The 248095-nt window shown below is 45.1% G+C and overlaps 2 protein-coding genes across 2 annotated transcripts; one reads left to right on the top strand and one right to left on the bottom strand.

Moving 5' to 3' along the window:
* Positions 1–23914: 23914 nt before the first annotated feature.
* LOC138638926 (uncharacterized) lies at positions 23915–26248 on the top strand. Its single transcript, XM_069728679.1, has 2 exons — positions 23915–25201; positions 25346–26248. The coding sequence occupies exons 1-2, from the start codon at positions 24852–24854 to the stop codon at positions 26229–26231; spliced, it is 1236 nt and encodes a 411-aa protein (XP_069584780.1). The 5' UTR covers positions 23915–24851; the 3' UTR covers positions 26232–26248.
* Positions 26249–70186: 43938 nt separating this feature from the next.
* LOC138638920 (zinc finger protein 665-like) lies at positions 70187–235404 on the bottom strand. Its single transcript, XM_069728670.1, has 7 exons — positions 235193–235404; positions 204504–204656; positions 147352–147525; positions 74893–75084; positions 74629–74793; positions 72736–72859; positions 70187–72256 (listed from the first exon to the last, which is right to left on the bottom strand). The coding sequence occupies exons 1-7, from the start codon at positions 235313–235315 to the stop codon at positions 70845–70847; spliced, it is 2343 nt and encodes a 780-aa protein (XP_069584771.1). The 5' UTR covers positions 235316–235404; the 3' UTR covers positions 70187–70844.
* Between the last annotated feature and the right edge of the window lie 12691 nt (positions 235405–248095).

The following is a 248095-nucleotide window of genomic DNA, read 5'->3' as shown; positions in this document are numbered from 1 at the left end:
TCACTTATGACCATTTTTGCGGATCGCACCACCGCACATTTTTTCCGTCCATGCTCCTAGGACCGCTGGAATCCTCGGGATTTTCCGTTTTTTTTCCTTCCCATCATTTTTTTGTTTTTCCCTCCACATCGCCGCTGGGATTGTTTCTTCTTGACGCCATTGTGGCGCAGAGTCCATGTTTTCATCACCTCTTATTTTATTCCAATGTTCGGCGACAGATAATCCCGGTGATTCCGGCGTTTTGCGGTTTTTTCTCTTTGTGCCGTTTACAGATCAGATTCTTTTACATTTTGATTGGTCGGAGCTTTCTGAACACGGCAGTTCCAAGATTCTGTATTGTTTTTAATGCAGCAAAAGCGTGAAAATATTTTTTTCTGATATTTTTATAATAGATGATGTAACTGCATCATGCGTTGTGAAGGGGTTAATACTATAATTATTGGCCAAATGGACCGGGTCCTCGGAGAGGTTTAACCCCAGACGGTGGGATAAAGGACCGGATCCTCGGAGAGGTTTAATCCCAGACGGTGGGATAAAGGACCGGGTCCTCGGAGAGGTTTAATCCCAGACGGTGGGATAAAGGACCGGGTCCTCGGAGAGGTTTAATCCCAGACGGTGGGATAAAGGACCGGGTCCTCGGAGAGGTTTAACACCAGACGGTGGGATAAAGGACCGGGTCCTCGGAGAGGTTTCATCCCAGACGGTGGGATAAAGGACCGGGTCCTCGGAGAGGTTTAATCCCAGACGGTGGGATAAAGGACCGGGTCCTCGGAGAGGTTTAATCCCAGACGGTGGGATAAAGGACCGGGTCCTCGGAGAGGTTTAACACCAGACGGTGGGATAAAGGACCGGGTCCTCGGAGAGGTTTCATCCCAGACGGTGGGATAAAGGACCGGGTCCTCGGAGAGGTTTAATCCCAGACGGTGGGATAAAGGACCGGGTCCTCGGAGAGGTTTAATCCCAGACGGTGGGATAAAGGACCGGGTCCTCGGAGAGGTTTAATACCAGACGGTGGGATAAAGGACCGGGTCCTCGGAGAGGTTTAACACCAGACGGTGGGATAAAGGACCGGGTCCTCGGAGAGGTTTCATCCCAGACGGTGGGATAAAGGACCGGGTCCTCGGAGAGGTTTAATCCCAGACGGTGGGATAAAGGACCGGGTCCTCGGAGAGGTTTAATCACAGACGGTGGGATAAAGGACCGGGTCCTCGGAGAGGTTTAATACCAGACGGTGGGATAAAGGACCGGGTCCTCGGAGAGGTTTAACACCAGACGGTGGGATAAAGGACCGGGTCCTCGGAGAGGTTTCATCCCAGACGGTGGGATAAAGGACCGGGTCCTCGGAGAGGTTTAATCCCAGACGGTGGGATAAAGGACCGGGTCCTCGGAGAGGTTTAATCCCAGACGGTGGGATAAAGGACCGGGTCCTCGGAGAGGTTTAACACCAGACGGTGGGATAAAGGACCGGGTCCTCGGAGAGGTTTAACCCCAGACGGTGGGATAAAGGACCGGGTCCTCGGAGAGGTTTAACACCAGACGGTGGGATAAAGGACCGGGTCCTCGGAGAGGTTTAACACCAGACGGTGGGATAAAGGACCGGGTCCTCGGAGAGGTTTAACACCAGACGGTGGGATAAAGGACCGGGTCCTCGGAGAGGTTTAATACCAGACGGTGGGATAAAGGACCGGGTCCTCGGAGAGGTTTAATACCAGACGGTGGGATAAAGGACCGGGTCCTCGGAGAGGTTTAATCCCAGACGGTGGGATAAAGGACCGGGTCCTCGGAGAGGTTTAATACCAGACGGTGGGATAAAGGACCGGGTCCTCGGAGAGGTTTGATACCAGACGGTGGGATAAAGGACCGGGTCCTCGGAGAGGTTTGATACCAGACGGTGGGATAAAGGACCGGGTCCTCGGAGAGGTTTGATACCAGACGGTGGGATAAAGGACCGGGTCCTCGGAGAGGTTTAACACCAGACGGTGGGATAAAGGACCGGGTCCTCGGAGAGGTTTAACACCAGACGGTGGGATAAAGGACCGGGTCCTCGGAGAGGTTTCATCCCAGACGGTGGGATAAAGGACCGGGTCCTCGGAGAGGTTTAATACCAGACGGTGGGATAAAGGACCGGGTCCTCGGAGAGGTTTCATCCCAGACGGTGGGATAAAGGACCGGGTCCTCGGGGAGGTTTAATACCAGACGGTGGGATAAAGGACCGGGTCCTCGGAGAGGTTTCATCCCAGACGGTGGGATAAAGGACCGGGTCCTCGGAGAGGTTTAATACCAGACGGTGGGATAAAGGACCGGGTCCTCGGAGAGGTTTCATCCCAGACGGTGGGATAAAGGACCGGGTCCTCGGGGAGGTTTAATACCAGACGGTGGGATAAAGGACCGGGTCCTCGGGGAGGTTTAATACCAGACGGTGGGATAAAGGACCGGGTCCTCGGGGAGGTTTAATACCAGACGGTGGGATAAAGGACCGGGTCCTCGGAGACGTTTAATCCCAGACTGTGGGATAAAGGACCGGGTCCTCGGAGAGGTTTAACCCCAGACGGTGGGATAAAGGACCGGGTCCTCGGAGAGGTTTAATCCCAGACGGTGGGATAAAGGACCGGGTCCTCGGAGACGTTTAATCCCAGACGGTGGGATAAAGGACCGGGTCCTCGGAGAGGTTTAATCCCAGACGGTGGGATAAAGGACCGGGTCCTCGGAGAGGTTTAATCCCAGACGGTGGGATAAAGGACCGGGTCCTCGGAGAGGTTTAACCCCAGACGGTGGGATAAAGGACCGGGTCCTCGGAGAGGTTTAACCCCAGACGGTGGGATAAAGGACCGGGTCCTCGGAGAGGTTTAATCCCAGACGGGGGGATAAAGGACCGGGTCCTCGGAGAGGTTTAATCCCAGACGGTGGGATAAAGGACCGGGTCCTCGGAGAGGTTTAATCCCAGACGGGGGGATAAAGGACCGGGTCCTCGGAGAGGTTTAATACCAGACGGTGGGATAAAGGACCGGGTCCTCGGAGAGGTTTAATCCCAGACGGTGGGATAAAGGACCGGGTCCTCGGAGAGGTTTAATCCCAGACGGTGGGATAAAGGACCGGGTCCTCGGAGAGGTTCAATACCAGACGGTGGGATAAAGGACCGGGTCCTCGGAGAGGTTTAATACCAGACGGTGGGATAAAGGACCGGGTCCTCGGAGAGGTTTGATACCAGACGGTGGGATAAAGGACCGGGTCCTCGGAGAGGTTTGATACCAGACGGTGGGATAAAGGACCGGGTCCTCGGAGAGGTTTGATACCAGACGGTGGGATAAAGGACCGGGTCCTCGGAGAGGTTTAACACCAGACGGTGGGATAAAGGACCGGGTCCTCGGAGAGGTTTAACACCAGACGGTGGGATAAAGGACCGGGTCCTCGGAGAGGTTTCATCCCAGACGGTGGGATAAAGGACCGGGTCCTCGGAGAGGTTTAATACCAGACGGTGGGATAAAGGACCGGGTCCTCGGAGAGGTTTCATCCCAGACGGTGGGATAAAGGACCGGGTCCTCGGGGAGGTTTAATACCAGACGGTGGGATAAAGGACCGGGTCCTCGGAGAGGTTTCATCCCAGACGGTGGGATAAAGGACCGGGTCCTCGGAGAGGTTTAATACCAGACGGTGGGATAAAGGACCGGGTCCTCGGAGAGGTTTCATCCCAGACGGTGGGATAAAGGACCGGGTCCTCGGGGAGGTTTAATACCAGACGGTGGGATAAAGGACCGGGTCCTCGGGGAGGTTTAATACCAGACGGTGGGATAAAGGACCGGGTCCTCGGGGAGGTTTAATACCAGACGGTGGGATAAAGGACCGGGTCCTCGGAGACGTTTAATCCCAGACTGTGGGATAAAGGACCGGGTCCTCGGAGAGGTTTAACCCCAGACGGTGGGATAAAGGACCGGGTCCTCGGAGAGGTTTAATCCCAGACGGTGGGATAAAGGACCGGGTCCTCGGAGACGTTTAATCCCAGACGGTGGGATAAAGGACCGGGTCCTCGGAGAGGTTTAATCCCAGACGGTGGGATAAAGGACCGGGTCCTCGGAGAGGTTTAATCCCAGACGGTGGGATAAAGGACCGGGTCCTCGGAGAGGTTTAACCCCAGACGGTGGGATAAAGGACCGGGTCCTCGGAGAGGTTTAACCCCAGACGGTGGGATAAAGGACCGGGTCCTCGGAGAGGTTTAATCCCAGACGGGGGGATAAAGGACCGGGTCCTCGGAGAGGTTTAATCCCAGACGGTGGGATAAAGGACCGGGTCCTCGGAGAGGTTTAATCCCAGACGGGGGGATAAAGGACCGGGTCCTCGGAGAGGTTTAATACCAGACGGTGGGATAAAGGACCGGGTCCTCGGAGAGGTTTAATCCCAGACGGTGGGATAAAGGACCGGGTCCTCGGAGAGGTTTAATCCCAGACGGTGGGATAAAGGACCGGGTCCTCGGAGAGGTTCAATACCAGACGGTGGGATAAAGGACCGGGTCCTCGGAGAGGTTCAATACCAGACGGTGGGATAAAGGACCGGGTCCTCGGAGAGGTTCAATACCAGACGGTGGGATAAAGGACCGGGTCCTCGGAGAGGTTCAATCCCAGACGGTGGGATAAAGGACCGGGTCCTCGGAGAGGTTCAATCCCAGACGGTGGGATAAAGGACCGGGTCCTCGGAGAGGTTCAATCCCAGACGGTGGGATAAAGGACCGGGTCCTCGGAGAGGTTCAATCCCAGACGGTGGGATAAAGGACCGGGTCCTCGGAGAGGTTCAATCCCAGAGGGTGGGATAAAGGACCGGGTCCTCGGAGAGGTTCAATCCCAGAGGGTGGGATAAAGGACCGGGTCCTCGGAGAGGTTCAATCCCAGAGGGTGGGATAAAGGACCGGGTCCTCGGAGAGGTTCAATCCCAGACGGTGGGATAAAGGACCGGGTCCTCGGAGAGGTTCAATACCAGACGGTGGGATAAAGGACCGGGTCCTCGGAGAGGTTCAATACCAGACGGTGGGATAAAGGACCGGGTCCTCGGAGAGGTTCAATACCAGACGGTGGGATAAAGGACCGGGTCCTCGGAGAGGTTCAATCCCAGACGGTGGGATAAAGGACCGGGTCCTCGGAGAGGTTTAACCCCAGACGGTGGGATAAAGGACCGGGTCCTCGGAGAGGTTTCATCCCAGACGGTGGGATAAAGGACCGGGTCCTCGGAGAGGTTTCATCCCAGACGGTGGGATAAAGGACCGGGTCCTCGGAGAGGTTTCATCCCAGACGGTGGGATAAAGGACCGGGTCCTCGGGGAGGTTTAATACCAGACGGTGGGATAAAGGACCGGGTCCTCGGAGAGGTTTAATACCAGACGGTGGGATAAAGGACCGGGTCCTCAGAGAGGTTTAATCCCAGACGGTGGGATAAAGGACCGGGTCCTCGGAGAGGTTTAATACCAGACGGTGGGATAAAGGACCGGGTCCTCGGAGAGGTTTAATACCAGACGGTGGGATAAAGGACCGGGTCCTCGGAGAGGTTTCATCCCAGACGGTGGGATAAAGGACCGGGTCCTCGGAGAGGTTTAATACCAGACGGTGGGATAAAGGACCGGGTCCTCGGAGAGGTTTCATCCCAGACGGTGGGATAAAGGACCGGGTCCTCGGGGAGGTTTAATACCAGACGGTGGGATAAAGGACCGGGTCCTCGGGGAGGTTTAATACCAGACGGTGGGATAAAGGACCGGGTCCTCGGAGACGTTTAACCCCAGACTGTGGGATAAAGGACCGGGTCCTCGGAGAGGTTTAACCCCAGACGGTGGGATAAAGGACCGGGTCCTCGGAGAGGTTTAATCCCAGACGGTGGGATAAAGGACCGGGTCCTCGGAGAGGTTTAATCCCAGACGGTGGGATAAAGGACCGGGTCCTCGGAGAGGTTTAATCCCAGACGGTGGGATAAAGGACCGGGTCCTCGGAGAGGTTTAATCCCAGACGGTGGGATAAAGGACCGGGTCCTCGGAGAGGTTTAACCCCAGACGGTGGGATAAAGGACCGGGTCCTCGGAGAGGTTTAATCCCAGACGGTGGGATAAAGGACCGGGTCCTCGGAGAGGTTTAATCCCAGACGGGGGGATAAAGGACCGGGTCCTCGGAGAGGTTTAATCCCAGACGGTGGGATAAAGGACCGGGTCCTCGGAGAGGTTTAATCCCAGACGGTGGGATAAAGGACCGGGTCCTCGGAGAGGTTTAATCCCAGACGGTGGGATAAAGGACCGGGTCCTCGGAGAGGTTTAATCCCAGACGGTGGGATAAAGGACCGGGTCCTCGGAGAGGTTTAATCCCAGACGGTGGGATAAAGGACCGGGTCCTCGGAGAGGTTTAATCCCAGACGGTGGGATAAAGGACCGGGTCCTCGGAGAGGTTTAATCCCAGACGGTGGGATAAAGGACCGGGTCCTCGGAGAGGTTTAATCCCAGACGGTGGGATAAAGGACCGGGTCCTCGGAGAGGTTTAATACCAGACGGTGGGATAAAGGACCGGGTCCTCGGAGAGGTTTAATACCAGACGGTGGGATAAAGGACCGGGTCCTCGGAGAGGTTTGATACCAGACGGTGGGATAAAGGACCGGGTCCTCGGAGAGGTTTAACACCAGACGGTGGGATAAAGGACCGGGTCCTCGGAGAGGTTTAATACCAGACGGTGGGATAAAGGACCGGGTCCTCGGAGAGGTTTCATCCCAGACGGTGGGATAAAGGACCGGGTCCTCGGAGAGGTTTAATACCAGACGGTGGGATAAAGGACCGGGTCCTCGGAGAGGTTTCATCCCAGACGGTGGGATAAAGGACCGGGTCCTCGGGGAGGTTTAATACCAGACGGTGGGATAAAGGACCGGGTCCTCGGAGAGGTTTCATCCCAGACGGTGGGATAAAGGACCGGGTCCTCGGAGAGGTTTAATACCAGACGGTGGGATAAAGGACCGGGTCCTCGGAGAGGTTTCATCCCAGACGGTGGGATAAAGGACCGGGTCCTCGGGGAGGTTTAATACCAGACGGTGGGATAAAGGACCGGGTCCTCGGGGAGGTTTAATACCAGACGGTGGGATAAAGGACCGGGTCCTCGGGGAGGTTTAATACCAGACGGTGGGATAAAGGACCGGGTCCTCGGAGACGTTTAATCCCAGACTGTGGGATAAAGGACCGGGTCCTCGGAGAGGTTTAACCCCAGACGGTGGGATAAAGGACCGGGTCCTCGGAGAGGTTTAATCCCAGACGGTGGGATAAAGGACCGGGTCCTCGGAGACGTTTAATCCCAGACGGTGGGATAAAGGACCGGGTCCTCGGAGAGGTTTAATCCCAGACGGTGGGATAAAGGACCGGGTCCTCGGAGAGGTTTAATCCCAGACGGTGGGATAAAGGACCGGGTCCTCGGAGAGGTTTAACCCCAGACGGTGGGATAAAGGACCGGGTCCTCGGAGAGGTTTAACCCCAGACGGTGGGATAAAGGACCGGGTCCTCGGAGAGGTTTAATCCCAGACGGGGGGATAAAGGACCGGGTCCTCGGAGAGGTTTAATCCCAGACGGTGGGATAAAGGACCGGGTCCTCGGAGAGGTTTAATCCCAGACGGGGGGATAAAGGACCGGGTCCTCGGAGAGGTTTAATACCAGACGGTGGGATAAAGGACCGGGTCCTCGGAGAGGTTTAATCCCAGACGGTGGGATAAAGGACCGGGTCCTCGGAGAGGTTTAATCCCAGACGGTGGGATAAAGGACCGGGTCCTCGGAGAGGTTCAATACCAGACGGTGGGATAAAGGACCGGGTCCTCGGAGAGGTTCAATACCAGACGGTGGGATAAAGGACCGGGTCCTCGGAGAGGTTCAATACCAGACGGTGGGATAAAGGACCGGGTCCTCGGAGAGGTTCAATCCCAGACGGTGGGATAAAGGACCGGGTCCTCGGAGAGGTTCAATCCCAGACGGTGGGATAAAGGACCGGGTCCTCGGAGAGGTTCAATCCCAGACGGTGGGATAAAGGACCGGGTCCTCGGAGAGGTTCAATCCCAGACGGTGGGATAAAGGACCGGGTCCTCGGAGAGGTTCAATCCCAGAGGGTGGGATAAAGGACCGGGTCCTCGGAGAGGTTCAATCCCAGAGGGTGGGATAAAGGACCGGGTCCTCGGAGAGGTTCAATCCCAGAGGGTGGGATAAAGGACCGGGTCCTCGGAGAGGTTCAATCCCAGACGGTGGGATAAAGGACCGGGTCCTCGGAGAGGTTCAATACCAGACGGTGGGATAAAGGACCGGGTCCTCGGAGAGGTTCAATACCAGACGGTGGGATAAAGGACCGGGTCCTCGGAGAGGTTCAATACCAGACGGTGGGATAAAGGACCGGGTCCTCGGAGAGGTTCAATCCCAGACGGTGGGATAAAGGACCGGGTCCTCGGAGAGGTTTAACCCCAGACGGTGGGATAAAGGACCGGGTCCTCGGAGAGGTTTCATCCCAGACGGTGGGATAAAGGACCGGGTCCTCGGAGAGGTTTCATCCCAGACGGTGGGATAAAGGACCGGGTCCTCGGAGAGGTTTCATCCCAGACGGTGGGATAAAGGACCGGGTCCTCGGGGAGGTTTAATACCAGACGGTGGGATAAAGGACCGGGTCCTCGGAGAGGTTTAATACCAGACGGTGGGATAAAGGACCGGGTCCTCGGAGAGGTTTAATCCCAGACGGTGGGATAAAGGACCGGGTCCTCGGAGAGGTTTAATACCAGACGGTGGGATAAAGGACCGGGTCCTCGGAGAGGTTTAATACCAGACGGTGGGATAAAGGACCGGGTCCTCGGAGAGGTTTCATCCCAGACGGTGGGATAAAGGACCGGGTCCTCGGAGAGGTTTAATACCAGACGGTGGGATAAAGGACCGGGTCCTCGGAGAGGTTTCATCCCAGACGGTGGGATAAAGGACCGGGTCCTCGGGGAGGTTTAATACCAGACGGTGGGATAAAGGACCGGGTCCTCGGGGAGGTTTAATACCAGACGGTGGGATAAAGGACCGGGTCCTCGGAGACGTTTAATCCCAGACTGTGGGATAAAGGACCGGGTCCTCGGAGAGGTTTAACCCCAGACGGTGGGATAAAGGACCGGGTCCTCGGAGAGGTTTAATCCCAGACGGTGGGATAAAGGACCGGGTCCTCGGAGAGGTTTAATCCCAGACGGTGGGATAAAGGACCGGGTCCTCGGAGAGGTTTAATCCCAGACGGTGGGATAAAGGACCGGGTCCTCGGAGAGGTTTAATCCCAGACGGTGGGATAAAGGACCGGGTCCTCGGAGAGGTTTAACCCCAGACGGTGGGATAAAGGACCGGGTCCTCGGAGAGGTTTAATCCCAGACGGTGGGATAAAGGACCGGGTCCTCGGAGAGGTTTAATCCCAGACGGGGGGATAAAGGACCGGGTCCTCGGAGAGGTTTAATCCCAGACGGTGGGATAAAGGACCGGGTCCTCGGAGAGGTTTAATCCCAGACGGGGGGATAAAGGACCGGGTCCTCGGAGAGGTTTAATACCAGACGGTGGGATAAAGGACCGGGTCCTCGGAGAGGTTTAATCCCAGACGGTGGGATAAAGGACCGGGTCCTCGGAGAGGTTTAATCCCAGACGGTGGGATAAAGGACCGGGTCCTCGGAGAGGTTTAATACCAGACGGTGGGATAAAGGACCGGGTCCTCGGAGAGGTTCAATACCAGACGGTGGGATAAAGGACCGGGTCCTCGGAGAGGTTCAATCCCAGACGGTGGGATAAAGGACCGGGTCCTCGGAGAGGTTCAATCCCAGACGGTGGGATAAAGGACCGGGTCCTCGGAGAGGTTCAATCCCAGACGGTGGGATAAAGGACCGGGTCCTCGGAGAGGTTCAATCCCAGACGGTGGGATAAAGGACCGGGTCCTCGGAGAGGTTCAATCCCAGGCGGTGGGATAAAGGACCGGGTCCTCGGAGAGGTTCAATCCCAGACGGTGGGATAAAGGACCGGGTCCTCGGAGAGGTTCAATCCCAGACGGTGGGATAAAGGACCGGGTCCTCGGAGAGGTTCAATCCCAGAGGGTGGGATAAAGGACCGGGTCCTCGGAGAGGTTCAATCCCAGAGGGTGGGATAAAGGACCGGGTCCTCGGAGAGGTTTAATCCCAGACGGTGGGATAAAGGACCGGGTCCTCGGAGAGGTTTAATACCAGACGGTGGGATAAAGGACCGGGTCCTCGGAGAGGTTCAATACCAGACGGTGGGATAAAGGACCGGGTCCTCGGAGAGGTTCAATCCCAGACGGTGGGATAAAGGACCGGGTCCTCGGAGAGGTTCAATACCAGACGGTGGGATAAAGGACCGGGTCCTCGGAGAGGTTTAATCCCAGACGGTGGGATAAAGGACCGGGTCCTCGGAGAGGTTTAATACCAGACGGTGGGATAAAGGACCGGGTCCTCGGAGAGGTTTAATCCCAGACGGTGGGATAAAGGACCGGGTCCTCGGAGAGGTTTAATCCCAGACGGTGGGATAAAGGACCGGGTCCTCGGAGAGGTTCAATACCAGACGGTGGGATAAAGGACCGGGTCCTCGGAGAGGTTCAATACCAGACGGTGGGATAAAGGACCGGGTCCTCGGAGAGGTTCAATCCCAGACGGTGGGATAAAGGACCGGGTCCTCGGAGAGGTTCAATCCCAGAGGGTGGGATAAAGGACCGGGTCCTCGGAGAGGTTCAATCCCAGAGGGTGGGATAAAGGACCGGGTCCTCGGAGAGGTTCACTCCCAGAGGGTGGGATAAAGGACCGGGTCCTCGGAGAGGTTCAATCCCAGAGGGTGGGATAAAGGACCGGGTCCTCGGAGAGGTTCAATCCCAGACGGTGGGATAAAGGACCGGGTCCTCGGAGAGGTTCAATCCCAGACGGTGGGATAAAGGACCGGGTCCTCGGAGAGGTTTAATCCCAGACGGTGGGATAAAGGACCGGGTCCTCGGAGAGGTTTAATCCCAGACGGTGGGATAAAGGACCGGGTCCTCGGAGAGGTTTAATCCCAGACGGTGGGATAAAGGACCGGGTCCTCGGAGAGGTTTAATCCCAGACGGTGGGATAAAGGACCGGGTCCTCGGAGAGGTTTAATCCCAGACGGTGGGATAAAGGACCGGGTCCTCGGAGAGGTTTAATCCCAGACGGTGGGATAAAGGACCGGGTCCTCGGAGAGGTTTAATCCCAGACGGTGGGATAAAGGACCGGGTCCTCGGAGAGGTTTAATCCCAGACGGTGGGATAAAGGACCGGGTCCTCGGAGAGGTTTAATACCAGACGGTGGGATAAAGGACCGGGTCCTCGGAGAGGTTTAATACCAGACGGTGGGATAAAGGACCGGGTCCTCGGAGAGGTTCAATACCAGACGGTGGGATAAAGGACCGGGTCCTCGGAGAGGTTCAATCCCAGACGGTGGGATAAAGGACCGGGTCATCGGAGAGGTTCAATCCCAGACGGTGGGATAAAGGACCGGGTCCTCGGAGAGGTTCAATCCCAGAGGGTGGGATAAAGGACCGGGTCCTCGGAGAGGTTCAATCCCAGACGGTGGGATAAAGGACCGGGTCCTCGGAGAGGTTCAATCCCAGACGGTGGGATAAAGGACCGGGTCCTCGGAGAGGTTCAATCCCAGACGGTGGGATAAAGGACCGGGTCCTCGGAGAGGTTCAATCCCAGACGGTGGGATAAAGGACCGGGTCCTCGGAGAGGTTCAATCCCAGACGGTGGGATAAAGGACCGGGTCCTCGGAGAGGTTCAATACCAGACGGTGGGATAAAGGACCGGGTCCTCGGAGAGGTTCAATCCCAGACGGTGGGATAAAGGACCGGGTCCTCGGAGAGGTTCAATACCAGACGGTGGGATAAAGGACCGGGTCCTCGGAGAGGTTCAATACCAGACGGTGGGATAAAGGACCGGGTCCTCGGAGAGGTTTAATCCCAGACGGTGGGATAAAGGACCGGGTCCTCGGAGAGGTTCAATCCCAGACGGTGGGATAAAGGACCGGGTCCTCGGAGAGGTTCAATCCCAGACGGTGGGATAAAGGACCGGGTCCTCGGAGAGGTTCAATCCCAGACGGTGGGATAAAGGACCGGGTCCTCGGAGAGGTTCAATCCCAGAGGGTGGGATAAAGGACCGGGTCCTCGGAGAGGTTCAATCCCAGAGGGTGGGATAAAGGACCGGGTCCTCGGAGAGGTTCAATCCCAGACGGTGGGATAAAGGACCGGGTCCTCGGAGAGGTTCAATCCCAGACGGTGGGATAAAGGACCGGGTCCTCGGAGAGGTTCAATCCCAGACGGTGGGATAAAGGACCGGGTCCTCGGAGAGGTTCAATCCCAGACGGTGGGATAAAGGACCGGGTCCTCGGAGAGGTTTAATCCCAGACGGTGGGATAAAGGACCGGGTCCTCGGAGAGGTTTAATCCCAGACGGTGGGATAAAGGACCGGGTCCTCGGAGAGGTTTAATCCCAGACGGTGGGATAAAGGACCGGGTCCTCGGAGAGGTTTAATCCCAGACGGTGGGATAAAGGACCGGGTCCTCGGAGAGGTTTAATCCCAGACGGTGGGATAAAGGACCGGGTCCTCGGAGAGGTTTAATCCCAGACGGTGGGATAAAGGACCGGGTCCTCGGAGAGGTTTAATCCCAGACGGTGGGATAAAGGACCGGGTCCTCGGAGAGGTTTAATCCCAGACGGTGGGATAAAGGACCGGGTCCTCGGAGAGGTTTAATCCCAGACGGTGGGATAAAGGACCGGGTCCTCGGAGAGGTTTAATCCCAGACGGTGGGATAAAGGACCGGGTCCTCGGAGAGGTTTAATCCCAGACGGTGGGATAAAGGACCGGGTCCTCGGAGAGGTTTAATCCCAGACGGTGGGATAAAGGACCGGGTCCTCGGAGAGGTTTAATCCCAGACGGTGGGATAAAGGACCGGGTCCTCGGAGAGGTTTAATCCCAGACGGTGGGATAAAGGACCGGGTCCTCGGAGAGGTTTAATCACAGACGGTGGGATAAAGGACCGGGTCCTCGGAGAGGTTTAATCCCAGACGGTGGGATAAAGGACCGGGTCCTCGGAGACGTTTAACCCCAGACGGTGGGATAAAGGACCGGGTCCTCGGAGAGGTTTAATCACAGACGGTGGGATAAAGGACCGGGTCCTCGGAGAGGTTTAATCCCAGACGGTGGGATAAAGGACCGGGTCCTCGGAGACGTTTAACCCCAGACCGTGGGATAAAGGACCGGGTCCTCGGAGACGTTTAACCCCAGACGGTGGGATAAAGGACCGGGTCCTCGGAGAGGTTTAATCCCAGACGGTGGGATAAAGGACCGGGTCCTCGGAGAGGTTTAATCCCAGACGGTGGGATAAAGGACCGGGTCCTCGGAGAGGTTTAATCCCAGACGGTGGGATAAAGGACCGGGTCCTCGGAGAGGTTTAATCCCAGACGGTGGGATAAAGGACCGGGTCCTCGGAGACGTTTAACCCCAGACGGTGGGATAAAGGACCGGGTCCTCGGAGAGGTTTAACACCAGACGGTGGGATAAAGGACCGGGTCCTCGGAGAGGTTTAACCCCAGACGGTGGGATAAAGGACCGGGTCCTCGGAGAGGTTTAACCCCAGACGGTGGGATAAAGGACCGGGTCCTCGGAGAGGTTTAACACCAGACGGTGGGATAAAGGACCGGGTCCTCGGAGAGGTTTAACACCAGACGGTGGGATAAAGGACCGGGTCCTCGGAGAGGTTTAACACCAGACGGTGGGATAAAGGACCGGGTCCTCGGAGAGGTTTAACACCAGACGGTGGGATAAAGGACCGGGTCCTCGGAGAGGTTTAACACCAGACGGTGGGATAAAGGACCGGGTCCTCGGAGAGGTTTAACACCAGACGGTGGGATAAAGGACCGGGTCCTCGGAGAGGTTTAATACCAGACGGTGGGATAAAGGACCGGGTCCTCGGAGAGGTTTAATACATAGTAACATAGTTAGTAAGGCCGAAAAAAGACATTTGTCCATCCAGTTCAGCCTATATTCCATCATAATAAATCCCCAGATCTACGTCCTTCTACAGAACCTAATAATTGTATGATGCAATATTGTTCTGCTCCAGGAAGACATCCAGGCCTCTCTTGAACCCCTCGACTGAGTTCGCCATCACCACCTCCTCAGGCAAGCAATTCCAGATTCTCACTGCCCTAACAGTAAAGAATCCTCTTCTGTGTTGGTGGAAAAACCTTCTCTCCTCCAGACGCAAAGATTGCCCCCTTGTGCCCGTCACCTTCCTTGGTATAAACAGATCCTCAGCGAGATATTTGTATTGTCCCCTTATATACTTATACATGGTTATTAGATCGCCCCTCAGTCGTCTTTTTTCTAGACTAAATAATCCTAATTTCACTAATCTATCTGGGTATTGTAGTTCTCCCATCCCCTTTATTAATTTTGTTGCCCTCCTTTGTACTCTCTCTAGTTCCATTATATCCTTCCTGAGCACCGGTGCCCAAAACTGGACACAGTACTCCATGTGCGGTCTAACTAGGGATTTGTACAGAGGCAGTATAATGCTCTCATCATGTGTATCCAGACCTCTTTTAATGCACCCCATGATCCTGTTTGCCTTGGCAGCTGCTGCCTGGCACTGGCTGCTCCAGGTAAGTTTATTACCAGACAGTAGGATAAAGGACCGGGTCCTCGGAGAGGTTTAATACCAGACAGTGGGATAAAGGACCGGGTCCTCGGAGAGGTTTAATACCAGACAGTGGGATAAAGGACCGGGTCCTCGGAGAGGTTTAATACCAGACAGTGGGATAAAGGACCAGGTCCTCGGAGAGGTTTCATACCAGACAGTGGGATAAAGGACCAGGTCCTCGGAGAGGTTTCATACCAGACAGTGGGATAAAGGACCGGGTCCTCGGAGAGGTTTAATACCAGACAGTGGGATAAAAGACCGGGTCCTCGGAGAGGTTTAATACCAGACAGTGGGATAAAGGACCGGGTCCTCGGAGAGGTTTAATACCAGACAGTGGGATAAAGGACCGGGTCCTCGGAGAGGTTTAATACCAGACAGTGGGATAAAGGACTGGGTCCTCGGAGAGGTTTAATACCAGACAGTGGGATAAAGGACCAGGTCCTCGGAGTGGTTTAATACCAGACAGTGGGATAAAGGACCAGATCCTTGGAGTGGATTAATACCAGACAGTGGGATAAAGGACCAGGTCATTGGAGTTCTTTAACCCCTTTACCCCCAAGGGTGGTTTGCACATTAATGACCAGGCCAATTTTTACAATTCTGACCACTGTCCCTTTATGAGGTTATAACTCTGGAACGCTTCAACGGATCCCGGTGATTCTGACAATGTTTTCTCGTGACATATTGTGCTTCATGATAGTGGTAAAATTTCTTTGATATTACCTGTGTTTGTGAAAAAAAATGGAAATTTGGCGAAAATTTTGCAATTTTCCAACTTTGAATTTTTATGCAATTAAATCACAGAGATATGTCACACAAAATACTTAATAAGTAACATTTTCCACATGTTTACTTTACATCAGCACAATTTTGGAACCCAAATTTTTTTTTGTTAGGGAGTTATGAGGGTTAAAAGTTGACCAGCAATTTCTCATTTTTACAACACCATTTTATTTTAGGGACCACATCTCATTTGAAGTCATTTTGAGGGGTCTATATGATAGAAAATACCCAAGTGTGACACCATTCTAAAAACTGCACCCCTCAAGGTGCTCAAAACCATATTCAAGAAGTTTATTAACCCTTCAGGTGTTTTACAGGAATTTATGGAATGTTTAAATAAAAATCAACATTTAACTTTTTTTCACAAAAAATTTACTTCAGCTCCAATTTGTTTTATTTTACCAAGGGTAACAGGAGAAAATGGACCCCAAAAGTTGTTGTACAATTTGTCCTGAGTACACCGATACCCCATATGTGGGGGTAAACGACTGCTTAGGCGCATGGGAGAGCTCAGAAGGGAAGGAGCGCCGTTTGACTTTTCAATGCAAAATTGACAGGAATTGAGATGGGACGCCATGTTGCGTTTGGAGAGCCACTGATGTGCCTAAACATTGAACCCCCCCCACAAGTGACACCATTTTGGAAAGTAGACTCCCTAAGGAACTTATCTAGATGTGTGGTGAGCACTTTGACCCACCAAGAGCTTCACAGAAGTTTATAATGCAGAGCCGTAAATATAAAACAACAATTTTTTCCCACAAAAATTATTTTTTAGCCCCCAGTTTTGTATTTTCCCAAGGGTAACAGGAGAAATTGGACCCCAAAAGTTGTTGTCCAATTTGTCCTGAGTACGCTGATACCCCATATGTTGGGGTAAACTCATGTTTGGGCACACGGGAGAGCTCGGAAGGGAAGGAGCACTGTTTTACCTTTTCAACACAGAATTGGCTGGAATTGAGATCGGACGCCATGTCGCGTTTGGAGAGCCCCTGATGTGCCTAAACAGTGGAAACCCCCCAATTCTAACTGAAATCCTAATCCAAACACACCCCTAACCCTAATTCCAACAGTAACCCCAACCACAACTCTAACCCAGACACACCCCTAACCCTAATCCCAACCTTATTCCCAACTGTAAATGTAATCCAAACTCTAACCGTAACTTTAGCCCCAACCCTAACTGAAGCCTTAACCCTAACTGTAGCCTTAACCCTAGCCCTAACCATAACCCTATGTTGTGAATTCTGCTCTTGGGCTCCCTCCAGTGATTATGAGTGGTAGTGCTGCGGTAGTTGGATTGCAGCATTTATCAGGTGTATCTATTTTTTGCAATTTGGGCTGGGCTATTTAAGTCCTGCTTTATTCTTTGTCTGTGCCAGTTGTCCATTGTTTTTGGAGGATTCACTTCCCTTCTGGTCTCTCCTGTTTGCTGTGCCTTTCTACAAAGATAAGTCCTGGCTTTGTTTTTGCTGTCCACCTGCTGTGGACCTTATAGTTCTGTGCATTTTCATGTTTTGTTTTGTCCAGCTTTGTCTGTGAAGGATTTTTTGCAGCCAAGCTGTGTCTCTGGAGATGCAGATATACCCTCCATGTCTTTAGTCAGATGTGGTGATTTGTATTTTCTGTGGTGGATATTTTCTAGTGTTTTTTACTGACCGCATAGTACTCTGTTCTATTCTTTCTTTTTAGCTAGTATGGCCTCCTATGCTAAATTCTGATTTCATGTCTGCGTATGTTATTTCCCTCTCCTCTCACCGTCAATATTTGTGGGGGGCTATCTATCCTTTGAGGATTTTCTCTGAGGCAAGATAGGTTTCCTGTTTCTGTCTTTAGGGGAAGTTAGTTCTGAGGCTGTTTCGAGGGGTCTAGGGAGTGTTAGGTACCCCCCACGGCTACTTCTAGTTGCACTGCTAGGTTCAGGGTTTGTGGTCAGTACAGGGACCACCTTCTCCAGAGTCCGTCTCATGCAGCTCCTAGGCCACCAGACCATAACAGTACAACTGGCCAACAATGAGTTAATTGCATCTCAGAAGAAGGGAGGGAAGGATTTGAGCCATTGTTTTTTCCTTAGGCTGTTTGGTATTTTCCTCCCTCTTAATCTCTGGGTGGCTACGGAATCTAGTAATAACATGAATGTTCAGGAGTTAGTTTCTCGGGTGGATCAGCTTGCTGCTAGGGTTCAGGGTATTTCAGATTATATTGTTCAGACTCCTGCCTTATAACCTAAGATTCTCACTCCTGATTTATTCTTTGGTGACAGATCCAAATTTTTGAGTTTCAAAAATAACTGTAAACTGTTTTTTGCATTGAGACCCCGGTCTTCTGGTGATCCAATTCAGCAGGTTAAAATCATCATATCTCTGCTGCGTGGTGACCCACAGGATTGGGCATTTTCCCTGGAATCTGGCAATCCTGCTTTGCTTAATGTTGATTCTTTCTTTCAGGCATTGGGGTTGTTGTATGATGAGCCTAATTCTGTGGATCAGGCTGAGAAAATCTTGTTGGCCCTGTGTCAAGGTCAAGAAGCGGCAGAATCGTATTGCCAGAAATTTAAAAAATGGTCTGTACTGACTAAATGGAATGAGGATGCCTTAGCGGCAATTTTCAGAAAGGGTCTTTCTGAATCCGTTAAAGATGTTATGGTGGGGTTCCCCACACCTGCTGGTCTGAGTGATTCTATGTCTCTGGCCATCCAGATTGATCGGCGCTTGCGCGAGCGCAGAGTTGTGCACACTGTGGCGTTGTCCTCTGAGCGGAGCCCTGAGCCTATGCAGTGTGATAGGATTTTGTCTAGAGCTGAACGTCAAAGATTCAGGCATCAGAATAGGTTGTGTTTTTACTGCGGCGATTCTGCTCATGTTATTTCTGATTGCCCTAAGCGTACAAAGAGAATCGCTAGTTCTGTTACCATCAGTACTATACAACCTAAATTTCTGTTATCTGTGACCTTGATCTGCTCATTATCATCATTTTCTGTCATGGCATTTGTGGATTCAGGCGCCGCTCTGAACTTAATGGACTTAGAATTTGCCAGGCGTTGTGGTTTTCCCTTGCAGCCTTTGCAGAACCCAATTCCTTTAAGGGGCATTGATGCTACACCCTTGGCTAAAAATAAACCTCAGTTTTGGACACAGCTGACCATGCGCATGGCGCCAGCCCATCAGGAAGATTGTCGTTTTCTGGTGTTGCATAGTTTGCATGATGATATTGTGCTGGGTTTTCCATGGTTACAGCTACATAATCCGGTGTTAGATTGGAGATCTATGTCTGTGACTAGTTGGGGTTGTCAGGGGATTCATGGTCACGTTCCTTTGATGTCAATTTCCTCTTCCCCCTCTTCTGAAATTCCTGAGTTTTTGTCTGATTTCCAGGATGTATTCGATGAGCCCAAATCCAGTTCCCTTCCACCGCATAGGGACTGTGATTGTGCTATTGACTTGATTCCTGGTTGTAAGATCCCTAAGGGCCGACTTTTCAACCTGTCTGTGCCAGAACATGCCGCCATGCGGAGCTATATTAAGGAGTCTTTGGAGAAGGGGCATATTCGGCCATCTTCTTCACCATTGGGAGCAGGTTTTTTTTTTTTGTTGCCAAGAAGGATGGCTCCTTGAGACCCTGTATTGATTATCGCCTCTTGAATAAGATCAAGGTCAAATTTCAATACCCTTTGCTTACTGATTTTTTTGCTAGGATTAAGGGGGCTAGCTGGTTTACTAAAATTGACCTTTGAGGGGCATATAATCTTATTCGTATTAAGCAGGGTGACGAATGGAAAACTGCATTTAATATGCCCGAAGGCCATTTTGAATACCTTGTGATGCCATTCGGACTCTCTAATGCCCCATCTGTGTTCCAATCCTTCATGCACAATATCTTTCGGAGTTATCTTGATAAATTCATGGTTGTATATTTGGATGATATTTTGATTTTTTCCGATGATTGGGAGTCTCATGTGAAACAGGTCAGGATGGCATTTCAGATCCTCCGTAATAATGCTTTATTTGTGAAGGGGTCAAAGTGCCTCTTTGGAGTGCAGAAGGTTTCTTTTTTGGGCTTCATTTTTTCTCCCTCATCTATAGAAATGGATCCGGTTAAGGTTCAGGCCATTCATAATTGGATTCAGTCCACATCTGTGAAGAGCCTTCAGAAATTCTTGGGCTTTGCTAATTTTTATCGTCGTTTCATTGCCAACTTCTCCAGTGTGGTTAAACCTCTGACCGATTTGACCAAGAAAGGCGCTGATGTGACGAATTATTCTTCCGCGGCTGTTTCTGCCTTTCAGGAGCTTAAACGCCGATTTACTTTTGCCCCTGTGTTGCGTCAGCCGGATGTTTCTCTTCCATTTCAGGTTGAGGTTGACGCGTCTGAGATTGGGGCAGGGGCTGTTTTGTCTCAGAGGAATTCTGATGGTTCCTTGATGAAACCGTGTGCCTTCTTTTCTCGGAGGTTTTCTCCTATGGAACGCAATTATGATGTCGGCAATCGGGAGTTGTTGGCTATGAAGTGGGCATTTGAGGAGTGGCGTCATTGGCTTGAGGGGGCCAAGCACCGTATTGTGGTTCTGACCGATCATAAGAATCTGATTTACCTCGAGTGTGCCAAACGGCTGAATCCTAGAGAGGCTCGATGGTCCCTGTTTTTTTCCCGTTTTGATTTTGTGGTCTTGTACATTCCTGGTACTAAGAATGTTAAGGCGGATGCCCTCTCTAGGAGTTTTTTTCCTGATTCCCCTGGGGTTCTTGAGCCGGTCGGCATTCTGAAGGAATAGGGTGATTCTGCCATCTCCCCTGATTTACGACGGGTTCTTCAGGAATTTCAGGCTAATAAACCTGACCGATGTCCAGTGGGGAAACTGTTTGTTCCTGATAGATGGACTAGTAAAGTGATTTCTGAGGTTCATTGTTCTGTGTTGGCTGGCCATCCTGGGATTTTTGGTACCAGAGATTTGGTTGGTAGGTCCTTTTGGTGGCCTTCTTTGTCGCGAGATGTGCGTTCTTTTGTGCAGTCCTGTGGGATTTGTGCGCGGGCTAAGCCTTGCTGTTCCCGCTCTAGTGGGTTGCTTGTGCCTTTGCCGGTCCCTGAGACCTTGGACATATATTTCTATGGATTTTATTTCAGAGCTTCCTGTTTCCGAGAGGATGTCTGTTATCTGGGTGGTTTGTGACCGTTTTTCTAAGATGGTTCATTTGGTACCTTTGCCTAAATTGCCTTCCTCTTCTGATTTGGTTCCGTTGTTGTTTCAGCATGTGGTTCATTTGCATGGCATTCCGGAGAATATTGTGTCCGATAGAGGTTCCCAGTTTCTTTCTAGGTTTTGGCGGGCCTTTTGTGCTAGGCTGGGCATTGATTTGTCTTTTTCTTCCGCATTTCATCCTCAGACAAATGGCCAAACCGAGCGAACTAATCAGACTTTGGAAACTTATTTGAGATGCTTTGTGTCTGCTGATCAGGATGATTGGGTGGCTTTCTTGCCATTGGCCGAGTTTGCCCTTAATAATCGGGCTAGTTCTGCTACCTTGGTTTCGCTTTTTTTTTGTAATTTTGGTTTTCATCCTCGTTTTTCGTCTGGGCAGGTTGAGCCTTCTGACCTTCCTGGTGTTGATTCTGTGGTTGACAGGCTGCAGCAGATTTGGGCTCACGTGGTGGACAATTTGGTGTTGTTTCAGGAGGAGGCTCAGCGTTTTGCTAACCGTCGTCGGTGTGTTGGTTCCCGGCTTCGGGTTGGGGATTTGGTCTGGTTGTCTTCCCGTCATGTTCCTATGAAGGTTTCTTCCCCTAAATTCAAGCCTCGGTTTATTGGTCCTTATAGGATTTCTGAGATTATCAATCCAGTGTCTTTTCGTTTGGACCTTCCGGCCTCTTTTTCCATCCATAATGTTTTCCATAGATCTTTGATGTGGAAGTATGTGGTGCCCGTTGTTCCCTCTGTTGATCCTCCGGCTCCGGTGTTGATTTATGGGGAGTTGGAGTATGTGGTTATGAAGATTTTGGATTCTCGTTTTTCGAGGCGGAAGCTTCAGTATCTGGTCAAATGGAAGGGTTATGGCCAGGAGGATAATTCTTCGGTTGTTGCCTCCGATGTTCATGCTGACGATTTGGTTCGAGCCTTTCATTTGGCTCGTCCTGATCGGCCTGGGGGCTCTGGTGAGGGTTCGGTGACCCCTCCTCAAGGGGGGGTACTGTTGTGAATTCTGCTCTTGGGCTCCCTCCGGTGGTTATGAGTGGTAGTGCTGCGGTAGTTGGATCGCAGCATTTATCAGGTGTATCTATTTTTTGCAATTTGGGCTGGGCTATTTAAGTCCTGCTTTATCCTTTGTCTGTGCCAGTTGTCCATTGTTTTTGGAGGATTCACTTCCCTTCTGGTCTCTCCTGTTTGCTGTGCCTTTCTACAAAGATAAGTCCTGGCTTTGTTTTTGCTGTCCACCTGCTGTGGACCTTATTGTTCAGTGCATTTTCATGTCTGTCTTGTCCAGCTTTGTCTGTGAAGGATTTTTTGCAGCCAAGCTGTGTCTCTGGAGATGCAGATATACCCTCCATGTCTTTAGTCAGATGTGGTGATTTGTATTTTCTGTGGTGGATATTTTCTAGTGTTTTTTACTGACCGCATAGTACTCTGTTCTATTCTTTCTTTTTAGCTAGTATGGCCTCCTATGCTAAATCCTGATTTCATGTCTGCGTATGTTATTTCCCTCTCCTCTCACCGTCAATATTTGTGGGGGGCTATCTATCCTTTGGGGATTTTCTCTGAGGCAAGATAGGTTTCCTGTTTCTGTCTTTAGGGGAAGTTAGTTCTGAGGCTGTGTCGAGGGGTCTAGGGAGTGTTAGATACCCCCAACGGCTACTTCTAGTTGCGCTGCTAGGTTCAGGGTTTGCGGTCCACCTTCTCCAGAGTACGTCTCATGCAGCTCCTAGGCCACCAGACCATAACAGCCCTAACCCTAGCCCTAATGGGAAAATGGAAATAAATACATTTTTTAAATTTTTCCCTAACTAAGGGGGTGATGAAGGGGGGCTTGATTTACTTTTATAGCGGGTTTTTTAGCGGATTTTTATGATTGGCAGCCGTCACACACTGAAAGACGCTTTTTATTGCAAAAAATATTTTTTGCGTTACCACATTTTGAGACATATAATTTTTCCATATTTTGGTCCACAGAGTCATGTGAGGTCTTGTTTTTTGCGGGACAGGTTGACGTTTTTATTGGTAACATATTCGGGCACGTGACATTTTTTGATCGCTTTTTATTCCGATTTTTGTGAGGCAGAATTACCAAAAACCAGCTATTCATGAATTTCTTTTGGGGGGGGGGAGGGGGGGGTTTATACCGTTCCGCGTTTGGTAAAATTGATAAAGCAGTTTTATTCTTCGGGTCAGTACGATTACAGCGATACCTCATATATATTATTTTTTTTATGTTTTGGCACTTTTATACGATAAAAACTATTTTATAGAAAAAAATAATTATTTTTGCATCGCTTTATTCCGAGGACTATAACTTTTTTATTTTTTCGCTGATGACACTGTGTGGTGGCTCGTTTTTTGCGGGACAAGATGACGTTTTCAGCGGTAACATGGTTATTTATATCCGTCTTTTTGATCGCGTGTTATTCCACTTTTTGTTCGGCGTTATGATAATAAAGCGTTGTTTTTTGCCTCGTTTTTTTTTTTTTCTTACGGTGTTTACTGAAGGGGTTAACTAGTGGGCCAGTTTTATAGGTCGGGTCGTTACGGACGCGGCGATACTAAATATGTGTACTTTTATTGTTTGGTTTTCTTTATTTAGATAAAGAAATGTATTTATGGGAATAATTTTTTTTTTCATTATTTAGGATTTTTTTTTAATTTTTTTTTTTTACACGTGTGGAAATTTATTTATTTTTTTTTAACTTTTTTACTTTGTCCCAGGGGGGGACATCACAGATCGGTGATCTAACAGTTTGCACAGCACTCTGTCAGATCACCGATCTGTCTCAGAGCGCTGCAGGCTTACCAAGCGTCTGCTCTGAGCAGGCTCTGTGAAGCCACCTCCCTCCCTGCAGGTCCCGGATGCCGCGGTCATCTTGGATCCGGGCCTGGAGCAGGGAGGGAGGTAGGGAAACCCTCGCAGCAACGCGATCACATCGCGTTGCTGCAGGGGTCTCAGGGAAGCCCGCAGGGAGCCCCCTCCCTGCGCGATGCTTCCCTGCACCGCCGGCACACCGCGATCATGTTTGATCGCGGTGTAACGGGGGTTAATGTGCCGGGGGCGGTCCGTGACTGCTCCTGGCACATAGTGCCGGATGTCAGCTGCGATAGGCAGCTGACACCCGGCCGCGACCGGCCGCGCTCCCCCCGTGAGCGCGGCCGATTGCCCTGGACGTACTATTCCGTCCTTGGGAAGTAGGGCCCACCCCACATGGACGGAATAGTACGTCCATTGGCAGAAAGGGGTTAATACCAGACACTGAGATAAAGGACCAGGTCCTTGGAGAGGTTTAATACCAGACTGGAATAAAACGCCAGGTCCTTCTGCCCACTTAGATTTAGCTTGCTTTATAGTGGGCAGCGCAGTCCACCAGTGATTCACCAATCTGATGCACTGTAATGATTCCACCATTCACTGTCGGACTTCCGTACTGTAGTGTCGCCGTGTCACGCAGGGGGCAGTCCGGCAATCCAACCTACTAGAATGTTCACCTCCAGTTGGCGGCTCACACAGAGGGTCTGTGATAACCGCATCTCCAGTGACCTCACAGGTGGCGGCTTCCATGCCACCCTTAGTGTGTGTACGGCAGACACAGGGAGGGGTCACGTTTTATGAGGTCACTGTGGCTTCTGTATATATTGGAGCCGGGGATCGTCTTGGGACCTCGATGTGGATTATGCGGGACCTTGTGGATCTCATTGAACCTGCAGGTGTTTTTTTTGGTAAATGGGTGAAAGAGGGTGTCTGTTTTTATATTTAAATTCCATGTTTTTAATCTGTGTTTCTTTATTTTTACTTACAGTGTTAGTAAACGGGGTGTTTCATAGACACCTCTCTATTACTAAGGCTAGTTCACATTTGCGTTAGAATCCGCAGCATTTAATCCGCAGCATTTAATCCGCATGTGCTGAAAAAAACGCATATAAACGCGTACAAACGCGGCGCTTTTTAGACGCATGCGGGAACGCATGCAGTTAAGAAAAAAAACGCGTTTGTACGCGTTTATATGCGTTTTTCTCTGCGTTTGCGTTTTTGATGCGCATGATGACAAATTTTACAGGAGAAAAATCTAGATAACCAGACACCACCAATGGGACTACAGAGGGCGTGTATTATGGGATTTCTTTATATAGACCCCTGAACAGCTGTAATCTTCAGATTTTTCTCCTGTATCCTGTGTCATGATGGATCTTCGCATGGAGAGCTTTTATTTCAACCTGGATTTCAGCTTCAAGCTGTTTCTTGCCTGTGCTTTTGCTTGGGAGCAAGACAGAAATCGCGAAAGATGGAGAAGGAGACAACGTCGGCGTTTTTGGAGACACCCCATTATCGAATTACGTGAGAGACGTGGAGCCTATCACACGCTCTATGCCGAGCTTAATGCCAACCCGGAGAAATTCCAGGAGTACACGAGAATGTCGCAAGACTCGTTCCGGGATTTGCTTGCTTGTGTCCAAGGAGCCATACGGAGACAGGACACCCAGCTCCGTAGAGCAATTCCACCGGAGGAACGTCTGCTGGTTACATTAAGGTACGTTCCAAATCTAAACCTATGACAGTCCAAATTTTGTGTTTTCTGACATATATGTTTTGTGTATTTTCCTTTCTTTTTTTATCGTAACCACACCATAAATAGAATAGATTGTAATTTCTTTTTGGTTTGTTTTTCTTCCAGATTTCTGGCCACCGGAGAGAGTTTATCATCCCTCCACTTCCAATACCGGCTTGGAATATCCACCCTGTCCGGAATAGTTGTGGACACCTGTCGGGCTTTGTGGAATGTACTCCGGGATGAGTTTATACCCCTACCCACCTTGGACATGTGGCTTGAAATTGCGGACAAATTTTGGAGTGTGTGTGATTTCCCCAACTGTTTAGGAGCGGTGGATAGAAAGCACATTCGCATTATCAAACCTGCCAGAACAGGGTCGGAGTACTTCAATTACAAAAAATATTTTTCTGTTGTGCTCATGGCAATAGCTGATGCGGACTGTCGCTTCATCGCCGTGGACATTGGAGCTTTTGGCCGTGGCAACGATTTCGAGACTTTCAAGAACTCTGATATGGGACGCCGTGTGTATGGCAAAAATTTTAATTTTCCACGGCCACAACCTCTCCCTAACACTCAAGGTCCACCGGTGCCATTTGTTATGGTTTGGGATGTGGCCTTCCAGATGTGTGAAAACCTACTGAAGCCATATTCCAGTCGGGACTTGGACCACACTAGAAGGATCTTTAACTACAGACCGACCAGGGCCCGGAGAACAGTAGAGTGTTCCTTTGGGATTCTGGTCTCTAAACGGCGCATTCTTGCATCAGCCATAAATTTAAAAATGGAGACAGTCGACGAGGTGGTCAAAGCCTGTGTGGATCTGCACAATTATATAATGGCTAAGGAGCAACCCAACATTGAACTGGATGAACCAGTTGCAAACCCATTGCCCGATTTCCAGCATCACCCGCTACGGTCAACTGCAGCCGTTGGTCACATGCGGGACCAATTTGCTGCCTTTTTTGATTCAGATATTGGATGTGTATCATGGCAGGACAATGTAGTGTAAATGTCCTGTTGTAATTAGATCTGTAACAGTAATTATCTGAAATGATAATAATATTTCTCATTAATAAACTTTTAGTTTTGGTTGTGTTGACCGTGTCTTCTATGTTTTTCCTCTACAAACCAAGTCTGTCCTAAAACTGGCAGTATTTGATCTGTATTTAATATCAGTATTTGTAATCCAAAACCAGGAGTGGGTGATAAAGGCAGAGGTGCTAGTTATTATGTTAATATCATAATTTACCTCTAATTGCTCCACTCCTTGTTTTGGCTTTCTTTACGCTTGGTGACGTCATTGCGTCTTGATTCTGTTCTGCAGTATCCATTGGACACAGACTGAAGAGACAATCACTGTCACATTAAAGAGATCTATAGTCATCAAGTCAGGTGTCAGAAATAATGAATTCATGATGCACATATAACAGCCTCATGAATTCACTATTTCTGACACCTGTGCAGGTGAGCATAGATATGCCGTGTATAACCGCCATCGTCCCCTCAATTTGTGTGTAATAGATTACATACACAGAAGAGAAAATGGAGGTTATACAAGGCAGTTCTCTACTCAACAGGTCAGGTGTCCTAACTAATAAGTTTTTGGACACCTGACCTGTTGAGTAGAGTTCTGCACTATATTTCCGCCATTTTTTCTTCAGACTGCTACACTAGTCACAGACTAAGCAGAAAGAAGAGATTATGGAGATAATACATTATTTTTTTGGCCCACCTCATATCTCTATACTAAAGACACACAAAGCTGCAGTTTTTTATTTGCTAACTACTGGAGATATGATGTGGCCCAAAAATAAAGTGTGTGGCGAAGTTTCTTATTTGGTGCACGGTGTGTGTTGCCGGCGGTGAAAGACACAATAAACCAAACATAATTGGGGCAAATAAAATTATATTTTTTAACAACAAAAATATTTAACTGCGCCGTCTTGGGGTACAGTGATGTAAACGGGGGGTGTGAAGCACTGAGGCCGGGCTAACCGTGGACGACGCAGAGGTGACAGGAGAAAGGGCAATGAAACTAGAAGGGTCTGGAAGTTCGGGGATGGGGCTTGACACATGAGAGGCTTGAGGCGCACTAGAAGGGTGAGACAAACCTGACATTACAGACACACTGGGAGGTGAAGGGGGAGGAATACTAAGAGTCCGCTGTTTTTTTTTGTTTTTTTGTGATTGCCGGGTTCTGGGAAGCCTCGGTGGGCTCATATGTCTTTGCATGGTCGTGGTGGGTGACCTGTCAGGGTCCGGCTGCACTGTGTCAGAGTCAATAGTGCTCGTAGAGCGTGCAGCCATGCCAGAGTCCATAGTGCTCGTAGAGCGTGCAGCCATGCCAGAGTCCATAGTGCTCGTAGAGCGTGCAGCCATGCCAGAGTCCATAGTGCTCGTAGACCGTGCAGCCATTCCAGAGTCCATAGTGCTCGTAGAGTGTGCAGCCATGCCAGAGTCCATAATGAAAAAGAAAAAATAATCTCCAGCATGGATCTTCTAAAAAGTAAATTTATTGGAAACACTTTAAAATGCAAACATTTGCAAAAAAGAGATGGGGGTCCCAGGTGGTCAACGCCGACGCGTTTCAACCATCAGGTCTTAGTCATGGCAACCATGCCAGAGTCCATAGCGCTCGTAGAGCGTGCAGCCATGCCAGAGTCCATAGTGCTCGTAAAGCGTGCAGCCATGCCAGAGTCCATAGCGCTCGTAGAGCGTGCAGCCATGCCAGAGTCCATAGTGCTCGTAGAACGTGCAGCCATGCCAGAGTCCATAGTGCTCGTAGAGCATGCAGCCATGCCAGAGTCCATAGTGATCGTAGAGAGTGCAGCCATGCCAGAGTCCATAGTGCTTTTAGAGCATGCAGCCATGCCAGAGTCAAAAGTGCTTGTAGAGCGTGCAGCCATGCCAGAGTCAATAGTGCTCGTAGAGCGTGCAGCCATGCCAGAGTCCATAGCGCTCGTAGAGCGTGCAGCCATGCCAGAGTCCATAATGCTCGTAGAGTGTGCAGCCATGCCAGAGTCCATAATGCTCGTAGAGTGTGCAGCCATGCCAGAGTCCATAGTGCTCGTAGAGCGTGCAGCCATGCCAGAGTCAATAGTGCTCGTAGAGTGTGCAACCATGCCAGAGTCCATAGCGCTCGTAGAGCGTGCAGCCATGCCAGAGTCCATAGCGCTCGTAGAGCGTGCAGCCATGCCAGAGTCCATAGCGCTCGTAGAGCGTGCAGCCATGCCAGAGTCCATAGTGCTCGTAGAACGTGCAGCCATGCCAGAGTCCATAGTGCTCGTAGAGCATGCAGCCATGCCAGAGTCCATAGTGCTCGTAGAGCGTGCAGCCATGCCAGAGTCCATAGTGCTCGTAGAGCGTGCAGCCATGCCAGAGTCAAAAGTGCTCGTAGAGCGTGCAGCCATGCCAGAGTCCATTGTGCTCGTAGAGCGTGCAGCCATGCCAGAGTCAATAGTGCTCGTAGAGCGTACAGCCATGCCAGAGTCACTAGTGCTCGTAGAGTGTGCAGCCATGCCAGAGTCCATATTGCTCGTAGAGCGTGCAGCCATGCCAGAGTCAATAGTGCTCATAGACCGTGCAGCCATGCCAGAGTCCATAGTGCTCGTAGAGCGTGCAGCCATGCCAGAGTCCATAGCACTCGTAGAGCGTGCAGCCATGCCAGAGTCCATAGTGCTCGTAGAGCGTGCAGCCATGCCAGAGTCCATAGCACTCGTAGAGCATGCAGCCATGCTAGAGTCCATAGTACTTGTAAAGCGGAAGGCCATGCCAGGGTCCATAGCGCTCGTAAAGCGGAAGGCCATGCCAGAGTCCATAGTGCTCGTAGAGCGTGCAGCCATGCCAGGGTCCTGCTGCATCGTGGTGGTGGCTGTACGGAAGGCCATGCCAGGGTCCTGCTGCATCGTGGTGTCAGTGGAGGATATCCAAGCAGGAGCATCGGTTGTCATGATGGTGGCGGTGGGCTGTCCAACAGCACTCGGCATGGTGGTGGTGCTGTACTGGTGTCCAGCAGTTCTAGGAATAGAGGTGGCCGTGCAGTGGTATGCAGCAGAGGTCAGCATTGAGGTTAATCGTGACAGTGAAGGCACAGGTGGATATGCCGCCACTGTCTGCTGAAAATACCGACTCTGCTGCATAGCCTGCACGTAAGCAGCATTGCAGGCCTGCATGACACTCAGCTGGAGATCAGGAGTAAGGTGTTCCGACATGCCCTGCTCAATTTGGTTAAAAAAATTATGTGCTGGCCTCTGGAGGTCGGCTTTTACTTGGTCATGGCTTTTGGTGACCTCCTGGATACGTGTATTCATGAGGCTAAGTGAAATATCCATTCGGTCACCCAAAGCCTTGAGTCCTTCGTGAAAAACCGAGCTCAAGTGCAAAAACTCAGGCATGAGGGACCTGTCCGATGCCCTCTGCCGCTGCCGGGAGGAGCCCAAAAAAAAGGGGCAGAGGACTGGGAAAGGGGAACACATGATGGACCAGCTTCCTGGTCTCTAGTTATTGTGGAAGGCCCACTTGCTGCAGCGCTGCTGGATGGCTGGGATGGGTCCGTGGCTGTCTGATGAAGGACCGCTCCAGAACCTGGGCCAATAGTAGTGCTCCATGTGCTGTGAAAAAAGTAAAAAGAAAATACCAAAAATTAACCAGACGCAAAATCCTGTGGAATAGAAATATACAGATTATGGCAATACAATACAACCTAATGCACGGGATAAATACTTACGTTCTCTGGGCAAGGACCGGTCTTAAAAATGCCAGAACGCGATGGTATTTATATCTTCGGATCCTTGCTCCTGAACCACTGGGAACACGGCTCTCTTGGCGCAGGTCCTTGTTGAAGCTGTCCTTCATCAAACACCAACGTGTTTTGACTTTGGCCACTGTTAGAAAAAAAAACATTATGGTCAGGAAATGGACTTTTTGCCGTGCTCACACAACTGTGTGTGATGAAAGAAACTCCTGAGAGTTTCTTTCATCACACACAGTCAAGAGAGTAAGGCCAAGATCTCTGCTGCTTCACACTGCAGTGCAATACTTACCAAATGCACTTCGGACCCGTGGCGGGGCGTTGTCCCAGCCATCCCACATCGCTTGGGCCACCTCATTCCATAACCGCTGGATCGTGGTGTTGTTTGAGTGCGGTGATCCCGGCTGTCCCACAACAGGACTCGCTCCTGGACCAGGGTGATAAGGAGGTCATTGTCTATCAGGTCATCGTCCCGTTGTGAAACCTAAAAATTAAAGAAAGTCATTAAAGTTTGCTCAATTACATAAGGAAAAGAAAGAAAAAAGATGCTGAGAAATGGCATGAATAGGAAAGTCAACATACAAAAGGATTCCAGAAGAAAAAAGTTAAGAAATACGAGTGGAAAGAAAGGAAGATTGAAGAATATTACACTGAGGACAGTCAGCCTTGTATACGTACCCGCTGCCGTCTTTCCACCGGACCTTGACTCCGCTGCTCCTGCCGTGTCTGTGCCTCAGTAAAAGTGCTCTAAAAAAAAAGGAAAAATCAAATTGTCACATGTGTCGATGTGACAGTGAATACTTACCAATCTGACGAGGCAAATACTCACCTCACTGACACGCTCCACTTCCGACTGTCCTGGCCAAAACTCCTCACCAGATGAAGAATCCGAAGAAGACATTCTGATGCATGTAGAAAGAAAGAAATGGCAGAAATTAGGACATGTAGAGCCAAAAAATAGAAAATAAAGGCATTGGCTAGGATATACTCACATTGATCTGAGTGTAGATTCCTTCCTGTGTCTGCTCTGCTGTGTCTGGAAAGCCTCTCTGTCTGCTGCGAAGTGACCAGCAACTGTCCACTCCTTCCCTTTATTACTTTGTATGTGGGGGGTGGCTTATCAGTGTCTAGACATGTTTTTCTCTTGTGGAACGCATGCGTTCATGAACGCAAGCAAACGCATGTGCTTTTGAACACATGCGGTCATATAGACAGCAATGCATTTTTTGGCGCATTCCTTGCGCAATCGACCGCATACGTTTCCAGGTGGCAAATTGACACACCTAAAAATTACTACATGTTGCATTTCCGCGACAAGCCGCAGATGACGAAACGATGCATGCGTCGTCAAACGCGGCAAAACGTGAATGATCGCAAACCCATGCGTCCCTAATGTTAAAGATAGGAATACACAACGCATGCGGATATTTGCGGATGAAACGCTGTGCATACAACCGCAAATGTGAAACCGGCCTAACCCTGGGCTTTATGTCAGCTGTGATTTTTGACAAATCACAGTTGTAATTATACTTACAGTCCTGGCAAAAATTAAGAGACCACTGCAAAATGTTCAATTTGTCTGATTTTTCTCTTTATAGGTATATTTTTGAGTATAATGTAAATTGTTCTTTTATTCTATAAACTTCTGACAACATGTCTCCGAAGTTCCAAGCAATACATTTTGTATTTTTTTCTAACAAAGAAAAATGGTCAAAATATCAAAAACCCCAGTGCGTTCAGACCTCAAATAATGCAAAGAAAACAAGTTCATAATCATTTAGAAACAACAATAAAACAGACAAAAGACCTAAAAAATATATATTTTAATGTAATAATTAAAACCAGATAACGATAATATCATATAGACCAACAGTTGAGAGCCTGCGGGATAAAGGGTCTCTGGTATATATTGAAATGCCAGAAAAAATGTAAATACTTATATACAGTAAAGGGCTATGGAAGATAGACGTGCCTATCCCTAAAAAAATTCCCTTCCTGGCAGCGGAGTTTGGCACCCTGGGATACGATGTGGCGCCCCCGCTGTTGTGAATTCTGCTCTTGGGTTCCCTCCAGTGGTTGTTGGTGGGAATGCAGTTGTCTCTGAGTCGCAGTCCTGGCCAGGTGTATCTGCTGATTACAATTCTGACTGGGATATTTAGGTGTGCAGGATTCATTAGCCCTTGCCAGTTGTCTATGTTCCTTGTGAAGTGTTGGATCACTTTCTGGCTTCTCCTGCTTAGCTGCCAAATTCAGCAAAGATAAGTGTTTAGTTTTTTGTCTTTGGCACACTGCTGTGTGCTTGTTTGTTTGTATTCCTGCTCTGATTGTAGGATTCACTGGAGTTGCAGATATACGCTCCTACATCTTTAGTTAGATGTAGGAAGTTTTTGTATATTCTGCTGTGGATATTTTTGAAGGGTTTTAATACTGACCGCACAGAACTCTGTCCTATCCTGTCCTATTTAGCTAGAGTGGCCTCCTGTGCTAAATCCTGTTTTTCTGCCTGTGTATGTTTTTTCCTCTCCGACTCACCGCCAATATTTGTGGGGGGCTGTCTATCCTTTGGGGATCTGCTCTGAGGCAAGATAGTATTCCTATTTCCATCTTCAGGGGTATTTAGTCCTCCGGCTGTGTCGAGGTGTCTAGGTGCTACTTCTAGTTGCAGTGTTAAGTTCAGGATTGCGGTCAGTATAGTGGCCACCTTCTCCAGTGAAAGTTCTCATGCTGCTCCAAGGTCACCGGATCATAACAGTACAACTGGCCAACAATGAGTTAAATGCATCTCAGAAGAAGGGAAGAAAGTTCTTGAGCCATTTTTTTCTCCAGTCTGTTTTGTGTTCTCTTCCCTCTTAATATCTGGGTGGCTGAGGAGCCTGGTGCAAGCATGAATGTTCAGGAATTAGCTTCTCGTGTGGACCAGCTTGCTGCAAGGGTGCAGGGTATTTCTGATTTTATTGTTCAGACTCCTGCTTTAGAACCGAAGATTCCTACTCCTGATTTGTTTTCTGGTGACAGGTCCAAATTTTTAAGTTTTAAAAACAACTGTAAACTGTTTCTTGCTCTGAGACCTCGATCCTCTGGTGACTCCATTCAACAGGTAAAAATCGTAATCTCCCTGCTGCGTGGTGACCCACAGGATTGGGCGTTTTCCCTGGAATCTGGGAATCCGGCTTTGCTTAATATTGACTCCTTTTTTCAGGCTTTAGGGTTATTATATGATGAACTTAATTCTGTGGATCAAGCTGAGAAGACCTTGTTGGCCCTGTCTCAGGGTCAAGAGGCGGCAGAATTGTATTGTCAGAAATTCAGAAAATGGTCCGTGTTGACTAAATGGAATAATGATGCTTTGGTGGCAATTTTCAGAAGGGGGCTTTCTGAATCCGTTAAAGATGTTATGGTGGGGTTTCCCACGCCTTCCGATCTGAGTGATTCTATGTCTCTGGCCATTCAGATTGACCGCCGCTTGCGAGAGCGCAGAACTGTGCGCGCTGTGGCGTTGTCCTCAGAGCAAATTCCTGAGCCTATGCAGTGTGATAGAATTCTGTCTAGAATGGAACGACAAGGTTTCAGACGTCAAAATAGGTTGTGTTATTATTGTGGCGACGCTTCTCATGTCATTTCTGTCTGCCCTAAGCGGACAAAGAGGATCGCCAGTTCAAATACCATCAGTACTGTACAACCTAAATTTCTGTTATCAGGTGACCATGCGCATGGCGCCAGTCCATCAGGAAGATTGTCGATTTCTGGTGTTGCATAATTTGCATGATGCTATCGTGCTGGGTTTTCTGTGGTTGCAGGTACATAATCCTGTGTTGGATTGGAAGTCCATGTCTGTGACTAGTTGGGGTTGTCAGGGGGTTCATAATGATGTTCATTTGATGTCAATCTCCTCTTCTTCCTCTTCTGAAATTCCAGAGATTTTGTCTGATTTTCAGGATGTATTCGATGAGCCCAAGTCCAGTTTCCTTCTACCGCACAGGGACTGCGATTGTGCTATTGACTTGATTCCAGGCTGTAAGTTTAATTAGGGTCAACTTTTCAACCTATCTGTGCCTGAACATACCGCCATGCGGAGCTATATTAAGGAGTCTTTGGAGAAAGGGCATATTTGACCATCTTCTTCACCGTTGGGAGCGGGGTTCTTTTTTGTTGCTAAAAAAGATGGCTCCTTGAGACCCTGTATTGAATATCGCCTCTTGAATAAAATCATGGTCAAGTTTCAATACCCCTTACCTTTGCTTTTCGATTTGTTTGCTAGGATTAAGGGAGCTAGTTGGTTTACGAAGATTGACCTTCGAGGGGCATATAATCTTGTTCGTATTAAGCAGGGTGATGAATGGAAAACTGCGTTTAACACGCCCGAAGGCCATTTTGAATACCTTGTGATGCCATTCGGACTCTCTAATGCTCCATCTGTTTTTCAGTCCTTCATGCATGATATCTTCCGGACTTATCTTGATAAATTCTTGATTGTATATTTGGACGATATTTTGATTTTTTCCGATGATTGGGAGTCTCATGTGCAACAGGTCAGGATGGTATTTCAGATCCTCCGTGACAATGCTTTATTTGTGAAAGGGTCTAAGTGTCTCTTCGGGGTGCAGAAGGTTTCTTTTTTGGGCTTTATTTTTTCTCCCTCGTCTATAGAGATGGATCGGTTAAGGTTCAGGCCATTCATCATTGGAATCAGCCCACATCCGTGAAAAGCCTTCAGAAATTTTTGGGTGTTGCAAATTTTTATCGTTGTTTCATTGCTAATTTTTCCAGCGTGGTTAAACCCTTGACCGATTTGACGAAGAAAGGCGCTGATGTGGCGAATTGGTCCTCTGCGGCTGTCTCTGCCTTTCAGGAGCTTAAACGTCGATTTACTTCTGCTCCGGTGTTGCGCCAACCGGATGTTTCTCTTCCGTTTCAGATGAGGTTGACGCTTCTGAGATTGGGGCAGGGGCCGTTTTGTCTCAGAGGGATCCTGTTGCTTCCTTAATGAAACCGTGTGCCTTCTTTTCCCGTAAGTTTTCGCCTGCTGAACGCAATTATGATGTCGGCAATCGGGAGTTGTTGGCTATGAAGTGGGCGTTTGAGGAGTGGCGACATTGGCTTGAGGGAGCTAAGCACCGTATTGTGGTCTTGACCGATCATAAGAACTTGATTTACCTCGAGTCTGCCAAACGGCTGAATCCTAGACAGGCTCGATGGTCCTTGTTTTTTTCCCGTTTTGATTTCGTGGTCTCGTACCTTCCGTTCTAAGAATATTAAGGCTGATGCCCTTTCTAGGAGTATTTTGCCTGATTCTCCTGAGGTCTTGGAGCCGGTCGGTATTCTGAAAGAGGGGGTGGTCCTTTCTGCCATTTCCCCTGATTTACGACGGGTTCTTCAGGAATTTCAGGCTGACAAACCTGACCGCTGTCCTGTGGGGAAACTGTTTGTTCCTGACAGATGAACTAGTAGAGTGATTTCCGAGGTTCACTGTTCCGTGTTGGCTGGTCATCCTGGCATTTTTGGTACCAGAGATTTGGTTGGTAGGTCCTTTTGGTGGCCTTCATTGTCGCGTGATGTGCGTTCTTTTGTGCACTCCTGTGGGACTTGTGCGCGGGCCAAGCCTTGTTGTTCCCATGCTAGTGGGTTGCTTTTGCCATTGCCAGTCCCTGAGAGGCCCTGGACGCATATTTCGATGGATTTTATTTCTGATCTTCCGGTCTCCCAGAAGATGTCTGTTATCTGGGTTGTTTGTGACCGGTTCTCTAAGATGGTTCATTTGGTGCCTTTGTCTAAATTGCCTTCCTCTTCAGATTTGGTTCCGTTGTTTTTTCAGTATGTGGTTCGTTTGCATGGTATTCCGGAAAATATGGTGTCCAACAGAGGTTCCCAGTTTGTTTCTAGGTTTTGGCGGGCCTTTTGTGCTAGGCTGGGCATTGATTTGTCTTTTTCTTCTGCATTTCATCCTCAGACAAATGGCCAGACCGAGCGAACTAATCAGACCTTGTAGACTTATTTGAGATGCTTTGTCTCTGCTGATCAGGATGATTGGGTGGCTTTCTTGCCATTGGCCGAGTTTGCCCTTAATAATCGGGCTAGTTCGGCTACCTTGGTTTCGCCTTTCTTTTGTAATTTTGGTTTTCATCCTCGTTTTTCTTCTGGGCAGGTTGAGCCTTCTGACTGTCCTGGTGTGGATTCTGTGGTGGACAGGTTGCAGCAGATTTGGGCTCATGTGGTGGACAATTTGGTGTTGTCTCAAGAGCAGGCTCAACGTTTTGCTAATCGGCGTCGGTGTGTTGGTTCCCGGCTTCGGGTTGGGGATCTGGTCTGGTTGTCTTCCCGTCATGTTCCTATGAAGGTTTCTTCTCCTAAGTTTAAACCTCGGTTTATTGGTCCTTATAGGATTTCTGAGATTAATCCGGTGTCTTTTCGACTGGCGCTTCCAGACTCTTTTGCTATCCATAATGTCTTCCATAGATCTTTGTTGCGGAAATATGTGGAGCCCGTTGTTCCCTCTGTTGATCCTCCGGCCCCTGTGTTGGTTGATGGGGAGCTGGAATATGTTGTTGAGAAGATTTTGGACTCCCGTTTTTCGAGGCGGAAGCTTCAGTACCTAGTCAAATGGAAGGGTTATGGCCAGGATAATTCTTGGGTTTTTGCCTCTGATGTCCATGCTGCTGATTTGGTCCGTGCCTTTCATCTGGCTCATCCTGATCGTCCTGGGGGCCCTGGTGAGGGTTCGGTGACCCCTCCTCAAGGGGGGGTACTGTTGTGAATTCTGCTCTTGGGTTCCCTCCAGTGGTTGTAGATGGGAATGCAGTTGTCTCTGAGTCGCAGTCCTGGCCAGGTGTATCTACTGATTACAATTCTGACTGGGATATTTAGGTGTGCAGGATTCATTAGCCCTTGCCAGTTGTCTATGTTCCTTGTGAAATGTTGGATCACTTTCTGGCTTCTCCTGTTAGCTGCCAAATTCAGCAAAGATAAGTGTTTGGTTTTGGTTTCTGTGGCACACTGTGTGCTTGCTTTTGTTTGTATTCCTGCTCTGTCTAGCTAGAGTGGCCTCCTGTGCTAAATCCTATTTTTCTGCCTGTGTGTGTTTTTTCCTCTCCGACTCACCGCCAATATTTGTGGGGGGCTGTCTATCCTTTGGGGATCTGCTCTGAGGCAAGATAGTATTCCTATTTCCATCTTTAGGGGTGTTTAGTCCTCCGGCTGTGACGAGGTGTCTAGGATTGTTAGGTACACTCCACGGCTACTTCTAGTTGCGGTGTTAAGTTCAGGATTGCGGTCAGTATAGTGACCACCTTCTCCAGCGAAAGTTCTCATGCTGCTCAAAGGTCACCGGATCATAACAGACACCCCTGTCTAGTGTCGTTGCGAATTTGTATAGGATCCATTCACTTTGATCTGTGCCGAGGGGGATTCATAGAGAGCCATGATACTCCTCAGCATTTTCTTTTTCAACCCAATGCCCTCCAGTGTTTTGTGCATGAATTCCCACCCCACCCTATCGAATGCCTTCTCAGCATCAATTGAAAATATACACATGGGATCACCGCCTCTGTTGGCCCTATCAATCAGAGAGATAGATCTAATAGTATTGTCTGTCGCCGCCCTTCCTGGAATGAAACCGACCTGGTCCTGATTGATCAAATGGGTTAGAAGACTATTTAATCTTTTAGCTATCATTTTAGCATAAATTTTCACGTCTATATTGATAAGTGAGATGGGGCAATAACTGCTACACAGCGCAGGGTCTATCTCTGGCTTTGGGATGACCGTTATATGTGCAGCTAGGGTCTGTGGTGGGAAGGACCCCCCTGAGGCCACAAAATTACAAGAGGTTATAAGCGGAGTACGTAGCAGGTCCGAGAACTGTTTGTAAAACCTAGCTGTGAAACCATCAGGTCCAGGGCTTTTACCTAGCTTCAGATCCTTAATCACAGAGGAGATCTCTTCTAATGAAAAATCGTCCTCCAGACCCGCCAGGAACTCCTCTGAAATAGCAGGTAATTGGTTTGACTGGATATAGGATTTGATTTTATCTTGAAGTGAGTGCGGGGGAAGATCGTTAAAGTGGCCCTTTATGTTATAGAGAGAATTATAGTAGTTGTGAAAGCCAGAGAATATGTCCTGCGTGCTATAAACTTTTTTACCCTTGGCGTTTTTGATATATGGAATGAATGACCGGACATAACTGCAAGAGAAGTATGCTGCCTTCCAGGTGCGATGATCAAGGATGTGACCGATAGGATACCAAAGCTCTTCAGCTCCAAGGACGTCCACCCATTTCTTCTGATACATGTTGGCACCAATGACACGGCAAGGAAAGACCTACCGACAATCTGCAAAGACTTTGAAGAGTTGGGGAAGAAAGTAAAGGAACTGGATGCACAGGTAGTTTTTTCTTCTATCCTTCCAGTAGACGGGCATGGCACCAGGAGATGGAACAGGATCCTTGATGCAAACAACTGGCTAAGACGATGGTGCAGACAACAAGGATTCGGATTCCTGGACCACGGTGTGAATTACTGGTACGATGGACTCCTCGCCAGAGATGGACTACACCTCAACAAACCTGGGAAACACACATTTGCCAGAAGACTCGCTACACTCATCAGGAGGGCGTTAAACTAGAAGAAGAGGGGACGGGAAGAAAAACATTAGACTTGAACAAAGAAGACCCAGGAAAACATACTCAGATGGGAGGTAAGAACATTTCTAAAGCAATCCACAGCGAGGAGATTGGAACAAAACAAAATCCTCTAAACTGCATGCTCGCAAACGCCAGAAGCCTGACAAACAAGATGGAAGAACTAGAAGCAGAAATATCTACAGGTAACTTTGACATAGTGGGAATAACCGAGACATGGTTAGATGAAAGCTATGACTGGGCAGTTAACTTACAGGGTTACAGTCTGTTTAGAAAGGATCGTAAAAATCGGAGAGGAGGAGGGGTTTGTCTCTATGTAAAGTCTTGTCTAAAGTCCACTTTAAGGGAGGATATTAGCGAAGGAAATGAGGATGTCGAGTCCATATGGGTCGAAATTCATGGAGGGAAAAATGGTAACAAAATTCTCATTGGGGTCTGTTACAAACCCCCAAATATAACAGAAAGCATGGAAAGTCTACTTCTAAAGCAGATAGATGAAGCTGCAACTCATAATGAGGTCCTGGTTATGGGGGACTTTAACTACCCGGATATTAACTGGGAAAGTGAAACCTGTGAAACCCATAAAGGCAACAGGTTTCTGCTAATAACCAAGAAAAATTATCTTTCACAATTGGTGCAGAATCCAACCAGAGGAGCAGCACTTTTAGACCTAATACTATCTAATAGACCTGACAGAATAACAAATCTGCAGGTGGTCGGGCATCTAGGAAATAGCGACCACAATATTGTACAGTTTCACCTGTCTTTCACTAGGGGGACTTGTCAGGGAGTCACAAAAACACTGAACTTTAGGAAGGCAAAGTTTGACCAGCTTAGAGATGCCCTTAATCTGGTAGACTGGGACAATATCCTCAGAAATAAGAATACAGATAATAAATGGGAAATGTTTAAGAACATCCTAAATAGGCAGTGTAAGCGGTTTATACCTTGTGGGAATAAAAGGACTAGAAATAGGAAAAACCCAATGTGGCTAAACAAAGAAGTAAGACAGGCAATTAACAGTAAAAAGAAAGCATTTGCACTACTAAAGCAGGATGGCACCATTGAAGCTCTAAAAAACTATAGGGAGAAAAATACTTTATCTAAAAAACTAATTAAAGCTGCCAAAAAGGAAACAGAGAAGCACATTGCTAAGGAGAGTAAAACTAATCCCAAACTGTTCTTCAACTATATCAATAGTAAAAGAACAAAAACTGAAAATGTAGGCCCCTTAAAAAATAGTGAGGAAAGAATGGTTGTAGATGACGAGGAAAAAGCTAACATATTAAACACCTTCTTCTCCACGGTATTCACGGTGGAAAATGAAATGCTAGGTGAAATCCCAAGAAACAATGAAAACCCTATATTAAGAGTCACCAATCTAACCCAAGAAGAGGTGCGAAATCGGCTAAATAAGATTAAAATAGATAAATCTCCGGGTCCGGATGGCATACACCCACGAGTACTAAGGGAACTAAGTAATGTAATAGATAAACCATTATTTCTTATTTTTAGGGACTCTATAGCGACAGGATCTGTTCCGCAGGACTGGCGCATAGCAAATGTGGTGCCAATATTCAAAAAGGGCTCTAAAAGTGAACCTGGAAATTATAGGCCAGTAAGTCTAACCTCTATTGTTGGTAAAATATTTGAAGGGTTTCTGAGGGATGTTATTCTGGATTATCTCAATGAGAATAACTGTTTAACTCCATATCAGCATGGGTTTATGAGAAATCGCTCCTGTCAAACCAATCTAATCAGTTTTTATGAAGAGGTAAGCTATAGGCTGGACCACGGTGAGTCATTGGACGTGGTATATCTCGATTTTTCCAAAGCGTTTGATACCGTGCCGCACAAGAGGTTGGTACACAAAATGAGAATGCTTGGTCTGGGGGAAAATGTGTGTAAATGGGTTAGTAACTGGCTTAGTGATAGAAAGCAGAGGGTGGTTATAAATGGTATAGTCTCTAACTGGGTCGCTGTGACCAGTGGGGTACCGCAGGGGTCAGTATTGGGACCTGTTCTCTTCAACATATTCATTAATGATCTGGTAGAAGGTTTACACAGTAAAATATCGATATTTGCAGATGATACAAAACTATGTAAAGCAGTTAATACAAGAGAAGATAGTATTCTGCTACAGATGGATCTGGATAAGTTGGAAACTTGGGCTGAAAGGTGGCAGATGAGGTTTAACAATGATAAATGTAAGGTTATACACATGGGAAGAAGGAATCAATATCATCATTACACACTGAATGGGAAACCACTGGGTAAATCTGACAGGGAGAAGGACTTGGGGATCCTAGTTAATGATAAACTTACCTGGAGCAGCCAGTGCCAGGCAGCAGCTGCCAAGGCAAACAGGATCATGGGGTGCATTAAAAGAGGTCTGGATACACATGATGAGAGCATTATACTGCCTCTGTACAAATCCCTAGTTAGACCGCACATGGAGTACTGTGTCCAGTTTTGGGCACCGATGCTCAGGAAGGATATAATGGAACTAGAGAGAGTACAAAGGAGGGCAACAAAATTAATAAAGGGGATGGGAGAACTACAATACCTAGATAGATTAGCGAAATTAGGATTATTTAGTCTAGAATAAAGACGACTGAGGGGCGATCTAATAACCATGTATAAGTATATAAGGGGACAATACAAATATCTCGCTGAGGATCTGTTTATACCAAGGAAGGTGACGGGCACAAGGGGGCATTCTTTGCGTCTGGAGGAGAGAAGGTTTTTCCACCAACATAGAAGAGGATTCTTTACTGTTAGGGCAGTGAGAATCTGGAATTGCTTGCCTGAGGAGGTGGTGATGGCGAACTCAGTCGAGGGGTTCAAGAGAGGCCTGGATGTCTTCCTGGAGCAGAACAATATTGTATCATACAATTATTAGGTTATGTAGAAGGACGTAGATCTGGGGATTTATTATGATGGAATATAGGCTGAACTGGATGGACAAATGTCTTTTTTCAGCCTTACTAACTATGTTACTATGTTACTATGTTAATGTTTGTAGGCTTCGTGGGTGGAGGGCCCTTGCCAAAAGTTTGCCACTTTTGTTACCTAGGTGATAGAAGTGTGTTATGGTCTGGTGATTAAGGAGCGACATGTGAGTGACTAGCTCTGAGCAGGTGGGAACTATACTGACCGCAGTCCCTAAGCTCAACACAACACTAGAAATAGCCGTGGGATGCTCCTAACTCTGCCTAGGCATCTCGTCACAGCCTAAGAGCTAACTACCCCTAAAGACAGAAGCAGGAAAACTATCTTGCCTCAGAGAAAATCCCCAAAGGATAGATTAGCCCCCCACAAATAATGACTGTGAGAGGAGAAGGAAATGACATACGTAGTATGAAACAAGATTTAGCACAGGAGGCACTTCTAGCTAGATAGGAATAGTACAGGAAAGAGCACTGTGCGGTCAGTAATAAAACCTAGAAAAAGTCCACCGCAGAGAAATGCAAAAAACTCCACACCTAACTAAAGGTGTGGAGGGCAAACTCTGCTGCCCAGAGCTTCCAGCTTAGCTGAATAGATCCATATTGATAAGCTGGACAAATGAGCAAAAACAAAGAGAGTACTGAACAACAAAGTCACAATAAGTGAACTGCAAAGGACAAGCAAGGACTTAGCTTTGCAGAACTGGTCAGAGTGTCAGGAAAATCCAAAGAGCAATGACTCCAGGCTGGAACAATTGACAACTGGCATTGAATGAGGGCTAAGGCCAGACTAATATAGCCGAGCCCTAAAGACGATCAGTGAAAACAGCTGCAGAAGCTAAATCCAAGAAGCAGCCATACCACTCAAAACCACAGGAGGGAGCCCAAGAGCAGAACTCACAAAAATACTACTTACAACCACCGGAGGGAGCCCAAGAGCGGAATTCACAACAGTACCCCCCCTTGAGGAGGGGTCACCGAACCCTCACCAGAGCCCCCAGGCCAATCAGGACGAGATAAATGAAAAGCACGAACCAAATCGGCGGCATGAACATCGGAGGCAACAACCCAAGAATTATCCTCCTGGCCATAACCCTTCCACTTGACAAGATACTGAAGCTTCCCCCTTGAAAAACGAGAATCCAAAATTTTCTCAACCACATATTCCAACTCCCCCTCAACCAACACCGGGGCAGGAGGATCAACAGATGGAACAACGGGCACCACATATCTCCGCAACAAAGATCTATGGAAAACATTGTGGATGGCAAAAGAAGCTGGAAGGGCCAAACGAAAAGACACAGGATTGATAATCTCAGAAATCTTATGAGGACCAATAAACCGAGGCTTGAACTTAGGGGAAGAAACCTTCATAGGGACATGACGAGAGGACAACCAGACTAAATCCCCCACACGAAGCCGAGGACCAACACAATGACGGCGGTTAGTAAAACGCTGAGCCCTTTCCTGGGACAACGTCAAATTGTCTACCACGAGCCCAAATCCGCTGCAACCTGTCCACCACAGAATCCACACCAGGACAATCAGAAGACTCAAACTGCCCTGAAGAAAAACGAGGATGAAAACCAAAATTACAAAAGAAAGGTGAAACCAAAGTAGCCGTACTGGCCCGATTATTAAGGGCAAACTCGGCCAACGGCAAAAAAGTCACCCAATCATCCTGATCAGCAGACACAAAGCATCTCAAATAGGTTTCCAAGGTTTGATTAGTTCGCTCAGTTTGGCCATTTGTCTGAGGATGGAACGCCGAAGAAAAAGACAAATCAATACCCATCCTAGCACAAAAGGCCCGCCAAAACCTGGAAACAAACTGGGAACCTCTATCAGACACAATATTCTCCGGAATGCCATGCAAACGAACCACATGTTGAAAAAACAATGGAACCAAATCAGAGGAGGAAGGCAATTTAGGCAAAGGTACCAAATGGACCATTTTAGAGAACCGGTCACAAACCACCCAGATAACAGACATCCTCTGGGACACAGGAAGATCCGAAATAAAATCCATGGAAATATGCGTCCAAGGCCTCTCCGGAATGGGCAAAGGCAAAAGCAACCCACTAGCACGGGAACAGCAAGGCTTAGCCCGGGCACAGGTCCCGCAGGACTGCACAAAAGAACGCACATCCCGCGACAAGGAAGGCCACCAAAAGGACCTAGCAACCAAATCTCTGGTACTAAAAATCCCAGGATGACCGGCCAACACAGAACAATGGACCTCAGAAATTACCTTACTTGTCCATCTATCAGGAACAAACAGCTTCCCTACAGGACAGCGGTCAGGCTTATCAGCCTGAAATTCCTGAAGCGCCCGCCGCAAATCAGGGGAGATGGCAGATAGAATCACCCCTTCCCTAAGAATGCCAACCGGCTCAATTACTCCAGGGGAATCAGGCAAAAAACTCCTAGAGAGGGCATCCGCCTTAACATTCTTAGATCCCGGAAGATATGAGACCACAAAATCAAAACGGGAGAAAAACAGGGACCACCGAGCCTGTCTAGGGTTCAGCCGCTTGGCCGACTCAAGGTAAATCAGATTCTTATGATCGGTCAAGACCACAATGCGGTGCTTGGCTCCCTCAAGCCAATATTGCCACTCCTCAAATGCCCACTTCATAGCCAACAACTCCCGATTGCCGACATCATAATTGCGTTCCGCAGGCGAAAACTTTCTGGAAAAGAAGGCACATGGCTTCATCAAGGAACCATCAGAATTCCTCTGTGACAAAACGGCCCCTGCCCCAATCTCAGAAGCATCAACCTCAACCTGAAAAGGAAGAGAAACATCCGGCTGACGCAAGACAGAGGCAGAAGTAAATCGGTGTTTAAGTTCCCGAAAGGCCTCAACAGCCTCAGAGGACCAATTTGTTACATCAGCGCCTTTCTTCGTCAAATCGGTCAGGGGTTTAACCACACTAGAGAAGTTGGCAATGAAATGGCGATAAAAATTAGCAAAGCCCAAAAATTTCTGAAGGCTCTTCACAGATGTGGGTTGAATCCAGTCATGAATGGCTTGGACCTTAACAGGATCCATTTCTATAGACGAAGGAGAAAAAATAAACCCCAAAAAGAGACCTTCTGAACTCCAAATAGGCACTTAGACCCCTTCACAAATAGAGCATTATCACGAAGGATCTGGAATACCATCCTGACCTGCTTCACATGAGACTCCCAATCATTGGAAAAAATCAAAATATCATCCAAATACACAATCAAGAATTTGTCAAGATAATTGCGGAAAATATCATGCATAAAGGACTGAAATACAGAAGGAGCATTAGAAAGCCCGAAAGGCATCACCAGGTATTCAAAATGGCCTTCGGGCGTATTAAATGCAGTTTTCCATTCGTCACCCTGTTTAATACGAACAAGATTATATGCCCCTCGAAGGTCAATCTTGGTAAACCAACTAGCCCCCTTAATCCTAGCAATCAAATCAGAGAGCAAAGGTAAAGGGTATTGGAATTTGACCGTGATCTTATTAAGAAGGCGATAATCAATACAGGGTCTTAAGGAGCCATCCTTCTTGGCAACAAAAAAAAATCCCGTTCCCAATGGTGACGAAGACGGCCGAATATGCCCCTTCTCTAAAGACTCCTTAACATAGATCCGCATGGCGGCATGCTCTGGCACAGACAGATTGAAAAGTCGGCCCTTAGGGAACTTACAGCCAGGAATCAAGTCAATAGCACAATCACAGTCCCTATGTGGAGGAAGGGAACTGGACTTGGGCTCATCAAATACATCCTGGAAATCTGACAAAAATTCAGGAACATCAGAAGAGGGGGAAGAGGAAATTGACATTAAAGGAACATCACTATGTACCCCTTGCCACCCCCAACTAGTCACAGACATTGATTTCCAATCCAGCACTGGATTGTGTACTTGTAACCATGGAAAACCCAGTACAACATCATGTAAATTATGTAACACCAGAAAACGGCAATCTTCCTGATGTGCAGGAGCCATGCACATAGTCAGCTGAGTCCAATACTGAGGTTTATTCTTGGCCAATGGTGTAGCATCAATACCCCTCAAGGGTATGGGACTCTGCAAAGGCTGCAAAGAAAAACCACAGCGCCTAGCGAATTCTAAGTCCATTAAGTTCAGAGCAGCGCCTGAATCCACAAATGCCATGACAGAAAAAGATGACAATGAGCAAATCAGGGTCACAGACAGGAGAAACTTAGGCTGCACAGTACTAATGGTAACAGATCTAGCGACCCTCTTAATACGCTTAGGGCAATCAGAAATAGCATGATTTGAATCACCACAGTAAAAACACAGCCCATTCTGACGTCTGTATCCCCTCTGTTCCACTCTAGTCAAAATCCTATCACATTGCATGGACTCAGGACTCTACTCAGAGGACACTGCCATATGGTGCACCACTTTGCGTTCGCGCAGGCGCCGATCAATCTGAATGGCCAGAGACATAGATTCGCTCAATCCGGCAGGCGTAGGAAAGCCCACCATAACATCTTTAAGGGCTTCAGAAAGACCCTTTCTGAAAATGGCTGCCAGAGCGTCCTCATTCCATTTAGTGAGCACAGACCATTTTCTAAATTTCTGGCAGTATAATTCTGCTGCTTCCTGACCCTGACACAGGGCCAACAGTGTTTTCTCAGCATGCTCTACAGAGTTAGGTTCGTCATACAATAATCCGAGCGATTGAAAAAATGCATCTACATTAAGCAATGCCGGATTCCCTGACTCAAGAGAGAATGCCCAGTCCTGAGGATCGCCACGCAGAAGAGAAATAACTATCTTTACTTGCTGAATGGGATCACCAGAGGAACGGGGTTTTAGAGCAAAAAACAATTTGCAGTTATTTTTAAAGTTCAAAAACTTAGATCTATCCCCGTAAAACAAATCCGGAGTAGGAATTCTAGGCTCTAAGGCCGGAGTCTGAACAACATAATCTTGAATACTCTGTACTCTTGCAGCAAGCTGATCCACACGAGAAAATAACCCCTGAACATCCATGCCTGCATCCAAATCCAGAATCACCCAGAGATTAAGAGGAAGAAAAAAAAAAAAAACAAACCAAAGAAAAAAAAATGGCTCAGAACTCCTTTTCTTTTCATTCTTTTGAGATGCATTCAGCTCATTTTTGGCCAGTTGTACTGTTATGGTCTGGTGATTAAGGAGCGACATGTGACTAGCTCTGAGCAGGTGAGAACTATACTGACCGCAGTCCCTAAGCTCAACACAACACTAGAAATAGCCGTGGGATGCTCCTAACTCTGCCTAGGCATCTCGTCACAGCCTAAGAGCTAACTACCCCTAAAGACAGAAGCAGGAAAACTATCTTGCCTCAGAGAAAATCCCCAAAGGATAGATTAGCCCCCCACAAATAATGACTGTGAGAGAAGGAAATGACATACGTAGTATGAAACAAGAGTTAGCACAGGAGGCCACTTCTAGCTAGATAGGAAGAGTACAGGAAAGAGCACTGTGCGGTCAGTAATAAAACCTAGAAAAAGTCCACCGCAGAGAAATGCAAAAAACTCCACACCTAACTAAAGGTGTGGAGGGCAAACTCTGCTGCCCAGAGCTTCCAGCCAGAGGCGTAGGAAGGGGGATGCAGGGGGGGGGGGGGGGGGCGAGCCGCCCCGGGCGGCACAATGCGGGGGGCGGGCATCTAGCCCTGCTGGCACAAGCATCTTTTCAGTCAGTGCAGGGCCAGGCAGTGCAGGCACATAGGGGTTAAGAGCGCAGCCAGCGTGACATTGTTTGTGGGCAGAGAGTTCTCCTGCTCTGCTCTCCCGCCCGCCCCTCGCTGGCTGCTGAACTTATCAGGACAGGCAGATTCCAGAGGAGCTCCTTGCCACCCTGAGGTATTCTGACAGTCTGGGTGACCTGGGGCGGCCACAGCTGATATACTGTATATTATATACTTCAGCAGCCGCCCAGGCCCCCAGCACCTGTCCTGTATATGTATATACTGTATCTGTACAGCCTGCATGACAGTATAATATATATACAGGACAGGTGCTGGGGGCCTGGGCGGCTGCTGAAGTATATACACTGCACTGTTCCACTGCACTGTACCACTGCCCTGTATATATACACTGCACAGTACCACTGCCCTGTATATATACACTGCACAGGACCACTGCCCTGTGTATATACACTGCACAGTACCACTGCCCTGTATATATACACTGCACAGTACCACTGCCCTGTATATATACACTGCACAGTACCACTGCCCTGTATATATACACTGCACAGTACCACTGCCCTGTATATATACACTGCACAGGACTACTGCCCTGTATATATACACTGCACAGTACCACTGCCCTGTATATATACACTGCACAATACCACTGCCCTGTATATATACACTGCACAGTACCACTGCCCTGTATATATACACTGCACAGTACCACTGCCCTGTATATATACACTGCACAGTACCACTGCCCTGTATATATACACTTCACAGTACCACTGCCCTGTATATATACACTTCACAGTACCACTGCCCTGTATATATACACTGCACAGTACCGCTCCTCCTGTATATATACACTGCACAGTACTGCTCCTCCTGTCCTGTATATACACACTGCACAGTACTGCTCCTCCTGTCCTGTATATATACACTGCACAATACCGCTCCTCCTGTCCTGTATATATACACTGCACAGTACCACTCCTCCTGTCCTGTATATATACACTGCACAGTACCACTCCTCCTGTCCTGTATATATACACTGCACAGTACCACTCCTCCTGTCCTGTATATATACACTGCACAGTACCACTCCTCCTGTCCTGTATATATACACTGCACAGTACTGCTCCTCCTGTCTTGTATATATACACTGCACAGTACCGCTCCTCCTGTCCTGTATATATACACTGCACAGTACCATCACTCCCCTGTATATATACACTGCACACTACCATCACTCCCCTGTATATATACAATGCACAGTACCACTCCTCCTGTCCTGTATATATACACTGCACAGTACCGCTCCTCCTGTCCTGTATATACATACTGCACAGTACCGCTCCTCCTGCCCTGTATATATACACTGCACAGTACTGCTCCTCCTGTCCTGTATATATACACTGCACAGTACCATCACTCCCCTGTATATATACACTGCACAGTACCATCACTCCCCTGTATACATACAATGCACAGTACCACTCCCCTCTATATATACTCCACACAGTACCTTTCCCCTGTATATATACACCGCACAGTACCGCTCCTCCTGCCCTGTATATATACACTGCACAGTACTGCTCCTCCTGTATATATACACTGCACAGTACCACTCCTCCTGTATATATACTCCGCACAGTACCACTCCCCTGTATATATACTTCGCACAGTACCACTCCTCCTGTATATATACTCCGCACAGTACCACTCCCCTGTATATATACTTCGCACAGTACCACTCCCCTGTATATATACTCCGCACAGTACCTCTCCCCTGTATATATACACCGCACAGTACCGCTCCTCCTGCCCTGTATATATACACTGCACAGTACCTCTCCCCTGTATATATACACCGCACAGTACCGCTCCTCCTGCCCTGTATATATACACTGCACAGTACTGCTCCTCCTGTATATATACACTGCACAGTACCACTCCTCCTGTATATATACTCCGCACAGTACCACTCCCCTGTATATATACTTCGCACAGTACCACTCCTCCTGTATATATACTCCGCACAGTACCACTCCCCTGTATATATACTTCGCACAGTACCACTCCCCTGTATATATACTCCGCACAGTACCTCTCCCCTGTATATATACACCGCACAGCACCGCTCCTCCTGCCCTGTATATATACACTGCACAGTACTGCTCCTCCTGTATATATACACTGCACAGTACCACTCCTCCTGTCCTGTATATATACACTGCACAGTACCACTCCTCCTGTCCTGTATATATACACTGCACAGTACCACTCCTCCTGTCCTGTATATATACACTGCACAGTACCACTCCTCCTGTCCTGTATATATACACTGCACAGTACCACTCCTCCTGTCCTGTATATATACACTGCACAGTACCACTCCTCCTGTCCTGTATATATACACTGCACAGTACCACTCCTCCTGTCCTGTATATATACACTGCACAGTACCACTCCTCCTATCCTGTATATATACACTGCACAGTACCACTCCTCCTATCCTGTATATATACACTGCACAGTACCACTCCTCCTGTCCTGTATACATACCCTGCACAGTACCACTCCTCCTGTCCTGTATATATACACTGTAGAATTTGCAATAGCTGTCACTCATGTTGGAAGTGAAATCTGGCGTTGTACTATACCTAGATTTCTCTGCCGTATCTGGGCATCATGAATCGTGGTATGTGTTAAAGGGGGGACCCACTGAGATTCTTTTGCCCGGGGCCCTCAAAAACCTGGAGCCGGCCCTGGGAGTGGGTGACCGGGCCGCGGCCGGCGCTGCAGCTGTTTAACGCTATTGACGCACCCGCACGTCAATAGTTAACAGCCGCCAGCCAATCCAGTGTGCATGTCGCCGGCGTCTGACATCATTGTCAGTCGCCGGCGAGTGCACGTTTCAGCTGCGTGGAGAGAGCAGGAGCGCGGTAAGGTAAGCAGAACTTGTTTTTTTTTTGCAGTCCCGATCATGTGATGGTAACATTCACCGGCGAAACAATTTAACTTCTCTATCTGAGGTCTTATTCCTGCTTGGGGGGGGGGGGGGGGGGCGCCAAGCTCGGGAACAGCCCCGGGCGGCAAAAGCTCTAGCTACGCCTCTGCTTCCAGCTTAGCTGAATAGATCCATACTGATAAGCTGGACAAATGAGCAGAAACAAAGACAGTACTGAACAACAAAGTCACAATAAGTGAACTGCAAAGGACAAGCAAGGACTTAGCTTTGCAGAACCGGTCAGAGTGTCAGGAAAATCCAAAGAGCAATGACTCCAGGCTGGAACAATTGACAACTGGCATTGAATGAGGGCTAAGGCCAGACTAATATAGCCGAGCCCTAAAGACGATCAGTGAAAACAGCTGCAGAAGCTAAATCCAAGAAGCAGCCATACCATTTAAAACCACAGGAGGGAGCCCAAGAGCAGAACTCACAAAAATACTACTTACAACCACCGGAGGGAGCCCAAGAGCGGAATTCACAACAGAAGTGACTGTTTATTTTCTCTCGCAAGCACTGGGATTTCTGGTCTAGGATAGTGAGTAGCTTTTGTCTGGCCGTGGACAGGTTTGACAAAGTGAGCAGGGAGAGATCCTGTTTATGCTTCGTTTCAATTTTGTGTATTTGGGAGGAGAGCTCAGCAATTTCTGCAGTACGTTCTCTTTTAAGGCGAGCACCATGTGATATGAGTACACCTCTTAGGACACATTTTAGGGTCTCCCATTTGATCGAAGGAGACGTGAGGTCGCCAGCATGGTCCGCCACAAAACCTTTAATGGATCGTTTCACTTCCGAAACACTGGTCGGATCCCGTTGTAGATTCTCATTTAATCTCCACGAGAACCTGGATCTCACAAGGGGATCCAGCTGTATTGAAAAGTAAATAGGTGCGTGGTCAGACCACAGGACCGACCCCACGTCAGCCTCCACCCCGCGATCCAACGAGTGCGAGATGAAAAAATAGTCAATTCTGCTATATGTAGAATAAATTGAATAATAAAAGCTATAGTCTTTCACGTCTGGGTGCAACACCCTCCCCACATCCATCAACAGCAAATCACTCAACTGCTTCCTCACTTTTTTGATAGAGGATAAGGGATATGAGGACTTACCTGATGACACATCAAGTAGAGGATTCATTGGGAGATTGAAGTCACCGCCAAGGATTATCGGCGAGCCTCCTGCAAATTTTTCTAGACGCTGTTTGCATGTGGAGCCAAATTTGTGCTGACCCTGATTAGGGAAATAAACATTTACTAATATGAGTTCACGAGATCTCCATGCCAGTTTCAAGAAGATAAATCTCCCTTCTGTATCAACTACCGAATCGAGAATCTCTGGGAAGAAAGACTTGTGGAAACCTATAGATACCCCTTTAGATTTTGAGTAAGGGTTCATACTATGGAACCATTTGGGGTAGTAATACGATGTACAGTTAGGAGTCACTCCCGTCTTAAAGTGAGTCTCCTGCAGCATTAATATTGAGACACGTTGCTTGTGGCTAGAGTACAGTACCTGTCTTCTTTTTTCCGGTATGTTAAGCCCTTTGGCATTAAAAGAGCAAAATTTTACTCTAGCCATACTCAAGATGTTGGTTGGATAATTGGTTATGAGAACAGTGAAACCAGGCCCATGGAAGGTCCATGTGTGTTTTTTGGACGGGGAATGGGTTAAGGAATTGGGAGAGGAAAACTATGAAAAAGAGGAGAAAGGAACCTATAGAGCAGGGGTCCCCAACCTGTAGCTCGGGAGCCACATGTGGCTCGCGGTCCCAGGAATTGTGGCTCGCAACTGTCTGCCAGGTTGGTGCATTAGCTCCAGGTCTAGCAAACAGGTATGAAGAGTACATCTCAATATGGTGACTATTTGAGTAGCCCTGCACAGAAGATCTGGATGCACATATACTGGGGTTTAGAGATGTTTTAGGTATGGTACGCTCGAGGATGATACTACCTGTTAGAGGAGGTTCTTGAAGCTGTATACAACAGTGTGTTGGGAGTCCTTGATGGGATAATACTGAATTGGGGCTTTGTGGGAACCCCTGGATCTTAGTGCACTGCTTTGGAGTGATTTCTATAGAAAAGCTTTTGGTTATCATTATACCCGCAATGGTGGCTTTGGTTGACACGACCTTGAGGGGGACATGAGCAGGATGTTGCTCGTGACCTCCTTTCGGAGATGAATGTGGCTCGCGACCCTCTCTCAGTGCTGAATGTGGCTCTCAAGGTCAAAAAGGTTGGGGACCGCTGCTATAGAGTATAGGCTGAGAAAAAGAAGTGAAAGTGTAGTGATTGAACACCTGGATGAGGAAATCTTGGTGCGGTGGTGCACTTAGATGTCACCACTCGCACCAATTTGGGTGAGGGAGAGCCAAAGGTGAGGCTCGGTCTCCTCGGCACCCCCCCCCCCCCCAGCCTGAGGGGCATATCAACAATTGAATAACATTGTGTAGGATCAAACATCAGATATTGGTAACTATACCTGTTTGAGTTAAACTGGAGCTCTAACTGGGTAATAGAAATGTTGAAGAAGAAAATTAGGTTAATAAGACCTTAATACTATACCAAATATCGGCGACAGACATTTAAATTTAACTTGTGTGAAGACGGTTCATATAACGGAACATGGCTAATTCCCATCACATATCAAGCCCAGAGGTAGAGCGGCTCAGTAGGGTAAGAGTGATTAAATTAAATCACATTAAGAGCAAACGGAATATAGAGAAAAGACTCTCAGGTCTGATCAGATGTCGAGTCATGTTTCTTGTGTTGCTTAGAGCGCTGGACCTTTGACCATCTCGGTGATATATCTAGAAGCTGAGGGGAACTTGGCCAATCAGGCAGGGCAGTCATCGGCAGCTCGAAAGAACCTAGGAAGTTGGCCAGATCACCCAGGTTACGAAAAGTAGCTGTTTTCCCTCCTTTAAAGGCTATCAATTGAAATGGAAAGCCGCATTAATAAGGGATGTCTTTTCCCTGGAGGAGAGACAGTAGTGGACGCAAAGCTCTTCTCAACTGCAGGGTTCGCCTGGACAAGTCTGATAGTATTAGAATCTGAGTTCCACAGAAATGAATTGTGCCCTTCTGTCTAGCGGCCAGCATTATAGATTCCTTAGTTTTCTAGTAGTGTACTTTGCAGATGACGTGCCTGTGCCTTGAGTCTGATTGTGGTTTTGGGCCAAGGGACCTGTGGATCCGGTTAAATTCTATGGAACCCGACCCCTCTTCATTTAGAATTTCGAGAAATAATTTCTGAACTGTCGGGTCTAGTTCAGATGGGCATATGGACTCTGGTAAACCACGGATCCTGATGTTATTACGTCTGTTACGATTTTCTAGGTCCTCCATTCCGGTTGCTAATTCTTCTAGTCTCAAAGTATGACTTGTTATGACCTCCATGTGAATTTGTAGCTCTTGCAATACGAGTTCCTGAGTTCTCTCTACCTCTTCCACTCTAGTTGTAAATTCTGATTTTAGAGCATGGAGCTCCTTTTTATAGGAGTTTTCTATTCTACAAGCAAATTTCTCCAAGTCTATTTTGGTGGGAAGGGTTCTTATAAATTTACTGAGATCCTGTACGTTCAGATCCTCAGGAAGTTCGTTGCTATCATCACCTTCCTCTGTTGCTCTTTCATGAGAGTTGTGTGGGGTCATTGAGTCTTGTGAGAATAAACGGTCCCCTGGAATCTTAATGGAAGACTGAGATCTGGTGTTTCTGTGTTGCTTATTAGTGGTTAAGTGATCCATATCTGTAGAGTGGGCTGTAGAGTCCAGAGGTACCTCCGAGCGTTTTTGGACTTGCCCATGAACATAATTTTTATAGGCTAATAGTTGGCCGAGGGGGGTACACATGAGATCCGAGGAGATATATCACGCATCTCACTCCTCACCTAGCAAAAACCTCTCCCCAGGGAGATTTCCCCTTTATTTTTTATTTAGGGGGATAATCTGGGGCTTTGCAGGTGCTGGGCAGCACAACTGATCCGGCGCTACACCCAGGGACAGATCAATGTCCTTGTAGAGGAGCTAAGCCGGCTCCTGCGTGTAATGGCGGCGTTTGGCGCCAAAATGAGGGCCTAAGGAGAAGGAGAGGGGACCAGGACAACCACCACTCCGGCTCTCCACAGAACTCCGCTCTCCACCTGCGCCTGGCGGGAGCGATATGGAAGAGGTAAGTGTGAGGGGACGATAGGAACAGGCGGCGTGAATGTCCTCGTTTAGCATGCGGTCCGGGTCGCAGTGGCCTCTATATGATGATGGCCGCCGATATACCAGGCGGTCTCCCCCAGACTCACTGGGCCCTTCTGCGTTGCGCCGCAGTCCCCCTCCTTGCCTCGCGGTTCTGTGTCCGCTCCGGGGCTCTGTCTCTCACTGCTCCTTCACCGCAGGGGCTCCACGAGGAAGCAGTAATGGCGCCTTCTGACTGCGGTGCTGCAGGCTCCGGCCGGCGTCTCCTCCTCAGAAAGCCTCCCTTGGTACGGGGTTCAGGCAGCGCAGGGTAGAGGTCTCTTTATTCTCCAAATTTGAGGGCTTTTTGGAGATTTAGGTGTAGTTTTGGAGTTCCCAGACTGGAAAATCTGGGGAGCTCGTACCAACCACGTCTGCTCCGTTCAAGCCCCAGGCTACGCCCCCCACAGTTGCTCCATTTAATAAATTAATAATGTCATCAATTGTGGGTGAGATGTGTCTTTCCCTCTGAATAGCAGTGTTGGGCAGGCACATGTCAACACACAGTCTCACCTGCTCTGGAGTCTTTGGTTTTGGAACTACCACAAGTGGAGAGACCCACGGAGTGGGACCAGAAACCGTGTCAATGACATCATCATCTATGAGTAATTGGAGTTCCTTTTCTACCTTCTTTCTCAGGTGAAATGGAATACGCCTGTGAGCCTGGGCTAGTGGACGAACACTGTCATCCACATGAAGATGCACTTGAGAGTCCTTTAATTTCCCCAATCCACTAAATAGGGAGGGAAAACTGTTCACCATGGCTTGTACATCCAGGTCTGCAGGGTCAGTTATGGTATGAATAATCTGGATGAGTCCTAGCTTCAGGGCAGTGTGATAGCTGAGAAGAAGACAGCCTCCTGATCCTTGTAATGTGTGAAAAGTGGTTTTCTGCCTATTTTCCTTATAGCTAAGTTCAGCATCAAATTGTCCCATTGTAACTAGAGGTGTTTTAGATCCATATGGAAAGATTTAGTATGCACTTGCTGTAAGGCTACGTTCACATTTGCGTTGTGCGATGTTGCGTCGGAGACGCAACGCACAACGCAAACAAAAATGCACCAAAACGCATGCTAAAATGCATAGTTTTGCGACGCATGTGTCCTTTTTTGCTGAATTTTGGACGCAAAAAAAATGCAACTTGCTGCGTCCTCTGCGCCCTAACGCTTGCGGCAAAAAAAACGCATGCATCACAAAACGCAGCACAACGCATGTCCATGCGCCCCCATGTTAAATATAGGGGCGCATGACGCATGCGTCGCCGCGGTTGCGCCCGACGCAACGCAAATGTGAACGTAGCCTTAGACTGGCTTTGTCTTCAACTGTTCATAAGCATTGCTGTCTATAATATCCAACGAAGCTCCTGTATCTATGGTAAAGGTGATATCCGTGTTGCAGATGGTGAGTGTAAAACATGGAGACTGCACTGAGCCAGTGGCAGAAGTCGTGAACACATAGTTCTCAGCCACAGACATTTCTTCTATATCCTGATTTACCATTTTTATATTTGCAGGCTTTGTCATTGGCAGAGACTTGTTGGGCGCTGATTTGCAGACACCTGCAAAATGGTTCACTTTTCCAGATTTGCTGCAAGTTTGTCCTATAGCTGGACATTTGTTCATGTGGTGAGGGAAATCTTGTCCACATCTATAACATTTCTTCTGTTGCGGGGCCTGCTTGCCTTGTGCACTGTTATGTTTGAGATTATGCACATGTAAATGATCCCCACTCTCCATTGCACTTGCCTGATGATCTGCTATCTCTATAGCACGGGCCATCTTGAGTAAATCATGCAGAGAGAGATCCTGCTGCAGAGCTTTACGCCTTATGGTATTAGACGAGCAGGTGACAATTACTTGAGTTAGGATTTCATCATCTACGTCAGTAAATGCACACCCGGGTGACATAGGTGTCTATGGATTCTTCTGGAAGCTGCTTAGCAATCCTGAACTTGTATCTTTCACATCTGATGTTTTGTTTAGGGTTGAAGTAGTCAGTGAGAGCTTTGGAGCAGTTGCTGTACGTGTCTGTCTCCGCTGCCAGTAATGTGCTGAATATGTCATAGACTCCTGTGCCCGCACAATGCAGGAACACGGCTCTCTTTCTTTTCTCATCCTTTATGTCTATTGCGTCAGGAAGTTCTCAAACCAGTTTAACCATTTTCTCCAGTTATGAGAGAGATTAGTAACATCAGTCATATCAAACTGTGGGAACATGTGCAAGTATTCAGCCATGATGGAGTCTCTCAGTGGCGCTGGCGTGTGAAGCAGTAAAGCAGGGGTCAGTACTCACAGTAGCAGGTGATCGCATCCCATCCTCGTCGCCAGTTGTAATGTCCACACGGTGTAAGGAATTTAAGAGAGGAAGCTTTAACTGTATTTTATTCGTCTCCTCTTTTCTTCCAGCACACAGCATAACAGTATGATAACATTTTCTCCTCAGGCTAGAACTGAAACTGCAAATAAACTCCCGCCCTCACTTTCTTAAAGAGACAGATCTAATCATTATACATTACACTTCCCCTATTGCAAAACATGGCCTGTCCCCGTATGAGATATTGTTTGGTGCTAGGCCCCAAGTTGCAAATTTCCAGTCTCAGCAGTTGTCAGAGGAAACTGACCGTGCTGTTCAATATGTTATTCAGCTTAGTAAAAATCTTGCTAACACCCATGCTCTAGTTTCTTCTTCCCTTCCAGGTTCAGCTGAAACTGACACTTGTCACAACTTGAAGCCTGGTGGTTTTGTGGTCGTGAAAAGCCATGTTAGAAAACACGGACTAGAACCCTTGTATGACCGTCCCTACCAAGTCTTCCTCATTACTCCTATGTCAGTAAGGCTGGAAGGAAGGCCGACGTGGATCCACGCATCGCACTGCAAGCTGGTCAAACAGACTAGTAGCAAATAAGGGGACATAATGTTTTTTTTTTCCCTTCGGGGAGACCACATCTAGTACATATGGGTATAGCCAATAAAATTGTCAGTTCTATTTTCATTTACCCTATGATTACACAAATGTGGGATAAATTGCTTAGGGCCACAGACTATCTAGAAATTTGGAATATATTGGATATACTTAATACTACTGTTGTTGTCCAAAACCAACTTATCATAGTCACTAATCAACACACTGTAGTACTGGACTACTTAACAGCAGCACAGGGTGGTATGTGTCAGGTTATTGGACCCGCATGCTGTTATTATATAGAACCCAATAGCACTATGAAGTTAAAGTTAGAGGACATTCAAAGACCCAGGGATCAATATAATAAAGACAATGACCGTAATAAGGACAGTTGGTGGACAGACACCTTCTCCTTTCTTAATCCAGCCAATTGGTTTAAGGGACTTGGGGGCTGGATAGCTGGAATCTTGCAAAGTTTGTTACACATCGCTGCCTTTATCCTTGTCATGTATGTAATACTAAAACTTGTTCTTTGGTGTATTTCTGTATGTATTAGGAAATTCTGCACTAGGACAACTAATGATGAAACCAAAAGCGTTACATAGTTACATAGTTATTAAGGTTGAAGGAATACTATAAGTCCATCTAGTTCAACCCATAGCCTAACCTAACATGCCCTAACATGTTGATCCAGAGGAAGGCAAAAAAAACCCATGTGGCAAGAGTAAGCTCCACATTGGGGAAAAAAATTCCTTCCCGACTCCACATACGGCAATCAGACTAGTTCCCTGGATCAACGCCCTATCAAGGAATCTAGTGTATATACCCTGTAACATTATACTTTTCCAGAAATGTATCCAGTCCCCTCTTAAATTTAAGTAATGAATCACTCATTACAACATCATACGGCAGAGAGTTCCATAGTCTCACTGCTCTTACAGTAAAGAACCCGCGTCTGTTATTATGCTTAAACCCTCTTTCCTCCAGACGTAGAGGATGCCCCCTTGTCCCTGTCTCAGGTCTATGATTAAAAAGATCATCAGAAAGGTCTTTGTACTGTCCCCTCATATATTTATACATTAAAATAAGATCACCCCTTAGTCTTCGTTTTTCCAAACTAAATAGCCCCAAGTGTAATAACCTATCTTGGTATTGCAGACCCCCCAGTCCTCTAATAACCTTGGTCGCTCTTCTCTGCACCCGCTCCAGTTCAGCTATGTCTTTCTTATACACCGGAGACCAGAACTGTGCACAGTATTCTAAGTGTGGTCGAACTAGTGACTTGTATAGAGGTAAAATTATGTTCTCCTCATGAGCATCTATGCCTCTTTTAATGCATCCCATTATTTTATTTGCCTTTGTAGCAGCTGCCTGACACTGGCCACTGAACATGAGTTTGTCATCCACCCATACACCCAGGTCTTTTTCATTGACGGTTTTGCCCAGAGTTTTAGAATTAAGCACATAGTTATACATCTTATTACTTCTACCCAAGTGCATGACCTTACATTTATCCCCATTAAAGCTCATTTGCCATTTATCAGCCCAAGCTTCTAGTTTACATAAATCATCATGTAACATAAAATTGTCCTCCTCTGTATTGATTACCCTGCAGAGTTTAGTGTCATCTGCAAATATTGAAATTCTACTCTGAATGCCCCCTACAAGGTCAATAATATGTTAAAAAGAGGGCCCAATACTGACCCCTGTGGTACCCCACTGCTAACCGTGACCCAGTCCGAGTGTGCTCCATTAATAACCACCCTTTGTTTCCTATCCCTGAGCCAGCTCGTAACCCACTTGCACATATTTTCCCCTATCCCCATTATTCTCATTTTATGTATCAACCTTTTGTGTGGCATCGTATCAAAAGCTTTTGAAAAGTCCATATACACTACATCCACTGGGTTCCCTTGGTCCAATCCGGAACTTACCTCTTCATAGAAACTGATCAAATTAGTCTGACATGATCAGTTTCTATGAAGAGGTAAGTTCTGGATTGGACCAAGGGAACACAGTGGATGTAGTGTATATGGACTTTTCCAAAGCTTTTGATACGGTGCCACACAAAAGGTGCCACCCCTGCTCTTCAATACACCGATTTCACAAAGTTATCTGATGAAGATGTTGAAGCCAAGCGCATGGCTACCTTCAAAAGACCTCCTCCGTTATCAAAAATTGTTATCCGTAAATTGTAGTATACAGGGGGGACAGGTGCACCACAACAGCCATGGCTGGTAACATAGCACCAGTCAGGTGAAGACCATACCCCTCGAGCTTATAGCTCGGGATAGTACCTCTGATGCTGCATATTAGTTAAAAAAATGTATCTAGGGGAGAATGTGAAGGGTTAAACTAAGAAAAATTAAAGCAGGCTTCATGTTGTGCTTTTCGACTCCATCTTGCTGTTTTGAGATAAATTTTGTTACCAGGTAAAAGTTCATAGTTGTTATGAGACCTTGATTGTTTCAACCTGAACTAGGCATGAGACTGAGTGTGTATTGTTCTACGAAAACCTTGACGTACAGGCTGTTCCTGCATTCTTATAGGTTAAGAACTGTGAGCGTGTTCTTATGTTGATTGGTTGAAGTATAACTTCTAAGATTATGAAAAGTGCGACACAATAAACCGAGGCTCAGAGATCTGCTCGATCCCCCCAGAGACGTCTGGTCATTTTCAGTTGCCGGCAATGCTCTGTGGATAAATTTGAAAATCACTGAGTCAACCGTGAAGGGTCACCTCAGGTCCTCCCTCAACAGTAGAGGAACGGGTCCTTTCTCTCACAGCTACTATTGCCTAGTGGAGGAGCGGGTCCTTTCACAGCCGCTATTCCCTAGTGGTGGAGGAGCGGGTCATTTCTCTCACAGCCGCTAATCCCTAGTGGTGGAGGAGCGGGTCCTTTATCTCACAGTCGCTGTTCCCTAGTGGTGGAGGAGCGGGTCTTTTCTCTCACAGTCGCTATTCCCTAGTGGTGGAGGAGCGGGTTCTTTCTCTCACAGTCGCTATTCCCTAGTGGTGGAGGAGCGGGTCCTTTCTCTCACAGTCTCTATTCCCTAGTGGTGGAGGAGCGGGTCCTTTCTCTCACAGTCTCTATTCCCTAGTGGTAGAGGAGCGGGTCCTTTCTCTCACAGTCTCTATTCCCTAGTGGTGGAGGAGCGGGTCCTTTCTCTCACACTCTCTATTCCCTAGTGGTGGAGGAGCGGCTCCTTTCTCTCACAGTCTCTATTCCCTAGTGGTGGAGGAGCGGGTCCTTTCTCTCACAGTCTCTATTCCCTAGTGGTGGAGGAGCGGGTCCTTTCTCTCACATTCTCTATTCCCTAGTGGTGGAGGAGCGGGTCCTTTCTCTCACACTCTCTATTCTCTAGTGGTGGAGGAGCGGGTCCTTTCTCTCACAGTCTCTATTCTCTAGTGGTGGAGGAGCGGGTCCTTTCTCTCACAGCTACTATTCCCTAGTGGCGGAGGAGCGGGTCCTTTCTCTCACAGTCGCTGTTCCCTAGTGGTGGAGGAGCGGGTCTTTTCTCTCACAGTCGCTATTCCCTAGTGGTGGAGGAGCGGGTCCTTTCTCTCACAGTCGCTATTCTCTAGTGGTGGAGGAGCGGGTCCTTTCTCTCACAGTCGCTATTCTCTAGTGGTGGAGGAGCGGGTCCTTTCTCTCACAGCCGCTATTCCCTAGTGGTGGAGGAGCGGGTCCTTTCTGTCACAGCCGCTATTCCCCAGTGGTGGAGTGAGTCCTTTCTCACAGCCTCTATTCTAGTGATGGGCAGTCCGGCTTTTTTTGGTGATCCTGCCTTCAGGGCTCCGCTCACTAAAAAGAGTGGGCTCTTTCGGCTCACAAAACGGCTTTTTGGATCCTAAATGGATCCCTATTGAATATCTTCAGGCATCAAAAACCCCGCCCACCTACTGCAGAAATTCCGCCCACTTCCTATGGGCCAATTAAATTGAAGAGTGGTCGGAGCTTTGCTCAGGTGGGCCGAGTTACGCATGGCGAAGTCTGGGATTTTACGCCCAGTGAGAGCCATAAAGGGATTTTAGGGGCTCTCACTGGCGTGCCGTCTCCCATTGTTCACAGCAGGGAGCCAGCTCCTTGTGTCGGATCGTTCGCGAGCGACACATCACTGCTCTATTCCCTGTTGGTAGAGGAGCGGGGCCTTTCTCACAGCCGCTATTACCTAGTGGTGAAGGAGTGGGTCCTTTCTCTCACAGTCTCTATTCCCTAGTGGTGGAGGAGCGGGTCCTTTCTCTCACAGTCTCTATTCCCTAGTGGTGGAGGAGCGGGTCCTTTCTCTCACAGTCTTTATTCCCTAGTGGTGGAGGAGCGGGTCCTTTTTCTTACAGCTGCTATTCCCTAGTGGTGGAGGAGCGGGTCCTTTCTCTCACAGTCTCTATTCCCTAGTGGTGGAGGAGCGGCTCCTTTCTCTCACAGTCTCTATTCCCTAGTGGTGGAGGAGCGGGTCCTTTCTCTCACAGTCTTTATTCCCTAGTGGTGGAGGAGCGGGTCCTTTCTCTCACAGCCGCTATTCCCTAGTGGTGGAGGAGCGGGTCCTTTCTCTCACAGTCTCTATTCTCTAGTGGTGGAGGAGCGGGTCCTTTCTCTCACAGTCTCTATTCCCTAGTGGTGGAGGAGCGGGTCCTTTCTCTCACAGTCTTTATTCCCTAGTGGTGGAGGAGCGGGTCCTTTTTCTTACAGCTGCTATTCCCTAGTGGTGGAGGAGCGGGTCCTTTCTCTCACAGTCTCTATTCCCTAGTGGTAGAGGAGCGGGTCCTTCCTCTCACAGTCGCTATTCCCTAGTGGTGGAGGAGCGGGTCCTTTCTCTCAGTTGCTATTCGCTAGTGGTGGAGGAGCGGGTCCTTCCTTCCAGCCGCTATTCCCTAGTGGTGGAGGAGCAGGTCCTTTGTTACAGCCGCTATTCCCTAGTGGTGGAGGAGCGGGTCCTTTCTCTCACAGTCGCTATTCCCTAGTGGTGGAGGAGCGGGTCCTTTCTCTCACAGTCTCTATTCCCTAGTGGTGGAGGAGCGGGTCCTTTCTCTCAGTTGCTATTCGCTAGTGGTGGAGGAGCGGGTCCTTTCTCTCAGTTGCTATTCGCTAGTGGTGGAGGAGCGGGTCCTTCCTTACAGCCGCTATTCCCTAGTGGTGGAGGAGCGGGTCCTTTGTTACAGCCGCTATTCCCTAGTGGTAGAGGAGCGGGTCCTTTGTTACAGCCGCTATTCCCTAGTGGTGGAGGAGCGGGTCCTTTGTTACAGCCGCTATTCCCTAGTGGTAGAGGAGCGGGTCCTTTGTTACAGCCGCTATTCCCTAGTGGTGGAGGAGCGGGTCCTTTGTTACAGCCGCTATTCCCTAGTGGTAGAGGAGCGGGTCCTTTTTTACAGCCGCTATTCCCTAGTGGTGGAGGAGCCAGTCCTTTCTCTCACAGTCTCTATTCCCTAGTGGTGGAGGAGCGGCTCCTTTCTCTCACAGTCTCTATTCCCTAGTGGTGGAGGAGCCAGTCCTTTCTCTCACAGCCGCTATTCCCTAGTGGCGGAGGAGCGGGTCTTTTCTCTCACAGTCGCTATTCCCTAGTGGTGGAGGAGCGGGTCCTTTCTCTCACAGTCGCTGTTCCCTAGTGGTGGAGGAGCGGGTCCTTTCTCTCACAGTCTCTATTCCCTGGTGGTGGAGGAGCGGGTCCTTTCACAGTCGCTATTCCCTGGTGGTGGAGGAGCAGGAAGCAAAAAAACTATTAAGGTACCGTCACACTAAGCGACGCTGCAGCGATACCGACAACGATCCGGATCGCTGCAGCGTCGCTGTTTGGTCGCTGGAGAGCTGTCACACAGACAGCTCTCCAGCGACCAACGATGCCGGTAACCAGGGTAAACATCGGGTTACTAAGCGCAGGGCCGCGCTTAGTAACCCGATGTTTACCCTGGTTACCATCGTTAAAGTAAAAAAAACAAACGCTACATACTTACCTACCGCTGTCTGTCCCCGGCGCTGTGCTTCACTGTACTGGCTGTGAGCACAGCGGCCGGAAAGCAGAGCGGTGACGTCACCGCTCTGCTTTCCGGCTGCCCGGTGCTCACAGCCGGTACAGAGAAGCACAGCGCCGAGGACAGACAGCGGTAGGTAAGTATGTAGCGTTTGTTTTTTTTACTTTAACGATGGTAACCAGGGTAAACATCGGGTTACTAAGCGCGGCCCTGCGCTTAGTAACCCAATGTTTACCCTGGTTACCAGCGAAGACATCGCTGAATCGGCGTCACACACGCCGATTCAGCGATGTCAGCGGGAGAGCCAGTGACAAAGCAAAGTTCTGGCCTTTCTGCCCCGACCAGCGACATCACAGCAGGGGCCTGATCGCTGCTGCGTGTCACACTGGACGATATCGCTAGCCAGGACGCTGCAACGTCACGGAATGCTAGCGATATCGTCTAGTGTGACAGTACCTTTAGACTTGGGATATAGATGCTATCTTCAGGTCTGTAGCACTAAGTTTTATGAACATTGCAATAAATGTGGACACATGCTAGCGAGAGCTCTAAAATCTCAACAAGTCCAAAATCACATCCCAAAAATAAGAGATAACTCGGGTCAAATGCTAAATACAACAGAAGATATCACTACTGAATTCCATAAATATTATACTCACCTATACAATCTCGATGGTATACCAAACAACACATCCCCTGTTTATATTTCCTTGAATGGGACAGACACGCCTGAGACACAAGCACAGAACCCTTTAAAAACGTCTCCCACCTCATCTCTAGATGAACCTTTAGCAGAGTCCGAACTACTGTTGGCCACCCAGTCGTTAGCGAGTGGCAAAAGCCCGAGCCCAGATGGATATACAGGTAAAATTCTATAAAACGTTCCTTCCTCTCCTTTCACCTCTCCTGCTAGGTGGATTTAACCACGCATCCTGCACGAACCCTTTCCCTCCTCAAACCACAGAGGCACATAATACTGTTCACCCAAAAAAGGGTGAGGACCCACATTTATGTTCTAGGTATAGAGCTATATCTAATAATAATAATCTTTATTTATATAGCTCTGCTGAATGTGGATCTGAAGATCTAAGCGAAAATATTGGCCAATAGGCTGCAACCTTTTTAACCCGAAAACATACACTTGAATCAGGTGGGATTACTCCCTGGGAGGGAAGGTCGCTACAACACCTTAAATTGATGTTATTCATCACGCCCTATCAAGAGGTATCCCTCTACTAATACTTTCCTTAGATGCTGAGAAGGCCATAGATAGAGTCTCCTGGCACGCTATATATTACTCTCTTAAAAAGCTTGGGGTAGGGGACCCTTTTATAACCAAAATCATAGCCCCATATTGCAATCCGTCACCTAGGCTGAAGATAAATGGAACAATATCATCGCCTTTCATAATAATGGAACAAGACAGGGATTTCCCCTGTCCCCTGATCCATCCTAGTGATGGAGCACCTGCTCTCATCATTCTGTGATAAACCCAATATCAAGGGGATAAGGTGGGAGCAGGGGTGGATTAAGGGTAGCCAGGGCCCCGGGCTGTTCACACACTGTGGGCCCCCCCCCCCCGGTCATGTGACGGGGGTCATGTGACGGGGGTCATGTGACGGGGGTCATGATATACCCGAACCAGATTATACCAGAAAAATGGCCGGGCCCTACTCTACTGTAACCTATTAAATATTTGTTAAAATCTGCAATACAATTTAGGTATAGCTTGACCAATAATATCACATACAAGGAACAAATACAACCGCACCGTGACCAGACCACAAATTACAACCACAGTGATCGAATAATATCACATACAAGGAACAAATACCACCGCACCATGTCAAGACCACATATTACCACTTGGTGACCAAATAGCACATACAAGGGACAAATACCACAACACCATTTCCAGACCACATATTACCACCACATAGTGACTGAATACTACAATACTGATCAGTAATAAAAAAACAACACAATACTATCACCATAAGTGCCAGTATTCACAGGAGATCTGTACTTAGTATGCAGTGTCTGTGTAGAGGTAATACTGAGATCACTGGTGACATTATACACAGGACCTCTATATAGTATACAGTGTATAGTGTCAGTGTATAGGTAACACTGACTCACCAGTGACGTCTCTAGGTGAAGTCCTTCATCTTTCATCCAGCACAGACCGCCATCATTCCTTCCAGCCAGGACTCGTTTCTGCAGGAAATAACACAGTTATCTCGAGCTCCACTTGCAGAACACATTACTTAATTTTTCACAACTTCTACATTACACCACATGAAGATAAAAAGGCGATATAGTAACACTCTGCACAATAACAGGACCGCCCCCCCATTTAAAACAGTATACTCAAAAAATAAAATAAATACATCACTGCAGTAACAATATCCCTTAATTAGCCCCTATGGTAATAATATTCCCCACCCTGGCTCCGTTTATCTCATTCCTGGCTCCAGCCATGTGTTCTCCCATCCTGCACTCATGAGTATCCATTCTACCCCATATGATCTCCACATCCTGCCCCATGATCCAATCCTGCCCCATGTCTCCAATCATGCCCCGTGCCTACATTCTGCCCATGCCTCCAGTCCTGCCCCCAGTGTGTCCAGCATATTACCCCCAGTGTGTCCAGCAATCTGGCCCAGTGTCTCCAGCATTGCCCCAGTGTGTCCAGCAATCATCTGCCCCAGTGTATCCAGCATTGCCCCAGTGTGTCCAGCAATCATCTGCCCCAGTGTCTCCAGCAATCATCTGCCCCAGTGTGTCCTCCAGCAATCTGCCCCCAGTGTGTCCTCCAGCCATCTGCCCCCAGTGTCCGTCCTCCAGCCATCTGCCCCCAGTGTCCGTCCTCCAGCCATCTGCCCTCAGTGTCCGTCCTCCAGCCATCTGCCCCCAGTGTCCGTCCTCCAGCCATCTGCCCCCAGTGTCCGTCCTCCAGCCATCTGCCCCCAGTGTCCGTCCTCCAGCCATCTGCCCCCAGTGTCCGTCCTCCAGCCATCTGCCCCCAGTGTGCGTCCTCCAGCCATCTGCCCTCAGTGTGCGTCCTCCAGCCATCTGCCCCCAGTGTGCGTCCTCCAGCCATCTGCCCCCAGTGTCCGTCCTCCAGCCATCTGCCCTCAGTGTCCGTCCTCCAGCCATCTGCCCCCAGTGTCCGTCCTCCAGCCATCTGCCCCCAGTGTGCGTCCTCCAGCCATCTGCCCCCAGTGTCCGTCCTCCAGCCATCTGCCCCCAGTGTCCGTCCTCCAGCCATCTGCCCCCAGTGTGCGTCCTCCAGCCATCTGCCCCCAGTGTGCGTCCTCCAGCCATCTGCCCTCAGTGTCCGTCCTCCAGCCATCTGCCCTCAGTGTCCGTCCTCCAGCCATCTGCCCTCAGTGTCCGTCCTCCAGCCATCTGCCCCCAGTGTGCGTCCTCCAGCCATCTGCCCTCAGTGTCCGTCCTCCAGCCATCTGCCCTCAGTGTCCGTCCTCCAGCCATCTGCCCCCAGTGTGCGTCCTCCAGCCATCTGCCCTCAGTGTCCGTCCTCCAGCCATCTGCCCTCAGTGTCCGTCCTCCAGCCATCTGCCCCCAGTGTCCGTCCTCCAGCCATCTGCCCTCAGTGTCCGTCCTCCAGCCATCTGCCCTCAGTGTCCGTCCTCCAGCCATCTGCCCCCAGTGTGCGTCCTCCAGCCATCTGCCCTCAGTGTCCGTCCTCCAGCCATCTGCCCTCAGTGTGCGTCCTCCAGCCATCTGCCCCCAGTGTGCGTCCTCCAGCCATCTGCCCTCAGTGTCCGTCCTCCAGCCATCTGCCCTCAGTGTCCGTCCTCCAGCCATCTGCCCTCAGTGTCCGTCCTCCAGCCATCTGCCCCCAGTGTCCGTCCTCCAGCCATCTGCCCCCAGTGTCCGTCCTCCAGCCATCTGCCCTCAGTGTCCGTCCTCCAGCCATCTGCCCCCAGTGTCCGTCCTCCAGCCATCTGCCCTCAGTGTCCGTCCTCCAGCCATCTGCCCCCAGTGTCCGTCCTCCAGCCATCTGCCCTCAGTGTCCGTCCTCCAGCCATCTGCCCTCAGTGTCCGTCCTCCAGCCATCTGCCCCCAGTGTGCGTCCTCCAGCCATCTGCCCTCAGTGTCCGTCCTCCAGCCATCTGCCCTCAGTGTCCGTCCTCCAGCCATCTGCCCTCAGTGTGCGTCCTCCAGCCATCTGCCCCCAGTGTCCGTCCTCCAGCCATCTGCCCTCAGTGTCCGTCCTCCAGACATCTGCCCCCAGTGTGCGTCCTCCAGCCATCTGCCCCCAGTGTGCGTCCTCCAGCCATCTGCCCTCAGTGTCCGTCCTCCAGCCATCTGCCCCCAGTGTCCGTCCTCCAGCCATCTGCCCCCAGTGTCCGTCCTCCAGCCATCTGCCCTCAGTGTCCGTCCTCCAGCCATCTGCCCCCAGTGTGCGTCCTCCAGCCATCTGCCCTCAGTGTCCGTCCTCCAGCAATCTGCCCCCAGTGTGTCCTCCAGCCATCTGCCCCCAGTGTCCGTCCTCCAGCCATCTGCCCCCAGTGTGCGTCCTCCAGCCATCTGCCCTCAGTGTCCGTCCTCCAGCCATCTGCCCTCAGTGTCCGTCCTCCAGCCATCTGCCCTCAGTGTGTCCTCCAGCCATCTGCCCCCAGTGTGCGTCCTCCAGCCATCTGCCCCCAGTGTGCGTCCTCCAGCCATCTGCCCTCAGTGTCCGTCCTCCAGCCATCTGCCCTCAGTGTCCGTCCTCCAGCAATCTGCCCCCAGTGTGTCCTCCAGCCATCTGCCCCCAGTGTGCGTCCTCCAGCCATCTGCCCCCAGTGTGCGTCCTCCAGCCATCTGCCCTCAGTGTCCGTCCTACAGCCATCTGCCCTCAGTGTCCGTCCTCCAGCCATCTGCCCTCAGTGTCCGTCCTCCAGCCATCTGCCCTCAGTGTCCGTCCTCCAGCCATCTGCCCTCAGTGTCCGTCCTCCAGCCATCTGCCCCCAGTGTCCGTCCTCCAGCCATCTGCCCTCAGTGTCCGTCCTCCAGCCATCTGCCCTCAGTGTCCGTCCTCCAGCCATCTGCCCTCAGTGTCCGTCCTCCAGCCATCTGCCCTCAGTGTCCGTCCTCCAGCCATCTGCCCTCAGTGTCCGTCCTCCAGCCATCTGCCCCCAGTGTCTGTCCTCCAGCCATCTGCCCTCAGTGTCCGTCCTCCAGCCATCTGCCCTCAGTGTCCGTCCTCCAGCCATCTGCCCTCAGTGTGTGTCCGCCGTTATAAAAAAAAAAAAAAAAAAACTCCTCACCTGTCCTCGCTCCAGCGACGAGCTCCCTCCAACAGAGCACACTCGCCGGCGACTGACAATGACGTCAGACGCCGGCGACGTGTGCGCGTGGCCGACATCAGCCGCCAGCCTCCAATTGGCTGGTGGCTGTTGTTAACTATTGATGTGCGGGCGTGCGCCCGCACACCAATAGGAAACCGCCGCAGCGCCGGAAGGGGCCCGGTGAGCAGATGAGAAGGGGCCCGATGCGGGCCCCCTCTCTCTGCCCACCGGTTACGGCAGGAGCACATAAATGCCGGCGACGGCATTCACAGATGATTAGCAGAGGGTCGATCTCTGCGGTAGCCCAGGGCCCCCCCAGACCACAGGGCCCTGGGCTACCGCCCATATTGACCCTCTGATAATCCGCCCCTGGGTGGGAGACACAGAGTACAAATGCTCTGCCTTTGCTGATGATGTCCTGCTATACATTACACAACCACATATATCCATCCCTGCTGTTATGGCTGAAATAGTTCACTTTGGCACATGGTCAAATTTTATAATCAACACAGCTAAGTCACATGCCCTCGGTGCTTCCCTCCCCAAATCCACAAAGGATTCCATCCAGTCCAATTTTCCCTTTGCCTGGCCTTCACAGGGCATTGAATACTTAGGAATTTGTATCCAGAGACCTCTCCCGTCTATTTGGTCTTAGTTTTGGGCCCTTTATTGAACAACTCCATAGAGATCTTAATTCTTGAACGGTGAAAGATTTTTCCTGGTTCGGAGAATAACTATACTAAAAACGAACGTCCTACCTAAACTCTTATATCTCTTTCTAACCATCCCCGTGGCAATTCTCTAAAATTTTTGGAAAAGGCTGTAAAGTAACTTTCGCAGATTTATTTGGGCAAGTGTACGTCCATGTATTCGTGGAGAAGTCCTGATCAGACACAAACAAGAGGGGGGCCTTAGCCTTCCGGATTGTAGAAGGTATTACATGGCAGCAGTGCACACTAGAATCCTGGACTTCTTCCATTATTTGGAGGGGAAATTATGGGTCAAACTAGCTCAATCCATTTGTCCTAAAGTTCTTACCACTCTCCCATGGTGCACTCATTTAACTATTCCCTGTCCTGGCCTCATGTCATAGAGTACTTACGCCACCGTTCTGGCTTTGAGGTAAAAAAAAAAGAAGCTTATCCTTAATCGACCCCCAGGGCCCTTTGCTCCCAATTTCAGATAATCCAGATTTCCCTCCAGGCCTATCTGCAAATAGATTTCTCGGTTCAAACAAATCCCATCCGATATTTTTTTCTCATGACATCTCCAATACTTTGCTGCCCTATAACAAATACATTTTGGGCAAAGGTGATTCCCTTGATTGAGAAAATAACTGGTATGACCATTCCCAATACGCCAGAAGCCCTCCTCCTCCTATCAATGTCACCAATAAGTAAATGCACAAAAATGGACAACCGAAGGCAGCTCACCTATATATGGGCTTTTTTCCTCATCTGTTCCCACGTGGATGAAAAGTTGAGCAACCAGTTCAAGAACAGAAAAAATAGAAGAAACCAGCAGGAACAAAAGATGCTAAAAATTCCAACATTTATTTTTCCATATTAAAAAAATATAACTTTGGGTAAACTACGTTAGTGAAATATTAGTTGTGTTACAGCATTATGCACATACAGCAGCGTTTGACCAACGCGTTTCGACAAATGTCTTAATTATGGCATCATAAGTAAACGCATGTATAAAAGGTCGACAATAGGCTACCTAAGACAGGCGGCTAAGAATGTCATTCTGCGACACCGGAAAAGCATTACTCCACCCACTGTGGAGGAATGGTTTGCGGAGATCTCTCTCCTTATTAGGATGGAGCATTTCATTGCCCTCTCACCGGCTGATGATGATAGTGATTTGGTGGGATTGGATGGATTTCCAAAATTGTGACGCCTACCGTCTAGCCCCAACTAAGATTATCTGGCATGTCGTCACATCCATGTTCCTAATCTCACTCTATTGATTGGTGGTCTGCCTTGGTCCGCTCCCTCTCTCTCTATCTTTCATATGGAAAAACACATGCTTCATCGGGATATTGATGGAAAAATCTCCCTATAACCCCAAAGTACTGTAGCTATGCATAAATTTATAGCTATATTTTACTCCTGTACTATTTGTATTGGATTTTCTTGTACTTTCTAAATACAAAAATAAAAGAATAATTGAATTTGAAAAAAAAAGTTTCATATTAAACAGCTCCCCCCCTGTGTGCGACTTCTCTGATGACTATGAAGTTTGTCTTTGCTAATAAAGTATTTTCCACATTCGGAGCAGGAGTACGGCTTCTCTACTGTGTAACTTCTCTGATGTTTCATCTGAAAGGATTCGTTTAAAGAAACATTGTCCACATTCTGAACATGAATTTTCTTATGTCTGAGAAGACTTGATTCATATATAAAACAGATCCCACATACGCTACATGTAACTGGATTCTCTCCAGTGTGATCTCTTTGATGATCACTTAGCAGGGCTTCAGTATTAAAACATTTTCCACATTCTGAGCATGAATACGGCTTTTCTTCAGTGTGCATTTCCACATGAGCAAGAAGATGTGATTTACTTAAAAATAATTTTCCACATTCTGAACATGTATATGCATTTCCTGTGTGAATTCTCTCATGTGCAGTAAGATTTGCTTTATATCTAAAAGCTTTCTGACAGCGAGAACATGAATACGGCTTCACTTCTGGGTGAATTATCCTATGAGCAATAATATTTGACTTTTCTTTAAAACATTTTCCACATTCTGAACAGGAATACGGCTTTACACTAGTGTGGATTAGCTCATGTTTAGCAAGACCTGATTTATGTTTATAACTTTTCTGACATACTGAACATGAATATGGCTTCTCTCCTGTGTGAACTCTCTCATGTATAACAACGTGTGATTTACTTATAAAACATTTCCCACATTCTGAACATGAATACGGCTTCTCTCCTCTGTGAAGTCTCTCATGTTTAACAAGATATGATTTTATAATAAAACATTTCCCACATTCTGAACATTCATACGGCTTCTCTCCTGTGTGAATTTTCTCATGTCTAACAAGATCTGATTTATCTATAAAACATTTTCCACATTCTGAACATGAAAACGGCTTCTCTCCTGTGTGAATTCTCTCATGTATAACAAGGTGTGATTTAGATCTAAAACATTTTCCACATTCTGAACATGAAAACGGCTTTTTTAATTTGTGATTTCTTTCATGTTTAAGAAGTTTAGATTTTTGGGAAAAACATTTCCCACATCTTGAACATGAATAAGGCATGTCACTTTTATGTCTTTTCTCATGTAAAACAAGATTTGATTTGTTTATAAAACCTTTCCCACATTCTGAACATGGATACGGCTTCTCTCCTGTATGTATTCTCTGATGTCTAGTAAGATGATATTTGCTTGAAAAGCAATTCTTACATTCTGAACATGAATACGGCTTTTCTCTTGTGTGACTTTGCTTACATTTAACAAGATATTCTTGATTTACATTAAGGGTAATGAGGTTTTCTCCTGAGGACTGACACATGATATCTTCTTCTTTTACATTATATTCTAGCAATAACACGACATTTCTTCCAGAACGATCACTTGTATTTTCTGTTAGAAACAAAAATAGATTTCATTATTTTTATAAATCACAACTTTAAACATAAAGGTCCATCCATGTCCCACCTCCGATCCAGGATGGAGAATGTAGAAGAAATGTTAAGAAATTCAATGCACATTACGAGAAATCACCCTATCACCGGGAAACAGAAGATGCACAATATGGGATCCTCCAATGGTTCCACCTTCCCCAGTAACTGTGTTTGAGAAGTTCTCAATTATCAGGGGAAGCACAAAGGAGACCCCTGGACTTCCAGACCACGTCCCAGTGCAAACCTGCTCCTCTTTCATGATCATCAGTGCACATTCAGACAAGGGCAAAATCATGTTACACCAAATAACAATAATTATACTAACAGGTAATTACAGACACGTGTATGTACGGCCAGGGACAGTAGTGAGGATGTATGATATCTGACAGTGTCGACCACAGAAACGACCACAAAGAAATGGCTGAGGTCTCCTCTTACCTGGTGATATAAGAGGCCAGTGCTCCTCCACCACAACGTCCTTATACTGATCCCAGTGTCCTTCTACATAATCCCACTCCTCCATGGAGAAATAGAGAGCAACGTCCTGACACCGGAGAGGAACCTGACAACCAACGAGAGCGACATCACCCAGAATCCTCCAGTGTATACTGTATAATCTCCCAGCAGTCTCCTTATCACCCAGAATCCTCCAGTGTATACTGTATAATCTCCAAGCAGTGTCCTCTCATCACCCAGAATCCTCCAGTGTAACATAGTAACATAGTTAGTAAGGCCGAAAAAAGACATTTGTCCATCCAGTTCAGCCTATATTCCATCATAATAAATCCCCAGATTTACGTCCTTCTACAGAACCTAATAATTGTATGATACAATATTGTTCTGCTCCAGGAAGACATCCAGGCCTCTCTTGAACCCCTCGACTGAGTTCGCCATCACCACCTCCTCAGGCAAGCAATTCCAGATTCTCACCGCCCTAACAGTAAAGAATCCTCTTCTATGTTGGTGGAAAAACCTTCTCTCCTCCAGACGCAAAGAATGCCCCCTTGTGCCCGTCACCTTCCTTGGTATACAGTATAGTCTCCCAGCAGTCTCCTCTCATCACCCAGAATCCTCCAGTGTATACTGTATAATCCCCCAGCAGTCTCCTCTCATCACCCAGAATCCGCCAGTGTATACTGTATAATCTCCCAGCAGTCTCCTCTCATCACCCAGAATCCTCCAGTGTATACTGTATAATCACCCAGCAGTCTCCTCTCATCACCCAGAATCCTCCAGTGTATACTGTATAATCTCCCTTAAGTCACTTCTCCATCCATCACCCAGAATCCTCCAGTGTATACTGTATAATCTCCCAGCAGTCTCCTCTCATCACCCAGAATCCTCCAGTGTACACTGTATAATCTCCCAGCAGTCTCCTCTCATCACCCAGAATCCTCCAGTGTACACTGTATAATCTCCCAGCAGTCTCCTCTCATCACCCAGAATCCTCCAGTGTACACTGTATAATCTCCCAGCAGTCTCCTCTCATCACCCAGAATCCTCCAGTGTATACTGTATAATCTCCTAGCAGTCTCCTCTCCGCGCATCACCCAGAATCCCCCAGTGTAATCTCCCAGCAGTTTCCTCTCCGCTCATCACCCAGAATCCCCCAGTGTAATCTCCCTGCAGTCTCCTCTCCGCTCATCACCCAGAATCCCCCAGTGTAATCTCCCAGCAGTCTCCTCTCCGCTCATCACCCAGAATCCCCCAATGTAATCTCCCAGCAGTCTCCTCTCATCACCCAGAATCCCCAGTGTAATCTCCCAGGAGTCTCCTCTCCGCTCATCACCCAGAATCCCCCAGTGTAATCTCCCAGCAGTCACCTCTCCGCTCATCACACAGAATCCCCCAGTGTAATCTCCCAGCAGTCTCCTCTCATCACCCAGAATCCCCCAGTGTAATCTCCCAGCAGTCTCCTCTCATCACCCAGAATCCCCCAGTGTAATCTCCCAGCAGTCTCCTCTCATCACCCAGAATCCCCCAGTGTAATCTCCCTGCAGTCTCCTCTCCGCTCATCACCCAGAATCCCCCAGTGTAATCTCCCAGCAGTCTCCTCTCCGCTCATCACCCAGAATCCCCCAATGTAATCTCCCAGCAGTCTCCTCTCATCACCCAGAATCCCCAGTGTAATCTCCCAGGAGTCTCCTCTCCGCTCATCACCCAGAATCCCCCAGTGTAATCTCCCAGCAGTCACCTCTCCGCTCATCACACAGAATCCCCCAGTATAATCTCCCAGCAGTCTCCTCTCATCACCCAGAATCCCCCAGTGTAATCTCCCAGCAGTCTCCTCTCATCACCCAGAATCCCCCAGTGTAATCTCCCAGCAGTCACCTCTCCGGTCAGCAGCTCAGTGATCTTGTTGGCCAGTTCTAGGACCTTCTTCTCAGGTGTCGGGGAGTGCAGGGGTTCTGTGATGGGGCTCTGGATCTTGTTCCGTCCTCCGGACATACCGGGGGTCACACGGTCACCGGACGTCTTCTTCACCACCGTGTGCTCCTGTGTACAGTGACAGACGCCAATCACCACAGATTCTATCCATCTTTTCAGTCCTGTTATATTAATAGAGATCAGAGTGATCTCATGGGAGACTCTCACCTTTCCCTTTAACAAGTCGATTATCTCCAGGGCGAGGAGTAATATTCTTGCAGTCATGTTGCTTTTGTCCTTGTTGCTCCTCGTTGGGTCATTTTTCATCCTGACGTCCTGGTACTGACCCTTCTGTCCTTCCATGTACTCCCACTCCTCCATGGAGAAATAGACAGCGGCATCCTGACACCTGACAGGAACCTGACAAACATACAGTTAGGAGCAGAAATCATTGGCCAGAGTGGAATCCTCGTGATTTCAGCTCTGCAGGTCGCTAGTTTGGATGTAAAATGAAACAACTGAGATGTAATGGAAGGGAAGACTTTCAGGTTTATTTAAAGGGGAAAAACCAAAATCTCCTGTGAAACGTTTAGGAATTGCAGCCATCTTTCTACAAATCCTCCTCATTTTAGTCACTCAAAAGTAATTGGACAAATTAACTTTCCCATAAATAAAAAGGTCATCTTTAATCCTTTACAGCAATGACAGTCTGAAGTCTGGAGGCCATGGACATCACCATTGCTGGTCTCCTCCTGTGTGAGGCTTTGCTGCATTGATGGCCTGAAGTCTGGAGGCCATGGACATCACCATCACTGGTTTACTACTTTTGCTGCCTTTACTGCAGAGACTTCAGTTGTCGCTTGTTTGTGGCTTATTCTGCCTTCAGTTTTGTCTTCAGCCTGTGAAATGCAGCTCAATAGGGCTGAGATCTGGTCATCTGGTGATGACTTGATCATTGGGGAATACTCCACTTCTTTTTCGCAGGATCTATTGGATCATTTTCCATCTGTCCTGTGAAGTGCAGTCTAAAGAACCTTGCTGCATTTGGTTGGATCTGAGCATCAATCATCATCATTAAACACTGGTGACCCGGGATCATTGGAATCCATGCATGCCTGCGCCATCACACTGCCTCCACCATGTGAAGAAAATTAGTGGTAGTCCGCTCACCTTCCAGGGTGTGAAGAATTTACATCAATAAAACCATCCCTCGATCAAAACTGTGCCGCTAATTATAGACCTGTCTCTAATCTTCCCTTCATCTCTAAACTCCTCGAACGCCTGGTCCACTCTCGTCTTACCCGCTATCTCTCAGATAACTCTCTTCTCGACCCTCTTCAATCTGGTTTCCGCTCTTTACACTCTACTGAAACTGCCCTCACTAAAGTCTCTAATGACCTACTAACAGCTAAATCTAATGGTCACTACTCCATGCTAATTCTCTTGGATCTCTCTGCAGCATTCGATACTGTGGATCATCAGCTCATCCTCACTATGCTCCGCTCCATCGGCCTCAAGGACACCGTTCTCTCCTGGTTCTCCTCCTATCTCTCTGACCGATCCTTCACTGTATGTTTTGCTGGTTCCTCCTCCTCTCACCTTCCCCTTACTGTTGGAGTTCCTCAAGGATCAGTCCTAGGCCCCCTCCTCTTCTCTTTGCATACTGCCCCTATTGGACAAACAATCAGTAGATTTGGGTTCCAGTACCATCTCTATGCTGACGACACCCAATTATACACTTCTCCTGTTATCACGCCAACCTTTTTAGAAAACACCAGTGATTGTCTTACCGCTGTCTCTAACATCATGTCCTCCCTCTATTTGAAACTGAACCTGTCAAAAACTGAACTCCTCGTGTTTTCTCCCTCTACTAACCTACCTTTGCCTGACATTGCCATCTCCGTGTGCGGTTCCACCATTATGCCAAAGCAACATGCCCGCTGCCTTGGGGTCATCCTTGATTCTGACCTTTCATTCACCCCCCACATCCGATCATTGGCTCGCTCTTCTTACCTGCATCTCAAAAACATTTCTAGAATTCGCCCTTTTCTTACTTTCGACTCTGCAGAACCTCTTACTGTTTCACTTATTCATTCTCGTCTGGACTATTGTAACTCTCTACTAATCGGCCTCCCTCTTACCAAACTTTCCCGCTCCAATCTGTCCTGAATGCTGCTGCCAGGATCATATTCCTCACCAACCATTACACCGATGCCTCTACCTTGTGCCAGTCATTACACTGGTTACCCATCCACTCCAGAATCCAGTACAAAACTACTACCCTCATCCACAAAGCACTCCATGGCTCAGCACCACCCTACATCTCCTCTCTGGTCTCAGTCTACCACCCTACCCGTGCCCTCCGCTCCGCTAATGACCTCAGGTTAGCATCCTCAATAATCAGAACCTCCCACTCCCGTCTCCAAGACTTTACACGTGCTGCGCCGATTCTTTGGAATGCACTACCTAGGTTAATACGATTAATCCCCAATCCCCACAGTTTTAAGCGTGCCCTAAAAACTCATTTGTTCAGACTGGCCAACCGCCTCAATGCATTAACCTAACGATCCCTGTGTGGCCTATTTAAAAAAAAAACAAAAAAAAAACAATCAGGTTCCTCGCATCATGTTCTCATTCACTTTATGCAGTTAATAGCCCTCTGTGTCTGTACTGCTACATACTTAGGCAGATAACTGGTTCATGCAGCTTTACATGAACACCTGAGCCTTACACTATGGCCGGTCCGAATAACTAAAGCAATTGTTACCATCCACCTCTCGTGTCTCCCCTTTTCCTCATAGTTTGTAGCTTGCGAGCAGCAGGACCCTCATTCCTCTTGGTATCTATTTTGAACTGTGATTTCTGTTATGCTGTAATGTCTATTGTCTGTACAAGTCCCCTCTATAATTTGTAAAGCGCTGCGGAATATGTTGGCGCTATATAAATAAAAATTATTATTATTATTATTATTATTATTACATCCACGCGCAGATCAAGTCAGAGCAGCTGAAGTAGATACAATGAGGTACAAGTGGTGATTCATGGTCACCATGAGCCAGACGTATGTCAATGCGTAGGTCCTGCCACTAGTATCTTATCTGCACTACTGCCAATGTATTTGGAGCATTTTTTAAATGGCTAAATAAAAGCTATGATTTATACTTGGGACAAATCGTATCTCTGGATCACCACTTGTACCTCATCCATGTGTAACAGATTATTATTATTATTAATTTATATAGCACCATTAACCCCTTCATGACCCAGCCTATTTTGACCTTAAAGACCTGGCCGTTTTTTGCAATTCTGACCAGTGTCCCTTTATGAGGTAATAACTCAGGAACGCTTCAACGGATCCTAGCGGTTCTGAGATTGTTTTTTCGTGACATATTGGGCTTCATGTTAGTGGTAAATTTAGGTCAATAAATTCTGCGTTTATTTGTGATAAAAACGGAAATTTTGGCGAAATTTTTTAAAATTTCACAATTTTCACATTTTGAATTTTTATTCTGTTAAACCAGAGAGTTATGTGACACAAAATAGTTAATAAATAACATTTCCCACATGTTTACTTTACATTAGCACAATTTTGGAAACATTTTTTTTTCCTAGGAAGTTATAAGGGTTAAAATTTGACCAGCGATTTCTCATTTTTACAACGAAATTTACAAAACCATTTTTTTTAGGGACCACCTCACATTTGAAATCAGTTTGAGGGGTCTATATGGCTGAAAATACCCAAAAGTGACACCATTCTAAAAACTGCACCCCTCAAGGTGCACAAAACCACATTCAAGAAGTTTATTAACCCTTCAGGTGCTTCATAGCAGCAGAAGCAACATGGAAGGAAAAAATGAACATTTGACTTTTTAGTCACAAAAATGATCTTTTAGCAACAATTTTTTTTATTTTCCCAATGGTAAAAGGAGAAACTGAACCATGAAAGTTGTTGTCCAATTTGTCCTGAGTATGCTGATACCGCATATGTGGGGGTAAACCACTGTTTGGGCGCACGGCAGGGCTTGGAAGGGAAGGAGCGCCATTTGACTTTTTGAATGAAAAATTGGCTGCACTCTTTAGCGGACACCATGTCACGTTTGGAGAGCCCCCGTGTGCCTAAAAATTGGAGCTCCCCCACAAGTGACCCCATTTTGGAAACTAGATGCCCCAAGGAACTTATCTAGATGCATAGTGAGCACTTTAAACCCTCAGGTGCTTCACAAATTGATCCGTAAAAATGAAAAAGTACTTTTTCACAAAAAAATTCTTTTAGCCTCAATTTTTTTCATTTTCACATGGGCAACAGGATAAAATGGATCCTAAAATTTGCTGGGCAATTTCTCCTAAGTACACTGATACCTCACATGTGGGGGTAAACCACTGTTTGGGCATATGGTAAAGCTCGGAAGGGAAGGAGCGCCATTTGACTTTTTGAATGAAAAATTATCTCCATCGTTAGCGGACACCATGTCACGTTTGGAGAGCCCCTGTGTGCCTAAACATTGGAGCTCCCCCACAAGTGACCCCATTTTGGAAACTGGACCCCCCAAGGAACTTATCTAGATGCCTAGTGAGCACTTTAAACCCTCAGGTGCTTCACAAATTGATCCGTAAAAATGAAAAAGTACTTTTTTTTTCACAAAAAAATTATTTTCGCCTCAATTTTTTCATTTTCACATGGACAACAGGATAAAATGGATCCTAAAATTTGTTGGGCAATTTCTCCCGAGTATGCCGATACCTCACATGTGGGGGTAAACCACTGTTTGGGCACATGGCAAGGCTCGGAAGGGAAGGAGCGCCATTTGACTTTTTGAATGGAAAATTAGCTCCAACTGTTAGCGCAGGGGTCCCCAACTCCAGTCCTCAAGGCCCACCAACAGGTCATGTTTTCAGGATTTCCTTTGCATTGCACAGGTGATGCAATTATTACCTGGGCAAGACTAAGGAAATCCTGAAAACATGACATGTTGGTGGGCCTTGAGGACTGGAGTTGGGGACCCCTGTGTTAGCGGACACCATGTCGCTTTTGGAGAGCCCCTGTGTGCCTAAACATTGGAGCTCCCCCACAAGTGACCCCATTTTGGAAACTAGCCCCCCAAGGAACTTATCTAGATGCATATTGAGCACTTTAAACCCCCAGGTGCTTCACAGAAGTTTATAACGCAGAGCCATGAAAATAAAAAATAATTTTTCTTTCCTCAAAAATTATTTTTTAGCCTGGAATTTCCTATTTTTCCAAGGGTAATAGGAGAAATTGGACCCCAAATGTTGTTGTCCAGTTTGTCCTGAGTACGCTGATACCCCATATGTGGGGGTAAACCACTGTTTTGGCGCACGGCAGGGCTCGGAAGGGAAGGCACGCCATTTGGTTTTTTAAATGGAAAATTAGCTCCAATCATTAGCGGACACCATGTCGCGTTTGGAGAGCCCCTGTGTGCCTAAACATTGCAGATCCCCCACAAATCACCCCATTTTGGAAACTAGACCCCCAAAGGAACTAATCTAGATGTGTGGTGAGCACTTTGAACCCCCAAGTGCTTCACAGAAGTTTATAACGCAGAACCATGAAAATAAAAATAAAAAATTATTTTCTCAAAAATGATTTTTTAGTCCGCAATTTTTTATTTTCCCAAGGGTAACAGGAGAAATTTGACCCCAAAAGTTGTTGTCAAGTTTCTCCTGAGTACGCTGATACCCCATATGTGGGGGTAAACCACTGTTTAGGCACACGTCGGGGTTTGGAAGGGAAGTAGTGATGTTTTGAAATGCAGACTTTGATGGAATGCTCTGCGGGCGTCACGTTGCGTTTGCAGAGACCCTGATGTGGCTAAACAGTAGAAACCCCCCACAAGTGACCCCATTTTGGAAACTAGACCCCCAAAGGAACTTATCTAGATGTGTGGTGAGCACTTTGAACCCCCAAGTGCTTCACAGAAGTTTATAACGCAGAGCCGTGAAAATAATAAATACGTTTTCTTTCCTCAAAAATAATTTTTTAGCCCAGAATTTTTTATTTTCTTAAGGGTTACAGGAGAAATTGGACCCCAAAAGTTGTTGTCCAGTTTCTCCTGAGTACGCTGATACCCCATGTGTGGGGCTAAACCACTGTTTGGGCACACGTCGGGGCTCAGAAGGGAAGTAGTGACTTTTGAAATGCAGACTTTGATGGAATGGTCTGCGGGCGTCACGTTGCGTTTGCAGAGCCCCTGGTGTGCCTAAACAGTAGAAACCCCCCACAAGTGACCCCATTTTGGAAACTAGACCCCCAAGGAACTTATCTAGATATGTGGTGAGCACTTTGAACCCCAAGTGCTTCACAGACGTTTACAACGCAGAGCCGTGAAAATAAAAAATCATTTTTCTTTCCTCAAAAAAGATGTTTTGTCAAGCAATTTTTTATTTTCACAAGGGTAACAGGAGAAATTGGACCCCAATAATTGTTTCGCAGTTTATCCTGAGTATGCTGGTACCCCATATGTGGGGATGAACCACTGTTTGGGCACACGTTGGGGCTCGGAAGTGAGGGAGCACCATTTGACTTTTTGAATACAAGATCGGCTGGAATCAATGGTGGCGCCATGTTGAGTTTGGTGTCATGATCCCAATGGCAGGGGATCACAAAAGGACAAGCACAAAAAATAAAACAAGCTCTAGGGTGATGGAAACTGAGCTGACCGCGATCCTGAACCTCAACACACAACTAGCTGTAGCCGGGGAACGTGCCTACGATGATTCTAGACGTCTCGCGCCAGCCGAAGAACTAACTTTCCCTATTAGAAGAAACACAGACCTCTCTTGCCTCCAGAGAAACACCCCACAGAAATAGCAGCCCCCCACATGTAATGACGGTGAAATGAGAGGAAAGCACATACGTAGTTATGAAAACAGATTCAGCAAAATGAGGCCCGCTAAAGCTAGATAGCAGAGGATACAAAAGTGAACTACGCGGTCAGCGAAAAACCCTACAAAAAACCATCCTGAAATTACTTGAACTCATGTTCCAACTCATGGAACATGAGGAGTAATATCAGCCCACTAGAGCAACCAGCAAAAAGGAATCACATATCTGCAAGCTGGACCAAGACAAAAATTAAGCAAAACGTGGAACAGGAAAATCAAAAACTTAGCTTGTCCTGAAGAATACAGAAGCGGGAAGCAGAAGTAACAAGACACACTGATTACATTGATAGCCGGCGAGGAAATGACAAGAAAGCCAGGTTAAATAGGAAACTCCCATATCCTGATAGAACAGGTGGACACCAGAGACCGCAGAGAACACAAGTCACCCAGTACCATCTGTAACCACCAGAGGGAGCCCAAAAACAGAATCCACAACAGTACCCCCCCCCTTGAGGAGGGGTCACCGAACCCTCACGAGAACCACCAGGGCGACCAGGATGAGCCCTATGAAATGCACGGACCAAATCAGCAGCATGAACATCAGAGGCAACCACCCAAGAATTATCCTCCTGACCATAACCCTTCCACTTGACCAAATATTGGAGTTTCCGTCTGGAAACACGAGAATCCAAGATCTTCTCCACAACATACTCCAATTCTCCCTCCACCAGCACCGGAGCAGGAGGCTCAAGCGAAGGAACAACAGGTACCTCATACTTCCGCAACAACGACCGATGGAACACATTATGAATAGCAAACGATGCCGGGAGATCCAAACGAAACGACACAGGGTTAAGAATTTCCAAGATCCTATAGGGACCGATGAACCGAGGCTTGAACTTAGGAGAAGAGACCTTCATAGGAACAAAACGAGAAGACAACCACACCAAGTCCCCAACACGAAGTCGAGGACCCACGCGGCGACGGCGATTAGCAAACTGCTGAGCCCTCTCCTGGGACAACTTCAAATTGTCCACCACATGACTCCAAATCTGATGCAACCTATCCACCACCATGTCCACTCCAGGACAATCAGAAGGCTCCACCTGACCAGAGGAAAAACGAGGATGAAACCCCGAATTACAAAAGAAAGGAGAAACCAAGGTAGCAGAACTAGCCCGATTATTAAGGGCAAATTCGGCAAGCGGCAAAAAGGTAACCCAGTCATCTTGATCAGCAGAAACAAAACACCTTAAATAAGTTTCCAAGGTCTGATTAGTTCGTTCCGTCTGGCCATTCGTCTGAGGATGGAATGCAGACGAAAAGGACAAATCAATGCCCATCTTAGCACAGAACGTCCGCCAAAATCTAGACACAAACTGGGATCCCTGTCAGAAACGATGTTCTCCGGAATCCCATGCAAACGAACCACGTTCTGAAAAAACAGAGGGACCAACTCAGAGGAGGAAGGCAACTTAGGCAAGGGGACCAGATGAACCATCTTAGAAAAGCGGTCACACACAACCCAGATGACGGACATTTTTTGAGAGACAGGGAGATCCGAAATAAAGTCCATGGAAATGTGCGTCCAAGGCCTCTTCGGAATAGGCAAAGGTGACAACAATCCACTGGCCCGAGAACAGCACGACTTAGCCCGAGCGCAAACTTCACAAGACTGCACAAAAGAACGCACATCCCTCGACAAGGAAGGCCACCAAAAAGACCTGGCCACCAAGTCTCTAGTACCAAATATTCCAGGATGACCTGCCAACGCAGAAGAATGGACCTCGGAGATGACTCTACTGGTCCAATTATCCGGAACAAACAGTCTTTCAGGCAAACAACGATCAGGTTTATCCGCCTGAAACTCCTGCAAAGCACGTCGCAAGTCTGGGGAGACAGCCGACAAAATCACCCCATCCCTAAGGATACCAGTGGGCTCAGAATTTCCAGGGGAGTCAGGCACAAAACTCCTAGAAAGAGCATCCGCCTTCACATTCTTTGAACCTGGCAGGTATGAAACCACAAAATCGAAACGGGAGAAAAACAGTGACCAACGAGCCTGTCTAGGATTCAGACGCTTGGCAGACTCAAGGTAAATCAGATTTTTGTGATCAGTCAAGACCACCACACGATGTCTAGCACCCTCAAGCCAATGACGCCACTCCTCAAATGCCCACTTCATGGCCAAAAGCTCCCGATTACCAACATCATAATTCCGCTCAGTGGGCGAAAACTTTCTAGAAAAGAACGCACATGGCTTCATCACTGAGCAATCGGAGCTTCTCTGTGACAAAACCGCCCCCGCTCCAATCTCGGAAGCATCAACCTCAACCTGAAAAGGAAGCGAAACATCTGGCTGACGCAACACAGGAGCAGAAGAAAACCGGCGCTTAAGTTCCTGAAAGGCCTCCACAGCCGCAGGAGACCAATCAGCAACATCAGCACCCTTCTTAGTCAAATCCGTCAAAGGCTTAACAACACTAGAAAAATTAGTTATGAAACGACGATAAAAATTAGCAAAGCCCAAGAACTTCTGTAGACTCTTAAGAGATGTAGGCTGCGTCCAGTCACAAATAGCCTGAACCTTGACGGGATCCATCTCAATAGTAGAAGGGGAAAAAATATACCCCAAAAAAGAAATCTTCTGGACTCCAAAGAGACACTTTGAACCTTTTACAAACAAAGAATTGGCCCGCAGGACCTGAAACACCTTCCTGACCTGCTGAACATGGGACTCCCAGTCATCAGAAAAAACCAAAACATCATCCAAATACACAATCATAAATTTATCCAGATATTCACGGAAAATATCGTGCATAAAGGACTGGAAGACAGAAGGAGCATTAGAAAGTCCAAAAGGCATTACCAAATACTCAAAATGGCCCTCAGGCGTATTAAATGCGGTTTTCCACTCATCACCCTGCTTTATCCGCACAAGATTATACGCACCCCGAAGATCAATCTTAGTGAACCATTTAGCCCCCTTAATGCGAGCGAACAAATCAGTCAACAATGGCAAAGGATACTGATATTTAACTGTAATCTTATTCAAAAGACGGTAATCTATACAAGGCCTCAAGGAACCATCTTTTTTGGCCACAAAAAAAAAAACCTGCTCCCAAAGGGGACGAAGATGGACGGATATGTCCCTTTTCCAAGGACTCCTTAACATAATCCCGCACAGCAGTATGCTCTGGCACTGACAGATTGAACAAACGACCTTTAGGAAATTTACTGCCAGGAATCAAATCTATAGCACAATCGCAATCCCTGTGAGGAGGAAGCGAACTGAGCTTAGGCTCCTCAAAAACATCCTGATAATCAGACAAAAACACAGGAATCTCAGAAGGAGTAGATGAAGCGATAGAAATCGGAGGTGCATCATCATGAACCCCCTGACATCCCCAGCTTAACACAGACATCGTTTTCCAGTCCAAGACTGGGTTATGAGTTTGTAACCATGGCAGACCAAGCACTAAGACATCATGTAAATTATACAGTACCAGGAAGCGAATCACCTCCTGATGAACGGGAGTCATACGCATGGTCACTTGTGTCCAGTACTGAGGTTTATTCATAGCCAAAGGTGTAGAGTCAATTCCTTTCAAAGGAATAGGGACTTCCAGAGGCTCCAGACTAAACCCACAGCGGTTGGCAAATTACCAATCCATAAGACTCAGGGCAGCGCCTGAATCTACATAGGCATCGACGGAAATGGCTGATAATGAACAAATCAGAGTCACAGACAGAATGAACTTAGACTGTAAAGTACTAATGGCAACAGACTTATCAACCTTTTTTGTGCGTTTAGAGCATGCTGATATAACATGAGCTGAATCACCACAATAAAAACACAACCCATTTTTCCACCTATAGTTTTGCCGTTCACTTCTGGACTGAATTCTATCACATTGCATTGTCTCAGGTGCCTGTTCAGAAGACACCGCCAAATGGTGCACAGGTTTGCGCTCCCGTAAACGCCGATCAATCTGAATAGCCATAGTCATAGACTCATTCAGACCTGTAGGCGCAGGGAACCCCACCATGACATCTTTAATGGCCTCAGAAAGGCCATCTCTGAATCTTGCAGCCAGGGCGCACTCATTCCACTGAGTAAGCACCGACCATTTCCGAAATTTCTCACAATACATTTCTGCTTCATCTTGCCCCTGAGAGAGAGCCAATAAAGCTTTTTCAGCCTGAATCTCTAGGTTAGGTTCCTCATAGAGCAAACCCAATGCCAGAAAAAACGCATCCACATTGAGCAACACAGGATCCCCTGGTGCCAATGCAAATGCCCAATTCTGAGGGTCACCCCGCAGGAAAGATATAACAATCTTGACTTGCTGAGCAGGGTCTCCAGAAGAGCGAGATTTCAAAGAAAGAAACAACTTGCAATTGTTCCTAAAATTCAGAAAACTAGATCTATCTCCAGGAAAAAACTCTGGGATAGGAATTCTAGGTTCAGACATAGGAGCATGTACAACAAAATCTTGTATATTTTGAACCTTAGCAGCAAGATTATTCAGGCTGGAAGCCAAACTCTGGACGTCCATGATAAACAGCTGAGGTCAGAGCCATTCAAGGATTAAGAGGAGGTAAGACGCAGCCAGACTGCAATTAAGGCTATGCAGCAAACTCTGAGGGGGAAAAAAAAAAAAAAAAAACTTCCTCAGACTACTTTTCCTCCTACTTCAGCCAATACGATTACCACTTTTTGGCCGGCTATACTGTCATGATCCCAATGGCAGGGGATCACAAAAGGACAAGCACAAAAAATAAAACAAGCTCTAGGGTGATGGAAACTGAGCTGACCGCGATCCTGAACCTCAAACACACAACTAGCTGTAGCCGGGGAACGTGCCTACGATGATTCTAGACGTCTCGCGCCAGCTGAAGAACTAACTTTCCCTATTAGAAGAAACACAGACCTCTCTTGCCTCCAGAGAAACACCCCACAGAAATAGCAGCCCCCCACATGTAATGATGGTGAAATGAGAGGAAAGCACATAATTAGTTATGAAAACAGATTCAGCAAAATGAGGCCCGCTAAAACTAGATAGCAGAGGATACAAAAGTGAACTACGCGGTCAGCGAAAAACCCTACAAAAAACCATCCTGAAATTACTTGAACTCATGTTCCAACTCATGGAACATGAGGAGTAATATCAGCCCACTAGAGCAACCAGCAAAAAGGAATCACATATCTGCAAGCTGGACCAAGACAAAAATTAAGCAAAACGTGGAACAGGAAAATCAAAAACTTAGCTTGTCCTGAAGAATACAGAAGCGGGAAGCAGAAGTAACAAGACACACTGATTACATTGATAGCCGGCGAGGAAATGACAAGAAAGCCAGGTTAAATAGGAAACTCCCATATCCTGATAGAACAGGTGGACACCAGAGACCGCAGAGAACACAAGTCACCCAGTAACATAGTAACATAGTAACATAGTTAGTAAGGCCGAAAAAAGACATTTGTCCATCCAGTTATATTCCATTATAATAAATACCCAGATCTACGTCCTTCTACAGAACCTAATAATTGTATGATACAATATTGTTCTGCTCCAGGAAGACATCCAGGCCTCTCTTGAACCCCTCGACTGAGTTCGCCATCACCACCTCCTCAGGCAAGCAATTCCAGATTCTCACTGCCCTAACAGTAAAGAATCCTCTTCTATGTTGGTGGAAAAACCTTCTCTCCTCCAGACGCAAAGAATGCCCCCTTGTGCCCGTCACCTTCCTTGGTATAAACAGATCCTCAGCGAGATATTTGTATTGTCCCCTTATATACTTATACATGGTTATTAGATCGCCCCTCAGTCGTCTTTTTTCTAGACTAAATAATCCTAATTTCGCTAATCTATCTGGGTATTGTAGTTCTCCCATCCCCTTTATTAATTTTGTTGCCCTCCTTTGTACTCTCTCTAGTTCCATTATATCCTTCCTGAGCACCGGTGCCCAAAACTGGACACAGTACTCCATGTGCGGTCTAACTAGGGATTTGTACAGAGGCAGTATAATGCTCTCATCATGTGTATCCAGACCTCTTTTAATGCACCCCATGATCCTGTTTGCCTTGGCAGCTGCTGCCTGGCACTGGCTGCTCCAGGTAAGTTTATCATTAACTAGGATCCCCAAGTCCTTCTCCCTGTCAGATTTACCCAGTGGTTTCCCATTCAGTGTGTAATGGTGATATTGATTCCTTCTTCCCATGTGTATAACCTTACATTTATCATTGTTAAACCTCATCTGCCACCTTTCAGCCCAAGTTTCCAACTTATCCAGATCCATCTGTAGCAGAATACTATCTTCTCTTGTATTAACTGCTTTACATAGTTTTGTATCATCTGCAAATATCGATATTTTACTGTGTAAACCTTCTACCAGATCATTAATGAATATGTTGAAGAGAACAGGTCCCAATACTGACCCCTGCGGTACCCCACTGGTCACAGCGACCCAGTTAGAGACTATACCATTTATAACCACCCTCTGCTTTCTATCACTAAGCCAGTTACTAACCCATTTACACACATTTTCCCCCAGACCAAGCATTCTCATTTTGTGTACCAACCTCTTGTGCGGCACGGTATCAAACGCTTTGGAAAAATCGAGATATACCACGTCCAATGACTCACCGTGGTCCAGCCTATAGCTTACCTCTTCATAAAAACTGATTAGATTGGTTTGACAGGAGCGATTTCTCATAAACCCATGCTGATATGGAGTTAAACAGTTATTCTCATTGAGATAATCCAGAATAACATCCCTCAGAAACCCTTCAAATATTTTACCAACAATAGAGGTTAGACTTACTGGCCTATAATTTCCAGGTTCACTTTTAGAGCCCTTTTTGAATATTGGCACCACATTTGCTATGCGCCAGTCCTGCGGAACAGACCCTGTCGCTATAGAGTCACTAAAAATAAGAAATAATGGTTTATCTATTACATTACTTAGTTCTCTTAGTACTCGTGGGTGTATGCCATCCGGACCCGGAGATTTATCTATTTTAATCTTATTTAGCCGGTTTCGCACCTCTTCTTGGGTTAGATTGGTGACCCTTAATATAGGGTTTTCATTGTTTCTTGGGATTTCACCTAGCATTTCATTTTCCACCGTGAATACCGTGGAGAAGAAGGTGTTTAATATGTTAGCTTTTTCCTCGTCATCTACAACCATTCTTTCCTCACTATTTTTTAAGGGGCCTACATTTTCAGTTTTTATTCTTTTACTATTGATATAGTTGAAGAACAGTTTGGGATTAGTTTTACTCTCCTTAGCAATGTGCTTCTCTGTTTCCTTTTTGGCAGCTTTAATTAGTTTTTTAGATAAAGTATTTTTCTCCCTATAGTTTTTTAGAGCTTCAATGGTGCCATCCTGCTTTAGTAGTGCAAATGCTTTCTTTTTACTGTTAATTGCCTGTCTTACTTCTTTGTTTAGCCACATTGGGTTTTTCCTATTTCTAGTCCTTTTATTCCCACAAGGTATAAACCGCTTACACTGCCTATTTAGGATGTTCTTAAACATTTCCCATTTATTATCTGTATTCTCATTTCTGAGGATATTGTCCCAGTCTACCAGATTAAGGGCATCTCTAAGCTGTTCAAACTTTGCCTTCCTAAAGTTCAATGTTTTTGTGACTCCCTGACAGTACCATCTGTAACCACCAGAGGGAGCCCAAAAACAGAATCCACAACAGTTTGGAGACCCCTGATGTGCCTAAACAGTGGAAACCCCTCAATTCTACCTCCAACACTAACCCCCCCACACCCCTAACCCTAATCCCAACTGTAGCCATAACCCTAATCACAACCCTAATTCCAACCCTAACCCTAAGGCAATGTGCCCACGTTGCGGATTCGTGTGAGATTTTTCCGCACCATTTTTGAAAAATCCGCGGGTAAAAGGCACTGCGTTTTACCTGTGGATTTACCGCAGATTTCCAGTGTTTTTTGTGCGGATTTCACCTGCGGATTCCTATTGAGGAACAGGTGTAAAACACTGCGGAATCCGCACAAAGAATTGACATGCTGCGGAAACTACAACGTAGCGTTTCCGCGCTGTATTTTCCGCACCATGGGCACAGCGGATTTGGTTTTCCATAGGTTTACTTGGTACTGTAAACCTGATGGAACACTGCTGCGGATCCGCAGCCAAATCCGCACTGTGTGCACATGGCCTAATTCTAAAGGTATGTGCACACGCTGCGGAAAATGCTGCGGATCCGCAGCAGTTTCCCATAAGTTTACAGTTCAATGTAAACCTATGGGAAATAAAAATCGCTGTATACATGCTGCAGAAAAACTGCACGGAAACGCAGGGGTTTACATTCCGCAGCATGTCACTTCTTTCTGCGGATTCCGCAGCGGTTTTACAACTGCTCCAATAGAAAATTGCAGTTGTAAAACCGCAGTGAAATGCGCAGAAAAACTGCGGTAAATCCGCGATAAATCCGCAGCGGTTTAGCACTGCGGATTTATCAAATCCGCTGCGGAAAAATCCGCAGAGGACCAGAATACGTGTGCACATACTGAAACCCTAGCCCTAACCCTACCCCTAACCCTACCCCTAACCCTAGCACTAACTCTAACCCTAATCCCAACCTTAGTGGAAGAAAAAAAAAATTTCTTTATTTTATTATTGTCCCTACCTATGGGGGTGACAAAGGGGGGGGGGGTCATTTAGTATTTTTTTTATTTTGATCACTGTGAGGTTTTATCACAGTGATCATAATGCACTTGAAACGAATCTGCCGGCCGGCAGATTCGGCGGGCGCACTGTGCATGCGCCCACCATTTTGGAAGATGGCGGCGCCCAGGAAAGAAGACGGATGGACCCCGGGAGGCTCGGTAAGTATGATGAGGTGGGGGGAGCACGGGGGGGTGGATCGGAGCATGGGGGGTTGGATCGCAGTGCGGGGGGGTGGATCGGAGTGCGGGGGGTGGATCAGACTGCAGAGGGGTGGGATTGGAGCACGGGGGTGGGAATGGAGCACAGGGGGAGCGGACAGGAGGACGGGGGAGCGGAGCACAGATCGGAGGGGAGTGGACCACAGATCGGAGGGCTGGGGGGGCGATCGGTCGGGTGGGGGGGGCACATCAGTGTTTCCAGCCATGGCCGATGATATTGCAGCATCGGCCATGGCTGGATTGTAATATTTCACCAGTTTTTTAGGTGAAATTACAAATCGCTGATTGGCAGTTTCACTTTCAACAGCCAATCAGAGCGATCGTAGCCACGGGGGTGTGAAGCCACCCCCCCTGGGCTAAAGTACAACTCCTCCTGTCCCTGCAGGCCGGGTGAAATTACAGTTAACCCTTTCACCCGGCCTGCAGGAGCCCAATCCGGCCATGACGCATGTGCTGCGTCACAGGTCAGATTGGCACAGGTTTTCATGACTCATACGGTGCGTCAAAGGTCGGGAAGGGGTTAATTCCATGGTGCTGTACATGAGAAAGGGGTTACATACAGAGTTATAGATATCGATTACAGTAAGCAGGTATACAGTGACAGACTGGTACAGAGGGGAGAGGACCCTGTCCTTGCGGACTTACATTCTATGATGACGTGCTATGGTTTGGATCACGAGACGTTCCAAGCCTTCTCCATACTTTCTTATTCCAATCATTCTGGAATAAGTTGATCTTAGTTTTATTTGCCCCAAGAATGCTGTTAAAGAACAGGACTCTTCTTCAGAAGTTTTTTGGCAAAGTCTAATCTGACTTTTCTATTTTTAATGACGATGAATGGATTGCACCTTGTGGGCAAAAGCCTTGGAAAGCGTCAGAGTTCCTGGGGGAGTTGGTGTAAAACACTTAAGGTACCGTTACACTAAACGACTTACCAACGATCACGACCAGCGATACGACCTGGCCGTGATCGTTGGTAAGTCGTTGTGTGGTCGCTGGGAAGCTGTCACACACACAGCTCTCTCCAGTGACCAACGATCAGAGGAACAACTTCGGCATAGTTGAAACTGTCTTCAACGATGCCGAAGTCCCCGAGTAACTAGGGTAAACATCGGGTTGCTAAGTGCAGGGCCGTGCTTAGTAACCCGATATTTACCCTGGTTACCATTGTAAAAGTAAAAAAAAACAAACAGTACATACTCACATTCCGATGTCTGTCACGTCCCCCGCCGTCAGCTTCCCGCACTGACTGTGTCAGCGCCGGCCGTAAAGCAGAGCACAGCGATGACATCACCGCTGTGCTCTGCTTTACGGCCGGACGGCGCTGACACAGTGCAGGGAAGCTGACGGCGGGGGACGTGACAGACATCGTAATGTGAGTATGTACTGTTTGTTTTTTTTTACTTTTACAATGGTAACCAGGGTAAATATAGGGTTACTAAGCGCGGCCCTGCACTTAGTAACCCGATGTTTACCCTGGTTACAGGTGAACACATCGCTAGGTCGGCGTCACACATGCCGATCTAGCGATGACAGCGGGGTGATCAGCGACCTAAAAAAAGGTCCTGATCATTCCCCACGACCAACGATCTCCAAGCAGGGGCCTGATCGTTGGTCGCTGTCACACAAAGATATCGTTAGCGGGATCGTTGCTACGTCACAAAAAGCAATGATATCGTTAACAAAATCGTTATGTGTGAAGGTACCTTTACAGTGAGATCTCCTTTAACCTCTTTCTGGCCTCGGAGAGATAGTACGTTCGAGGTCAGATCCACAGCTTTGATGCGGGCTCCGGCGGTGAGCCCGCATCAAAGCCGGGACATGTCAGCTGTTTGAACAGCTGACATGTGCCCGCAATAGTGACGGTTGGAATCGCGATCCACCCGCCGCTAGTAACTAGATAAATGCCGCTGTCAAACATTACCACCTCCAGCCATCGGGCCGGAAATGAGCGCATCACCGACCCGACCCCCATCACATGATCGGGGGTTAGCGATGCGTCGGAATAGTAACCAGAGGTCTCCTTGGGACCTCTATGATTGTTGATGCAGGCTTGCTGTGAGCACCACCCTGTGCTCGGCACTCATAGCAAACCTGTAATTCAGCTACATAGGAGCGACCTGATGATCGCTCCCATGTAGCTGAGCCGATCGAGTTGTGGCAGCTTCTAGCCTCCCATGGAAGCTATTAAAGCATGGCAAAAGTTAAAAAAAAAAAAATGAAAAAAATAAACTTTTATATATTTTTTTAAAATCAACCCCCTTTCGCCTCATTCAATATAAAACATATTTGGTATCGCCGCGTTCAGAATCGCCCGATCAATTAAAAAAAAGGATTAACCTGATCGCTAAACAGCGTAGCAAGAAAAAAGTTTGAAATGCCCGAATTACGTTTTTTTTGGTCGCCGCGAAGTTGCATTAAAATGCAATGACGGGCAATCAAAAGAATGTCATAAATGAAAAGAGAATGGTTCCAGCTTCAGTAAAATCATGAAAATTTATTCCAACTTTTAAAATGGAGAAACAACTCCTGGGACAGCACCATAGCACATGCGAGGTAGGCTACGCGTTTCGACAGCGGTCTTTATCACAGCTGATCTACTCACTGATTCCTCAGGTATAAAAAGAACCAGGAACCAATAAAATGATAGTAAGTCCTCACATGACCCGAAGGTCCTAAATACTAACAATGAACCTCTATATAAAATGCGTAAATTTGTGCAAAACTAACAATTAAATACACATAAACATATAGAAAAATACACACATACAATATTTCTAAAGTTAATGCAAAAAATACAAAAATAGCAAAAAATAAGATTGAAAAACGAAAAAAAAAAAAAAAGAGAATGTTGTTAAACAGGGAGGCTTTTTGGATTATTAACCTTGGCACTAGGTTTCCTAATGGTCTAAATAGAAGGAATGAATTAATGTTCCATTATTGATAGTCTCTTCATGTATTGTAAAAAGTTTTCATGCATTTTAAAGGGAAAGAAAGAAAAAAAGGGAAAAGAAAGGAAGAAGGAAGGGAGGAAAAAAAAAAAGGAAAATTTTTTTTTTTTTCGTTTTTCAATCTTATTTTTTGCTATTTTTGTATTTTTTGCATTAACTTTAGAAATATTGTATGTGTGTATTTTTCTATATGTTTATGTGTATTTAATTGTTAGTTTTGCACAAATTTACGCATTTTATATAGAGGTTCATTGTTAGTATTTAGGACCTTCGGGTCATGTGAGGACTTACTATCATTTTATTGGTTCCTGGTTCTTTTTATACCTGATGAATCAGTGAGTAGATCAGCTGTGATAAAGACCGCTGTGTCGGTCGAAACGCGTAGCCTACCTCGCATGTGCTATGGTGCTGTCCCAGGAGTTGTTTCTCCATTTTAAAAGTTGGAATAAATTTTCATGATTTTACTGAAGCTGGAACCATTCTCTTTTCGTTTATGGAATCCTACTGCGTCTTGTCAGGACGAAGTTCCGGGCTTCTTGCAATGATCGGTGAGCTGGCTTTTGCCGTATATTCTGTTTAGATCAAAAGAATGTACCTGCATCAAAATGGTATCATTAGAAACTAGCCACCTGGGAGACACCAAACATGTGGAAGAAGGTGCTCTGGTCAGATGAAACCAAAATCTAACTTTTTGGCAACAATGCCAAACGATATGTTTGGCGTAAAGGCAACACAGCTCATCACCTTGAACACACCATCCCCACTGTCAAACATGGTGGTGGCAGGATCATGGTTTGGGTCTGCTTTTCTTCAGTAGGGACAGGGAAGATGGTTAAAATTGATGGGAAGATGGATGGAGCCAAATACAGGAACATTCTTGAAGAAAACTTGTTTGAGTCTGCAAAAGACCTGAGACTGGGAAGGAGATTTGTCTTCCAACAAGACAATGATCCCAAACATAAAGCAAAATCTACAGTGGAATGGTTCAGAAATAAACGTATCCAGGTGTTAGAATGGCCAAGTCACAGTCCAGACCTCAATCCAATCGAGAATCTGTGGAAAGAGCTGAAAACTGCTGATCACAAACGGTCTCCATCAAACCTCACTGAGCTCCAGCTGTTTGCCAAGGAAGAATGGGCAAGAATTTCAGTCTCTCGATGTACAAAACTGATAGAGACAAACCCCAAGCTCCTTGTAATCGCAGGAAAAGGCGGCGCAACAAAGTATTAAGTTAAAGGGGCTGAATAATATTGCACGCCCCACTTTTCAGTTTTTGAATTTCCACAAAAATTTAAAATAACCAATAAATTTCATTCAACTTCACAATTGTGTTCCACTTGTTGTTGATTCTTCACCAAAAATTTACATTTGGTATCTTTATGTTTGAAGCATGATATGTAGGAAAAGGTTGAAAAGTTCCAGGGGGCCGAATACTTTCACAAGGCACTGTATATACATTCCAGTGTATATGTGTATATATATATATATATATATATATATATATATATATATATATATATATGCGCATATACACATACATACATATACACACACACTGCTCAAAAAAATAAAGGGAAAACTTAAACAACAGATTCCAACTCCAAGCAAATCAAACTTCTGTGAAATCACACTGTCCACTTAGGACACAACACTGATTGACAATCAATTTCACATGCTGTTGTGCAAATGGAATAGACAACAGATAGAAATTATTGGCAATTATCAAGACACACTCAATAAAGGAGTGGTTCTGCAGGTGGGGACCACAGACCACGTCTCAGTAATAATGCTTTCTGGCTGATGTTTTGGTCACTTTTGAATGTTAATTGTGCTTTCACACTCGTGGTAGCATGAGACGAACTCTACAACCCACACAAGTGGCTCAGGTAGTGCAGCTCATCCAGGATGGCACATCAATGTGAGTTGTGGCAAGAAAGTTTGCTGTGTCTGTCAGCGTAGTGTCCACCGGCTGAAGGCGCTACCAGGAGACAGGCCAGTACACCAGGAGACGTGGAGGGGGCCGAATGAGGGCAACAACCAGGCAGCAGGAACACTACCTCAGCCATTGTGCAAGGAGGAACAGGAGGAGCACTGCAAGAGCCATGCAAAATAACCTCCAGCAGGCCACAAATGTGCATGTGTCTGCATAAACGGTTAAAAACCGACCCCATGGGATGGTCTGAGTGCCTGACGTTCACAGATGGGGGTTGTGCTCACAGCCCAACACCGTGCAGGACGCTTGGCATTTGCCACAGAACACCAGGATTGGCAAATTCTCCACTGGCGCCCTGTGCTCTTCACAGATTCCAGGTGCCTTCTGGGAGAAGCGAAGTCTCCCTAAGCTAGAAGATCGTTGGGTACAGCCGGGACCAGCTGCTTCGAAAGCATCACCAAACCAGGGATTCAAGCTTCAGGAGGCTAATTTGCATATTCCAGGTGCCTTCTGGGAGAAGCGAAGTCTCCCTAAGCTAGAAGATCGTTGGGTACAGCCGGGACCAGCTGCTTCGAAAGCATCACCAAACCAGGGATTCAAGCTTCAGGAGGCTAATTTGCATATTCCAGGTGCCTTCTGGGAGAAGCGAAGTCTCCCTAAGCTAGAAGATCGTTGGGTACAGCCGGGACCAGCTGCTTCGAAAGCATCACCAAACCAGGGATTCAAGCTTCAGGAGGCTAATTTGCATATTCCAGGTGCCTTCTGGGAGAAGCGAAGTCTCCCTAAGCTAGAAGATCGTTGGGTACAGCCGGGACCAGCTGCTTCGAAAGCATCACCAAATTTTTGCCTGTAGGACATTATTGCAAGAGAGCTTGGCTGAGTAGATTACACAAGAAGGAAAACACAGCAAGTCAGCAGGATCTAGGAGCAACATGGCAGATGTGACAACCTACATGGTGAGCTGCAGCATGTGCTACATGTTCACAGATCGACCAGAAGAAGAATCCAATTTCACCTGTCAGAAGTGTAGACTAGTGGCCCTTTTAGAAGAAAAGGTGCGGGGTCTGGAAGAAAGAATAGCAACTTTGAAACTCATCAAAGAGAATGAAGACTTTCTAGACAGAACAGAAGCATCTCTACTGGTCACAGAAGGTGCAAAAAGTGTCAGAGAACCTCCAAAAGCAGATGAGTGGAAGCATGTGACCAAAAGAAGCAAGAAGACCATGGAGAAATCACCAACCACACAACTGAAGAACCGATATCAAATCTTTGTAGAGGATGAAGATGGCACACCCAAGAATGAAGCAATACCAGCAAGCAAAAAAGAAAAGGGCACACAGCAACAAGTGACAGCAAAAAGTACAGCCAAGAAGCAACGAAGAGTGGTGGTGGTGGGAGACTCACTACTGAGAGGCACAGAAGCAGCCATCTGCAGACCGGACATAACTGCAAGAGAAGTATGCTGCCTTCCAGGTGCGATGATCAAGGATGTGACCGATAGGATACCAAAGCTCTTCAGCTCCAAGGACGTCCACCCATTTCTTCTGATACATGTTGGCACCAATGACACGGCAAGGAAGGACCTACCGACAATCTGCAAGGACTTTGAAGAGTTGGGGAAGAAAGTAAAGGAACTGGATGCACAGGTAGTTTTTTCTTCTATCCTTCCAGTAGACGGGCATGGCACCAGGAGATGGAACAGGATCCTTGATGCAAACAACTGGCTAAGACGATGGTGCAGACAACAAGGATTCGGATTCCTGGACCACGGTGTGAATTACTTGTACGATGGACTCCTCGCCAGAGACGGACTACACCTCAACAAACCTGGGAAACACACATTCGCCAGAAGACTCGCTACACTCATCAGGAGGGCGTTAAACTAGAAGAAGAGGGGACGGGAAGAAAAACATTAGACTCGAACAAAGACGACCCAGGAAAACATACTCAGAAGGGAGGTAAGAACATTTCTAAAACAATCCACAGTGAGGAGATTGGAACAAAACAAAATCCTCTGAACTGCATGCTCGCAAACGCCAGAAGCCTGACAAACAAGATGGAAGAACTAGAAGCAGAAATATCTACAGGTAACTTTGACATAGTGGGAATAACCGACACATGGTTAGATGAAAGCTATGACTGGGCAGTTAACTTACAGGGTTACAGTCTGTTTAGAAAGGATCGTAAAAATCGGAGAGGAGGAGGGGTTTGTCTCTATGTAAAGTCTTGTCTAAAGTCCACTTTAAGGGAGGATATTAGCGAAGGGAATGAGGATGTCGAGTCCATATGGGTTGAAATTCATGGAGGGAAAAATGGTAACAAAATTCTCATTGGGGTCTGTTACAAACCCCCAAATATAACAGAAACCATGGAAAGTCTACTTCTAAAGCAGATAGATGAAGCTGCAACCCATAATGAGGTCCTGGTTATGGGGGACTTTAACTACCCGGATATTAACTGGGAAACAGAAACCTGTGAAACCCATAAAGGCAACAGGTTTCTGCTAATAACCAAGAAAAATTATCTTTCACAATTGGTGCAGAATCCAACCAGAGGAGCAGCACTTTTAGACCTAATACTATCTAATAGACCTGACAGAATAACAAATCTGCAGGTGGTTGGGCATTTAGGAAATAGCGACCACAATATTGTGCAGTTTCACCTGTCTTTCACCAGGGGGACTTGTCAGGGAGTCACAAAAACATTGAACTTTAGGAAGGCAAAGTTTGAACAGCTTAGAGATGCCCTTAATCTGGTAGACTGGGACAATATCCTCAGAAATGAGAATACAGATAATAAATGGGAAATGTTTAAGAACATCCTAAATAGGCAGTGTAAGCGGTTTATACCTTGTGGGAATAAAAGGACTAGAAATAGGAAAAACCGAATGTGGCTAAACAAAGAAGTAACACAGGCAATTAACAGTAAAAAGAAAGCATTTGCACTACTAAAGCAGGATGGCACCATTGAAGCTCTAAAAAACTATAGGGAGAAAAATACTTTATCTAAAAAACTAATTAAAGCTGCCAAAAAGGAAACAGAGAAGCACATTGCTAAGGAGAGTAAAACTAATCCCAAACTGTTCTTCAACTATATCAATAGTAAAAGAATAAAAACTGAAAATGTAGGCCCCTTAAAAAATAGTGAGGAAAGAATGGTTGTAGATGACGAGGAAAAAGCTAACATATTAAACACCTTCTTCTCCACGGTATTCACGGTGGAAAATGAAATGCTAGGTGAAATCCCAAGAAACAATGAAAACCCTGTATTAAGGGTCACCAATCTAACCCAAGAAGAGGTGCGAAACCGGCTAAATAAGATTAAAATAGATAAATCTCCGGGTCCGGATGGCATACACCCACGAGTACTAAGAGAACTAAGTAATGTAATAGATAAACCATTATTTCTTATTTTTAGGGACTCTATAGCGACAGGGTCTGTTCCGCAGGACTGGCGCATAGCAAATGTGGTGCCAATATTCAAAAAGGGCTCTAAAAGTGAACCTGGAAATTATAGGCCAGTAAGTCTAACCTCTATTGTTGGTAAAATATTTGAAGGGTTTCTGAGGGATGTTATTCTGGATTATCTCAATGAGAATAACTGTTTAACTCCATATCAGCATGGGTTTATGAGAAATCGCTCCTGTCAAACCAATCTAATCAGTTTTTATGAAGAGGTAAGCTATAGGCTGGACCACGGTGAGTCATTGGACGTGGTATATCTCGATTTTTCCAAAGCGTTTGATACCGTGCCGCACAAGAGGTTGGTACACAAAATGAGAATGCTTGGTCTGGGGGAAAATGTGTGTAAATGGGTTAGTAACTGGCTTAGTGATAGAAAGCAGAGGGTGGTTATAAATGGTATAGTCTCTAACTGGGTCGCTGTGACCAGTGGGGTACCGCAGGGGTCAGTATTGGGACCTGTTCTCTTCAACATATTCATTAATGATCTGGTAGAAGGTTTACACAGTAAAATATCGATATTTGCAGATGATACAAAACTATGTAAAGCAGTTAATACAAGAGAAGATAGTATTCTGCTACAGATGGATCTGGATAAGTTGGAAACTTGGGCTGAAAGGTGGCAGATGAGGTTTAACAATGATAAATGTAAGGTTATACACATGGGAAGAGGGAATCAATATCACCATTACACACTGAACGGGAAACCACTGGGTAAATCTGACAGGGAGAAGGACTTGGGGATCCTAGTTAATGATAAACTTACCTGGAGCAGCCAGTGCCAGGCAGCAGCTGCCAAGGCAAACAGGATCATGGGGTGCATTAAAAGAGGTCTGGATACACATGATGAGAGCATTATACTGCCTCTGTACAAATCCCTAGTTAGACCGCACATGGAGTACTGTGTCCAGTTTTGGGCACCGGTGCTCAGGAAGGATATAATGGAACTAGAGAGAGTACAAAGGAGGGCAACAAAATTAATAAAGGGGATGGGAGAACTACAATACCCAGATAGATTAGCGAAATTAGGATTATTTAGTCTAGAAAAAAGACGACTGAGGGGCGATCTAATAACCATGTATAAGTATATAAGGGGACAATACAAATATCTCGCTGAGGATCTGTTTATACCAAGGAAGGTGACGGGCACAAGGGGGCATTCTTTGCGTCTGGAGGAGAGAAGGTTTTTCCACCAACATAGAAGAGGATTCTTTACTGTTAGGGCAGTGAGAATCTGGAATTGCTTGCCTGAGGAGGTGGTGATGGCGAACTCAGTCGAGGGGTTCAAGAGAGGCCTGGATGTCTTCCTGGAGCAGAACAATATTGTATCATACAATTATTAGGTTCTGTAGAAGGACGTAGATCTGGGGATTTATTATGATGGAATATAGGCTGAACTGGATGGACAAATGTCTTTTTTCGGCCTTACTAACTATGTTACTATGTATGTTACAGATGAAAGCAGGTTCACACTGAGCACATGTGACAGACGTGACAGAGTCTGGAGACGCCGTGGAGCGCGATCTGCCTGCAACATCCTTCAGCATAACCGGTTTGGCAGTGGGTCAGTAATGGTGTGGGGTGGCATTTCTTTGGTGGGCCGCACAGCTCTCTATGTGCTCGCCAGAGGAAGCCTGACTGCCATTAGGCACATTGCTTTTTGCTGACTCTATCAAAAGCTATTTCTGTGTATGTAGCTCAGAGTATAAGTTAACACCATATACAGAGGACACGTGGTCTGTAGGAAAATATATATAAATGTCTCCTAGGAGGGTGTGGGGGCTTTTTGTCACGTGGGACGGTCACCTCCCTTCCTACACATCATTCTCCATGGACGTCCGACAAGGAAGGAATAACAGCTGATAATGGAAGCCATGATGACCTTCAAACTTCACACAGACTGTTTTATCATTCAGGACCTTGGGAAAGATGAGTAACAAGACAAGCGCTGATATCTACACATGGACAATCTGTTCGTAACTATTTCATCTAGTTTTATGTTTTCTGCAATTTGTTTTTTCTGTGGACAATTCAATAAACCACTATATTTTTCATCAGAATACCATGACATTTTTCTTTTAAGAACAACGCACCTGGTTAAGTCTTGATTAAATATTTTTGCGAAACTATCATTTTTAACATTGGCCAAGCCAGCCAGTTTTGATTTTTTGTGCTATTTTTGCGTGAATTTCCTTCTTCTTGCACACGGGGGAAGACAGAAGAGTTCCGCTAGATTGTGCAAGTATTCAGAAATTTCACTTCAAAACTTCAAGTCACAAAGAACTCATACAAGAGCCTACGAAATACGGAGACTTTAACAGGTGCAAGACGGATTGACAAGCACTGGAAGTGCTGAAGACAGACGTGCTGAAAATAGCCGTGCTGAAGTCCGGAGCCCAGCGTTGTGCAGCAAAGGGACTACAAGCTGAGATTTCAAGGTAAGACAAATGGATTTGATTAATTCATATGCTAAATCAAGTCAGATAGAATTTGTAAGTTTGTACGGATCTAGCTTAGAAATATTTTGGTTTTCTTTATTTGCAGAATGCAAGATCGCAAATATAAAGTTAGATTCTAAGCTAGTATCTAGGAAAAAAGAAAAAGAGCAACTGAAAAATATTTTACATATGGTTTATGTATTTAACGAGTTTGTTACAGAGAAGTCCAAAAAAGACAGTGTAGAAAGAATTTCTAAGGAAATGGAAATTAATGATGTTCCTAAGATTGACTGTAATTTGAAGGGTGAGCAAGAAGATGTTACACACGTGTGTGTGGCCGCCCAAGGTGACATTGACTTTGTGACTCATGATGAAAAACAAGATGGAGGAAGCGTAGGAGACATGACAACTGACAAAGATGATCTACGAGGGACAGATGTACCATTGCCATTAAAAATAGACGACTCAGAGGCCCAACTCCAACCTCAATCTAGGAAAATCCTGTTAAAATTATGCAAAATCATTCCTGCATATGATGACAAAATCCATGTGTGCAGAAATTCAGAGATATTTGAGAGTTTTGCTGATAAGTTTGATTTGACTAATCAGGAGAAAAACCAATTGTTTAAAATTTGGCTGCCAGTAACTTTTATCAGGAGATGTTCATTAAAAATGCAGAATGATGAGTTCCATGAAGACATAACTGATGTAGAAAGATTAAAAATTTTGATTTTCTGTGGATTAAAAGAAAATTATCCAGATCTTGATATTCTTCTAAAATTGAAGATTGGCCGGGAAGAATGTACGTTTACTTTTATGTCCATTTTTGAAAGGATTTATAAATTGGTCTGTACGAATTTGAATCAGCAATCCATGATAAATTGTTTTGTAAACAAATTTAAATTCTTAACTCCTGTATCTCGTGTTATTGCGTCACAGAAAGATTCTTTATATGAATGTGCGCGATCCCTTGATTTTTCTAGAAAACACGAGAATTTTGAAAGGAAAACAAATTTTACTAAGTTTTTTAAAACCAGGCAGAATTGAATCTTATCAAAAGCCAAAATCAAAATCTGCAAACCTGACCCAAAATCACATCTATGAAGTACGAAGAAAATTACATATTTGCTACAAACCCTATGAAACGATTCAGGAGTCTATTAAAGAAGTTCCTCTGAAAGGGTTAAAAGCTGAAGGCTCAGATCTCTCTGTAAAGATGGCGGAAATTGACAAATGGAAGCAGGTGAGTATCTCAGGGGGTGCTCAGCTGAACACTCCATTATCACAGCTCATAAGACTAAAGATGGCAGTTTTAGGTTTTTCAACAAATTATCAACAGAGAGGTAAATTTTGGTTTAGGAATTGGCTAAAAATATAATTATATTATATGATGAGTTATACAATGTATTATTTATTAATGTAATTATTTGATTTAATATAATTCTGTAGTTATATATATATATTAATATAGTATACAGTAAATACTGTAGCATATTTGTATAAGTAGAGATTATATTAAGTGTATATATATATATATATATATATATATATATATATATATATATATATATATATATAGATAGTGAAATAATTAAAATTTACTCCAGTAATAATATTTAGAATTACATTAAATAAATTTATTAAATACCGGTTTTTACGTACCGGTAATAGGATTTTACACAGTCCACGACAGCACCCACAACGAGAGAGGGGATCCGCCCACCCTTCCGGACAGGAACCTACAGGTTAAAAAGGGGCGGTCCCCCTCGCCCTCCAGTTTGTGTTCCAGAGTGCAAGGGATACCGCCAATGAATCAGTACATGACAATATTATCTTAAACACTACTAAATACCACCACCTCTATAGAGTGATCTCTAAGGCACACCTTCCAACAGAGTGCAGGAATAAGTAACTAAATACGGGGGAAAATGTATGGGTGCTGTCGTGGACTCTGTAAAATCCTATTACCGGTACGTAAAAACCAGTTTTCCTATCGCCACGACAGCACCCACAACGAGAGACTTTCAAAGACTATTTAACTGGGAGGGACCACAGCACTAAGTACTGAACGGCCAAACTGTAAGCTGGAATTAGCAGATAGATCAAGGCGATAGTGCTTATAAAAGGTGGAAGGTGATGACCAAGTTGCCGCCTTACATATCATTTCAATGGGGACATCTGCCTTCTCCGCCCAGGATGATGCCATAGCCCGAGTGGAGTGCGCCCTGATGCCTTCTGGTGGTGTTACTCCCCTGGCAGAGTAGGCAAGACATATCGCTTCTCTAATCCATCTAGCGATAGAGTTCTTTGTGACACCAGAACCCTTTTTCCGATTCTGGAAAGAGACAAACAGAGCCCTACTCTGCCTCCAGCTTTGTGTCCTATCCAAGTATTCTAATATCGCCCTCTTTACATCTAGGGTATGATATTTTTTCTCCTCTTCTGAACCTGGATCTTCATAGAAAGATGGTAAATAAATCTCCTGACTTCTATGAAATTTAGTTGCTACTTTTGGCAAGTATGCAGGATCAGGTTTTAAGACAATCTTATCCTGGAGAATTATTAGATAGGGAGGATCTACTGATAACGCATGTATATCACTGACCCTCCTGGCAGACGTTAATGCTAAAAGTAGAGCGGTTTTTAAGGTTAAATTTTTCATTGAAATAGAGTCTAATGGCTCGAAAGGAGGTTCAGTCAACGCCTCAAGCACCAAATTTAAATCCCAAGGGGGTATTCTTACAATATGGATTGGGTTAGAACGCTGACATGACTTAATAAACCTAGCAACCCATCTATTACCAGCTATATAACTGTTATATAGAGCTCCCAAGGCCGAAACATGAACTCTTAGAGTGTTGACTGCTAAACCCAATTCCCAGCCTTTCTGAAGGAATTCTAAAATAGCTGAAATCGGAGCCTTGTCTCCTAATGGTTGCTGATAAAACATAAGGAATTTCTTCCAAATTTTTGTATAGATCTTCGTAGTGACCTCCTTTCTGCTTTTCAATAAGGTGGCTATTAAAGCATTAGAGAACCCCCTCTCCCTCAGAAGCTCCCTCTCAAGTTCCAAGCCGTTAAGTGAAGAGTCTCCAAATTTGGATGACGAAATGGACCTTGAGAAAGGAGTTCCGGAACCACTGGCAACACCCAGGGATCGGACACCGACATTGTCCTGAGGAGAGAGAACCAAGGCCTCCTGGGCCAGAAGGGGGCGATTAGGATCACTCTGGCTCTTTCCTCCCTGATCTTTCTGAGAACTATCGGAATCAGACACATTGGGGGAAAGGCATATGCCAGCTGGAAGTCCCAACGGACACGAAGAGAATCCACTATGAATGGTTGGTCTGCTATGTGTAAGGATGCGAACCTCCTGACCTTTCTGTTCTTCCTCGTAGCAAATAGATCTATTATCGGTAATCCCCACAGATTGACTATTTGATCAAATATCTGTTGGTTTAGGGACCACTCTCCCTGACGAAGGGAATGGCGACTGAGATAGTCCACCTCTATATTGAGTTCCCCTTTTATATGAACTGCCGACAGGGATTGTAAGTGATTCTCGGCCAGAGACAATATCTGTGCTGTAGTGGTCATTAGGGATCGTGACCTTGTCCCCCCCTGATGATTGATGTAGGCTACCACAGTCATATTGTCTGTTTGTATCTGTACATGCGAATTTCTCAGGGATGGTAGTAAGCAAAGAAGAGCCTGATTGACTGCAGCAAGCTCTCTTAGATTTGAGGAATTCTGGGACTCTTGAATCGACCATCGCCCTTGGGTTAGAATGTCTCCCATATGGGCTCCCCAACCGAACGGACTGGCATCTGTTGTAACTACATTGTCCGGAGTGATGGTCCAGAGAACTCCTTTTGACAAATGTGCTAGATTGAGCCACCATCTCAGATTGTGAAGAGTGGCGGGTGATAATTTGAACTTTCTGCTTAGAGCACCGTGAAGATCTTTCTCTGCTTGAAGAACTTTGTATTGAAGCATTCGGGTATGAGCCTGAGCCCATCTCACCGCCGATATACACGCAGTCAAAGATCCCAGTAGAGACATTGCGTCTCTTAAACTTAAGTTTGGAACTTTCCTTACGGCCGTGATCCTTTGAATGATCTTCTGCTTCTTCTCTTCTGGTAGGAAGGATGACTGATCTTCTGAGTCTAGAAGAACTCCTAGGAACATTTGACGTCTTGTGGGTTCCAGTTTTGACTTTTCCCAGTTGATTATCCATCCGAGTTCCTGTAGGGATGATATTATGGCATTTACCCTAGACGTACACTGAGCAATTGAATTTCCAACTATCAAAAAATCGTCTAGATAGGGCACTACAAGGGTTTCCTTTTCCCTGATATGGGCCATTACTTCCGAAACAACCTTTGTAAAAACTCTAGGTGCCATGGACAGGCCAAAGGGCATTGCCAAAAATTGGAAATGTTTAATCTGATGGTTTACCCATACTGCCATCCTGAGGAATTGCTGGTGATTTCTGTGAACTGGAAGATGGTAGTACGCATCTTTTAGATCCAAGACCGACATGTAGCACCTAGGAAACAAAAGCTTAGTTGTTGATTTAATGGATTCCATCTTAAAAGCGTGGTACTGAAGATATTTATTCAATTTACGTAAATTTATGATAGTCCTAAAGGACCCATCAGGTTTAGAGATTAAGAATAGCGGAGAATAAAAGCCCGTCTTCTCCTGATGTTTTGGTACTTCTTCAATAACTCGCTTTGTAAGCAATTGTTGAATCTCTAATTCTAAGGCCTGTTGTTGGGCCGGAGTGTCCAGCGATGTTATTACAAAATGATTTGGGGGAGTTCTCAAAAATTCTAATTTCAACCCTGACTCAACTACCCCCATTATCCAGGCACTAGAAGTTATCTTTCTCCATTCCTCTGAGAAGAACCTTAGTCTTCCCCCTACTGGTAGATCTGTTCTATCTGTAATTACGTCTATGTCTTGAGAAAGATGAAGGGTTCTTATAGTATCCACCTTTCTTCTTTTGATCCGACTTCTCCCAGTCACGATTATATCCCTGCTGGTCTGACTGGAATTTTCTGAAGGGCATGCGTCTCCGGAAGGCATTCCTAAAAGTGGGATTAAATGTTTTAGGAAATCCCTTCTTTCTGTCTTCTGCCTTTGCAAGGATGTCATCCAGCACCGGGCCGAATAGGTACTCACCCCTACACGGAATGGAGCACAATTTGGCTTTTGCCTGAGCATCCCCCTTCCAGGTCTTTAGCCATAGTGCCCGCCGGGCTGCATTTGAAAGACCCGCCGATCTTGCAGCCAATTTCAGGGAATCAATCGAGGTATCCGCTAGATAAGCCGCTCCTTCTCTGACCTGAGACAGGGAATTTAACAATTTATCCCTGGGTACCTTAGCTTTAAGCTGTTCTTCCAGCTGAGTTACCCAGACCATAATTGATAATTGGGCAGCACGGTGGCGCAGTGGTTAGCACTACAGCCTTGCAGCGCTGGGGTCCTGGGTTCTAATCCCACCAAGGACAACATCTGCAAAGAGTTTGTATGTTCTCTCCGTGTTTGCGTGGGTTTCCTCTGGGTTCTCCGTTTTCCTCCCACATTCCAAAGACATACTGATAGGGAATTTAGATTGTGAGCCCCATCGGGGACAGCGATGATAATGTGTGTAAAGCGCTGCGGAATATGTTAGCGCTATATAAAAATAAAGATTATTATTATTATTATTATTAATTGATCTAGCCGTACAGGTGCCTGCGATTGCGGGCTTAAAGGCTCCAGATGACGCTTCCCACAACTTAAGGAGCATGTCAGCCTTCCTGTCTGAAGGATCTTTAAGGAGTCCTACATCCTCTAATGGTAGCGAGGCTGTTTTCGAGGTAGAGGCTACTGCCGCATCTACTTTTGGGATCTTCATCCACTGGGATAAGGTGTCATCCTCAAAGGGGTACCTTCTTCTAACTGTCGGTGTTCGGCGTCTCCTGTGGAAGACATGCTGCCGCACACCACTCACCAAGCGCTGCCTTCTTTTCAAAGGTCCCGCGCTCCTCCTCCCGGCCTCCTCCGGAAGTCGTTGGTTCACTTCCGGGTCATAAGCGCCGACCTGCTCCTGCAGCGTCGCGCGCGTGTGGACGACCCAGGGCGGCGTGCCTTCCCCTGGGAACGCCACCGCTCCTTGCCAGATGAGGGGGGAAGCTGGACACAGGACTTCCCACGACGCTGCTTCCGGGCCCCCGACTCTGCCGTTCCCCCCGGACACCGCACAGAGGCTTGGCGGACCCGGGTAAGCGACGAAACCTGTAGGCTCCCGCCGTCCGGACAGGAACCCAAACTGGAGGGCGAGGGGGACCGCCCCTTTTTAACCTGTAGGTTCCTGTCCGGAAGGTGGGCGGATCCCCTCTCTCGTTGTGGGTGCTGTCGTGGCGATAGGAAAATATACATATGTATAAGATATTTAAATTACTTTGTTTTTAAATAAATATGAAATTAAGCTTTATCTTTCATTTTCCCTTAGAATTTTACTTTCAAAGTGAGGATTGAACAAAAAATACCTGTTTCATGAATTTATGTCTTATTCACACAGGAAGTTATATTAACTGCATGATTTTTATATATTTAACACTTAAAATAAATAATATATCTAACTAAAAACCTAAAATGTGTGTACTACATGTAAGTTTTCTTTCTGTAATAATCTAAAACATTTTTTGTTTTTTTTCCCCACTGCATGGTGCATGACATGTGGCATATGTGAGTTAAGGATAACATGTAGCCTTGTTTTTAGTTTCAGGAATTTCCTCAGCCTTTACATTCAAATGGTTTCAGTTACAGGCCTGTACCGATACAGAGTTAGAACATAGTGTTAGATAATATTTGGGGAATATTCAAAGAAATATTAGAATACTAAATTTAATAGATTACAATGCACAATGATAATTATGGTACAATATTTTGGGTTAATATATACCGTATTTTTCGGACTATAAGACGCACCGGACCATAAGACGCACCCCAAATTTGGGGTGAAAATTGCAGAAAAAAAGATTTTTTATAACATGGGGGTCCGTCTTATTGTCCGAATTTACAGTATCTTATGGCGGTGGCAGAGCAGGGTCACAGGAGGCAAGGTGGGGTGATGCTGGGATGAGGAGGTGCTGGGATGAGAAGGTGCTGGGATGAGAAGGTGCTGGGATGAGAGGGTGCTGGGATCAGGAGGTGCTGGGATCAGGAGGTGCTGGGATCAGGAGGTGCTGGGATCAGGAGGTGCAGTGAGAGGTATGGCGTGAGAGGGGTCCCTGGCATACCATGCAGGCTTACCTAGGTGGCAGAGGTGCGGTGGCAGAGGTCCGGTGGAAGAGGTGCGGTGGCGGGGGTGTGGCAGCAGAGGAGGCGCAGGAAGCGGGGTCCCTTTCCCCGGTATGGTGATGCAGCAGGCCCGGTATGCAGCAGAGCCGGGTGAATCCTCTTGTTATCGGTGGGCGCGGCCATCTTCCTGAGGCCGCGCGTGTGCAGATGAAGCGCTCTGCTCCCGGGGCTTCAGGAAAATGGCCGCGGGAGGCCACGCGTGCGCAGATGGAGATCGCGGCGGCCATTTTCCTGAAGCCCCGGGAAGCAGAGCGCTCCATCTGCGCACGCGCGGCCTCCGGAAAATGGCCGCCACCACCGATAACAAGAGGATTCACCCGGCTCTGCTGCATACCGGGCCTGCTGCATCACCATACCGGGGAAAGGGACCCCGCTTACTGCGCCTCCTCTGCCGCCACACCCCCGCAACCGCACCTCTGCCACCGGACCTCTGCCACCTAGGTAAGCCTGCATTGCGACTATTAGACGCACCCCCCATTTTCCCCCCTTTTTTGGGGGGGAAAAAGTGCGTCTTTTAGTCCGAAAAATACGGTACATGTTTCTTATTCTTTGTATGTGAAATATGTAGTTTCAACGTCTATGTGAGTCACAGTTTGGGTGACAGATGACAGAAGAGTATGAGCAGCTGCTGAGAGTGAACCCAATATAAGAATGAACTGCAATGTAAGAATGTGGTATGTGGAATGTGGAATGCACAGTATGAAACAGGCCTCATGATTTATGGTATGTTGGGAGAAAGAAAAAAAGAAAAAACACTTGTGTTTATGATCAAATAAGATTTAGTTAATAGTGAATAAGTACAATAACACATCAATATGGTTTTTCTAGAAAATCTACATTTAGAACATTTTTCCTAATGATAATTTTATGATATTCAGTGTTTTTTTTATGGTTACATAGATAAGTACACATCTTCAAACAAATATAAGTCATAAAGCTGATATGACAGAGGTTAGTGAGGGGCAGAAAGGCGAAAGATGGAATACGCCGAATGATAGATCTAGTTCGGATTGCGGAGCTGTCTGGCTTCCCCAGTGCATTCCTGTCATTGGACGCAGAGAAGGCCTTTGACAGGGTGCACTGGGGTTATGTCCGGGCAGTTCTGGAAAAATTTGGGTTGGGAGGATCAATTCTCGCAGCTATTTTAGCTATATATGCGGCCCCTTCGGCGAGAGTGTGGACGGCGGGCGCTCTGTCGGGACCTTTTTATATGACAAACGAGACACGACAGGGCTGCCCCCAGTCCCCAATAATTTTTGTCCTATGTATGGAACCATTGGCGGAAAGGATTAGGATTTCGCCTTTAATTTCAGGGGTAATGGTAGGAAAGGAAGCTCATAAAATAAGTCTTTATGCGGATGATATTATTATTTCTTGTGTGAACATCAAACAGTCCTTATCGACAGTCTTAGAGGAGCTGAAGGAATTCAGTGAGATATCGTTCTATAAATTAAACCTGAATAAATCATCAACCCTTCCGGTGGCAATATCAACAGAGTCCATACAAGATATGAAGAAATTATTTTCATTCCAGTGGTTAAAAGAAGGAATTCCGTACTTAGGGATAATGTTGACAACTACAGATCAGATAATAAAACTAAATTTTACAAATCTACATACACAAATTAAAATTTTACTAGAAGATATGCATAAAATCACCAATTCTTGGATAGCCCGTATTAATGCTTTCAAAATGATAGCCTTACCAAAGATCTTGTACTATTTCAGAACCCTCCCCCTAAATATACCCAAAAAATATATTTATGATCTACAATTATTAGCTAGTAAATACATATGGGCATATAAGAAACCACGCGTAGCAAGGGCGTTATTATATCTACCTATGGAAGAAGGGGGGATGGGAGTTCCGGATTTAATGGCATATCATAGAGCCTCAATATTAGTGGGTTTAAAAGAATGGTGGCAGATGACTGGAAACCACAGATGGATGCAGATTGAAAAATTTTATTCTAGACGGGGTTCCACGCGTCTGGCGCTAGAGACAGAGTTAATACAAACTGGACCCACCTCCCCCTTATTGCCAACAATGCAGGCGGCAATCCGGTTATGGAGACTGTTATTGCCCTCGCTGCTAGGGATACCATGTGAAACATTATCAATATATGCCATTGAGCCCCATATTCCTTATTTAAATCTCCAACAATGGCGAGGGGCAGGTATACAAACCTTAGCAGATATAATGGAAATCACTGGAGTTATCCCTTTTGATCAATTGGCTAATAAATATATTGGAATACGAAAATATTTTTATCAGTATTTACAAATTAGGAATTTTCTAAATAAAATTGTAATAGCGAGACATTCCGGTACTACGGGAGAGGGAAAGATGAGAAAACTTATGGTAACAGTAGGTCCAATTATAAAAGGAATATCGGTGTTTTATAGAGCTTTAGTTAATCCAGTGCAAGAGATTAAACTGCCCTATATGAAAAAATAGGAATTAGAGTTAGGAGAGGTATTGGAATTAAAACTATGGGGAAATAGCATGAAGGAGGTTAAGAGAGTGTCAGCCTGTATAAATCACGTGGAACAATTAAAGAAAACTGAAATGAGATGGCATCTATGCCCAGAGAGAATTGCAAAATGTAATCCGCAATCCTCCCATTTATGTTGGCGAGGATGTGGACTAGTAGGCAACCAGAGACATATCTGGTACTCGTGCCCGAAGCTTTTATCCTTCTGGGGTGATGTGTTGAAGCTGATTATGGAGATTACGGGGGTAATGGTACAAATTACTCCCTCAATGGCGATTTTACACATCGGTTTGGAAATATTTTCTAAACAAATTAGAGGGTTGATGTCACATATATTGATAGCGGCTCGGATACTGTTGGCTAGAAAATGGAAGGAGACCTCTCCTCCAACCCTAAAAGAGCTGACCGAAAAGCTGAATGTGAACTGTAAATACGAATTAATGTTGTCTCAGTCTCGTACTAGGAGAAAAAAGGTAGCAAAGATTTGGCAGACCTGGACTGTGAGTAAATATTATTTGTCTTAACATAGCTGTTAACATTTTTTTTTTTATGTAATTATAATTTGTAATGGAAATAATTTATGTTTTTGTTGTTATGTGTCACTTTTTGAAAATAAAATAAATACTAAGAAGGAAAAAGCTGATAAGACAGTTAATTATTTTAATTAGTTTTTTTTTACAAATTAATTTTTTCACAAAATAATATTTTTTGATATTAAGGGAAATGTGTTTTTGATCCTGATCACATCATCACATTTCATCAATACGTCTTCTTCACACATTTTAATAAAGAAGAAATATTAATAAGGTATTATTGGGTACAATAACTAAATATTATAAAAGTCATTTTTTCCTTTAATGAAGGGTATTATATGCAAAGTTGCATAATTTCAATATTTTGGTAATCCAAGGTTATGACAACATCTACATGAGGAAATATTAAAGGGAATATGTTATTGAGACATAACCTCTGCATTTGTCATCAACATAGAAAGGCCTTATTCTTATTTTTTATTCCCATTTTTATTTTTCATTTTTAATTTTTTCATCAACAAATGAAGGCCTCATTTTTATTTTTCATTTTTAATTTTTTCTTCATTTTTATTTTCCATTTCAAGAAAAAAAATCAATATTTCATAAAGTAATGTCTAATACAAGAATATTGCTTTATCAAATATAGTGATCATATGGTTTCATTATATAAGAAATGTTTCAATTCTGAGTTAAATACAACAATTCTTTCACTCATTCATTCATTCATTCATATATATTCTTATTTTGGTTCATGGCTATACATACTTAAATATTATTGGTTTAATAAAAATAAATTATTAATAAAGTTTCAGTAAAAGACACACTGACATCTATGGGTTCAAAAAGAAATTACACCTATGACATAAAAATGTCCAATCATATGAAGAATATGGTTAATAATATATTATTATTTTTATTATTTTATTTTTCAAAATATAAATTCCATATTAATATCATTTAATAATTATATGAATATTATTGACTGCTATGGTACGCTATGATATTATAGGTTAGGAAAATTACCAGATTTGGTATAGAATATGGAATGAAGACTTCAATAAAGATACCGGAGATACGTTAATAAAGTCTTTTCATATTTCTAAATTCAATTGATTCTTAAAAGTTGCAAGAAGAAAAGCCGTTATCCAGAAGTTCCACAAGGTAACAATGTTCTGATTTCTGAGCAATAATAGACTGTGTCAAATACAATTCATGTCACCACTCACAACTACAGCATCCATCACTGACAACTATGAGTACAGTATCAAAGATGAACTGTGTTATTACGTTCCATTGGTTTCCTATCACCTATAAGACTTCCATGAAAGCTGGTGAACACTCAGGTAATAACCCTGACATGTCTCCTGTGCACTAAGGACTGGTTATGGTGCTATGATCAGCAGGGAAGAGTCAATGTAACCCTTGCTGTGCTGACCAAAGACGTCACACCTGTTCCAAGACCAGTGCGGATGATATGAGGATTCCAGATGATTTCCAAGGCGAGCTAATGTAAGTCCAGGTCTCTAAAGGTGACACTGCACAGATATTAAAGCGACATTTCATCTATGGACTTTGTTTTCTTATCAACAATTGAATTTATGGACTTTGATTGACACATGACACACAGTCTCTACATATCTACATGTTATCATCTATTTCAAAAGACTTATATTAAAGATTGTTTTAAAAGAACCAAGAAGAAGACATCAATATGAAGATCAGATGACATCAGACCTGAGATGCTTCAAGTAGATATAGGGAAGTATAATTATATATTTTATATGAATATTAGTCACGGCCTACCATAACATGAATTTACATATCATTATATTATTGAGAACATATAACAATATTATTATTGTTATTATTTATTACATTATTTTACCAATAAAGTAGATCTTATTATGTTTAATTTGAGGGTTCCAATCAATGTCTGTCACCCTCAAAAGGGGGAATTGTTAAATATTAACCCCTTCATGACCCAGCCTATTTTGACCTTAAAGACCTTGCCGTTTTTTGCAATTCTGACCAGTGTCCCTTTATGAGGTAATAACTCAGGAACGCTTCAACGGATCCTAGCGATTCTGAGATTGTTTTTTCGTGACATATTGGGCTTCATGTTAGTGGTAAATTTAGGTCAATAAATTCTGTGTTTATTTGTGATAAAAACGGAAATTTGGAGAAAATTTCGCAATTTTCACATTTTGAATTTTTATTCTGTTAAACCAGAGAGTTATGTGACACAAAATAGTTAATAAATAACATTTCCCACACGTCTACTTTACATCAGCACAATTTTGGAAACAACATTTTTTTTTGCTAGGAAGTTATAAGGGTTAAAATTTGACCAGCGATTTCTCATTTTTACAACGAAATTTATAAAACCATTTTTTTTAGGGACCACCTCACATTTGAAGTCAGATTGAGGGGTCTATATGGCTGAAAATACCCAAAAGTGACACCATTCTAAAAACTGCACCCCTCAAGGTGCTCAAAACCACATTCAAGAAGTTTATTAACCCTTCAGGTGCTTCACAGCAGCAGAAGCAACATGGAAGGAAAAAATGAACATTTAACTTTTTAGTCACAAAAATGATCTTTCAGCAACAATTTTTTTATTTTCCCAATGGTAAAAGGAGAAACTGAACCACGAAAGTTGTTGTCCAATTTGTCCTGAGTACGCTGATACTTCATATGTGGGGGTAAACCACTGTTGGGCGCACGGCAGGGCTTGGAAGGGAAGGAGCGCCATGTGACTTTTTGAATGAAAAATTGGCTGCACTCTTTAGCGGACACCATGTCACATTTGGAGAGCCCCCGTGTGCCTAAAAATTGGAGCTCCCCCACAAGTGACCCCATTTTGGAAACTAGACGCCCCAAGGAACTTATCTATATGCATAGTGAGCACTTTAAAGCCCCAGGTGCTTCACAAATTGATCTGTAAAAATGAAAAAGTACTTTTTTTTCACAAAAAAATTATTTTAGCCTCAATTTTTTCATTTTCACATGGGCAACAGGATAAAATGGATCCTAAAATTTGTTGGGCAAATTCTCCTGAGTACACCAATACCTCACATGTGGGGGTAAACCACTGTTTGGGCACATGGTAAGGCTCGGAAGGGAAGGAGCGCCATTTGACTTTTTGAATGAAAAATTATCTCCATCGTTAGCGGACACCATGTCGCGTTTGGAGAAACCCTGTGTGCCTAAACATTGGTGCTCCCCCACAAGTGACCCCATTTTGGAAACTAGACCCCCCAAGGAACTTATCTAGATGCCTAGTGAGCACTTTAAACCCTCAGGTGCTTCACAAATTGATCCGTAAAAATGAAAAAGTACTCTTTCTTCACAAAAAAATTCTTTTCGCCTCAATTTTTTCATTTTCACGTGGGCAATAGGATAAAATGGATCCTAAAATTTGTTGGGCAATTTCTCCCGAGTACGCCGATACCTCATATGTGGGGGTAAACCACTGTTTGGGCACACGGCAGGGCTCGGAAGGGAAGGTGCGCCTTTTGACTTTTTGAATGGAAAATTAGCTCCAATTGTTACCGGACACCATGTCGCGTTTGGAGAGCCCCTGTGTGCCTATGCATTGGAGCTCCCCCACAAGTGACCCCATTTTGGAAACTAGACCCCCCAACGAACTTATCTAGATGCATACTGAGCACTTTAAACCCCCAGGTGCTTCACAGAAGTTTATAACGCAGAGCCATGAAAATAAAAAATAATTTTTCTTTCCTCAAAAATAATTTTTTAGCCTGGAATTTCCTATTTTGCCAACGATAATAGGAGAAATTGGACCATAAATGTTGTTGTACAGTTTGTCTTGAGTACGCAGATACCCCATATGTGGGGGTAAACCAATGTTTGGGCGCACGGCAGGGCTCGGAAGGGAAGGCACGCCATTTGGCTTTTTAAATGGAAAATTAGCTCCAATCATTAGCGGACACCATGTCGCGTTTGGAGAGCCCCTGTGTGCCTAAACATTGGAGATCCCCCACAAATGACCCCATTTTGGAAACTAGACCCCCAAAGGAACTAATCTAGATGTGTGGTGAGCACTTTGAACCCCCAAGTGCTTCACAGAAGTTTATAACGCAGAGCCATGAAAATAAAAAAAAAATTTCTTTTCTCAAAAATGATTTTTTAGCCCGCAATTTTTTATTTTCCCAAGGGTAACAGGAGAAATTTGACCCCAATATTTGTTGTCCAGTTTCTCCTGAGTACGGTGATACCCCATATGTGGGGGTAAACTACTGTTTGGGCACATGCCGGGGCTCGGAAGTGAAGTAGTGAGGTTTTGAAATGCAGACTTTGATGGAATGCTCTACGGGCGTCACGTTGCGTTTGCAGAGCCCCTGATGTGGCTAAACAGTAGAAACCCCCCACAAGTGACCCCATTTTGGAAACTAGACCCCGAAAGGAACTTATCTAGATGTGAGGTGAGCACTTTGAACCCCCAAGTGCTTCACAGAAGTTTATAACACAGAGCAGTGAAAATAATAAATACGTTTTCTTTCCTCAAAAATAATTTTTAGCCCAGAATTTTTTATTTTCCCAAGGGTTACAGGAGAAATTGGACCCCAAAAGTTGTTGTCCAGTTTCTCCTGAGTAAGCTGATACCCATGTGTGGGGGTAAACCACTGTTTGGGCACACGTCAGGGCTCAGAAGGGAAGTAGTGACTTTTGAAATGCAGACTTTGATGGAATGGTCTGCGGGCGTCACGTTGCGTTTGCAGAGCCCCTGGTGTGCCTAAACAGTAGAAACCCCCCACAAGTGACCCCATTTTGGAAACTAGACCCCCCAAGAAACTTATCTAGATATGTGGTGAGCACTTTGAACCCCCAAGTGCTTCACAGACGTTTACAACGCAGAGCCATGAAAATAAAAAATCATTTTTCTTTCCTCAAAAATGATGTTTTAGCAAGCAATTTTTTATTTTCTCAAGGGTAACAGGAGAAATTGGACCCCAGTAATTGTTGCGCAGTTTGTCCTGACTATGCTGGTACCCCATATGTGGGGGTAAACCACTGTTTGGGCACACGTCGGGGCTCGGAAGGGAGGGAGCACCATTCGACGTTTTGAATAAAAGATTGGCTGGAATCAATGGTGGCGCCATGTTGCGTTTGGAGACCCCTGATGTGCCTAAACAGTGGAAACCCCTCAATTCTAACTCCAACACTAACCCCCCCACACCCCTAACCCTAATCCCAACTGTAGCCATAACCCTAATCATAACCCTAACCGCAACACACCCCTAACCACAACCCTAATTCCAACCCAACCCTAAGGCTATGTGCCAACGTTGCGGATTCGTGTGAGATTTTTCCGCACTATTTTTGAAAAATCCGTGGGTAAAAGGCACAACGTTTTACCTGCGGATTTACCGCGGATTTCCAGTGTTTTTTTGTGCGGATTTCACCTGCGGATTCCTATTGAGGATCAGGTGTAAAACGCTGCGGAATCCGCACAAAGAATTGACATGCTGCGGAAAATACAACGCAGCGTTTCCGCGCGGTATTTTCCGCACCATGGGCACAGCGGATTTGGTTTTCCATATGTTTACATGGTACTGTAAACCTGATGGAACACTGCTGCGGATCCGCAGCGGCCAATCCGCTGCGGATCCGCAGCCAAATCCACACCGTGTGCACATAGCCTAATTCTAAAGGTATGTGTACACGCTGCGGAAAACGCTGTGGATCCGCAGCAGTTTCCCATGAGTTTACAGTTCAATGTAAACCTATGGGAAACAAAAATCGCTGTACACATGCTGCAGAAAAACTGCACGGAAACGCATCGGTTTACATTCCGCAGCATGTCACTTCTTTCTGCGGATTCCGAAGCGGTTTTACAACTGCTCCAATAGAAAATCGCAGTTGTAAAACCGCAGTGAAATGCGCAGAAAAACCGCGGTAAATCCGCAGCGGTTTAGCACTGTGGATTTATCAAATCCGCAGAGTACCAGAATACGTGTGCACATACCGAAACCCTAACCCTAACATAGTAACATAGTTAGTAAGGCCGAAAAAAGACATTTGTCCATCCAGTTCAGCCTATATTCCATCATAATAAATCCCCAGATCTACATCCTTCTACAGAACCTAATAATTGTATGATACAATATTGTTCTGCTCCAGGAAGACATCCAGGCCTCTCTTGAACCCCTCGACTGAGTTCGCCATCACCACCTCCTCAGGCAAGCAATTCCAGATTCTCACTGCCCTAACAGTAAAGAATCCTCTTCTATGTTGGTGGAAAAACCGTCTCTCCTCCAGACGCAAAGAATGCCCCCTTGTGCCCGTCACCTTCCTTGGTATAAACAGATCCTCAGCGAGATATTTGTATTGTCCCCTTATATACTTATACATGGTTATTAGATCGCCCCTCAGTCGTCTTTTTTCTAGACTAAATAATCCTAATTTCGCTAATCTATCTGGGTATTGTAGTTCTCCCATCCCCTTTATTAATTTTGTTGCCCTCCTTTGTACTCTCTCTAGTTCCATTATATCCTTCCTGAGCACCGGTGCCCAAAACTGGACACAGTACTCCATGTGCGGTCTAACTAGGGATTTGTACAGAGGCAGTATAATGCTCTCATCATGTGTATCCAGACCTCTTTTAATGCACCCCATGATCCTGTTTGCCTTGGCAGCTGCTGCCTGGCACTGGCTGCTCCAGGTAAGTTTATCATTAACTAGGATCCCCAAGTCCTTCTCCCTGTCAGATTTACCCTAACCCTACCCCTAACCCTACCCCTAATTCTAACTCCAACCTTAGTGGAAAAAAAAAATCTTTATTTTATTATTGTCCCTACCTATGGGGGACAAAGAGGGGGGGGGGGGGGTCATTTACTGTTTTTGTTATTTTGATAACTGCGATAGGTTTTATCACAGTGATCAAAATTCACATTGGAACGAATCTGCCGGCCGGCAGATTCGACGGGCGCACTGCGCATGCGCCTGCCATTTTGGAACATGGCGGCGCCCAGGAAAGAAGACGGACGGACCCCGGGAGGCTCGGTAAGTATAAGAGGGGGGGGGAGATCAGGGCACGGGGGGGCGTCGGAGCACGGGGGGGTGTGGATCGGAGCATAAGGGGGTGGATCGGTGTGCGGGCGGGTGGATCGGTGTGCGGGGGGGTGGATCGGTGTGCGGGCGGGTGGATCGGTGTGCAGAGGGGGTGGATTGGAGCACAGGGGGTGGGATTGGAGCACGGGGGGAGCGGGCAGGACGGGGGAGCGGAGCACAGGACTGAGGGGAGCGGACCACAGATCGGAGGGCTGGGGGGGCAATCGGTGGGGTGGGGGCACATTAGTGTTTCCAGCCATGGCCGATGATATTGCAGCATCGGCCATGGCTGGATTGTAATAGTTCACCAGTTTTTTAGGTGAAATATTACAAATCGCTCTGATTGGCAGTTTCACTTTCAACAGCCAATCAGAGCGATCGTAGCCACGGGGGGGTGAAGACACCCCCCCTGGGCTAAACTACCACTTCCCCTGTCCTTGAAGGCCGGGTGAAATTGGAGTTAACCCTTTCACCCGGCCTGCAGGAGCCCAATCTGGCCATGACGCATATGCTGCGTCACAGGTCGGATTGGCACGGGTTTTCATGACGCATACGCTGCGTCAAAGGTCGGGAAGGGGTTAATTGAATCATTCATATTCTCAATCCTATACTGAGCACATTGCTTTTTGCTGACACTATCAAAAGCTATTTCTGTGTATGTAGCTCAGAGTATAAGTTAACACCATATACAGAGGACACGTGGTCTGTAGGAAAACATATATAAATGTCTCCTAGGAGGGTGTGGGGGCTTTTTGTCACGTGGGACGGTCACCTCCCTTACTACACATCATTCACCATGGACGTCCGACAAGGAAGGAATAACAGCTGATAACGGAAGCCATGATGACCTTCAAACTTCACACAGACTGTTTTATCATTTAGGACCTTGGGAAAGATGAGTAACAAGACAAGCGCTGATATCTACACATGGACAATCTGTTCGTAACTATTTCATCTACTTTTATGTTTTCTGCAATTTGTTTTTTCTGTGGACAATTCAATAAACCACTACATTTTTCATCAGAATACCGTGACATTTTTCTTTTAAGAACAACGCACCTGGTTAAGTCTTGATTAAATATTTTTGCGAAACTATCATTTTTAACAGTGACCAAAAGATTGTACACTCCTTCTTATTTAAACATTTTTCTGTATTTTCATAACTATGAAAATTGTACATTCACACTGAAGGCATTAAAACTATGAATTAACACATGTGGAATTATATACTTAACAAAAAAGTGTGAAACAACTGAAATTATGTCTTATATTCTAGGTTCTTCAAAGTAGCCACCTTTTGCTTTGATGACTGTTTTGCACACTCTTGGCATTCTCTTGATGAGCTTCAAGAGGTAGTCACCGAGAATGGTCTTCCAACAATCTTGAAGGAGTTCCCAGAGATGCTTAGCACTTGTTGGCCCTTTTGCCTTCACTTTCTGGTCCAGCTCACCCCAAACCATCTCGATTGGGTTCAGGTCTGGTGACTGTGGAGGCCAGGTCATCTGGCGTAGCACCCCATCCCTCTCCTTCTTGGTCAAATAGCCCTTACACAGCCTGGAGGTGTGTTTGGCGTCATTGTCCTGTTGAAAAATAAATGATGGTCCAACTAAACGCAAACCGGATGGAATAGCATGCCGCTGCAAGATGCTGTGGTAGCCATGCTGGTTCAGTATGCCTTCAATTTTGAATAAATCCCCAACAGTGTCACCAGCAAAGCCCCCCACACCATCACACCTCCTTCTCCATGCTTCACGGTGGGAACCAGGCATGTATAGTCTATCCATTCACCTTTTCTGTGTCGCACAAAGACACGGTGGTTGGAACCAAAGATCTCAAATTTGGACTCATCAGACCAAAGCGCAGATTTCCACTGGTCTAATGTCCATTCCTTGTGTTCTTTAGCCCAAACAAGTCTCTTCTGCTTGTTGCCTGTCCTTAGCAGTGGTTTCCTAACAGCTATTTTACCATGAAGTCCTGCTGCACAAAGTCTCCTCTTAACAGTTGTTGTAGAGATGTGTCTGTTCCTAGAACTCTATGTGGCATTGACCTGGTCTCTAATCTGGGCCGCTGTTAACCTGCGATTTCTGAGGCTGGTGACTCGGATAAACTTATCCTCAGAAGCAGAGGTGACTCTTGGTCTTCCTTTCCTGGGGCGGTCCTCATGTCAGCCAGTTACTTTGTAGCGCTTGATGGTTTTTGCCACTGCACTTGGGGACACTTTCAAAGTTTGCCCAATTTTTCGGACTGACCATGATTTCTTAAAGTAATGATGGCCACTCGTTTTTCTTTACTTAGCTGCTTTTTTCTTGCCATAATACGAATTCTAACAGTCTATTCAGTAGGACTATCAGCTGTGTATCCACCAGACTTCTGCACAACACAACTGATGGTCCCAACCCCATTTATAAGGCAAGAAATCCCACTTATTAACCCTGACAGGGCATAGCTGTGAAGTTAAGACCATTCCCGGTGACTACCTCTTGAAGCTCATCAAGAGAATGCCAAGAGTGTGCAAAGCAGTCATCAAAGCAAAAGGTGGCTACTTTGAAGAACCTAGAATATAAGATATAATTTCAGTTGTTTCACACTTTTTTGTTAAGTATATAATTCCACATGTGTTAATTCATAGTTTTGATGCCTTCAGTGTGAATTTACAATTTTCATAGTCATGAAAATACAGAAAAATCTTCAAATGAGAAGGTGTGTCCAAACTTTTGGTCTGTACTATTGTGAGGAAAATGTATATCATAAGTTAGTTCTCTTGCTAGCCTGCGTGGGCTAAGCCCCCCTTCTTGGAGTGATGCTGCAACAGTTTGTAGCTTCAAATTCCTGACTTTCAACTCCCAAATCCCCATCACCCCTCGCCAAAGGTATTTACCACCGGCATTTCCTGCCGTGTAAGCTCTTGCCCAGCTATAAGTGAACTAGAAACTTCGAGGATCCATGAAAGGTCTGTTTGGTTTTTGTAAGATATTATGCACAATGTTTACGTTACGAACACGAAAATATATATTCTTATTTTACTTCGGTGGATCTACCCATCCCTCGAAACACAGGCTTCTAACTCCATCTGGTAAAGAAGTAGGGATTTCTCTGTAAATATGTATCCCAGAAAAGACATATTTGATCTTATTAGAATGCTCACGTTAATCCGAGATGAATGATGGGTTTGTTATGACTGACATGTTTTGTAGTGAAGTTATAGAAATTAGAGAAAATAGTTTAAAGTTTAGATAGACTGAAGAGGTAGGAGGGACGAGGTGATCCAACCCCTTTCTGGGATGTCACAGGCTGAAGCTATAACTGTCTGCCAAGATCCCCAGCTCAGGCTTCTTCTTGCTTGCTTGCTTGCTTCTTCTACTGGAAAGCCCTGCGCACGTCCAATGAGCTGGGACGTATGGTTGCCTGCCATGCTTTGAACATGTGAGTGTTACCTTTTCTCATTTAATCCCTGTTTATTTCATAATTACCCTTGTACATATTTGCAATTGTCTCATTTGTAACATCTTTATAAAAAATATTATTGATAAAGCACTGCCTAATTTTTATGGGATATAATATGTAATATTAGTTCATTCTCCATGCTCTAAACGTACCCTAAGTCTCCTTAAGAGAATTACGCTACTGTGTTGGGTTAGCTTCGGACCCGTTTAATCGAAGCTGGTGGCAGCATACATTCTGTACTGGGTAGTTGAGTGGCGTTGTAGCGACTGCGGCCTTGATAATTATTGATCCTGCCTAAGTGGGAGTAGTTTATTGCGTCGCTGCAGCGTGCCCAATAGCCAGTACATAGCAGGCAGCCTGTCTGGCGACTAATTACCCAGGGTGCAGTACCTAATCTGACCTGAGAGTAAGGGGGGCGCCAGAGAGCTGCAAGTTTTAAGTGGAACTGTAAGCAGGATATACATAAATCCCTGCAGTTCGTGGTATATTGAAGAGCAGTGGGATACCTAGAATAAGCCCCTGCTGTAAACTAAGAGGTCAATAGCCTTGTGTGTGTTTTTCATCATATTGTGAAGTGGAGGGATAACTAAGATAAGCCCCCCTGCACAGGTGATAGCCATCTGTTGGCCTAAAGTCACCCCGACCCGTGACATAGGGGTGACGGTCACGGTGTGAATCGTGACAAATTGGTGGCAGCGGTCAGGGGATTCCTGACGAATTGGTGGCAGCGGTCAGGGGATCCTGACAAATTGGTGGCAAAGCGGTGGGATATCTTAGAGCATTAGTGATTTGGTTTGAGTAATCATTCCTCTCACTAAAAACTTGCAGAAAGTTCTTGCGAGGACTCTGCGCAAATAAGTTTGGAGAACGAACTCAGTGCTTTTTAGTCTTGAGACAATTGCGTCCTGGTAATTATCCCCTCCCCTTCTCTTCGTTTTTCTGTCCTATCTTTTATTTGGCAACCATGGTTGTGCTGGGAGAAACCTTTTATGAGCAGCAGACCAGAGACACCCTTATTGCCTTATGCAAGACACAACACATTGACTTTGCAAGCAAAAACAAAGCCCAACTGGTCGCAGATCTGGTGCAATGGGAAGCCGCTCTAGACCGCTCTCAGAGCGCAGAGGCCGCAGAAGCCAGCACGAGCAGAGGTGCTGCAGCAGAGGTCCAACCACTGAATTCTGGCCCTGTTAGCAATCCGGGCGAATTGGACCCCCACCTGCAGGCGGCCTTGAAAGAATTCCCCACTGACGACCATGAGGGACGTCGGCAGCTGATTCAGCAATATCATGAGCGAGCCGAGCGAGAGGCCCAGGCCCAGCTAGCCGAGCGGCAAGCGGAGCGGGAGTACCAGCTGCAGTTAGCCCAACTGCAAATGCAGGGGTTGTCCCAGTCCAGACGTGAGCCCAGCAGCGCTCAGATACCTAAGCCCCGGCCCGATCACTTTCCTGTTATGGAGAAGGACGGAGACTTGGACACGTTTCTGCGGGCCTTTGAGAAAGCCTGCAGACAGTACCGGCTGCCTACAGATGAATGGGCACGATACCTGACACCAGGGCTGAGAGGCAAAGCTCTGGAGGCGTTTGCTGCCCTCCCTCAAGAACAAGATGGTGACTATGAGGCCATCAAGCAGGCTCTGATAGCCAAGTACCAGCTTACACCCGAGGTGTACCGTAGAAAGTTCCGGACCCTCCAACGTGGCCCGCACGACAGTTACAGTGATGTGGTGCATGGACTGGGGACCCACTTTGACCAGTGGACCCAAGGACTGTCAGTGACCACCTTTGCACAGCTGCGAGACCTGATGATCAAAGACCAGTTCTTTCATCTTTGCCCAGCTGAGGTGCGACAGTTCGTGATGGACAGAGAACCCAAAGACGTGACGAAAGCAGCGCAGATTGCCGATGCCTATGAGGCCAACCGTAGATCGGAAGTGCGGAAGCCAGTCACCACCAGCTGGAGAGGGGGTAAGCCTGACCCAACGCCAGTATCCCTGCCAGCCAACACACCAGAGGTCCTGGCCCCGTGGCCAACAGCACCAGACCTACCACCGAACCTCGCAAGTGTTACACCTGCAATCAGACTGCTCATATCAGTCCCTCCTGCCCAACCAAGCAGAAGAACACCCCAGCCAAGGCCCCTGTGCCTAATGCAGCAGTTCTTTTGGTGGGTGGTGTGGTTGGGAAGGTGTGTGACAACGTACAGCAAGTCACTGTGTGAGGCCATGTTGCTACAGGCCTCAAAGACACCGGGGCTGAACGAATCCTCATCCGACCCAAACTGGCGGCCCCTGAAGAAATCATTCCGGGGAAAACCCTAACTGTCACTGGGATTGGGGGCATCAGCTGTCCCTTACCGAGGGCCCGGGTTTTTATTGATTGGGGTGCCAGGAGCGGGGTGAAGGAAGTGGGGCTGTCTGATAATTTGCCCACTGATGTTTTGCTGGGGACTGATTTGGGGAGGTTGGTTGCACACTACGTCCCTGACACCCCTCCCCAATCTACTAATAAGGGTGACGTTAACCCTGATGATGATGATGGGAAATCGCATGTGTTACCTGACCATGCTTTATCTTGTAGTGATGCATCCAATAACCATTTTTTTCCTAGGATTGATGGTGAAAATGTTGTACCTGTGCCAGCTGAACCTGATATTGATTTTTCTGTAAAGGTTAATGTGTCCATAGGTACAGGCGTGCCCAGCCACGTCGCTCTGCGGAGTGAGACGGCTGAGGAACCCCTAACAGGGGCAAGTGTCGGTGCTACAGGAAATGGGGAGATGCATGGGAACCGTGAGGAAGGTGATGCCATGAAAGTGACCAGTGCCACCGAGGAAGGTAACTGGCCCATAAGTAGCACTGCCCCTGGAGTGTTGGGGGTGGATGGGGAGGTAGAGCCCATAGGAGCCGGCTGATGGGTCTGTAGAAACCCCCGGGGAGACAGCCTACGTAGCTGCTGTCACCCGCAGTCAGAGTGCCCGGAACGCAGATAACTGTCAGCCTTCCGGACCCTCCTCAGTCATCACTGTGACTGAACCAGAGGTGCACCCAGAGCAGGTCCAAGAGTGTTCCCGTGGGGAAGGGACCCTGACGTCGCTTCTGGCTTCCCCTAGCCAGGAGTTTCAGGCCGCTCTGCACACAGATGCGAGCCTAGAGAGTTTGAGACAACTCGCCGAGACGCCCACCTCCGAGACTGATAAGGAGAGGGTGTTCTGGGAACGAGGAAGGTTATACCGGGAGACAGTACCTGGAGAATCACAAAAGGAGTGGTTGAGGGAAAGACAGCTGGTCGTCCCGCAGCAATTCCAGGGTGAGTTGTTGGGGATTGCCCATGAGATTCCGCTAGCTGGACACTTGGGGATCAGCAAAACTAAGGCCCGGCTGTCTCAACACTTCTATTGGCCCAAGATGGGGACAGATGTGTCAAACTACTGCCGCTCCTGTGTCACCTGTCAAAGAGTGGGGAAGGCGGGGCCTGCTCTTAAGGCTCCCCTGATCCCGTTGCCAGTGATAGAGGAGCCTTTCCAGAGGATCGCGGTGGACATTGTGGGCCCGCTGGCCGTCCCCAGCAGCTCTGGAAAGCAATACATCCTTACTGTGGTAGACTACGCTACCCGGTACCGAGGCAGTAGCTCTGTCGTCAACTAGGGCAGATAAGGTGGCGGATGCCCTGTTGGCTATCTTTTCACGTGTAGGATTTCCCAGGGAAATGCTTACTGATCAAGGGACCCAATTTATGTCTCGCCTAATGGAGGCTCTCTGTAAGAGAATGCAGGTGAAGCAGCTGGTATCGAGTGCGTATCACCCACAGACCAATGGCTTGTGTGAACGCTTCAATGGTACCCTCAAACAGATGCTGCGCATGCTGGTTGAGACTCAAGGTCGCGACTGGGAGCGGTACCTCCCACACCTGCTGTTCGCTTACCGAGAGGTTCCGCAGGCCTCGACGGGGTTCTCCCCCTTCGAGCTCCTGTACGGCAGGCGAGTCCGGGGACCCCTTGGGTTGGTAAGAGAATCCTGGGAAGAGGAGCCGAACCCTTCTGAAGTGTCCATAGTGGAGTATGTCATGCGCTTCCGTGACAAGATGCAGACCTTGACGCAGTTGGTGCATGACAACATAACGCAGGCTCAGGCTGACCAGAAGCACTGGTGCGACCAGAACGCCCGGGAGCGGACCTACCACGTGGGTCAAAAGGTGTGGGTGCTGGTCCCCGTACCAACGGATAAGCTTCAGGCAGCCTGGGAGGGCCCGTACGTCGTCCACCAACAGCTCAACCCGGTCACGTACGTGGTCACGCTTGACCACGCTCGGGGTAGGCGAAAGGCCTTTCACGTCAACATGATGAAGGCTCATCACGAACGTGAGCCTTTCGTCCTACCGGTCTGCAGCTTGCCCGAAGACGGTGAGGAAGACACCCTCCTGGACATGCTGGCCCAAGCCAAGGCCAATGGGTCCATCGAGGATGTGGAGGTAAGCGCCTCATTAACTGAACCCCAGCGGTTGCAGTTGCAAACCACACTGGAACCCTTCCGGGTCGTGTTCTCCAACCGACCTGGGAGGACTCAAGTTAGCAGTCCACGAGGTGGACACCGGGAATCACGCCCCACTACGGCGAACACCCTATCGAATCTCTGACCAGGTGCAGCAGATTATGCGCCAAGAGATCGATGAGATGTTACAGCTGGGGGTGATTCGACGGTCCAAGAGCGCGTGGGTATCACCTGTAGTTCTCGTGCCAAAGAAAGACCGGACCACCTGCTCAACGCCATCACAGCCTCTGACGCGCACTAAATGACGCGCATCGAGGAGCTGCTGGATAAGTTAGCTGGTGCAGTTTACCTAACAATAATGGATCTGAGTCGAGGATACTGGCAGATTCCCCTGAGCCCCGAGGCGCAGGAGAAGTCCGCCTTTATCACACCCTTTGGACTGTACGAGTCCACGGTCATGCCCTTCGGCATGAAAAATGTCACTGCCACTTTCCAGCGGATGGTCAACCTCCTGCTTCAGGGGCTGGAGCGCCGTGGCGTACTTGGATGACATTGCCATCTTCAGTTCCTCCTGGAAGGAACACCTGCAGCATCTCGAGGAGGTACTCAGGCGAATTCACCAAGCAGGACTGACTATCAAGCCCGGAAAGTGCCAGATGGGCATGAGGGAGGTTCACTACCTGGGGCACCGGGTAGGCGGGATCACTCTGAAGCCAGAGCCGGAGAAAGTGGGCGCGATCGTGAGCTGGCCCACTCCCGTGACCAAGAAACAGGTGATGTCCTTCCTGGGCACTGCAGGGTACTACAGGCACTTCGTACAGCACTATAGTAGCCTGGCAAAACCTTTGACGGACCTCACCAGGAAGAAGCTACCCCACATTGTCAACTGGACAGATGGCTGTGAGGGGGTCTTCCAGGCGTTGAAAACCGCACTGTGCAACGCCCCTGTGTTGAAAGCAGTCGACAGCAGTCGACCGTTCTTGGTGCAGACTGACGCCAGCGAGTTTGGCCTTAGTCATGAAAATACAGAAAAATCTTCAAATGAGAAGGTGTGTCCAAACTTTTGGTCTGTACTGTATATATATTTTTTTCATCTGTTATATTTTAAAAACTACAAAAAAGAAAATGGATCAAACCAACAAGTCCTCAGTCAGTAAGAATGCCCATACACGAGGGCCAACACTTCCTACTAGTTTAACAATACAATTCCAAAAAAAGACATACTGATAGGGAATGTAGTTTGTGAACACCACTGGGGACAGTGATGATAATGTGTGCAACCTGTAAAGCGCTGCCGAATATGTTAGCGCTATATAAAAATATAGATTATTATTAATACAACCTTATTCTTTATGCACCATATTCAAACACAAGGCACAAGAAAACATCTCTGGAAGTTGACACCTAATTATTTTTTTAAAAACTACAATAGTTTATTAATTTATTCAAGACATGACAAAAAAATGTTCAGGAGTAAAATAAATACTGGAAAAACAGAGCTTGAAAGAAGGATCACTAATAGCATATATGGCAAACAATTTCAAATATCAAAGCATAACACCAAATGGCAACCAATTAATAAATGGCTAATTATATTGACAAATTAAATATTAAATACTCATATCAAAATATTAAAGTGCACAGTGCCAAGAAATTGTTTGTAGTATAATTATTACATTAATGCCAAAAAATCAAAGTCCGCTGAGTGTGTTGGTATTAGGACCCAGGGGAAGAGGTTTAGGTCGTAAAACCAACACACTCAGCGGAGTCTGATTCTTACAGGTAATTATTTGCGGTGTTTAAAAATTCCATTCATTAATCATATCATATTATTGATATGTGAAATTGTTTGCCATATATGCTATTAGTGATCCTTCTTTCAAGCTGTTTTTACAGTATTTATTATACTCCTGAACATTTTTTTTATCATGTCTTGAATAAATAAATAAACTATTGCAGTTTTTTAAAAAAAAAAAAAATTTTCATGTCAACTTCCAGAATTGTTCTTGCGCTTTGTGTTTGATTATGGTGCATGAAGAATAAGGATGTATTGTTAGAAAAGAAAATGGGCCAATGCCAACGTTTGAGCACGCTGCGTGTTTGGTCCCTATTACGCTACTTTCACAATTGTTTTTTTTTTTTAATCCGTCACAATCCGTCGTTTTTTGTGAATGCAGGATCCTGCATTTTCCCATAGACTTGTATTAGCGATGGATTGTGATGGACGGCCGTCCGTTTCATCCTTCGTGCGCTGGATCCGTCGTGCAGAGACAACGTTCAGAAGAACGCTTTTTGTGCACGTCGGAAAATCGGTCAGTGGCGGGACCTGCGCAGTCCGTCGACGGCTATAATGGAAGCCTATGGGCGCAGGATCCGTCGCTGACCATCACACACAGGAATCCAGCGACGGATCACGTTTTTTCCCCTCTGAGCATGCCCAGAAGTGTCTACTTCAAGGCAGGGGAATCTCTCTCTCTCGTCCCCGGACATTTAATTCCCGGAATTTGTGGACGACGCATCCGTCATTACACTAGATGCGCCACACACGTTTCTCCCTATTTTCATGACATCCATCAATCCGTCATTTTGCTGTTCAACGACGGACAGCAGAAAACGCAAGTGTGAAAGTAGCCTTAGCATCCTTTTTGTAAGTATAACAGCTTTTAAACGATTTTTTAGGCAAACAAGAATCTTTCCACTCTTGTTTGAGGGAATTTCATCCATTCTTACTTGGAGAATTCCTCCAGTTCTGTGCAACTCCTGGGTCCCCTCGTACCCTCTATTTTGGAGGTCGAGCCACAGATTTTCAATTTTTTTCAGGTCAGGGGACTGTGAGGGCCATTGTAAAGCCTTCAGATTGCGCCTTTTGAGGTCATGGATTGTGACGTGTGTTTAGGACAATTATCCATTTGTAGAAGCCATCCTCTTCCTCTTTTCACCTTCTGCTTTTTCTACAGATGGCGTTATGTTTGCATGAAGAAATTGTTTAAATTTCAGTGAATCCATTCTTCCCTCTGCCCATGAAATGTTCTCAGCGCCATTGGCTGCTACCCAACCCCAAAGTATGAATGATCCTCCCCCACATGCTTAATGATTGCCGAGATGTATTTTTCCTGAAATTCTCTGCACTTTGCGGAAAATATTCTGACACCTTTACATTTTTCACTCTGTTTAATTGCAGCCATTTGGTGAATTCAAAAAAGTTCATTTTTCCTCATTAACCCTTTCACCCCAAAGCCTGTTTTCAACTTCCTGACCACTCACTTTATGAGGTCATAACTCTGGAACGCTTCAACGGATCCTGGCGATTCTGAGAATGTTTTCTGGTGACATATTGTACTTTATGATAGTGGTAAAATTTCTTCCATATGACTTACGTTTATTTGTGAAATAAGTGGCGAAAATTTAGCAATTTTTGAACTTTAAACTATGTAAAGCAGTTAATACAAGAGAAGATAGTATTCTGCTACAGATGGATCTGGATAGGTTGGAATCTTGGGCTGAAAGGTGGCAGATGAGGTTTAACAATGATAAATGTAAGGTTATACACATGGGAAGAAGGAATCAATATCACCATTACACACTGAACGGGAAACCACTGGGTAAATCTGACAGGGAGAAGGACTTGGGGATCCTAGTTAATGATAAACTTACCTGGAGCAGCCAGTGCCAGGCAGCAGCTGCCAAGGCAAACAGGATCATGGGGTGCATTAAAAGAGGTCTGGATACACATGATGAGAGCATTATACTGCCTCTGTACAAATCCCTAGTTAGACCGCACATGGAGTACTGTGTCCAGTTTTGGGCACCGGTGCTCAGGAAGGATATAATGGAACTAGAGAGAGTACAAAGGAGGGCAACAAAATTAATAAAGGGGATGGGAGAACTACAATACCTAGATAGATTAGCGAAATTAGGATTATTTAGTCTAGAAAAAAGACGACTGAGGGGCGATCTAATAACCATGTATAAGTATATAAGGGAACAATACAAATATCTCGCTGAGGATTTGTTTATACCAAGGAAGGTGACGGGCACAAGGGGGCACTCTTTGCGTCTGGAGGAGAAAAGGTTTTTCCACCAACATAGAAGAGGATTCTTTACTGTTAGGGCAGTGAGAACCTGGAATTGCTTGCCTGAGGAGGTGGTGATGGCGAACTCAGTCGAGGGGTTCAAGAGAGGCCTGGATGTCTTCCTGGAGCAGAACAATATTGTATCATACAATTATTAGGTTCTGTAGAAGGACGTAGATCTGGGGATTTATTATGATGGAATATAGGCTGAACTGGATGGACAAATGTCTTTTTTCGGCCTTACTATGTTACTATGTTAATTGTTATGACATATCTCTCTGATTTAAGAGCATAAAAATTCTGTTAATAAATACCATTTCGCACATGTCTACTATACATCAGAACAATTTTGGAACCAAAATATTTTTTTGTCAAGAAGTTATAAGGTTTAAAAATTGACCAGCAATTTTTCATTTTTTCAATAAAATTTACGAAATCATTTTTTTTTCTTAGGGATCTCACACTTGAAGTCACTTTGAGGGGTCTATATAAGAGAAAATACTGAAAAGTGACACCATTCTAAAAACTGCACTCCTCAAGGTGCTCAAAACCACATTCAAGAAGTTTATTAACCCTTCGGGTGCTTCACAGGAGCTGAAACAATGTGGAAGGAAAAAATGAACATTTAACTTTTTAGTCACAAAAATGATATTTCGGCAACAATTTGTTTATTTTCACAAGGGTAAAAGGAGAAAATGATCCACTAAAGTTATTTAGCAATTTCTCCTGAATACGCCGATACCCCATATGTGGGGGAAAACCACTGCTTGGGCGCACAGCAGGGCTCGGAAGGAGCGCCTTTTGACTTTTTGAACGCAAAATTGGCTAGAATTGAGAGCAGATGCTATGTCACGTTTGAAGGGTCTATGTGCTTAAACATTGGAAACCCCCACAAGTGACCCCATTTTGGAAACTAGACCCTTTAAGGAACTTGTGTAGCTGTGTGGTGAGCACTTTGAATCCCCAGGTGCTTCACAGAAGTTTATAACGTAGAGCCGTGAAAAAAAAATCAAATTTTTTTCCACAAAAATTATTTTTTTGCAACGATTTTTTATTTTCACAAGTGTAAAAGGAGATAATGGTCCACTAAAATTGTTGAGTAATTTCTCCCGAGTATGCCGATACCCGATATGTGGGGGAAAACCACTGTTTGGGCGCACAGCAGGGCTCGGAAGGGAAGGAGCACCTTTTCACTTTTTGAATGCAAAACTGGGGGTGAGCACCGTAAACCTCCAAGTACCTCACAGAAAATTATAACATTGAGTTGTGAAAATAAAAAAAAACATTTTTTCCACAAAAGTGATCTTTTAGCCCCAATTTTTTTTTCACAAAGCTAACAGGAGAAAATAGACCACTAAAGTTATTGCAAATTTTCTCCTGAGTACTCAGATACCCCATATGTGGGGGGAAACCACTGTTTGGGCGCATGGCAGGGCTCAGAATGGAAGGAGTGACATTTAGATTGCAGACTTTAATGGAATGGTCTACGGGCGTCATGTTGCATTTGGAGAGCCCCTGATGTGCCTAAACAGTGGAAATCCTCCACAATTGACCCTATTTTGGAAACTATACGTACCAAGGAATTCATCTAGAGGCATAGTTTTATAGTAATAATTAGAGTGCTTTTGGTTTTAGTGTATGAATTTATAATGTGGTGTTATGTGTAAGATGTGCGGGGTTCATCAGATTATAAAAGTTTGTTGTGTAAACCGTGCATAAACTAATTTTAGTAATTTGTTTATGTGTGGTACGCTTTGAAACAATCCTTAATGCAAAGGCCAGGTTTCGCAGGGCAGGTTTCACAATGGTAAATTGTGTCCTTTCGGATTCCCCTCTTGGAGCATACTCTGCACCGTTTTTGTGATCGGCCTGTCCTCGCTGTTTGGGGAACCTGTCATGGGAAGTGTTGAACTGGGACAATACGGGCACTATCAGATTCAGAAGTACTTGGGCCCTCACCTCCCCGAGTGCCAAACATTAGGGCCTTGATGACTTCCTCCTGAAACTGAAGGAAGGTCCCCGTATTGCCAGCAGATTGGAACAGCACAAAAGCATTGTACAGTGCCATCTGTACAATGTGCACGGCCAATTTTTTGTACCATTTTGGCTTTTCGCATGGCACTGTATGGTTGGAGGACCTGATCTGAAAGATCCCCACCCCCCATGTACAGATTGTAATCCAAGATACAATCTGGCTTTCGGACTTGTGTTGTGGTTCCACGAACAGTGACAAGGGTGCTGTTGTCATGGTGTATGGTGGCCAAGACAAGGACATCCCTTTTGTCCTTATTCTTGACCACCAGCATGTTGTCGCTGCATTGGGCTCTGCTCTCCTTTTCTCAGTGTTTGCCCAACTAGCGGCTTAGGGAGGCCTTGCTGATTTTTTCACACTGTGCCACATGCAGCTGTACCTCTGGCAGAGAGGGCCTTGAAGAGTGGGATGCTTATTGAAAAAATGACTAAGTATGGAATGGACAAGGCAACTGTTAGGTGGATTCATAACTGGCTTAGTGATTGGACCCAAAGAGTGGTCGTAAATGGCTGCACATCCAGTTAGAAGAATGTCTCAAGTGGGGTACCACAGGGCTCTGTCCTGGGCCCTGTATTGTTCAACATCTTTATCAATGATTTAGATGAAGGAATTGAGGGTAAACTGATTAAATTTGCTGATGACACAAAGCTAGGAGGGATAGCTAATACTAGAGAAGAGAGAGCGAGGATTCAAAAAGATATAAATAAACTGGAGCAGTGGGCAGCAACTAACAGAATGGTTTTTAACAGGGAAAAAGTACTACATCTGGGCAACAAAAATGAAAAAAGCATATACAGAATGGGAGGAATAGGGCTAAGCAACAGCATATGTGAAAAAGACTTGAAAACATCAGAGACAGTTTTAGTCGACAACCCCCAGAGCCCTTCCTCCCGACTTCCCAGCCCTCCACCTCCAAAACCAACTTCTCCACTATTACAGAAGATCGACTCTCCACTCTACTCTCAAGATCGCATCTCCCCACCTGTGCACTTGACCCAATCCCTTCCCACTTCATCCCAAACCTCACCACAGTCTTCATCCCAACTCTAACCCATCTCTTCAACCTATCACTAACAACTGGTGTTTTCCCCTCAAGCTTTAAACATGCTGAGAGTACACCAGCCAATCACAGCGATCGCCGACGCGGATCAGTCCCACGTAGTGAAGTGCCGGGATGGTCTGCTATCAGGAACAGCAGCCATCCTCACCCGATCACCGCGCGATGCAGAGCGGTGACCGGAAATAGCAGCGCTGTACTAGTACTGCGGTTTGCGGGAACTGCGTTACCGCAAAGCAGTGCTAGTACGGCGCATGTCAAGAAGGGGTTCATGTACACTCTGCACCCCATCTTGACTGAACAAAAACCAGAAAGGTAGTAATTTGTGCAAATTTAATAAAAAGGAAAAACTGAAATAGCACATGGTCATAAGTCTTCAGCCCCTTTGTCAAACACTCATATTTAACTCCTTTACCCCCAAGGGTGGTTTGCACGTTATGAACCGGGCCAATTTTTACAATTCTGACCACTGTCCCTTTATGAGGTTATAACTCTGGAACCCTTCTACGGATCCCGGTGATTCTGACATTGTTTTCTCGTGATATATTGTACTTCATGATAGTGGTAAAATTTATTTGATATTACCTGCGTTTGTGAAAAAAACGGAAATTTGGCGAAACTTTTCCAACTTTGAATTTTTATGCAATAAAATCACAGAGATATGTCACGCAAAATACTTAACAAGTAACATTTCCCACATGTCTACTTTACATCAGCACAATTTTGGAACCCAAATTTTTTTTTTGTTAGGGAGTTATAAAGGTTAAAAGTTGACCAGCAATTTCTCATTTTTACAACACCATTTTTTTTTAGGGACCACATCTCATTTGAAGTAATTTTGAGGGGTCTATATGATAGAAAATACCCAAGTGTGACACCATTCTAAAAACTGTACCCCTCAAGGTTCTCAAAACCACATTCAAGAAGTTTATTAACCCTTCTGGTGCTTCACAGGAATTTTTGGAATGTTTAAATAAAAATGAACATTTAACTTTTTTTCACAAAAAATTTATTTCAGCTACAATTTGTTTTATTTTACCAAGGGTAACAGGAGAAAATGGACCCCAAAAGTTGTTGTTGTACAATTTGTCCTGAGTATGCCAATACCCCATATGTGGGGGTAAACCACTGTTTGGGCGCATGACAGAGCTTGGAAGCGAAGGAGCGCCATTTGACTTTTTAATGCAAAATTGACTGGAATTGAGATGGGACGCCATGTTGCGTTTGGAGAGCCACTGATGTGCCTAAACATTGAAACCCCCCACAAGTGACACCATTTTGGAAAGTAGACCCCCTAAGGAACTTATCTAGAGGTGTGGTGAGCACTTTGACACACCAAGTGCTTTACAGAAGTTTATAATGCAGAACCGTAAAAATAAAAAATCATATTTTTTCACAAAAATTATATTTTTGCCCCTAATTTTTTATTTTCACAAGAGTAAGAGAAGAAATTGGACCCCAAAAGTTGTTGTACAATTTGTCCTGAGTACGCCGATACCCCATATGTGGGGGTAAACCACTGTTTGGGCGCATGGGAGAGCTCGGAAGAGAAGGAGCGCCGTTTGACTTTTCAATGCAAAATTGACAGCAATTGAGATGGGATGCCATGTTGCGTTTGGAGAGCCACTGATGTGCCTAAATATTGAAACCCCCCACAAGTGACACCATTTTGGAAAGTAGACCCCCTAGAACTTATCTAGAGGTGTGGTGAGCACTTTGACCCACCAAGGGCTTCACAGAAGTTTATAATGCAGAGCCGTAAAAATAAAACAAAAATTATTTTCCCACAAAAATTATTTTTTAGCCCCAAGTTTTGTATTTTACCGATGGGTAACAGGAGAAAATGGACCCCAAACTTTGTTGCCCAATTTGTCCTGAGTGCGCTGATACCCCATATGTGGGGGGAACCACCGTTTGGACGCATGGGAGGGCTCGGAAGGGAAGGAGCGCCATTTGGAATGCAGACTTAGATGGACTGGTCTGCAGGCGTCACATTGCGTTTGCAGAGCCCCTAATGTACCTAAACATTAGAAACCCCCCACAAGTGACACCATTTTGGAAAGTAGACCCCCTAAGGAACTCATCTAGATGTGTTGTGAGAGCTTTGAACCCCCAAGTGTTTCACTACAGTTAATAACGCAGAGCCGTGAAAAAAAAAAAAAAAAACTTCCCCAAAAAATTATTTTTTAGCCCCCAGTTTTGTATTTTCCCGAGGGTAAGAGGAGAAATTCGACCCCAAAAGTTGTTGTCCGATTTGTCCCAAGTACGCCGATACCCCATATGTGGGGGGGGAACCACCGTTTGGGCTTTTGGGAGGGCTCGGAAGGACAGGAGCGCCATTTGGAATGCAGACTTAGATGGAATGGTCTGCAGGCGTCACATTGCATTTGCAGAGCCCCTAATGTACCTAAACAGTGGAAACCCCGCACAAGTGACCCATATAAGTGACCCAACCCTAACTTTAGCCCCAACCCTAACTGTAGCCTTAACCCTAGCCCCAATCCTAACCCTAGCCCTAACCCTAGCCCTAACCCTAATGGTAATATGGAAATACATTTTTTAATTTTTCCCTAACTAAGGGGGTGATGAAGGGGGGTTTGATTTACTTTTATAGTGGGTTTTTAATTTTTTAGCGGATTTTTATGATTGGCAGCCGTCACACACTGAAAGACGATTTTTATTGCAAAAAATATTTTTTGCGTTACCACATTTTGAGAGCTATAATTTTTCCATATTTGAGTCCACAGAGTCATGTGAGGTCTTGTTTTTTGCGGGACGAGTTGACGTTTTTATTGGTAACATTTTTGGGCACGTGACATTTTTTGATCGCTTTTTATTCCGATTTTTGTGAGGCAGAATGACTAAAAACCAGCTATTCATGAATTTCTTTTGGGGGAGGCGTTTATACCGTTCCGCGTTTGGTAAAATTGATGAAGCAGTTTTATTCTTCGGGTCAGTACGATTACAGCGACACCTCATTTATATCATTTTTTTATGTTTTAGCGCTTTTATACGATAAAAACTATTTTATAGAAAAAATAATTATTTTTGCATCGCTTTATTCTCAGGACTATAACTTTTTTATTTTTTTGCTGATCATGCTGTATGGCAGCTCGTTTTTTGCGGGACAAGATGACGTTTTCAGCGGTAGTATGGTTATTTATATCTGTCTTTTTGATCGCGTGTTATTCCACTTTTTGTTCGGCGGTATGATAAAGCGTTGTTTTTTGCCGCTTTTTTTTTTTTTTCTTACGGTGTTTACTGAAGGGGTTAACTAGTGGGCCAGTTTTATAGGTCGGGCCGTTACGGACGCGGCGATACTAAATATGTGTACTTTAATTTTTTTTTTTTAATTTAGATTAAGAAATGTATTTATGGGAATAATATTTTTTTTTTTTCATTATTTAGGAATTTTTTTGTTTTTTTTGTTTACACATTTTGAAAAAATTTTTTAAAACTTTTTTACTTTGTCCCAGGGGGGACATCACAGATCGATGATCTGACAGTTTGCACAGCACTCTGTCAGATCACCGATCTTACTTGCAACACTGCAGGCTTACCAAGCGCCTGCTCTGAGCACGCACTTGGTAAGCCACCTCCCTCCCTGCAGGACCCGAATGCCGCGGCCATCTTGGATCCGGGCCTGCGGCAGGGAGGGAGGTAGGGAGACCCTCGCAGCAACGTGATCACATCGCGTTGCTGCGGGGGTCTCAGGGAAGCACGCAGGGAGCCCCCTCCCTGCGCGATGCTTCCCTGTACCGCCGGCACACCGCGATCATGTTTGATCGCGGTGTGTCGGGGGTTAATGTGCCGGGGGCGGTCCATGACCGCTCCTGGCTCATAGTGCAAGATGTCAGCTGCGATAGGCATAGGATAGATTGTGCTGAACGTACTATTCCGTCCTTGGGCATTAGGGCCCACCCCACATGAACGGAATAGTACGTCCAATGTCAGAAAGGGGTTAAGTCCCATGCTGTCCATTTCCTTGTGATCCTCCTTGAAATGGTTCTACACCTTCATTGGAGTCCAGCTGTGTGTAATTACACTGATAGGACTTGATTTGGAAAGGCGCACACCTGTCTATATAAGACCTCACAGCTCACCGTGCATGTCAGACTAAATGAGTATCATGAGGTCAAAGGAACTGGCCAAGGAGGTCAGAGACAGAATTGTGGCAAGGTACAGATCTGGCCAAGGTTACAACAGAATGTCTGCAGTACTCAAGGTTCCTAAGAGCACAGTGGCCTCCATCGTTCTTAAATGGAAGACGTTTGGGACCACCAGAAGTCTTCCTAGACCTGTCTGTCCAGCCAACCTGAGCAATCGTGAGAGAAGAGCCTTGGTGAGAGGTAAAGAAGAACTCCAAGATCACTGTGGCTGAGCTCCAGAGATGCAGTAGGGAGATGGGAGAAAGTTCCACAAAGTCAACTATCACTGCAGACCTCCACCAGTCAGGCCTTTATGGCAGAGTGGCCCTATGGAAGCCTCTCCTCAGTGCAAGACATATGAAAGACCACACATAGTTCGCTAAAAAACACAAGGACTCCCAGATTATGAGAAATAACATTCTTTGGTCTGATGAGATGAAGATAGACCTTTTTGGTGATAACTCTAAGTGGGTATGTGTGGAGAAAACCAGGCACTGCTCATCACCTGCCCAATACAATTTCCACAGTGAAGCATGGTGGTGGCAGCATCATGCTATGGGGGTGTTTTTCAGCTGCAGGGACAGGACGACTGGTTGTCATTGAAGGAAACATGAATGCGGCCAAGTACAGAGATATCCTGGATGGAAACCTTTTCCAGAGTTCTCTGGACCTCAGACTTGGCCAAAGGTTCATCTTCCAACAAGACAATGATCGTAAGCACACAGCTAAAATAACAAATGAGTAGCTTCAGAACAACTCTGTGACCATTCTTGACCGCCCCAGCCACAGCCCTGACCTAAACCCAACGGAGCATCTCTGGAGAGACCTGAAAATGGCGTCCACCAACGTTCGCCATCCAACCTAACGGAACTGGAGAGGATCTGCAAGGAGGAATGGCCGAAGATCCCAAATCCAGGGGTGAATAACTTGTTGCATCACTCAAGAAGACTCATGGCTGTACGAGCTCAAAAGGTGCTAATACTCAATACTGAGCAAAGGGGCTGAAGACTTATGACAATGTGAGATTTCAGTTTTTCTTTTTTAATAAATTTGCAAAAATTACTACATTTCTGTTTATTTCAGTCAAGATGGGGTGCAGAGTGCACATTAATGAGAAGAAAAATTAACTTTTTTGAATTTACCAAATGGCTGCAATGAAACAAAGTGAAAAATTTAAAGGGGTCTGAATACTTTCTGTACCCACTGTATCTTTGATCATTGTGGCCAAAGAGTTCTATTTTTTCCTCATCGGTCCACGGGACTTGTTTCCAAAATGCACCAGGCTTGCTTAGATGTTCTTTTCATACTTCTGAGGCTGCATTTTATGGTGAGATCACAGAAGAGGTTTTCTTCTGATGACACTTCCATGAAGGCCATATTTGTGCAGTTGTCTCTGTACAGTAGAACAATGTACCACAACTCCAGAGTCTGATAAATCTTTCTGAAGGTCTTTTGCAGTTAAGTGGAGTTCTGATTTGCCTCTCTAGCAATCCTATGAGCAGCTTTCACTGAAATTTTGCATGATCTTCCAGACCTTATCTTGACCTCCACTGTTCCTGATAACGGCCATTTCTTAATTACATTTTGAACTGAGGAAAGGACAACTTGTAAACGCTTCGCTATCTTCTTATATCCTTCTCCTGCTTTGTGAGACTCCACCATTTTCACAGTACTAGCTAGCTGCTCAGAAGAACCGATAGTTGTTGTTTTTCGCACACGGTTAGAGGAGGCTGGGTTTTTATAAAGCTGGGAAGTTACATCACCCGACCTTTCCTAACGATGATGGTGAACAAGCCATAACCCTAACAGGCCAATTAAGGTCTCAAACCTTGGTCAAAGTTATCTGAGCCCACAAATCTCCAAGGGCCCCAAAACTTTTGTATCTGCCAATTTCCATTTTCATTATTTTGAAAATGTAAAAGATGAAAATATATTGATATTTTTTGACTAAAACACAAAGGAAATGTGTAGTCTCTAACTTTAGGCCTTTTAGAGATCATTGCATCTTTCACTTGTTGAACTGTTCACAACAGCAGTAATTTTCCTCCAATTAGCATGGGAATCCCCTCCAATTAACCCCTTTACCCCCGGTGGTTCGTACGTTAATGATCGGGCCAATTTCTACAATTCTGACCACTGTCACTGTATGTGGTAATAACTCGAACTCTTCAACGGATCTCGGTGATTCTGTTTTTTCGGGACGTCTTGTAAATCATGTTAGTGGTAACATTTCTTCGGTATGACTTGCATTTATTTGTGAAAAAAAAGTGGAAAATTTTTAACATTTCACAACTTTTAAACTTTGAATGTTTATGCCCTTAAATCACAGAGATAGGTCACACAAAATAGTTAATAAATAACATTTCCCACATGTCTACTTTACATCAGCACAATTTTGAAAACTATTTTTTTTTTCTAGGAAGTTAAGGGTTAAAAGCTGACCAGCAATTTCTCATTTTTCAAAAAAAATAAAATAAAATTTATATATATATTTATATATATATATATATATATATATATATATATATATATATATATATATATATATATTTAGGGACCACCTCACATTTGAAGTCACTTTGTGGGGTCTATATGGCAGTAAATACCCAGAAGTGGCACCTTTCTAAAAACTGCACCCCTCAAGGTGCTCAAAACCACATTCAACCAGTTTCTTAACCCTTCAAGTGCTTCACAGGAATTTTTTGAACGTGGAAAAAAATTAACATTTATCTTTTTTCACCAAAAATTTACTTTATTTTTGAATTTTTCACAAGAGAAACAGGAAAAAATGAACCCCAAAATTTGTGTAATTTCTCCTCAGCATGCCGATACCCCATATGAGGGAGAAAACCACTGTTTGGGAACACGGCAGGGGTCGGAGGTGAAGGAGCGCTTTTTTAGTGCAAAATTTCCTGGAATCATTCGCAGACGCCATGTCCTGTTTGGAGAGCCCCTGATGTGCCTAAACAGTGGAAACCCCCCACAAGTGACCCCATATTGGAAACTAGAACCCTCGAGGAATGTATCTAGATTTGTAGTGAGCACCTTGGACCCACAGGTGCCTCACAGAAGTTTAAAACGTTGAGCCGTGAAAATAATAAAATCACATTTCCTCTCAAAAATGTTATTTTTGCCCCAAATTTTCCATTTTCATCAAGGTAGCAGGAGAAATTGTACCATAGAATTTGTTGTCCAATTTCCCCTGAGTACCCGATACCCCATATGTGGGGGGAATACTACTTTTGAGGCAGAGTGCAAAGCTCAGAAGGAAAAAGGCGCCATATTGGAGCTCAGATTTTGCTGCACTGGTTTGAGGTGGCCATGTCACACTGGTAGAGCCCAGAACAGCAGGACCCCCCATAAGGGACCCCAATTTACACACTGCACCTCTCATTGAATTCATCTAGGGGGGCAGTGATCATATTGACACCACAGGTGTCACAGAACTTTATACCATTGGGCAGTGAAGAAAAAATAACTACATTTTTACCACCAAAATTTGGTTTTAGCCCCAGATTTTATCTTTTCACACAAGAAGTGGGTAAAAATGGCACCAAAATTTGTCCCACAATTTCTACTGAAGGTGAGAACAACCCATATGTGGCCGTACAGTACTACATAGCTATATGGAGAGACTCAGGAGGAACAGAGCGCTATTTGCCTCCTGGAGTGCAGATTTTCCTAGAACAGTTTGCGGACTACATATACAGAGCCCCTAATGGATAGAAGAGCAAAATCCCCCTCAAGTGACCCCATTTGGGAAATTATACCCCCTGGGGAATTTATCTACAGGTGTAGTGACGATTTTGTCTCCATGGGTGTTTTCCAGAAACAAGCAGCAGTGGATGTTGCCGAGTGAAAATTGCAAACTGCCGTTGTAGTGACCAGTACGTAGTAGTGACCAGTACGTTGTAGTGACCAGTACGTTGTAGTGACCAGTACGTAGTAGTGACCAGTACGTTGTAGTGACCAGTACGTTGTAGTGACCAGTACGTTGTAGTGACCAGTACGTTGTAGTGACCAGTACGTTGTAGTGACCAGTACGTTGTAGTGACCAGTACGTTGTAGTGACCAGTACGTTGTAGTGACCAGTACGTTGTAGTGACCAGTACGTTGTAGTGACCAGTACGTTGTAGTGACCAGTACATTGTAGTGACCAGTACGTTGTAGTGACCAGTACGTTGTAGTGACCAGTACGTTGTAGTGACCTGTACGTTGTAGTGACCAGTACTTTGTAGTGACCAGTACTTTGTAGTGACCAGTACGTTGTAGTGACCAGTACGTTGTAGTGACCAGTACATTGTAGTGACCAGTACATTGTAGTGACCAGTACGTTGTAGTGACCAGTACGTTGTAGTGACCAGTACGCTGTAGTGACCAGTACGTTGTAGTGACCAGTACGTTGTAGTGACCAGTACGTTGTAGTGACCAGTACGCTGTAGTGACCAGTACGCTGTAGTGACCAGTACGCTGTAGTGACCAGTACATTGTAGTGACCAGTACGTTGTAGTGACCAGTACGTTGTAGTGACCAGTACGTTGTAGTGACCAGTACGTTGTAGTGACCAGTACGTTGTAGTGACCAGTACGTTGTAGTGACCAGTACATTGTAGTGACCAGTACGTTGTAGTGACCAGTACGTTGTAGTGACCAGTACGTTGTAGTGACCAGTACGCTGTAGTGACCAGTACGCTGTAGTGACCAGTACGCTGTAGTGACCAGTACGTTGTAGTGACCAGTACATTGTAGTGACCAGTACATTGTAGTGACCAGTACGCTGTAGTGACCAGTACGTTGTAGTGACCAGTACGCTGTAGTGACCAGTACGTTGTAGTGACCAGTACGCTGTAGTGACCAGTACGCTGTAGTGACCAGTACGCTGTAGTGACCAGTACGCTGTAGTGACCAGTACGCTGTAGTGACCAGTACGTTGTAGTGACCAGTACATTGTAGTGACCAGTACGCTGTAGTGACCAGTACGTTGTAGTGACCAGTACATTATGCCCAGTCCGTGCTTCTGGAGACACACACCCTTAGGCTACTTTCACACTAGCGTTTGTTTTGTTTTTTTTACGTACGTCGCAATGTGTCGTTTTGGAGTAAAAACGCATCCTGCAAAGTTGCCCGCAGGATGCGTTTTTTCTCTATAGACTTTCATTAGCGACGCATTGCGACGTATCGCCACAAGTCGCATCCGTCGTGCGACGGATGCGTCGTGTTTTGGCGGACCGTCGGCACAAAAAAAGTTACATGTAACGTTTTTTGGTGCGTTGAGTCCGCCATTTCCGACCGAACATGCGCGTCCGGAACTCCGTCCCCTCCTCCCCGGACCTTACAATGGGGCAGCGGATGTGTTGTAAAACTGCATCCGCTGCCCACGTTGTTCTTTTTTTTTTTTTTACACAGTTTGCGTCGGTACGTCGGGCCGACGCTAGCGTGAAAGTAGCCTTAAAAGGAACCGGTCACCCCCCCCCCCCCAGGCGTTTATAACTAAAAGAGCCACCTTATGCAGCACTAATGCTGCATTCTGCCAAGGTGGCGCTTTTATTTGGGGTCCCTTCCACCACTGAAAGAATCGTTTTTATAATTTGCCCTCCATACATAGTTTGTCAGGAGGGCAGGTCTTTCCTCCCAGGACACAAACGCCTCCCAGCCATCAGTCATTTCCTCCTTTCCTCTGGGCGCCGCCTCCTCAGCGTTCAGTTAAGTCCCCAGCGCCTCCGCTGTAATTTGCTTTCTCGGGCATGCGCAGTTAGCGCTGTCCTTCCACTGACATCCCTTGATGTCTTCATTCTCGCGCCTGCGTGTACGCGTGGCCTGGGAGCCCGCCCCACAGTTTCTTCTGATTTATTCACACTGCGGGGCTGGGAATCTTGGGAAAGGTCAGAGAGGCCCGGCGCCTGCGCACTGCAGTCCTCAACAGGACAGACATAGTACGCCTGCGCCGGAGCCGTGGCAAGAAGACAAAGAGGAGGACGTCATCGAAAGAAAATAGGAGGCGCCCAAACCGGACCAGACCGCCCCTGGGTGCGTATAATGTAACCATTATTTCTCATCTTGCAGGATACATCGGAGGCTTATCTACAGCATTACAGAATGCATTACAGAATGCTGGAGATAAGCCCCTGATGCCGGTGGCCGCAGCTCATATACGATTTTTGGGGTGACAGATTCCCTTTAGTTAACGGGCACACGTGATCACTCGGCCGCTGTAGGAAGCCGGCGGCAGCGACTACTGTGCCCGCTATTAAAGAGAAATTAATATGCACCACCAGTGCAGGCTTTAGCCGCAGCAGCCGGCTCCTGCAACCCGCTGCTCCGCCGCTGCAGCTCCCCCTCCGTCTTCTGGGACCCTGACTCGAGTATTAGCAGAGAGGGGCTTCTCCAGCACAAGAAAACGTGATGAAAAACTCGGCTTATACTTGAGTATATACGGTATTTTATAGAAAAAAAAATTTTACATCGCTTTACTCAGAGAGCTATAACTTGTATTTTTCCGATGATGGTTATTTGCCTTTTTTATTTTTTTTTATGTTGTTCACTAAAGGGGTTAACTAGTGTGACACTTTTATAGGAGAAGAGAGAGGAACGCACTCACCGATCAGGTAAGATCCAATTCTTTATTCAAGCATGGACAAACTTAGCAGGGAGGGGAGTGGAGGATGACGGACGACGGCCGTTTCGCGCTGACGAGCGCTTCTACGGGTCTACCAGGACCCGTAGAGGCGCTCGTCAGCGCGAAACGGCCGTTGTCCACGTTTGTCCACGCTTGAATAAAGAATTGGATCTTACCTGATCGGTGAGTGCGTTCCTCTCTCTTCTCCTGCATTTGGATATTTATCGTCTTGCTATCTTGGATACTGCACCACCGAGGTTGTTGAAAGGAACCCCTAGCATTACCTGGCTATCTGACATGGCGGTATAAGTTGTTGCAGCTGTGCGGAGGTGCTCTTTTTCTTTTTCTTGGACACTTTTATAGGTTGGGTCGTTCAGGGCGCAGTGATACCAAATATGTGTACCTTGTTTTTGTTTTTTTTTCAGATAAATATTTATTTTTGGATACGTTATCTCCTGATGTTTTTTTAATATATGTATGTTTAAATTACCGGTATTTAAAAAAAAAATACTTTTTTTTTTTTTTTTTTTTTTTTTTTTACTTTGTCCCCCTATGGGACAATCATTTTTTGCAGGCTGATCGCTTGTACATCATGGGGATGCAGCAGCATACCTGTACTGTGCAAACTGTCAGCTCTGCGCTGAGAGAGAAAGCTGCTGATCGTGCTCTGTCCATGAGTTAGTAACTTTCCTAGCTCTGGTGACCAGGACGCCATCATGACGACATCGGGTCACCATAGCAACGTCATGCCGCAGGGTCTCTGATCCAAAGGGGCGGTCATCCCTCTGCCAGCTCCAGCGTTCTGTCGCAGCATTTAGGGAGTTAAAGTGCCGGGAGCGGTGCGTGACAGATCCTGGGAATTAGTGCTGGGTGTCCGCTGTCAGAATCAGCCAACACCCGGTGGTGGTCGCCCGCAGCCTCTGTGCACGCACGATCACGTAGACGTAATAATCCGTCCCGGGTCAATAAAGCCCAGAACACCGGGACGGATCATTACGTCTGATGTAAGAAAGGGTTAAAGCTGAGAATCGGCACCGAGATCCCACACGGATCATATAACTGGATCTCCAACATGTAAAAAGCTAAAATGCCAAAACTTGTGTCACCGTCCAAATAATTCTGGACCTAACTGTATAATATCACCACCCAGAATCCTCCAGTGTATATTGTATAATCTCCCAGCAGTCTCCTCTCACCGCCCAGAATCCTCCAGTGTATATTGTATAATCTCCCAGCAGTATCCTTTTATCACCCAGAATCCTCCAGTGTACACTGTATAATCTCCCAGCAGTCTCCTCACATCACCCAGAATCCTCCAGTGTACACTGTATAATCTCCCAGCAGTCTCCTCACATCACCCAGAATCCTCCAGTGTATACTGTATAATCTCCCAGCAGTATCCTTTTACCACCCAGAATCCTCCAGTGTACACTGTATAATCTCCCAGCAGTCTCCTCTCATCACCCAGAATCCTCCAGTGTACACTGTATAATCTCCCAGCAGTCTCCTCTCACCACCCAGAATCCTCCAGTGTATACTGTATAATCTCCCAGCAGTCTCCTCTCATCACCCAGAATCCTCCAGTGTATACTGTATAATCTCCCAGCAGTCTCCTCTCACCACCCAGAATCCTCCAGTGTATACTGTATAATCTCCCAGCAGTCTCCTTTTACCACCCAGAATCCTCCAGTGTACACTGTATAATCTCCCAGCAGTCTCCTCTCATCACCCAGAATCCTCCAGTGTATACTGTATAATCTCCCAGCAGTCTCCTCTCACCACCCAGAATCCTCCAGTGTATACTGTATAATCTCCCAGCAGTCTCCTCTCACCACCCAGAATCCTCCAGTGTATACTGTATAATCTCCCAGCAGTCTCCTCTCATCACCCAGAATCCTCCACTGTATACTGTATAATCTCCCCGCAGTCACCTCTCACCACCCAGAATCCTCCAGTGTACACTGTATAATCTCCCAGCAGTCACCTCTCACCACCCAGAATCCTCCAGTGTACACTGTATAATCTCCCAGCAGTCTCCTCTCACCACCCAGAATCCTCCAGTGTATACTGTATAATCTCCCAGCAGTCTCCTTTCATCACCCAGAATCCTCCAGTGTATACTGTAGCATTTCCCAGCAGTCTCCTCTCATCACCCACAATCCTCCAGTGTATACTGTATAATCTCCCAGCAGTCTCCTCTCACCCAGAATCCTCCAGTGTATACTGTATAATCTCCCAGCAGTCTCCTCATCACCCAGAATCCTCCAGTGTATACTGTATAATCTCCCAGCAGTCTCCTCTCATCACCCAGAATCCTCCAGTGTATACTGTATAATCTCCCAGCAGTCTCCTCTCATCACCCAGAATCCTCCAGTGTATACTGTATAAGCTCCCAACAGTCTCCTCTCGTCACCCAGAATCCTCCTGTGTATACTGTATAATATCCCAGCAGTCTCCTCTCATCACCCAGAATCCTCCAGTGTATACTGTATAATCTCCCAACAGTCTCCTCTCGTCACCCAGAATCCTCCAGTGTATACTGTATAATATCCCAGCAGTCTCCTCTCATCACCCAGAATCCTCCAGTGTATACTGTATAATCTCCCAACAGTCTCCTCTCGTCACCCAGAATCCTCCAGTGTATACTGTATAATCTCCCAGCAGTCTCCTCTCATCACCCACAATCCTCCAGTGTTTACTGTATAATCTCCCAGCAGTCTCCTCTCATCACCCAGAATCCTCCAGTGTACACTGTATAATCACCCAGCAGTCACCTCTCATCACCCAGAATCCTCCAGTGTATACTGTAGCATTTCCCAGCAGTCACCTCTCCAGTCAGCAGCTCTGTGATCTCGTTGGTGAGATCTAGGATCTTCTTCTCAGCCATCGGGGAGTGTGGGGCTTCTGTGATGGGGCTCTCACTCCTGCTCCCTCTTCCGGATACATGGAGATGGATGATGGGAGTCACACAGTCACCTGATGTCTTCTCTATGGTGTAATCCTGTATATGGAGAGATGCTGATGAATATTACACATAAGGAAACATAAGAACATGACATTTTATGTGTCGTCTCTGCAGCTGCCCGTCCATCTCAGCAGGAGAGCGCATGTGGCACTGACTACCTGGATTACTCCCTGCTGTTTGGGAGGTCCGAGGACCTTGGTAGTTGGAGATCGAGAGTCAACACAAAGCTGCTGCCAGTGGTTGGTGGTGGTGCTGTCTGGGCCGCTCTGTCAGCAGTGTGCTGGATACAGCCATGAGGGGTGAAGATAGAAAGATACAGGAGACAGTGATACAGGAGACTCTTCTATGGAATCCAACTTGGATATAGAAGCCGAGGAAGAACGGGAACAAAACCTGGTAACTTCTCAGAGAATAACGGGAAACCCTCTGAAAGACGTCCTGTTACCTATACTAATAATAGGGGTCGTTTCCCAAAACATCTTCTCCAGGTTCGTCTCTTCCGATTTGTAAGATCAATGTACACGGCTGAACATTAGATGTACAGACCTTCTTGAGGGCCCGGAAGGTCAGAACTATATGATATTTATATCAGGACTGTATGGGAGGAACACATTATCCTTGTCTGCATGAATTACATGAAGGAGTTAGCAGGAGACATTACTTTGTTACTTGTGGTGGAGTTGGAGTCTGCGGTTGAGCACTCCGGATAGGGGATGGATTCACGGAAGTAATTCAGGGATATCAAAAAGGTTTAAATAAATAGTAAAAAGAATGGAATTATTATATAAAAACACATAAGAAACTACTGAGGTCGCTCAGCTCCTTGCAGATAAGGTCCAGAGATGCCAGTTCTGCCAGATAGTTAGAGAGGCAAGAGGCAAAATACAACCATGATCATTAGGTACCAAAGAGCTGCGATGGCAACCGGAGCCGAACAATATGCACTAGGTCCGACATGTAGAGAAGCCTGAAGTAAGGTCTAATATGCAGCCAGTGCTACAACTGTACATGGAATTCAGCAATTCTTAGTGAGGCCTCCATGGCCGTCTTGGCACTAGTCACTGCTTGGTAGGCCACAGGGAATATTTTGATTTTCAGACTTTCATCCCTATATAGCAATGAATGCCCCTTGTGTCCTTGGAGCAGATAGTGGTCGGTTGAGGGATTTGGCACAGGGATCTTCACAGAGGTGGGAGAAAGCCACAGGGACAAAATCAAAGAAAATCAGTAGTCAGTAGAGGGGTTTAAGGGAAATTATAAAATTAGGAACATTAGCATAAGTCTGCAGAACAGCGCCATAACATCTGTGAACTCTTATTACAGGTTAGGAGGCGAACAGGAACTCTGGAGTGAGAGGGGATCTAACAACGTCATTCCTGACACCTCGGCCTAGAGAGTGGAGCTTCAAAGGTTGGGCAGATATTCCTTTGTAGCCAGAAATCTAGGTACGAAGTGGGGTTGAAGAAAACAAGCTGGGTAATATGCAATGTACTCGCCTCCTTATTAGCCCTCGCTGCAGTTACAGACCACTGATGTCAAGGTTACAATCTTGGCTATCCTGGAAACTTGAGCCCAGGACCAGGCATATAAAAATATAGCTTAAGAATGGAAAGATATCCACATGTTGGGGTCACCTGAGCCAAGTGTGATCCATAAACCTTCCCTTACCTCAAGGAAACAGAAGAACCTGAGACGGAAAAGTTTAGGTATTTCTGTTAATTCTCCTTTTTATTTTATAACTGTTTTGATTATTTGTATCTCTCCTTATTTTCTCTTTTTATACCTTTTCTTATAGTCGCTGTGCATTTTATAATAAAGCTTAAACCTTTAATAAGTTTTGTCCTTCTCTGCTCTAAGAATCCATAACCTTGGGCACTTCTGTAATGTGTCTGTAAGTGGGGGCACATTTCTCTATAGGTCTCATTTTGTGGTCTATAAAGTTCACGCTGTTTTGCAATGAGTTCGTCATGACTCTTGTCGGGTGTCCCAGGACCATACGAAAAATAGAGAGAAATCACACGGCACCACTGCTGCCAAAAAATCCCAGTAAACCCACAGCTATGTGCCGCTGCTGTGCTATATTTGCCTACAACGGACACTCGGGTGCACTGAATCCAGTTATGTATTAAAGTCCAAATGAAGAAAAAACGAGAGTGCACTCACCGGTCCTGAAAATACCGATCCTTTATTTATGTGCAGGCAACCATAGGGAGAACGTGGACAGAAAGGATGATGGCCGTTTCGCGCTGCCGCGCTTCTACGGGTCCTGATGCGTAGAAGCACGGCAGCGCGAAACGGCCGTCGTCCTTTCTGTCCACGTTCTCCCTATGGTTGCCTGCACATCTTCTAAATAAAGGATCGGTATTTTCAGGACCGGTGAGTGCACTCTCCTTTTTTCTTCATTTGGACTTTGTCCCAGGACCATGGGTTCCTTTCTAGTGCCTAACGCAAGAGGAACCCTAGCTCACCCTGTTCCCGGGGCTACTTCAGATGGTGAAAATGCTGGAGCTATGTACCTTGCCTTAGCTCCTGAACCCAAACTCAGTCTGTACCCTTCCTCCATCCATGAAAGAGGGGAGTAGTAGTGTACCATAATACACCAGACTAACAAGATAATATGAACCGGGGTAATGAAAAATACCCAACTTACAAATATACAGCGGGTACGGAAATTATTTAGACCCCTTCAAATTTTTCACTCATTGTTTCATTGCAGCCATTTGGTAAATTCAAAAAAGTTCATATTCTTCTCATTAATATACACTCTGCACCCCACCTTGACTGAAAAAAAAACAGAAAAGTAGTAATTTTTGCTAATTAAAAAAAGAAAAACTGAAATATCACATGGTCATAAGTATTCAGACCATTTGCTCAGTATTGAGTAGAAGCACCTGTTGAGCTAGTACAGCCATGAGTCTTCTTGGGAATGATGCAACCAGTTTTTTACACCTGCATTTGGGGATGCTCTGCCATTCTTCCTTGCAGATCCTCTCCAGTTCCGTCAGGTTGGATGGTGAACGTTGGTGGACGCCATTTTCTGGTCTCTCCAGAGATGCTCAATTGGGTTTAGGGCAGGGCCAGTCAAGAATGGTCACAGAGTTGTTCTGAAGCCACTCCTTTGTTATTTTAGCTGTGTGCTTAGGGTCATTGTCTTGTTGGAAGGTGAACATTCGGCCAAGTCTGAGGTACAGAGCACTCTGGAAGTTTTTATCTATGATAGCTCTGTACTTGGCATAATATGTCCTGCACTGAGAAGCAGCTTACGTCGGGTCACTCTGCCAGAAAGGCCTGACTGGTGGAGGCTGCAGTGATAGTTGACTTTGTGGAGCTTTCTCCTATCTCCCTACTGCATCTCTGGAGCTCAGCCACAGTGATTTTGGGGTTCTTCTTTACCTCTCTCACCTAGGCTTTGCTTCCAAGATTGCTCAGTTTGGCTGGGCTGCCAGGTCTAGGAAGACTTCTGGTGGTCCCAAACGTCTTCCATTTAAGGATTATGGAGGCCACTGTGCTCTTAGGAACCTCGAGTACTGCAGAAATTCTGTTGTATCCTTGGCCAGATCTGTGCCTTGCTACAATTCTGTCTCTGAGCTCCTTGGTCAGTTCCTTTGACCTCATGATTCTCATTTGGTCTGACATGCACTGGGAGCTGTGAGGTCTAGTATAGACAGGTGTGCGCCATTCCAAATCAAGTCCTATCAGTTTTATTAAAGGGAACCTGTCACCCCGTTTTTTCAGATTGAGCTATAAATACTGTTAAATAGGGCCTGCGCTGTGCGTTACTATAGTGTATGTAGTGTACCCTGATTCCCCATGTATGCTGAGAAATAACTTACCAAAGTCGCCGTTTTCGCCTGTCAATCAGGCTGGTCTGGTCAGGTGGGCGTGTTCACAGCGCTCTTTTCTTCTCCAGCTTTCCGTTGGTGGCGTAGTGGTGTGCGCATGTCCAAGGTCCGAATTCCCTGCGCCCACGTGAAGACACAGCGCGCGATCTGCGCTGTAATCCCTTGCATCGGTGGGGGCGGCCATCTTCCTGGGGCCGCGCGTGCGCAGTTGGAGTGCTCTGCTGCACGGGGCTTCAGGAAAATGGCCGCGGGATGCCGCGCGTGCGCATTAGAGATCGCGGCGGCCATTTTTCCAAAGCCGAGATGCAAACTCGGCTTTGGGAAAATGGCCGCCGCGATCTCTAATGCGCACGCGCGGCATCCCGCGGCCATTTTCCTGAAGCCCCGTGCAGCAGAGCACTCCAACTGCGCACGCGCGGCCCCAGGAAGATGGCCGCCCCCACCGATGCAAGGGATTACAGCGCAGATCGCGCGCTGTGTCTTCACGTGGGCGCAGGGAATTCGGACCTTGGACATGCGCACACCACTACGCCACCAACGGAAAGCTGGAGAAGAAAAGAGCGCTGTGAACACGCCCACCTGACCAGACCAGCCTGATTGACAGGCGAAAACGGCGACTTTGGTAAGTTATTTCTCAGCATACATGGGGAATCAGGGTACACTACATACACTATAGTAACGCACAGCGCAGGCCCTATTTAACAGTATTTATAGCTCAATCTGAAAAAACGGGGTGACAGGTTCCCTTTAAACACAGCTGGACTCTAATGAAGGTGTAGAACCATCTCAAGGAGGATCACAAGGAAATGGACAGAGTGTAACTTAAATAGGTGTCTGAGCAAAGGGTCTGAATACTTATGACCATGTGATATTTCAGTTTTTCTATTGTATTAAATTTGCAAAAATGTCTACATTTCTGTTTTTTCCGTCAAGATAGGGTGCAGAGAGTACATTATTGCGAAAAAAATGAACTTTTTTGAATTTACTCAGTGAAAAATTTAAAGGGGTCTGAATACTTTCCGTACCCACTGTACATTCACATATAACAAAGGGATGCACCAGGGAGTGGAGGATTTGATTTAACCAAAGTAGGAAAGGAAAAGAAGAGACTTCATGACGCAAGTGGATTATATTATTGCTTTGGAGAAGAGTATCTACTTTAAGAGAAACAAGATGGACCTCTTCCACAGGTTGTGGAATCCTTGGCTTGAGTCAACTTGATTTAAGTGACCTTGTTCCTGTTCTTGGGCCTTTTGTCCTCTCGGGAGCGTTATCAATATGCCATCTTCCTTTTCTTTTTTATCTATGTATGATGTAGCAAACTGGGGCAGCTGTCGTCAGGTCTCTAAAGGGTGGGGGGGAGGAGTTTGGTTTGGGGTTAAATTGTTTCTCAAAAAGTAAAAATACGTATGTTTACTGTTTACAGAAATGCAATTTCCATGTATTATCCTTATTGATCAATAAAAATATCTGAATTAAAAAAAAGTAGGAAAGGAAAGGGAATTATCACAGACTCAAAATCTAGCAACAGTTACAGATAAATCCACTAACCACCAACTCAGATAACCACCAACCATCTCCAGCCATGCAGCATAAGCTATCTCTGACAATGAGACTGAGCCAGAGCCCAGATTATATAGGAGATGGGAGTGGCTAACAGTGCACAGCTGAGAGCCTTAGCTCCAGGAGCTCTCAACAGAGCAGATTAACACCTGCACTGCCCAGGGAAATGTATACCATTTAATATGAAGGTGAAGGGCTTCTAACCAATGCAGGAGTAGGAGAATTCAGACTCTGCGGTCTTCTGGTTACTCTCTGTTGTGGTAAACCCATGACAGTAACCCCCATCTCCGACAGACCTCCAGAACATCACATCTGGATTTATCAGGGTGGGCCTCATGAAAAGACCAGATCAGCCTGGCAGCATGAACGTCAGATGCTGGTACCCACACCCACAAAGGTCCGGACCCACCAAACGTCTCCGATCAGCCACAATTATCCCTTACACCTTAGCACACAGACATAATTGATGATGAAAACTGTTCCTCTTCGGGTATTCCAGAAGAACGATTCCTATTAAATGAGCTGAACTGAGGATGAAACTTGTATGTCCCAAAAAACGGGGACTTACCAGTAGACTCATAACAATGATTATTAACTGTGAATTCAGCTAGAGGTAAGTAGTAGTGATGAGCGAGTGTACTCGTTGCTCGGGTGGTCTCCGAGGATTTGTTAGTGTTCGGAGATTAAGTTTTCATCGCCTCAGCTGAATGATTTACAGCTACTAGCCAGGCTGAGTACATGTGGGGGTTGCCTGGTTGCTAGGGAATCCCTACATGTAATCAAGTAGGCTAGTAGCTGCAAATCATTCAGCTGCCGTGATGAAAACTAAATCTCCGAGCAGTCATAAATACTCGGAGGTCACTCGAGCAACAAGTACACTCGCTCATCACTAGTAAGTAGGTAACCTACTTACCTACTGCGGTGTAACACAGTCCGTTTATGCTGCCATTAAACCCAAGTATTTGGCGCGTCGCTAAAGCATGCCATAATCGGCATGTGATAGCAATGTACCGTCATTTAGTGACGGAGCCTCGGGCGCAGCGTCTGAGGCTCCGTCACCGCTAGCACAGATGAATCATGTTCACCAACACAAAAATTACAGTATTACCTGTCGATGCGGGTAGATCAGTGACAAAAATCGACATACAAATTAGTCCAAGGTCTACTGGAATCGCCAATGGTTGGAAAGACGCAGACAGCCGAGTATGAGGTTTTAGAAGGCACACAGACACTGCAAGCAGCTACATATTCCCGGACCTCCTGATGTACCCGTGTGTTATGATACGGTGGTCTAGGAGCAACATGGAACGAGCTCTGAAGGAAGTGGTAACTGTACTGACCGCAGTCCCTAAGCTCAACACAACACTAGAAGTAGCCGTGGAGTGCTCCTAACTCTCCCTAGGCATCTCGTCACAGCCTAAGAGCTAACTACCCCTAAAGATAGAAGCAGGAAAGCTATCTTGCCTCAGAGAAAATCCCCAAAGGATAGATTAGCCCCCACAAATAATGACTGTGAGTGGAGAGGGAAAAGACATACACAGAATGAAACCAGGATGAGCACAGGAGGCCAGTCTAGCTAAATAGATATGACGGGATGGAATACTGTGCGGTCAGTATAAAACACTACAAAAATCCACGCAGAGTTTACAAAAAATCTCCACACCTGAGTAAAGGTGTGGAGGGCAAATCTGCCTCCCAGAGCTTCCAGCAAGACAGAATTAATTCACACTGATAAGCTGGACAAACATAGAAAGCACAGAATGGATAAGTCCACAATCTATGGACAGAAAAGGGCAAGCAAAAACTTAGCTTAGCTGAACTGGACAGGATAACAGGGAACTCCAAAGAGATGTGAATCCAACCAGGAACCATTTACAAGTGGCACTGGCTGAAGATAGAGCCAGACTTAAATAGCCGAGCAGAAGAGACGATAAGTGGAGGCAGCTGATGACAGCTAACTCCAAGGAGCAGCCATACCACTAGAAACCACAAGAGGGAGCCCAAGAGCAGAACTCACAAAAGTGCCACTTACAACCACCGGAGGGAGCCCAAGAGCGGAATTCACAACACCCGTGACCATCAAAAACGCTGACTAAGAAGACCAGTGGTGGCTTTAATACTGGGATCTCCGGCCAAGATCAAATCATGATGTTCACTAAGAACTCTCAGACGGAGATTCACACACACAGTTTACCTAAAGGCCAGTCAACATGAGTGTCCCCCAACCTCTTTTTCAAGATCGGAGCAAATAGACGCAACAACCACCCCTATTTGTAGAATAGGAACCAGTTCACAATTCTATCCACCCCCAGGAAAACAACGAGGTAAGGCATTCACCTTAATGTTTTTGTTCCCAGGTTTTTATGTGACAAAAAAGATAAACCTGGTGAAGAACAAAGCCCATCTTACCTGTCGAAGGAATTAAGACATTTCACAGACTCTAGATATACGAGATTTTTATGATCCGTGATTACAATAACCAGATGAACAGCTCCCTCCAGAAAATGATGCCTCTATTCCAAGACTAAATTGATTGCCAAGAGTTCCCTGTTACCAATTTCTCTACGCGGATGACAGTTTTTTTTTTGTTTTTTTTTTAGAAAAGTATACACATGGACGTCATTTACCAGGAGACACACCCTGTGACAATACAGGACCCATGACCACGGTATAAGCGTCAACTTCTACAATAAAAGGCTGAGTGACGTCAGGCTGCATGAGAATCGGCGCAGATCCAAAACATTCCTTTAAGGTATTGAAAGCATCCTTGGCTGGACTGGACCACTTGGAAGATTCTGTCCCTTTCCAGGTCATAGCCATCAGAGGTTTTAAAAAACCGTTGTAATGCCTTCAAATCCTCAAGACGATTCCAATCCAGTACCGCCCGGATTTTCTCCGGATCCATGAAAAATACCATGGACGATAAAACATATCCTAGGAGAGGAATCTCCTCAACCGAGAACATACATTTCTCTAGCTTGACAAATAATTTACTGTCTCTGAGTATCTCAAAGACCTGCTTGACATATACCTGATGTGACTCAAGGTTAGGTGAAAAAAATTAATGTCATCAAGATAAATTATTACAAATCTACCAGGTGACTAAACATGTCATTTACAAAGTGCTGAAAAACGTCGGGAGCATTCGTCAACCCAAGTGGCATCACAAGGTTCTCAGTGTCCCTCTGGAGCACTGAAAGCTGTCTTCCCCTCATCCCCCTCCTTAATACGAATGACAATATACGCCACCTGTGAGATTCAGTTTAGAAAAACACTTCCCTCCTACAATCTGATTAAAGAGGTCCGGGATGAGAAGGAGCAGATACGGATCCCAGACAGTGTTCTGATTCAGTTGACAGAAATCTCCCCCTCCCCGTCTTTCTTTTTCAAAAGAGAAACCCAGCAGTAAAGTGGGATGAGGATGGTCTGATATGCTCCTTTTCAAAACTTTCTGTGATAAAGTCCTTCATAGCCTGCCTCTCTGGAACAGAAATATTATATAGTCTGCTCTTAGGCAGCTTGGCCCCAGGGACAAGATTAATGGTGTGGTCATAAGGATGATGAGGAGGAAGTTCTTGGCACCCCTGCTCCGAGAACACATCCCCAATGTCAGCCAGGTATTTAGGCACAGACTGGCTATCCACCCTTGCAAACCGGGTACCCAAGCAGTGTCCTTGACAGTATGAACTCCATTTAGCCACTTCCTGTGTCTACCAAGCAATTACTGGATTGTGCAGAGCGAGCCAAGGCAGTCCCAGTACCACGGGTGAGGGCAGCCTCTCAAGCACAAAGCAGTTTAACACCTCAGTGTGTGGCCCCCAACTGTAGTCGCAAGTCTCGTCCACCTGCGTTAAGTGCCCCTGTCTTGGGGGTCGGAGTCAATAGCAATAATGCCTATGGATCTGGACAATGTACCCACGTGGTCAAAATTGTTGGTACCTCTCGTTTAATGACAAAAACCCACAACGGTCACAGCAATAACTTGAATCTGACAAAAGTAGTAATAAAAAAAAAAATCTATGAAAATGAACAAATGAAAGTCAGACACTGCTATTCAACCATGCTTCCACAGAATTTAAAAAAATAAATAAAACTCATGAAATGGGCCTGGACAGAAATGATGGTACCCTTGAAAATAATGGGGCAAAAGGGACATGTTAAATCATCGTGTGTCTGTAACGGGGGCCAGGGGAGTAGTCGCAGCTGGCCCTCCGTCACATGTACAAAATATCTCAGGAAGTAGCTTACCTTTCCGTCCATCCGGATCTGCTCTGGTCCGCTCGGAGTTTCCCTCTTTGGGTTCCACACCAAAAGAGTCAGAGTCAGGTTCCAACTTAAAACCAACGATTTTACTTAGATTTGTTCTCAGTTCGTCCAGATGGGGCACGGGTACAGCACAAGCTTCTTCACACAGTACAAGTCCTTCCTTTCCCTGTGCTGTCCCTCACTCCTCCAGGAATATCGCAAGGTCGTACCATCGTCTCCGGTACCGCAGCTTTCTGTCTGGAGGGCCTAACTACCTTCAGGAGTTCCCTGTCCGTTTCATGTCCAACATTTGGGTGTCTTCCCATGCAGTTTTCTGCAACCATGTTGAAGCGGTCTTGTATTCCTTCTCCTCATAGGTGATCGTTGATCTTAGGCTCTGGACGAGCTGGGCGCCTTTACTTCAACATTACGTGGCACAACTGCCTTGTCCGGGCTCCCAGGCCCTATTAACTAAATGCAGGAAATCCTGCTAGCTTACCCCAGTTGGCCCCATCCTAGTTATACTAGTTCCTATCATTGCCTTATGGTATTGTGCCTCCTCTAAAGTGGGCTAATCTGAATACTTCACTTTCACTGGAACGATAACATATTTACAAGGCATTAGCAATCTTATCATACCCATTACACTGTACAGCGATATACAATATAGCAGCGGTACATGTTAAACATCAGTTTATCAGAGACATAAAACACGGGCCAGGGAAAGTTGACACAGCTAGTCCTCGTGCACCCCTTACATGTCCACTAACTAGCATCATAGGTGTCTACAGTCTTGGAATCAGTGAGGGGCCGGTATATAGGGCTACAGATCCTCACTGTGCTTTTTGGTGACATGATGTGTATCACACTCAACATGGACCAGAGGAAGCGAAGGAAAGAGTTGTCTCAGGAGATTAGAAAGAAAATTATAGACAAACATGTTAAAGGTGAAAGTTATATGACCATCTCCAAGCAGCTTCATGTTCCTGTGATCACAGTTGCACATATTACTCAGAAATTTAAGATCCATGGGACTGTAGCCGACCTCCCTGGACGTGGCTGCAGGAGGAACATTGATGACAAATCAAAGAGACGGATAATACGAATGGTAACAAAAGAGCCAAAAAAAACTTCGGAACAGTTTAAAGGTGAACTTCAAGCTCAAGGAACATCAGTGTCAGATCGGACCGTCCGTCATTGTCTGAGCTAAAGTGGACTTCATGGGAAACGACCAAGGAGGACACCATTGTTGAAAAAATATCCTAGAAAAGCCAGACTGGACTTTGCCAAACTACATGTTGACAAGTCACAAAGCTTCTGGGAGAATATCCTATGGACAGATGAGACAAAAATGGAACTTTTTGGCAAGGTACATCAGCTCTATGTTCACAGACGGAAACATGAAGAATATCAAGAAAAGAACACTGTCCCTACTGTGAAACATGGAGGAGGCTCTGTTATGTTCTGGGGCTGCTTTGCTGCATCAGGCACAGGGTGTCTAGAATCTGTGCAGGGTACAATGAAATCTCCAGACAATCAAGGGATTCTAGAGAGAAATGTGCTGCCCAGTGTCAGAAAGCTTGGTCTCAGGCGCAGGTCATGGGTCTTGCAACAGGATAATGACCCAAAACACACAGCTATAAACACCCAAGAATGGGTAAAAGGAAACCATTGGACTATTATGAAGTGGCCTTCTATGAGTCCTGACCTAAATCCTATTGAGCATCTTTGGAAAGAGCTGAAACCTGCCGTCTGGAAAAGGCAGCCTTCAACCACGAGACAACTGGAGCAGTTTGCTCTTGGGTAGTGGCCAAAATACCTGCTGAGAGGTGCAGAAGTCTCATTGACAGTTACAGGAATCGTGTGATTTCAGTCATTGCCTCAAAAGGTTGTGTAGCAAAATATTATGTTAAGGGTCCCATCATTTCTGTCCAGGCCGATTTCATGAGTTTTATTTATTTATTTTTTTTAATTCTGTGGAAGAACGGTGGAAAAACAATGTCTGACTTTCATTTGTTCATTTTCATAGATTTTTAATTTATTATTACTTTTGTCAGATTCAAGATATTTCTGTGACCATTGTGGGTTTTTCTGTCATTAAACGAGGGGGACCAACAATTTTGACCACATGTGTATGTGGGACGAGGCCTTGGTCCCGGACGAATACTAACATTACTAAGTTATTACTGACAATACTAACTCCACTTTACCACTTCCAGGCCTGGATGTCTTCCTGGAGCAGAACAATATTGTATCATACAATTATTAGGTTCTGTAGAAGGACGTAGATCTGGGGATTTATTATGATGGAATATAGGCTGAACTGGATGGACAAATGTCTTTTTTCGGCCTTACTAACTATGTTACTATGTTACTATGTTATATGTTACTATGAGTCTGCCAATCTACCATAGTGGGGACCGCAGGGGTCGGTATTGGGACCTGTTCTCTTCAACATATTCATTAATGATCTGGTAGAAGGTTTACACAGTAAAATATCGATATTTGCAGATGATACAAAACTATGTAAAGCAGTTAATACAAGAGAGGATAGTATTCTGCTACAGATGGATCTGGATAAGTTGGAAACTTGGGCTGAAAGGTGGCAGATGAGGTTTAACAATGATAAATGTAAGGTTATACACATGGGAAGAAGGAATCAATATCACCATTACACACTGAATGGGAAACCACTGGGTAAATCTGACAGGGAGAAGGACTTGGGGATCCTAGTTAATGATAAACTTACCTGGAGCAGCCAGTGCCAGGCAGCAGCTGCCAAGGCAAACAGGATCATGGGGTGCATTAAAAGAGGTCTGGATACACATGATGAGAGCATTATACTGCCTCTGTACAAATCCCTAGTTAGACCGCACATGGAGTACTGTGTCCAGTTTTGTGCACCGGTGCTCAGGAAGGATATAATGGAACTAGAGAGAGTACAAAGGAGGGCAACAAAATTAATAAAGGGGATGGGAGAACTACAATACCCAGATAGATTAGCGAAATTAGGATTATTTAGTCTAGAAAAAAGACGACTGAGGGGCGATGTAATAACCATGTAGAAGTATATAAGGGGACAATACAAATATCTCGCTGAGGATCTGTTTATACCAAGGAAGGTGACGGGCACAAGGGGGCATTCTTTGCGTCTGGAGGAGAGAAGGTTTTTCCACCAACATAGAAGAGGATTCTTTACTGTTAGGGCAGTGAGAATCTGGAATTGCTTGCCTGAGGAGGTGGTGATGGCGAACTCAGTCGAGGGGTTCAAGAGAGGCCTGGATGTCTTCCTGGAGCAGAACAATATTGTATCATACAATTATTAGGTTCTGTAGAAGGACGTAGATCTGGGGATTTATTCTGATGGAATATAGGCTGAACTGGATGGACAAATGGCTTTTTTCGGCCTAACTGTTGCTTTTATGATCCCCAAAATTAGGGGGAAAATGGGGGGGTGTCTCATAAACCGAACACTTCTTATCGATGCTGCGGGGTGTTGCGGTGGTGGTGCGGCGGTGGTAAGGCAGTGAGCGGTGGCATATGGCGGCCGTCATTCTTCCGTGATCCGGTGTGAGGCTTCTCAGTCGGCACATGAGCAGATGGAGGAAATCCGAGATTTCCATCCGCGCCTGCCTCAATTCGATGTCTCCAGGAAAATGGCCGCGGATGCGGTGCAGATGGAGCTCTCGGCCCGGCCTCGACAATGTCACTGCTGGTCAACGATGCTACGCCCGCAGCAGCTCATTCACCAATGGTTTTCAACCTGGATGGTTGCATCTTGGCACCATCCAGGTTGAAAACTAATTATCCCCCAGATATGGATTACAGCGTGGGACTGAATGATGGACAGGTGAGGTGAGGGATATTGTTGCTTTTGTATTTTACTTTTATTACAGGAGATCGAGGGCTTTGGTGGAATTAGGCAATGCAGTAAGTATGTGTCATTTTTTCAATTAAAGGACTTTAGTCTGGCTGTGCCTTTATTTACTATATATCTATATTATTAGTAATATATAGGTGTCTTATAGACGCTTCTCCATTACAATACAAAGGTGACATAAACCCCACAAATATGAACCCCACTTGCCACAGCTACAGGGCAAGTGGAAAGGGCCGGGCAAAGGACCAGAATTGGCACATCTAATAGATGCACCTTTTCTGAGCAGCTAGGGTCTGCTATTTTTAGGCTGGGGGACAAATATCCATGGCCCCTTACCAGCCTGAGAATACCAGCCTCCAACTGTGAGCTTTAGCAAGGCTGGTTGTCAAAAATGGGGGGACCCCATGCTGTTTTTTTTAAATTATGTACTTAATTAAAAATAAGGCATGGGGACGCCTCTATTCTTATAATCAGCCTTGCTAAAGCTGACAGCTGATGGTTGCAGCCCCCAGCTGTAAGTTTTGCCTGGCTGGTTATAGAAAATAAGGGGGAACCCACGCCGTATTCTTCATTCATTTACCGGTAGTTATATAGCAGGCAGCGGGTAACGAATACCCCCATCATCCGCTCCTGTTGTCACTGTTATTAGCGGCAGCAGGTATAGGTTGATGAGAGTTATAGTCCAAAAAGCCCCCACGTGCTGTCATTGCTGACTTGAATAGAACTCATCATTCTCCTTTGCTCACGTCAATTGCCGGCAGAGCAGGGGAGAATGGTGAGAGCCGTCATCAGCACCCGGCGCCGTGGAACAGTGCCTACTGTAGCGCTTCTTCCCCGGCTCCGATGCTTGTCACACTGATGACATCCATGTGCATTCTCTGTGTGCGGGACATTTTGCCGCCTGTGCTGGCGGCAAAAAAACGGACATTTCTTCGTGTGGGGCACACGGATACAGGGTCCGTAGAAACACACTGACATGTGCACAGACTCATTCAGTTGAACGGGTCTACGTGTGTCAGTGACTCCGGTACATGTGAAAACGGTCACCACACGTACCAGAGACACGGATGTGTGACAGAGGCCTAAAGCTGAGGAGTGTGAGAAGAGCGATTCTCCTCCTCTGCAGGGATGGATAGTGATTGGTGAAGGGAATGCTCCAACTTCAGTACTCACGAGTCCAAGATCCTTTTAGGAATGGTGAGCATACAACCCCCATCATCCTTCAGAATATACTGTATCCATGGGCATATTCTGAAGGATGATGGGGGTTCTAGCCATATTTAGTGTAAATATACACTGTAATGTAGTGTCCAAAGGGTTTATTGCAAGTGTGACTACCACCTCCCTCATCTTTCAGAACACATCCATGTATACAATAAGTGGGTGTATTCCTGAGGATGAGGGGAGTGGTAGTCACAATATATGGTACTGCGTGCACTGTACAGTAATTCACAGATCCCCCCATAACAGAGCGTCATCCACAGATAACATTTTTGTATTTTATTATAGGTTTTTGCACACTACTTGGCTCAAAATATTTTATTCCTGATTTTCCTCTTTAACCCCTTCACCCCCGGAGCTTTTTCCGCTTTTTCATTTTCGTTTTTTGCTCCCCTCCTTCCCAGAGCCATAACTTTTTTATTTTTCCGTCAATATGGCCATGTGAGGGCTTATTTTTTGCGGGACGAGTTGTACTTTTGAACGATACCATTGATTTTACCATGCCATGTAACAGAAAACGGGAAAAAAATTCCAAGTGTGATGAAATTGCAAAAAAAGTGCAATGTCACACTTGTTTTTTGTTTGGCTTTTTTGCTAGGTTCACTAAATGCTAAAACTGACCCGCCACTATGATTCTCCAGGTCATTACGAGTTCATAGACACCAAACATATCTAGGTTATTTTTTATCTAAGTGGTGAAAAATTTTTTCCAAATTTTGCTAAAAAAAAAAAAAAAAAATTTGCGCGATTTTCCGATACCCGTAGCGTCTCCATTTTTCGTGATCTGGGGTCAGGTGAGGGCTTATTTTTTGCATGCCGAGCTGGCGTTTTTAATTATACCATTTTGGTGCAGATACGTTCTTTTGATCGCCCGTTATTGCATTTTAATGCAATGTCGCGGCGACCAAAAAAACGCAATTTTGGCGTTTTGATTTTTTTTCTCGCTACGTCATTTAGCGGTCAGGTTAATCTTTTGTTTTTATTGATAGATCGGGCGATTCCGAACGCGGCGATACCAAATATGTGTATGTTTGATATTTTTTTTTAATTGTTTTATTTTGATTGGGGCGAAGGGGGGGTGATTTGAACTTTTATATATTTTTTTTATATTTTTAATCACTTTTTTTTTTATTTTAGCATGCTTCAATAGCCTCCATGGGAGGCTAGAAGCATGCATAACTCGATCGCCTCTGCTACATAGAGGTGAAGTACAGATCACCTCTATGTAGCAGAAATGCAGGGTTGCTTTGAACGCCGACCACAGGGTGGCGCTCAAAGCAATCGGCCATCAACAACCATAGAGGTCTCAAGGAGACCTCTGGTTGTTATGGTGATGCACTGCTGACCCCCGATCATGTGACGGGGGTCAGCAGTGCGAGCACCTCCGGCCGCGCGGCCGGGAGCGCTAGTTAAATGCCGCTGTCAGCGCTTGACGGAGGCATTTAACTAGTTAATGAGCTCGGGCGGATCGCGATTCCGCTCGCGCTCATTGCGCGCACATGTCAGCTGTACAAAACAGCTGACATGTCGCGGCTTTGAGGTGGGCTCACCGCCGGAGCCCACCTCAAAGCAGGGGATCTGCCAGCTGACGTACTATTCCGTCAGCTGGCAGAAAGGGGTTAAAATCTAGGTGCGTCTTATAATCAGGTGTGTCTTATAAAGTGAAAAATACAGTATGTACACCCGAGTTACTAACCTCCCCGCAATCTGGGTTGATTTCCGGCGGCTGTGTTACCGTGAAATAGGGAAGGACACATGCCTACGACATGGTCCTTTAAACCATACTAAAATCACAGAGCAAAAAAAGGGGAGAAGCCAGCGCAGCCTAAGGTTAAGACGCAATACATAAAGTGCAAATGCACATATTAATTTCTAACTGTATTTTCACCTGGTTATGTGCGCCATTCTTTCTGTGTCTCAGTGATTGATAGGCTGCTGTCCACACACAGCAGCCCTGCCCTGCCTCAGGCTTTGTTTAATTGTGCACCTGTGCCTCAGCCTGTTTCACTCTTCATCTGTGGCTCTGGATGGGCAGTGTGGAGGTTGGATCCGAAATGTCTGTCTGGACCTGGTCGACCTTTATCCTCGCTTGCCTACTCTGGCGCCATGGGGGTGACTCAGTATATGCTCCAGGTACAGCATGTTTTTAATGTGGTCTTGCATTTAGTTCATTTAGGAGGGCTTTATGGCACAGCGAATATAAAAAACGTAGTGTAGGACTGCCCCAATATGAGATTGCCGTGAAGAGGCGGGGTGGCTCAAAGAATTGATCAATTGTTTGCCAAATGTCTCATTTTGAAAATACAGTTAAAAATTAATATGTGCATTTGCACTTTATGTATTGCGTCTTGACCTTAGGCTGCGCTGGCTTCTCCCCTTTTTTTGCATAGTAAAATCACACTCCCACCTTGCGCCAAACAGACTGCTTTCCAGAACGAGTTGCCCTAGCCAACTGCATGGGTTCCAGAGATGACTCGGACCTGGTTTCTCTTGACCCCGGACTTCCCGCACAATGGGGTGTCTTTTTATGTCTCTGGCAAAGACGACAATCCACCCGGACAGCAAGAGACATGGCCGCCACAAGGAAAACTGGAATCTAATACAAGACTAATGCATCCTCACCCTTACTGAAGCTCTTCACAGAACTGGCTATGGAGTGTGGAGTCATTCCACTTAGTGTCAGTGGACCACCTCTGAAACTGGAGCAACACTCCTCCGACTGATGGTCTCCCTGCTGAAGCTGACGTAGTGTGGACACATTCTGGGTTGTCGTATATATTACCCAACGCCTGAACAAATTTCTCCACCATCTGGAGCGACAGAGTCAAACAGGAGAGACAATGTTCATGCTTGAGGGTCACCCTGAGCGAGATTATCATTCTGACCAGTTGCTCCTCGGGTCATGAGGAACAAGGCCGTAACCTGAAGTATAGATTACAGACCTCCTTAACAACAACAAACTTGTCACGCCACCCCCCAGAGAACCTGTCAGGCAAAGTGATCTTGGGCACCACTAAGAGTTGCCTGAGAGTCATGGTCCCCAAACATGAGGTGTTGGGGTGCTGTAATACGACAGTGCGTAGATCTGCCACCTATGGGCTGAGCTGTTGCAGTTGCCCTGTCAGAGAAGTGATAGGATCTACAATAGATTAAAAAAACGGTTTTGGTCAGAGCAAATGTCACGACTCTGTTGTCGAGTATCCCAGGACCAGGGGCTCCTTTCCTGTCTCTAACGCTAGTGGAGCTCTAGCTCGCCCTGTTTCCCGGATTATGTCTGATGGTGAAGACGCCGGGGCCATGTACCATGCCTCATCTCCTGAATCCACCCTCAGTCTGTATTCTTCCCCCACACAGGGAAGAAGGGAGTACTAGTGTGCCGGAATCCATCATCCTCACTAACAAGGTAATATGAACGGGGTAACGGAAAATACTAAACATACAAATATACACACATATAACAGAAGAAAGCACAAGGAAGTGGAGGATGGAGTTAAACCAAAGTAGGAAAAGAAAAAGAATTATCATACAATCAAAACTAGCAACAGTCAGATAAATCCAAATACCTTCTCCAAGAACAATAATAACCAACAACAAGTTCCAGTCATGCAGCGTAAGCTAGCTCTGACAATGAGTGCTAGCCAGGGCCCAGATTACTGTATGTAGGAGATGGGAGTGGTTAACAGTGCACAGCCGAGAGCCTTAATGCAGGAAAGCTTCCAGGAGCTCTTAACAGAGCAGATTAAGCCCTACACTGCCCAAAGAAACTTACACCAGTGCTTCTAGCCAGTGCAGGAGTAGGAAAAGTCAGACGCCGCAGTCTTCTGGCTCCTCTCTGTCGTGGTAAACCTGTGAAAGAGCTCTAGTTTGCTTTCATTTGTCCATAGAAGACTTGAATTCCTTGATTACGTGAGAGCATATAAAAGCTGACTGCTACTCCACGTATTTCCAGTCTAAAAGAACACACTTTATTCACAGCACACAGAATATATAACACAGATACACAGGGCAGGCCAATAGAAAAAGCAGGCCAGACATACATTACAATAGCCGCAGGGGGCCAAAGCCTGCTGATATTTACTGTGGGAATTACAAAGGTGGGGGAGGACAAAAGGGGAATATCTTGTCCCCTCTGACCAGGGGCGCAGCCTGTGGACTGATGCATTTCCTATGGAACCTGTTGTGAATTCTGCTCTTGGGTTCCCTCCAGTGGTTGTAGGTGGGAATGCAGTTGTCTCTGACTCGCAGTCCTGGCCAGGTGTATCGGATGATTACAATTCTGACTGGGATATTTAGGTGTGCAGGATCCTTTAGCCCTTGCCAGTAGTCAATGTTCCTTGTGAAGTGTTGGATCACTTACTGGCTTCTCCTGCTCGCTGCCAATTTCAGCAAAGATAAGTGTTTGGTTTTTGTTTCTGTGGCACACTGCCAGTGTGCTTGTTTCAGTTTTATTCCTGCTCTGATTGTAGGATTCACTGGAGTTGCAGATATACGCTCCTACATCTTTTAGTAAGATGTAGGAAGTTTTTGTATATTCTGCTGTGGATGTTTTGAAGGGTTTTTATACTGACCGCACAGAACTCCGTCCTATCCTGTCCTATCTAGCTAGAGTGGCCTCCTGTGCTAATCCTGTTTTTCTGCCTGTGTATGTTTTTTCCTCTCCGACTCACCGCCAATATTTGTGGGGGTCTGTCTATCCTTTGGGGATTTTCTCTGAGGCAAGATAGTATTCCGATTTCCATCTTTAGGGGTATTTAGTCCTCCGGCTGTGACGAGGTGTCTAGGTGTGTTAGGTACACCCCACGGCTACTTCTAGTTGCGGTGTTAAGTTCAGGATTGCGGTCAGTACAGTGGCCACTTTCTCCAGTGCAAGTTCTCATGCAGCTCCTAGGTCACCGGATCAGAACAGGAACCTATTATACATAATATATACTGCATAACATATTCTTGGTGCTGGGGGTTCTGTAACAAATATTCTCCCACAAGGAGTGAGGTTTTTTTTGTACATTTGGCAAATTTCAGTTTCTGTATTTATTGCTTTTCTTTAAGGCCTCTTTCACACATCATTTTTTTAGAATCAGTTACAGTGCGTCAAGATGTTGAAAAAAAATGGATCCTGTGCAGATTGTAAAAAACCATGTCCTGGGAGGTCCTTACCTGTTCCATCCATGGGGTAAGAGATGAAGCAGAGATGCCATAGTCATTGGATAAAGTCTTCAACGCCTTAGACCAGGACTCCTCAAACCTTTCTACTGGCCCAATTAGATAGACCCAAATAATGTCTGGACCTCACCATCTGTAGCGGACGTCTAGGCTAAAATTGCAAATTTCTAAAATTTTCTATTTATGTTCTGAACACAACACAATAATATATATAAAAAATTGCACAAAGAGTAAATTACGAGGCTAAACTGAACATTACTACAGCAACAGAGTGAACTGAGCGCCCGTCGTGGCTTCCATGACATTGGCCTTCCAGCTAATGAGGCAGCCTCACGGCATGAGATGCAATACTCCAGACTGCTTGTGCCTAGTAATAATGGCATTTCTGATCTGCGGATACGATCTGCCTCATCTTCACCGCTGTGGACACGGAAGAGGGAATAAAATGATTCTCAGGCTAATTAAAGTCCTGTGATCACTGACGAGGTGCGGACCGGCGAGGCTAAACACTGATTAATCACCGGCAGCCGGATCATGGTCCAAGCTGGACACTGGGCGCCATCAATCGTGTCCTGGCTTTGGTTCCTATTCTGCCTCCTTGTAGTCTCAAGGTCTCTGAGCAGCTGCACTAAACTCTTTATTTCAGGAGATATTATATGTGCTGCTCTTAATATTTAGGGAAGGGGCGACCATGATGACCAGAACGGTGTTTGGAGAGTGCGGGGATTATCAGGAGAAAACTTGGTCTACTCCAATAATGATGACAAATTATGAAGGTGAAAGAAAGAAATCTGCATTTCCCCCGAGGTTTCCTCAAAATGAATCTCAGAAGAATGAATACGGTGCAGAGTTGTCCGAGAACAGACCGAGCAGTTGGGTAACAGAGAAGTCACCACCAGAGAAAGCTGTAAGAAATGTCCTCTATTCACATGGGAAGCAGAAGGCGTCAGTGTAAATCCACGGCTCTTCTAGTTATACGGAATCATGGAGGACGACTCTTAATCGTCCTTAGTGAAGACTCCCAGGGGCAGGACTCTAGATACAAGATAATAATTCGGGCAGTGGTCTGACCGGTGTCGGCTCATCTGTAATGGCTGTTAGTCCAGCGAAAATCACAATGGAGACTAGTGCTCTGGTTCCTGTTCAGACGTCCCTGATGGATCTCGTGTACATTGTACACTGAGGCCTCTCCTATATTACACGGGATGAAAAGCCTCTCCTATATTACACGGGACGGAGGCCTCTCCTATATTACACAAGATGGAGGCCTCTCCTATATTACACGGGATGGAGGCCTCTCCTATATTACACAGGACGGAGGCCTCTCCTATATTACACAGGATGGAGGCCTCTGCTATATTACACAGGATGGAGGCCTCTGCTATATTACACGGGATGGAGGCCTCTCCTATATTACACAGGACGGAGGCCTCTCCTATATTACACGGGATGGAGGCCTCTCCTATATTACACAGGACGGAGGCCTCTCCTATATTACACAAGAAAGAGGCCTCTCCTATATTACACAGGACAGAGGCCTCTCCTATATTACACAGGACAGAGGCCTCTCCTATATTATACAGGACGGAGGCCTCTCCTAAATTACACAGGATGGAGGCCTCTCCTATATTACACGGGACAGAGGCCTCCCCTATATTACACAGGACGGAGGCCTCTCCTATATTACACACGACGGAGTCCTCCCCGATATTACACAGGACGGAGGCCTCACCTATATTAAACGAGATGGAGGCCACTCCTATATTACACGGGATGAAAAGCCACTCCTATATTACACAGGATGGAGGCCTCTCCTATATTATATGGTATGGAGGCCTCTCCCATATTACACGGGATGGAGGCCTCTCCTATATTACACAGGTTTGAGAAATATACATATGATAGAAAAATAGAAGAGTTTACCTCTCCACTCAGCAGATAATAATAGAAATATAGAAGAGTTTAACTCTCCACTCAGCAGATAATAGAAATATAGAAGAGTTTACCTCTCCACTCAGCAGATAATAATAGAAATATAGAAGAGTTTACCTCTCCACTCAGCAGATAATAATAGAAATATAGAAGAGTTTACCTCTCCACTCAGCAGATAATAGAAATATAGAAGAGTTTACCTCTCCACTCAGCAGATAATAGAAATATAGAAGAGTTTACCTCTCCGCTCAGCAGATAATAGAAATATAGAAGAGTTTACCTCTCCACTCAGCAGATAATAATAGAAATATAGAAGAGTTTACCTCTCCACTCAGCAGATAATAGAAATATAGAAGAGTTTACCTCTCCACTCAGCAGATAATAGAAATATAGAAGAGTTTACATCTCCGCTCAGCAGATAATAATAGAAATATAGAAGAGTTTACCTCTCCACTCAGCAGATAATAATAGAAATATAGAAGAGTTTACCTCTCCACTCAGCAGATAATAATAGATATATAGAAGAGTTTATCTCTCCGCTCAGCAGATAATAATAGAGATATAGAAGAGTTTACCTCTCCGCTCAGCAGATAATAATAGAAATATAGAAGAGTTTACCTTTCCACTCAGCAGATAATAGAAATATAGAAGAGTTTACCTCTCCACTCAGCAGATAATAATAGAGATATAGAAGAGTTTACCTCTCCGCTCAGCAGATAATAATAGAAATATAGAAGAGTTTACCTCTCCACTCAGCAGATAATAATAGAAATATAGAAGAGTTTACCTCTCCACTCAGCAGATAATAATAGATATATAGAAGAGTTTATCTCTCCGCTCAGCAGATAATAATAGAGATATAGAAGAGTTTACCTCTCCGCTCAGCAGATAATAATAGAAATATAGAAGAGTTTACCTTTCCACTCAGCAGATAATAGAAATATAGAAGAGTTTACCTCTCCACTCAGCAGATAATAATAGAGATATAGAAGAGTTTACCTCTCCGCTCAGCAGATAATAATAGAAATATAGAAGAGTTTACCTCTACACTCAGCAGATAATAATAGAAATATAGAAGAGTTTACCTCTCCACTCAGCAGATAATAGAAATATAGAAGAGTTTACCTCTCCACTCAGCAGATAATAATAGAAATATAGAAGAGTTTACCTCTCCACTCAGCAGATAATAATAGAAATATAGAAGAGTTTACCTCTCCACTCAGCAGATAATAATAGAAATATAGAAGTTTACCTCTCCACTCAGCAGATAATAATAGAAATATAGAAGAGTTTACCTCTCCACTCAGCAGATAATAATAGAAATATAGAAGAGTTTACCTCTCCACTCAGCAGATAATGATAGAAATATAGAAGAGTTTACCTCTCCACTCAGCAGATAATAATAGAAATATAGAAGAGTTTACCTCTCCACTCAGCAGATAATAATAGAAATATAGAAGAGTTTACCTCTCCACTCAGCAGATAATAGAAATATAGAAGAGTTTACCTCTCCACTCAGCAGATAATAATAGAAATATAGAAGAGTTTACCTCTCCACTCATCAGATAATAGAAATATAGAAGAGTTTACCTCTCCACTCAGCAGATAATAATAGAAATATAGAAGAGTTTACCTCTCCACTCAGCAGATAATAATAGAAATATAGAAGAGTTTACCTCTCCACTCAGCAGATAATAATAGAAATATAGAAGAGTTTACCTCTCCACTCAGCAGATAATAATAGAAATATAGAAGAGTTTACCTCTCCACTCAGCAGATAATAATAGAAATATAGAAGAGTTTACCTCTCCACTCAGCAGATAATAATAGAAATATAGAAGAGTTTACCTCTCCGCTCAGCAGATAATAATAGAAATATAGAAGAGTTTACCTCTCCACTCAGCAGATAATAGAAATATAGAAGAGTTTACCTCTCCACTCAGCAGATAATAGAAATATAGAAGAGTTTACCTCTCCACTCAGCAGATAATAATAGAAATATAGAAGAGTTTACCTCTCCACTCAGCAGATAATAATAGAAATATAGAAGAGTTTACCTCTCCACTCAGCAGATAATAATAGTAATATAGAAGAGTTTACCTCTCCACTCAGCAGATAATAGAAATATAGAAGAGTTTACCTCTCCACTCAGCAGATAATAATAGAAATATAGAAGAGTTTACCTCTCCACTCAGCAGATAATAATAGAAATATAGAAGAGTTTACCTCTCCACTCAGCAGATAATAATAGAGATATAGAAGAGTTTACCTCTCCACTCAGCAGATAATAATAGAAATATAGAAGAGTTTACCTCTCCACTCATCAGATAATAGAAATATAGAAGAGTTTACCTCTCCACTCAGCAGATAATAGAAATATAGAAGAGTTTACCTCTCCGCTCAGCAGATAATAGAAATATAGAAGAGTTTACCTCTCCGCTCAGCAGATAATAATAGAAATATAGAAGAGTTTACCTCTCCACTCAGCAGATAATAATAGTAATATAGAAGAGTTTACCTCTCCACTCAGCAGATAATAGAAATATAGAAGAGTTTACCTCTCCACTCAGCAGATAATAATAGAAATATAGAAGAGTTTACCTCTCCGCTCAGCAGATAATAATAGAAATATAGAAGAGTTTACCTCTCCACTCAGCAGATAATAATAGTAATATAGAAGAGTTTACCTCTCCACTCAGCAGATAATAGAAATATAGAAGAGTTTACCTCTCCACTCAGCAGATAATAATAGTAATATAGAAGAGTTTACCTCTCCACTCAGCAGATAATAGAAATATAGAAGAGTTTACCTCTCCGCTCAGCAGATAATAATAGAAATATAGAAGAGTTTACCTCTCCACTCAGCAGATAATAATAGAAATATAGAAGAGTTTACCTCTCCACTGAGCAGATAATAGAAATATAGAAGAGTTTACCTCTCCACTCAGCAGATAATAGAAATATAGAAGAGTTTACCTCTCCGCTCAGCAGATAATAATAGAAATATAGAAGAGTTATACCTCTCCACTCAGCAGATAATAGAAATATAGAAGAGTTTACCTCTCCACTCAGCAGATAATAGAAATATAGAAGAGTTTACCTCTCCGCTCAGCAGATAATAATAGATATATAGAAGAGTTTACCTCTCCACTCAGCAGATAATAGAAATATAGAAGAGTTTACCTCTCCACTCAGCAGATAATAATAGAAATATAGAAGAGTTTACCTCTCCACTCAGCAGATAATAATAGTAATATAGAAGAGTTTACCTCTCCACTCAGCAGATAATGATAGAAATATAGAAGAGTTTACCTCTCCACTCAGCAGATAATAATAGAAATATAGAAGAGTTTACCTCTCCACTCAGCAGATAATAGAAATATAGAAGAGTTTACCTCTCCACTCAGCAGATAATAATAGAAATATAGAAGAGTTTACCTCTCCACTCAGCAGATAATAATAGAAATATAGAAGAGTTTACCTCTCCACTCAGCAGATAATAATAGAAATATAGAAGAGTTTACCTCTCCACTCAGCAGATAATAGAAATATAGAAGAGTTTACCTCTCCACTCAGCAGATAATAGAAATATAGAAAAGTTTACCTCTCCGCTGAGCAGATAATAGAAATATAGAAGAGTTTACCTCTCCACTCAGCAGATAATAGAAATATAGAAGAGTTTACCTCTCCACTCAGCAGATAATAGTAGAAATATAGAAGAGTTTACCTCTCCACTCAGCAGATAATAGAAATATAGAAGAGTTTACCTCTCCACTCAGCAGATGATAGAAATATAGAAGAGTTTACCTCTCCACTCAGCAGATAATAGAAATATAGAAGAGTTTACCTCTCCACTCAGCATATAATAATAGATATATAGAAGAGTTTACCTCTTCACTCAGCATATAATAATAGAAATATAGAAGAGTTTCTCTCCACTCAGCATATAATAATAGAAATATAGAAGAGTTTCTCTCCACTCAGCAGATAATAATAGAAATATAGAACAGTTTACCTCTCCACTCAGCAGATAATAATAGAAATATAGAAGAGTTTCTCTCCACTCAGCATATAATAATAGATATATAGAAGAGTTTACCTCTCCGCTCAGCAGATAATAGAAATATAGAAGAGTTTACCTCTCCGCTCAGCAGATAATAATAGAAATATAGAAGAGTTTACCTCTCCACTCAGCATATAATAATAGAAATATAGAAGAGTTTACCTCTCCGCTCAGCAGATAATAGAAATATAGAAGAGTTTACCTCTCCACTCAGCAGATAATAATAGAAATATAGAAGAGTTTACCTCTCCACTCAGCATATAATAATAGAAATATAGAAGAGTTTACCTCTCCGCTCAGCAGATAATAGAAATATAGAAGAGTTTACCTCTCCGCTCAGCAGATAATAATAGAAATATAGAAGAGTTTACCTCTCCACTCAGCAGATAATAATAGAAATATAGAAGAGTTTACCTCTCCACTGAGCAGATAATAGAAATATAGAAGAGTTTACCTCTCCACTCAGCAGATAATAGAAATATAGAAGAGTTTACCTCTCCGCTCAGCAGATAATAATAGAAATATAGAAGAGTTATACCTCTCCACTCAGCAGATAATAGAAATATAGAAGAGTTTACCTCTCCACTCAGCAGATAATAATAGAAATATAGAACAGTTTACCTCTCCACTCAGCAGATAATAATAGAAATATAGAAGAGTTTCTCTCCACTCAGCATATAATAATAGAAATATAGAAGAGTTTCTCTCCACTCAGCATATAATAATAGAAATATAGAAGAGTTTACCTCTCCACTCAGCAGATAATAATAGAAATATAGAACAGTTTACCTCTCCACTCAGCAGATAATAATAGAAATATAGAAGAGTTTACCTCTCCGCTCAGCAGATAATAGAAATATAGAAGAGTTTACCTCTCCGCTCAGCAGATAATAATAGAAATATAGAAGAGTTTACCTCTCCGCTCAGCAGATAATAGAAATATAGAAGAGTTTACCTCTCCACTCATCAGATAATAATAGAAATATAGAAGAGTTTACCTCTCCACTCAGCAGATAATAATAGAAATATAGAAGAGTTTACCTCTCCACTCAGCAGATAATAATAGAAATATAGAAGAGCTTACCTCTCCGCTCAGCAGATAATAGAAATATAGAAGAGTTTACCTCTCCTCTCAGCAGATAATAGAAATATAGAAGAGTTTACCTCTCCGCTCAGCAGATAATAATAGAAATATAGAAGAGTTTACCTCTCCGCTCAGCAGATAATAATAGAAATATAGAAGAGTTTACCTCTCCACTCAGCAGATAATAGAAATATAGAAGAGTTTACCTCTCCGCTCAGCAGATAATAATAGAAATATAGAAGAGTTTACCTCTCCGCTCAGCAGATAATAATAGAAATATAGAAGAGTTTACCTCTCCGCTCAGCAGATAATAATAGAAATATAGAAGAGTTTACCTCTCCGCTCAGCAGATAATAATAGAAATATAGAAGAGTTTACCTCTCCACTCAGCAGATAATAGAAATATAGAAGAGTTTACCTCTCCGCTCAGCAGATAATAATAGATACGGTATATAGAAGAGTTTACCTCTCCGCTCAGCAGATAATAGAAATATAGAAGAGTTTACCTCTCCGCTCAGCAGATAATAATAGATACGGTATATAGAAGAGTTTACCTCTCCGCTCAGCAGATAATAGAAATATAGAAGAGTTTACCTCTCCGCTCAGCAGATAATAATAGAAATATAGAAGAGTTTACCTCTCCGCTCAGCAGATAATAGAAATATAGAAGAGTTTACCTCTCCGCTCAGCAGATAATAATAGATACGGTATATAGAAGAGTTTACCTCTCCGCTCAGCAGATAATAGAAATATAGAAGAGTTTACCTCTCCGCTCAGCAGATAATAATAGATACGGTATATAGAAGAGTTTACCTCTCCGCTCAGCAGATAATAGAAATATAGAAGAGTTTACCTCTCCGCTCAGCAGATAATAATAGATACGGTATATAGAAGAGTTTACCTCTCCGCTCAGCAGATAATAGAAATATAGAAGAGTTTACCTCTCCACTCAGCAGATAATAATAGAAATATAGAAGAGTTTACCTCTCCGCTCAGCAGATAATAGAAATATAGAAGAGTTTACCTCTCCACTCAGCAGATAATAGAAATATAGAAGAGTTTACCTCTCCGCTCAGCAGATAATAGAAATATAGAAGAGTTTACCTCTCCGCTCAGCAGATAATAATAGATATATAGAAGAGTTTACCTCTCCGCTCAGCAGATAATAGAAATATAGAAGAGTTTACCTCTCCGCTCAGCAGATAATAGAAATATAGAAGAGTTTACCTCTCCACTCAGCAGATAATAATAGAAATATAGAAGAGTTTACCTCTCCGCTCAGCAGATAATAGAAATATAGAAGAGTTTACCTCTCCACTCAGCAGATAATAGAAATATAGAAGAGTTTACCTCTCCGCTCAGCATATAATAGAAATATAGAAGAGTTTACCTCTCCACTCAGCAGATAATAATAGAAATATAGAAGAGTTAACCTCTCCGCTCAGCAGATAATAGAAATATAGAAGAGTTTACCTCTCCACTCAGCAGATAATAGAAATATAGAAGAGTTTACCTCTCCGCTCAGCAGATAATAATAGAAATATAGAAGAGTTTACCTCTCCGCTCAGCAGATAATAATAGAAATATAGAAGAGTTTACCTCTCCGCTCAGCATATAATAGAAATATAGAAGAGTTTACTTCTCCACTCAGCAGATAATAGAAATATAGAAGAGTTTACCTCTCCACTCAGCATATAATAATAGAAATATAGAAGAGTTTACCTCTCCACTCAGCAGATAATAGAAATATAGAAGAGTTTACCTCTCCACTCAGCAGATAATAATAGAAATATAGAAGAGTTTACCTCTCCACTCAGCAGATAATAATAGAAATATAGAAGAGTTTACCTCTCCACTCAGCATATAATAGAAATATAGAAGAGTTTACCTCTCCACTCAGCAGATAATAATAGAAATATAGAAGAGTTTACTTCTCCACTCAGCAGATAATAGAAATATAGAAGAGTTTACCTCTGCACTCAGCAGATAATAGAAATATAGAAGAGTTTACCTCTCCGCTCAGCAGATAATAATAGAAATATAGAAGAGTTTACCTCTCCACTCAGCAGATAATAGAAATATAGAAGAGTTTACCTCTCCACTCAGCAGATAATAATAGAAATATAGAAGAGTTTACTTCTCCACTCAGCAGATAATAGAAATATAGAAGAGTTTACCTCTGCACTCAGCAGATAATAGAAATATAGAAGAGTTTACCTCTCAACTCAGCAGATAATAGAAATATAGAAGAGTTTACCTCTCCACTCAGCAGATAATAGAAATATAGAAGAGTTTACCTCTCCACTCAGCAGATAATAGAAATATAGAAGAGTTTACCTCTCCACTCAGCAGATAATAATAGAAATATAGAAGAGTTTACCTCTCCACTCAGCAGATAATAATAGAAATATAGAAGAGTTTACCTCTCCACTCAGCAGATAATAGAAATATAGAAGAGTTTACCTCTCCACTCAGCAGATAATAGAAATATAGAAGAGTTTACCTCTCCACTCAGCAGATAATAGAAATATAGAAGAGTTTACCTCTCCACTCAGCAGATAATAATAGAAATATAGAAGAGTTTACCTCTCCACTCAGCAGATAATAGAAATATAGAAGAGTTTACCTCTCCGCTCAGCATATAATAGAAATATAGAAGAGTTTACCTCTCCGCTCAGCATATAATAGAAATATAGAAGAGTTTACCTCTCCACTCAGCAGATAATAGAAATATAGAAGAGTTTACCTCTCCACTCAGCAGATAATAGAAATATAGAAGAGTTTACCTCTCCACTCAGCAGATAATAGAAATATAGAAGAGTTTACCTCTCCGCTCAGCAGATAATAATAGAAATATAGAAGAGTTTACCTCTCCACTCAGCAGATAATAGAAATATAGAAGAGTTTACCTCTCCGCTCAGCAGATAATAATAGATACGGTATATAGAAGAGTTTACCTCTCCGCTCAGCAGATAATAGAAATATAGAAGAGTTTACCTCTCCGCTCAGCAGATAATAATAGATACGGTATATAGAAGAGTTTACCTCTCCGCTCAGCAGATAATAGAAATATAGAAGAGTTTACCTCTCCGCTCAGCAGATAATAATAGATACGGTATATAGAAGAGTTTACCTCTCCGCTCAGCAGATAATAGAAATATAGAAGAGTTTACCTCTCCACTCAGCAGATAATAATAGAAATATAGAAGAGTTTACCTCTCCACTCAGCAGATAATAGAAATATAGAAGAGTTTACCTCTCCACTCAGCAGATAATAATAGAAATATAGAAGAGTTTACCTCTCCACTTAGCAGATAATAGAAATATAGAAGAGTTTACCTCTCCACTCAGCAGATAATAGAAATATAGAAGAGTTTACCTCTCCGCTCAGCAGATAATAGAAATATAGAAGAGTTTACCTCTCCACTCAGCAGATAATAGAAATATAGAAGAGTTTACCTCTCCGCTCAGCAGATAATAGAAATATAGAAGAGTTTACCTCTCCGCTCAGCAGATAATAATAGATATATAGAAGAGTTTACCTCTCCGCTCAGCAGATAATAGAAATATAGAAGAGTTTACCTCTCCGCTCAGCAGATAATAGAAATATAGAAGAGTTTACCTCTCCACTCAGCAGATAATAATAGAAATATAGAAGAGTTTACCTCTCAGCTCAGCAGATAATAGAAATATAGAAGAGTTTACCTCTCCACTCAGCAGATAATAGAAATATAGAAGAGTTTACCTCTCCGCTCAGCATATAATAGAAATATAGAAGAGTTTACCTCTCCACTCAGCAGATAATAATAGAAATATAGAAGAGTTTACCTCTCCGCTCAGCAGATAATAGAAATATAGAAGAGTTTACCTCTCCACTCAGCAGATAATAGAAATATAGAAGAGTTTACCTCTCCGCTCAGCATATAATAGAAATATAGAAGAGTTTACCTCTCCACTCAGCAGATAATAATAGAAATATAGAAGAGTTTACCTCTCCGCTCAGCAGATAATAATAGAAATATAGAAGAGTTTACCTCTCCGCTCAGCATATAATAGAAATATAGAAGAGTTTACTTCTCCACTCAGCAGATAATAGAAATATAGAAGAGTTTACCTCTCCACTCAGCAGATAATAATAGAAATATAGAAGAGTTTACCTCTCCACTCAGCAGATAATAATAGAAATATAGAAGAGTTTACCTCTCCACTCAGCAGATAATAGAAATATAGAAGAGTTTACCTCTGCACTCAGCAGATAATAGAAATATAGAAGAGTTTACCTCTCCGCTCAGCAGATAATAATAGAAATATAGAAGAGTTTACCTCTCCACTCAGCAGATAATAGAAATATAGAAGAGTTTACCTCTCCACTCAGCAGATAATAATAGAAATATAGAAGAGTTTACCTCTCCGCTCAGCAGATAATAATAGAAATATAGAAGAGTTTACCTCTCCACTCAGCAGATAATAATAGAAATATAGAAGAGTTTACCTCTCCGCTCAGCAGATAATAATAGAAATATAGAAGAGTTTACCTCTCCGCTCAGCAGATAATAATAGAAATATAGAAGAGTTTACCTCTCCGCTCAGCAGATAATAATAGAAATATAGAAGAGTTTACCTCTCCACTCAGCAGATAATAATAGAAATATAGAAGAGTTTACCTCTCCGCTCAGCAGATAATAATAGAAATATAGAAGAGTTTACCTCTCCACTCAGCAGATAATAATAGTAATATAGAAGAGTTTACCTCTCCACTCAGCAGATAATAGAAATATAGAAGAGTTTACCTCTCCGCTCAGCAGATAATAATAGAAATATAGAAGAGTTTACCTCTCCACTCAGCAGATAATAATAGAAATATAGAAGAGTTTACCTCTCCACTGAGCAGATAATAGAAATATAGAAGAGTTTACCTCTCCACTCAGCAGATAATAGAAATATAGAAGAGTTTACCTCTCCGCTCAGCAGATAATAATAGAAATATAGAAGAGTTATACCTCTCCACTCAGCAGATAATAGAAATATAGAAGAGTTTACCTCTCCACTCAGCAGATAATAGAAATATAGAAGAGTTTACCTCTCCGCTCAGCAGATAATAATAGATATATAGAAGAGTTTACCTCTCCACTCAGCAGATAATAGAAATATAGAAGAGTTTACCTCTCCGCTCAGCAGATAATAGAAATATAGAAGAGTTTACCTCTCCACTCAGCAGATAATAGAAATATAGAAGAGTTTACCTCTCCGCTCAGCAGATAATAATAGATATATAGAAGAGTTTACCTCTCCACTCAGCAGATAATAGAAATATAGAAGAGTTTACCTCTCCACTCAGCAGATAATAGAAATATAGAAGAGTTTACCTCTCCGCTCAGCAGATAATAGAAATATAGAAGAGTTTACCTCTCCACTCAGCAGATAATAATAGAAATATAGAAGAGTTTACCTCTCCACTCAGCAGATAATAATAGAAATATAGAAGAGTTTACCTCTCCACTCAGCAGATAATAATAGAAATATAGAAGAGTTCACCTCTCCACTCAGCAGATAATAGAAATATAGAAGAGTTTACCTCTCCACTCAGCAGATAATAATAGAAATATAGAAGAGTTTACCTCTCCACTCAGCAGATAATAATAGAAATATAGAAGAGTTTACCTCTCCACTCAGCAGATAATAGAAATATAGAAGAGTTTACCTCTCCGCTGAGCAGATAATAGAAATATAGAAGAGTTTACCTCTCCACTCAGCAGATAATAGTAGAAATATAGAAGAGTTTACCTCTCCACTCAGCAGATAATAGAAATATAGAAGAGTTTACCTCTCCTCTCAGCAGATAATAGAAATATAGAAGAGTTTACCTCTCCGCTCAGCAGATAATAATAGATATATAGAAGAGTTTACCTCTCCACTCAGCAGATAATAGAAATATAGAAGAGTTTACCTCTCCACTCAGCAGATAATAATAGAAATATAGAAGAGTTTACCTCTCCACTCAGCAGATAATAATAGAAATATAGAAGAGTTCACCTCTCCACTCAGCAGATAATAGAAATATAGAAGAGTTTACCTCTCCACTCAGCAGATAATAGAAATATAGAAGAGTTTACCTCTCCGCTGAGCAGATAATAGAAATATAGAAGAGTTTACCTCTCCACTCAGCAGATAATAGTAGAAATATAGAAGAGTTTACCTCTCCGCTCAGCAGATAATAGAAATATAGAAGAGTTTACCTCTCCACTCAGCAGATAATAGAAATATAGAAGAGTTTACCTCTCCACTCAGCAGATAATAGTAGAAATATAGAAGAGTTTACCTCTCCGCTCAGCAGATAATAGAAATATAGAAGAGTTTACCTCTCCACTCAGCAGATAATAATAGAAATATAGAAGAGTTTACCTCTCCACTCAGCAGATAATAATAGAAATATAGAAGAGTTTACCTCTCCACTCAGCAGATAATAATAGAAATATAGAAGAGTTCACCTCTCCACTCAGCAGATAATAATAGAAATATAGAAGAGTTTACCTCTCCACTCAGCAGATAATAATAGAAATATAGAAGAGTTTACCTCTCCGCTCAGCAGATAATAACAGAAATATAGAAGAGTTTACCTCTCCGCTCAGCAGATAATAATAGAAATATAGAAGAGTTTACCTCTCCACTCAGCAGATAATAGAAATATAGAAGAGTTTACCTCTCCACTCAGCAGATAATAATAGAAATATAGAAGAGTTTACCTCTCCACTCAGCAGATAATAATAGAAATATAGAAGAGTTTACCTCTCCACTCAGCAGATAATAGAAATATAGAAGAGTTTACCTCTCCGCTCAGCAGATAATAATAGAAATATAGAAGAGTTTACCTCTCCACTCAGCAGATAATAATAGAAATATAGAAGAGTTTACCTCTCCACTCAGCAGATAATAGAAATATAGAAGAGTTTACCTCTCCGCTCAGCAGATAATAATAGAAATATAGAAGAGTTTACCTCTCCACTCAGCAGATAATAATAGAAATATAGAAGAGTTTACCTCTCCACTCAGCAGATAATAATAGAAATATAGAAGAGTTTACCTCTCCACTCAGCAGATAATAGAAATATAGAAGAGTTTACCTCTCCACTCAGCAGATAATAATAGAAATATAGAAGAGTTTACCTCTCCACTCAGCAGATAATAATAGAAATATAGAAGAGTTTACCTCTCCACTCAGCAGATAATAATAGAAATATAGAAGAGTTTACCTCTCCACTCAGCAGATAATAGAAATATAGAAGAGTTTACCTCTCCACTCAGCAGATAATAGAAATATAGAAGAGTTTACCTCTCCGCTGAGCAGATAATAGAAATATAGAAGAGTTTACCTCTCCACTCAGCAGATAATAGTAGAAATATAGAAGAGTTTACCTCTCCGCTCAGCAGATAATAGAAATATAGAAGAGTTTACCTCTCCACTCAGCAGATAATAGAAATATAGAAGAGTTTACCTCTCCACTCAGCAGATAATAGTAGAAATATAGAAGAGTTTACCTCTCCACTCAGCAGATAATAGAAATATATAAGAGTTTACCTCTCCACTCAGCAGATGATAGAAATATAGAAGAGTTTACCTCTCCACTCAGCAGATAATAATAGAAATATAGAAGAGTTTCTCTCCACTCAGCATATAATAATAGAAATATAGAACAGTTTACCTCTCCACTCAGCAGATAATAATAGAAATATAGAAGAGTTTACCTCTTCACTCAGCATATAATAATAGAAATATAGAAGAGTTTCTCTCCACTCAGCATATAATAATAGAAATATAGAAGAGTTTACCTCTCCACTCAGCAGATAATAGAAATATAGAAGAGTTTACCTCTCCACTCAGCAGATAATAGAAATATAGAAGAGTTTACCTCTCCACTCAGCAGATAATAATAGAAATATAGAAGAGTTTACCTCTTCACTCAGCAGATAATAATAGAAATATAGAAGAGTTTACCTCTCCACTCAGCATATAATAGAAATATAGAAGAGTTTACCTCTCCACTCAGCAGATAATAATAGAAATATAGAAGAGTTTACCTCTCCACTCAGCAGATAATAATAGAAATATAGAAGAGTTTACCTCTCCACTCAGCAGATAATAGAAATATAGAAGAGTTTACCTCTGCACTCAGCAGATAATAATAGAAATATAGAAGAGTTTACCTCTCCACTCAGCAGATAATAATAGAAATATAGAAGAGTTTACCTCTCCGCTCAGCAGATAATAATAGAAATATAGAAGAGTTTACCTCTCCACTCAGCAGATAATAGAAATATAGAAGAGTTTACCTCTCCACTCAGCAGATAATAGAAATATAGAAGAGTTTACCTCTCCACTCAGCAGATAATAATAGAAATATAGAAGAGTTTACCTCTCCACTCAGCAGATAATAGAAATATAGAAGAGTTTACCTCTCCGCTCAGCATATAATAGAAATATAGAAGAGTTTACCTCTCCACTCAGCAGATAATAATAGAAATATAGAAGAGTTTACCTCTCCGCTCAGCAGATAATAATAGAAATATAGAAGAGTTTACCTCTCCGCTCACCAGATAATAGAAATATAGAAGAGTTTACCTCTCCGCTCACCAGATAATAGAAATATAGAAGAGTTTACCTCTCCACTCAGCAGATAATAATAGAAATATAGAAGAGTTTACCTCTCCACTCAGCAGATAATAGAAATATAGAAGAGTTTACCTCTCCGCTCAGCATATAATAGAAATATAGAAGAGTTTACCTCTCCACTCAGCAGATAATAATAGAAATATAGAAGAGTTTACCTCTCCGCTCAGCAGATAATAATAGAAATATAGAAGAGTTTACCTCTCCGCTCACCAGATAATAGAAATATAGAAGAGTTTACCTCTCCGCTCACCAGATAATAGAAATATAGAAGAGTTTACCTCTCCGCTCAGCAGATAATAGAAATATAGAAGAGTTTACCTCTCCACTCAGCAGATAATAATAGAAATATAGAAGAGTTTACCTCTCCACTCAGCAGATAATAATAGAAATATAGAAGAGTTTACCTCTCCGCTCAGCAGATAATACAAATATAGAAGAGTTTACCTCTCCACTCAGCAGATAATAGAAATATAGAAGAGTTTACCTCTCCACTCAGCAGATAATAATAGAAATATAGAAGAGTTTACCTCTCCACTCAGTAGATAATAATAGAAATATAGAAGAGTTTACCTCTCCACTCAGCAGATAATAATAGAAATATAGAAGAGTTTACCTCTCCACTCAGTAGATAATAATAGAAATATAGAAGAGTTTACCTCTCCGCTCAGCAGATAATAATAGAAATATAGAAGAGTTTACTTCTCCACTCAGCAGATAATAGAAATATAGAAGAGTTTACCTCTGCACTCAGCAGATAATAGAAATATAGAAGAGTTTACCTCTCCACTCAGCAGATAATAGAAATATAGAAGAGTTTACCTCTCCACTCAGCAGATAATAGAAATATAGAAGAGTTTACCTCTCCGCTCAGCAGATAATAATAGAAATATAGAAGAGTTTACCTCTCCGCTCAGCAGATAATAATAGAAATATAGAAGAGTTTACCTCTCCACTCAGCAGATAATAATAGTAATATAGAAGAGTTTACCTCTCCACTCAGCAGATAATAGAAATATAGAAGAGTTTACCTCTCCGCTCAGCAGATAATAATAGAAATATAGAAGAGTTATACCTCTCCACTGAGCAGATAATAGAAATATAGAAGAGTTTACCTCTCCACTCAGCAGATAATAGAAATATAGAAGAGTTTACCTCTCCGCTCAGCAGATAATAATAGAAATATAGAAGAGTTATACCTCTCCACTCAGCAGATAATAGAAATATAGAAGAGTTTACCTCTCCACTCAGCAGATAATAGAAATATAGAAGAGTTTACCTCTCCGCTCAGCAGATAATAATAGATATATAGAAGAGTTTACCTCTCCACTCAGCAGATAATAGAAATATAGAAGAGTTTACCTCTCCGCTCAGCAGATAATAGAAATATAGAAGAGTTTACCTCTCCGCTCAGCAGATAATAGAAATATAGAAGAGTTTACCTCTCCACTCAGCAGATAATAGAAATATAGAAGAGTTTACCTCTCCGCTCAGCAGATAATAATAGATATATAGAAGAGTTTACCTCTCCACTCAGCAGATAATAGAAATATAGAAGAGTTTACCTCTCCACTCAGCAGATAATAGAAATATAGAAGAGTTTACCTCTCCGCTCAGCAGATAATAGAAATATAGAAGAGTTTACCTCTCCACTCAGCAGATAATAATAGAAATATAGAAGAGTTTACCTCTCCACTCAGCAGATAATAATAGAAATATAGAAGAGTTTACCTCTCCACTCAGCAGATAATAGAAATATAGAAGAGTTTACCTCTCCACTCAGCAGATAATAGAAATATAGAAGAGTTTACCTCTCCGCTGAGCAGATAATAGAAATATAGAAGAGTTTACCTCTCCACTCAGCAGATAATAGTAGAAATATAGAAGAGTTTACCTCTCCGCTCAGCAGATAATAGAAATATAGAAGAGTTTACCTCTCCACTCAGCAGATAATAGAAATATAGAAGAGTTTACCTCTCCACTCAGCAGATAATAGTAGAAATATAGAAGAGTTTACCTCTCCACTCAGCAGATAATAGAAATATATAAGAGTTTACCTCTCCACTCAGCAGATGATAGAAATATAGAAGAGTTTACCTCTCCACTCAGCAGATAATAGAAATATAGAAGAGTTTACCTCTCCACTCAGCATATAATAATAGATATATAGAAGAGTTTACCTCTTCACTCAGCATATAATAATAGAAATATAGAAGAGTTTCTCTCCACTCAGCATATAATAATAGAAATATAGAAGAGTTTACCTCTCCACTCAGCAGATAATAATAGAAATATAGAACAGTTTACCTCTCCACTCAGCAGATAATAATAGAAATATAGAAGAGTTTACCTCTCCACTCAGCAGATAATAGAAATATAGAAGAGTTTACCTCTCCGCTCAGCAGATAATAGAAATATAGAAGAGTTTACCTCTCCGCTCAGCAGATAATAATAGAAATATAGAAGACTTTACCTCTCCGCTCAGCAGATAATAGAAATATAGAAGAGTTTACCTCTCCACTCATCAGATAATAATAGAAATATAGAAGAGTTTACCTCTCCACTCAGCAGATAATAATAGAAATATAGAAGAGTTTACCTCTCCACTCAGCAGATAATAATAGAAATATAGAAGAGCTTACCTCTCCGCTCAGCAGATAATAGAAATATAGAAGAGTTTACCTCTCCACTCAGCAGATAATAGAAATATAGAAGAGTTTACCTCTCCACTCAGCAGATAATAGAAATATAGAAGAGTTTACCTCTCCGCTCAGCAGATAATAATAGAAATATAGAAGAGTTTACCTCTCCGCTCAGCAGATAATAATAGAAATATAGAAGAGTTTACCTCTCCGCTCAGCAGATAATAATAGAAATATAGAAGAGTTTACCTCTCCACTCAGCAGATAATAGAAATATAGAAGAGTTTACCTCTCCGCTCAGCAGATAATAATAGATACGGTATATAGAAGAGTTTACCTCTCCACTCAGCAGATAATAGAAATATAGAAGAGTTTACCTCTCCACTCAGCAGATAATAGAAATATAGAAGAGTTTACCTCTCCGCTCAGCAGATAATAATAGAAATATAGAAGAGTTTACCTCTCCACTCAGCAGATAATAATAGAAATATAGAAGAGTTTACCTCTCCACTCAGCAGATAATAATAGAAATATAGAAGAGCTTACCTCTCCGCTCAGCAGATAATAGAAATATAGAAGAGTTTACCTCTCCACTCAGCAGATAATAGAAATATAGAAGAGTTTACCTCTCCACTCAGCAGATAATAGAAATATAGAAGAGTTTACCTCTCCGCTCAGCAGATAATAATAGAAATATAGAAGAGTTTACCTCTCCGCTCAGCAGATAATAATAGAAATATAGAAGAGTTTACCTCTCCGCTCAGCAGATAATAATAGAAATATAGAAGAGTTTACCTCTCCACTCAGCAGATAATAGAAATATAGAAGAGTTTACCTCTCCGCTCAGCAGATAATAATAGATACGGTATATAGAAGAGTTTACCTCTCCGCTCAGCAGATAATAGAAATATAGAAGAGTTTACCTCTCCGCTCAGCAGATAATAATAGATACGGTATATAGAAGAGTTTACCTCTCCGCTCAGCAGATAATAGAAATATAGAAGAGTTTACCTCTCCACTCAGCAGATAATAGAAATATAGAAGAGTTTACCTCTCCGCTCAGCAGATAATAATAGATACGGTATATAGAAGAGTTTACCTCTCCGCTCAGCAGATAATAGAAATATAGAAGAGTTTACCTCTCCGCTCAGCAGATAATAATAGATACGGTATATAGAAGAGTTTACCTCTCCGCTCAGCAGATAATAATAGAAATATAGAAGAGTTTACCTCTCCGCTCAGCAGATAATAATAGAAATATAGAAGAGTTTACCTCTCCGCTCAGCAGATAATAGAAATATAGAAGAGTTTACCTCTCCGCTCAGCAGATAATAATAGATACGGTATATAGAAGAGTTTACCTCTCCGCTCAGCAGATAATAGAAATATAGAAGAGTTTACCTCTCCGCTCAGCAGATAATAATAGACACGGTATATAGAAGAGTTTACCTCTCCGCTCAGCAGATAATAGAAATATAGAAGAGTTTACCTCTCCGCTCAGCAGATAATAATAGATACGGTATATAGAAGAGTTTACCTCTCCGCTCAGCAGATAATAGAAATATAGAAGAGTTTACCTCTCCACTCAGCAGATAATAATAGAAATATAGAAGAGTTTACCTCTCCACTCAGCAGATAATAGAAATATAGAAGAGTTTACCTCTCCGCTCAGCAGATAATAATAGAAATATAGAAGAGTTTACCTCTCCACTCAGCAGATAATAGATATATAGAAGAGTTTACCTCTCCACTCAGCAGATAATAATAGAAATATAGAAGAGTTTACCTCTCCGCTCAGCAGATAATAGAAATATAGAAGAGTTTACCTCTCCGCTGAGCAGATAATAGAAATATAGAAGAGTTTACCTCTCCACTCAGCAGATAATAATAGATATATAGAAGAGTTTACCTCTCCGCTCAGCAGATAATAGAAATATAGAAGAGTTTACCTCTCCGCTCAGCAGATAATAGAAATATAGAAGAGTTTACCTCTCCGCTCAGCAGATAATAATAGAAATATAGAAGAGTTTACCTCTCCGCTCAGCAGATAATAGAAATATAGAAGAGTTTACCTCTCCGCTCAGCAGATAATAATAGAAATATAGAAGAGTTTACCTCTCCGCTCAGCATATAATAGAAATATAGAAGAGTTTACCTCTCCACTCAGCAGATAATAATAGAAATATAGAAGAGTTTACCTCTCCGCTCAGCATATAATAGAAATATAGAAGAGTTTACCTCTCCACTCAGCATATAATAATAGAAATATAGAAGAGTTTACCTCTCCACTCAGCAGATAATAGAAATATAGAAGAGTTTACCTCTCCACTCAGCAGATAATAATAGAAATATAGAAGAGTTTACCTCTCCACTCAGCAGATAATAGAAATATAGAAGAGTTTACCTCTCCACTCAGCAGATAATAATAGAAATATAGAAGAGTTTACCTCTCCGCTCAGCAGATAATAGAAATATAGAAGAGTTTACCTCTCCGCTCAGCATATAATAGAAATATAGAAGAGTTTACCTCTCCACTCAGCATATAATAATAGAAATATAGAAGAGTTTACCTCTCCACTCAGCAGATAATAGAAATATAGAAGAGTTTACCTCTCCACTCAGCAGATAATAATAGAAATATAGAAGAGTTTACCTCTCCACTCAGCAGATAATAATAGAAATATAGAAGAGTTTACCTCTCCACTCAGCATATAATAGAAATATAGAAGAGTTTACCTCTCCACTCAGCAGATAATAATAGAAATATAGAAGAGTTTACTTCTCCACTCAGCAGATAATAGAAATATAGAAGAGTTTACCTCTGCACTCAGCAGATAATAGAAATATAGAAGAGTTTACCTCTCCGCTCAGCAGATAATAATAGAAATATAGAAGAGTTTACCTCTCCACTCAGCAGATAATAGAAATATAGAAGAGTTTACCTCTCCACTCAGCAGATAATAGAAATATAGAAGAGTTTACCTCTCCACTCAGCAGATAATAATAAAAAATTATTATTAAGAGTTTACCTCTCCACTCAGCAGATAATAGAAATATAGAAGAGTTTACCTCTCCGCTCAGCATATAATAGAAATATAGAAGAGTTTACCTCTCCGCTCAGCATATAATAGAAATATAGAAGAGTTTACCTCTCCACTCAGCAGATAATAGAAATATAGAAGAGTTTACCTCTCCACTCAGCAGATAATAGAAATATAGAAGAGTTTACCTCTCCGCTCAGCAGATAATAATAGAAATATAGAAGAGTTTACCTCTCCACTCAGCAGATAATAGAAATATAGAAGAGTTTACCTCTCCACTCAGCAGATAATAGAAATATAGAAGAGTTTACCTCTCCGCTCAGCAGATAATACTAGAAATATAGAAGAGTTTACCTCTCCACTCAGCAGATAATAGAAATATAGAAGAGTTTACCTCTCCGCTCAGCAGATAATAATAGATACGGTATATAGAAGAGTTTACCTCTCCGCTCAGCAGATAATAGAAATATAGAAGAGTTTACCTCTCCGCTCAGCAGATAATAGAAATATAGAAGAGTTTACCTCTCCGCTCAGCAGATAATAATAGAAATATAGAAGAGTTTACCTCTCCGCTCAGCAGATAATAGAAATATAGAAGAGTTTACCTCTCCGCTCAGCAGATAATAATAGATACGGTATATAGAAGAGTTTACCTCTCCGCTCAGCAGATAATAGAAATATAGAAGAGTTTACCTCTCCGCTCAGCAGATAATAATAGATACGGTATATAGAAGAGTTTACCTCTCCGCTCAGCAGATAATAGAAATATAGAAGAGTTTACCTCTCCACTCAGCAGATAATAGAAATATAGAAGAGTTTACCTCTCCGCTCAGCAGATAATAGAAATATAGAAGAGTTTACCTCTCCGCTCAGCAGATAATAGAAATATAGAAGAGTTTACCTCTCCGCTCAGCAGATAATAATAGATATATAGAAGAGTTTACCTCTCCGCTCAGCAGATAATAGAAATATAGAAGAGTTTACCTCTCCGCTCAGCAGATAATAGAAATATAGAAGAGTTTACCTCTCCACTCAGCAGATAATAATAGAAATATAGAAGAGTTTACCTCTCCGCTCAGCAGATAATAGAAATATAGAAGAGTTTACCTCTCCACTCAGCAGATAATAGAAATATAGAAGAGTTTACCTCTCCGCTCAGCATATAATAGAAATATAGAAGAGTTTACCTCTCCACTCAGCAGATAATAATAGAAATATAGAAGAGTTAACCTCTCCGCTCAGCAGATAATAGAAATATAGAAGAGTTTACCTCTCCACTCAGCAGATAATAGAAATATAGAAGAGTTTACCTCTCCACTCAGCAGATAATAGAAATATAGAAGAGTTTACCTCTCCGCTCAGCAGATAATAATAGAAATATAGAAGAGTTTACCTCTCCACTCAGCAGATAATAGAAATATAGAAGAGTTTACCTCTCCACTCAGCAGATAATAGAAATATAGAAGAGTTTACCCCTCCACTCAGCAGATAATAATAGAAATATAGAGGAGTTTACCTCTCCGCTCAGCATATAATAGAAATATAGAAGAGTTTACCTCTCCACTCAGCAGATAATAGAAATATAGAAGAGTTTACCTCTCCACTCAGCAGATAATAATAGAAATATAGAAGAGTTTACCTCTCCACTCAGCAGATAATAATAGAAATATAGAAGAGTTTACCTCTCCGCTCAGCAGATAATAGAAATATAGAAGAGTTTACCTCTCCACTCAGCAGATAATAATAGAAATATAGAAGAGTTTACCTCTCCGCTCAGCAGATAATAATAGAAATATAGAAGAGTTTACCTCTCCGCTCACCAGATAATAGAAATATAGAAGAGTTTACCTCTCCACTCAGCAGATAATAGAAATATAGAAGAGTTTACCTCTCCACTCAGCAGATAATAATAGAAATATAGAAGAGTTTACCTCTCCACTCAGCAGATAATAGAAATATAGAAGAGTTTACCTCTCCACTCAGCAGATAATAATAGAAATATAGAAGAGTTTACCTCTCCACTCAGCAGATAATAATAGAAATATAGAAGAGTTTACCTCTCCGCTCAGCAGATAATACAAATATAGAAGAGTTTACCTCTCCACTCAGCAGATAATAGAAATATAGAAGAGTTTACCTCTCCACTCAGCAGATAATAATAGAAATATAGAAGAGTTTACCTCTCCACTCAGTAGATAATAATAGAAATATAGAAGAGTTTACCTCTCCGCTCAGCAGATAATAATAGAAATATAGAAGAGTTTACCTCTGCACTCAGCAGATAATAGAAATATAGAAGAGTTTACCTCTCCGCTCAGCAGATAATAGAGATATAGAAGAGTTTACCTCTCCGCTCAGCAGATAATAGAAATATAGAAGAGTTTACCTCTCCACTCAGCAGATAATAGAAATATAGAAGAGTTTACCTCTCCACTCAGCAGATAATAATAGAAATATAGAAGAGTTTACCTCTCCACTCAGCAGATAATAGAAATATAGAAGAGTTTACCTCTCCGCTCAGCAGATAATAATAGAAATATAGAAGAGTTTACCTCTCCGCTCAGCAGATAATAATAGAAATATAGAAGAGTTTACCTCTCCACTCAGCAGATAATAGAAATATAGAAGAGTTTACCTCTCCACTCAGCAGATAATAATAGAAATATATAAGAGTTTACCTCTCCACTCAGCATATAATAGAAATATAGAAGAGTTTACCTCTCCACTCAGCAGATAATAGAAATATAGAAGAGTTTACCTCTCCACTCAGCAGATAATAATAGAAATATATAAGAGTTTACCTCTCCACTCAGCATATAATAGAAATATAGAAGAGTTTACCTCTCCACTCAGCAGATAATAGAAATATAGAAGAGTTTACCTCTCCGCTCAGCAGATAATAATAGTAATATAGAAGAGTTTACCTCTCCGCTCAGCAGATAATAATAGAAATATAGAAGAGTTTACCTCTCCACTCAGCAGATAATAGAAATATAGAAGAGTTTACCTCTCCACTCAGCAGATAATAGAAATATAGAAGAGTTTACCTCTCCACTCAGCAGATAATAATAGAAATATAGAGGAGTTTACCTCTCCGCTCAGCAGATAATAATAGAAATATAGAAGAGTTTACCTCTCCGCTCACCAGATAATAGAAATATAGAAGAGTTTACCTCTCCACTCAGCAGATAATAATAGAAATATAGAAGAGTTTACCTCTCCGCTCAGCAGATAATAATAGAAATATAGAAGAGTTTACCTCTCCACTCAGCAGATAATAGAAATATAGAAGAGTTTACCTCTCCACTCAGCAGATAATAATAGAAATATAGAGGAGTTTACCTCTCCGCTCAGCAGATAATAATAGAAATATAGAAGAGTTTACCTCTCCACTCAGCAGATAATAGAAATATAGAAGAGTTTACCTCTCCACTCAGCAGATAATAATAGAAATATAGAAGAGTTTACCTCTCCGCTCAGCAGATAATAATAGAAATATAGAAGAGTTTACCTCTCCGCTCACCAGATAATAGAAATATAGAAGAGTTTACCTCTCCACTCAGCAGATAATAGAAATATAGAAGAGTTTACCTCTCCACTCAGCAGATAATAATAGAAATATAGAAGAGTTTACCTCTCCGCTCAGCAGATAATAATAGAAATATAGAAGAGTTTACCTCTCCACTCAGCAGATAATAATAGAAATATAGAAGAGTTTACCTCTCCGCTCAGCAGATAATAATAGAAATATAGAAGAGTTTACCTCTCCGCTCAGCAGATAATAGAAATATAGAAGAGTTTACCTCTCCACTCAGCAGATAATAATAGAAATATAGAAGAGTTTACCTCTCCGCTCAGCAGATAATAATAGAAATATAGAAGAGTTTACCTCTCCGCTCACCAGATAATAGAAATATAGAAGAGTTTACCTCTCCACTCAGCAGATAATAGAAATATAGAAGAGTTTACCTCTCCACTCAGCAGATAATAATAGAAATATAGAAGAGTTTACCTCTCCACTCAGCAGATAATAGAAATATAGAAGAGTTTACCTCTCCACTCAGCAGATAATAATAGAAATATAGAAGAGTTTACCTCTCCGCTCAGCAGATAATACAAATATAGAAGAGTTTACCTCTCCACTCAGCAGATAATAGAAATATAGAAGAGTTTACCTCTCCACTCAGCAGATAATAATAGAAATATAGAAGAGTTTACCTCTCCACTCAGTAGATAATAATAGAAATATAGAAGAGTTTACCTCTCCGCTCAGCAGATAATAATAGAAATATAGAAGAGTTTACTTCTCCACTCAGCAGATAATAAAAATATAGAAGAGTTTACCTCTCCACTCAGCAGATGATAGAAATATAGAAGAGTTTACCTCTGCACTCAGCAGATAATAGAAATATAGAAGAGTTTACCTCTCCGCTCAGCAGATAATAGAGATATAGAAGAGTTTACCTCTCCGCTCAGCAGATAATAGAAATATAGAAGAGTTTACCTCTCCGCTCAGCAGATAATAATAGAAATATAGAAGAGTTTACCTCTCCGCTCAGCAGATAATAATAGAAATATAGAAGAGTTTACCTCTCCGCTCAGCAGATAATAATAGAAATATAGAAGAGTTTACCTCTCCGCTCAGCAGATAATAATAGAAATATAGAAGAGTTTACCTCTCCACTCAGCAGATAATAATAGAAATATAGAAGAGTTTACCTCTCCGCTCAGCAGATAATAATAGAAATATAGAAGAGTTTACCTCTCCGCTCAGCAGATAATGATAGAAATATAGAAGAGTTTACCTCTCCGCTCAGCAGATAATAATAGAAATATAGAAGAGTTTACCTCTCCGCTCAGCAGATAATAATAGAAATATAGAAGAGTTTACCTCTCCACTCAGCAGATGATAGAAATATAGAAGAGTTTACCTCTCCGCTCAGCGGATAATAATAGAAATATAGAAGAGTTTACCTCTCCACTCAGCAGATAATAATAGAAATATAGAAGAGTTTACCTCTCCACTCAGCAGATAATAGAAATATAGAAGAGTTTACCTCTCCACTCAGCAGATAATAGAAATATAGAAGAGTTTACCTCTCCGCTCAGCGGATAATAATAGAAATATAGAAGAGTTTACCTCTCCACTCAGCAGATAATAATAGAAATATAGAAGAGTTTACCTCTCCGCTCAGCAGATAATAGAAATATAGAAGCGTTTACCTCTCCGCTCAGCAGATAATAATAGAAATATAGAAGAGTTTACCTCTCCGCTCAGCAGATAATAATAGAAATATAGAAGAGTTTACCTCTCCGCTCAGCAGATAATAGAAATATAGAAGAGTTTACCTCTCCGCTCAGCAGATAATAATAGAAATATAGAAGAGTTTACCTCTCCACTCAGCAGATAATAGAAATATAGAAGAGTTTACCTCTCCGCTCAGCAGATAATAATAGAAATATAGAAGAGTTTACCTCTCCACTCAGCAGATAATAATAGAAATATAGAAGAGTTTACCTCTCCACTCAGCAGATAATAATAGAAATATAGAAGAGTTTACCTCTCCACTCAGCAGATAATAATAGAAATATAGAAGAGTTTACCTCTCCACTCAGCAGATAATAGAAATATAGAAGAGTTTACCTCTCCACTCAGCAGATGATAGAAATATAGAAGAGTTTACCTCTCCACTCAGCAGATAATAGAAATATAGAAGAGTTTACCTCTCCGCTCAGCAGATAATAATAGAAATATAGAAGAGTTTACCTCTCCGCTCAGCAGATAATAATAGAAATATAGAAGAGTTTACCTCTCCGCTCACCAGATAATAATAGAAATATAGAAGAGTTTACCTCTCCGCTCAGCAGATAATAATAGAAATATAGAAGAGTTTACCCCTCCGCTCAGCAGATAATAGAAATATAGAAGAGTTTACCTCTCCACTCAGCAGATAATAATGGAAATATAGAAGAGTTTACCTCTCCACTCAGCAGATAATAATAGAAATATAGAAGAGTTTACCTCTCCACTCAGCAGATAATAATAGAAATATAGAAGAGTTTACCTCTCCGCTCAGCAGATAATAATAGAAATATAGAAGAGTTTACCTCTCCGCTCAGCAGATAATAATAGAAATATAGAAGAGTTTACCTCTCCGCTCAGCAGATAATAGAAATATAGAAGAGTTTACCTCTCCACTCAGCAGATAATAATAGAAATATAGAAGAGTTTACCTCTCCACTCAGCAGATAATAATAGAAATATAGAAGAGTTTACCTCTCCGCTCAGCAGATAATAGAAATATAGAAGAGTTTACCTCTCCGCTCAGCAGATAAGAATAGAAATATAGAAGAGTTTACCTCTCCGCTCAGCAGATAATAATAGAAATATAGAAGAGTTTACCTCTCCGCTCAGCAGATAATAATAGAAATATAGAAGAGTTTACCTCTCCGCTCAGCGGATAATAATAGAAATATAGAAGAGTTTACCTCTCCACTCAGCAGATAATAATAGAAATATAGAAGAGTTTACCTCTCCGCTCAGCAGATAATAGAAATATAGAAGAGTTTACCTCTCCGCTCAGCAGATAATAATAGAAATATAGAAGAGTTTACCTCTCCGCTCAGCAGATAATAATAGAAATATAGAAGAGTTTACCTCTCCACTCAGCAGATAATAGAAATATAGAAGAGTTTACCTCTCCACTCAGCAGATGATAGAAATATAGAAGAGTTTACCTCTCCGCTCAGCGGATAATAATAGAAATATAGAAGAGTTTACCTCTCCACTCAGCAGATAATAATAGAAATATAGAAGAGTTTACCTCTCCGCTCAGCAGATAATAGAAATATAGAAGAGTTTACCTCTCCGCTCAGCAGATAATAATAGAAATATAGAAGAGTTTACCTCTCCGCTCAGCAGATAATAATAGAAATATAGAAGAGTTTACCTCTCCGCTCAGCAGATAATAGAAATATAGAAGAGTTTACCTCTCCGCTCAGCAGATAATAATAGAAATATAGAAGAGTTTACCTCTCCGCTCAGCAGATAATAATAGAAATATAGAAGAGTTTACCTCTCCGCTCAGCAGATAATAGAAATATAGAAGAGTTTACCTCTCCGCTCAGCAGATAATAATAGAAATATAGAAGAGTTTACCTCTCCACTCAGCAGATAATAATAGAAATATAGAAGAGTTTACCTCTCCGCTCAGCAGATAATAGAAATATAGAAGAGTTTACCTCTCCGCTCAGCAGATAATAATAGAAATATAGAAGAGTTTACCTCTCCGCTCAGCAGATAATAGAAATATAGAAGAGTTTACCTCTCCGCTCAGCAGATAATAGAAATATAGAAGAGTTTACCTCTCCGCTCAGCAGATAATAATAGAAATATAGAAGAGTTTACCTCTCCACTCAGCAGATAATAATAGAAATATAGAAGAGTTTACCTCTCCGCTCAGCAGATGATAGAAATATAGAAGAGTTTACCTCTCCACTCAGCAGATAATAGAAATATAGAAGAGTTTACCTCTCCGCTCAGCAGATAATAATAGAAATATAGAAGAGTTTACCTCTCCGCTCAGCAGATAATGATAGAAATATAGAAGAGTTTACCTCTCCACTCAGCAGATAATAGAAATATAGAAGAGTTTACCTCTCCACTCAGCAGATAATAATAGAAATATAGAAGAGTTTACCTCTCCACTCAGCAGATAATAGAAATATAGAAGAGTTTACCTCTCCACTCAGCAGATAATAATAGAAATATAGAAGAGTTTACCTCTCCACTCAGCAGATAATAATAGATATATAGAAGAGTTTACCTCTCCACTCAGCAGATAATAATAGAAATATAGAAGAGTTTACCTCTCCACTCAGCAGATAATAATAGAAATATAGAAGAGTTTACCTCTACACTCAGCAGATAATAATAGAAATATAGAAGAGTTTACCTCTACACTCAGCAGATAATAATAGAAATATAGAAGAGTTTACCTCTCCACTCAGCAGATAATAATAGAAATATAGAAGAGTTTACCTCTCCACTCAGCAGATAATAATAGAAATATAGAAGAGTTTACCTCTCCGCTCAGCAGATAATAATAGAAATATAGAAGAGTTTACCTCTCCGCTCAGCAGATAATAGAAATATAGAAGAGTTTACCTCTCCACTCAGCAGATAATAGAAATATAGAAGAGTTTACCTCTCCACTCAGCAGATAATAGAAATATAGAAGAGTTTACCTCTCCACTCAGCAGATAATAATAGAAATATAGAAGAGTTTACCTCTCCGCTCAGCAGATAATAATAGAAATATAGAAGACTTTACCTCTCCACTCAGCAGATAATAATAGAAATATAGAAGAGTTTACCTCTCCACTCAGCAGATAATGATAGAAATATAGAAGAGTTTACCTCTCCACTCAGCAGATAATAGAAATATAGAAGAGTTTACCTCTCCACTCAGCAGATAATAGAAATATAGAAGAGTTTACCTCTCCACTCAGCAGATAATGATAGAAATATAGAAGAGTTTACCTCTCCGCTCAGCAGATAATAATAGAAATATAGAAGAGTTTACCTCTCCGCTCAGCAGATAATAATAGAAATATAGAAGAGTTTACCTCTCCGCTCAGCAAATAGTAGAAATATAGAAGAGTTTACCTCTCCGCTCAGCAAATAGTAGAAATATAGAAGAGTTTACCTCTCCGCTCAGCAGATAATAATAGAAATATAGAAGAGTTTACCTCTCCGCTCAGCATATAATAGAAATATAGAAGAGTTTACCTCTCCGCTCAGCATATAATAGAAATATAGAAGAGTTTACCTCTCCACTCAGCAGATAATAGAAATATAGAAGAGTTTACCTCTCCACTCAGCAGATAATAGAAATGTAGAAGAGTTTACCTCTCCACTGAGCAGATAATAATAGAAATATAGAAGAGTTTACTTCTCCACTCAGCAGATAATAGAAATATAGAAGAGTTTACCTCTCCGCTCAGCATATAATAGAAATATAGAAGAGTTTACCTCTCCACTCAGCAGATAATAGAAATATAGAAGAGTTTACCTCTCCACTCAGCAGATAATAATAGAAATATAGAAGAGTTTACCTCTCCACTCAGCAGATTATAGAAATATAGAAGAGTTTACCTCTCCACTCAGCAGATAATAATAGAAATATAGAAGAGTTTACCTCTCCACTCAGCAGATAATAGAAATATAGAAGAGTTTACCTCTCCACTCAGCAGATAATAATAGAAATATAGAAGAGTTTACCTCTCCGCTCAGCAGATAATAGAAATATAGAAGAGTTTACCTCTCCGCTCAGCAGATGATAGAAATATAGAAGAGTTTACCTCTCCACTCAGCAGATAATAGAAATATAGAAGAGTTTACCTCTCCGCTCAGCAGATAATAATAGAAATATAGAAGAGTTTACCTCTCCACTCAGCAGATAATGATAGAAATATAGAAGAGTTTACCTCTCCACTCAGCAGATAATAGAAATATAGAAGAGTTTACCTCTCCACTCAGCAGATAATAGAAATATAGAAGAGTTTACCTCTCCGCTCAGCAGATAATAATAGAAATATAGAAGAGTTTACCTCTCCGCTCAGCAGATAATAATAGAAATATAGAAGAGTTTACCTATCCGCTCAGCAGATAATAGAAATATAGAAGAGTTTACCTCTCCACTCAGCAGATAATAGAAATATAGAAGAGTTTACCTCTCCACTCAGCAGATAATAATAGAAATATAGAAGAGTTTACCTCTCCGCTCAGCAGATAATAGAAATATAGAAGAGTTTACCTCTCCGCTCAGCAGATAATAATAGAAATATAGAAGAGTTTACCTCTCCGCTCAGCAGATAATAGAAATATAGAAGAGTTTACCTCTCCACTCAGCAGATAATAATAGAAATATAGAAGAGTTTACCTCTCCACTCAGCAGATAATAATAGAAATATAGAAGAGTTTACCTCTCCGCTCAGCAGATAATAGAAATATAGAAGAGTTTACCTCTCCGCTCAGCAGATAATAATAGAAATATAGAAGAGTTTACCTCTCCGCTCAGCAGATAATAATAGAAATATAGAAGAGTTTACCTATCCGCTCAGCAGATAATAGAAATATAGAAGAGTTTACCTCTCCACTCAGCAGATAATAGAAATATAGAAGAGTTTACCTCTCCACTCAGCAGATAATAATAGAAATATAGAAGAGTTTACCTCTCCACTCAGCAGATAATAATAGATATATAGAAGAGTTTACCTCTCCGCTCAGCAGATAATAGATATATAGAAGAGTTTACCTCTCCGCTCAGCAGATAATAGAAATATAGAAGAGTTTACCTCTCCGCTCAGCAGATAATAATAGAAATATAGAAGAGTTTACCTCTCCGCTCAGCAGATAATAGAAATATAGAAGAGTTTACCTCTCCACTCAGCAGATAATAATAGAAATATAGAAGAGTTTACCTCTCCACTCAGCAGATAATAATAGAAATATAGAAGAGTTTACCTCTCCGCTCAGCAGATAATAATAGAAATATAGAAGAGTTTACCTCTACACTCAGCAGATAATAATAGAAATATAGAAGAGTTTACCTCTCCACTCAGCAGATAATAATAGAAATATAGAAGAGTTTACCTCTCCACTCAGCAGATAATAGAAATATAGAAGAGTTTACCTCTCCACTCAGCAGATAATAATAGAAATATAGAAGAGTTTACCTCTCCACTCAGCAGATAATAGAAATATAGAAGAGTTTACCTCTCCGCTCAGCAGATAATAATAGAAATATAGAAGAGTTTACCTCTCCACTCAGCAGATAATAGAAATATAGAAGAGTTTACCTCTCCACTCAGCAGATAATAGAAATATAGAAGAGTTTACCTCTCCACTCAGCAGATAATAATAGAAATATAGAAGAGTTTACCTCTCCACTCAGCAGATAATAATAGAAATATAGAAGAGTTTACCTCTCCGCTCAGCAGATAATAATAGAAATATAGAAGAGTTTACCTCTCCGCTCAGCAGATAATAATAGAAATATAGAAGAGTTTACCTCTCCACTCAGCAGATAATAGAAATATAGAAGAGTTTACCTCTCCACTCAGCAGATAATAATAGAAATATAGAAGAGTTTACCTCTCCACTCAGCAGATAATAGAAATATAGAAGAGTTTACCTCTCCACTCAGCAGATAATAGAAATATAGAAGAGTTTACCTCTCCACTCAGCAGATAATAATAGAAATATAGAAGAGTTTACCTCTCCACTCAGCAGATAATAATAGAAATATAGAAGAGTTTACCTCTCCACTCAGCAGATAATAATAGAAATATAGAAGAGTTTACCTCTCCACTCAGCAGATAATAATAGAAATATAGAAGAGTTTACCTCTCCACTCAGCAGATAATAATAGAAATATAGAAGAGTTTACCTCTCCACTCAGCAGATAATAGAAATATAGAAGAGTTTACCTCTCCACTCAGCAGATAATAGAAATATAGAAGAGTTTACCTCTCCACTCAGCAGATAATAATAGAAATATAGAAGAGTTTACCTCTCCACTCAGCAGATAATAATAGAAATATAGAAGAGTTTACCTCTCCGCTCAGCAGATAATAATAGAAATATAGAAGAGTTTACCTCTCCGCTCAGCATATAATAGAAATATAGAAGAGTTTACCTCTCCACTCAGCAGATAATAATAGAAATATAGAAGAGTTTACCTCTCCGCTCAGCAGATAATAATAGAAATATAGAAGAGTTTACCTCTCCACTCAGCAGATAATAGAAATATAGAAGAGTTTACCTCTCCACTCAGCAGATAATAATAGAAATATAGAAGAGTTTACCTCTCCACTCAGCAGATAATAATAGAAATATAGAAGAGTTTACCTCTCCACTCAGCAGATAATAATAGAAATATAGAAGAGTTTACCTCTCCGCTCAGCAGATAATAATAGAAATATAGAAGAGTTTACCTCTCCGCTCAGCAGATAATAATAGAAATATAGAAGAGTTTACCTCTCCGCTCAGCAGATAATAATAGAAATATAGAAGAGTTTACCTCTCCGCTCAGCAGATAATAATAGAAATATAGAAGAGTTTACCTCTCCACTCAGCAGATAATAATAGAAATATAGAAGAGTTTACCTCTCCACTCAGCAGATAATAATAGAAATATAGAAGAGTTTACCTCTCCGCTCAGCAGATAATAATAGAAATATAGAAGAGTTTACCTCTCCACTCAGCAGATAATAATAGAAATATAGAAGAGTTTACCTCTCCGCTCAGCAGATAATAATAGAAATATAGAAGAGTTTACCTCTCCACTCAGCAGATAATAGAAATATAGAAGAGTTTACCTCTCCGCTCAGCATATAATAGAAATATAGAAGAGTTTACCTCTCCACTCAGCAGATAATAGAAATATAGAAGAGTTTACCTCTCCACTCAGCAGATAATAGAAATGTAGAAGAGTTTACCTCTCCACTCAGCAGATAATAATAGAAATATAGAAGAGTTTACCTCTCCACTCAGCAGATAATAATAGAAATATAGAAGAGTTTACCTCTCCACTCAGCAGATAATAATAGAAATATAGAAGAGTTTACCTCTCCGCTCAGCAGATAATAGAAATATAGAAGAGTTTACCTCTCCACTCAGCAGATAATAGAAATATAGAAGAGTTTACCTCTCCACTCAGCAGAAAATAGAAATATAGAAGAGTTTACCTCTCCACTCAGCAGATAATAATAGAAATATAGAAGAGTTTACCTCTCCACTCAGCAGATAATAATAGAAATATAGAAGAGTTTACCTCTCCACTCAGCAGATAATAGAAATATAGAAGAGTTTACCTCTCCACTCAGCAGATAATAATAGAAATATAGAAGAGTTTACCTCTCCACTCAGCAGATAATAATAGAAATATAGAAGAGTTTACCTCTCCGCTCAGCAGATAATAGAAATATAGAAGAGTTTACCTCTCCACTCAGCAGATAATAGAAATATAGAAGAGTTTACCTCTCCACTCAGCAGAAAATAGAAATATAGAAGAGTTTACCTCTCCGCTCAGAAGATAATAATAGAAATATAGAATAGTTTACCTCTCCACTCAGCAGATAATAGATATATAGAAGAGTTTACCTCTCCACTCAGCAGATAATAATAGAAATATAGAAGAGTTTACCTCTCCACTCAGCAGATAATAATAGAAATATAGAAGAGTTTACCTCTCCGCTCAGCAGATAATAGAAATATAGAAGAGTTTACCTCTCCACTCAGCAGATAATAGAAATATAGAAGAGTTTACCTCTCCACTCAGCAGAAAATAGAAATATAGAAGAGTTTACCTCTCCACTCAGCAGATAATAATAGAAATATAGAAGAGTTTACCTCTCCACTCAGCAGATAATAGAAATATAGAAGAGTTTACCTCTCCACTCAGCAGATAATAGAAATATAGAAGAGTTTACCTCTCCACTCAGCAGATAATAATAGAAATATAGAAGAGTTTACCTCTCCGCTCAGAAGATAATAATAGAAATATAGAATAGTTTACCTCTCCACTCAGCAGATAATAGAAATATAGAAGAGTTTACCTCTCCACTCAGCAGATAATAATAGAAATATAGAAGAGTTTACCTCTCCACTCAGCAGATAATGATAGATATATAGAAGAGTTTACCTCTCCACTCAGCAGATAATAGAAATATAGAAGAGTTTACCTCTCCACTCAGCAGATAATAGAAATATAGAAGAGTTTACCTCTCCACTCAGCAGATAATAGAAATATAGAAGAGTTTACCTCTCCGCTCAGCAGATAATAATAGAAATATAGAAGAGTTTACCTCTCCGCTCAGAAGATAATAATAGAAATATAGAATAGTTTACCTCTCCACTCAGCAGATAATAGATATATAGAAGAGTTTACCTCTCCACTCAGCAGATAATAATAGAAATATAGAAGAGTTTACCTCTCCACTCAGCAGATAATGATAGATATATAGAAGAGTTTACCTCTCCACTCAGCAGATAATAATAGAAATATAGAAGAGTTTACCTCTCCACTCAGCAGATAATAATAGAAATATGGAAGAGTTTACCTCTCCACTCAGCAGATAATAATAGAAATATAGAAGAGTTTACCTCTCCACTCAGCAGATAATAATAGAAATATAGAAGAGTTTACCTCTCCGCTCAGCAGATAATAGAAATATAGAAGAGTTTACCTCTCCACTCAGCAGATAATAGAAATATAGAAGAGTTTACCTCTCCACTCAGCAGATAATAATAGAAATATAGAAGAGTTTACCTCTCCACTCAGCAGATAATAATAGAAATATAGAAGAGTTTACCTCTCCGCTCAGCAGATAATAATAGAAATATAGAAGAGTTTACCTCTCCGCTCAGCATATAATAGAAATATAGAAGAGTTTACCTCTCCACTCAGCAGATAATAATAGAAATATAGAAGAGTTTACCTCTCCGCTCAGCAGATAATAATAGAAATATAGAAGAGTTTACCTCTCCACTCAGCAGATAATAATAGAAATATAGAAGAGTTTACCTCTCCACTCAGCAGATAATAATAGAAATATAGAAGAGTTTACCTCTCCGCTCAGCATATAATAGAAATATAGAAGAGTTTACCTCTCCACTCAGCAGATAATAGAAATATAGAAGAGTTTACCTCTCCACTCAGCAGATAATAGAAATGTAGAAGAGTTTACCTCTCCACTCAGCAGATAATAATAGAAATATAGAAGAGTTTACCTCTCCACTCAGCAGATAATAATAGAAATATAGAAGAGTTTACCTCTCCACTCAGCAGATAATAATAGAAATATAGAAGAGTTTACCTCTCCGCTCAGCAGATAATAGAAATATAGAAGAGTTTACCTCTCCACTCAGCAGATAATAATAGAAATATAGAAGAGTTTACCTCTCCACTCAGCAGATAATAGAAATATAGAAGAGTTTACCTCTCCACTCAGCAGATAATAGAGATATAGAAGAGTTTACCTCTCCGCTCAGCAGATAATAATAGAAATATAGAATAGTTTACCTCTCCACTCAGCAGATAATAGATATATAGAAGAGTTTACCTCTCCACTCAGCAGATAATAATAGAAATATAGAAGAGTTTACCTCTCCACTCAGCAGATAATGATAGATATATAGAAGAGTTTACCTCTCCACTCAGCAGATAATAATAGAAATATAGAAGAGTTTACCTCTCCACTCAGCAGATAATAGAAATATAGAAGAGTTTACCTCTCCACTCAGCAGATAATAGAAATATAGAAGAGTTTACCTCTCCACTCTGCAGATAATAGAAATATAGAAGAGTTTACCTATCCACTCAGCAGATAATAATAGAGATATAGAAGAGTTTACCTCTCCACTCAGCAGATAATAATAGATATATAGAAGAGTTTACCTCTCCACTCAGCAGATAATAATAGAAATATAGAAGACTTTACCTCTCCGCTCAGCAGATAATAATAGAAATATAGAAGAGTTTACCTCTCCGCTCAGCAGATAATAATAGAAATATAGAAGAGTTTACCTCTCCACTCAGCAGATAATAATAGAAATATAGAAGAGTTTACCTCTCCACTCAGCAGATAATAGAAATATAGAAGAGTTTACCTCTCCGCTCAGCAGGGAGATGATCTCTAAGGTGAAGTCTATGATTCTTCTGGAAATGTTGTTCTCGTCTTCGTCCATGTCTGGTTCGTCATTCGGGGATAAATCTTGGTGGTGTGAATGGATCTGGTTCTTCGGTGTCTTTATGACAGGAGGCTGTAAATCATACAAGGGCATCATCGTCACATACAGATCTGATCTCATTGCACAGTGACATTTACAGATTATTAATAGGTATTTTACACCTGTCCATCAGGTGAGACTTTCCACCTGTGAGGACCGGGCTTGTGCTTTCCACCATCCTATAAAGACATCTGAAGCCTGGGTTCCTTATGGCCTTCATGAATATAGGGGGTCCGTGTAGAAGTTTAGGGGTCTCTAATATGATGGCACATAGCAGAATCCGTACCTGTAGAACTAGTAAAGTCTCTCCCTGTATCTGTGCGGCTCCATCACATCCCTCAGTCTTTGCCTCTAGAGAACCTGTCCACTTGGAGAACGCTATTTCTACCATTTCAGGAGTGATCTGTGGGTGAATAAGGTGACGTTGCTGCTCGGTTGTTTTACTGAAAGGAAATGAACTTATTTCTTCCCCTGAGATTTCCAGCCCTCAGTCCCAGGTACGTGCACGGAGCGGCTTCACTCACCGCTCACTATACCGAGCACTGGCTGGAAACATGTCCGGCACACAGCCGGCTCTATACCGCGTCTGTACAGACACCACAAGTCACTGAACCTATAGAGATGATGTGGACGGACTGAGCGACCTGGTCAGAGACATTGTCCTTCAGCCATTTCTGGAGCTCGTTGGGGTGACACAGTCTCTCCAGCACCAGAGGCTCAGATGGGATTAGATGCCAGAACATCCGTCCTCCAATCGTTTACATTAGATGCTATGATCATCATATCAGCTCATCCGATTCCTGGGAAATATGTCACCTCATGTCCCAAATCACCCAGGTGCTGCCAGTGTCTATAGTAACAGAAAGGAATATCCATCGCACACTCAAATTCGATATATTCAAGATACTTTATTTTTTGGCACACATCAAAGAAGCATGAACCAGTTGAAAACAGAATAGCGACAAAATTAAGGCGCTTTGACCCGTCATGGGTCTTTATCACAAGGCTGCCGTATATCTTAATTACTGAAATGTAGAACATGAAGGCATGAGCTTGTTATACAGGGATAATTTGGAAGATTCCATCTATCTGGGGAATAGTAGAGGATAACGCAGGCACATCCCTTGGGACTGCATGGACTGTGATTCTTCAGCTCCTGCGCCTGCCTCCGGTTTGTGATTCCAAGGCCCTCCACCTGCCTCCAGTCTGTGGTCTTCAGGCACTCCATCTAATACCAGTCTATTATTCCCAGCCCCTCCACCTGCCTCCAGTCTGTGGTCTCCAGGCACTCCATCTAATACCAGTCTATTATTCCCGGCCCCTCCACCTGCCTCCAGTCTGTGGTCTTCAGGCACTCCATCTAATACCAGTCTATTATTCCCGGCCCCTCCAACTGCCTCCAGTCTGTGGTCTCCAGGCACTCCATCTAATACCAGTCTATTATTCCCGGCCCCTCCACCTGCCTCCAGTCTGTGGTCTTCAGGCACTCCATCTAATACCAGTCTATTATTCCCGGCCCCTCCACCTGCCTCCAGTCTGTGGTCTTCAGGCACTCCATCTAATACCAGTCTATTATTCCCGGCCCCTCCACCTGCCTCCAGTCTGTGGTCTTCAGGCACTCCATCTAATACCAGTCTATTATTCCCGGCCCCTCCACCTGCCTCCAGTCTGTGGTCTTCAGGCACTCCATCTAATACCAGTCTATTATTCCCGGCCCCTCCAACTGCCTCCAGTCTGTGGTCTCCAGGCACTCCATCTAATACCAGTCTATTATTCCCGGCCCCTCCACCTGCCTCCAGTCTGTGGTCTTCAGGCACTCCATCTAATACCAGTCTATTATTCCCGGCCCCTCCACCTGCCTCCAGTCTGTGGTCTCCAGGCACTCCATCTAATACCAGTCTATTATTCCCGGCCCCTCCACCTGCCTCCAGTCTGTGGTCTCCAGGCACTCCATCTAATACCAGTCTATTATTCCCGGCCCCTCCACCTGCCTCCAGTCTGTGGTCTCCAGGCACCCCACCTAATACCAGTCTATTATTCCCGGCCCCTCCACCTGCCTCCAGTCTGTGGTCTTCAGGCACTCCATCTAATACCAGTCTATTATTCCCGGCCCCTCCACCTGCCTCCAGTCTGTGGTCTCCAGGCACTCCATCTAATACCAGTCTATTATTCCCGGCCCCTCCACCTGCCTCCAGTCTGTGGTCTTCAGGCACTCCATCTAATACCAGTCTATTATTCCCGGCCCCTCCACCTGCCTCCAGTCTGTGGTCTTCAGGCACTCCATCTAATACCAGTCTATTATTCCCGGCCCCTCCACCTGCCTCCAGTCTGTGGTCTCCAGGCACCCCACCTAATACCAGTCTATTATTCCCGGCCCCTCCACCTGCCTCCAGTCTGTGGTCTTCAGGCACTCCACCTAATACCAGTCTATTATTCCCGGCCCCTCCACCTGCCTCCAGTCTGTGGTCTTCAGGCACTCCATCTAATACCAGTCTATTATTCCCGGCCCCTCCACCTGCCTCCAGTCTGTGGTCTTCAGGCACTCCATCTAATACCAGTCTATTATTCCCGGCCCCTCCACCTGCCTCCAGTCTGTGGTCTTCAGGCACTCCATCTAATACCAGTCTATTATACCAGGCCCCTCCACCTGCCTCCAGTCTGTGGTCTCCAGGCACTCCATCTAATACCAGTCTATTATTCCCGGCCCCTCCACCTGCCTCCGGTCTGTGGTCTTCAGGCACTCCATCTAATACCAGTCTATTATTCCCGGCCCCTCCACCTGCCTCCAGTCTGTGGTCTCCAGGCACCCCACCTAATACCAGTCTATTATTCCCGGCCCCTCCACCTGCCTCCAGTCTGTGGTCTTCAGGCACTCCACCTAATACCAGTCTATTATTCCCGGCCCCTCCACCTGCCTCCAGTCTGTGGTCTTCAGGCACTCCATCTAATACCAGTCTATTATTCCCGGCCCCTCCACCTGCCTCCAGTCTGTGGTCTTCAGGCACTCCATCTAATACCAGTCTATTATTCCCGGCCCCTCCACTTGCCTCCAGTCTGTGGTCTTCAGGCACTCCATCTAATACCAGTCTATTATTCCCGGCCCCTCCACCTGCCTCCAGTCTGTGGTCTTCAGGCACTCCATCTAATACCAGTCTATTATTCCCGGCCCCTCCACCTGCCTCCAGTCTGTGGTCTTCAGGCACTCCATCTAATACCAGTCTATTATTCCCGGCCCCTCCACCTGCCTCCAGTCTGTGGTCTTCAGGCACTCCATCTAATACCAGTCTATTATTCCCGGCCCCTCCACCTGCCTCCAGTCTGTGGTCTTCAGGCACTCCATCTAATACCAGTCTATTATACCAGGCCCCTCCACCTGCCTCCAGTCTGTGGTCTCCAGGCACTCCATCTAATACCAGTCTATTATTCCCAGCCCCTCCACCTGCCTCCGGTCTGTGGTCTTCAGGCACTCCATCTAATACCAGTCTATTATTCCCGGCCCCTCCACCTGCCTCCAGTCTGTGGTCTCCAGGCACCCCACCTAATACCAGTCTATTATTCCCGGCCCCTCCACCTGCCTCCAGTCTGTGGTCTTCAGGCACTCCATCTAATACCAGTCTATTATTCCCGGCCCCTCCACCTGCCTCCAGTCTGTGGTCTTCAGGCACTCCATCTAATACCAGTCTATTATTCCCGGCCCCTCCACCTGCCTCCAGTCTGTGGTCTCCAGGCACTCCATCTAATACCAGTCTATTATTCCCGGCCCCTCCACCTGCCTCCAGTCTGTGGTCTTCAGGCACTCCATCTAATACCAGTCTATTATTCCCGGCCCCTCCAGTCTGTGGTCTCCAGGCACTCCATCTAATACCAGTCTATTATTTCCGGCCCCTCCACCTGCCTCCAGTCTGTGGTCTTCAGGCACTCCATCTAATACCAGTCTATTATTCCCGGCCCCTCCACCTGCCTCCAGTCTGTGGTCTCCAGGCACTCCACCTAATACCAGTCTATTATTCCCGGCCCCTCCACCTGCCTCCAGTCTGTGGTCTCCAGGCACTCCATCTAATACCAGTCTATTATTCCCGGCCCCTCCACCTGCCTCCAGTCTGTGGTCTTCAGGCACTCCATCTAATACCAGTCTATTATTCCCGGCCCCTCCACCTGCCTCCAGTCTGTGGTCTCCAGGCACTCCATCTAATACCAGTCTATTATTCCCGGCCCCTCCACCTGCCTCCAGTCTGTGGTCTCCAGGCACTCCATCTAATACCAGTCTATTATTCCCGGCCCCTCCACCTGCCTCCAGTCTGTGGTCTTCAGGCACTCCATCTAATACCAGTCTATTATTCCCAGCCCCTCCACCTGCCTCCAGTCTGTGGTCTTCAGGCACTCCATCTAATACCAGTCTATTATTCCCGGCCCCTCCACCTGCCTCCAGTCTGTGGTCTTCAGGCACTCCATCTAATACCAGTCTATTATTCCCGGCCCCTCCACTTGCCTCCGGTCTGTGGTCTTCAGGCACTCCATCTAATACCAGTCTATTATTCCCGGCCCCTCCACTTGCCTCCGGTCTGTGGTCTTCAGGCACTCCATCTAATACCAGTCTATTATTCCCGGCCCCTCCACCTGCCTCCAGTCTGCGGTCTTCAGGCACTCCATCTAATACCAGTCTATTATTCCCGGCCCCTCCACCTGCCTCCAGTCTGTGGTCTTCAGGCACTCCATCTAATGCCAGTCTATTATTCCCGGCCCCTCCACCTGCCTCCAGTCTGTGGTCTTCAGGCACTCCATCTAATACCAGTCTATTATTCCCGGCCCCTCCACCTGCCTCCAGTCTGTGGTCTCCAGGCACTCCATCTAATACCAGTCTATTATTCCCGGCCCCTCCACCTGCCTCCAGTCTGTGGTCTTCAGGCACTCCATCTAATACCAGTCTATTATTCCCGGCCCCTCCACTTGCCTCCAGTCTGTGGTCTTCAGGCACTCCATCTAATACCAGTCTATTATTCCCGGCCCCTCCACTTGCCTCCGGTCTGTGGTCTTCAGGCACTCCATCTAATACCAGTCTATTATTCCCGGCCCCTCCACCTGCCTCCAGTCTGTGGTCTTCAGGCACTCCATCTAATACCAGTCTATTATTCCCGGCCCCTCCACCTGCCTCCAGTCTGTGGTCTTCAGGCACTCCATCTAACACCAGTCTATTATTCCCGGCCCCTCCACCTGCCTCCAGTCTGTGGTCTTCAGGCACTCCATCTAACACCAGTCTATTATTCCCGGCCCCTCCACCTGCCTCCAGTCTGTGGTCTTCAGGCACTTCATCTAACACCAGTCTATTATTCCCGGCCCCTCCACCTGCCTCCAGTCTGTGGTCTTCAGGCACTCCATCTAATACCAGTCTATTATTCCCGGCCCCTCCACCTGCCTCCGGTCTGTGATCTTCGGCCCATCCAGCCTGCCTCCTAGCTGTGATCTTCGGCCCCTCCAGCCTGCCTCCGGTCTGTGATCTTCGGCCTCTCCAGCCTGCCTCCGGTCTGTGATCTTCGGCCTCTCCAGCCTGCCTCCGGTCTGTGATCTTCGGCCTCTCCAGCCCGCCTCCGGTCTGTGATCTTCGGCCTCTCCAGCCTGCCTCCGGTCTGTGATCTTCGGCCTCTCCAGCCTGCCTCTGGTCTGTGATCTTCGGCCTCTCCAGCCTGCCTCCGGTCTGTGATCTTCGGCCTCTCCAGCCTGCCTCTGGTCTGTGATCGTCGGCCTCTCCAGCCTGCCTCTAATCTGTGATCTTCGGCCTCTCCAGCCTGCCTCCTGTCTATGATCTTCGGCCCCTCCAGCCTGCCTCCGGTCTGTGATCTTCGGCCCCTCCAGCCTGCCTCCTGTCTGTGATCTTCGGCCCCTCCAGCCTGCCTCCGATCTGTGATCTTCGGCCCCTTCCGCCTGCCTCCGGTCTGTGATCGTCGGCCCTTCCGCCTGCCTCTGGTCTGTGATCTTCGGCCCCTCCAGCCTGCCTCTGGTCTGTGATCTTCGGCCCCTCCAGCCTGCCTCCGGTCTGTGATCTTCGGCCCTTCCGTCTCCCTCCAGGCTGTGATCTTCGGCCCCTTCAGCTTTCCTCCGGTCTGTGAATGACCGGTCACTGATGACAGGAGAGGCAGGCTTTCTTCACCAAAGGTATCAATGTAATCAGTATTACAGCGTCATCACAGCCAGGTCTGTACTGTGCATCACAATATCCTGCTGACAGAATCTTTCGTGTATTTCATATGCAAATTGTCTCTTCAGAGAGGAAGAGGACTAGAACTCTAGTGCCAGCTATTGGAAGTAGCAATCTTAACAGTCAATGTCGACTCTTTAACGAGCCTTGTCACATGACTCAGGATAATAGCCAAACCAGAATCTCAATTTGCAGACACTGTGTTTCGGGGTACTGCCCCTCAGTGCAAAGCGGAGATCTGGTTTGGCTGATTGAGAGGCGTCTGACCGGGATCCAAGAAGTATCATTTCTCCTTGCGGAGAGTGACATGTTAACCATGTCGAGGTGAGGAGACTTAAAGCCGCAATGCTCCTCTGGGAAATATGCAAACTGTCTCTTCAGAGAGTGTATTTCATGTGAAAGGCATCTGATTGACTGGAGTCGGCCAATCACTGTGGGCCCGATGCTTTCACCCGGATGAGGAATAAGGCTTCTTTTACACTTGCCGTGACTTTACAGCCCGTTTTTGGTCTGATAACAGACCAGAGGCAGGCGGAAAGCCTGAAGATCACAGACCAGAGGCAGACTGGAGGAGCCTTGTTTTAGCGGTGCACAGTGTTGACCGTATTTGCGGATTGACGTTTTTTTTTCCCTTACTATTCTAAACCAGAAAAACGTCGATCCGCAAGATTTTTGCGGCTGGTTTTTAAGGCAGACCGTGAAATTTACGGCAAAACGGCCAGCAAAAAAGGGCCGCAAAAATGATGGCAAGTGTAAAAGTAGCCTAAATGTGCCGTTCTTCTGTGGATCAGGCCACGTGCTGGACTATCTGTGGTCATGTTTTGTTCAGAATCATGTGTTTTCTTGGTAAGGGGCATAGATGTGTTAGATTAATGCTCCAGTATACAGCACACCTCTGCTTATGTATGGCGTCTCCAAGTAAAACTGTAGGAGAGATCAGAGCAAAATAGGGTCTTACCCGAGAAATAAAGTGAGCTTAAGGCTACTTTTACACTATTATATATATATATATATATATATATGTGTGTGTAGGGACATCTGTCTAGGGTTATATGTGTGACTAGTGATAATGTAGCATCTGTCCTGAAGGCCAGTGGCACCTGGGTGTACGTCCTTGGGACTAGTAGAACTTCTGTCTCCAGATCTCACCAGGGGGTCTAGCTAGAGCCAAGAACAAAGGAACACTTGACACCTTGGAGGTCTTGGAGGGGAGATGCTAAATTGTGGCCTGAGGGAAGGTATCCCTGGGAACCATTTCACACGTGTCCCAGAGGAAAATAATATATATTCATTAGTAGCGCGGCCGTGGCCCAATCAAACAGACCACAATTATTATATTAACCTGGGAGGCCTGTCTAGAAACCTGATCTCAGACCAAAGTTATATATTTAGCCTGCAGACAGAGAATTGTGTTCACATGATGAGGGCAGCCTGAAAAGCTGATGTGTTCCACAACTACATTCATCCCCCCTCAGGGAGCAGAAAGCAGACTACAAGTTAGATGATTTCTTTAAGTTTTCTCCTGTTTATTTGATACTGTTTTGCATAATTTGTATGTCTTTTTATTATATTTTTATACCATTTTCTTATTGTAAGCATTGAACCTTTTTCTATTAAAGAATAAACCTTTAATAAGTTGAACCTTGAATGTTCTAAAGAATCCATAGCCTAGAGGTGTGTGAGCCTTATGAGTGATAAACATATTTTTATTAGTTATTTCTGGGACTCATCATGTATTCTATGAGTGGTGGCAGCGCGTATGAGCGAGTGTTTACAGCATAGGACAGAGGTTGAATGCTGGACTGAGAGTGGGGAGATAGATTAACCCTTGCAGGCACAACCCAAAGTCACGTGTGAGAGCAGGCACGTGACGAATAAGTGACACCACGGAGAAGGGATCCGTGACAATTAAAACCACAATTAAAAGTCACGGTGCACTGCAAAAACAACCTTCCGTTGTTTTTGTGGCCCCATTGATTTACTTTTTTTTTTTTTATTTAAATAGATTTTTATTAACAATATAAAGAAGAACATCAGAATGCCATTTACATTGCAATATATCACATACACATTTTCTTATTTAATAAATCCCAACATTACCCCAACTACCCCCCTCCCCCCTAAGACAGCTCAATCCCAATCTTCACCCCACTGAGGCCTTCTCTGCCTCGTGTAATTTATCCTTATCCAGGTCTTAAGAAACTCGACGTCTATACTCCTCAATCCAATTCAAGCCAAGGAGACCACATCTTATTAAACATTTCTATTTTCCCCCTTTTTTTGTACACCCCCTTTTCCAATTTTAGACCATGTTGAACATATTGGAGAAATTCCCTTCTCGCAGGTGGTTCCGCATTTATCCAATTTCGTGCTATTACTTTCCTGGCCATGTATAGTAGCCTAGCGATTGCAATCTTCCAAGTATTGTCAACTCCAATTTCTTCCACATATCCAAGCACGCATACTATCGGGTCTCTAAGAACTCTGCACTTATACGCTGCTTCAACTCGGCTCAAAACCACCACCCAAAAAGCAGCCAGTCTCGGACAAGTCCACATCATGTGAAATATTCCTGCATTCTCACTCGCACACCTCAGGCACTCAGAATTGGCACGCAATCCCGCTTTGTGTAGCACTTTCGGAGATTTATATACTCTATGCAGAATACATAGCTGCGAGAGCCTGTATGGTTCACTCAAGGATAGTCGCGGAACCCACTCCATCACCGATTCCCAGGTTTCATTCTCCATCGGCCCCACGTCCCTCTCCCACTTAGCTCTCGCCTTTATAGGGAAATCTAGCAAAAACGTGTGCATAAGGTCCTTATACAGAGTGGAAATAACTCCCCTTGTAGTCCCATCACCACACACATACTCCAACACTATATCATCTTGAATCCTGATATCAACCTTTTTATTCTGAGCTCTAAAGGCATGTCTCATCTGCGCATACTGATATTCCCCTGTGGATCGCAGACCAAATTCTACCTACAATTGGGAAAAGGACTTCAATGCCTGCTGCTGGATTATCTGGTGAACAAAGCAAATTCCCTTAGTCTGCCATTCCATCAGTCCCCCCAAGGCCTCAAATTCCTTTAAATTGTTGTTAGACCATATCGGTGTGAATCTAGTCAGCCCTGTAACCCCGCGAATCTGCCTTAGTCTATTCCATAACTTGCGAATCAGGAACAGGGTTGGGTATACTCTCGTGAAAGCGCCCAAGGAGCCATCCTCCAAACACCTGACCACCGGTCGTCGGTCCGTCACCTCTTCCATTAGATATTGTACTGCACTGGATGACGCCCCTCGCGCCCAGCCCTTGAAATGCTGGCTCTGGGCCGCAAGGAAGTATATTTCCGGGTTGGGCAAAGCCAATCCACCATCTTCCTTGGGTCGCTGAAGCGTCTCCAGGCTAATACGTGGATATTGTCTTCCCCATATCAAACTTCTAAAGAGGGCATTAATCTGCCTGAACTTCCCCCGAGGAATCCAAATTGGTGCGTTATGTAGAACATATAGAATTTTTGGCATCAGGACCATTTTAATAAGGTTTACCCTACCGACGACCGATAGATGTAGTTTATTCCAGGCATCTACCTTCGCCTTGAGTACCCCCATAACAGGAGTCAAATTCCTTTGCAGGAACTCCGCAATTGGCACCGAAATCCATATTCCAAGGTATTTAAATTGGGAAACCACCTTTAGCCTCTCATCCCCAACATCCTCACTCACATTCTCTCCAACGTCATCCACCCTAAAAAGAACCGACTTATCCCAATTAATTGTTAGTCCCGACACAGTACCAAATCTCTCAACAATTTCAATGGTCCCTCTTAGTGAATCGTCTGGATCCGCCAGGAACAGCAAAACATCATCCGCGTATAACGCTATTTTTCCCTCTACTTTCCCATACCTAAACCCAGGGACCCTATCAGACTGCCGAATCTTAGCAGCAAGAGGTTCTACAGCTAAAGCAAACAGGAGGGGTGAGAGCGGGCATCCCTGCCTAGTACCCCTAGCCAGCCCTATAGGTCGAGATAGCTCCCAGTTTACTCTAATTCTAGCCGACGGTAATGAATACAACAGCTGTATCCAGGCCACAAACTGCGGACCAAACCCCATACATTCCAGCACCTGCCAGAGGTATCCCCATTCAACACTGTCAAACGCCTTGTGTGCATCTAGCGATACAATCACTCTTCGACCACAGTTGTCAGACTCTACCTGCAAATTTACATATAATCTCCGCAAATTGATCGCCGTTGATCTATCAGGCATAAAGCCAGATTGGTCCGAGTGCACCAGACTCGCAATAACACTAGAGAGGCGGAGAGCCAACACTTTGGCCAGAAGCTTGACATCAATAGTTAGTAAAGAAATTGGGCGGTATGACTCCGGTTTCCCCAAGTCCTTATCCTTCTTTGGAATAACCACTATTATGGCCTCTCTCATAGAGGCTGGCAAGCACCCACAGGACCTAGCTTCCTCCAGTACCATTTTTAATCTAGGAATCAGCACTTCTGCCAAACCTTTATAGATCTCAGCGGGTAGCCCATCGACCCTAGGCGCCTTCCCATTAGTCATAGACATCAATGCCCGACTCAATTCCTCCTCAGTGATAGGGGCCTCAAGGCTCTCCCTATCTGCCTCATTCAGTCTCGGCAGATCCAGACCCTCCAAGAAAGTCAGTGTGTCCTCGACCGATTCACCAACCCGAGAGGAATACAAATCTGCATAGAAGTCTGCGAAGGCTCTCAAGATTTCAGGCGTTTCCGTTATTCTACCTCCACTTGCAGATTCCAAAGAGTTTATATATGAAGACCCTCTCTGAGCAGCAGCCACCACCGACAGCATATGTCCCACTGTTTCTCCCTCCTGATAAAACAATACCCTTTGGAAATCCCGTTTCCTCTCAGCTTTGCCTAACAGAATTTTTTCTAAATGATTTTGTGCGTTTTTCATCCTTCTCTCTGCCTCAGGGGTTCCCAGTGTGGCCATCCCGTCTTCTGCTTCCTTCAACTCCTCAATTGCCGCTTTTTCTGCCTCCCTCGTCCTCCGCTTACACCTACTAATGTCCCTAAACAGTAGTCCCCTCAGATACGCCTTCATTGCATCCCAGATTGTAAGAGCATCAGTACTTCCATCATTTAAGAGAAAGAATTCCGCTACCTCCCGTCCTATACTTTCCAACTCAATACTCTGTAACCAATTGGGATGAATCTTCCATTCTCTCCCACTTGTCGACCATGCCCCCTCCAATCTAACCTCTACTTCAATTGGACTATGGTCCGACAAGGCCCTTGGCAGATATCTCACCTCCCCAACCAATGTGTCTAAGATCCTGTTACCCAGAGCCATATCAATCCTAGAGAGCGTGGCATGCGCCGGTGAATAACATGAGTACCCTCTCTCCCCAATATGTCTAACCCTCCAAAGATCAATCAAACCTATCTCCTGTATATAGGTGCCAAATGTTGTGATGTGCCCCTCCGACCTGTTCTGGGTGTTTTTATTTTTGTCCCAATATTCATCACAGATGTTATTTAGATCCCCGATAATTATTAACGGTGTCGGTCCCCATCTTTCCACACGCTCCATTACTTCTCTAATTTTCCTGCTAGAGTAGGGAGGCGGAATATACATCGCAGCAACACACAACATCACTCCATACAATATACACCGTATTAGTACATACTGCCCATCCACGTCCACATATACCTTCACCTCCTCATACTGAACTCCCGCTGGAACACACAACATCACTCCATACAATATACACCGTATTAGTACATACTGCCCATCCACGTCCACATATACCTTCACCTCCTCATACTGAACTCCCGCTGGAACACACAACATCACTCCATACAGTATACACCGTATTAGTACATACTGCCCATCCACATCCACACAAACCTTCACCTCCTCATACTGAACTCCCGCTGGAACACACAACATCACTCCATACAATATACACCGTATTAGTACGTACTGCCCATCCACATCCACACATACCTTCACCTCCTCATACTGAACTCCCGCTGGAACACACAACATCACTCCATACAATATACACTGTATTAGTACATACTGTCCATCCACATCCACACATACCTTCACCTCCTCATACTGAACTCCCGCTGGAACACACAACATCACTCCATACAGTATACACCGTATTAGTACATACTGCCCATCCACATCCACACAAACCTTCACCTCCTCATACTGAACTCCCGCTGGAACACACAACATCACTCCATACAATATACACCGTATTAGTACGTACTGTCCCTCCACGTCCACATATACCTTCACCTCCTCATACTGAACTCCCGCTGGAACACACAACATCACTCCATACAGTATACACCGTATTAGTACGTACTGCCCATCCACATCCACATATACCTTCACCTCCTCATACTGAACTCCCGCTGGAACACACAACATCACTCCATACAGTATACACCGTATTAGTACGTACTGCCCATCCACATCCACATATACCTTCACCTCCTCATACTGAACTCCTGCTGGAACACACAACATCACTCCATACAATATACACCGTATTAGTACGTACTGCCCATCCACATCCACACATACCTTCACCTCCTCATACTGAACTCCCGCTGGAACCAAGATTGAGACTCCTCTGGCATATGTGGAGAAGGTAGAGTGATATCCCTTCTGGATCCACCGTCTATTCAGAACATCCACCTTCTCCCTTACCAAATGTGTCTCCAGCAAGCATATCATTGAGGCCCGTTGGTCTCTTGCATATTGCAAACACGCGGCCCGTCTGGATTTCTCCCCTAGGCCTCTCACATTCCAGCTCAAAATCTTAAAACGGGTCCCCATCACTTGGCTCATCTTCACTATAAGTATCATCAATTTTGAGCTCAGGCTGTCTAACTACCCTCCCCCCCCCCCCCTCCCAACTCCCCCTCCCACCCTTCCCCCCTCACATCTAACCATTCCACCTCTTTCCAAGAGTGGGGCATCATCGCCCATAGCGAACACTCCGTTTGGCATTACCTTCCCAACCCTCCTCCCACCACTGTACATAACAGGATTTCAGACATTTTGAAAAATAACGTATCTCAACAGATTTTAAACATAGAATTATTTACACACGCAAGAAACCTACATACACTTAAAATATGTCGCATACCCTTCCTCCCTCTTTCCCAGCAGCCATTACATCATCCCATTAACTTTAACTGAATACAATCCAGCTCCCTTCTTCACCACCCGTACCCCTTGGTTTGTCAATCACATGACTCTATGCCCCCTGACAAATAAGTAACCAAGATCAGACTCTTCCCACAGTTTCAGTCTCCTTTTCCTTTCAGCTTTTTAGCATTAATATCGATCCACTGGGTAGCTTCCTCCGGCTTCTGAAAAAAATGAATTTTATCAAACGCCACCACCCTCAGTCTTGCTGGGAACATCATGGAATACTGCACACCCAATTCCCTCAGCCGTCTCTTGATACCCGTGAACATCATCCGTTGTTTCTGCACCAGAGTAGAATAGTCGGGGTAGATAGCAATCTTCTGGCCTTCAACTGTCAGATCCGTCATGTCTGGCCTTCCTCAGGATAATGTCTCTGTCTCTATAGTTTAGAATTTTGGCGAGCATGGTACGGGGATTCGCTCCAGGGACAGGCGGTTTCGGCGGGACCCTATGCGCTCTTTCTACCGCGAACACTTTTGTTAGCGCCATATCTCCAAATGTCTCTAACAGCCATTTTTCAATATATTCCGTTGGATTCCTCCCTTCAGCTTTTTCAGGGATGCCCACTATGCGAATATTGTTTCTTCTGGACCTGTTCTCAAGGTCCTCATTTTTCGCAGCCAATTCAGCTATTGCTTGAGTGAACTTTTTCTCTGCTTTTTGCAGCTGCACTATATGATCTTCTGCAGTGCTCACTCTCTCCTCTACCTCCCCCACACGTTTGTCAATCTTCTGCAGGGCTGCGTTTATCTGGGCTGTGTCTCCCTTAACCTCCTGTATCTGTATGGTCAGAGACTGTTTACATGAAGAGACTAGCGCAAAAACGTCTCTTAAGGTAGGCTCAGCTTCTGGCGCCATTTCCTCGGGTCCCCCTTCTGCCACCGCCATTTTACTCTCCTTTCTCCCCTTTTGTACCTCATGTTCTCCTGCTGGGCTCTCCTCCTCCTCCTCCTCTTCGGTATCAGCTCCGGCTCCCTCCTCTGCGGCCTCCGCTCTCGCATACTGCTGGAGCTTTGCCGCTACCTCCATGCGCTTTCTACATGCGGCGTTCTCCTTTTCCGCCTTCTCCCTTGTGTCGGCGCCATCTTGGATTGCACCTGCATCCCCGGCTCCTGCGTCCTTCTGCCGTCTCCTTGTCATGTTCGCCGGTTCCAGCGCTACCGCTCAGCGCCACCAGGCTCCACAAGTCTCCCCGCAGCCGGTATGCCCCCACAGGGACCAAACAGCAGCGGCTCTGCAGGATTTTAAGATATACAGCGGCGGGAGCTCACAGCCGCACGTCCGCTCACATGGACTCTCAGGCCACCGTTGCTTTGTATGTTATTATTGTGATGCTTATTTTTTTTAGGTTAAACCGGGTCACTATGCCGGGAGTGGACTGTCATCTCCGTCTTCCGGCTGTCACCCTGTCAGCAGAGCTCCAACATGTCAGTGGCCCCATTGATTTACAATGGGGGCTGTGTCGTTAAGCCGTGAAAAAGATCGAGCAGGCTCAATCTTTTTTCAGGCCATAAATATGGCCCTCACGGCCATATGGAATTATTGCGGCCTGTTTTTGCAGCCCCATAGAAATCTATTACGTATAGGAAATTACAGTAGTGATGGCGGTGTATCCTCGTGTCTGGGAGGACCACGTATAGGACATTACAGCAGTGATGGCGGTGTATCCCCGTGTCTGGGAGGATCACGTATAGGACATTACAGTAGTGATGGCGGTGTATCTCCGTGTCTGGGAGGATCACGTATAGGACATTACAGTAGTGATGGCGGTGTATCCTCGTGTCTGGGAGGACCACGTATAGGACATTACAGTAGTGATGGCGGTGTATCCTCGTGTCTGGGAGGATTACGTATAGGACATTACAGTAGTGATGGCGGTGTATCTCCGTGTCTGGGAGGATCACGTATAGGACATTACAGTAGTGATGGCGGTGTATCCTCGTGTCTGGGAGGATTACGTATAGGACATTACAGTAGTGATGGCGGTGTATCCTCGTGTCTGGGAGGATTACGTATAGGACATTACGGTAGTGATGGCGGTGTATCCCCGTGTCTGGGAGGATTACGTATAGGACATTACAGTAGTGATGGCGGTGTATCCCCGTGTCTGGGAGGACCACGTATAGGACATTACAGTAGTGATGGCGGTGTATCCCCGTGTCTGGGAGGACCACGTATAGGACATTACAGTAGTGATGGCGGTGTATCCTCGTGTCTGGGAGGACCACGCATAGGACATTACAGTAGTGATGGCGGTGTATCTCCGTGTCTGGGAGGATCACGTATAGGACAGTACAGTAGTGATGGCGGTGTATCCTCGTGTCTGGGAGGACCACGTATAGGACATTACAGTAGTGATGGCGGTGTATCCTCGTGTCTGGGAGGATCACGTATAGGACATTACAGTAGTGATGGCGGTGTATCCCCGTGTCTGGGAGGATTACGTATAGGACATTACAGTAGTGATGGCGGTGTATCCTCGTGTCTGGGAGGATTACGTATAGGACATTACAGTAGTGATGGCGGTGTATCCCCGTGTCTGGGAGGACCACGTATAGGACATTACAGTAGTGATGGCGGTGTATCCTCGTGTCTGGGAGGATTACGTATAGGACATTACAGTAGTGATGGCGGTGTATCCCCGTGTCTGGGAGGATTACGTATAGGACATTACAGTAGTGATGGCGGTGTATCCTCGTGTCTGGGAGGATTACGTATAGGACATTACAGTAGTGATGGCGGTGTATCCCCGTGTCTGGGAGGACCACGTATAGGACATTACAGTAGTGATGGCGGTGTATCCCCGTGTCTGGGAGGATTACGTATAGGACATTACAGTAGTGATGGCGGTGTATCCCCGTGTCTGGGAGGATTACGTATAGGACATTACAGTAGTGATGGCGGTGTATCCCCGTGTCTGGGAGGACCACGTATAGGACATTACAGTAGTGATGGCGGTGTATCACCGTGTCTGGGAGGATTACGTATAGGACATTACAGTAGTGATGGCGGTGTATCCTCGTGTCTGGGAGGATTACGTATAGGACATTACAGTAGTGATGGCGGTGTATCCCCGTGTCTGGGAGGACCACGTATAGGACATTACAGTAGTGATGGCGGTGTATCCTCGTGTCTGGGAGGACCACGTATAGGACATTACAGTAGTGATGGCGGTGTATCCCCGTGTCTGGGAGGACCACGTATAGGACATTACAGTAGTGATGGCGGTGTATCCCCGTGTCTGGGAGGATTACGTATAGGACATTACAGTAGTGATGGCGGTGTATCCTCGTGTCTGGGAGGACCACGTATAGGACATTACAGTAGTGATGGCGGTGTATCCTCGTGTCTGGGAGGATTACGTATAGGACATTACAGTAGTGATGGCGGTGTATCCTCGTGTCTGAGAGGATCACGTATAGGACATTACAGTAGTGATGGCGGTGTATCCCCGTGTCTGGGAGGATCACGTATAGGACATTACAGTAGTGATGGCGGTGTATCCTCGTGTCTGGGAGGATCACGTATAGGACATTACAGTAGTGATGGCGGTGTATCCTCGTGTCTGGGAGGACCACGTATAGGACATTACAGTAGTGATGGCGGTGTATCCTTGTGTCTGGGAGGATCACGTATAGGACATTACGGTAGTGATGGCGGTGTATCCTTGTGTCTGGGAGGATCACGTATAGGACATTACGGTAGTGATGGCGGTGTATCTCCGTGTCTGGGAGGATCACGTATAGGACATTACAGTAGTGATGGCGGTGTATCCCCGTGTCTGGGAGGATTACGTATAGGACATTACAGTAGTGATGGCGGTGTATCCCCGTGTCTGGGAGGATTACGTATAGGACATTACAGTAGTGATGGCGGTGTATCCCCGTGTCTGGGAGGATCACGTATAGGACATTACAGTAGTGATGGCGGTGTATCCCCGTGTCTGGGAGGACCACGTATAGGACATTACAGTAGTGATGGCGGTGTATCCTCGTGTCTGGGAGGATTACGTATAGGACATTACAGCAGTGATGGCGGTGTATCCTCGTGTCTGGGAGGATTACGTATAGGACATTACAGTAGTGATGGCGGTGTATCCCCGTGTCTGGGAGGACCACGTATAGGACATTACAGTAGTGATGGCGGTGTATCTCCGTGTCTGGGAGGATCACGTATAGGACATTACAGTAGTGATGGCGGTGTATCCCCGTGTCTGGGAGGATTACGTATAGGACATTACAGTAGTGATGGCGGTGTATCCTCGTGTCTGGGAGGACCACGTATAGGACATTACAGTAGTGATGGCGGTGTATCCTCGTGTCTGGGAGGATTACGTATAGGACATTACAGTAGTGATGGCGGTGTATCCTCGTGTCTGGGAGGACCACGTATAGGACATTACAGTAGTGATGGCGGTGTATCCTCGTGTCTGGGAGGATCACGTATAGGACATTACAGTAGTGATGGCGGTGTATCCTCGTGTCTGGGAGGATCACGTATAGGACATTACAGTAGTGATGGCGGTGTATCTCCGTGTCTGGGAGGATCACGTATAGGACATTACAGTAGTGATGGCGGTGTATCCCCGTGTCTGGGAGGATTACGTATAGGACATTACAGTAGTGATGGCGGTGTATCCCCGTGTCTGGGAGGACCACGTATAGGACATTACAGCAGTGATGGCGGTGTATCCCCGTGTCTGGGAGGATCACGTATAGGACATTACAGCAGTGATGGCGGTGTATCCCCGTGTCTGGGAGGACCACGTATAGGACATTACAGTAGTGATGGCGGTGTATCCTCGTGTCTGGGAGGACCACGTATAGGACATTACAGTAGTGATGGCGGTGTATCCTCGTGTCTGGGAGGATTACGTATAGGACATTACAGTAGTGATGGCGGTGTATCCTCGTGTCTGGGAGGATTACGTATAGGACATTACAGTAGTGATGGCGGTGTATCCCCGTGTCTGAGAGGATCACGTATAGGACATTACAGTAGTGATGGCGGTGTATCCTCGTGTCTGAGAGGATCACGTATAGGACATTACAGTAGTGATGGCGGTGTATCCTCGTGTCTGGGAGGATTACGTATAGGACATTACAGTAGTGATGGCGGTGTATCCCCGTGTCTGGGAGGATTACGTATAGGACATTACAGTAGTGATGGCGGTGTATCCTCGTGTCTGGGAGGACCACGTATAGGACATTACAGTAGTGATGGCGGTGTATCCCCGTGTCTGGGAGGACCACGTATAGAACATTACAGTAGTGATGGCGGTGTATCCTCGTGTCTGGGAGGATCACGTATAGGACATTACAGTAGTGATGGCGGTGTATCCCCGTGTCTGGGAGGATTACGTATAGGACATTACAGCAGTGATGGCGGTGTATCCCCGTGTCTGGGAGGATTACGTATAGGACATTACAGTAGTGATGGCGGTGTATCCCCGTGTCTGGGAGGATCACGTATAGGACATTACAGTAGTGATGGCGGTGTATCCCCGTGTCTGGGAGGATTACGTATAGGACATTACAGTAGTGATGGCGGTGTATCCTCGTGTCTGGGAGGACCACGTATAGGACATTACAGTAGTGATGGCGGTGTATCCTCGTGTCTGGGAGGATTACGTATAGGACATTACAGTAGTGATGGCGGTGTATCCTCGTGTCTGGGAGGATTACGTATAGGACATTACAGTAGTGATCGCGGTGTATCCCCGTGTCTGGGAGGATTACGTATAGGACATTACAGTAGTGATGGCGGTGTATCCTCGTGTCTGGGAGGATTACGTATAGGACATTACAGTAGTGATGGCGGTGTATCCCCGTGTCTGGGAGGACGTATAGGACATTACAGTAGTGATGGCGGTGTATCCTCGTGTCTGGGAGGATTACGTATAGGACATTACAGTAGTGATGGCGGTGTATCCTCGTGTCTGGGAGGATTACGTATAGGACATTACAGTAGTGATGGCGGTGTATCCTCGTGTCTGGGAGGATTACGTATAGGACATTACAGTAGTGATGGCGGTGTATCCTCGTGTCTGGGAGGACCACGTATAGGACATTACAGTAGTGATGGCGGTGTATCCCCGTGTCTGGGAGGATTACGTATAGGACATTACAGTAGTGATGGCGGTGTATCCCCGTGTCTGGGAGGACCACGTATAGGACATTACAGTAGTGATGGCGGTGTATCCCCGTGTCTGAGAGGACCACGTCTAGGACATTACAGTAGTGATGGCGGTGTATCCCCGTGTCTGGGAGGACCACGTATAGGACATTACAGTAGTGATGGCGGTGTATCCTCGTGTCTGGGAGGATTACGTATAGGACATTACAGTAGTGATGGTGGTGTATCCCCGTGTCTGGGAGGACCACGTATAGGACATTACAGTAGTGATGGCGGTGTATCCCCGTGTCTGGGAGGACGTATAGGACATTACAGTAGTGATGGCGGTGTATCCCCGTGTCTGGGAGGACGTATAGGACATTACAGTAGTGATGGCGGTGTATCCTCGTGTCTGGGAGGATTACGTATAGGACATTACAGTAGTGATGGCGGTGTATCCTCGTGTCTGGGAGGATTACGTATAGGACATTACAGTAGTGATGGCGGTGTATCCCCGTGTCTGGGAGGATTACGTATAGGACATTACAGTAGTGATGGCGGTGTATCCCCGTGTCTGGGAGGATTACGTATAGGACATTACAGTAGTGATGGCGGTGTATCCTCGTGTCTGGGAGGACCACGTATAGGACATTACAGTAGTGATGGCGGTGTATCCCCGTGTCTGGGAGGATCACGTATAGGACATTACAGTAGTGATGGCGGTGTATCCTCGTGTCTGGGAAGATCACGTATAGGACATTACAGTAGTGATGGCGGTGTATCCCCGTGTCTGGGAGGACCACGTATAGGACATTACAGTAGTGATGGCGGTGTATCCTCGTGTCTGGGAGGATTACGTATAGGACATTACAGTAATGATGGCGGTGTATCCCCGTGTCTGATAGGATTACGTATAGGACATTACAGTAGTGATGGCGGTGTATCCTCGTGTCTGGGAAGATCACGTATAGGACATTACAGTAGTGATGGCGGTGTATCCTCGTGTCTGGGAGGATTACGTATAGGACATTACAGTAGTGATGGCGGTGTATCCCCGTGTCTGGGAGGATTACGTATAGGACATTACAGTAGTGATGGCGGTGTATCCTCGTGTCTGGGAGGATTACGTATAGGACATTACAGTAGTGATGGCGGTGTATCCTCGTGTCTGCGAGGATTTCATATACACTGTGTGCAGAATTATTAGGCAAGTTGTATTTTAGAGGATTATTTTTATTATTGATCAATGACTATGTTCTCAATCAACCCAAAAGACTCATAAATATCAAAGCTTAATATTTTTGGAAGTTGGAGTGGGGTCTTTTAGATTTGGCTATCTTAGGAGGATATCTGTTTGTGCAGGTAACTATTACTGTGCAGAATTATTAGGCAACTTAATAAAAACCAAATATATCCCCATCTCACTTGATTATTTTCACCAGGTAAACCAATATCACTGCACAAAATTTAGAAATAAATATTTCTGACATGCAAAAACAAAACAAAAAAACATTAGTGCCCAATACAGCCACCTTTCTTTATGATGACACTCAGCAGCCTCCATCCATAGATTCTGTCAGTCGCTCGATGTTTACGACCAACATTGGTGCAGCAGCCACCACAGCCTCCAGACACTGCTCCGAGAGGTGGACTGTGCTCCCTCCCTGTAGATCTCACATTTTATGAGGGACCACAGGTTCTCTATGGGGTTCAGATCAGGTGAACAAGGGGGCCATGTCATTATTTTTTCTTCTCTGAGACCTTTACTGGCCAGCCACGCTGTGGAGTAGTTGGAGCATTGTCCTGCAGGAAAATCATGTGTTTCTTGAACGATACCGACTTCTTCCTGGACCACTGCTTGAAGTTGTCTTCCAGAAACTGGCAGTAGGTCTGGGAGTTGAGCTTCACTCCATCCTCCACAAGTCCATCTTTTATGATCCCGGCCCAGACCAGTCCCCACCTCCACCTTGCTGGGTCTGAGTCGGAGTGGAGCTCTCTGCCCTTTACCGATCCGGCCTCCGGCCCGTCCATCCGGCCCATCAACAGTCACTCTCATTTCATCAGTCCAGAAAACCTTTGAAAAGTCTTAAGATATTTCTTGGCCCAGTGTTGACGTTTTATCTTCTGTTTCTCGTTTTTCAGCCTTCCTTACCTTGGCCGTGTCCCTGAGTATCGCACACCTTGTGCTTATTGTTACTCCAGTAACGCTGCAGCTCTGAAATATGGAAAAACTGGTGGCAAATGGCATCTTGGCAGCTTCACGCTTGATTTTCCTTAATTCATGGGCAGTTATTTTGCGCCTTTTTTGCCCACCACGCTTCTTGCGACCCTGTTGGCTATTTGCCATGAAACGCTTGATTGTTCGGTGATCACGCTTCAAAAGTTTGGCAATTTCAAGACTGCTGCATCCCTCTGCAAAACATCTCACAATGTTGATATACAAAAAGAACCTAGCACTCAACTTGATGCTCAAAGTGAAGGATTTATTGTAGTACCAAATAAACGTTTCGGTCCACCACACGGACCTTCATCAGTAACTACATGTGAAAATAATAATACAAATAAACAACAAAACCAAAAATAAATACATAAATAAATAAAGTATATACATAACATAAAGAGATTTAGAACAACGGCATCGATATCATATATACAGGTCTATAGATACAACGACAAAATCGCCAGAGAGAGCCATGTTGAGTATGGAGGCACCATCATGTTCCATATACCGGAGTAGGAAGTACAAAGGAAAAATATAGAAAACCGTGTGACACGTACCGTACTGAACTTTAAGTAGGGTCAAAGAGACCAAGGTGTCTAGGCACACGTGTAAAGCAGCGTCTAAAGGGTCACAATAGATAGTATAAAAATAGTGCCCTATTGGTGGAGTGTAAAGGAAATATAACTTACGTCATACCTAATACCAGAGCTCCGTAGGGAAATCTATGTAGGACCAAATACTAGGGACAAAAGGAGGGATAAGAAAGATGAGCCTTCTATAGGACCATGTGAAAGATGTCATGCTCCGCTGGAGGAAGGAGTTACCTGTTCCGGGTGAATAACATAGTAACATAGTAACATAGTTAGTAAGGCTGAAAAAAGACATTTGTCCATCCAGTTCAGCCTATATTCCATCATAATAAATCCCCAGATCTACGTCCTTCTACAGAACCTAATAATTGTATGATACAATATTGTTCTGCTCCAGGAAGACATCCAGGCCTCTCTTGAACCCCTCGACTGAGTTCGCCATCACCACCTCCTCAGGCAAGCAATTCCAGATTCTCACTGCCCTAACAGTAAAGAATCCTCTTCTATGTTGGTGGAAAAACCTTCTCTCCTCCAGACGCAAAGAATGCCCCCTTGTGCCCGTCACCTTCCTTGGTATAAACAGATCCTCAGCGAGATATTTGTATTGTCCCCTTATATACTTATACATGGTTATTAGATCGCCCCTCAGTCGTCTTTTTTCTAGACTAAATAATCCTAATTTCGCTAATCTATCTGGGTATTGTAGTTCTCCCATCCCCTTTATTAATTTTGTTGCCCTCCTTTGTACTCTCTCTAGTTCCATTATATCCTTCCTGAGCACCGGTGCCCAAAACTGGACACAGTACTCCATGTGCGGTCTAACTAGGGATTTGTACAGAGGCAGTATAATGCTCTCATCATGTGTATCCAGACCTCTTTTAATGCACCCCATGATCCTGTTTGCCTTGGCAGCTGCTGCCTGGCACTGGCTGCTCCAGGTAAGTTTATCATTAACTAGGATCCCCAAGTCCTTCTCCCTGTCAGATTTACCCAGTGGTTTCCCATTCAGTGTGTAATGGTGATATTGATTCCCTCTTCCCATGTGTATAACCTTACATTTATCATTGTTAAACCTCATCTGCCACCTTTCAGCCCAAGTTTCCAACTTATCCAGATCCATCTGTAGCAGAATACTATCTTCTCTTGTATTAACTGCTTTACATAGTTTTGTATCATCTGCAAATATCGATATTTTACTGTGTAAACCTTCTACCAGATCATTAATGAATATGTTGAAGAGAACAGGTCCCAATACTGACCCCTGCGGTACCCCACTGGTCACAGCGACCCAGTTAGAGACTATACCATTTATAACCACCCTCTGCTTTCTATCACTAAGCCAGTTACTAACCCATTTACACACATTTTCCCCCAGACCAAGCATTCTCATTTTGTGTACCAACCTCTTGTGCGGCACGGTATCAAACGCTTTGGAAAAATCGAGATATACCACGTCCAATGACTCACCGTGGTCCAGTCTATAGCTTACCTCTTCATAAAAACTGATTAGATTGGTTTGACAGGAGCGATTTCTCATAAACCCATGCTGATATGGAGTTAAACAGTTATTCTCATTGAGATAATCCAGAATAACATCCCTCAGAAACCCTTCAAATATTTTACCAACAATAGAGGTTAGACTTACTGGCCTATAATTTCCAGGTTCACTTTTAGAGCCCTTTTTGAATATTGGCACCACATTTGCTATGCGCCAATCCTGCGGAACAGACCCTGTCTCTATAGAGTCCCTAAAAATAAGAAATAATGGTTTATCTATTACATTACTTAGTTCTCTTAGTACTCGTGGGTGTATGCCATCCGGACCCGGAGATTTATCTATTTTAATCTTATTTAGCCGGTTTCGCACCTCTTTAGAGCTGTGCCATGAGCTAGACGCGGTGTCCACCGCTGGTCTAGTAGAATGAAGAAAAGACCGCTGTATAAAGGCAGGAGGAGGGGCTCATAGACCAATAGGAGAGCGTGCGGCGAAACCGGAAGTGCGTCACGCTGCCATGACAACGCGGCAGCGCTGAGAAGCAGCGGCGTGTGTGAGCCGCATTACCGGTCCGGCGGAAATGACGATCTTGTGTTACAGTCCAGAAGAACAAAGTCACAGAGAAGGAGGTTCCGCCTAAAAGCAAGAGGATAAAAAAGTTCTCACAGACAGGGGGAGGCGGTGCCTAAAAGGAGAACCAGTGTCGGGTGGAGGATCTCCTTAGTGTCTGCGCTGAGTTGAGCCGAAAATAGAGGAGCAGAGTGAAGAACGTAAACATATTCCAGTGCGCTAGATGAGTGACATGAGCGGACCTCAGTACAGCCGATTCTAATAACAAAGGAAAAAGAGAAATAATAACCTGACACACAAATACATACAGATAAATATGCATATATCAATATATGCGCATTATAGCCATGTTTGGCGCGAGTATAGAACCAGGGAGTAAACCACTTAGGATGGTGGTATGGCAGAAAAGTGTATAGAGGGGGAGACCCAAAAGTGGGTATATAACATATAGGTTATCTAACATATAGGTATACCAAAAGAAAAGGGGGAAAACCACATAGTCTTACAGAAATGATACCAGATCATACTCTCTATTAAGGCCCAATGGATGAAGGGTCTCTAATGTATGGATCCAAAAGGCCTCCCTACGTTTTAGACGGGCCACTCGGTCGCAACCCCGTCTGTTAGGGGGGATGTGCTCAATGACTTGGAACTGTAGTTGTGAAACACTATGGCCTTGATTGCTGAAATGTGACGGGATGGGTAATAGAAGATTCTTGCACCAGATCGTGGATTTGTGTTTTGAGATGCGATCACGTATGGATTGCGTTGTTTCTCCCACGTAGAGGAGTCCGCAGGGGCATTTGATCAGATATATGACCCATGATGAGGCACACGTGAAGTACCCTGGGATACGGAATGTTTTGCCAGAACGAGGGTGGTGAAAGGAAGAACCCTTAAGGACATTGTGGCACTGCGCACAGTTGAGGCATGGGAAAGTCCCCGTACGGGGATTTTGTAAAAATTGTTGGCGAGGTGATGCTTTACAAGACCCCACGTCTGCCCTCACGAGAGAATCTTTAAGGTTCAACGGGCGTTTGAAACTAGGGAGAAATGGATTTTGAAACTCGGGTACCTGAGGATAAGCTTTTGATAGTAGATGCCAATTTTGACGGATAGACCTGTGCAAGATATACGCGAATGGATGATAAGTGTGTATAAATGGGATTCTATTGAAATTATAGGCCAGTAAGTCTAACCTCTATTGTTGGTAAAATATTTGAAGGGTTTCTGAGGGATGTTATTCTGGATTATCTCAATGAGAATAACTGTTTAACTCCATATCAGCATGGGTTTATGAGAAATCGCTCCTGTCAAACCAATCTAATCAGTTTTTATGAAGAGGTAAGCTATAGACTGGACCACGGTGAGTCATTGGACGTGGTATATCTCGATTTTTCCAAAGCGTTTGATACCGTGCCGCACAAGAGGTTGGTACACAAAATGAGAATGCTTGGTCTGGGGGAAAATGTGTGTAAATGGGTTAGTAACTGGCTTAGTGATAGAAAGCAGAGGGTGGTTATAAATGGTATAGTCTCTAACTGGGTCGCTGTGACCAGTGGGGTACCGCAGGGGTCAGTATTGGGACCTGTTCTCTTCAACATATTCATTAATGATCTGGTAGAAGGTTTACACAGTAAAATATCGATATTTGCAGATGATACAAAACTATGTAAAGCAGTTAATACAAGAGAAGATAGTATTCTGCTACAGATGGATCTGGGTAAGTTGGAAACTTGGGCTGAAAGGTGGCAGATGAGGTTTAACAATGATAAATGTAAGGTTATACACATGGGAAGAGGGAATCAATATCACCACTACACACTGAACGGGAAACCACTGGGTAAATCTGACAGGGAGAAGGACTTGGGGATCCTAGTTAATGATAAACTTACCTGGAGCAGCCAGTGCCAGGCAGCAGCTGCCAAGGCAAACAGGATCATGGGGTGCATTAAAAGAGGTCTGGATACACAGGATGAGAGCATTATACTGCCTCTGTACAAATTCCTAGTTAGACCGCACATGGAGTACTGTGTCCAGTTTTGGGCACCGGTGCTCAGGAAGGATATAATGGAACTAGAGAGAGTACAAAGGAGGGCAACAAAATTAATAAAGGGGATGGGAGAACTACAATACCCAGATAGATTAGCGAAATTAGGATTATTTAGTCTAGAAAAAAGACGACTGAGGGGCGATCTAATAACCATGTATAAGTATATAAGGGGACAATACAAATATCTCGCTGAGGATCTGTTTATACCAAGGAAGGTGACGGGCACAAGGGGGCATTCTTTGCGTCTGGAGGAGAGAAGGTTTTTCCACCAACATAGAAGAGGATTCTTTACTGTTAGGGCAGTGAGAATCTGGAATTGCTTGCCTGAGGAGGTGGTGATGGCGAACTCAGTCGAGGGGTTCAAGAGAGGCCTGGATGTCTTCCTGGAGCAGAACAATATTGTATCATACAATTATTAGGTTCTGTAGAAGGACGTAGATCTGGGTATTTATTATGATGGAATATAGGCTGAACTGGATGGACAAATGTCTTTTTTCGGCCTTACTAACTATGTTACTATGTTACTATGTATTGGTGGCTCTGTTTAGTCGTGGGGGAATTTTTTTATGTTCCAGGACGACTTCTACTTACAGATCCGTGGTACCGCGATGGGCTCCAACGTAGCGCCCCCATATGCTAATTGCTATATGGCCGACTTCGAGGAGAGCCATATATATTCTCATCCTCTATTCAGTAATAACGTGATCTTATGGAAACCCTATATCGATGATGTTTTCTGCATATGGGGGGGGGGGGGTACGTTGGAGGCCCTCGCCTCCTTCTTCGGCTGGCTCAATACAGCCTGGCCGGGCATTTCTTTTACAATGTCCCACGATGACACACGGATAAACTTCCTGGACACAATGGTTATTCTCCAGTCAGACGGCTCCATCTCCACTGATTTGTACACTAAAAGCACCGATCGGAATAGCCTGTTACATTTTACAAGCTTCCACCCTCCCGCTACAAAGAAATCGGTACCCAAGTCTCAGTTTCAGCGGGTGTCCAAAATTGTATCAGACGGAGACCTAAGGCCTCTTCGTCTTCAAGAAATGTCCACTAAATTCTCTGAACGGGGCTACCCATCATCAGTACTACAACAGGCTGTCTTACCTTCTCCCCCACGACTAAACAGAGCCACCAATAGAATCCCATTTATACACACTTATCATCCATTCGCGTATATCTTGCACAGGTCTATCCGTCAAAATTGGCATCTACTATCAAAAGCTTATCCTCAGGTACCCGAGTTTCAAAATCCATTTCTCCCTAGTTTCAAACGCCCGTTGAATCTTAAAGATTCTCTCGTGAGGGCAGACGTGGGGTCTTGTAAAGCATCACCTCGCCAACAATTTTTACAAAATCCCCGTACGGGGACTTTCCCATGCCTCAACTGTGCGCAGTGCCACAATGTCCTTAAGGGTTCTTCCTTTCACCACCCTCGTTCTGGCAAAACATTCCGTATCCCAGGGTACTTCACGTGTGCCTCATCATGGGTCATATATCTGATCAAATGCCCCTGCGGACTCCTCTACGTGGGAGAAACAACGCAATCCATACGTGATCGCATCTCAAAACACAAATCCACGATCTGGTGCAAGAATCTTCTATTACCCATCCCGTCACATTTCAGCAATCAAGGCCATAGTGTTTCACAACTACAGTTCCAAGTCATTGAGCACATCCCCCCTAACAGACGGGGTGGCGACCGAGTGGCCCGTCTAAAACGTAGGGAGGCCTTTTGGATCCATACATTAGAGACCCTTCATCCATTGGGCCTTAATAGAGAGTATGATCTGGTATCATTTCTGTAAGACTATGTGGTTTTCCCCCTTTTCTTTTGGTATACCTATATGTTAGATAACCTATATGTTATATACCCACTTTTGGGTCTCCCCCTCTATACACTTTTCTGCCATACCACCATCCTAAGTGTTTTACTCCCTGGTTCTATACTCGCGCCAAACATGGCTATAATGCGCATATATTGATATATGCATATTTATCTGTATGTATTTGTGTGTCAGGTTATTATTTCTCTTTTTCCTTTGTTATTAGAATCGGCTGTACTGAGGTCCGCTCATGTCACTCATCTAGCGCACTGGAATATGTTTACGTTCTTCACTCTGCTCCTCTATTTTCGGCTCAACTCAGCGCAGACACTAAGGAGATCCTCCACCCGACACTGGTTCTCCTTTTAGGCACCGCCTCCCCCTGTCTGTGAGAACTTTTTTATCCTCTTGCTTTTAGGCGGAACCTCCTTCTCTGTGACTTTGTTCTTCTGGACTGTAACACAAGATCGTCATTTCCGCCGGACCGGTAATGCGGCTCACACACGCCGCTGCTTCTCAGCGCTGCCGCGTTGTCATGGCAGCGTGACGCACTTCCGGTTTCGCCGCACGCTCTCCTATTGGTCTATGAGCCCCTCCTCCTGCCTTTATACAGCGGTCTTTTCTTCATTCTACTAGACCAGCGGTGGACACCGCGTCTAGCTCATGGCACAGCTCTATTCACCCGGAACAGGTAACTCCTTCCTCCAGCGGAGCATGACATCTTTCACATGGTCCTATAGAAGGCTCATCTTTCTTATCCCTCCTTTTGTCCTTAGTATTTGGTCCTACATAGATTTCCCTACGGAGCTCTGGTATTAGGTATGACGTAAGTTATATTTCCTTTACACTCCACCAATAGGGCACTATTTTTATACTATCTATTGTGACCCTTTAGACGCTGCTTTACACGTGTGCCTAGACACCTTGGTCTCTTTGACCCTACTTAAAGTTCAGTACGGTACGTGTCACACGGTTTTCTATATTTTTCCTTTGTACTTCCTACTCCGGTATATGGAACATGATGGTGCCTCCATACTCAACATGGCTCTCTCTGGCGATTTTGTCGTTGTATCTATAGACCTGTATATATGATATCGATGCCGTTGTTCTAAATCTCTTTATGTTATGTATATACTTTATTTATTTATGTATTTATTTTTGGTTTTGTTGTTTATTTGTATTATTATTTTCACATGTAGTTACTGATGAAGGTCCGTGTGGTGGACCGAAACGTTTATTTGGTACTACAATAAATCCTTCACTTTGAGCATCAAGTTGAGTGCTAGGTTCTTTTTGTATATTACACTAAGGTGTGGGAACCTACCTTAGCCCTATCCTCACAGTAGTGCACACGGTTTTTTCTACTATCTCACAATGTTGGACTTTTCAGAGCCGTCAAATCTCTGTTCTGATCCATTTTGCCAAAGGAAAGGAAGTTGCCTAATAATTAAGCACAGCTTCTATAGAATTCTGCTGTCATTAGACGACACCGCTCCTCATTACAGAGATGCAATCACCGGATTTACTGCATTGTTGGCTCTCAGCCTGAACAGCTGGAGGAGGACGACAAGTATAAAAAGGATCATGTGATCAAAATACAACTTGTCTAATAATTCTGCACACAGTGTACGTTCAAAAGGAACATAACTAGGAGAGTCACTGGTGGGCAAGGGGGCGGTCCCTCCATAGCAGGACAGACAGGTGCAATCTCCAGAGGAGACAAGGAGGCGGTGCCTTCTCCAGAGGAGACAAGGGGGCGGTCCCTCCTCCAGAGGAGACAAGGAGGCGGTGCCTTCTCCAGAGGAGACAAGGGGGCGGTCCCTCCATAGCAGGACAGACAGGTGCAATCTCCAGAGGAGACAAGGAGGCGGTGCCTTCTCCAGAGGAGACAAGGGGGCGGTGCCTTCTCCAGAGGAGACAAGGAGGCGGTGCCTTCTCCAGAGGAGACAAGGGGGCGGTGCCTTCTCCAGATTAGACAAGGGGGCGGTCCCTCCGTGTGGGGACAGACAGGTGCAATCTCCCGAGGGGACAAGGGGGCGGTCCCTCCTCCAGAGGAGACAAGGGGGCGGTCCCTCCTCCAGAGGAGACAAGGGGGCGGAGCCTCCGTCCTGACAGTGTGCGGACCGCGGGGAGGACACACAGACTGCAGGGAGGGAGCAGAACACCGGACAACCGGCCACTCTGTGCCTGAGAGAGAGGAAGCCATGACTGCACAGCCTGTGTGAGAGCTGCGCCCGAGTCCTGGCTGCTGTCACCTCACCTGATACCGCAGAGAGGCCGCAGCCGTGTGAAGACGTCCTGTGTGCGGCGGCTGACACCAGAGACAATAGCGGCACCCACTGCACTGCGAGACCTGCAGGACCTGCGGTGACGTCAGCACCATGTGACAGGGTGGGCGGGGCCTCTATCTCCATAGTAGAGCAGCGTCCAGTTCTGTGGCTCTTGTGAGGGAGTGACGTCACGAGAGTGGGCGGGGCCTGATTCAGGCCAATCACCAGGGAAGGAAACGGCCACACCCAGTGAGAAGAAGTTCCGGCTCTAGTGCTGGGCGGTCCGGCTCTAGTGCTGGGCGGTCCGGCTCTAGTGCTGGGCGGTCCGGCTCTAGTGCTGGGCGGTCCGGCTCTTTCTGGTGATCCGGCTCTAGTGCTGGGCGGTCCGGCTCTTTCTGGTGATCCGGCTCTAGTGCTGGGCGGTCCGGCTCTTTCTGGTGATCCGGCTCTAGTGCTGGGCGGTCCGGCTCTAGTGCTGGGCGGTCCGGCTCTAGTGCTGGGCGGTCCGGCTCTAGTGCTGGGCAGTCCGGCTCTTTCTGGTGATCCGGCTCTAGTGCTGGGCGGTCCGGCTCTAGTGCTGGGCGGTCCGGCTCTAGTGCTGGGCAGTCCGGCTCTTTCTGGTGATCCGGCTCTAGTGATGGGCGGTCCGGCTCTTTATGGTGGTCCGGCTCTTTCTGGTGATCCGGCTCTAGTGATGGGCGATCCGGCTCTAGTGCTGGGCGGTCCGGCTCTAGTGATGGGCGGTCCGGCTCTTTCTGGTGATCCGGCTCTTTCTGGTGATCCGGTTCTAGTGCTGGGCGGTCCGGCTCTAGTGCTGGGCGGTCCGGCTCTAGTGCTGGGCGGTCCGGCTCTAGTGCTGGGCAGTCCGGCTCTTTCTGGTGATCCGGCTCTAGTGATGGGCGGTCCGGCTCTAGTGCTGGGCGGTCCGGCTCTAGTGCTGGGCGGTCCGGCTCTAGTGCTGGGCGGTCCGGCTCTAGTGCTGGGCGGTCCGGCTCTAGTGCTGGGCGGTCCGGCTCTAGTGCTGGGCGGGCCGGCTCTAGTGCTGGGCGGTCCAGCTCTAGTGCTGGGCGGTCCGGCTCTAGTGCTGGGCGGTCCGGCTCTAGTGATGGGCGGTCCAGCTCTTTCTGGTGATCCGGCTCTAGTGCTGGGCGGTCCGGCTCTTTCTGGTGATCCGGCTCTAGTGCTGGGCGGTCCGGCTCTAGTGCTGGGCGGTCCGGCTCTAGTGCTGGGCGGTCCGGCTCTAGTGCTGGGCGGTCCGGCTCTAGTGCTGGGCGGTCCGGCTCTTTCTGGTGATCCGGCTCTAGTGCTGGGCGGTCCGGCTCTAGTGCTGGGCGGTCCGGCTCTAGTGCTGGGCGGTCCGGCTCTAGTGCTGGGCGGTCCGGCTCTTTCTGGTGATCCGGCTCTAGTGATGGGCGATCCGGCTCTTTCTGGTGATCCGGCTCTAGTGATGGGCGGTCCGGCTCTAGTGCTGGGCGGTCTGGCTCTTTCTGGTGATCCGGCTCTAGTGATGGGCGGTCCGGCTCTAGTGCTGGGCGGTCCGGCTCTAGTGCTGGGCGGTCCGGCTCTAGTGATGGGCGGTCCGGCTCTAGTGCTGGGCGGTCCGGCTCTAGTGCTGGGCGGTCCGGCTCTAGTGCTGGGCGGTCCGGCTCTAGTGCTGGGCGGTCCGGCTCTAGTGCTGGGCGGTCCGGCTCTTTCTGGTGATCCGGCTCTAGTGCTGGGCGGTCCGGCTCTAGTGCTGGGCGGTCCGGCTCTAGTGCTGGGCGGTCCGGCTCTAGTGCTGGGCGGTCCGGCTCTAGTGCTGGGCGGTCCGGCTCTAGTGCTGGGCGGTCCGGCTCTTTCTGGTGATCCGGCTCTAGTGATGGGCGGTCCGGCTCTTTCTGGTGATCCGGCTCTAGTGATGGGCGGTCCGGCTCTAGTGCTGGGCGGTCCGGCTCTAGTGATGGGCGGTCCGGCTCTTTCTGGTGATCCGGCTCTAGTTCTGGGCGGTCCGGCTCTAGTGCTGGGCGGTCCGGCTCTAGTGCTGGGCGGTCCGGCTCTAGTGCTGGGCGGTCCGGCTCTAGTGCTGGGCGGTCCGGCTCTAGTGCTGGGCGGTCCGGCTCTAGTGCTGGGCGGTCCGGCTCTAGTGATGGGCGGTCCGGCTCTTTCTGGTGATCCGGCTCTAGTGCTGGGCGGTCCGGCTCTTTCTGGTGATCCGGCTCTAGTGCTGGGCGGTCCGGCTCTAGTGCTGGGCGGTCCGGCTCTAGTGCTGGGCGGTCCGGCTCTAGTGCTGGGCGGTCCGGCTCTAGTGCTGGGCGGTCCGGCTCTAGTGCTGGGCGGTCCGGCTCTAGTGCTGGGCGGTCCGGCTCTAGTGCTGGGCGGTCCGGCTCTAGTGCTGGGCGGTCCGGCTCTAGTGCTGGGCGGTCCGGCTCTAGTGCTGGGCGGTCCGGCTCTTTCTGGTGATCCGGCTCTAGTGCTGGGCGGTCCGGCTCTAGTGATGGGCGGTCCGGCTCTAGTGATGGGCGGTCCGGCTCTAGTGATGGGCGGTCCGGCTCTAGTGCTGGGCGGTCCGGCTCTAGTGCTGGGCGGTCCGGCTCTTTCTGGTGATCCGGCTCTAGTGCTGGGCGCGCCGGCTCTAGTGCTGGCGGTCCGGCTCTAGTGCTGGGCGGTCCGGTTCTAGTGCTGGGCGGTCCGGCTCTAGTGCTGGGCGGTCCGGCTCTAGTGATGGGCGGTCCGGCTCTAGTGCTGGGCGGTCCGGCTCTAGTGCTGGGCGGTCCGGCTCTAGTGCTGGGCGGTCCGGCTCTAGTGCTGGGCGGTCCGGCTCTTTCTGGTGATCCGGCTCTAGTGCTGGGCGGTCCGGCTCTAGTGATGGGCGGTCCGGCTCTAGTGCTGGGCGGTCCGGCTCTTTCTGGTGGTCCGGCTCTTTCTGGTGATCCGGCTCTAGTGCTGGGCGGTCCGGCTCTAGTGCTGGGCGGTCCGGCTCTAGTGCTGGGCGGTCCGGCTCTGGTGATCCGGCTCTAGTGCTGGGCGGTCCGGCTCTTTCTGGCGATCCGACTCTAGTGCTGGGCGGTCCGGCTCTAGTGCTGGGCGGTCCGGCTCTTTCTGGTGATCCGGCTCTAGTGCTGGGCGGTCCGGCTCTAGTGCTGGGCGGTGCGGCTCTAGTGATGGGCGGTGCGGCTCTAGTGATGGGCGGTCCGGCTCTAGTGCTGGGCGGTCCGGCTCTAGTGCTGGGCGGTCCGGCTCTAGTGCTGGGCGGTCCGGCTCTAGTGCAGGGCGGTCCGGCTCTAGTGCAGGGCGGTCCGGCTCTAGTGCTGGGCGGTCCGGCTCTAGTGATGGGCGGTCCGGCTCTAGTGCTGGGCGGTCCGGCTCTAGTGCTGGGCGGTCCGGCTCTAGTGCTGGGCGGTCCGGCTCTAGTGCTGGGCGGTCCGGCTCTTTCTGGTGATCCGGCTCTAGTGATGGGCGGTCCGGCTCTAGTGCTGGGCGGTCCGGCTCTAGTGCTGGGCGGTGCGGCTCTAGTGCTGGGCGGTCCGGCTCTTTCTGGTGATCCGGCTCTAGTGCTGGGCGGTCCGGCTCTAGTGCTGGGCGGTCCGGCTCTAGTGCTGGGCGGTCCGGCTCTAGTGCAGGGCGGTCCGGCTCTAGTGCTGGGCGGTCCGGCTCTAGTGCTGGGCGATCCGGCTCTAGTGCTGGGCGGTCCGGCTCTAGTGCTGGGCGGTGCGGCTCTAGTGCTGGGCGCTCCGGCTCTTTCTGGTGATCCGGCTCTAGTGCTGGGCGGTCCGGCTCTAGTGCGGGGCGGTCCGGCTCTAGTGATGGGCGGTCCGGCTCTAGTGATGGGCGGTCTGGCTCTAGTGATGGGCAGTCCGGCTCTAGTGCTGGGCGGTCCGGCTCTAGTGCTGGGCGGTCCGGCTCTAGTGCTGGCGGTCCGGCTCTAGTGACGGGCGGTCCGGCTCTAGTGCTGGGCGGTCCGGCTCTAGTGCTGGGCGATCCGGCTCTAGTGCTGGGCGGTCCGGCTCTAGTGATGGGCGGTCCGGCTCTAGTGATGGGCGGCCCGGCTCTAGTGCTGGGCGGTCCGGCTCTAGTGCTGGGCGGTCCGGCTCTAGTGATGGGCGGTCCGGCTCTAGTGCTGGGCGGTCCGGCTCTAGTGCTGGGCGGTCCGGCTCTAGTGCTGGGCGGTCCGGCTCTAGTGCTGGGTGGTCTGGCTCTTTCTGGTGATCCGGCTCTAGTGCTGGGCGGTCCGGCTCTAGTGCTGGGCGGTCCGGCTCTAGTGCTGGGCGGTCCGGCTCTAGTGCTGGGCGGTCCGGCTCTAGTGCTGGGCGGTCCGGCTCTAGTGATGGGCGGTCCGGCTCTAGTGCTGGGCGCTCCGGCTCTAGTGCTGGGCGCTCCGGCTCTAGTGCTGGGCGCTCCGGCTCTAGTGCTGGGCGCTCCGGCTCTAGTGCTGGGCGCTCTGGCTCTTTTTCAGAATAATAATCCGCTCTCCTCAGTCCTGGCTCCGGTGTTCCCTGCACAGTGAGGCCTCATTATCCCCCTGTATCTAGTGGAGCAGGACGGACTGGTTTCAGCGTTGCTCTTGTGACCACCAGGCCTCTGCTCTCGGACTTTCTCCTTAGTGCTGTCGCTGTGTGAGATTCTGTTACCAACACTGGTGACAGTGACACAAGAACACTGGTTCTCTGCTCCTGCGCAGTGTGACATCCACACGCAGATCGGACGCAGCCTCCTGATTCGGGTCGTCTACATTGACAATCAGATGGTTTTTGGATTCGCGGCCAGGTATCAGGACGTCTGCAGATTTTTTTAACACCTAAAATTCGCAACAAGCCGAGGTTTTGGGAGCAAATGACACTCCCCTCCTTCCCAGAGCCATAACTTTCTTATTTTTCCATCAATTTGGCCATATGAGGGCTTATTTTTTGCGTGCCGAGCTGACGTTTTTAATGATAGCATTTTGGTGCAGATACGATCTTTTGATCGCCCGTTATTGCATTTTAATGCAATGTTGCAGCAACCAAAAAAACGTACTTCTGGCGTTTCGAATTTTTTTCTCGCTACGCCGTTTAGCGATTAGGTTAATCCTTTTTTTTAATTGATCGGGCGACTCTGAGCGTGGCGATGCCAAATATGCGTACATTTCATTTTTTTTATTGATTTATTTTGATTAAGGCGAAAGGGGGGTGATTTAAACTTTTATATTTTTTTCACATTTTTTTTAACTTTTTTTTTTCACATTTGCAATGCTTCAATAGCCTCCATGGGAAGCTAGAAGCAGGCACAACTCGATCGCCTCTGCTACATAGCAGCGATCTGCTGTTCGCTGCTATGTAGCAGAAAATCAGGTGTGCTGTGAGCGCCGACCACAGGGTGGCAATCACAGCTACCGGCGATCAGTAACCATAGTGGTCTCAAGGACCTCTGTTATGGACCTGGTGGTTAGGAGCACCCGGCACGAACAGATAGTTAAACTCACACAGGACAAGCTCTGGGATGTGGGAGCTCTGCTGACCGCAAGCCCTAATCCTATCACACACACTAGAAATAGCCGTGGAGCGTTCCTGACTCTTCCTAGACGCCTCTTCACAGCCTAAGAGCTAACTAGCCCTAGAGATAGAAAATATAGCCTACCTTGCCTCAGAGAAATTCCCCAAAGGAAAAGGCAGCCCCCACATATAATGACTGTGAGTAAAGATGAAAGTCACAAACGCAGAAATGAAACAGGTTTCAGCAAAGGGAGGCCAGACTTACTAAACAGACTGAGGATAGGAAAGGTATCTTTGCGGTCAGCACAAAAAACTACAAAAGACCACGCAGAGTGTGCAAAAAGACCTCCGCACCGACTAATGGTGCGGAGATGCCACTCTGCATCCCAGAGCTTCCAGCTAGCAAGACAAAATCATAATAGCAAGCTGGACAAGGAAACAATGAACAATAACAAGCAGAAGCCGGGCAAGGATCCTTCTACTTGCGACAATTACCGTCCGATTTCCTTAATAAACCTAGACATTAAAATATATGCAAAAATGTTAGCCAATAGACTATGTCCCCTTTTACCGAAATTAATAAACCAGGATCAGGTGGGCTTCGTCCCAGGGCGAGAGGCGAGGGATAATACAATCCGAACCATCTCTCTAATTGACAGAGCGGGCAGAGAGGGGGACCCCCTGTGTATCATGTCAATTGACGCTGAAAAGGCCTTTGACCGGGTCCATTGGGAATTTATTTCTCAGACTCTAGAGGAAATTGGCCTAAAAGAGAACATGCTGCGTAGTAGGATCTCCGCCCTGTATTCTTCCCCTAGTGCTCAGGTCAAGGTAAATGGCACACTATCGGAAATGTTCCCGATCAGGAATGGTACAAGACAGGGGTGCCCTCTCTCTCCCCTCTTATATATTCTAACAATGGAGCATTTAGCTGTGGCCTTGAGAAACAACCCATCAATCACTGGTATAAAACTTCGTTCCGAAGAACATAAGCTAGCGCTTTTTGCAGATGACATCCTGTTATATATTACGGCCCCCTCTACGAGTCTACCAAACATCATTTCGGAGCTACATAAATTCGGCTTTCTAAGCAACTTCAAAATAAATTCCCATAAATCCGAAATCCTAAACATTTCACTCCAACTCCCTTTGGTAGATCATCTTAGGAAGACCTTCCCATTTAAATGGTGCTTTGATTCCCTTACTTATTTAGGTATTAAAATTACAAGCAAAACATCTAAGTTGTTCGAAACCAACCTAGCACCAACCCTACAGAAAACAAACTCAGATCTAGAGAAATGGCACAGGCTCCAATTGTCCTGGCTGGGTAGGATCAACGCAGTTAAGGTGGACCTCCTGCCTCGCCTCTTATATTTTTTCCAAACAATCCCCCTATACCTACCAGCTTCTTTCTTTTCCCGCCTCAAACAAATGATTACTCGTTTTATTTGGTCTCATAACCGGGCGCGTATTTCATATACAACATTAAGTAGATCTAAACTGACGGGTGGATTGGGTCTCCCGGATCTCGCAATTTATAGCTACGCATCAATGGGAACTTTTATTCTAGACCTTTATCACAGTAAAAACAACAAAAAATGGGTAAACCTAGAAAACGATCTTAACGGATGCGACTCCCGAGTTGTTCTTTGGACAGGAGGCAGGGGGCCAGGACCAGGCACTTACATACCCTTCCTCACACGAAACATACTGCTTCTTATTAAAAACCGAAACAAAGACCTTCAGATCACAACTCTCCCGGGCCCCTTAATTCCAATTTATGACAATTCTGCTTTTCCGGCGGGGCTGAATAGAGGGACATTTCTACATAAGAGAAAAGATTCCAATCCCATCATCCATGACTACTTAAAAGAAACTGGTATGAAGACCCTTCGGGAATTATTCCCAGAGGAGGAATCACACTCTATTGATTGGTTCTTCTATGAACAACTAAAAAGTTATATCCACTCAATCTCTAAACAAGCCAATATCAGCAGGCCGCTAACTCCCTTTGAGATGCTTTGTACATCAGCAAACCCCCCGGATCATACTGTCTCGCTGCTGTATAAAATCTTCCAAGAGGGGAGGGCTCCACTGCAGGGTTGGCCATTGTTTTTCTCGAAGTGGGAGGACGATCTGGGAAGGCCCTTGTCATCTGAAGATAGGGGAAAAATTCTTCTCTTCTCATCTAGATCGTCATTATGCGCGGTATCACAGGAGAGGAGCTATAAGATTCTAGCAAGATGGTACAGATGCCCCTCCATGGTGCATGCGGTGTTCCCCACGACCCCTGACACCTGCTGGAGATGTCTAAAGGAGATAGGCTCTTACATGCATATCTGGTGGGACTGCCCCCCCATAAAGGATCTGTGGTTGGCCGTCTTTGAACTTCATAATAAGCTGTCTATCACACAGATCCAACCTTCACCAAGTATAGCATTGTTGTCTTTATGCGACTTGTCAATATCTAGGTTCAAGAAGGGTATCCTCAGACACTTTCTTACTGCAGTCAGAAATCTAATTCCTCGGTTTTGGAAACAAGAAAAATTTCCTTCCCGTACAGAATTTGTGGCAGAACTTAATAACATCTATAGATTAGAGCAGCTGATAAACCAGTCACCAGGTAACGCAGAAAAAACCTACAACATTTGGGCCCCCTGGATCGCTTTTAGGGAAACTCCTGAACTGGATCTCTGGGTTTCCAGAACCCGACACATTGTATAGCTTGATCTCGTGTACATCCGGGCCGTTTCTTGACGTGTGTTCTGTCCGCTAGGATACGGAGGCAGCCACACTCCTTCCCCGAATTTCCCCTACCCTCTTCCATTCCTCCCTTCTTCTTGTCCTTCTTCCTTTCCCCTTTTCTGACTTTCTATGTTTGTCTTCCCCATATCCAGTTTGATTATATATATATATAGTATTTTAAATGAATACAAAAGAACATATCAACGGTTACCAGCTATCCCGGATGTTTTCTATTATTATTATCTCATATTCTCGGGTCAGCCAATAGCATTATTAACCAGACAGTTAAAGTATAAGATTTAATTGTTACAACAATGCTCTTCTTGTTCGACTTGTAATTACCGCCTACCATTGCACAGATTTACCAGTTTGTAATGTTTACCTTTAATCTTTATTGCTGTGACCAATAAAATGATTTATACTAAATAATAACAAGCAGGAACTTAGCTTCTGCTGAAGTAGACAGGTCACCAGAAAGATCCAAGAGCGAACTGAACCAATGCAGGAACATTGACAGCTGGCATGGAGTAACGATCAGAGTGGAGTTAAATAGAGCAGCCAACCAAAGGATAAACCACGTCACCTGTGTAAGGAACCTCAGAAGAAGCAGCTCCACTCACAGCTACCAGAGGGAGTCCATGGACAGAACTCGCCGAAGTACCATTCACGACCAAAGGAGGGAGTTCAACAACAGAATTCACAACAGTACACCCCCCCCCCCCCTTGAGGAGGGGTCACCGAACCCTCACGAGAGCCCCCAGGCCGACCAGGATGAGCCAAATGAAAGGCACGAACTAGATCGGCAGCATGAACATCAGAGGCAAAAACCCAGGAATTATCTTCCTGACCATAACCCTTCCACTTGACCAGGTACTGGAGTTTCCGTCTCGAAACACGAGAATCCAAAATCTTCACCACATACTCCAACTCCCCCTCAACCAACTCCGGGGCAGGAGGGTCAACGGAGGGAACCATAGGCGCCACGTATCTCCGCAACAACGACCTATGGAACACATTATGGATGGCAAAAGAAGCTGGAAGGTCCAAACGAAATGACACAGGATTAAGAACTTCAGAAATCTTATATGGCCCAATGAAACGAGGCTTAAACTTAGGAGAGGAAACCTTCATAGGAACATGACGAGATGGCAAACAAACCAAATCCCCAACACGAAGTCGGGGACCAACACAACGCCGGCGGTTAGCGAAACGTTGAGCCTTCTCCTGGGACAATGTCAAATTGTCCACCACATGAGTCCAAATCTGCTGTAACCTGTCCACCACAGTATCCACACCAGGACAGTCCGAAGGCTCAACCTGCCCTGAAGAGAAACGAGGATGGAAACCAGAATTACAGAAAAAAAGGGAAACCAAAGTAGCCGAGCTGGCCCGATTATTAAGAGCGAACTCAGCCAAAGGCAAGAAGGACACCCAATCATCCTGATCAGCAGAAACAAAGCATCTCAGATATGTTTCCAAAGTCTGATTAGTTCGTTTGGTTTGGCCATTAGTCTGAGGATGGAAAGCCGAAGAAAAAGACAAATCAATGCCCATCTTAGCACAAAAGGCTCGCCAAAACCTCGAAACAAACTGGGAACCTCTGTCCGAGACGATGTTCTCCGGAATGCCATGCAAATGAACCACATGCTGCAAAAACAATGGCACCAAATCAGAGGAGGAAGGCAATTTAGACAAGGGCACCAAATGGACCATCTTAGAGAAACGATCACAAACCACCCAAATGACCGACATCCTTTGAGAAACACGGAGATCAGAAATAAAATCAATGGAAATATGCGTCCAGGGCCTCTTCGGGACCGGCAAGGGCAAAAGCAACCCACTGGCACGAGAACAGCAGGGCTTAGCCCGAGCACAAGTCCCACAAGACTGCACAAAAGAACGCACATCCCGTGACAAAGAAGGCCACCAAAAGGATCTAGCCACCAAATCTCTGGTACCAAAGATTCCAGGATGACCAGCCAACACCGAACAATGAACCTCAGAGATAACTCTACTAGTCCATCTATCAGGGACAAACAGTTTCTCCGTTGAACAACGGTCAGGTCTATCAGCCTGAAACTTCTGCAGCACGCGCCGCAAATCAGGGGAGATGGCAGACAAAATTACCCCCTCTTTGAGAATACCCGCCGGCTCCGGAACACCCGGAGAGTCAGGCACAAAACTCCTTGACAGGGCATCAGCCTTCACATTCTTAGATCCCGGAAGGTATGAAACCACAAAATCAAAACGGGAGAAAAAGAGCGACCATCGAGCCTGTCTAGGATTCAACCGTTTGGCAGACTCAAGATAAGTCAAATTCTTGTGATCCGTCAAGACCACCACACGATGTTTAGCTCCTTCAAGCCAATGTCGCCACTCCTCGAATGCCCACTTCATGGCCAACAACTCTCGATTGCCAACATCATAATTGCACTCAGCAGGCGAGAATTTTCTAGAAAAGAAGGCACATGGTTTAATAACCGAGCCATCAGAACTTCTTTGCGACAAAACAGCCCCTGCTCCAATCTCAGAAGCTTCCACAGCAGCAGAAGACCAATTGACCACATCAGCACCTTTCTTGGTCAAATCAGTCAACGGTTTAGCAATACTAGAAAAATTAGCGATGAAGCGACGGTAAAAGTTAGCAAAGCCCAGGAACTTTTGCAGACTCTTCACAGATGTCGGCTGAGTCCAATCATAAATGGCCTGAACTTTGACAGGGTCCATCTCGATAGTAGAAGGGGAAAAAATGAAACCCAAAAATTAAACCTTCTGAACTCCAAAGAGACACTTTGACCCCTTCACAAACAAGGAATTCGCACGAAGGACCTGGAACACCATTCTGACCTGCTTCACATGAGACTCCCAATCATCCGAAAAGACCAAAATATCATCCAAATATACAATCAGGAATTTATCCAGGTACTCTCGAAAGATGTCATGCATAAAGGACTGAAACACAGATGGAGCATTGGAAAGCCCGAATGGCATAACCAGGTACTCAAAATGGCGCTCGGGCGTATTAAATGCCGTTTTCCATTCATCGCCCTGTTTAATACGTACAAGATTATACGCCCCTCGAAGATCTATCTTGGTGAACCAACTAGCCCCCTTAATCCGAGCAAACAAATCAGACAGCAGCGGCAAAGGGTACTGAAATTTGACTGTAATTTTATTAAGAAGGCGGTAATCAATACAAGGTCTCAAAGAACCATCCTTCTTGGCCACAAAAAAGAACCCTGCTCCTAACGGTGATGACGACGGGCGAATATGGCCTTTCTCCAAGGATTCCTTTATATAACTCCGCATAGCGGCGTGCTCTGGCACAGATAAATTAAACAGTCGGCCTTTCGGAAACTTACTACCAGGAATCAAATTAATAGCACAATCGCAATCCCTATGAGGAGGTAGGGCACCGGATTTGGGCTCTTCAAATACATCCCGGTAATCCGACAAAAACTCTGGAACTTCAGAAGGAGTGGAAGGCGAAATTGACAATAATGGAACATCACCATGTACCCCCTGACAACCCCAGCCGGACACAGACATAGATTTCCAATCCAACACTGGATTATGGACCTGTAGCCATGGCAACCCCAAAACGACCACATCATGCAGATTATGCCACACCAAAAAGCGAATATCCTCCTGATGTGCAGGAGCCATGCACATGGTCAATTGGGTCCAATACTGAGGCTTATTCTTGGCCAAAGGCGTAGCATCAATTCCTCTCAATGGAATAGGATACTGCAAGGGCTCCAAGAAAAAACCACAGCGCCTAGCATACTCCAAGTCCATCAAATTCAGGGCAGCGCCTGAATCTACAAATGCCATAACAGAATAGGATGACAAAGAGCAAATCAGAGTAACGGACAAAAGAAATTTAGACTGTAGCATACCAATGGTGGCAGACCTAGCGAACCGCTTAGTGAGCTTAGGACAATCAGAGATGGCATGAGTGGATTCACCACAGTAAAAACACAGCCCATTCTGACGTCTGTGTTCTTGCCGTTCAGCTCTAGTCAAAGTCCTATCACATTGCATAGGCTCAGGCCTATGCTCAGGGAATACCGCCAAATGGTGCACAGCTTTGCGCTCACGCAAGCGCCGATCGATCTGAATGGCCAAGGACATAGACTCATTCAGACCAGCAGGCGTGGGAAATCCCACCATGACATCCTTAAGGGCTTCAGAAAGACCCTTTCTGAAAATTGCCGCCAGGGCACACTCATTCCACTGAGTAAGCACAGACCACTTTCTAAACTTCTGACAGTACACCTCCGCTTCATCCTGACCCTGACACAAAGCCAGCAAGATTTTCTCTGCCTGATCCACTGAATTTGGTTCATCATAAAGCAATCCAAGCGCCAGAAAAAACGCATCAACATCACGCAATGCAGGATCTCCTGGCGCAAGGGAAAATGCCCAGTCTTGAGGGTCACCACGCAACAAAGAAATAATGATTCTTACTTGTTGAACTGGGTCACCAGAGGAGCGGGGTTTCAAAGCTAGAAACAGTTTACAATTATTTTTGAAATTCAAGAACTTAGGTCTATCCCCAGAAAATAAATCAGGAATTGGAATTCTAGGCTCTAACATCGGATTCTGAACCACAAAATCTTGAATATTTTGTACCCTTGCAGAGAGATGATCCATACAAGAGGACAGACCTTGAATGTCCATATCTACACCTGTGTCCTG

Source organism: Ranitomeya imitator, chromosome 5, assembly GCF_032444005.1.
Source record: "Ranitomeya imitator isolate aRanImi1 chromosome 5, aRanImi1.pri, whole genome shotgun sequence".
NCBI classification, from domain to species: Eukaryota; Metazoa; Chordata; class Amphibia; order Anura; family Dendrobatidae; genus Ranitomeya; species Ranitomeya imitator.
The sequence above is the reverse complement of the archived record's forward strand: the minus strand, read 5'-3'. Positions and strand labels throughout refer to the sequence as shown.

Bases quoted from the DNA above. Each gene is read 5' to 3' on its own strand.
- LOC138638926 (XM_069728679.1), top strand. From the start codon at position 24,852: ATGATGGATCTTCGCATGGAGAGCTTTTATTTCAACCTGGATTTCAGC. The intron at 25,202-25,345 runs GTACGTTCCAAA...TTTTTCTTCCAG, and splicing joins CGTCTGCTGGTTACATTAAG to ATTTCTGGCCACCGGAGAGA.
- LOC138638920 (XM_069728670.1), bottom strand. From the start codon at position 235,315: ATGGTGCTGACGTCACCGCAGGTCCTGCAGGTCTCGCAGTGCAGTGGG. The intron at 147,526-204,503 runs GTAAACTCTTCT...CTCCATATACAG, and splicing joins TCTCCCTGCTGAGCGGAGAG to GATTACACCATAGAGAAGAC. The intron at 75,085-147,351 runs GTGACTGCTGGG...TATGTTTGTCAG, and splicing joins CAGAGCTGCTGACTGGAGAG to GTTCCTGTCAGGTGTCAGGA.